This window comes from Pleurodeles waltl, chromosome 2_2, assembly GCF_031143425.1.
Source record: "Pleurodeles waltl isolate 20211129_DDA chromosome 2_2, aPleWal1.hap1.20221129, whole genome shotgun sequence".
NCBI classification, from domain to species: Eukaryota; Metazoa; Chordata; class Amphibia; order Caudata; family Salamandridae; genus Pleurodeles; species Pleurodeles waltl.
Window position 1 is genome coordinate 438,768,728 of NC_090439.1, and position 288,358 is coordinate 439,057,085.

The window sequence follows — 288,358 nt, forward strand, 5'->3', positions numbered from 1 at the left end:
CCCCAAGTCTCCTGATAAAAATGATACCTCACTTGTGTGGGTAGGCCTAGCGCCAGCGACAGGAAATACCCCAAAACGCAACGTGGACACCATCACATTTTTTGAAAGAAAACAGAGGTATTTTTTGCAAAGTGCCTACCTGTAGATTTTGGCCTCTAGCTCAGCCGGCACCTAGGGAAACCTACCTAACCTGGGCATTTTTGAAAACTAGAGACCGAGGGGAATCCAAGATGGGGTGACTTGTGGGGCTCTAACCAGGTTGTGTTACCCAGAGTCCTTTGCATACCTCAAACTTTGGCTAAAAAAACACATTTTCCTCACATTTCAGTGACAGAAAGTTCTGGAATCTGAGAGGAGCCACAAATTTCCTTCCACCCAGCATTCCCCCAAGTCTCCCGATAAAAATGATACCTCACTTGTGTGGGTAGGCCTAGCGCCCACGACAGGAAACGCCCCAAAACGTAACGTGGACACATCACATTTTTTTAAAGAAAACAGAGGTGTTTTTTGCAAAGTGCCTACCTGTAGATTTTGGCCTCTATCTCAGCAGGCACCTAGGGAAACCTACCAAAGCTGTGCATTTCTGAAAAGTTGAGACCTAGGGGAATCCAAGATGGGGTGACCTGTGGGGCTCTGACCAGGTTCTGTTACCCAGAAACCTTTGCAAACCTCAAACTTTGGCTAAAAAAACACATTTTCCTCACATTTCGGTGACAGAAAGTTCTGGAATCTGAGAGGAGCCACAAATGTCTTCCACCCAGCGTTCCCCCAAGTCTCCTGATAAAAATGATACCTCACTTGTGTGGTTAGGCCTAGCGCCAGCGACAGGAAATGCCCCAAAACGCAACGTGGACAGCATCACATTTTTTTAAAGAAAACAGAGGTATTTTTTGCAAAGTGCCTACCTGTAGATTTTGGCCTCTAGCTCAGCCGGCACCTAGGGAAACCTACCAAACCTGTGCATTTTTGAAAACTAGAGACCGAGGGGAATCCAAGATGGGGTGACTTGTGGGGCTCTAACCAGGTTCTGTTACCCAGAATCCTTTGCAAACCTCAAACTTTGGCTAAAAAAACACATTTTCCTCACATTTCGGTGACAGAAAGTTCTGGAATCTGAGAGGAGCCACAAATTTCCTTCCACCCAGCGTTCCCCCAAGTCTCCCGATAAAAATGATACCTCACTTGTGTGGGTAGGCCTAGCGCCCACGACAGGAAACGCCCCAAAACGCAACGTGGACACATCACATTTTTTTAAAGAAAACAGAGGTGTTTTTTGCAAAGTGCCTACCTGTAGATTTTGGCCTCTAGCTCAGCCGGCACCTAGGGAAACCTACCAAACCTGTGCATTTTTTAAAACTAGAGACCTAGGTGAATCCAAGATGGGGTGATTTGTGGGGCTCTAACCAGGTTCTGTTACCCAGAATCCTTTGCAAACCTCAAACTTTGGCTAAAAAAACACATTTTCCTCACATTTCGGTGACAGAAAGTTCTGGAATCTGAGAGGAGCCACAAATTTCTTCCACCCAGCGTTCCCCCAAGTCTCCTGATAAAAATGATACCTCACTTGTGTGGGTAGGCCTAGCGCCAGCGACAGGAAATGCCCCAAAACGCAACGTGGACACCATCACATTTTTTTAAAGAAAACAGAGGTATTTTTTGCAAAGTGCCTACCTGTAGATTTTGGCCTCTAGCTCAGCCGGCACCTAGGGAAACCTACCAAACCTGTGCATTTTTTAAAACTAGAGACCGAGGGGAATCCAAGATGGGGTGACTTGTGGGGCTCTAACCAGGTTCTGTTACCCAGAATCCTTTGCAAACCTCAAACTTTGGCTAAAAAAACACATTTTCCTCACATTTCGGTGACAGAAAGTTCTGGAATCTGAGAGGAGCCACAAATTTCCTTCCACCCAGCGTTCCCCCAAGTCTCCCGATAAAAATGATACCTCACTTGTGTGGGTAGGCCTAGAGCCCACGACAGGAAACGCCCCAAAACGCAACGTGGACACATCACATTTTTTTAAAGAAAACAAAGGAGTTTTTTGCAAAGTGCCTACCTGTAGATTTTGGCCTCTAGCTCAGCCGGCACCTAGGTAAACCTATCAAACCTGTGCATTTGTGAGAACTAGAGACCTAGGGGAATCCAAGATGGGGTGACTTGTGGGGCTCTGACCTGGTTCTGTTACCCAGAATCCTTTGCAAACCTCAAATTTTGGTTAAAAAAACACATTTTCCTCAAATTTTGGTGACAGAAACTTCTGGAATCAGAGAGGAGCCATGAATTTCCTTCCACCCAGCGTTCCCCCAAGTCTCCTGATAAAAATGATACCTCACTTGTGTGGGTAGGCCTAGCGCGCATGACAGGAAACGCCCCAAAACGCAACGTGGACACATCAATTTTTTTTAAAGAAAACAGAGGTGTTTTTTGCAAAGTGCCTACCTGTAGATTTTGGCCTCTAGCTCAGCTGGCACCTAAGGAAACCTACCAAACCTGTGCATGTTTGAAAACTAGAGACCTAGGGGAATCCAAGATGGGGTGACTTGTGGGGCTCTGACTAGGTTCTGTTACCCAGAATCCTTTGCAAACCTCAAAATTTGGCAAAAAAAAACACATTTTCCTCACATTTCGGTGACAGAAAGTTCTGGAATCTGAGAGAAGCCACAAATTTCCTTCGACACAGCGTTCCCCCAAGTCTCCCGATAAAAATGATACCTCACTTGTGTGGGTAGGCCTAGCGCCCGTGACAGGAAACGCCCCAAAACACAACGTGGACACATCACATTTTTTGAAAGAAAACAGAGGTGTTTTTTGCAAAGTGCCTACCTGTAAATTTTGGCCTCTAGCTCAGCCGGCACCTAGGGAAACCTACCAAACCTGTACATTTTTGAAAAGTAGAGACCTAGGGGAATCCAAGATGGGGTGACTTGTGGGGCTCTGACCAGGTTCTGTTACCCAGAATCCTTTGCAAACCTCAAACTTTGGCTAAAAAAACACATTTTCCTCACTTTTCGGTGACAGAAAGTTCTGAAATCTGAGAGGAGCCACAAATTTCCTTCCACCCAGCGTTCCCCCAAGTCTCCCAATAAAAATGATACCTCACTTGTGTGGGTAGGCCTAGCTCCCGTGACAGGACACGCCCCAAAACACAACGTGGAAAATCACATTTTTTTAAAGAAAACAGAGTTGTTTCTTGCAAAGTGCCTACCTGTAAATTTTGACCTCTAGCTCAGCAGGCACCTAGGGAAACCTACCAAACCTGTGCATTTTTGAAAACTAGAGACCTAGGGGAATCCAAGATGGGGTGACTTTTGGGGCTCTGACCAGGTTCTGTTACCCAGAATCCTTTGCAAACCTCAAAATTTGGCTAAAAAAACACATTTTCCTCACATTTCAGTGACAGAAAGTTCTGGAATCTGAGAGGAGCCACAAATTTCCTTCCACCCAGCGTTCCCCCAAGTCTCCCAATAAAAATGATACCTCACTTGTGTGGGTAGGCCTAGCGCCCGCGACAGGAAATGCCCCAAAACGCAACGTGGACACCATCAAATTTTTTTAAAGAAAACAGAGGTGTTTTTTCCAAAGTGCCTACCTGTAGATTTTGGCCTCTAGCTCAGCTGGCACCTTGGGAAACCTACCAAACCTGTGCATTTATGAAAACTAGAGACCTAGGGGAATCCAAGATGGGGTGACTTGTGGGGCTCTGACTAGGTTCTGTTACCCAGAATCCTTTGCAAACCTCAACATTTGGCTAAAAAATAACAATTTTCCTCACATTTCGGTGACAGAAAGTTCTGGAATCTGAGAGGAGCCACAAATTTCCTTCCACCCAGCGTTCCCCCAAGTCTCCTGATAAAAATGATACCTCACTTGTGTGGGTAGGCCTAGCGCCAGCGACAGGAAATACCCCAAAACGCAACGTGGACACCATCACATTTTTTTAAAGAAACCAGAGGTATTTTTTGCAAAGTGCCTACCTGTAGATTTTGGCCTCTAGCTCAGCCGGCACCTAGGGAAACCTACCTAACCTGGGCATTTTTGAAAACTAGAGACCGAGGGGAATCCAAGATGGGGTGACTTGTGGGGCTCTAACCAGGTTGTGTTACCCAGAGTCCTTTGCATACCTCAAACTTTGGCTAAAAAAACACATTTTCCTCACATTTCGGTGACAGAAAGTTCTGGAATCTGAGAGGAGCCACGAATTTCCTTCCACCCAGCATTCCCCCAAGTCTCCCGATAAAAATGATACCTCACTTGTGTGGGTAGGCCTAGCGCCCACGACAGGAAACGCCCCAAAACGCAACGTGGACACATCACATTTTGTGAAAGAAAACAGAGGTGTTTTTTGCAAAGGTCCTACCTGTAAATTTTGGCCTCTAGCTCAGCCGGCACCTAGGGTAACCTACCAAACCTGTGCATCTTTTAAAACTAGAGACCTAGGGGAATCCAAGATGGGGTGACTTGTGGTGCTCTGACCAGGTTCTTTTACCCAGAATCCTTTGCAAACCTCAAACTTGGGCTAAAAAAACACATTTTCCTCACATTTCGGTGACAGAAAGTTCTGGAATCTGAGAGGAGCCACAAATTCCCTTCCACCCAGCGTTCCCCCAAGTCTTCCGATAAAAATGATACCTCACTTGTGTGGGTAGGCCTAGCGCCCGTGACAGGAAACACCCCAAAACACAATGTGGACACATCACATTTTTTTAAAGAAAACAGAGGTGTTTTTTCCAAAGTGCCTACCTGTAGATTTTGGCCTCTAGCTCAGCTGGCACCTTGGGAAACCTACCAAACCTGTGCATTTTTGAAAACTAGAGACCTAGGGGAATCCAAGATGGGGTGACTTGTGGGGCTCTGACCAGGTTCTGTTACCCAGAATCCTTTGCAAACCTCAACATTTGGCTAAAAAAAAAACATTTCCCTCACATTTCGGTGACAGAAAGTTCTGGAATCTGAGAGGAGCCACAAATTTCCTTCCACCCAGCGTTCCCCCAAGTCTCCTGATAAAAATGATACCTCACTTGTGTGGGTAGGCCTAGCGCCAGCGACAGGAAATACCCCAAAACGCAACGTGGACACCATCACATTTTTTGAAAGAAAACAGAGGTATTTTTTGCAAAGTGCCTACCTGTAGATTTTGGCCTCTAGCTCAGCCGGCACCTAGGGAAACCTACCTAACCTGGGCATTTTTGAAAACTAGAGACCGAGGGGAATCCAAGATGGGGTGACTTGTGGGGCTCTAACCAGGTTGTGTTACCCAGAGTCCTTTGCATACCTCAAACTTTGGCTAAAAAAACACATTTTCCTCACATTTCGGTGACAGAAAGTTCTGGAATCTGAGAGGAGCCACAAATTTCCTTCCACCCAGCGTTCCCCCAAGTCTCCCGATAAAAATGATACCTCACTTGTGTGGGTAGGCCTAGCGCCCACGACAGGAAACGCCCCAAAACGCAACGTGGACACATCACATTTTTTTAAAGAAAACAGAGGTGTTTTTTGCAAAGTGCCTACCTGTAGATTTTGGCCTCTATCTCAGCAGGCACCTAGGGAAACCTACCAAAGCTGTGCATTTCTGAAAAGTTGAGACCTAGGGGAATCCAAGATGTGGTGACCTGTGGGGCTCTGACCAGGTTCTGTTACCCAGAAACCTTTGCAAACCTCAAACTTTGGCTAAAAAAACACATTTTCCTCACATTTCGGTGACAGAAAGTTCTGGAATCTGAGAGGAGCCACAAATGTCTTCCACCCAGCGTTCCCCCAAGTCTCCTGATAAAAATGATACCTCACTTGTGTGGGTAGGCCTAGCGCCAGCGACAGGAAATACCCCAAAACGCAACGTGGACACCATCACATTTTTTTAAAGAAAACAGAGGTATTTTTTGCAAAGTGCCTACCTGTAGATTTTGGCCTCTAGCTCAGCCGGCACCTAGGGAAACCTACCTAACCTGGGCATTTTTGAAAACTAGAGACCGAGGGGAATCCAAGATGGGGTGACTTGTGGGGCTCTAACCAGGTTGTGTTACCCAGAGTCCTTTGCATACCTCAAACTTTGGCTAAAAAAACACATTTTCCTCACATTTCGGTGACAGAAAGTTCTGGAATCTGAGAGGAGCCACAAATTTCCTTCCACCCAGCGTTCCCCCAAGTCTCCCGATAAAAATGATACCTCACTTGTGTGGGTAGGCCTAGCGCCCACGACAGGAAACGCCCCAAAACGCAACGTGGACACATCACATTTTTTTAAAGAAAACAGAGGTGTTTTTTGCAAAGTGCCTACCTGTAGATTTTGGCCTCTATCTCAGCAGGCACCTAGGGAAACCTACCAAAGCTGTGCATTTCTGAAAAGTTGAGACCTAGGGGAATCCAAGATGTGGTGACCTGTGGGGCTCTGACCAGGTTCTGTTACCCAGAAACCTTTGCAAACCTCAAACTTTGGCTAAAAAAACACATTTTCCTCACATTTCGGTGACAGAAAGTTCTGGAATCTGAGAGGAGCCACAAATGTCTTCCACCCAGCGTTCCCCCAAGTCTCCTGATAAAAATGATACCTCACTTGTGTGGTTAGGCCTAGCGCCAGCGACAGGAAATGCCCCAAAACGCAACGTGGACACCATCACATTTTTTTAAAGAAAACAGAGGTATTTTTTGCAAAGTGCCTACCTGTAGATTTTGGCCTCTAGCTCAGCCGGCACCTAGGGAAACCTACCAAACCTGTGCATTTTTGAAAACTAGAGACCGAGGGGAATCCAAGATGGGGTGACTTGTGGGGCTCTAACCAGGTTCTGTTACCCAGAATCCTTTGCAAACCTCAAACTTTGGCTAAAAAAACACATTTTCCTCACATTTCGGTGACAGAAAGTTCTGGAATCTGAGAGGAGCCACAAATTTCCTTCCACCCAGCGTTCCCCCAAGTCTCCCGATAAAAATGATACCTCACTTGTGTGGGTAGGCCTAGCGCCCACGACAGGAAACGCCCCAAAACGCAACGTGGACACATCACATTTTTTTAAAGAAAACAGAGGTGTTTTTTGCAAAGTGCCTACCTGTAGATTTTGGCCTCTAGCTCAGCCGGCACCTAGGGAAACCTACCAAACCTGTGCATTTTTTAAAACTAGAGACCTAGGTGAATCCAAGATGGGGTGATTTGTGGGGCTCTAACCAGGTTCTGTTACCCAGAATCCTTTGCAAACCTCAAACTTTGGCTAAAAAAACACATTTTCCTCACATTTCGGTGACAGAAAGTTCTGGAATCTGAGAGGAGCCACAAATTTCTTCCACCCAGCGTTCCCCCAAGTCTCCTGATAAAAATGATACCTCACTTGTGTGGGTAGGCCTAGCGCCAGCGACAGGAAATGCCCCAAAACGCAACGTGGACACCATCACATTTTTTTAAAGAAAACAGAGGTATTTTTTGCAAAGTGCCTACCTGTAGATTTTGGCCTCTAGCTCAGCCGGCACCTAGGGAAACCTACCAAACCAGTGCATTTTTGAAAACTAGAGACCTAGGTGAATCCAAGATGGGGTGATTTGTGGGGCTCTAACCAGGTTCTGTTACCCAGAATCCTTTGCAAACCTCAAACTTTGGCTAAAAAAACACATTTTCCTCACATTTCGGTGACAGAAAGTTCTGGAATCTGAGAGGAGCCACAAATTTCCTTCCACCCAGCGTTCCCCCAAGTCTCCCAATAAAAATGATACCTCACTTGTGTGGGTAGGCCTAGCGCCCACGACAGGAAACGCCCCAAAACGCAACGTGGACACATCACATTTTTTTAAAGAAAACAGAGGTATTTTTTGCAAAGTGCCTACCTGAAGATTTTGGCCTCTAGCTCAGCCGGCACCTAGGGAAACCTACCAAACCTGTGCATTTTTGAAAACTAGAGACCGAGGGGAATCCAAGATGGGGTGACTTGTGGGGCTCTAACCAGGTTCTGTTACCCAGAATCCTTTGCAAACCTCAAACTTTGGCTAAAAAAACACATTTTCCTCACATTTCGGTGACAGAAAGTTCTGGAATCTGAGAGGAGCCACAAATTTCCTTCCACCCAGCGTTCCCCCAAGTCTCCCGATAAAAATGATACCTCACTTGTGTGGGTAGGCCTAGAGCCCATGACAGGAAACGCCCCAAAACGCAACGTGGACACATCACATTTTTTAAAGAAAACAGAGGTGTTTTTTGCAAAGTGCCTACCTGTAGATTTTGGCCTCTAGCTCAGCCGGCACCTAGGTAAACCTATCAAACCTGTGCATTTGTGAGAACTAGAGACCTAGGGGAATCCAAGATGGGGTGACTTGTGGGGCTCTGACCTGGTTCTGTTACCCAGAATCCTTTGCAAACCTCAAATTTTGGTTAAAAAAACACATTTTCCTCAAATTTTGGTGACAGAAACTTCTGGAATCAGAGAGGAGCCATGAATTTCCTTCCACCCAGCGTTCCCCCAAGTCTCCTGATAAAAATGATACCTCACTTGTGTGGGTAGGCCTAGCGCGCATGACAGGAAACGCCCCAAAACGCAACGTGGACACATCAAATTTTTTTTAAGAAAACAGAGGTGTTTTTTGCAAAGTGCCTACCTGTAGATTTTGGCCTCTAGCTCAGCTGGCACCTAAGGAAACCTACCAAACCTGTGCATGTTTGAAAACAAGAGACCTAGGGGAATCCAAGATGGGGTGACTTGTGGGGCTCTGACTAGGTTCTGTTACCCAGAATCCTTTGCAAACCTCAAAATTTGGCAAAAAAAAACACATTTTCCTCACATTTCGGTGACAGAAAGTTCTGGAATCTGAGAGAAGCCACAAATTTCCTTCGACACAGCGTTCCCCCAAGTCTCCCGATAAAAATGATACCTCACTTGTATGGGTAGGCCTAGCGCCCGTGACAGGAAACGCCCCAAAACACAACGTGGACACATCACATTTTTTGAAAGAAAACAGAGGTGTTTTTTGCAAAGTGCCTACCTGTAAATTTTGGCCTCTAGCTCAGCCGGCACCTAGGGAAACCTACCAAACCTGTACATTTTTGAAAAGTAGAGACCTAGGGGAATCCAAGATGGGGTGACTTGTGGGGCTCTGACCAGGTTCTGTTACCCAGAATCCTTTGCAAACCTCAATATTTGGCTAAAAAAACACATTTTCCTCACTTTTCGGTGACAGAAAGTTCTGGAATCTGAGAGGAGCCACAAATTTCCTTCCACCCAGCGTTCCCCCAAAGTCTCCCAATAAAAATGATACCTCACTTGTGTGGGTAGGCCTAGCTCCCGTGACAGGACACGCCCCAAAACACAACGTGGAAAATCACATTTTTTTAAAGAAAACAGAGTTGGTTCTTGCAAAGTGCCTACCTGTAAATTTTGACCTCTAGCTCAGCAGGCACCTAGGGAAACCTACCAAACCTGTGCATTTTTGAAAACTAGAGACCTAGGGGAATCCAAGATGGGGTGACTTTTGGGGCTCTGACCAGGTTCTGTTACCCAGAATCCTTTGCAAACCTCAAAATTTGGCTAAAAAAACACATTTTCCTCACATTTCAGTGACAGAAAGTTCTGGAATCTGAGAGGAGCCACAAATTTCCTTCCACCCAGCGTTCCCCCAAGTCTCCCAATAAAAATGATACCTCACTTGTGTGGGTAGGCCTAGCGCCCGCGACAGGAAATGCCCCAAAACGCAACGTGGACACCATCACATTTTTTTAAAGAAAACAGAGGTGTTTTTTCCAAAGTGCCTACCTGTAGATTTTGGCCTGTAGCTCAGCTGGCACCTTGGGAAACCTACCAAACCTGTGCATTTCTGAAAACTAGAGACCTAGGGGAATCCAAGATGGGGTGACTTGTGGGGCTCTGACCAGGTTCTGTTACCCAGAATCCTTTGCAAACCTCAACATTTGGCTAAAAAAAAACAATTTTCCTCACATTTCGGTGACAGAAAGTTCTAGAATCTGAGAGGAGCCACAAATTTCCTTCCACCCAGCGTTCCCCCAAGTCTCCTGATAAAAATGATACCTCACTTGTGTGGGTAGGCCTAGCGCCAGCGACAGGAAATACCCCAAAACGCAACGTGGACACCATCACATTTTTTGAAAGAAAACAGAGGTATTTTTTGCAAAGTGCCTACCTGTAGATTTTGGCCTCTAGCTCAGCCGGCACCTAGGGAAACCTACCTAACCTGGGCATTTTTGAAAACTAGAGACCGAGGGGAATCCAAGATGGGGTGACTTGTGGGGCTCTAACCAGGTTGTGTTACCCAGAGTCCTTTGCATACCTCAAACTTTGGCTAAAAAAACACATTTTCCTCACATTTCGGTGACAGAAAGTTCTGGAATCTGAGAGGAGCCACAAATTTCCTTCCACCCAGCGTTCCCCCAAGTCTCCCGATAAAAATGATACCTCACTTGTGTGGGTAGGCCTAGCGCCCACGACAGGAAACGCCCCAAAACGCAACGTGGACACATCACATTTTGTGAAAGAAAACAGAGGTGTTTTTTGCAAAGGTCCTACCTGTAAATTTTGGCCTCTAGCTCAGCCGGCACCTAGGGTAACCTACCAAACCTGTGCATCTTTTAAAACTAGAGACCTAGGGGAATCCAAGATGGGGTGACTTGTGGGGCTCTGACCAGGTTCTGTTACCCAGAATCCTTTGCAAACCTCAAACTTGGGCTAAAAAAACACATTTTCCTCACATTTCGGTGACAGAAAGTTCTGGAATCTGAGAGGAGCCACAAATTCCCTTCCACCCAGCGTTCCCCCAAGTCTTCCGATAAAAATGATACCTCACTTGTGTGGGTAGGCCTAGCGCCCGTGACAGGAAACACCCCAAAACACAATGTGGACACATCACATTTTTTTTAAGAAAACAGAGGTGTTTTTTCCAAAGTGCCTACCTGTAGATTTTGGCCTCTAGCTCAGCTGGCACCTTGGGAAACCTACCAAACCTGTGCATTTTTGAAAACTAGAGACCTAGGGGAATCCAAGATGGGGTGACTTGTGGGGCTCTGACCAGGTTCTGTTACCCAGAATCCTTTGCAAACCTCAACATTTGGCTAAAAAAAAACCATTTCCCTCACATTTCGGTGACAGAAAGTTCTGGAATCTGAGAGGAGCCACAAATTTCCGTCCACCCAGCGTTCCCCCAAGTCTCCTGATAAAAATGATACCTCACTTGTGTGGGTAGGCCTAGCGCCAGCGACAGGAAATACCCAAAAACGCAACGTGGACACCATCACATTTTTTTTAAGAAAACAGAGGTATTTTTTGCAAAGTGCCTACCTGTAGATTTTGGCCTCTAGCTCAGCCGGCACCTAGGGAAACCTACCTAACCTGGGCATTTTTGAAAACTAGAGACCGAGGGGAATCCAAGATATGGTGACTTGTGGGGCTCTAACCAGGTTGTGTTACCCAGAGTCCTTTGCATACCTCAAACTTTGGCTAAAAAAACACATTTTCCTCACATTTCAGTGACAGAAAGTTCTGGAATCTGAGAGGAGCCACAAATTTCCTTCCACCCAGCGTTCCCCCAAGTCTCCCGATAAAAATGATACCTCACTTGTGTGGGTAGGCCTAGCGCCCACAACAGGAAACGCCCCAAAACGCAACGTGGACACATCACATTTTTTTAAAGAAAACAGAGGTGTTTTTTGCAAAGTGCCTACCTGTAGATTTTGGCCTCTATCTCAGCAGGCACCTAGGGAAACCTACCAAAGCTGTGCATTTCTGAAAAGTTGAGACCTAGGGGAATCCAAGATGGGGTGACCTGTGGGGCTCTGACCAGGTTCTGTTACCCAGAAACCTTTGCAAACCTCAAACTTTGGCTAAAAAAACACATTTTCCTCACATTTCGGTGACAGAAAGTTCTGGAATCTGAGAGGAGCCACAAATTTCTTCCACCCAGCGTTCCCCCAAGTCTCCTGATAAAAATGATACCTCACTTGTGTGGGTAGGCCTAGCGCCAGCGACAGGAAATGCCCCAAAACGCAACGTGGACACCATCACATTTTTTTAAAGAAAACAGAGGTATTTTTTGCAAAGTGCCTACCTGTAGATTTTGGCCTCTAGCTCAGCCGGCACCTAGGGAAACCTACCAAACCTGTGCATTTTTGAAAACTAGAGACCGAGGGGAATCCAAGATGGGGTGACTTGTGGGGCTCTAACCAGGTTCTGTTACCCAGAATCCTTTGCAAACCTCAAACTTTGGCTAAAAAAACACATTTTCCTCACATTTCGGTGACAGAAAGTTCTGGAATCTGAGAGGAGCCACAAATTTCCTTCCACCCAGCGTTCCCCCAAGTCTCCCGATAAAAATGATACCTCACTTGTGTGGGTAGGCCTAGCGCCCACAACAGGAAACGCCCCAAAACGCAACGTGGACACATCAAATTTTTTTAAAGAAAACAGAGGTGTTTTTTGCAAAGTGCCTACCTGTAGATTTTGGCCTCTAGCTCAGCTGGCACCTAGGTAAACCTATCAAACCTGTGCATTTGTGAGAACTAGAGACCTAGGGGAATCCAAGATGGGGTGACTTGTGGGGCTCTGACCTGGTTCTGTTACCCAGAATCCTTTGCAAACCTCAAATTTTGGCTAAAAAAACACATTTTCCTCAAATTTTGGTGACAGAAACTTCTGGAATCAGAGAGGAGCCATGAATTTCCTTCCACCCAGCGTTCCCCCAAGTCTCCTGAAAAAAATGATACCTCACTTGTGTGGGTAGGCCTAGCGCGCATGACAGGAAACGCCCCAAAACGCAACGTGGACAAATCAAATTTCTTTAAAGAAAACAGAGGTGTTTTTTGCAAAGTGCCTACCTGTAGATTTTGGCCTCTAGCTCAGCTGGCACCTAAGGAAACCTACCAAACCTGGGCATTTTTGAAAACTAGAGACCTAGGGGAATCCAAGATGGGGTGACTTGTGGGGCTCTGACTAGGTTCTGTTACCCAGAATCCTTTGCAAACCTCAAAATTTGGCAAAAACAAACACATTTTCCTCACTATTCGGTGACAGAAAGTTCTGGAATCTGAGAGAAGCCACAAATTTCCTTCCACACAGCGTTCCCCCAAGTCTCCCGATAAAAATGATACCTCACTTGTGTGGGTAGGCCTAGCGCCCGTGACAGGAAACGCCCCAAAACACAACGTGGACAATCACATTTTTTTAAAGAAAACAGAGTTGTTTCTTGCAAAGTGCCTACCTGTAAATTTTGGCCTCTAGCTCAGCCGGCACCTAGGGAAACCTACCAAACCTGTGCATTTTTGAAAACTAGAGACCTAGGTGAATCCAAGATGGGGTGACTTGTGGGGCTCTGACCAGGTTCTGTTAGCCAGAATCCTTTGCAAACCTCAAAATTTGGCTAAAAAAACACATTTTCCTCACATTTCAGTGACAGAAAGTTCTGGAATCTGAGAGGAGCCACAAATTTCCTTCCACCCAGCGTTCCCCCAAGTCTCCCAATAAAAATGATACCTCACTTGTGTGGGTAGGCCTAGCGCCCGCGACAGGAAATGCCCCAAAACGCAACGTGGACACCATCACATTTTTTTAAAGAAAACAGAGGTGTTTTTTCCAAAGTGCCTACCTGTAGATTTTGGCCTCTAGCTCAGCTGGCACATTGGGAAACCTACCAAACCTGTGCATTTTTGAAAACTAGAGACCTAGGGGAATCCAAGATGGGGTGACTTGTGGGGCTCTGACTAGGTTCTGTTACCCAGAATCCTTTGCAAACCTCAACATTTGGCTAAAAAAAAAACATTTTCCTCACATTTCGGTGACAGAAAGTTCTGGAATCTGAGAGGAGCCACAAATTTCCTTCCACCCAGCATTCCCCCAAGTCTCCTGATAAAAATGATACCTCACTTGTGTGGGTAGGCCTAGCGCCCGCCACAGGAAATGCCCCACAACGCAACGTGGACACCATCACATTTTTTTAAAGAAAACAGAGGTGTTTTTTGCAAAGTGCCTACCTGTAGATTTTGGCCTCTAGCTCAGCCGGCACCTAGGGTAACCTACCAAACCTGTGCATCTTTTAAAACTAGAGACCTAGGGGAATCCAAGATGGGGTGACTTGTGGGGCTCTGACCAGGTTCTGTTACCCAGAATCCTTTGCAAACCTCAAACTTTGGGTAAAAAAACTCATTTTCCTCACATTTCGGTGACAGAAAGTTCTGGAATCTGAGAGGAGCCACAAATTCCCTTCCACCCAGAGTTCCCCCAAGTCTTCCGATAAAAATGATACCTCACTTGTGTGGGTAGGCCTAGCGCCCGTGACAGGAAACACCCCAAAACACAATGTGGACACATCACATTTTTTTAAAGAAAACAGAGGTGTTTTTTCCAAAGTACCTACCTGTAGATTTTGGCCTCTAGCTCAGCTGGCACCTTGGGAAACCTACCAAACCTGTGCATTTTTGAAAACTAGAGACCTAGGGGAATCCAAGATGGGGTGACTTGTTGGGCTCTGACTAGGTTCTGTTACCCAGAATCCTTTGCAAACCTCAACATTTGGCTAAAAAAAAAACATTTCCCTCACATTTCGGTGACAGAAAGTTCTGGAATCTGAGAGGAGCCACAAATTTCCTTCCACCCAGCGTTCCCCCAAGTCTCCTGATAAAAATGATACCTCACTTGTGTGGGTAGGCCTAGCGCCAGCGACAGGAAATACCCCAAAACGCAACGTGGACACCATCACATTTTTTTAAAGAAAACAGAGGTATTTTTTGCAAAGTGCCTACCTGTAGATTTTGGCCTCTAGCTCAGCCGGCACCTAGGGAAACCTACCTAACGTGGGCATTTTTGAAAACTAGAGACCGAGGGGAATCCAAGATGGGGTGACTTGTGGGGCTCTAACCAGGTTCTGTTACCCAGAGTCCTTTGCATACCTCAAACTTTGGCTAAAAAAACACATTTTCCTCACATTTCGGTGACAGAAAGTTCTAGAATCTGAGAGGAGCCACAAATTTCTTCCACCCAGCGTTCCCCCAAGTCTCCTGATAAAAATGATACCTCACTTGTGTGGGTAGGCCTAGCGCCAGCGACAGGAAATGCCCCAAAACGCAACGTGGACACCATCACATTTTTTAAAAGAAAACAGAGGTATTTTTTGCAAAGTGCCTACCTGTAGATTTTGGCCTCTAGCTTAGCCGGCACCTAGGGAAACCTACCAAACCTGTGCATTTTTGAAAACTAGAGACCGAGGGGAATCCAAGATGGGGTGACTTGAGGGGCCCTAACCAGGTTCTGTTACCCAGAATCCTTTGCAAACCTCAAACTTTGGCTAAAAAAACACATTTTCCTCACATTTCGGTGACAGAAAGTTCTGGAATCTCAGAGGAGCCACAAATTTCCTTCCACCCAGCGTTCCCCCAAGTCTCCCGATAAAAATGATACCTCACTTGTGTGGGTAGGCCTAGCGCCCACGACAGGAAACGCCCCAAAACGCAACGTGGACACATCACATTTTTTTAAAGAAAACAGAGGTATTTTTTGCAAAGTGCCTACCTGTAGATTTTGGCCTCTAGCTCAGCCGGCACCTAGGGTAACCTACCAAACCTGTGCATCTTTTAAAACTAGAGACCTAGGGGAATCCAAGATGGGGTGACTTGTGGGGCTCTGACCAGGTTCTGTTACCCAGAATCCTTTGCAAACCTCAAACTTTGGGTAAAAAAACACATTTTCCTCACATTTCGGTGACAGAAAGTTCTGGAATCTGAGAGGAGCCACAAATTTCCTTCCACCCAGCGTTCCCCCAAGTCTCCCGATAAAAATGATACCTCACTTGTGTGGGTAGGCCTAGCGCCCACGACAGGAAACGCCCCAAAACGCAACGTGGACACATCACATTGTTTTAAAGAAAACAGAGGTGTTTTTTGCAAAGTGCCTACCTGTAGATTTTGGCCTCTAGCTCAGCCGGCACCTAGGTAAACCTATCAAACCTGTGCATTTGTGAGAACTAGAGACCTAGGGGAATCCAAGATGGGGTGACTTGTGGGGCTCTGACCTGGTTCTGTTACCCAGAATCCTTTGCAAACCTCAAATTTTGGTTAAAAAAACTCATTTTCCACAAATTTTGGTGACAGAAACTTCTGGAATCAGAGAGGAGCCATGAATTTCCTTCCACCCAGCGTTCCCCCAAGTCTCCTGATAAAAATGATACCTCACTTGTGTGGGTAGGCCTAGCGCGCATGACAGGAAACGCCCCAAAACGCAACGTGGACACATCAAATTTTTTTAAAGAAAACAGAGGTGTTTTTTGCAAAGTGCCTACCTGTAGATTTTGGCCTCTAGCTCAGCTGGCACCTAAGGAAACCTACCAAACCTGTGCATTTTTGAAAACTAGAGACCTAGGGGAATCCAAGATGGGGTGACTTGTGGGGCTCTGACTAGGTTCTGTTACCGAGAATCCTTTGCAAACCTCAAAATTTGGCAAAAAAAAACACATTTTCCTCACATTTCGGTGACAGAAAGTTCTGGAATCTGAGAGAAGCCACAAATTTCCTTCGACACAGCGTTCCCCCAAGTCTCCCGATAAAAATGATACCTCACTTGTGTGGGTAGGCCTAGCGCCCGTGACAGGAAACGCCCCAAAACACAACGTGGACACATCACATTTTTTGAAAGAAAACAGAGGTGTTTTTTGCAAAGTGCCTACCTGTAAATTTTGGCCTCTAGCTCAGCCGGCACCTAGAGAAACCTACCAAACCTGTACATTTTTGAAAAGTAGAGACCTAGGGGAATCCAAGATGTGGTGACTTGTGGGGCTCTGACCAGGTTCTGTTACCCAGAATCCTTTGCAAACCTCAAACTTTGGCTAAAAAAACACATTTTCCTCACTTTTCGGTGACAGAAAGTTCTGGAATCTGAGAGGAGCCATAAATTTCCTTCCACCCAGCGTTCCCCCAAGTCTCCCAATAAAAATGATACCTCACTTGTGTGGGTAGGCCTAGCGCCCGTGACAGGACACGCCCCAAAACACAACGTGGACAATCACATTTTTTTAAAGAAAACAGAGTTGTTTCTTGCAAAGTGCCTACCTGTAAATTTTGACCTCTAGCTCAGCAGGCACCTAGGGAAACCTTCCAAACCTGTGCATTTTTGAAAACTAGAGACCTAGGGGAATCCAAGATGGGGTGACTTGTGGGGCTCTGACCAGGTTCTGTTACCCAGAATCCTTTGCAAACCTCAAAATTTGGCTAAAAAAACACATTTTCCTCACATTTCAGTGACAGAAAGTTCTGGAATCTGAGAGGAGCCACAAATTTCCTTCCACCCAGCGTTCCCCCAAGTCTCCCAATAAAAATGATACCTCACTTGTGTGGGTAGGCCTAGCGCCCGCGACAGGAAATGCCCCAAAACGCAACGTGGACACCATCACATTTTTTTAAAGAAAACAGAGGTGTTTTTTCCAAAGTGCCTACCTGTAGATTTTGGCCTCTAGCTCAGCTGGCACCTTGGGAAACCTACCAAACCTGTGCATTTTTGAAAACTAGAGACCTAGGGGAATCCAAGATGGGGTGACTTGTGGGGCTCTGACTAGGTTCTGTTACCCAGAATCCTTTGCAAACCTCAACATTTGGCTAAAAAAAAACAATTTTCCTCACATTTCGGTGACAGAAAGTTCTGGAATCTGAGAGGAGCCACAAATTTCCTTCCACCCAGCGTTCCCCCAAGTCTCCTGATAAAAATGATACCTCACTTGTGTGGGTAGGCCTAGTGCCAGCGACAGGAAATACCCCAAAACGCAACGTGGACACCATCACATTTTTTTAAAGAAAACAGAGGTATTTTTTGCAAAGTGCCTACCTGTAGATTTTGGCCTCTAGCTCAGCCGGCACCTAGGGAAACCTACCTAACCTGGGCATTTTTGAAAACTAGAGACCGAGGGGAATCCAAGATGGGGTGACTTGTGGGGCTCTAACCAGGTTGTGTTACCCAGAGTCCTTTGCATACCTCAACATTTGGCTAAAAAAAAACAATTTTCCTCACATTTCGGTGACAGAAAGTTCTGGAATCTGAGAGGAGCCACAAATTTCCTTCCACCCAGCGTTCCCCCAAGTCTCCTGATAAAAATGATACCTCACTTGTGTGGGTAGGCCTAGTGCCAGCGACAGGAAATACCCCAAAACGCAACGTGGACACCATCACATTTTTTTAAAGAAAACAGAGGTATTTTTTGCAAAGTGCCTACCTGTAGATTTTGGCCTCTAGCTCAGCCGGCACCTAGGGAAACCTACCTAACCTGGGCATTTTTGAAAACTAGAGACCGAGGGGAATCCAAGATGGGGTGACTTGTGGGGCTCTAACCAGGTTGTGTTACCCAGAGTCCTTTGCATACCTCAAACTTTGGCTAAAAAAACACATTTTCCTCACATTTCGGTGACAGAAAGTTCTGGAATCTGAGAGGAGCCACAAATTTCCTTCCACCCAGCGTTCCCCCAAGTCTCCCGATAAAAATGATACCTCACTTGTGTGGGTAGGCCTAGCGCCCACGACAGGAAACGCCCCAAAACGCAACGTGGACACATCACATTTTTTTAAAGAAAACAGAGGTGTTTTTTGCAAAGTGCCTACCTGTAGATTTTGGCCTCTATCTCAGCAGGCACCTAGGGAAACCTACCAAAGCTGTGCATTTCTGAAAAGTTGAGACCTAGGGGAATCCAAGATAGGGTGACCTGTGGGGCTCTGACCAGGTTCTGTTACCCAGAAACCTTTGCAAACCTCAAACTTTGGCTAAAAAAACACATTTTCCTCACATTTCGGTGACAGAAAGTTCTGGAATCTGAGAGGAGCCACAAATTTCTTCCACCCAGCGTTCCCCCAAGTCTCCTGATAAAAATGATACCTCACTTGTGTGGGTAGGCCTAGCGCCAGCGACAGGAAATGCCCCAAAACGCAACGTGGACACATCACATTTTTTTAAAGAAAACAGAGGTATTTTTTGCAAAGTGCCTACCTGTAGATTTTGGCCTCTAGCTCAGCCGGCACCTAGGGAAACCTACCAAACCTGTGCATTTCTGAAAACTTGAGACCGAGGGGAATCCAAGATGGGGTGACTTGTGGGGCTCTAACCAGGTTCTGTTACCCAGAATCCTTTGCAAACCTCAAACTTTGGCTAAAAAAACACATTTTCCTCACATTTCGGTGACAGAAAGTTCTGGAATCTGAGAGGAGCCACAAATTTCCTTCCACCCAGCGTTCCCCCAAGTCTCCCGATAAAAATGATACCTCACTTGTGTGGGTAGGCCTAGCGCCCACGACAGGAAACGCCCCAAAACGCAACGTGGACACATCACATTTTTTTAAAGAAAACAGAGGTGTTTTTTGCAAAGTGCCTACCTGTAGATTTTGGCCTCTAGCTCAGCCGGCACCTAGGTAAACCTATCAAACCTGTGCATTTGTGAGAACTAGAGACCTAGGGGAATCCAAGATGGGGTGACTTGTGGGGCTCTGACCTGGTTCTGTTACCCAGAATCCTTTGCAAACCTCAAATTTTGGCTAAAAAAACACATTTTCCTCAAATTTTGGTGACAGAAACTTCTGGAATCAGAGAGGAGCCATGAATTTCCTTCCACCCAGCGTTCCCCCAAGTCTCCTGATAAAAATGATACCTCACTTGTGTGGGTAGGCCTAGCGCGCATGACAGGAAACGCCCCAAAACGCAACGTGGACACATCAATTTTTTTTAAAGAAAACAGAGGTGTTTTTTGCAAAGTGCCTACCTGTAGATTTTGGCCTCTAGCTCAGCTGGCACCTAAGGAAACCTACCAAACCTGGGCATTTTTGAAAACTAGAGACCTAGGGGAATCCAAGATGGGGTGACTTGTGGGGCTCTGACTAGGTTCTGTTACCCAGAATCCTTTGCAAACCTCAAAATTTGGCAAAAAAAAACACATTTTCCTCACATTTCGGTGACAGAAAGTTCTGGAATCTGAGAGAAGGCACAAATTTCCTTCCACACAGCGTTCCCCCAAGTCTCCCGATAAAAATGATACCTCACTTGTGTGGGTAGGCCTAGCGCCCGTGACAGGAAACGCCCCAAAACACAACGTGGACACATCACATTTTTTTAAAGAAAACAGAGGTGTTTTTTGCAAAGTGCCTACCTGTAAATTTTGGCCTCTAGCTCAGCCGGCACCTAGGGAAACCTACCAAACCTGTACATTTTTGAAAAGTAGAGACCTAGGGGAATCCAAGATGGGGTGACTTGTGGGGCTCTGACCAGGTTCTGTTACCCAGAATCCTTTGCAAACCTCAAACTTTGGCTAAAAAAACACATTTTCCTCACTTTTCGGTGACAGAAAGTTCTGGAATCTGAGAGGAGCCACAAATTTCCTTCCATCCAGCGTTCCCACTAAGTCTCCCAATAAAAATGATACCTCACTTGTGTGGGTAGGCCTAGCGCCCGTGACAGGACACGCCCCAAAACACAACGTGGACAATCACATTTTTTTAAAGAAAACAGAGTTGTTTCTTGCAAAGTGCCTACCTGTAAATTTTGACCTCTAGCTCAGCAGGCACCTAGGGAAACCTACCAAACCTGTGCATTTTTGAAAACTAGAGACCTAGGGGAATCCAAGATGGGGTGACTTTTGGGGCTCTGACCAGGTTCTGTTACCCAGAATCCTTTGCAAACCTCAAAATTTGGCTAAAAAAACACATTTTCCTCACATTTCAGTGACAGAAAGTTCTGGAATCTGAGAGGAGCCACAAATTTCCTTCCACCCAGCGTTCCCCCAAGTCTCCCAATAAAAATGATACCTCACTTGTGTGGGTAGGCCTAGCGCCCGCGACAGGAAATGCCCCAAAACGCAACGTGGACACCATCACATTTTTTTAAAGAAAACAGAGGTGTTTTTTCCAAAGTGCCTACCTGTAGATTTTGGCCTCTAGCTCAGCTGGCACCTTGGGAAACCTACCAAACCTGTGCATTTTTGAAAACTAGAGACCTAGGGGAATCCAAGATGGGGTGACTTGTGGGGCTCTGACTAGGTTCTGTTACCCAGAATCCTTTGCAAACCTCAAACTTTGGCTAAAAAAAAACAATTTTCCTCACATTTCGGTGACAGAAAGTTCTGGAATCTGAGTGGAGCCACAAATTTCCTTCCACCCAGCGTTCCCCCAAGTCTCCTGATAAAAATGATACCTCACTTGTGTGGGTAGGCCTAGCGCCAGCGACAGGAAATACCCCAAAACGCAACGTGGACACCATCACATTTTTTTAAAGAAAACAGAGGTATTTTTTGCAAAGTGCCTACCTGTAGATTTTGGCCTCTAGCTCAGCCGGCACCTAGGGAAACCTACCTAACCTGGGCATTTTTGAAAACTAGAGACCGAGGGGAATCCAAGATGGGGTGACTTGTGGGGCTCTAACCAGGTTGTGTTACCCAGAGTCCTTTGCATACCTCAAACTTTGGCAAAAAAAACACATTTTCCTCACATTTCGGTGACAGAAAGTTCTGGAATCTGAGAGGAGCCACAAATTTCCTTCCACCCAGCGTTCCCCCAAGTCTCCCGATAAAAATGATACCTCACTTGTGTGGGTAGGCCTAGCGCCCACGACAGGAAACGCCCCAAAACGCAATGTAGACACATCACATTTTTTTTATGAAAACAGAGGTGTTTTTTCCAAAGTGCCTACCTGTAGATTTTGGCCTCTAGCTCAGCTGGCACCTTGGGAAACCTACCAAACCTGTGCATTTTTGAAAACTAGAGACCTAGGGGAATCCAAGATGGGGTGACTTGTGGGGCTCTGACTAGGTTCTGTTACCCAGAATCCTTTGCAAACCTCAACATTTGGCTAAAAAAAAACAATTTTCCTCACATTTCGGTGACAGAAAGTTCTGGAATCTGAGAGGAGCCACAAATTTCCTTCCACCCAGCGTTCCCCCAAGTCTCCTGATAAAAATGATACCTCACTTGTGTGGGTAGGCCTAGCGCCAGCGACAGGAAATACCCCAAAACGCAACGTGGACACCATCACATTTTTTTAAAGAAAACAGAGGTATTTTTTGCAAAGTGCCTACCTGTAGATTTTGGCCTCTAGCTCAGCCGGCACCTAGGGAAACCTACCAAACCTGTGCATTTTTGAAAACTAGAGACCTAGGGGAATCCAAGATGGGGTGACTTGTGGGGCTCTGACCAGGTTCTGTTACCCAGAATCCTTTGCAAACCTCAAAATTTGGCTAAAAAAACACATTTTCCTCACATTTCAGTGACAGAAAGTTCTGGAATCTGAGAGGAGCCACAAATTTCCTTCCACCCAGCGTTCCCCCAAGTCTCCCAATAAAAATGATACCTCACTTGTGTGGGTAGGCCTAGCGCCCGCGACAGGAAATGCCCCAAAACGCAACGTGGACACCATCACATTTTTTTAAAGAAAACAGAGGTGTTTTTTCCAAAGTGCCTACCTGTAGATTTTGGCCTCTAGCTCAGCTGGCACCTTGGGAAACCTACCAAACCTGTGCATTTTTGAAAACTAGAGACCTAGGGGAATCCAAGATGGGGTGACTTGTGGGGCTCTGACTAGGTTCTGTTACCCAGAATCCTTTGCAAACCTCAACATTTGGCTAAAAAAAAACAATTTTCCTCACATTTCGGTGACAGAAAGTTCTGGAATCTGAGAGGAGCCACAAATTTCCTTCCACCCAGCGTTCCCCCAAGTCTCCTGATAAAAATGATACCTCACTTGTGTGGGTAGGCCTAGCGCCAGCGACAGGAAATACCCCAAAACGCAACGTGGACACCATCACATTTTTTTAAAGAAAACAGAGGTATTTTTTGCAAAGTGCCTACCTGTAGATTTTGGCCTCTAGCTCAGCCGGCACCTAGGGAAACCTACCTAACCTGGGCATTTTTGAAAACTAGAGACCGAGGGGAATCCAAGATGGGGTGACTTGTGGGGCTCTAACCAGGTTGTGTTACCCAGAGTCCTTTGCATACCTCAAACTTTGGCAAAAAAAACACATTTTCCTCACATTTCGGTGACAGAAAGTTCTGGAATCTGAGAGGAGCCACAAATTTCCTTCCACCCAGCGTTCCCCCAAGTCTCCCGATAAAAATGATACCTCACTTGTGTGGGTAGGCCTAGCGCCCACGACAGGAAACGCCCCAAAACGCAACGTGGACACATCACATTTTGTGAAAGAAAACAGAGGTGTTTTTTGCAAAGGTCCTACCTGTAAATTTTGGCCTCTAGCTCAGCCGGCACCTAGGGTAACCTACCAAACCTGTGCATCTTTTAAAACTAGAGACCTAGGGGAATCCAAGATGGGGTGACTTGTGTGGCTCTGACCAGGTTCTGTTACCCAGAATCCTTTGCAAACCTCAAACTTGAGCTAAAAAAACACATTTTCCTCACATTTCGGTGACAGAAAGTTCTGGAATCTGAGAGGAGCCACAAATTCCCTTCCACCCAGCGTTCCCCCAAGTCTTCCGATAAAAATGATACCTCACTTGTGTGGGTAGGCCTAGCGCCCGTGACAGGAAACACCCCAAAACACAATGTAGACACATCACATTTTTTTTATGAAAACAGAGGTGTTTTTTCCAAAGTGCCTACCTGTAGATTTTGGCCTCTAGCTCAGCTTGCACCTTGGGAAACCTACCAAACCTGTGCATTTTTGAAAACTAGAGACCTAGGGGAATCCAAGATGGGGTGACTTGTGGGGCTCTGACCAGGTTCTGTTACCCAGAATCCTTTGCAAACCTCAACATTTGGCTAAAAAAAAAACATTTCCCTCACATTTTGGTGACAGAAAGTTCTGGAATCTGAGAGGAGCCACAAATTTCCTTCCACCCAGCGTTCCCCCAAGTCTCCTGATAAAAATGATACCTCACTTGTGTGGGTAGGCCTAGCGCCAGCGACAGGAAATACCCCAAAACGCAACGTGGACACCATCACATTTTTTTAAAGAAAACAGAGGTATTTTTTGCAAAGTGCCTACCTGTAGATTTTGGCCTCTAGCTCAGCCGGCACCTAGGGAAACCTACCTAACCTGGGCATTTTTGAAAACTAGAGACCGAGGGGAATCCAAGATGGGGTGACTTGTGGGGCTCTAACCAGGTTGTGTTACCCAGAGTCCTTTGCATACCTCAAACTTTGGCTAAAAAAACACATTTTCCTCACATTTCGGTGACAGAAAGTTCTGGAATCTGAGAGGAGCCACAAATTTCCTTCCACCCAGCGTTCCCCCAAGTCTCCCGATAAAAATGATACCTCACTTGTGTGGGTAGGCCTAACGCCCACGACAGGAAACGCCCCAAAACGCAACGTGGACACATCACATTTTTTTTAAGAAAACAGAGGTGTTTTTTGCAAAGTGCCTACCTGTAGATATTGGCCTCTATCTCAGCAGGCACCTAGGGAAACCTACCAAAGCTGTGCATTTCTGAAAAGTTGAGACCTAGGGGAATCCAAGATGGGGTGACCTGTGGGGCTCTGACCAGGTTCTGTTACCCAGAAACCTTTGCAAACCTCAAACTTTGGCTAAAAAAACACATTTTCCTCACATTTCGGTGACAGAAAGTTCTGGAATCTGAGAGGAGCCACAAATTTCTTCCACCCAGCGTTCCCCCAAGTCTCCTGATAAAAATGATACCTCACTTGTGTGGGTAGGCCTAGCGCCAGCGACAGGAAATGCCCCAAAACGCAACGTGGACACCATCACATTTTTTTAAAGAAAACAGAGGTATTTTTTGCAAAGTGCCTACCTGTAGATTTTGGCCTCTAGCTCAGCCGGCACCTAGGGAAACCTACCAAACCTGTGCATTTTTGAAAACTAGAGACCGAGGGGAATCCAAGATGGGGTGACTTGTGGGGCTCTAACCAGGTTCTGTTACCCAGAATCCTTTGCAAACCTCAAACTTTGGCTAAAAAAACACATATTCCTCACATTTCGGTGACAGAAAGTTCTGGAATCTGAGAGGAGCCACAAATTTCCTTCCACCCAGCGTTCCCCCAAGTCTCCCGATAAAAATGATACCTCACTTGTGTGGGTAGGCCTAGCGCCCACGACAGGAAACGCCCCAAAACGCAACGTGGACACATCACATTTTTTTAAAGAAAACAGAGGTGTTTTTTGCAAAGTGCCTACCTGTAGATTTTGGCCTCTAGCTCAGCCGGCACCTAGGTAAACCTATCAAACCTGTGCATTTGTGAGAACTAGAGACCTAGGGGAATCCAAGATGGGGTGACTTGTGGGGCTCTGACCTGGTTCTGTTACCCAGAATCCTTTGCAAACCTCAAATTTTGGCTAAAAAAACACATTTTCCTCAAATTTTGGTGACAGAAACTTCTGGAATCAGAGAGGAGCCATGAATTTCCTTCCACCCAGCGTTCCCCCAAGTCTCCTGATAAAAATGATACCTCACTTGTGTGGGTAGGCCTAGCGCGCATGACAGGAAACGCCCCAAAACGCAACGTGGACACATCAAATTTCTTTAAAGAAAACAGAGGTGTTTTTTGCAAAGTGCCTACCTGTAGATTTTGGCCTCTAGCTCAGCTGGCACCTAAGGAAACCTACCAAACCTGGGCATTTTTGAAAACTAGAGACCTAGGGGAATCCAAGATGGGGTGACTTGTGGGGCTCTGACTAGGTTCTGTTACCCAGAATCCTTTGCAAACCTCAAAATTTGGCAAAAAAAAACACATTTTCCTCACTATTCGGTGACAGAAAGTTCTGGAATCTGAGAGAAGCCACAAATTTCCTTCCACACAGCGTTCCCCCAAGTCTCCCGATAAAAATGATACCTCACTTGTGTGGGTAGGCCTAGCGCCCGTGACAGGAAACGCCCCAAAACACAACGTGGACAATCACATTTTTTTAAAGAAAACAGAGTTGTTTCTTGCAAAGTGCCTACCTGTAAATTTTGGCCTCTAGCTCAGCCGGCACCTAGGGAAACCTACCAAACCTGTGCATTTTTGAAAACTAGAGACCTAGGTGAATCCAAGAAGGGGTGACTTGTGGAGCTCTGACCAGGTTCTGTTACCCAGAATCCTTTGCAAACCTCAAAATTTGGCTAAAAAAACACATTTTCCTCACATTTCAGTGACAGAAAGTTCTGGAATCTGAGAGGAGCCACAAATTTCCTTCCACCCAGCGTTCCCCCAAGTCTCCCAATAAAAATGATACCTCACTTGTGTGGGTAGGCCTAGCGCCCGCGACAGGAAATGCCCCAAAACGCAACGTGGACACCATCACATTTTTTTAAAGAAAACAGAGGTGTTTTTTCCAAAGTGCCTACCTGTAGATTTTGGCCTCTAGCTCAGCTGGCACCTTGGGAAACCTACCAAACCTGTGCATTTTTGAAAACTAGAGACCTAGGGGAATCCAAGATGGGGTGACTTGTGGGGCTCTGACTAGGTTCTGTTACCCAGAATCCTTTGCAAACCTCAACATTTGGATAAAAAAAAACATTTCCCTCACATTTCGGTGACAGAAAGTTCTGGAATCTGAGAGGAGCCACAAATTTCCTTCCACCCAGCGTTCCCCCAAGTCTCCTGTTAAAAATGATACCTCACTTGTGTGGGTAGGCCTAGCGCCAGCGACAGGAAATGCCCCAAAACGCAACGTGGACACCATCACATTTTTTTAAAGAAAACAGAGGTATTTTTTGCAAAGTTCCTACCTGTAGATTTTGGCCTCTAGCTCAGCCGGCACCTAGGGAAACCTACCAAACCTGTGCATTTTTTAAAACTAGAGACCGAGGGGAATCCAAGATGGGGTGACTTGTGGGTCTCCAACCAGGTTCTGTTACCCAGAATCCTTTGCAAACCTCAAATTTTGGTTAAAAAAACACATTTTCCACAAATTTTGGTGACAGAAACTTCTGGAATCAGAGAGGAGCCATGAATTTCCTTCCACCCAGCGTTCCCCCAAGTCTCCTGATAAAAATGATACCTCACTTGTGTGGGTAGGCCTAGCGCGCATGACAGGAAACGCCCCAAAACGCAACGTGGACACATCAAATTTTTTTAAAGAAAACAGAGGTGTTTTTTGCAAAGTGCCTACCTGTGGATTTTGGCCTCTAGCTCAGCTGGCACCTAAGGAAACCTACCAAACCTGTGCATTTTTGAAAACTAGAGACCTAGGGGAATCCAAGATGGGGTGACTTGTGGGGCTCTGACTAGGTTCTGTTACCCAGAATCCTTTGCAAACCTCAAAATTTGGCAAAAAAAAACACATTTTCCTCACATTTCGGTGACAGAAAGTTCTGGAATCTGAGAGAAGCCACAAATTTCCTTCGACACAGCGTTCCCCCAAGTCTCCCGATAAAAATGATACCTCACTTGTGTGGGTAGGCCTAGCGCCCGTGACAGGAAACGCCCCAAAACACAACGTGGACACATCACATTTTTTGAAAGAAAACAGAGGTGTTTTTTGCAAAGTGCCTACCTGTAAATTTTGGCTTCTAGCTCAGCCGGCACCTAGGGAAACCTACCAAACCTGTACATTTTTGAAAAGTAGAGACCTAGGGGAATCCAAGATGGGGTGACTTGTGGGGCTCTGACCAGGTTCTGTTACCTAGAATCCTTTGCAAACCTCAAACTTTGGCTAAAAAAACACATTTTCCTCACTTTTCGGTGACAGAAAGTTCTGGAATCTGAGAGGAGCCACAAATTTCCTTCCACCCAGCGTTCCCCCAAGTCTCCCAATAAAAATGATACCTCACTTGTGTGGGTAGGCCTAGCGCCCGTGACAGGACACGCCCCAAAACACAACGTGGACAATCACATTTTTTTAAAGAAAACAGAGTTGTTTCTTGCAAAGTGCCTACCTGTAAATTTTGACCTCTAGCTCAGCAGGCACCTAGGGAAACCTACCAAACCTGTGCATTTTTGAAAACTAGAGACCTAGGGGAATCCAAGATGGGGTGACTTGTGGGGCTCTGACCAGGTTCTGTTACCCAGAATCCTTTGCAAACCTCAAAATTTGGCTAAAAAAACACATTTTCCTCACATTTCAGTGACAGAAAGTTCTGGAATCTGAGAGGAGCCACAAATTTCCTTCCACCCAGCGTTCCCCCAAGTCTCCCAATAAAAATGATACCTCACTTGTGTGGGTAGGCCTAGCGCCCGCGACAGGAAATGCCCCAAAACGCAACGTGGACACCATCACATTTTTTTAAAGAAAACAGAGGTGTTTTTTCCAAAGTGCCTACCTGTAGATTTTGGCCTCTAGCTCAGCTGGCACCTTGGGAAACCTACCAAACCTGTGCATTTTTGAAAACTAGAGACCTAGGGGAATCCAAGATGGGGTGACTTGTGGGGCTCTGACTAGGTTCTGTTACCCAGAATCCTTTGCAAACCTCAACATTTGGCTAAAAAAAAACAATTTTCCTCACATTTCGGTGACAGAAAGTTCTGGAATCTGAGAGGAGCCACAAATTTCCTTCCACCCAGCGTTCCCCCAAGTCTCCTGATAAAAATGATACCTCACTTGTGTGGGTAGGCCTAGCGCCAGCGACAGGAAATACCCCAAAACGCAACGTGGACACCATCACATTTTTTTAAAGAAAACAGAGGTATTTTTTGCAAAGTGCCTACCTGTAGATTTTGGCCTCTAGCTCAGCCGGCACCTAGGGAAACCTACCTAACCTGGGCATTTTTGAAAACTAGAGACCGAGGGGAATCCAAGATGGGGTGACTTGTGGGGCTCTAACCAGGTTGTGTTACCCAGAGTCCTTTGCATACCTCAAACTTTGGCTAAAAAAACACATTTTCCTCACATTTCGGTGACAGAAAATTCTGGAATCTGAGAGGAGCCACAAATTTCCTTCCACCCAGCGTTCCCCCAAGTCTCCCGATAAAAATGATACCTCACTTGTGTGGGTAGGCCTAGCGCCCACGACAGGAAACGCCCCAAAACGCAACGTGGACACATCACATTTTGTGAAAGAAAACAGAGGTATTTTTTGCAAAGGTCCTACCTGTAAATTTTGGCCTCTAGCTCAGCCGGCACCTAGGGTAACCTACCAAACCTGTGCATCTTTTAAAACTAGAGACCTAGGGGAATCCAAGATGGGGTGACTTGTGGGGCTCTGACCAGGTTCTGTTACCCAGAATCCTTTGCAAACCTCAAACTTTGGCTAAAAAAACACATTTTCCTCACATTTCGGTGACAGAAAGTTCTGGAATCTGAGAGGAGCCACAAATTCCCTTCCACCCAGCGTTCCCCCAAGTCTTCCAATAAAAATGATACCTCACTTGTGTGGGTAGGCCTAGCGCCCGTGACAGGAAACACCCCAAAACACAATGTGGACACATCACATTTTTTTAAAGAAAACAGAGGTGTTTTTTCCAAAGAGCCTACCTGTAGATTTTGGCCTCTAGCTCAGCTGGCACCTTGGGAAACCTACCAAACCTGTGCATTTTTGAAAACTAGAGACCTAGGGGAATCCAAGATGGGGTGACTTGTGGGGCTCTGACTAGGTTCTGTTACCCAGAATCCTTTGCAAACCTCAACATTTGGATAAAAAAAAAACATTTCCCTCACATTTCGGTGACAGAAAGTTCTGGAATCTGAGAGGAGCCACAAATTTCCTTCCACCCAGCGTTCCCCCAAGTCTCCTGATAAAAATGATACCTCACTTGTGTGGGTAGGCCTAGCGCCAGCGACAGGAAATGCCCCAAAACGCAACGTGGACACCATCACATTTTTTTAAAGAAAACAGAGGTATTTTTTGCAAAGTACCTACCTGTAGATTTTGGCCTCTAGCTCAGCCGGCACCTAGGGAAACCTACCAAACCTGTGCATTTTTGAAAACTAGAGACCGAGGGGAATCCAAGATGGGGTGACTTGTGGGTCTCTAACCAGGTTCTGTTACCCAGAATCCTTTGCAAACCTCAAACTTTGGCTAAAAAAACACATTTTCCTCACATTTCGGTGACAGAAAGTTCTGGAATCTGAGAGGAGCCACAAATTTCCTTCCACCCAGCGTTCCCCCAAGTCTCCCGATAAAAATGATACCTCACTTGTGTGGGTAGGCCTAGCGCCCACGACAGGAAACGCCCCAAAACGCAACGTGGACACATCACATTGTTTTAAAGAAAACAGAGGTGTTTTTTGCAAAGTGCCTACCTGTAGATTTTGGCCTCTAGCTCAGCCGGCACCTAGGTAAACCTATCAAACCTGTGCATTTGTTAGAACTAGAGACCTAGGGGAATCCAAGATGGGGTGACTTGTGGGGCTCTGACCTGGTTCTGTTACCCAGAATCCTTTGCAAACCTCAAATTTTGGTTAAAAAAACACATTTTACAAATTTTGGTGACAGAAACTTCTGGAATCAGAGAGGAGCCATGAATTTCCTTCCACCCAGCGTTCCCCCAAGTCTCCTGATAAAAATGATACCTCACTTGTGTGGGTAGGCCTAGCGCGCATGACAGGAAACGCCCCAAAACGCAACGTGGACACATCAAATTTTTTTAAAGAAAACAGAGGTGTTTTTTGCAAAGTGCCTACCTGTGGATTTTGGCCTCTAGCTCAGCTGGCACCTAAGGAAACCTACCAAACCTGTGCATTTTTGAAAACTAGGGACCTAGGGGAATCCAAGATGGGGTGACTTGTGGGGCTCTGACTAGGTTCTGTTACCCAGAATCCTTTGCAAACCTCAAAATTTGGCCAAAAAAAACACATTTTCCTCACATTTCGGTGACAGAAAGTTCTGGAATCTGAGAGAAGCCACAAATTTCCTTAGACACAGCGTTCCCCCAAGTCTCCCGATAAAAATGATACCTCACTTGTGTGGGTAGGCCTAGCGCCCGTGACAGGAAACGCCCCAAAACACAACGTGGACACATCACATTTTTTGAAAGAAAACAGAGGTGTTTTTTGCAAAGTGCCTACCTGTAAATTTTGGCTTCTAGCTCAGCCGGCACCTAGGGAAACCTACCAAACCTGTACATTTTTGAAAAGTAGAGACCTAGGGGAATCCAAGATGGGGTGACTTGTGGGGCTCTGACCAGGTTCTGTTACCCAGAATCCTTTGCAAACCTCAAACTTTGGCTAAAAAAACACATTATCCTCACTTTTCGGTGACAGAAAGTTCTGGAATCTGAGAGGAGCCACAAATTTCCTTCCACCCAGCGTTCCCCCAAGTCTCCCAATAAAAATGATACCTCACTTGTGTGGGTAGGCCTAGCGCCCGTGACAGGACACGCCCCAAAACACAACGTGGACAATCACATTTTTTTAAAGAAAACAGAGTTGTTTCTTGCAAAGTGCCTACCTGTAAATTTTGACCTCTAGCTCAGCAGGCACCTAGGGAAACCTACCAAACCTGTGCATTTTTGAAAACTAGAGACCTAGGGGAATCCAATATGGGGTGACTTGTGGGGCTCTGACCAGGTTCTGTTACCCAGAATCCTTTGCAAACCTCAAACTTTGGCTAAAAAAACACATTTTCCTCACATTTCAGTGACAGAAAGTTCTGGAATCTGAGAGGAGCCACAAATTTCCTTCCACCCAGCGTTCCCCCAAGTCTCCCAATAAAAATGATACCTCACTTGTGTGGGTAGGCCTAGCGCCCGCGACAGGAAATGCCCCAAAACGCAACGTGGACACCATCACATTTTTTTAAAGAAAACAGAGGTGTTTTTTCCAAAGTGCCTACCTGTAGATTTTGGCCTCTAGCTCAGCTGGCACCTTGGGAAACCTACCAAACCTGTGCATTTTTGAAAACTAGAGACCTAGGGGAATCCAAGATGGGGTGACTTGTGGGGCTCTGACTAGGTTCTGTTACCCAGAATCCTTTGCAAACCTCAACATTTGGCTAAAAAAAAACAATTTTCCTCACATTTCGGTGACAGAAAGTTCTGGAATCTGAGAGGAGCCACAAATTTCCTTCCACCCAGCGTTCCCCCAAGTCTCCTGATAAAAATGATACCTCACTTGTGTGGGTAGGCCTAGCGCCAGCGACAGGAAATACCCCAAAACGCAACGTGGACACCATCACATTTTTTTAAAGAAAACAGAGGTATTTTTTGCAAAGTGCCTACCTGTAGATTTTGGCCTCTAGCTCAGCCGGCACCTAAGGAAACCTACCTAACCTGGGCATTTTTGAAAACTAGAGACCGAGGGGAATCCAAGATGGGGTGACTTGTGGGGCTCTAACCAGGTTGTGTTACCCAGAGTCCTTTGCATACCTCAAACTTTGGCTAAAAAAACACATTTTCCTCACATTTCGGTGACAGAAAGTTCTGGAATCTGAGAGGAGCCACAAATTTCCTTCCACCCAGCGTTCCCCCAAGTCTCCCGATAAAAATGATACCTCACTTGTGTGGGTAGGCCTAGCGCCCACGACAGGAAACGCCCCAAAACGCAACGTGGACACATAACATTTTGTGAAAGAAAACAGAGGTATTTTTTGCAAAGGTCCTACCTGTAAATTTTGGCCTCTAGCTCAGCCGGCACCTAGGGTAACCTACCAAACCTGTGCATCTTTTAAAACTAGAGACCTAGGGGAATCCAAGATGGGGTGACTTGTGGGGCTCTGACCAGGTTCTGTTACCCAGAATCCTTTGCAAACCTCAAACTTTGGCTAAAAAAACACATTTTCCTCACATTTCGGTGACAGAAAGTTCTGGAATCTGAGAGGAGCCACAAATTCCCTTCCACCCAGCGTTCCCCCAAGTCTTCCAATAAAAATGATACCTCACTTGTGTGGGTAGGCCTAGCGCCCGTGACAGGAAACACCCCAAAACACAATGTGGACACATCACATTTTTTTAAAGAAAACAGAGGTGTTTTTTCCAAAGTGCCTACCTGTAGATTTTGGCCTCTAGCTCAGCTGGCACCTTGGGAAACCTACCAAACCTGTGCATTTTTGAAAACTAGAGACCTAGGGGAATCCAAGATGGGGTGACTTGTGGGGCTCTGACTAGGTTCTGTTACCCAGAATCCTTTGCAAACCTCAACATTTGGATAAAAAAAAACATTTCCCTCACATTTCGGTGACAGAAAGTTCTGGAATCTGAGAGGAGCCACAAATTTCCTTCCACCCAGCGTTCCCCCAAGTCTCCTGATAAAAATGATACCTCACTTGTGTGGGTAGGCCTAGCGCCAGCGACAGGAAATGCCCCAAAACGCAACGTGGACACCATCACATTTTTTTAAAGAAAACAGAGGTATTTTTTGCAAAGTACCTACCTGTAGATTTTGGCCTCTAGCTCAGCCGGCACCTAGGGAAACCTACCAAAACTGTGCATTTTTGAAAACTAGAGACCGAGGGGAATCCAAGATGGGGTGACTTGTGGGTCTCTAACCAGGTTCTGTTACCCAGAATCCTTTGCAAACCTCAAACTTTGGCTAAAAAAACACATTTTCCTCACATTTCGGTGACAGAAAGTTCTGGAATCTGAGAGGAGCCACAAATTTCCTTCCACCCAGCGTTCCCCCAAGTCTCCCGATAAAAATGATACCTCACTTGTGTGGGTAGGCCTAGCGCCCACGACAGGAAACGCCCCAAAACGCAACGTGGACACATCACATTGTTTTAAAGAAAACAGAGGTGTTTTTTGCAAAGTGCCTACCTGTAGATTTTGGCCTCTAGCTCAGCCGGCACCTAGGTAAACCTATCAAACCTGTGCATTTGTTAGAACTAGAGACCTAGGGGAATCCAAGATGGGGTGACTTGTGGGGCTCTGACCTGGTTCTGTTACCCAGAATCCTTTGCAAACCTCAAATTTTGGTTAAAAAAACACATTTTCCACAAATTTTGGTGACAGAAACTTCTGGAATCAGAGAGGAGCCATGAATTTCCTTCCACCCAGCGTTCCCCCAAGTCTCCTGATAAAAATGATACCTCACTTGTGTGGGTAGGCCTAGCGCGCATGACAGGAAACGCCCCAAAACGCAACGTGGACACATCAATTTTTTTTAAAGAAAACAGAGGTGTTTTTTGCAAAGTGCCTACCTGTGGATTTTGGCCTCTAGCTCAGCTGGCACCTAAGGAAACCTACCAAACCTGTGCATTTTTGAAAACTAGAGACCTAGGGGAATCCAAGATGGGGTGACTTGTGGGGCTCTGACTAGGTTCTGTTACCCAGAATCCTTTGCAAACCTCAAAATTTGGCCAAAAAAAACACATTTTCCTCACATTTCGGTGACAGAAAGTTCTGGAATCTGAGAGAAGCCACAAATTTCCTTAGACACAGCGTTCCCCCAAGTCTCCCGATAAAAATGATACCTCACTTGTGTGGGTAGGCCTAGCGCCCGTGACAGGAAACGCCCCAAAACACAACATGGACACATCACATTTTTTGAAAGAAAACAGAGGTGTTTTTTGCAAAGTGCCTACCTGTAAATTTTGGCTTCTAGCTCAGCCGGCACCTAGGGAAACCTACCAAACCTGTACATTTTTGAAAAGTAGAGACCTAGGGGAATCCAAGATGGGGTGACTTGTGGGGCTCTGACCAGGTTCTGTTACCCAGAATCCTTTGCAAACCTCAAACTTTGGCTAAAAAAACACATTATCCTCACTTTTCGGTGACAGAAAGTTCTGGAATCTGAGAGGAGCCACAAATTTCCTTCCACCCAGCGTTCCCCCAAGTCTCCCAATAAAAATGATACCTCTCTTGTGTGGGTAGGCCTAGCGCCCGTGACAGGACACGCCCCAAAACACAACGTGGACAATCACATTTTTTTAAAGAAAACAGAGTTGTTTCTTGCAAAGTGCCTACCTGTAAATTTTGACCTCTAGCTCAGCAGGCACCTAGGGAAACCTACCAAACCTGTGCATTTTTGAAAACTAGAGACCTAGGGGAATCCAAGATGGGGTGACTTGTGGGGCTCTGACCAGGTTCTGTTACCCAGAATCCTTTGCAAACCTCAACATTTGGCTAAAAAAACACATTTTCCTCACATTTCATTGACAGAAAGTTCTGGAATCTGAGAGGAGCCACAAATTTCCTTCCACCCAGCGTTCCCCCAAGTCTCCCAATAAAAATGATACCTCACTTGTGTGGGTAGGCCTAGCGCCCGCGACAGGAAATGCCCCAAAACGCAACGTGGACACCATCACATTTTTTTAAAGAAAACAGAGGTGTTTTTTCCAAAGTGCCTACCTGTAGATTTTGGCCTGTAGCTCAGCTGGCACCTTGGGAAACCTACCAAACCTGTGCATTTTTGAAAACTAGAGACCTAGGGGAATCCAAGATGGGGTGACTTGTGGGGCTCTGACTAGGTTCTGTTACCCAGAATCCTTTGCAAACCTCAACATTTGGCTAAAAAAAAACAATTTTCCTCACATTTCGGTGACAGAAAGTTCTGGAATCTGAGAGGAGCCACAAATTTCCTTCCACCCAGCGTTCCCCCAAGTCTCCTGATAAAAATGATACCTCACTTGTGTGGGTAGGCCTAGCGCCAGCGACAGGAAATACCCCAAAACGCAACGTGGACACCATCACATTTTTTTAAAGAAAACAGAGGTATTTTTTGCAAAGTGCCTACCTGTAGATTTTGGCCTCTAGCTCAGCCGGCACCTAGGGAAACCTACCTAACCTGGGCATTTTTGAAAACTAGAGACCGAGGGGAATCCAAGATGGGGTGACTTGTGGGGCTCTAACCAGGTTGTGTTACCCAGAGTCCTTTGCATACCTCAAACTTTGGCTAAAAAAACACATTTTCCTCACATTTCGGTGACAGAAAGTTCTGGAATCTGAGAGGAGCCACAAATTTCCTTCCACCCAGCGTTCCCCCAAGTCTCCCGATAAAAATGATACCTCACTTGTGTGGGTAGGCCTAGCGCCCACGACAGGAAACGCCCCAAAACGCAACGTGGACACATCACATTTTGTGAAAGAAAACAGAGGTATTTTTTGCAAAGGTCCTACCTGTAAATTTTGGCCTCTAGCTCAGCCGGCACCTAGGGTAACCTACCAAACCTGTGCATCTTTTAAAACTAGAGACCTAGGGGAATCCAAGATGGGGTGACTTGTGGGGCTCTGACCAGGTTCTTTTACCCAGAATCCTTTGCAAACCTCAAAATTTGGCCAAAAAAAACACATTTTCCTCACATTTCGGTGACAGAAAGTTCTGGAATCTGAGAGAAGCCACAAATTTCCTTAGACACAGCGTTCCCCCAAGTCTCCCGATAAAAATGATACCTCACTTGTGTGGGTAGGCCTAGCGCCCGTGACAGGAAACGCCCCAAAACACAACGTGGACACATCACATTTTTTGAAAGAAAACAGAGGTGTTTTTTGCAAAGTTCCTACCTGTAAATTTTGGCTTCTAGCTCAGCCGGCACCTAGGGAAACCTACCAAACCTGTACATTTTTGAAAAGTAGAGACCTAGGGGAATCCAAGATGGGGTGACTTGTGGGGCTCTGACCAGGTTCTGTTACCCAGAATCCTTTGCAAACCTCAAACTTTGGCTAAAAAAACACATTATCCTCACTTTTCGGTGACAGAAAGTTCTGGAATCTGAGAGGAGCCACAAATTTCCTTCCACCCAGCGTTCCCCCAAGTCTCCCAATAAAAATGATACCTCACTTGTGTGGGTAGGCCTAGCGCCCGTGACAGGACACGCCCCAAAACACAACGTGGACAATCACATTTTTTTAAAGAAAACAGAGTTGTTTCTTGCAAAGTGCCTACCTGTAAATTTTGACCTCTAGCTCAGCAGGCACCTAGGGAAACCTACCAAACCTGTGCATTTTTGAAAACTAGAGACCTAGGGGAATCCAAGATGGGGTGACTTGTGGGGCTCTGACCAGGTTCTGTTACCCAGAATCCTTTGCAAACCTCAACATTTGGCTAAAAAAACACATTTTCCTCACATTTCAGTGACAGAAAGTTCTGGAATCTGAGAGGAGCCACAAATTTCCTTCCACCCAGCGTTCCCCCAAGTCTCCCAATAAAAATGATACCTCACTTGTGTGGGTAGGCCTAGCGCCCGCGACAGGAAATGCCCCAAAACGCAACGTGGACACCATCACATTTTTTTAAAGAAAACAGAGGTGTTTTTTCCAAAGTGCCTACCTGTAGATTTTGGCCTCTAGCTCAGCTGGCACCTTGGGAAACCTACCAAACCTGTGCATTTTTGAAAACTAGAGACCTAGGGGAATCCAAGATGGGGTGACTTGTGGGGCTCTGACTAGGTTCTGTTACCCAGAATCCTTTGCAAACCTCAACATTTGGCTAAAAAAAAACAATTTTCCTCACATTTCGGTGACAGAAAGTTCTGGAATCTGAGAGGAGCCACAAATTTCCTTCCACCCAGCGTTCCCCCAAGTCTCCTGATAAAAATGATACCTCACTTGTGTGGGTAGGCCTAGCGCCAGCGACAGGAAATACCCCAAAACGCAACGTGGACACCATCACATTTTTTTAAAGAAAACAGAGGTATTTTTTGCAAAGTGCCTACCTGTAGATTTTGGCCTCTAGCTCAGCCGGCACCTAGGGAAACCTACCTAACCTGGGCATTTTTGAAAACTAGAGACCGAGGGGAATCCAAGATGGGGTGACTTGTGGGGCTCTAACCAGGTTGTGTTACCCAGAGTCCTTTGCATACCTCAAACTTTGGCTAAAAAAACACATTTTCCTCACATTTCGGTGACAGAAAGTTCTGGAATCTGAGAGGAGCCACAAATTTCCTTCCACCCAGCGTTCCCCCAAGTCTCCCGATAAAAATGATACCTCACTTGTGTGGGTAGGCCTAGCGCCCACGACAGGAAACGCCCCAAAACGCAACGTGGACACATCACATTTTGTGAAAGAAAACAGAGGTATTTTTTGCAAAGGTCCTACCTGTAAATTTTGGCCTCTAGCTCAGCCGGCACCTAGGGTAACCTACCAAACCTGTGCATCTTTTAAAACTAGAGACCTAGGGGAATCCAAGATGGGGTGACTTGTGGGGCTCTGACCAGGTTCTGTTACCCAGAATCCTTTGCAAACCTCAAACTTTGGCTAAAAAAACACATTTTCCTCACATTTCGGTGACAGAAAGTTCTGGAATCTGAGAGGAGCCACAAATTCCCTTCCACCCAGCGTTCCCCCAAGTCTTCCAATAAAAATGATACCTCACTTGTGTGGGTAGGCCTAGCGCCCGTGACAGGAAACACCCCAAAACACAATGTGGACACATCACATTTTTTTAAAGAAAACAGAGGTGTTTTTTCCAAAGTGCCTACCTGTAGATTTTGGCCTCTAGCTCAGCAGGCACCTAGGGAAACCTACCAAACCTGTGCATTTTTGAAAACTAGAGACCTAGGGGAATCCAAGATGGGGAGACTTGTGGGGCTCTGACCAGGTTCTGTTACCCAGAATCCTTTGCAAACCTCAAAATTTGGCTAAAAAAACACATTTTCCTCACATTTCAGGGACAGAAAGTTCTGGAATCTGAGAGGAGCCACAAATTTCCTTCCACCCAGCGTTCCCCCAAGTCTCCCAATAAAAATGATACTTCACTTGTGTGGGTAGGCCTAGCGCCCGCGACAGGAAATGCCCCAAAACGCAACGTGGACACCATCACATTTTTTTAAAGAAAACAGAGGTGTTTTTTCCAAAGTGCCTACCTGTAGATTTTGGCCTCTAGCTCAGCTGGCACCTTGGGAAACCTACCAAACCTGTGCATTTTTTAAAACTAGAGACCTAGGGGAATCCAAGATGGGGTGACTTGTGGGGCTCTGACTAGGTTCTGTTACCCAGAATCCTTTGCAAACCTCAACATTTGGCTAAAAAAAACAATTTTCCTCACATTTCAGTGACAGAAAGTTCTGGAATCTGAGAGGAGCCACAAATTTCCTTCCACCCAGCGTTCCCCCAAGTCTCCTGATAAAAATGATACCTCACTTGTGTGGGTAGGCCTAGCGCCAGCGACAGGAAATACCCCAAAACGCAACGTGGACACCATCACATTTTTTTAAAGAAAACAGAGGTATTTTTTGCAAAGTGCCTACCTGTAGATTTTGGCCTCTAGCTCAGCCGGCACCTAGGGAAACCTACCTAACCTGGGCATTTTTGAAAACTAGAGACCGAGGGGAATCCAAGATGGGGTGACTTGTGGGGCTCTAACCAGGTTGTGTTACCCAGAGTCCTTTGCATACCTCAAACTTTGGCTAAAAAAACACATTTTCCTCACATTTCGGTGACAGAAAGTTCTGGAATCTGAGAGGAGCCACAAATTTCCTTCCACCCAGCGTTCCCCCAAGTCTCCCGATAAAAATGATACCTCACTTGTGTGGGTAGGCCTAGCGCCCACGACAGGAAACGCCCCAAAACGCAACGTGGACACATCACATTTTGTGAAAGAAAACAGAGGTATTTTTTGCAAAGGTCCTACCTGTAAATTTTGGCCTCTAGCTCAGCCGGCACCTAGGGTAACCTACCAAACCTGTGCATCTTTTAAAACTAGAGACCTAGGGGAATCCAAGATGGGGTGACTTGTGGGGCTCTGACCAGGTTCTGTTACCCAGAATCCTTTGCAAACCTCAAACTTTGGCTAAAAAAACACATTTTCCTCACATTTCGGTGACAGAAAGTTCTGGAATCTGAGAGGAGCCACAAATTCCCTTCCACCCAGCGTTCCCCCAAGTCTTCCAATAAAAATGATACCTCACTTGTGTGGGTAGGCCTAGCGCCCGTGACAGGAAACACCCCAAAACACAATGTGGACACATCACATTTTTTTAAAGAAAACAGAGGTGTTTTTTCCAAAGTGCCTACCTGTAGATTTTGGCCTCTAGCTCAGCAGGCACCTAGGGAAACCTACCAAACCTGTGCATTTTTGAAAACTAGAGACCTAGGGGAATCCAAGATGGGGTGACTTGTGGGGCTCTGACCAGGTTCTGTTACCCAGAATCCTTTGCAAACCTCAAAATTTGGCTAAAAAAACACATTTTCCTCACATTTCAGGGACAGAAAGTTCTGGAATCTGAGAGGAGCCACAAATTTCCTTCCACCCAGCGTTCCCCCAAGTCTCCCAATAAAAATGATACTTCACTTGTGTGGGTAGGCCTAGCGCCCGCGACAGGAAATGCCCCAAAACGCAACGTGGACACCATCACATTTTTTTAAAGAAAACAGAGGTGTTTTTTCCAAAGTGCCTACCTGTAGATTTTGGCCTCTAGCTCAGCTGGCACCTTGGGAAACCTACCAAACCTGTGCATTTTTGAAAACTAGAGACCTAGGGGAATCCAAGATGGGGTGACTTGTGGGGCTCTGACTAGGTTCTGTTACCCAGAATCCTTTGCAAACCTCAACATTTGGCTAAAAAAAACAATTTTCCTCACATTTCGGTGACAGAAAGTTCTGGAATCTGAGAGGAGCCACAAATTTCCTTCCACCCAGCGTTCCCCCAAGTCTCCTGATAAAAATGATACCTCACTTGTGTGGGTAGGCCTAGCTCCAGCGACAGGAAATACCCCAAAACGCAACGTGGACACCATCACATTTTTTTAAAGAAAACAGAGGTATTTTTTGCAAAGTGCCTACCTGTAGATTTTGGCCTCTAGCTCAGCCGGCACCTAGGGAAACCTACCTAACCTGGGCATTTTTGAAAACTAGAGACCGAGGGGAATCCAAGATGGGGTGACTTGTGGGGCTCTAACCAGGTTGTGTTACCCAGAGTCCTTTGCATACCTCAAACTTTGGCTAAAAAAACACATTTTCCTCACATTTCGGTGACAGAAAGTTCTGGAATCTGAGAGGAGCCACAAATTTCCTTCCACCCAGCATTCCCCCAAGTCTCCCGATAAAAATGATACCTCACTTGTGTGGGTAGGCCTAGCGCCCACGACAGGAAACGCCCCAAAACGCAACGTGGACACATCACATTTTGTGAAAGAAAACAGAGGTATTTTTTGCAAAGGTCCTACCTGTAAATTTTGGCCTCTAGCTCAGCCGGCACCTAGGGTAACCTACCAAACCTGTGCATCTTTTAAAACTAGAGACCTAGGGGAATCCAAGATGGGGTGACTTGTGGGGCTCTGACCAGGTTCTGTTACCCAGAATCCTTTGCAAACCTCAAACTTTGGCTAAAAAAACACATTTTCCTCACATTTCGGTGACAGAAAGTTCTGGAATCTGAGAGGAGCCACAAATTCCCTTCCACCCAGCGTTCCCCCAAGTCTTCCAATAAAAATGATACCTCACTTGTGTGGGTAGGCCTAGCGCCCGTGACAGGAAACGCCCCAAAACACAATGTGGACACATCACATTTTTTGAAAGAAAACAGAGGTGTTTTTTGCAAAGTGCCTACCTGTAAATTTTGGCTTCTAGCTCAGCCGGCACCTAGGGAAACCTACCAAACCTGTACATTTTTTAAAAGTAGAGACCTAGGGGAATCCAAGATGGGGTGACTTGTGGGGCTCTGACCAGGTTCTGTTACCCAGAATCCTTTGCAAACCTCAAACTTTGGCTAAAAAAACACATTTTCCTCACTTTTCGGTGACAGAAAGTTCTGGAATCTGAGAGGAGCCACAAATTTCCTTCCACCCAGCGTTCCCCCAAGTCTCCCAATAAAAATGATACCTCACTTGTGTGGGTAGGCCTAGCGCCCGTGACAGGACACGCCCCAAAACACAACGTGGACAATCACATTTTTTTAAAGAAAACAGAGTTGTTTCTTGCAAAGTGCCTACCTGTAAATTTTGACCTCTAGCTCAGCAGGCACCTAGGGAAACCTACCAAACCTGTGCATTTTTGAAAACTAGAGACCTAGGGGAATCCAATATGGGGTGACTTGTGGGGCTCTGACCAGGTTCTGTTACCCAGAATCCTTTGCAAACCTCAAAATTTGGCTAAAAAACACATTTTCCTCACATTTCAGTGACAGAAAGTTCTGGAATCTGAGAGGAGCCACAAATTTCCTTCCACCCAGCGTTCCCCCAAGTCTCCCAATAAAAATGATACCTCACTTGTGTGGGTAGGCCTAGCGCCCGCGACAGGAAATGCCCCAAAACACAACGTGGACACCATCACATTTTTTTAAAGAAAACAGAGGTGTTTTTTCCAAAGTGCCTACCTGTAGATTTTGGCCTCTAGCTCAGCTGGCACCTTGGGAAACCTACCAAACCTGTGCATTTTTGAAAACTAGAGACCTAGGGGAATCCAAGATGGGGTGACTTGTGGGGCTCTGACTAGGTTCTGTTACCCAGAATCCTTTGCAAACCTCAACATTTGGCTAAAAAAAAACAATTTTCCTCACATTTCGGTGACAGAAAGTTCTGGAATCTGAGAGGAGCCACAAATTTCCTTCCACCCAGCGTTCCCCCAAGTCTCCTGATAAAAATGATACCTCACTTGTGTGGGTAGGCCTAGCGCCAGCGACAGGAAATACCCCAAAACGCAACGTGGACACCATCACATTTTTTTAAAGAAAACAGAGGTATTTTTTGCAAAGTGCCTACCTGTAGATTTTGGCCTCTAGCTCAGCCGGCACCTAGGGAACCCTACCTAACCTGGGCATTTTTGAAAACTAGAGACCGAGGGGAATCCAAGATGGGGTGACTTGTGGGGCTCTAACCAGGTTGTGTTACCCAGAGTCCTTTGCATACCTCAAACTTTGGCTAAAAAAACACATTTTCCTCACATTTCGGTGACAGAAAGTTCTGGAATCTGAGAGGAGCCACAAATTTCCTTCCACCCAGCGTTCCCCCAAGTCTCCCGATAAAAATGATACCTCACTTGTGTGGGTAGGCCTAGCGCCCACGACAGGAAACGCCCCAAAACGCAACGTGGACACATCACATTTTGTGAAAGAAAACAGAGGTATTTTTTGCAAAGGTCCTACCTGTAAATTTTGGCCTCTAGCTCAGCCGGCACCTAGGGTAACCTACCAAACCTGTGCATCTTTTAAAACTAGAGACCTAGGGGAATCCAAGATGGGGTGACTTGTGGGGCTCTGACCAGGTTCTGTTACCCAGAATCCTTTGCAAACCTCAAACTTTGGCTAAAAAAACACATTTTCCTCACATTTCGGTGACAGAAAGTTCTGGAATCTGAGAGGAGCCACAAATTCCCTTCCACCCAGCGTTCCCCCAAGTCTTCCAATAAAAATGATACCTCACTTGTGTGGGTAGGCCTAGCGCCCGTGACAGGAAACGCCCCAAAACACAACGTGGACACATCACATTTTTTGAAAGAAAACAGAGGTGTTTTTTGCAAAGTGCCTACCTGTAAATTTTGGCTTCTAGCTCAGCCGGCACCTAGGGAAACCTACCAAACCTGTACATTTTTGAAAAGTAGAGACCTAGGGGAATCCAAGATGGGGTGACTTGTGGGGCTCTGACCAGGTTCTGTTACCCAGAATCCTTTGCAAACCTCAAACTTTGGCTAAAAAAACACATTTTCCTCACTTTTCGGTGACAGAAAGTTCTGGAATCTGAGAGGAGCCACAAATTTCCTTCCACCCAGCGTTCCCCCAAGTCTCCCAATAAAAATGATACCTCACTTGTGTGGGTAGGCCTAGCGCCCGTGACAGGACACGCCCCAAAACACAACGTGGACAATCACATTTTTTTAAAGAAAACAGAGTTGTTTCTTGCAAAGTGCCTACCTGTAAATTTTGACCTCTAGCTCAGCAGGCACCTAGGGAAACCTACCAAACCTGTGCATTTTTTAAAACTAGAGACCTAGGGGAATCCAATATGGGATGACTTGTGGGGCTCTGACCAGGTTCTGTTACCCAGAATCCTTTGCAAACCTCAAAATTTGGCTAAAAAAACACATTTTCCTCACATTTCAGTGACAGAAAGTTCTGGAATCTGAGAGGAGCCACAAATTTCCTTCCACCCAGCGTTCCCCCAAGTCTCCCAATAAAAATGATACCTCACTTGTGTGGGTAGGCCTAGCGCCCGCGACAGGAAATGCCCCAAAACGCAACGTGGACACCATCACATTTTTTTAAAGAAAACAGAGGTGTTTTTTCCAAAGTGCCTACCTGTAGATTTTGGCCTCTAGCTCAGCTGGCACCTTGGGAAACCTACCAAACCTGTGCATTTTTGAAAACTAGAGACCTAGGGGAATCCAAGATGGGGTGACTTGTGGGGCTCTGACTAGGTTCTGTTACCCAGAATCCTTTGCAAACCTCAACATTTGGCTAAAAAAAAACAATTTTCCTCACATTTCGGTGACAGAAAGTTCTGGAATCTGAGAGGAGCCACAAATTTCCTTCCACCCAGCGTTCCCCCAAGTCTCCTGATAAAAATGATACCTCACTTGTGTGGGTAGGCCTAGCGCCAGCGACAGGAAATACCCCAAAACGCAACGTGGACACCATCACATTTTTTTAAAGAAAACAGAGGTATTTTTTGCAAAGTGCCTACCTGTAGATTTTGGCCTCTAGCTCAGCCGGCACCTAGGGAAACCTACCTAACCTGGGCATTTTTGAAAACTAGATACCGAGGGGAATCCAAGATGGGGTGACTTGTGGGGCTCTAACCAGGTTGTGTTACCCAGAGTCCTTTGCATACCTCAAACTTTGGCTAAAAAAACACATTTTCCTCACATTTCGGTGACAGAAAGTTCTGGAATCTGAGAGGAGCCACAAATTTCCTTCCACCCAGCGTTCCCCCAAGTCTCCCGATAAAAATGATACCTCACTTGTGTGGGTAGGCCTAGCGCCCACGACAGGAAACGCCCCAAAACGCAACGTGGACACATCACATTTTGTGAAAGAAAACAGAGGTATTTTTTGCAAAGGTCCTACCTGTAAATTTTGGCCTCTAGCTCAGCCGGCACCTAGGGTAACCTACCAAACCTGTGCATCTTTTAAAACTAGAGACCTAGGGGAATCCAAGATGGGGTGACTTGTGGGGCTCTGACCAGGTTCTGTTACCCAGAATCCTTTGCAAACCTAAAAATTTGGCCAAAAAAAACAGATTTTCCTCACATTTCGGTGACAGAAAGTTCTGGAATCTGAGAGAAGCCACAAATTTCCTTAGACACAGCGTTCCCCCAAGTCTCCCGATAAAAATGATACCTCACTTGTGTGGGTAGGCCTAGCGCCCGTGACAGGAAACGCCCCAAAACACAACGTGGACACATCACATTTTTTGAAAGAAAACAGAGGTGTTTTTTGCAAAGTGCCTACCTGTAAATTTTGGCTTCTAGCTCAGCCGGCACCTAGGGAAACCTACCAAACCTGTACATTTTTGAAAAGTAGAGACCTAGGGGAATCCAAGATGGGGTGACTTGTGGGGCTCTGACCAGGTTCTGTTACCCAGAATCCTTTGCAAACCTCAAACTTTGGCTAAAAAAACACATTATCCTCACTTTTCGGTGACAGAAAGTTCTGGAATCTGAGAGGAGCCACAAATTTCCTTCCACCCAGCATTCCCCCAAGTCTCCCAATAAAAATGATACCTCACTTGTGTGGGTAGGCCTAGCGCCCGTGACAGGACACGCCCCAAAACACAACGTGGACAATCACATTTTTTTAAAGAAAACAGAGTTGTTTCTTGCAAAGTGCCTACCTGTAAATTTTGACCTCTAGCTCAGCAGGCACCTAGGGAAACCTACCAAACCTGTGCATTTTTGAAAACTAGAGACCTAGGGGAATCCAAGATGGGGTGACTTGTGGGGCTCTGACCAGGTTCTGTTACCCAGAATCCTTTGCAAACCTCAACATTTGGCTAAAAAAACACATTTTCCTCACATTTCAGTGACAGAAAGTTCTGGAATCTGAGAGGAGCCACAAATTTCCTTCCACCCAGCGTTCCCCCAAGTCTCCCAATAAAAATGATACCTCACTTGTGTGGGTAGGCCTAGCGCCCGCGACAGGAAATGCCCCAAAACGCAACGTGGACACCATCACATTTTTTTAAAGAAAACAGAGGTGTTTTTTCCAAAGTGCCTACCTGTAGATTTTGGCCTCTAGCTCAGCTGGCACCTTGGGAAACCTACCAAACCTGTGCATTTTTTAAAACTAGAGACCTAGGGGAATCCAAGATGGGGTGACTTGTGGGGCTCTGACTAGGTTCTGTTACCCAGAATCCTTTGCAAACCTCAACATTTGGCTAAAAAAAAACAATTTTCCTCACATTTCGGTGACAGAAAGTTCTGGAATCTGAGAGGAGCCACAAATTTCCTTCCACCCAGCGTTCCCCCAAGTCTCCTGATAAAAATGATACCTCACTTGTGTGGGTAGGCCTAGCGCCAGCGACAGGAAATACCCCAAAACGCAACGTGGACACCATCACATTTTTTTAAAGAAAACAGAGGTATTTTTTGCAAAGTGCCTACCTGTAGATTTTGGCCTCTAGCTCAGCCGGCACCTAGGGAAACCTACCTAACCTGGGCATTTTTGAAAACTAGAGACCGAGGGGAATCCAAGATGGGGTGACTTGTGGGGCTCTAACCAGGTTGTGTTACCCAGAGTCCTTTGCATACCTCAAACTTTGGCTAAAAAAACACATTTTCCTCACATTTCGGTGACAGAAAGTTCTGGAATCTGAGAGGAGCCACAAATTTCCTTCCACCCAGCGTTCCCCCAAGTCTCCCGATAAAAATGATACCTCACTTGTGTGGGTAGGCCTAGCGCCCACGACAGGAAACGCCCCAAAACGCAACGTGGACACATCACATTTTGTGAAAGAAAACAGAGGTATTTTTTGCAAAGGTCCTACCTGTAAATTTTGGCCTCTAGCTCAGCCGGCACCTAGGGTAACCTACCAAACCTGTGCATCTTTTAAAACTAGAGACCTAGGGGAATCCAAGATGGGGTGACTTGTGGGGCTCTGACCAGGTTCTGTTACCCAGAATCCTTTGCAAACCTCAAACTTTGGCTAAAAAAACACATTTTCCTCACATTTCGGTGACAGAAAGTTCTGGAATCTGAGAGGAGCCACAAATTCCCTTCCACCCAGCGTTCCCCCAAGTCTTCCAATAAAAATGATACCTCACTTGTGTGGGTAGGCCTAGCGCCCGTGACAGGAAACACCCCAAAACACAATGTGGACACATCACATTTTTTTAAAGAAAACAGAGGTGTTTTTTCCAAAGTGCCTACCTGTAGATTTTGGCCTCTAGCTCAGCAGGCACCTAGGGAAACCTACCAAACCTGTGCATTTTTGAAAACTAGAGACCTAGGGGAATCCAAGATGGGGTGACTTGTGGGGCTCTGACCAGGTTCTGTTACCCAGAATCCTTTGCAAACCTCAAAATTTGGCTAAAAAAACACATTTTCCTCACATTTCAGGGACAGAAAGTTCTGGAATCTGAGAGGAGCCACAAATTTCCTTCCACCCAGCGTTCCCCCAAGTCTCCCAATAAAAATGATACTTCACTTGTGTGGGTAGGCCTAGCGCCCGCGACAGGAAATGCCCCAAAACGCAACGTGGACACCATCACATTTTTTTAAAGAAAACAGAGGTGTTTTTTCCAAAGTGCCTACCTGTAGATTTTGGCCTCTAGCTCAGCTGGCACCTTGGGAAACCTACCAAACCTGTGCATTTTTTAAAACTAGAGACCTAGGGGAATCCAAGATGGGGTGACTTGTGGGGCTCTGACTAGGTTCTGTTACCCAGAATCCTTTGCAAACCTCAACATTTGGCTAAAAAAAACAATTTTCCTCACATTTCAGTGACAGAAAGTTCTGGAATCTGAGAGGAGCCACAAATTTCCTTCCACCCAGCGTTCCCCCAAGTCTCCTGATAAAAATGATACCTCACTTGTGTGGGTAGGCCTAGCGCCAGCGACAGGAAATACCCCAAAACGCAACGTGGACACCATCACATTTTTTTAAAGAAAACAGAGGTATTTTTTGCAAAGTGCCTACCTGTAGATTTTGGCCTCTAGCTCAGCCGGCACCTAGGGAAACCTACCTAACCTGGGCATTTTTGAAAACTAGAGACCGAGGGGAATCCAAGATGGGGTGACTTGTGGGGCTCTAACCAGGTTGTGTTACCCAGAGTCCTTTGCATACCTCAAACTTTGGCTAAAAAAACACATTTTCCTCACATTTCGGTGACAGAAAGTTCTGGAATCTGAGAGGAGCCACAAATTTCCTTCCACCCAGCGTTCCCCCAAGTCTCCCGATAAAAATGATACCTCACTTGTGTGGGTAGGCCTAGCGCCCACGACAGGAAACGCCCCAAAACGCAACGTGGACACATCACATTTTGTGAAAGAAAACAGAGGTATTTTTTGCAAAGGTCCTACCTGTAAATTTTGGCCTCTAGCTCAGCCGGCACCTAGGGTAACCTACCAAACCTGTGCATCTTTTAAAACTAGAGACCTAGGGGAATCCAAGATGGGGTGACTTGTGGGGCTCTGACCAGGTTCTGTTACCCAGAATCCTTTGCAAACCTCAAACTTTGGCTAAAAAAACACATTTTCCTCACATTTCGGTGACAGAAAGTTCTGGAATCTGAGAGGAGCCACAAATTCCCTTCCACCCAGCGTTCCCCCAAGTCTTCCAATAAAAATGATACCTCACTTGTGTGGGTAGGCCTAGCGCCCGTGACAGGAAACACCCCAAAACACAATGTGGACACATCACATTTTTTTAAAGAAAACAGAGGTGTTTTTTCCAAAGTGCCTACCTGTAGATTTTGGCCTCTAGCTCAGCAGGCACCTAGGGAAACCTACCAAACCTGTGCATTTTTGAAAACTAGAGACCTAGGGGAATCCAAGATGGGGTGACTTGTGGGGCTCTGACCAGGTTCTGTTACCCAGAATCCTTTGCAAACCTCAAAATTTGGCTAAAAAAACACATTTTCCTCACATTTCAGGGACAGAAAGTTCTGGAATCTGAGAGGAGCCACAAATTTCCTTCCACCCAGCGTTCCCCCAAGTCTCCCAATAAAAATGATACTTCACTTGTGTGGGTAGGCCTAGCGCCCGCGACAGGAAATGCCCCAAAACGCAACGTGGACACCATCACATTTTTTTAAAGAAAACAGAGGTGTTTTTTCCAAAGTGCCTACCTGTAGATTTTGGCCTCTAGCTCAGCTGGCACCTTGGGAAACCTACCAAACCTGTGCATTTTTGAAAACTAGAGACCTAGGGGAATCCAAGATGGGGTGACTTGTGGGGCTCTGACTAGGTTCTGTTACCCAGAATCCTTTGCAAACCTCAACATTTGGCTAAAAAAAACAATTTTCCTCACATTTCGGTGACAGAAAGTTCTGGAATCTGAGAGGAGCCACAAATTTCCTTCCACCCAGCGTTCCCCCAAGTCTCCTGATAAAAATGATACCTCACTTGTGTGGGTAGGCCTAGCGCCAGCGACAGGAAATACCCCAAAACGCAACGTGGACACCATCACATTTTTTTAAAGAAAACAGAGGTATTTTTTGCAAAGTGCCTACCTGTAGATTTTGGCCTCTAGCTCAGCCGGCACCTAGGGAAACCTACCTAACCTGGGCATTTTTGAAAACTAGAGACCGAGGGGAATCCAAGATGGGGTGACTTGTGGGGCTCTAACCAGGTTGTGTTACCCAGAGTCCTTTGCATACCTCAAACTTTGGCTAAAAAAACACATTTTCCTCACATTTCGGTGACAGAAAGTTCTGGAATCTGAGAGGAGCCACAAATTTCCTTCCACCCAGCATTCCCCCAAGTCTCCCGATAAAAATGATACCTCACTTGTGTGGGTAGGCCTAGCGCCCACGACAGGAAACGCCCCAAAACGCAACGTGGACACATCACATTTTGTGAAAGAAAACAGAGGTATTTTTTGCAAAGGTCCTACCTGTAAATTTTGGCCTCTAGCTCAGCCGGCACCTAGGGTAACCTACCAAACCTGTGCATCTTTTAAAACTAGAGACCTAGGGGAATCCAAGATGGGGTGACTTGTGGGGCTCTGACCAGGTTCTGTTACCCAGAATCCTTTGCAAACCTCAAACTTTGGCTAAAAAAACACATTTTCCTCACATTTCGGTGACAGAAAGTTCTGGAATCTGAGAGGAGCCACAAATTCCCTTCCACCCAGCGTTCCCCCAAGTCTTCCAATAAAAATGATACCTCACTTGTGTGGGTAGGCCTAGCGCCCGTGACAGGAAACGCCCCAAAACACAATGTGGACACATCACATTTTTTGAAAGAAAACAGAGGTGTTTTTTGCAAAGTGCCTACCTGTAAATTTTGGCTTCTAGCTCAGCCGGCACCTAGGGAAACCTACCAAACCTGTACATTTTTGAAAAGTAGAGACCTAGGGGAATCCAAGATGGGGTGACTTGTGGGGCTCTGACCAGGTTCTGTTACCCAGAATCCTTTGCAAACCTCAAACTTTGGCTAAAAAAACACATTTTCCTCACTTTTCGGTGACAGAAAGTTCTGGAATCTGAGAGGAGCCACAAATTTCCTTCCACCCAGCGTTCCCCCAAGTCTCCCAATAAAAATGATACCTCACTTGTGTGGGTAGGCCTAGCGCCCGCGACAGGAAATGCCCCAAAACACAACGTGGACACCATCACATTTTTTTAAAGAAAACAGAGGTGTTTTTTCCAAAGTGCCTACCTGTAGATTTTGGCCTCTAGCTCAGCTGGCACCTTGGGAAACCTACCAAACCTGTGCATTTTTGAAAACTAGAGACCTAGGGGAATCCAAGATGGGGTGACTTGTGGGGCTCTGACTAGGTTCTGTTACCCAGAATCCTTTGCAAACCTCAACATTTGGCTAAAAAAAAACAATTTTCCTCACATTTCGGTGACAGAAAGTTCTGGAATCTGAGAGGAGCCACAAATTTCCTTCCACCCAGCGTTCCCCCAAGTCTCCTGATAAAAATGATACCTCACTTGTGTGGGTAGGCCTAGCGCCAGCGACAGGAAATACTTCAAAACGCAACGTGGACACCATCACATTTTTTTAAAGAAAACAGAGGTATTTTTTGCAAAGTGCCTACCTGTAGATTTTGGCCTCTAGCTCAGCCGGCACCTAGGGAAACCTACCTAACCTGGGCATTTTTGAAAACTAGAGACCGAGGGGAATCCAAGATGGGGTGACTTGTGGGGCTCTAACCAGGTTGTGTTACCCAGAGTCCTTTGCATACCTCAAACTTTGGCTAAAAAAACACATTTTCCTCACATTTCGGTGACAGAAAGTTCTGGAATCTGAGAGGAGCCACAAATTTCCTTCCACCCAGCGTTCCCCCAAGTCTCCCGATAAAAATGATACCTCACTTGTGTGGGTAGGCCTAGCGCCCACGACAGGAAACGCCCCAAAACGCAACGTGGACACATCACATTTTGTGAAAGAAAACAGAGGTATTTTTTGCAAAGGTCCTACCTGTAAATTTTGGCCTCTAGCTCAGCCGGCACCTAGGGTAACCTACCAAACCTGTGCATCTTTTAAAACTAGAGACCTAGGGGAATCCAAGATGGGGTGACTTGTGGGGCTCTGACCAGGTTCTGTTACCCAGAATCCTTTGCAAACCTCAAACTTTGGCTAAAAAAACACATTTTCCTCACATTTCGGTGACAGAAAGTTCTGGAATCTGAGAGGAGCCACAAATTCCCTTCCACCCAGCGTTCCCCCAAGTCTTCCAATAAAAATGATACCTCACTTGTGTGGGTAGGCCTAGCGCCCGTGACAGGAAACGCCCCAAAACACAACGTGGACACATCACATTTTTTGAAAGAAAACAGAGGTGTTTTTTGCAAAGTGCCTACCTGTAAATTTTGGCTTCTAGCTCAGCCGGCACCTAGGGAAACCTACCAAACCTGTATATTTTTGAAAAGTAGAGACCTAGGGGAATCCAAGATGGGGTGACTTGTGGGGCTCTGACCAGGTTCTGTTACCCAGAATCCTTTGCAAACCTCAAACTTTGGCTAAAAAAACACATTTTCCTCACTTTTCGGTGACAGAAAGTTCTGGAATCTGAGAGGAGCCACAAATTTCCTTCCACCCAGCGTTCCCCCAAGTCTCCCAATAAAAATGATACCTCACTTGTGTGGGTAGGCCTAGCGCCCGTGACAGGACACGCCCCAAAACACAACGTGGACAATCACATTTTTTTAAAGAAAACAGAGTTGTTTCTTGCAAAGTGCCTACCTGTAAATTTTGACCTCTAGCTCAGCAGGCACCTAGGGAAACCTACCAAACCTGTGCATTTTTGAAAACTAGAGACCTAGGGGAATCCAATATGGGGTGACTTGTGGGGCTCTGACCAGGTTCTGTTACCCAGAATCCTTTGCAAACCTCAAAATTTGGCTAAAAAAACACATTTTCCTCACATTTCAGTGACAGAAAGTTCTGGAATCTGAGAGGAGCCACAAATTTCCTTCCACCCAGCGTTCCCCCAAGTCTCCCAATAAAAATGATACCTCACTTGTGTGGGTAGGCCTAGCGCCCGCGACAGGAAATGCCCCAAAACGCAACGTGGACACCATCACATTTTTTTAAAGAAAACAGTGGTGTTTTTTCCAAAGAGCCTACCTGTAGATTTTGGCCTCTAGCTCAGCTGGCACCTTGGGAAACCTACCAAACCTGTGCATTTTTGAAAACTAGAGACCTAGGGGAATCCAAGATGGGGTGACTTGTGGGGCTCTGACTAGGTTCTGTTACCCAGAATCCTTTGCAAACCTCAACATTTGGCTAAAAAAAAACAATTTTCCTCACATTTCGGTGACAGAAAGTTCTGGAATCTGAGAGGAGCCACAAATTTCCTTCCACCCAGCGTTCCCCCAAGTCTCCTGATAAAAATGATACCTCACTTGTGTGGGTAGGCCTAGCGCCAGCGACAGGAAATACCCCAAAACGCAACATGGACACCATCACATTTTTTTAAAGAAAACAGAGGTATTTTTTGCAAAGTGCCTACCTGTAGATTTTGGCCTCTAGCTCAGCCGGCACCTAGGGAAACCTACCTAACCTGGGCATTTTTGAACACTAGAGACCGAGGGGAATCCAAGATGGGGTGACTTGTGGGGCTCTAACCAGGTTGTGTTACCCAGAGTCCTTTGCATACCTCAAACTTTGGCTAAAAAAACACATTTTCCTCACATTTCGGTGACAGAAAGTTCTGGAATCTGAGAGGAGCCACAAATTTCCTTCCACCCAGCGTTCCCCCAAGTCTCCCGATAAAAATGATACCTCACTTGTGTGGGTAGGCCTAGCGCCCACGACAGGAAACGCCCCAAAACGCAACGTGGACACATCACATTTTGTGAAAGAAAACAGAGGTATTTTTTGCAAAGGTCCTACCTGTAAATTTTGGCCTCTAGCTCAGCCGGCACCTAGGGTAACCTACCAAACCTGTGCATCTTTTAAAACTAGAGACCTAGGGGAATCCAAGATGGGGTGACTTGTGGGGCTCTGACCAGGTTCTGTTACCCAGAATCCTTTGCAAACCTCAAACTTTGGCTAAAAAAACACATTTTCCTCACATTTCGGTGACAGAAAGTTCTGGAATCTGAGAGGAGCCACAAATTCCCTTCCACCCAGCGTTCCCCCAAGTCTTCCAATAAAAATGATACCTCACTTGTGTGGGTAGGCCTAGCGCCCGTGACAGGAAACACCCCAAAACACAATGTGGACACATCACATTTTTTTAAAGAAAACAGAGGTGTTTTTTCCAAAGTGCCTACCTGTAGATTTTGGCCTCTAGCTCAGCTGGCACCTTGGGAAACCTACCAAACCTGTGCATTTTTGAAAACTAGAGACCTAGGGGAATCCAAGATGGGGTGACTTGTGGGGCTCTGACTAGGTTCTGTTACCCAGAATCCTTTACAAACCTCAACATTTGGATTAAAAAAAAACATTTTCCTCACATTTCGGTGACAGAAAGTTCTGGAATCTGAGAGGAGCCACAAATTTCCTTCCACCCAGCGTTCCCCCAAGTCTCCTGATAAAAATGATACCTCACTTGTGTGGGTAGGCCTAGCGCCAGCAACAGGAAATACCCCAAAACGCAACGTGGACACCATCACATTTTTTTAAAGAAAACAGAGTTGTTTCTTGCAAAGTGCCTACCTGTAAATTTTGACCTCTAGCTCAGCAGGCACCTAGGGAAACCTACCAAACCTGTGCATTTTTGAAAACTAGAGACCTAGGGGAATCCAAGATGGGGTGACTTGTGGGGCTCTGACCAGGTTCTGTTACCCAGAATCCTTTGCAAACCTCAAAATTTGGCTAAAAAAACACATTTTCCTCACATTTCAGTGACAGAAAGTTCTGGAATCTGAGAGGAGCCACAAATTTCCTTCCACCCAGCGTTCCCCCAAGTCTCCCAATAAAAATGATACCTCACTTGTGTGGGTAGGCCTAGCGCCCGCGACAGGAAATGCCCCAAAACGCAACGTGGACACCATCACATTTTTTTAAAGAAAACAGAGGTGTTTTTTCCAAAGTGCCTACCTGTAGATTTTGGCCTCTAGCTCAGCTGGCACCTTGGGAAACCTACCAAACCTGTGCATTTTTGAAAACTAGAGACCTAGGGGAATCCAAGATGGGGTGACTTGTGGGGCTCTGACTAGGTTCTGTTACCCAGAATCCTTTGCAAACCTCAACATTTGGCTAAAAAAAACAATTTTCCTCACATTTCGGTGACAGAAAGTTCAGGAATCTGAGAGGAGCCACAAATTTCCTTCCACCCAGCGTTCCCCCAAGTCTCCTGATAAAAATGATACCTCACTTGTGTGGGTAGGCCTAGCGCCAGCGACAGGAAATACCCCAAAACGCAACGTGGACACCATCACATTTTTTTAAAGAAAACAGAGGTATTTTTTGCAAAGTGCCTACCTGTAGATTTTGGCCTCTAGCTCAGCCGGCACCTAGGGAAACCTACCTAACCTGGGCATTTTTGAAAACTAGAGACCGAGGGGAATCCAAGATGGGGTGACTTGTGGGGCTCTAACCAGGTTGTGTTACCCAGAGTCCTTTGCATACCTCAAACTTTGGCTAAAAAAACACATTTTCCTCACATTTCGGTGACAGAAAGTTCTGGAATCTGAGAGGAGCCACAAATTTCCTTCCACCCAGCGTTCCCCCAAGTCTCCCGATAAAAATGATACCTCACTTGTGTGGGTAGGCCTAGCGCCCACGACAAGAAACGCCCCAAAACGCAACGTGGACACATCACATTTTGTGAAAGAAAACAGAGGTATTTTTTGCAAAGGTCCTACCTGTAAATTTTGGCCTCTAGCTCAGCCGGCACCTAGGGTAACCTACCAAACCTGTGCATCTTTTAAAACTAGAGACCTAGGGGAATCCAAGATGGGGTGACTTGTGGGGCTCTGACCAGGTTCTGTTACCCAGAATCCTTTGCAAACCTCAAACTTTGGCTAAAAAAACACATTTTCCTCACATTTCGGTGACAGAAAGTTCTGGAATCTGAGAGGAGCCACAAATTCCCTTCCACCCAGCGTTCCCCCAAGTCTTCCAATAAAAATGATACCTCACTTGTGTGGGTAGGCCTAGCGCCCGTGACAGGAAACACCCCAAAACACAATGTGGACACATTACATTTTTTTAAAGTAAACAGAGGTGTTTTTTCCAAAGAGCCTACCTGTAGATTTTGGCCTCTAGCTCAGCTGGCACCTTGGGAAACCTACCAAACCTGTGCATTTTTGAAAACTAGAGACCTAGGGGAATCCAAGATGGGTTGACTTGTGGGGCTCTGACTAGGTTCTGTTACCCAGAATCCTTTGCAAACCTCAACATTTGGATAAAAAAAAAACATTTCCCTCACATTTCGGTGACAGAAAATTCTGGAATCTGAGAGGAGCCACAAATTTCCTTCCACCCAGCGTTCCCCCAAGTCTCCTGATAAAAATGATACCTCACTTGTGTGGGTAGGCCTAGCGCCAGCGACAGGAAATACCCCAAAACGCAACGTGGACACCATCACATTTTTTTAAAGAAAACAGAGTTGTTTCTTGCAAAGTGCCTACCTGTAAATTTTGACCTCTAGCTCAGCAGGCACCTAGGGAAACCTACCAAACCTGTGCATTTTTGAAAACTAGAGACCTAGGGGAATCCAAGATGGGGTGACTTGTGGGGCTCTGACCAGGTTCTGTTACCCAGAATCCTTTGCAAACCTCAAAATTTGGCTAAAAAAACACATTTTCCTCACATTTCAGTGACAGAAAGTTCTGGAATCTGAGAGGAGCCACAAATTTCCTTCCACCCAGCGTTCCCCCAAGTCTCCCAATAAAAATGATACCTCACTTGTGTGGGTAGGCCTAGCGCCCGCGACAGGAAATGCCCCAAAACGCAACGTGGACACCATCACATTTTTTTAAAGAAAACAGAGGTGTTTTTTCCAAAGTGCCTACCTGTAGATTTTGGCCTCTAGCTCAGCTGGCACCTTGGGAAACCTACCAAACCTGTGCATTTTTGAAAACTAGAGACCTAGGGGAATCCAAGATGGGGTGACTTGTGGGGCTCTGACTAGGTTCTGTTACCCAGAATCCTTTGCAAACCTCAACATTTGGCTAAAAAAAAACAATTTTCCTCACATTTCGGTGACAGAAAGTTCTGGAATCTGAGAGGAGCCACAAATTTCCTTCCACCCAGCGTTCCCCCAAGTCTCCTGATAAAAATGATACCTCACTTGTGTGGGTAGGCCTAGCGCCAGCGACAGGAAATACCCCAAAACGCAACGTGGACACCATCACATTTTTTTAAAGAAAACAGAGGTATTTTTTGCAAAGTGCCTACCTGTAGATTTTGGCCTCTAGCTCAGCCGGCACCTAGGGAAACCTACCTAACCTGGGCATTTTTGAAAACTAGAGACCGAGGGGAATCCAAGATGGGGTGACTTGTGGGGCTCTAACCAGGTTGTGTTACCCAGAGTCCTTTGCATACCTCAAACTTTGGCTAAAAAAACACATTTTCCTCACATTTCGGTGACAGAAAGTTCTGGAATCTGAGAGGAGCCACAAATTTCCTTCCACCCAGCGTTCCCCCAAGTCTCCCGATAAAAATGATACCTCACTTGTGTGGGTAGGCCTAGCGCCCACGACAGGAAACGCCCCAAAACGCAACGTGGACACATCACATTTTGTGAAAGAAAACAGAGGTATTTTTTGCAAAGGTCCTACCTGTAAATTTTGGCCTCTAGCTCAGCCGGCACCTAGGGTAACCTACCAAACCTGTGCATCTTTTAAAACTAGAGACCTAGGGGAATCCAAGATGGGGTGACTTGTGGGGCTCTGACCAGGTTCTGTTACCCAGAATCCTTTGCAAACCTCAAACTTTGGCTAAAAAAACACATTTTCCTCACATTTCGGTGACAGAAAGTTCTGGAATCTGAGAGGAGCCACAAATTCCCTTCCACCCAGCGTTCCCCCAAGTCTTCCAATAAAAATGATACCTCACTTGTGTGGGTAGGCCTAGCGCCCGTGACAGGAAACACCCCAAAACACAATGTGGACACATCACATTTTTTTTAAGAAAACAGAGGTGTTTTTTCCAAAGTGCCTACCTGTAGATTTTGGCCTCTAGCTCAGCTGGCACCTTGGGAAACCTACCAAACCTGTGCATTTTTGAAAACTAGAGACCGAGGGGAATCCAAGATGGGGTGACTTGTGGGGCTCTAACCAGGTTGTGTTACCCAGAGTCCTTTGCATACCTCAAACTTTGGCTAAAAAAACACATTTTCCTCACATTTCGGTGACAGAAAGTTCTGGAATCTGAGAGGAGCCACAAATTTCCTTCCACCCAGCGTTCCCCCAAGTCTCCCGATAAAAATGATACCTCACTTGTGTGGGTAGGCCTAGCGCCCACGACAGGAAACGCCCCAAAACGCAACGTGGACACATCACATTTTTTTAAAGAAAACAGAGGTGTTTTTTGCAAAGTGCCTACCTGTAGATTTTGGCCTCTATCTCAGCAGGCACCTAGGGAAACCTACCAAAGCTGTGCATTTCTGAAAAGTTGAGACCTAGGGGAATCCAAGATGGGGTGACCTGTGGGGCTCTGACCAGGTTCTGTTACCCAGAAACCTTTGCAAACCTCAAACTTTGGCTAAAAAAACACATTTTCCTCACATTTCGGTGACAGAAAGTTCTGGAATCTGAGAGGAGCCACAAATTTCTTCCACCCAGCGTTCCCCCAAGTCTCCTGATAAAAATGATACCTCACTTGTGTGGGTAGGCCTAGCGCCAGCGACAGGAAATGCCCCAAAACGCAACGTGGACACCATCACATTTTTTTAAAGAAAACAGAGGTATTTTTTGCAAAGTGCCTACCTGTAGATTTTGGCCTCTAGCTCAGCCGGCACCTAGGGAAACCTACCAAACCTGTGCATTTTTTAAAACTAGAGACCGAGGGGAATCCAAGATGGGGTGACTTGTGGGGCTCTAACCAGGTTCTGTTACCCAGAATCCTTTGCAAACCTCAAACTTTGGCTAAAAAAACACATTTTCCTCACATTTCGGTGACAGAAAGTTCTGGAATCTGAGAGGAGCCACAAATTTCCTTCCCCCCAGCGTTTTCCCAAGTCTCCCGATAAAAATGATACCTCACTTGTGTGGGTAGGCCTAGCGCCCACGACAGGAAACGCCCCAAAAAGCAACGTGGACACATCACATTTTTTTAAAGAAAACAGAGGTGTTTTTTGCAAAGTGCCTACCTGTAGATTTTGGCCTCTAGCTCAGCCGGCACCTAGGTAAACCTATAAAACCTGTGCATTTGTGAGAACTAGAGACCTAGGGGAATCCAAGATGGGGTGACTTGTGGGGCTCTGACTAGGTTCTGTTACCCAGAATCCTTTGCAAACCTCAAAATTTGCCAAAAAAAAACACATTTTCCTCACTATTCGGTGACAGAAAGTTCTGGAATCTGAGAGAAGCCACAAATTTCCTTCCACACAGCGTTCCCCCAAGTCTCCCAATAAAAATGATACCTCACTTGTGTGGGTAGGCCTAGCGCCCGTGACAGGAAACGCCCCAAAACACAACGTGGACACATCACATTTTTTTAAAGTAAACAGAGGTGTTTTTTGCAAAGTGCCTACCTGTAGATTTTGGCCTCTAGCTCAGCCGGCACCTAGGGAAACCTACCAAACCTGTACATTTTTGAAAAGTAGAGACCTAGGGGAATCCATGATGGGGTGACTTGTGGGGCTCTGACTAGGTTCTGTTACCCAGAATCCTTTGCAAACCTCAAACTTTGGCTAAAAAAACACATTTTCCTCACTTTTCGGTGACAGAAAGTTCTGGAATCTGAGAGGAGCCACAAATTTCCTTCCACCCAGCATTCCCCCAAGTCTCCTGATAAAAATGATACCTCACTTGTGTGGGTAGGCCTAGCGCCAGCGACAGGAAATACCCCAAAACGCAACGTGGACATCATCACATTTTTTTAAAGAAAACAGAGGTATTTTTTGCAAAGTGCCTACCTGTAGATTTTGGCCTCTAGCTCAGCCGGCACCTAGGGAAACCTACCTAACCTGGGCATTTTTGAAAACTAGAGACCGAGGGGAATCCAAGATGGGGTGACTTGTGGGGCTCTAACCAGGTTGTGTTACCCAGAGTCCTTTGCATACCTCAAACTTTGGCTAAAAAAACACATTTTCCTCACATTTCGGTGACAGAAAGTTCTGGAATCTGAGAGGAGCCACAAATTTCCTTCCACCCAGCGTTCCCCCAAGTCTCCCGATAAAAATGATACCTCACTTGTGTGGGTAGGCCTAGCGCCCATGACAGGAAACGCCCCAAAACGCAACGTGGACACATCACATTTTTTTAAAGAAAACAGAGGTGTTTTTTGCAAAGTGCCTACCTGTAGATTTTGGCCTCTATCTCAGCAGGCACCTAGGGAAACCTACCAAAGCTGTGCATTTCTGAAAAGTTGAGACCTAGGGGAATCCAAGATGGGGTGACCTGTGGGGCTCTGACCAGGTTCTGTTACCCAGAAACCTTTGCAAACCTCAAACTTTGGCTAAAAAAACACATTTTCCTCACATTTCGGTGACAGAAAGTTCTGGAATCTGAGAGGAGCCACAAATTTCTTCCACCCAGCGTTCCCCCAAGTCTCCTGATAAAAATGATACCTCACTTGTGTGGGTAGGCCTAGCGCCAGCGACAGGAAATGCCCCAAAACGCAACGTGGACACCATCACATTTTTTTAAAGAAAACAGAGGTATTTTTTGCAAAGTGCCTACCTGTAGATTTTGGCCTCTAGCTCATCCGGCACCTAGGGGAACCTACCAAACCTGTGCATTTTTGAAAACTAGAGACCGAGGGGAATCCAAGATGGGGTGACTTGTGGGGCTCTAACCAGGTTCTGTTACCCAGAATCCTTTGCAAACCTCAAACTTTGGCTAAAAAAACACATTTTCCTCACATTTCGGTGACAGAAAGTTCTGGAATCTGAGAGGAGCCACAAATTTCCTTCCACCCAGCGTTTTCCCAAGTCTCCCGATAAAAATGATACCTCACTTGTGTGGGTAGGCCTAGCGCCCACGACAGGAAACGCCCCAAAACGCAACGTGGACACATCACATTTTTTTAAAGAAAACAGAGGTGTTTTTTGCAAAGTGCCTACCTGTAGATTTTGGCCTCTAGCTCAGCCGGCACCTAGGTAAACCTATAAAACCTGTGCATTTGTGAGAACTAGAGACCTAGGGGAATCCAAGATGGGGTGACTTGTGGGGCTCTGACTAGGTTCTGTTACCCAGAATCCTTTGCAAACCTCAAAATTTGCCAAAAAAAAACACATTTTCCTCACTATTCGGTGACAGAAAGTTCTGGAATCTGAGAGAAGCCACAAATTTCCTTCCACACAGCGTTCCCCCAAGTCTCCCAATAAAAATGATACCTCACTTGTGTGGGTAGGCCTAGCGCCCGTGACAGGAAACGCCCCAAAACACAACATGGACACATCACATTTTTTTAAAGTAAACAGAAGTGTTTTTTGCAAAGTGCCTACCTGTAGATTTTGGCCTCTAGCTCAGCCGGCACCTAGGGAAACCTACCAAACCTGTACATTTTTGAAAAGTAGAGACCTAGGGGAATCCATGATGGGGTGACTTGTGGGGCTCTGACTAGGTTCTGTTACCCAGAATCCTTTGCAAACCTCAAACTTTGGCTAAAAAAACACATTTTCCTCACTTTTCGGTGACAGAAAGTTCTGGAATCTGAGAGGAGCCACAAATTTCCTTCCACCCAGCATTCCCCCAAGTCTCCTGATAAAAATGATACCTCACTTGTGTGGGTAGGCCTAGCGCCCGCCACAGGAAATGCCCCAAAACGCAACGTGGACACCATCACATTTTTTTAAAGAAAACAGAGGTGTTTTTTGCAAAGTGCCTACCTGTAGATTTTGGCCTCTAGCTCAGCCGGCACCTAGGGTAACCTACCAAACCTGTGCATCTTTTAAAACTAGAGACCTAGGGGAATCCAAGATGGGGTGACTTGTGGGGCTCTGACCAGGTTCTGTTACCCAGAATCCTTTGCAAACCTCAAACTTTGGCTAAAAAAACACATTTTCCTCACATTTCGGTGACAGAAAGTTCTGGAATCTGAGAAGAGCCACAAATTCCCTTCCACCCAGCGTTCCCCCAAGTCTTCCAATAAAAATGATACCTCACTTGTGTGGGTAGGCCTAGCGCCCGTGACAGGAAACACCCCAAAACACAATGTGGACACATCACATTTTTTTAAAGAAAACAGAGGTGTTTTTTCCAAAGTGCCTACCTGTAGATTTTGGCCTCTAGCTCAGCTGGCACCTTGGGAAACCTACCAAACCTGTGAATTTTTGAAAACTAGAGACCGAGGGGAATCCAAGATGGGGAGACTTGTGGGGCTCTAACCAGGTTGTGTTACCCAGAGTCCTTTGCATACCTCAAACTTTGGCTAAAAAAACACATTTTCCTCACATTTCGGTGACAGAAAGTTCTGGAATCTGAGAGGAGCCACAAATTTCTTCCACCCAGCGTTCCCCCAAGTCTCCTGATAAAAATGATACCTCACTTGTGTGGGTAGGCCTAGCGCCAGCGACAGGAAATGCCCCAAAACGCAACGTGGACACCATCACATTTTTTTAAAGAAAACAGAGGTATTTTTTGCAAAGTGCCTACCTGTAGATTTTGGCCTCTAGCTCAGCCGGCACCTAGGGAAACCTACCAAACCTGTGCATTTTTGAAAACTAGAGACCGAGGGGAATCCAAGATGGGGTGACTTGTGGGGCTCTAACCAGGTTCTGTTACCCAGAATCCTTTGCAAACCTCAAACTTTGGCTAAAAAAACACATTTTCCTCACATTTCGGTGACAGAAAGTTCTGGAATCTGAGAGGAGCCACAAATTTCCTTCCACCCAGCGTTTTCCCAAGTCTCTCGATAAAAATGATACCTCACTTGTGTGGGTAGGCCTAGCGCCCACGACAGGAAACGCCCCAAAACGCAACGTGGACACATCACATTTTTTTAAAGAAAACAGAGGTGTTTTTTGCAAAGTGCCTACCTGTAGATTTTGGCCTCTAGCTCAGCCGGCACCTAGGTAAACCTATCAAACCTGTGCATTTGTGAGAACTAGAGACCTAGGGGAATCCAAGATGGGGTGACTTGTGGGGCTCTGACTAGGTTCTGTTACCCAGAATCCTTTGCAAACCTCAAAATTTGCCAAAAAAAAACACTTTTTCCTCACTATTCGGTGACAGAAAGTTCTGGAATCTGAGAGAAGCCACAAATTTCCTTCCACACAGCGTTCCCCCAAGTCTCCCAATAAAAATGATACCTCACTTGTGTGGGTAGGCCTAGCGCCCGTGACAGGAAACGCCCCAAAACACAACGTGGACACATCACATTTTTTAAAAGTAAACAGAGGTGTTTTTTGCAAAGTGCCTACCTGTAGATTTTGGCCTCTAGCTCAGCCGGCACCTAGGGAAACCTACCAAACCTGTACATTTTTGAAAAGTAGAGACCTAGGGGAATCCAAGATGGGGTGACTTGTGGGGCTCTGACTAGGTTCTGTTACCCAGAATCCTTTGCAAACCTCAAACTTTGGCTAAAAAAACACATTTTCCTCACTTTTCGGTGACAGAAAGTTCTGGAATCTGAGAGGAGCCACAAATTTCCTTCCACCCAGCATTCCCCCAAGTCTACTGATAAAAATGATACCTCACTTGTGTGGGTAGGCCTAGCGCCCGCCACAGGAAATGCCCCAAAACGCAACGTGGACACCATCACATTTTTTTAAAGAAAACAGAGGTGTTTTTTGCAAAGTGCCTACCTGTAGATTTTGGCCTCTAGCTCAGCCGGCACCTAGGGTAACCTACCAAACCTGTGCATCTTTTAAAACTAGAGACCTAGGGGAATCCAAGATGGGGTGACTTGTGGGGCTCTGACCAGGTTCTGTTACCCAGAATCCTTTGCAAACCTCAAACTTTGGCTAAAAAAACACATTTTCCTCACATTTCGGTGACAGAAAGTTCTGGAATCTGAGAGGAGCCACAAATTCCCTTCCACCCAGCGTTCCCCCAAGTCTTCCAATAAAAATGATACCTCACTTGTGTGGGTAGGCCTAGCGCCCGTGACAGGAAACACCCCAAAACACAATGTGGACACATCACATTTTTTTAAAGAAAACAGAGGTGTTTTTTCCAAAGTGCCTACCTGTAGATTTTGGCCTCTAGCTCAGCTGGCACCTTGGGAAACCTACCAAACCTGTGCATTTTTGAAAACTAGAGACCTAGGGGAATCCAAGATGGGGTGACTTGTGGGGCTCTGACTAGGTTCTGTTACCCAGAATCCTTTGCAAACCTCAACATTTGGATAAAAAAAAAACATTTCCCTCACATTTCGGTGACAGAAAGTTCTGGAATCTGAGAGGAGCCACAAATTTCCTTCCACCCAGAGTTCCCCCAAGTCTCCTGATAAAAATGATACCTCACTTGTGTGGGTAGGCCTAGCGCCAGTGACAGGAAATACCCCAAAACGCAACGTGGACACCATCACATTTTTTTAAAGAAAACAGAGGTCTTTTTTGCAAAGTGCCTACCTGTAGATTTTGGCCTCTAGCTCAGCCGGCACCTAGGGAAACCTACCTAACCTGGGCATTTTTGAAAACTAGAGACCGAGGGGAATCCAAGATGGGGTGACTTGTGGGGCTCTAACCAGGTTGTGTTACCCAGAGTCCTTTGCATACCTCAAACTTTGGCTAAAAAAACACATTTTCCTCACATTTCGGTGACAGAAAGTTCTGGAATCTGAGAGGAGCCACAAATTTCCTTCCACCCAGCGTTCCCCCAAGTCTCCCGATAAAAATGATACCTCACTTGTGTGGGTAGGCCTAGCGCCCACGACAGGAAACGCCCCAAAACGCAACGTGGACACATCACATTTTTTTAAAGAAAACAGAGGTGTTTTTTGCAAAGTGCCTACCTGTAGATTTTGGCCTCTATCTCAGCAGGCACCTAGGGAAACCTACCAAAGCTGTGCATTTCTGAAAAGTTGAGACCTAGGGGAATCCAAGATGGGGTGACCTGTGGGGCTCTGACCAGGTTCTGTTACCCAGAAACCTTTGCAAACCTCAAACTTTGGCTAAAAAAACACATTTTCCTCACATTTCGGTGACAGAAAGTTCTGGAATCTGAGAGGAGCCACAAATTTCTTCCACCCAGCGTTCCCCCAAGTCTCCTGATAAAAATGATACCTCACTTGTGTGGGTAGGAGTAGCGCCAGCGACAGTAAATGCCCCAAAACGCAACGTGGACACCATCACATTTTTTTAAAGAAAACAGAGGTATTTTTTGCAAAGTGCCTACCTGTAGATTTTGGCCTCTAGCTCAGCCGGCACCTAGGGAAACCTACCAAACCTGTGCATTTTTGAAAACTAGAGACCGAGGGGAATCCAAGATGGGGTGACTTGTGGGGCTCTAACCAGGTTCTGTTACCCAGAATCCTTTGCAAACCTCAAACTTTGGCTAAAAAAACAAATTTTCCTCACATTTCGGTGACAGAAAGTTCTGGAATCTGAGAGGAGCCACAAATTTCCTTCCACCCAGCGTTCCCCCAAGTCTCCCGATAAAAATGATACCTCACTTGTGTGGGTAGGCCTAGCGCCCACGACAGAAACGCCCCAAAACGCAACGTGGACACATCACATTTTTTTTAAAGAAAACAGAGGTGTTTTTTGCAAAGTGCCTACCTGTAGATTTTGGCCTCTAGCTCAGCCGGCACCTAGGTAAACCTATCAAACCTGTGCATTTGTGAGAACTAGAGACCTAGGGGAATCCAAGATGGGGTGACTTGTGGGGCTCTGACCTGGTTCTGTTACCCAGAATCCTTTGCAAACCTCAAATTTTGGCTAAAAAAACACATTTTCCTCAAATTTTGGTGACAGAAACTTCTGGAATCAGAGAGGAGCCATGAATTTCCTTCCACCCAGCGTTCCCCCAAGTCTCCTGATAAAAATGATACCTCACTTGTGTGGGTAGGCCTAGCGCGCATGACAGGAAACGCCCCAAAACGCAACGTGGACACATCAAATTTTTTTAAAGAAAACAGAGGTGTTTTTTGCAAAGTGCCTACCTGTAGATTTTGGCCTCTAGCTCAGCTGGCACCTAAGGAAACCTACCAAACCTGGGCATTTTTGAAAACTAGAGACCTAGGGGAATCCAAGATGGGGTGACTTGTGGGGCTCTGACTAGGTTCTGTTACCCAGAATCCTTTGCAAACCTCAAAATTTGGCAAAAAAAAACACATTTTCCTCACATTTCGGTGACAGAAAGTTCTGGAATCTGAGAGAAGCCACAAATTTCCTTCCACACAGCGTTCCCCCAAGTCTCCCGACAAAAATGATACCTCACTTGTGTGGGTAGGCCTAGCGCCCGTGACAGGAAACGCCCCAAAACACAACGTGGACACATCACATTTTTTTAAAGAAAACAGAGGTGTTTTTTGCAAAGTGCCTACCTGTAAATTTTGGCCTCTAGCTCAGCCGGCACCTAGGGAAACCTACCAAACCTGTACATTTTTGAAAAGTAGAGACCTAGGGGAATCCAAGATGGGGTGACTTGTGGGGCTCTGACCAGGTTCTGTTACCCAGAATCCTTTGCAAACCTCAAACTTTGGCTAAAAAAACACATTTTCCTCACTTTTCGGTGACAGAAAGTTCTGGAATCTGAGAGGAGCCACAAATTTCCTTCCACCCAGCGTTCCCCCAAGTCTCCCAATAAAAATGATACCTCACTTGTGTGGGTAGGCCTAGCGCCCGTGACAGGAAACGCCCCAAAACACAACGTGGACAATCACATTTTTTTAAAGAAAACAGAGTTGTTTCTTGCAAAGTGCCTACCTGTAAATTTTGGCCTCTAGCTCAGCCGGCACCTAGGGAAACCTACCAAACCTGTGCATTTTTGAAAACTAGAGACCTAGGTGAATCCAAGATGGGGTGAGTTGTGGGGCTCTGACCAGGTTCTGTTACCCAGAATCCTTTGCAAACCTCAAAATTTGGCTAAAAAAACAAATTTTCCTCACATTTAGGTGACAGAAAGTTCTGGAATCTGAGAGGAGCCACAAATTTCCTTCCACCCAGCGTTCCCCCAAGTCTCCCAATAAAAATGATACCTCACTTGTGTGGGTAGGCCTAGCGCCCGCGACAGGAAATGCCCCAAAACGCAACGTGGACACCATCACATTTTTTTAAAGAAAACAGAGGTGTTTTTTCCAAAGTGCCTACCTGTAGATTTTGGCCTCTAGCTCAGCTGGCACCTTGGGAAACCTACCAAACCTGTGCATTTTTGAAAAGTAGAGACCTAGGGGAATCCAAGATGGGGTGACTTGTGGGGCTCTGACTAGGTTCTGTTACCCAGAATCCTTTGCAAACCTCAACATTTGGCTAAAAAAAAAACATTTTCCTCACATTTCGGTGACAGAAAGTTCTGGAATCTGAGAGGAGCCACAAATTTCCTTCCACCCAGCATTCCCCCAGTCTCCTGATAAAAATGATACCTCACTTGTGTGGGTAGGCCTAGCGCCCGCCACAGGAAATGCCCCACAACGCAACGTGGACACCATCACATTTTTTTAAAGAAAACAGAGGTGTTTTTTGCAAAGTGCCTACCTGTAGATTTTGGCCTCTAGCTCAGCCGGCACCTAGGGTAACCTACCAAACCTGTGCATCTTTTAAAACTAGAGACTTAGGGGAATCCAAGATGGGGTGACTTGTGGGGCTCTGACCAGGTTCTGTTACCCAGAATCCTTTGCAAACCTCAAACTTTGGCTAAAAAAACACATTTTCCTCACATTTCGGTGACAGAAAGTTCTGGAATCTGAGAGGAGCCACAAATTCCCTTCCACCCAGCGTTCCCCCAAGGCTTCCGATAAAAATGATACCTCACTTGTGTGGGTAGGCCTAGCGCCCGTGACAGGAAACACCCCAAAACACAATGTGGACACATCACATTTTTTAAAAGAAAACAGAGGTGTTTTTTCCAAAGTGCCTACCTGTAGATTTTGGCCTCTAGCTCAGCTGGCACCTTGGGAAACCTACCAAACCTGTGCATTTTTGAAAACTAGAGACCTAGGGGAATCCAAGATGGGGTGACTTGTGGGGCTCTGACCAGGTTTTGTTACCCAGAATCCTTTGCAAACCTCAAAATTTGGCTAAAAAAACACATTTTCCTCAAATTTCGGTGACAGAAAGTTCTGGAATCCGAGAGGAGCCACAAATGTCCTTCCACCCAGCGTTCCCCCAAGTCTCCCAATAAAAATGATACCTCACTTGTGTGGGTAGGCCTAGCGCCCGCGACAGGAAATGCCCCAAAACGCAACGTGGACACCATCACATTTTTTTAAAGAAAACAGAGGTGTTTTTTCCAAAGTGCCTACCTGTAGATTTTGGCCTCTAGCTCAGCTGGCACCTTGGGAAACCTACCAAACCTGTGCATTTTTGAAAAGTAGAGACCTAGGGGAATCCAAGATGGGGTGACTTGTGGGGCTCTGACTAGGTTCTGTTACCCAGAATCCTTTGCAAACCTCAACATTTGGCTAAAAAAAAAACATTTTCCTCACATTTCGGTGACAGAAAGTTCTGGAATCTGAGAGGAGCCACAAATTTCCTTCCACCCAGCATTCCCCCAAGTCTCCTGATAAAAATGATACCTCACTTGTGTGGGTAGGCCTAGCGCCCGCCACAGGAAATGCCCCACAACGCAACGTGGACACCATCACATTTTTTTAAAGAAAACAGAGGTGTTTTTTGCAAAGTGCCTACCTGTAGATTTTGGCCTCTAGCTCAGCCGGCACCTAGGGAAACCTACCTAACCTGGGCATTTTTGAAAACTAGAGACCGAGGGGAATCCAAGATGGGGTGACTTGTGGGGCTCTAACCAGGTTCTGTTACCCAGAGTCCTTTGCATAACTCAAACTTTGGCTAAAAAAACACATTTTCCTCACATTTCGGTGACAGAAAGTTCTGGAATCTGAGAGGAGGCACAAATTTCCTTCCACCCAGCGTTCCCCCAAGTCTCCCGATAAAAATGATACCTCACTTGTGTGGGTAGGCCTAGCGCCCACGAAAGGAAACGCCCCAAAACGCAACGTGGACACATCACATTTTTTTAAAGAAAACAGAGGTGTTTTTTGCAAAGTGCCTACCTGTAGATTTTGGCCTCTAGCTCAGCCGGCACCTGGTAAACCTACCAAACCTGTGCATTTGTGAGAACTAGAGACCTAGGGGAATCCAAGATGGGGTGACTTGTGGGGCTCTGACCCGGTTCTGTTACCCAGAATCCTTTGCAAACCTCAAATTTTGGCAAAAAAAACACATTTTCCCCAATTTTTGGTGACACAAACTTCTGGAATCAGAGAGGAGCCATGAATTTCCTTCCACCCAGCGTTCCCCCAAGTCTCCTGATAAAAATGATACCTCACTTGTGTGGGTAGGCCTAGCGCGCATGACAAGAAACGCCCCAAAACGCAACGTGGACACATCACATTTTTTTAAATAAAACAGAGGTGTTTTTTGCAAAGTGCCTACCTGTTGATTTTGGCCTCTAGCTCAGCTGGCACCTAGGGAAACCTACCAAACCTGTGCATTTTTTAACACTACAGACCTAGGGGAATCCAAGATCGGGTGACATGTGGGGCTCTGACCAGGTTCTGTTACCCAGAATCCTTTGCAAACCTCAAACTTTGGCTAAAAAAACACATTTTCCTCACATTTCGGTGACAGAAAGTTCTGGAATCTGAGAGGAGCCACAAATTCCCTTCCACCCAGCGTTCCCTCAAGTCTTCCGATAAAAATGATACCTCACTTGTGTGGGTAGGCCTAGCGCCCGTGACAGGAAACGCCCCAAAACACAATGTGGACACATCACATTTTTTTTAAGAAAACAGAGGTGTTTTTTGCAAAGTGCCTACCTGTAGATTTTGGCCTCTAGCTCAGCTGGCACCTAGGGAAACCTACCAAACCTGTGCATTTTTGAAAACTAGAGACCTAGGGGAATCCAAGATGGGGTGACTTGTGGGGCTTTGGCCAGGTTCTGTTACCCAGAATCCTTTGCAAACCTCAAAATTTGGCTAAAAAAACAAATTTTCCTCACATTTCGGTGACAGAATGTTCTGGAATCTGAGAGGAGCCACAAATTTCCTTCCACCCAGCGTTCTCCCAAGTCTCCTGATAAAAATGATACCTCACTTGTGTGGGTAGGCCTAGCGCCCGAGACAGGAAATGCCCCAAAACGCAACGTGGACACCATCACATTTTTTTAAAGAAAACAGAGGTGTTTTTTGCAAAGTGCCTACTTGTAGATTTTGGCCTCTAGCTCAGCTGGAACCTCGGGAAACCTACCAAACCTGTGCATTTTTGAAAAGTAGCGACCTAGGGGAATCCAAGATGGGGTGACTTGTGGGGCTCTGACCAGGTTCTGTTACCCAGAATCGTTTGCAAACCTCAAATGTTGGCTAAAAAAACAAATTTTCCTCAAATTTCGGTGACAGAAAGTTCTGGAATCTGAGAGGAGCCACAAATTTCCTTCCACCCAGCGTTCCCCCAAGTCTCCCGATAAAAATGATACCTCACTTGTGTGGGTAGGCCTAGCGCCCGTGACAGGAAACGCCCCAAAACACAACGTGGACACATCACATTTTGTGAAAGAAAACAGAGGTGTTTTTTGCAAAGTGCCTACCTGTAAATTTTGGCCTCTAGCTCAGCCGGCACCTAGGGAAACCTACCAAATCTGTGCATTTTTGAAAACTAGAGACCTAGGGGAATCCAAGATGGGGTGACTTGTGGGGCTCTGACCAGGTTTTGTTACCCAGAATCCGTTGCAAACCTCAAAATTTGGCTAAAAAAAACACATTTTCCTCAAATTTCGGTGACAGAAAGTTCTGGAATCCGAGAGGAGCCACAAATGTCCTTCCACCCAGCGTTCCCCCAAGTCTCCCAATAAAAATGATACCTCACTTGTGTGGGTAGGCCTAGCGCCCACGACAGAAAACGCCCCAAAACACAACGTGGACACATCACATTTTTTGAAAGAAAACAGAGGTGTTTTTTGCAAAGTGCCTTCCTGTAGATTTTGGCCTCTAGCTCAGCTGGCACCTAGGGAAACCTACCAAACCTGTGCATTTTTTAACACTAGAGACCTAGGGGAATCCAAGATGGGGTGACTTGTGGGGCTTTGACCAGGTTCTGTTACCCAGAATCCTTTGCAAACCTCAAAATTTGCCTAAAAAAACACATTTTCCTCACATTTAGGTGACAGAAAGTTCTGGAATCTGAGAGGAACCACAAATTTCCTTCCATCCAGCGTTCCCCCAAGTCTCTTGATAAAAATGATACCTCACTTGTGTGGGTAGGCCTAACGCCAGCTACAGGAAATACCCCAAAATGCAACGTGGACACCATCACATTTTTTTTAAAGAAAACAGAGGTATTTTTTGCAAAGTGCCTACCTGTAGATTTTGGCCTCTAGCTCAGCCGGCACCTAGGGAAACCTACCTAACCTGGGCATTTTTGAAAACTAGAGACCGAGGGGAATCCAAGATGGGGTGACTTGTGGGGCTCTAACCAGGTTCTGTTACCCAGAGTCCTTTGCATAACTCAAACTTTGGCTAAAAAAACACATTTTCCTCACATTTCGGTGACAGAAAGTTCTGGAATCTGAGAGGAGGCACAAATTTCCTTCCACCCAGCGTTCCCCCAAGTCTCCCGATAAAAATGATACCTCACTTGTGTGGGTAGGCCTAGCGCCCACGAAAGGAAACGCCCCAAAACGCAACGTGGACACATCACATTTTTTTAAAGAAAACAGAGGTGTTTTTTGCAAAGTGCCTACCTGTAGATTTTGGCCTCTAGCTCAGCCGGCACCTGGTAAACCTACCAAACCTGTGCATTTGTGAGAACTAGAGACCTAGGGGAATCCAAGATGGGGTGACTTGTGGGGCTCTGACCCGGTTCTGTTACCCAGAATCCTTTGCAAACCTCAAATTTTGGCAAAAAAAACACATTTTCCCCAATTTTTGGTGACACAAACTTCTGGAATCAGAGAGGAGACATGGATTTCCTTCCACCCAGCGTTCCCCCAAGTCTCCTGATAAAAATGATACCTCACTTGTGTGGGTAGGCCTAGCGCGCATGACAAGAAACGCCCCAAAACGCAACGTGAACACATCACATTTTTTTAAATAAAACAGAGGTGTTTTTTGCAAAGTGCCTACCTGTTGATTTTGGCCTCTGTCTCAGCCGCCACCTAGGGAAAGCTACAAAACTTGTGCATTTTTGAAAACTAGAGACCTAGGGGAATCCAAGATGGGGTGACTTGTGGGGCTCTGACTAGGTTCTGTTACCCAGAATCCTTTGCAAACCTCAAAATTTGGCTAAAAAAAACACATTTTCCTCACATTTCGGTGACAGAAAGCTCTGCAATCTGAGAGAAGCCACAAATTTCCTTCCACACAGCGTTCCCCCAAGTCTCCCGATAAAAATGATACCTCACTTGTGTGGGTAGGCCTAGCGCCCGTGACAGGAAACGCCCCAAAACACAACGTGGACACATCACATTTTTTGAATGAAAACAGAGGTGTTTTTTGCAAAGTGCCTAGCTGTAGATTTTGGCCTCTAGCTCAGCCGGCACCTAGGGTAACCTACCAAACCTGTGCATTTTTTAAAACTAGAGACCGAGGGGAATCCAAGATGGGGTGACTTGTGGGGCTCTGACCAGGTTCTGTTACCCAGAATCCTTTGCAAACCTCAAACTTTGGCTAAAAAAACACATTTTCCTCACATTTCGGTGACAAAAAGTTCTGGAATCTGAGAGGAGCCACAAATTCCCTTCCACCCAGCGTTCTCCCAAGTCTCCTGATAAAAATTATACCTCACTTGTGTGGGTAGGCCTAGCGCCCGAGACAGGAAATGCCCCAAAACGCAACGTGGACACCATCACATTTTTTTGAAGAAAACAGAGGTGTTTTTTGCAAAGTGCCTACTTGTAGATTTTGGCCTCTAGCTCAGCTGGAACCTCGGGAAACCTACCAAACCTGTGCATTTTTTAAAAGTAGCGACCTAGGGGAATCCAAGATGGGGTGACTTGTGGGGCTCTGACCAGGTTCTGTTACCCAGAATCGTTTGCAAACCTCAAATGTTGGCTAAAAAAACAAATTTTCCTCAAATTTCGGTGACAGAAAGTTCTGGAATCTGAGAGGAGCCACAAATTTCCTTCCACCCAGCGTTCCCCCAAGTCTCCCGATAAAAATGATACCTCACTTGTGTGGGTAGGCCTAGCGCCCGTGACAGGAAACGCCCCAAAACACAACGTGGACACATCACATTTTGTGAAAGAAAACAGAGGTGTTTTTTGCAAAGTGCCTACCTGTAAATTTTGGCCTCTAGCTCAGCCGGCACCTAGGGAAACCTACCAAATCTGTGCATTTTTGAAAACTAGAGACCTAGGGGAATCCAAGATGGGGTGACTTGTGGGGCTCTGACCAGGTTTTGTTACCCAGAATCCGTTGCAAACCTCAAAATTTGGCTAAAAAAAACACATTTTCCTCAAATTTCGGTGACAGAAAGTTCTGGAATCCGAGAGGAGCCACAAATGTCCTTCCACCCAGCGTTCCCCCAAGTCTCCCAATAAAAATGATACCTCACTTGTGTGGGTAGGCCTAGCGCCCACGACAGAAAACGCCCCAAAACACAACGTGGACACATCACATTTTTTTAAAGAAAACAGAGGTGTTTTTTGCAAAGTGCCTTCCTGTAGATTTTGGCCTCTAGCTCAGCTGGCACCTAGGGAAACCTACCAAACCTGTGCATTTTTTAACACTAGAGACCTAGGGGAATCCAAGATGGGGTGACTTGTGGGGCTTTGACCAGGTTCTGTTACCCAGAATCCTTTGCAAACCTCAAAATTTGCCTAAAAAAACACATTTTCCTCACATTTAGGTGACAGAAAGTTCTGGAATCTGAGAGGAACCACAAATTTCCTTCCATCCAGCGTTCCCCCAAGTCTCTTGATAAAAATGATACCTCACTTGTGTGGGTAGGCCTAACGCCAGCTACAGGAAATACCCCAAAATGCAACGTGGACACCATCACATTTTTTTTAAAGAAAACAGAGGTATTTTTTGCAAAGTGCCTACCTGTAGATTTTGGCCTCTAGCTCAGCCGGCACCTAGGGAAACCTACCTAACCTGGGCATTTTTGAAAACTAGAGACCGAGGGGAATCCAAGATGGGGTGACTTGTGGGGCTCTAACCAGGTTCTGTTACCCAGAGTCCTTTGCATAACTCAAACTTTGGCTAAAAAAACACATTTTCCTCACATTTCGGTGACAGAAAGTTCTGGAATCTGAGAGGAGGCACAAATTTCCTTCCACCCAGCGTTCCCCCAAGTCTCCCGATAAAAATGATACCTCACTTGTGTGGGTAGGCCTAGCGCCCACGAAAGGAAACGCCCCAAAACGCAACGTGGACACATCACATTTTTTTAAAGAAAACAGAGGTGTTTTTTGCAAAGTGCCTACCTGTAGATTTTGGCCTCTAGCTCAGCCGGCACCTGGTAAACCTACCAAACCTGTGCATTTGTGAGAACTAGAGACCTAGGGGAATCCAAGATGGGGTGACTTGTGGGGCTCTGACCCGGTTCTGTTACCCAGAATCCTTTGCAAACCTCAAATTTTGGCAAAAAAAAACACATTTTCCCCAATTTTTGGTGACACAAACTTCTGGAATCAGAGAGGAGCCATGGATTTCCTTCCACCCAGCGTTCCCCCAAGTCTCCTGATAAAAATGATACCTCACTTGTGTGGGTAGGCCTAGCGCGCATGACAAGAAACGCCCCAAAACGCAACGTGGACACATCACATTTTTTTAAATAAAACAGAGGTGTTTTTTGCAAAGTGCCTACCTGTTGATTTTGGCCTCTGTCTCAGCCGCCACCTAGGGAAAGCTACAAAACTTGTGCATTTTTGAAAACTAGAGACCTAGGGGAATCCAAGATGGGGTGACTTGTGGGGCTCTGACTAGGTTCTGTTACCCAGAATCCTTTGCAAACCTCAAAATTTGGCTAAAAAAAACACATTTTCCTCACATTTCGGTGACAGAAAGCTCTGGAATCTGAGAGAAGCCACAAATTTCCTTCCACACAGCGTTCCCCCAAGTCTCCCGATAAAAATGATACCTCACTTGTGTGGGTAGGCCTAGCACCCGTGACAGGAAACGCCCCAAAACACAACGTGGACACATCACATTTTTTGAATGAAAACAGAGGTGTTTTTTGCAAAGTGCCTAGCTGTAGATTTTGGCCTCTAGCTCAGCCGGCACCTAGGGTAACCTACCAAACCTGTGCATTTTTTAAAACTAGAGACCGAGGGGAATCCAAGATGGGGTGACTTGTGGGGCTCTGACCAGGTTCTGTTACCCAGAATCCTTTGCAAACCTCAAACTTTGGCTAAAAAAACACATTTTCCTCACATTTCGGTGACAGAAAGTTCTGGAATCTGAGAGGAGCCACAAATTCCCTTCCACCCAGCGTTCCCCCAAGTCTTCCGATAAAAATGATACCTCACTTGTGTGGGTAGGCCTAGCGCCCGTGACAGGAAACACCCCAAAACACAATGTGGACACATCACATTTTTTTAAAGAAAACAGAGGTGTTTTTTGCAAAGTGCCTACCTGTAGATTTTGGCCTCTAGCTCAGCCGGCACCTAGGGTAACCTACCAAACCTGTGCATTTTTTAAAACTAGAGACCGAGGGGAATCCAAGATGGGGTGACTTGTGGGGCTCTAACCAGGTTCTGTTACCCAGAATCCTTTGCAAACCTCAAACTTTGGCTAAAAAAACACATTTTCCTCACATTTCGGTGACAGAAAGTTCTGGAATCTGAGAGGAGCCACAAATTTCCTTCCACCCAGCGTTCCCCCAAGTCTCCTGATAAAAATGATACCTCACTTGTGTGGGTAGGCCTAGCGCCCGAGACTGGAAATGCCCCAAAACGCAACGTTGACACCATCACATTTTTTTAAAGAAATCAGAGGTGTTTTTTGCAAAGTGCCTACTTGTAGATTTTGGCCTGTAGCTCAGCTGGAACCTCGGGAAACCTACCAAACCTGTGCATTTTTTAAAAGTAGAGACCTAGGGGAATCCAAGATGGGGTGACTTGTGGGGCTCTGACCAGGTTCTGTTACCCAGAATCGTTTGCAAACCTCAAATGTTGGCTAAAAAAACAAATTTTCCTCAAATTTCGGTGACAGAAAGTTCTGGAATCTGAGAGGAGCCACAAATTTCCTTCCACCCAGCGTTCCCCCAAGTCTCCCCATAAAAATGATACCTCACTTGTGTGGGTAGGCCTAGCGCCCTTGAGAGGAAACGCCCCAAAACACAACGTGGACACATCACATTTTGTGAAAGAAAACAGAGGTGTTTTTTGCAAAGTGCCTACCTGTAAATTTTGGCCTCTAGCTCAGCCGGCACCTAGGGAAACCTACCAAATCTGTGCATTTTTGAAAACTAGAGACCTAGGGGAATCCAAGATGGGGTGACTTGTGGGGCTCTGACCAGGTTTTGTTACCCAGAATCCTTTGCAAACCTCAAAATTTGGCTAAAAAAACACATTTTCCTCAAATTTCGGTGACAGAAAGTTCTGGAATCCGAGAGGAGCCACAAATGTCCTTCCACCCAGCGTTCCCCCAAGTCTCCCAATAAAAATGATACCTCACTTGTGTGGGTAGGCCTAGCGCCCGCGACAGGAAACGCCCCAAAACACAACGTGGACACATCACATTTTTTGAAAGAAAACAGGTGTTTTTTGCAAAGTGCCTTCCTGTAGATTTTGGCCTCTAGCTCAGCTGGCACCTAGGGAAACCTACCAAACCTGTGCATTTTTTAACACTACAGACCTAGGGGAATCCAAGATCGGGTGACATGTGGGGCTCTGACCAGGTTCTGTTACCCAGAATCCTTTACAAACCTCAAAATTTGGCTAAAAAAACACATTTTCCTCAAATTTCGGTGATAGAAAGTTCTGGAATCCGAGAGGAGCCACAAATTTCCTTCCACACAGCGTTCCCCCAAGTCTCCCGATAAAAATGATACCTCACTTGTGTGGGTAGGCCTAGCGCCCGTGACAGGAAACGCCCCAAAACACAACGTGGACACATCACATTTTTTGAAAGAAAACAGAGGTGTTTTTTGCAAAGTGCCTACCTGTAAATTTTGGCCTCTAGCTCAGCCGGCACCAAGGGAAACCTACCAAACCTGTGCATTTTTGAAAACTAGAGACCTAGGGGAATCCAAGATGGGGTGACTTATGGGGCTCTGACCAGTTTCTGTTACCCAGAATCCTTTGCAAACCTCAAACTTTGGCTAAAATAACACATTTTCCTCACTTTTTGGTGACAGAAAGTTCTGAAATCTGAGAAGAGCCACAAATTTCCTTCCACACAGCGTTCCCCCAAGTCTCCCGATAAAAATGATACCTCACTTGTGTGGGTAGGCCTAGCGCCCGCGACAGGAAACGCCCCAAAAAACAACGTGGACACATCACATTTTTTGAAAGAAAACAGAGGTGTTTTTTGCAAAGTGCCTTCCTGTAGATTTTGGCCTCTAGCTCAGCTGGCACCTAGGGAAACCTACCTAACCTGGGCATTTTTTAACACTAGAGACTTAGGGGAATCCAAGATGGGGTGACTTGTGGGGCTTTGACCAGGTTCTGTTACCCAGAGTTCTTTGCATACCTCAAACTTTGGCTAAAAAAACACATTTTCCTCACATTTCGGTGACAGAAAGTTCTGGAATCTGAGAGGAGGCACAAATTTCCTTCCACCCAGCGTTCCCCCAAGTCTCCCGATAAAAATGATACCTCACTTGTGTGGGTAGGCCTAGCGCCCGTGACAGGAAACGCCCCAAAACACAACGTGGACACATCACATTTTTTGAAAGAAAACAGAGGTGTTTTTTGCAAAGTGCCTACCTGTAAATTTTGGCCTCTAGCTCAGCCGGCACCAAGGGAAACCTACCAAACCTGTGCATTTTTTAACACTAGAGACTTAGGGGAATCCAAGATGGGGTGACTTGTGGGGCTTTGACCAGGTTCTGTTACCCAGAATCCTTTGCAAACCTCAAAATTTGCCTAAAAAAACACATTTTCCTCACATTTCGGTGACAGAAAGTTCTGGAATCTGAGAGGAACCACAAATTTCCTTCCACCCAGCGTTCCCCCAAGTCTCCTGATAAAAATGATACCTCACTTGTGTGGGTAGGCCTAGTGCCAGCTACAGGAAATACCCCAAAATGCAACGTGGACACCATCACATTTTTTTAAAGAAAACAGAGGTATTTTTTGCAAAGTGCCTACCTGTAGATTTTGGCCTCTAGCTCAGCCGGCACCTAGGGAAACCTACCTAACCTGGGCATTTTTTAACACTAGAGACTTAGGGGAATCCAAGATGGGGTGACTTGTGGGGCTTTGACCAGGTTCTGTTACCCAGAGTTCTTTGCATACCTCAAACTTTGGCTAAAAAAACACATTTTCCTCACATTTCGGTGACAGAAAGTTCTGGAATCTGAGAGGAGGCACAAATTTCCTTCCACCCAGCGTTCCCCCAAGTCTCCCGATAAAAATGATACCTCACTTGTGTGGGTAGGCCTAGCGCCCACGAAAGGAAACGCCCCAAAACGCAACGTGGACACATCACATTTTTTTAAAGAAAACAGAGGTGTTTTTTGCAAAGTGCCTACCTGTAGATTTTGGCCTCTAGCTCAGCCGGCACCTGGTAAACCTACCAAACCTGTGCATTTGTGAGAACTAGAGACCTAGGGGAATCCAAGATGGGGTGACTTGTGGGGCTCTAACCCGGTTCTGTTACCCAGAATCCTTTGCAAACCTCAAATTTTGGCAAAAAAAACACATTTTCCTCAATTTTTGGTGACACAAACTTCTGGAATCAGAGAGGAGCCATGAATTTCCTTCCACCCAGCGTTCCCCCAAGTCTCCTGATAAAAATGATACCTCACTTGTGTGGGTAGGCCTAGCGCGCATGACAGGAAACGCCCCAAAACGCAATGTGGACACATCACATTTTTTTAAATAAAACAGAGGTGTTTTTTGCAAAGTGCCTACCTGTTGATTTTGGCCTCTGTCTCAGCCGCCACCTAGGGAAACCTACAAAACTTGTGCATTTTTTAAAACTAGAGACCTAGGGGAATCCAAGATGGGGTGACTTGTGGGGCTCTGACTAGGTTCTGTTACCCAGAATCCTTTGCAAACCTCAAAATTTGGCTAAAAAAACACATTTTCCTCACATTTCGGTGACAGAAAGCTCTGGAATCTGAGAGAAGCCACAAATTTCCTTCCACACAGCGTTCCCCCAAGTCTCCCAATAAAAATGATACCTCACTTGTGTGGGTAGGCCTAGCGCCCGTGACAGGAAACGCCCCAAAACACAAAGTGGACACATCACATTTTTTGAATGAAAACAGAGGTGTTTTTTGCAAAGTGCCTACCTGTAGATTTTGGCCTCTAGCTCAGCCGGCACCTAGGGTAACCTACCAAACCTGTGCATTTTTTAAAACTAGAGACCGAGGGGAATCCAAGATGGGGTGACTTGTGGGGCTCTAACCAGGTTCTGTTACCCAGAATCCTTTGCAAACCTCAAACTTTGGCTAAAAAAACAAATTTTCCTCACATTTCGGTGACAGAAAGTTCTGGAATCTGAGAGGAGCCACAAATTTCCTTCCACCCAGCGTTCCCCCAAGTCTCCTGATAAAAATGATACCTCACTTGTGTGGGTAGGCCTAGCGCCTGAGACTGGAAATGCCCCAAAACGCAAATTTGACACCATCACATTTTTTTAAAGAAATCAGAGGTGTTTTTTGCAAAGTGCCTACTTGTAGATTTTGGCCTGTAGCTCAGCTGGAACCTCGGGAAACCTACCAAACCTGTGCATTTTTGAAAAGTAGAGACCTAGGGGAATCCAAGATGGGGTGACTTGTGGGGCTCTGACCAGGTTCTGTTACCCAGAATCGTTTGCAAACCTCAAATGTTGGCTAAAAAAACAAATTTTCCTCAAATTTCGGTGACAGAAAGTTCTGGAATCTGAGAGGAGCCACAAATTTCCTTCCACCCAGCGTTCCCCCAAGTCTCCCCATAAAAATGATACCTCACTTGTGTGGGTAGGCCTAGCGCCCTTGAGAGGAAACGCGCCAAAACACAACGTGGACACATTACATTTTGTGAAAGAAAACAGAGGTGTTTTTTGCAAAGTGCCTACCTGTAAATTTTGGCCTCTAGCTCAGCCGGCACCTAGGGAAACCTACCAAATCTGTGCATTTTTGAAAACTAGAGACCTAGGGGAATCCAAGATGGGGTGACTTGTGGGGCTCTGACCAGGTTTTGTTACCCAGAATCCTTTGCAAACCTCAAAATTTGGCTAAAAAAACACATTTTCCTCAAATTTCGGTGACAGAAAGTTCTGGAATCCGAGAGGAGCCACAAATGTCCTTCCACCCAGCGTTCCCCCAAGTCTCCCAATAAAAATGATACCTCACTTGTGTGGGTAGGCCTAGCGCCCGCGACAGGAAACGCCCCAAAACACAACGTGGACACATCACATTTTTTTAAAGAAAACAGAGGTGTTTTTTGCAAAGTGCCTTCCTGTAGATTTTGGCCTCTAGCTCAGCTGGCACCTAGGGAAACCTACCAAACCTGTGCATTTTTTAACACTACAGACCTAGGGGAATCCAAGATCGGGTGACATGTGGGGCTCTGACCAGGTTCTGTTACCCAGAATCCTTTACAAACCTCAAAATTTGGCTAAAAAAACACATTTTCCTCAAATTTCGGTGACAGAAAGTTCTGGAATCCGAGAGGAGCCACAAATTTCCTTCCACACAGCGTTCCCCCAAGTCTCCCGATAAAAATGATACCTCACTTGTGTGGGTAGGCCTAGCGCCCGTGACAGGAAACGCCCCAAAACACAACGTGGACACATCAAATTTTTTGAAAGAAAAAAGAGGTGTTTTTTTGCAAAGTGCCTACCTGTAAATTTTGGCCTCTAGCTCAGCCGGCACCTAGGGAAACCTACCAAACCTGTACATTTTTGAAATGTAGAGACCTAGGGGAATCCAAGATGTGGTGACTTGTGGGGCTCTGACCAGGTTCTGTTACCCAGAATCCTTTGCAAACCTCAAAATTTGGCTAAAAAAACTAATTTTCCTGACATTTCAGTGACAGAAAGTTCTGGAATCTGAGAGGAGCCACAAATTTCCTTCCACCCAGCGTTCCCCCAAGTCTCCCGATAAAAATGATACCTCACTTGTGTGGGTAGGCCTAGCGCCTGCCACAGGAAATGCCCCAAAACGCAAAGTGGACACCATCACATTTTTTTAAAGAAAACAGAGGTGTTTTTTGCAAAGTGCCTACCTGTAGATTTTGGCCTCTAGCTCAGCCGGCACCTAGGGAAACCTACCAAACCTGTGCATTTTTTAAAACTAGAGACCGAGGGGAATCCAAGATGGGGTGACTTGTGTGGCTCTAACCAGGTTCTGTTACCCAGAATCCTTTGCAAACCTCAAACTTTGGCTAAAAAAACACATTTTCCTCACATTTCGGTGACAGAAAGTTCTGGAATCTGAGAGGAGCCACAAATTCCCTTCCACCCAGCGTTCCCCCAAGTCTTCCGATAAAAATGATACCTCACTTGCGTGGGTAGGCCTAGCGCCCGTGACAGGAAACGCCCCAAAACACAATGTGGACACATCACATTTTTTTAAAGAAAACAGAGGTGTTTTTTGCAAAGTGCCTACCTGTAGATTTTGGCCTCTAGCTCAGCTGGCACCTAGGGAAACCTACCAAACCTGTGCATTTTTGAAAACTAGAGACCTAGGGGAATCCAAGATGGGGTGACTTGTGGGGCTTTGGCCAGGTTCTGTTACCCAGAATCCTTTGCAAACCTCAAAATTTGGCTAAAAAAACAAATTTTCCTCACATTTCGGTGACAGAAAGTTCTGGAATCTGAGAGGAGCCACAAATTTCCTTCCACCCAGCGTTCTCCCAAGTCTCCTGATAAAAATGATACCTCACTTGTCTGGGTAGGCCTAGCGCCCGAGACAGGAAATGCCCCAAAACGCAACGTGGACACCATCACATTTTTTTAAAGAAAACAGAGGTGTTTTTTGCAAAGTGCCTACTTGTAGATTTTGGCCTCTAGCTCAGCTGGAACCTCGGGAAACCTACCAAACCTGTGCATTTTTGTAAAGTAGCGACCTAGGGGAATCTAAGATGGGGTGACTTGTGGGGCTCTGACCAGGTTCTGTTACCCAGAATCGTTTGCAAACCTCAAATGTTGGCTAAAAAAACAAATTTTCCTCAAATTTCGGTGACAGAAAGTTCTGGAATCTGAGAGGAGCCACAAATTTCCTTCCACCCAGCGTTCCCCCAAGTCTCCCGATAAAAATGATACCTCACTTGTGTGGGTAGGCCTAGCGCCCGTGACAGGAAACGCCCCAAAACACAACGTGGACACATCACATTTTGTGAAAGAAAACAGAGATGTTTTTTGCAAAGTGCCTACCTGTAAATTTTGGCCTCTAGCTCAGCCGGCACCTAGGGAAACCTACCAAATCTGTGCATTTTTGAAAACTAGAGACCTAGGGGAATCCAAGATGGGGTGACTTGTGGGGCTCTGACCAGGTTTTGTTACCCAGAATCCTTTGCAAACCTCAAAATTTGGCTAAAAAAACACATTTTCCTCAAATTTCGGTGACAGAAAGTTCTGGAATCCGAGAAGAGCCACAAATGTCCTTCCACCCAGCGTTCCCCCAAGTCTCCCAATAAAAATGATACCTCACTTGTGTGGGTAGGCCTAGCGCCCGCGACAGGAAACGCCCCAAAACACAACGTGGACACGTCACATTTTTTTAAAGAAAACAGGTGTTTTTTGCAAAGTGCCTTCCTGTAGATTTTGGCCTCTAGCTCAGCTGGCACCTAGGGAAACCTACCAAACCTGTCCATTTTTTAACACTAGAGACCTAGGGGAATCCAAGATGGGGTGACTTGTGGGGCTTTGACCAGGTTCTGTTACCCAGAATCCTTTGCAAACCTCAAAATTTGCCTAAAAAAACACATTTTCCTCACATTTCGGTGACAAAAAGTTCTGGAATCTGAGAGGAACCACACATTTCCTTCCACCCAGCGTTCCCCCAAGTCTCCTGATAAAAATGATACCTCACTTGTGTGGGTAGGCCTAGAAACAGCGACAGGAAATACCCCAAAATGCAACGTGGACACCATCACATTTTTTTAAAGAAAACAGAGGTATTTTTTGCAAAGTGCCTACCTGTAGATTTTGGCCTCTAGCTCAGCCGGCACCTAGGGAAACCTACCTAACCTGGGCATTTTTGAAAACTAGAGACCAAGGGGAATCCAAGATGGGGTGACTTGTGGGGCTTTAACCAGGTTCTGTTATCCAGAGTCCTTTGCATACCTCAAACTTTGGCTAAAAAAACACATTTTCCTCACATTTCGGTGACAGAAAGTTCTGGAATCTGAGAGGAGGCACAAATTTCCTTCCACCCAGCGTTCCCCCAAGTCTCCCGATAAAAATGATACCTCACTTGTGTGGGTAGGCCTAGCGCCCACGAAAGGAAACGCCCCAAAACGCAACGTGGACACATCACATTTTTTTAAAGAAAACAGAGGTGTTTTTTGCAAAGTGCCTACCTGTAGATTTTGGCCTCTAGCTCAGCCGGCACCTAGGTAAACCTACCAAACCTGTGCATTTGTGAGAACTAGAGACCTAGGGGAATCCAAGATGGGCTGACTTGTGGGGCTCTGACCCGGTTCTGTTACCCAGAATCCTTTGCAAACCTCAAATTTTGGCAAAAAAAACACATTTTCCTCAATTTTTGGTGACACAAACTTCTGGAATCAGAGAGGAGCCATGAATTTCCTTCCACCCAGCGTTCCCCCAAGTCTCCTGATAAAAATGATACCTCACTTGTGTGGGTAGGCCTAGCGCGCATGACAGGAAACGCCCCAAAACGCAACGTGGACACATCACATTTTTTTAAATAAAACAGAGGTGTTTTTTGCAAAGTGCCTACCTGTAGATTTTGGCCTCTATCTCAGCCGCCACCTAGGGAAACCTACAAAACTTGTGCATTTTTGAAAACTAGAGACCTAGGGGAATCCAAGATGGGGTGACTTGTGGGGCTCTGACCAGGTTTTGTTACCCAGAATCCTTTGCAAACCTCAAAATTTGGCTAAAAAAACACATTTTCCTCAAATTTCGGTGACAGAAAGTTCTGGAATCCGAGAAGAGCCACAAATGTCCTTCCACCCAGCGTTCCCCCAAGTCTCCCAATAAAAATGATACCTCACTTGTGTGGGTAGGCCTAGCGCCCGCGACAGGAAACGCCCCAAAACACAACGTGGACACGTCACATTTTTTTAAAGAAAACAGGTGTTTTTTGCAAAGTGCCTTCCTGTAGATTTTGGCCTCTAGCTCAGCTGGCACCTAGGGAAACCTACCAAACCTGTCCATTTTTTAACACTAGAGACCTAGGGGAATCCAAGATGGGGTGACTTGTGGGGCTTTGACCAGGTTCTGTTACCCAGAATCCTTTGCAAACCTCAAAATTTGCCTAAAAAAACACATTTTCCTCACATTTCGGTGACAAAAAGTTCTGGAATCTGAGAGGAACCACACATTTCCTTCCACCCAGCGTTCCCCCAAGTCTCCTGATAAAAATGATACCTCACTTGTGTGGGTAGGCCTAGAAACAGCGACAGGAAATACCCCAAAATGCAACGTGGACACCATCACATTTTTTTAAAGAAAACAGAGGTATTTTTTGCAAAGTGCCTACCTGTAGATTTTGGCCTCTAGCTCAGCCGGCACCTAGGGAAACCTACCTAACCTGGGCATTTTTGAAAACTAGAGACCAAGGGGAATCCAAGATGGGGTGACTTGTGGGGCTTTAACCAGGTTCTGTTATCCAGAGTCCTTTGCATACCTCAAACTTTGGCTAAAAAAACACATTTTCCTCACATTTCGGTGACAGAAAGTTCTGGAATCTGAGAGGAGGCACAAATTTCCTTCCACCCAGCGTTCCCCCAAGTCTCCCGATAAAAATGATACCTCACTTGTGTGGGTAGGCCTAGCGCCCACGAAAGGAAACGCCCCAAAACGCAACGTGGACACATCACATTTTTTTAAAGAAAACAGAGGTGTTTTTTGCAAAGTGCCTACCTGTAGATTTTGGCCTCTAGCTCAGCCGGCACCTAGGTAAACCTACCAAACCTGTGCATTTGTGAGAACTAGAGACCTAGGGGAATCCAAGATGGGCTGACTTGTGGGGCTCTGACCCGGTTCTGTTACCCAGAATCCTTTGCAAACCTCAAATTTTGGCAAAAAAAACACATTTTCCTCAATTTTTGGTGACACAAACTTCTGGAATCAGAGAGGAGCCATGAATTTCCTTCCACCCAGCGTTCCCCCAAGTCTCCTGATAAAAATGATACCTCACTTGTGTGGGTAGGCCTAGCGCGCATGACAGGAAACGCCCCAAAACGCAACGTGGACACATCACATTTTTTTAAATAAAACAGAGGTGTTTTTTGCAAAGTGCCTACCTGTAGATTTTGGCCTCTATCTCAGCCGCCACCTAGGGAAACCTACAAAACTTGTGCATTTTTGAAAACTAGAGACCGAGGGGAATCCAAGATGGGGTGACTTGTGGGGCTCTGACTAGGTTCTGTTACCCAGAATCCTTTGCAAACCTCAAAATTTGGCTAAAAAAAACACATTTTCCTCACATTTCGGTGACAGAAAGCTCTGGAATCTGAGAGAAGCCACAAATTTCCTTCCACACAGCGTTCCCCCAAGTCTCCCGATAAAAATGATACCTCACTTGTGTGGGTAGGCCTAGCGCCCGTGACAGGAAACGCCCCAAAACACAACGTGGACACATCACATTTTTTGAATGAAAACAGAGGTGTTTTTTGCAAAGTGCCTACCTGTAGATTTTGGCCTCTAGCTCAGCCGGCACCTAGGGTAACCTACCAAACCTGTGCATTTTTTAAAACTAGAGACCGAGGGGAATTCAAGATGGGGTGAGTTGTGGGGCTCTGACCAGGTTCTGTTACCCAGAATCCTTTGCAAACCTCAAACTTTGGCTAAAAAAACACATTTTCCTCACATTTCGGTGACAGAAAGTTCTGGAATCTGAGAGGAGCCACAAATTCCCTTCCACCCAGCGTTCCCCCAAGCCTTCCGATAAAAATGATACCTCACTTGTGTGGGTAGGCCTAGCGCCCGTGACAGGAAACACCCCAAAACTCAATGTGGACACATCACATTTTTTTAAAGAAAACAGAGGTGTTTTTTGCAAAGTGCCTACCTGTAGATTTTGGCCTCTAGCTCAGCCGGCACCTAGGGTAACCTACCAAACCTGTGCATTTTTTAAAACCAGAGACCGAGGGGAATCCAAGATGGGGTGACTTGTGGGGCTCTAACCAGGTTCTGTTACCCAGAATCCTTTGCAAACCTCAAACTTTGGCTAAAAAAACAAATTTTCCTCACATTTCGGTGACAGAAAGTTCTGGAATCTGAGAGGAGCCACAAATTTCCTTCCACCCAGCGTTCCCCCAAGTCTCCTGATAAAAATAATACCTCACTTGTGTGGGTAGGCCTAGCGCCCGAGACTGGAAATGCCCCAAAACGCAACGTTGACACCATCACATTTTTTTAAAGAAATCAGAGGTGTTTTTTGCAAAGTGCCTACTTGTAGATTTTGGCCTGTAGCTCAGCTGGAACCTCGGGAAACCTACCAAACCTGTGCATTTTTGAAAAGTAGAGACCTAGGGGAATCCAAGATGGGGTGACGTGTGGGGCTCTGACCAGGTTCTGTTACCCAGAATCGTTTGCAAACCTCAAATGTTGGCTAAAAAAACAAATTTTCCTCAAATTTCGGTGACAGAAAGTTCTGGAATCTGAGAGGAGCCACAAATTTCCTTCCACCCAGCGTTCCCCCAAGTCTCCCCATAAAAATGATACCTCACTTGTGTGGGTAGGCCTAGCGCCCTTGAGAGGAAACGCCCCAAAACACAACGTGGACACATCACATTTTGTGAAAGAAAACAGAGGTGTTTTTTGCAAAGTGCCTACCTGTAAATTTTGGCCTCTAGCTCAGCCGGCACCTAGGGAAACCTACCAAATCTGTGCATTTTTGAAAACTAGAGACCTAGGGGAATCCAAGATGGGGTGACTTGTGGGGCTCTGACCAGGTTTTGTTACCCAGAATCCTTTGCAAACCTCAAAATTTGGCTAAAAAAACACATTTCCTCAAATTTCGGTGACAGAAAGTTCTGGAATCCGAGAGGAGCCACAAATGTCCTTCCACCCAGCGTTCCCCCAAGTCTCCCAATAAAAATGATACCTCACTTGTGTGGGTAGGCCTAGCGCCCGCGACAGGAAACGCCCCAAAACACAACGTGGACACATCACATTTTTTGAAAGAAAACAGAGGTGTTTTTTGCAAAGTGCCTTCCTGTAGATTTTGGCCTCTAGCTCAGCTGGCACCTAGGGAAACCTACCAAACCTGTGCATTTTTTAACACTACAGACCTAGGGGAATCCAAGATCGGGTGACATGTGGGGCTCTGACCAGGTTCTGTTACCTAGAATCCTTTACAAACCTCAAAATTTGGCTAAAAAAACACATTTTCCTCAAATTTCGGTGATAGAATGTTCTGGAATCCGAGAGGAGCCACAAATTTCGTTCCACACAGCGTTCCCCAAAGTCTCCCGATAAAAATGATACCTCACTTGTGTGGGTAGGCCTAGCGCCCGTGACAGGAAACGCCCCAAAACACAACGTGGACACATCACATTTTTTGAAAGAAAACAGAGGTGTTTTTTGCAAAGTGCCTACCTGTAAATTTTGGCCTCTAGCTCAGCCGGCACCTAGGGAAACCTACCAAACCTGTGCATTTTTGAAAACTAGAGACCTAGGGGAATCCAAGATGGGGTGACTTATGGGGCTCTGACCAGCTTCTGTTACCCAGAATCCTTTGCAAACCTCAAACTTTGGCTAAAATAACACATTTTCCTCACTTTTTGGTGACAGAAAGTTCTGAAATCTGAGAGGAGCCACAAATTTCCTTCCACACAGCGTTCCCCCAAGTCTCCCGATAAAAATGATACCTCACTTGTGTGGGTAGGCCTAGCGCCCGTGACAGGAAACGCCCCAAAACACAACGTGGACACATCAAATTTTTTGAAAGAAAACAGAGGTGTTTTTTTGCAAAGTGCCTACCTGTAAATTTTGGCCTCTAGCTCAGCCGGCACCTAGGGAAACCTACCAAACCTGTACATTTTTGAAATGTAGAGACCTAGGGGAATCCAAGATGGGGTGACTTGTGGGGCTCTGACCAGGTTCTGTTACCCAGAATCCTTTGCAAACCTCAAAATTTGGCTAAAAAAACAAATTTTCCTCACATTTCAGTGACAGAAAGTTCTGGAATCTGAGAGGAGCCACACATTTCCTTCCACCCAGCATTCCCCCAAGTCTCCTGATAAAAATGATACCTCACTTGTGTGGGTAGGCCTAGCGCCTGCAACAGTAAATGCCCCAAAACGCAACGTGGACACCATCACATTTTTTTAAAGAAAACAGAGGTGTTTTTTGCAAAGTGCCTACCTGTAGATTTTGGCCTCTAGCTTAGCCGGAACCTAGGGAAACCTACCAAACCTGTCTATTTTTGAAAACTAGACACCTAGGGGAATCCAAGATGGGGTGACTTGTGGGGCTCTGACCTGGTTCTGTTACCCAGAATCCTTTGCAAACCTCAAATTTTGGCTAAAAAAACACATTTTCCTCAAATTCTGGTGACAGAAACTTCTGGAATCAGAGAGGAGCCATGAATTTCCTTCCAAACAGCGTTCCCCCAAGTCTCCTGATAAAAATGATACCTCACTTGTGTGGGTAGGCCTAGCGCGCAAGACAGGAAACGCCCCAAAACACAACGTGGACACATCACATTTTTTTAATGAAAACAGAGGTGTTTTTTGCAAAGTGCCTACCTGTAGATTTTGGCCTCTAGCTTAGCCGGCACCTAGGGTAACCTACCAAACCTGTGCAGTTTTTAAAACTAGAGACCGAGGGGAATCCAAGATGGGGTGACTTGTGGGGCTCTGACCAGGTTCTGTTACCCAGAATCCTTTGCAAACCTCAAACTTTGGCTAAAAAAACACATTTTCCTCACATTTCGGTGACAGAAAGTTCTGGAATCTGAGAGAAGCCACAAATTCCCTTCCACCCAGCGTTCCCCCAAGTCTTCCGATAAAAATGATACCTCACTTGTGTGGGTAGGCCTAGCGCCCGTGACAGGAAACACCCCAAAACACAATGTGGACACATCACATTTTTTTAAAGAAAACAGAGGTGTTTTTTGCAAAGTGCCTACCTGTAGATTTTGGCCTCTAGCTCAGCCGGCACCTAGGGTAACCTACCAAACCTGTGCATTTTTTAAAACTAGAGACCGAGGGGAATCCAAGATGGGGTGACTTGTGGGGCTCTAACCAGGTTCTGTTACCCAGAATCCTTTGCAAACCTCAAACTTTGGCTAAAAAAACAAATTTTCCTCACATTTCGGTGACAGAAAGTTCTGGAATCTGAGAGGAGCCACAAATTTCCTTCCACCCAGCGTTCCCCCAAGTCTCCTGATAAAAATGATACCTCACTTGTGTGGGTAAGCCTAGCGCCCGAGACTGGAAATGCCCCAAAACGCAACGTTGACACCATCACATTTTTTTAAAGAAATCAGAGGTGTTTTTTGCAAAGTGCCTATTTGTAGATTTTGGCCTGTAGCTCAGCTGGAACCTCGGGAAACCTACCAAACCTGTGCATTTTTGAAAAGTAGAGACCTAGGGGAATCCAAGATGGGGTGACGTGTGGGGCTCTGACCAGGTTCTGTTACCCAGAATCGTTTGCAAACCTCAAATGTTGGCTAAAAAAACAAATTTTCCTCAAATTTCGGTGACAGAAAGTTCTGGAATCTGAGAGGAGCCACAAATTTCCTTCCACCCAGAGTTCCACCAAGTCTCCCCATAAAAATGATACCTCACTTGTGTGGGTAGGCCTAGCGCCCTTGAGAGGAAACGCCCCAAAACACAACGTGGACACATCACATTTTGTGAAAGAAAACAGAGGTGTTTTTTGCAAAGTGCCTACCTGTAAATTTTGGCCTCTAGCTCAGCCGGCACCTAGGGAAACCTACCAAACCTGTGCATTTTTCAAAACTAGAGACCTAGGGGAATCCAAGATGGGGTGACTTGTGGGGCTCTGACCAGGTTTTGTTACCCAGAATCCTTTGCAAACCTCAAAATTTGGCTAAAAAAACACATTTTCCTCAAATTTCGGTGACAGAAAGTTCTGGAATCCGAGAGGAGCCACAAATGTCCTTCCACCCAGCGTTCCCCCAAGTCTCCCAATAAAAATGATACCTCACTTGTGTGGGTAGGCCTAGCGCCCGCGACAGGAAACGCCCCAAAACACAACGTGGACACATCACATTTTTTGAAAGAAAACAGAGGTGTTTTTTGCAAAGTGCCTTCCTGTAGATTTTGGCCTCTAGCTCAGCTGGCACCTAGGGAAACCTACCAAACCTGTGCATTTTTTAACACTACAGACCTAGGGGAATCCAAGATCGGGTGACATGTGGGGCTCTGACCAGGTTCTGTTACCCAGAATCCTTTACAAACCTCAAAATTTGGCTAAAAAAACACATTTTCCTCAAATTTCGGTGATAGAAAGTTCTGGAATCCGAGAGGAGCCACAAATTTCCTTCCACACAGCGTTCCCCCAAGTCTCCCGATAAAAATGATACCTCACTTGTGTGGGTAGGCCTAGCGCCCGTGACAGGAAACGCCCCAAAACACAACGTGGACACATCAAATTTTTTGAAAGAAAACAGAGGTGTTTTTTGCAAAGTGCCTACCTGTAAATTTTGGCCTCTAGCTCAGCCGGCACCTAGGGAAACCTACCAAACCTGTGCATTTTTGAAAACTAGAGACCTAGGGGAATCCAAGATGGGGTGACTTATGGGGCTCTGACCAGCTCCTGTTACCCAGAATCCTTTGCAAACCTCAAACTTTGGCTAAAATAACACATTTTCCTCACTTTTTGGTGACAGAAAGTTCTGGAATCTGAGAGGAGCCACACATTTCCTTCCACCCAGCATTCCCCCAAGTCTCCTGATAAAAATGATACCTCACTTGTGTGGGTAGGCCTAGCGCCTGCAACAGGAAATGCCCCAAAACGCAACGTGGACACCATCACATTTTTTTAAAGAAAACAGAGGTGTTTTTTGCAAAGTGCCTACCTGTAGATTTTGGCCTCTAGCTCAGCCGGCACCTAGGGAAACCTACCAAACCTGTGCATTTTTGAAAACTAGAGACCTAGGGTAATCCAAGATGGGGTGACTTGTGGGGCTCTGACCTGGTTCTGTTACCCAGAATCCTTTGCAAACCTCAAATTTTGGCTAAAAAAACACATTTTCCTCAAATTTTGGTGACAGAAACTTCTGGAATCAGAGAGGAGCCATGAATTTCCTTCCAAACAGCGTTCCCCCAAGTCTCCTGATAAAAATGATACCTCACTTGTGTGGGTAGGCCTAGCGCCCGCGACAGGAAACGCCCCAAAACACAACGTGGACACATAACATTTTTTGAAAGAAAACAGAGGTGTTTTTTGCAAAGTGCCTACCTGTAGATTTTGGCCTCTAGCTCAGCCGGCACCTAGGGTAACCTACCAAACCTGTGCATTTTTTTAAACTAGAGACCGAGGGGAATCCAAGATGGGGTGACTTGTGGGGCTCTGACCAGGTTCTGTTACCCAGAATCCTTTGCAAACCTCAAACTTTGGCTAAAAAAACACATTTTCCTCACATTTCGGTGACAGAAAGTTCTGGAATCTGAGAGGAGCCACAAATTCCCTTCCACCCAGCGTTCCCCCAAGTCTTCCGATAAAAATGATACCTCACTTGTGTGGGTAGGCCTAGCGCCCGTGACAGGAAACACCCCAAAACACAATCTGGACACATCACATTTTTTTAAAGAAAACAGAGGTGTTTTTTGCAAAGTGCCTACCTGTAGATTTTGGCCTCTAGCTCAGCCGGCACCTAGGGTAACCTACCAAACCTGTGCATTTTTTAAAACTAGAGACCGAGGGGAATCCAAGATGGGGTGACTTGTGGGGCTCTAACCAGGTTCTGTTACCCAGAATCCTTTGCAAACCTCAAACTTTGGCTAAAAAAACAAATTTTCCTCACATTTCGGTGACAGAAAGTTCTGGAATCAGAGAGGAGCCACAAATTTCCTTCCACCCAGCGTTCCCCCAAGTCTCCTGATAAAAATGATACCTCACTTGTGTGGGTAGGCCTAGCGCCCGAGACTGGAAATGCCCCAAAACGCAACGTTGACACCATCACATTTTTTTAAAGAAATCAGAGGTGTTTTTTGCAAAGTGCCTACTTGTAGATTTTGGCCTGTAGCTCAGCTGGAACCTCGGGAAACCTACCAAACCTGTGCATTTTTGAAAAGTAGAGACCTAGGGGAATCCAAGATGGGGTAACGTGTGGGGCTCTGACCAGGTTCTGTTACCCAGAATCCTTTGCAAACCTCAAATGTTGGCTAAAAAAACAAATTTTCCTCAAATTTCGGTGACAGAAAGTTCTGGAATCTGAGAGGAGCCACAAATTTCCTTGCACCCAGCGTTCCCCCAAGTCTCCCCATAAAAATGATACCTCACTTGTGTGGGTAGGCCTAGCGCCCTTGAGAGGAAACGCCCCAAAACACAACGTGGACACATCACATTTTGTGAAAGAAAACAGAGGTGTTTTTTGCAAAGTGCCTACCTGTAAATTTTGGCCTCTAGCTCAGCCGGCACCTAGGGAAACCTACCAAATCTGTGCATTTTTGAAAACTAGAGACCTAGGGGAATCCAAGATGGGGTGACTTGTGGGGCTCTGACCAGGTTTTGTTACCCAGAATCCTTTGCAAACCTCAAAATTTGGCTAAAAAAACACATTTTCCTCAAATTTCGGTGACAGAAAGTTCTGGAATCCGAGAGGAGCCACAAATGTCCTTCCACCCAGCGTTCCACCAAGTCTCCCAATAAAAATGATACCTCACTTGTGTGGGTAGGCCTAGCGCCCGCGACAGGAAACGCCCCAAAACACAACGTGGACACATCACATTTTTTGAAAGAAAACAGAGGTGTTTTTTGCAAAGTGCCTTCCTGTAGATTTTGGCATCTAGCTCAGCTGGCACATAGGGAAACCTACCAAACCTGTGCATTTTTTAACACTACAGACCTAGGGGAATCCAAGATCGGGTGACATGTGGGGCTCTGACCAGGTTCTGTTACCCAGAATCCTTTACAAACCTCAAAATTTGGCTAAAAAAACACATTTTCCTCAAATTTCGGTGATAGAAAGTTCTGGAATCCGAGAGGAGCCACAAATTTCCTTCCACACAGCGTTCCCCCAAGTCTCCCGATAAAAATGATACCTCACTTGTGTGGGTAGGCCTAGCGCCCGTGACAGGAAACGCCCCAAAACACAACGTGGACACATCACATTTTTTGAAAGAAAACAGAGGTGTTTTTTGCAAAGTGCCTACCTGTAAATTTTGGCCTCTAGCTCAGCCGGCACCTAGGGAAACCTACCAAACCTGTGCATTTTTGAAAACTAGAGACCTAGGGGAATCCAAGATGGGGTGACTTATGGGGCTCTGACCAGCTTCTGTTACCCAGAATCCTTTGCAAACCTCAAACTTTGGCTAAAATAACACATTTTCCTCACTTTTTGGTGACAGAAAGTTCTGAAATCTGGGAGGAGCCACAAATGTCCTTCCACCCAGCGTTCTCCCAAGTCTCCTGATAAAAATGATACCTCACTTGTCTGGGTAGGCCTAGCGCCCGAGACAGGAAATGCCCCAAAACGCAACGTGGGCACCTTCACATTTTTTTAAAGAAAACAGAGGTGTTTTTTGCAAAGTGCCTACTTGTAGATTTTGGCCTCTAGCTCAGCTGGAACCTCGGGAAACCTACCAAACCTGTGCATTTTTGTAAAGTAGCGACCTAGGGGAATCCAAGATGGGGTGACTTGTGGGGCTCTCACCAGGTTCTGTTACCCAGAATCGTTTGCAAACCTCAAATGTTGGCTAAAAAAACAAATTTTCCTCAAATTTCGGTGACAGAAAGTTCTGGAATCTGAGAGGAGCCACAAATTTCCTTCCACCCAGCGTTCCCCCAAGTCTCCCGATAAAAATGATACCTCACTTGTGTGGGTAGGCCTAGCGCCCGTGACAGGAAACGCCCCAAAACACAACGTGGACACATCACATTTTGTGAAAGAAAACAGAGATGTTTTTTGCAAAGTGCCTACCTGTAAATTTTGGCCTCTAGCTCAGCCGGCACCTAGGGAAACCTACCAAATCTGTGCATTTTTGAAAACTAGAGACCTAGGGGAATCCAAGATGGGGTGACTTGTGGGGCTCTGACCAGGTTTTGTTACCCAGAATCCTTTGCAAACCTCAAAATTTGGCTAAAAAAACACATTTTCCTCAAATTTCGGTGACAGAAAGTTCTGGAATCCGAGAAGAGCCACAAATGTCCTTCCACCCAGCGTTCCCCCAAGTCTCCCAATAAAAATGATACCTCACTTGTGTGGGTAGGCCTAGCGCCCGCGACAGGAAACGCCCCAAAACACAACGTGGACACGTCACATTTTTTGAAAGAAAACAGGTGTTTTTTGCAAAGTGCCTTCCTGTAGATTTTGGCCTCTAGCTCAGCTGGCACCTAGGGAAACCTACCAAACCTGTCCATTTTTTAACACTAGAGACCTAGGGGAATCCAAGATGGGGTGACTTGTGGGGCTTTGACCAGGTTCTGTTACCCAGAATCCTTTGCAAACCTCAAAATTTGCCTAAAAAAACACATTTTCCTCACATTTCGGTGACAGAAAGTTCTGGAATCTGAGAGGAACCACAAATTTCCTTCCACCCAGCGTTCCCCCAAGTCTCCTGATAAAAATGATACCTCACTTGTGTGGGTAGGCCTAGAAACAGCGACAGGAAATACCCCAAAATGCAACGTGGACACCATCACATTTTTTTAAAGAAAACAGGTATTTTTTGCAAAGTGCCTACCTGTAGATTTTGGCCTCTAGCTCAGCCGGCACCTAGGGAAACCTACCTAACCTGGGCATTTTTGAAAACTAGAGACCGAGGGGAATCCAAGATGGGGTGACTTGTGGGGCTCTAACCAGGTTCTGTTATCCAGAGTCCTTTGCATACCTCAAACTTTGGCTAAAAAAACACATTTTCCTCACATTTCGGTGACAGAAAGTTCTGGAATCTGAGAGGAGGCACAAATTTCCTTCCACCCAGCGTTCCCCCAAGTCTCCCGATAAAAATGATACCTCACTTGTGTGGGTAGGCCTAGCGCCCACGAAAGGAAACGCCCCAAAACGCAACGTGGACACATCACATTTTTTTAAAGAAAACAGAGGTGTTTTTTGCAAAGTGCCTACCTGTAGATTTTGGCCTCTAGCTCAGCCGGCACCTAGGTAAACCTACCAAACCTGTGCATTTGTGAGAACTAGAGACCTAGGGGAATCCAAGATGGGCTGACTTGTGGGGCTCTGACCCGGTTCTGTTACCCAGAATCCTTTGCAAACCTCAAATTTTGGCAAAAAAAACACATTTTCCTCAATTTTTGGTGACACAAACTTCTGGAATCAGAGAGGAGCCATGAATTTCCTTCCACCCAGCGTTCCCCCAAGTCTCCTGATAAAAATGATACCTCACTTGTGTGGGTAGGCCTAGCGCGCATGACAGGAAACGTCCCAAAACGCAACGTGGACACATCACATTTTTTTAAATAAAACAGAGGTGTTTTTTGCAAAGTGCCTACCTGTAGATTTTGGCCTCTATCTCAGCCGCCACCTAGGGAAACCTACAAAACTTGTGCATTTTTGAAAACTAGAGACCGAGGGGAATCCAAGATGGGGTGACTTGTGGGGCTCTGACTAGGTTCTGTTACCCAGAATCCTTTGCAAACCTCAAAATTTGGCTAAAAAAAACACATTTTCCTCACATTTCGGTGACAGAAAGCTCTGGAATCTGAGAGAAGCCACAAATTTCCTTCCACACAGCGTTCCCCCAAGTCTCCCGATAAAAATGATACCTCACTTGTGTGGGTAGGCCTAGCGCCCGTGACAGGAAACGCCCCAAAACACAACGTGGACACATCACATTTTTTGAATGAAAACAGAGGTGTTTTTTGCAAAGTGCCTACCTGTAGATTTTGGCCTCTAGCTCAGCCGGCACCTAGGGTAACCTACCAAACCTGTGCATTTTTTAAAACTAGAGACCGAGGGGAATTCAAGATGGGGTGACTTGTGGGGCTCTGACCTGGTTCTGTTACCCAGAATCCTTTGCAAACCTCAAACTTTGGCTAAAAAAACACATTTTCCTCACATTTCGGTGACAGAAAGTTCTGGAATCTGAGAGGAGCCACAAATTCCCTTCCACCCAGCGTTCCCCCAAGTCTTCCGATAAAAATGATACCTCACTTGTGTGGGTAGGCCTAGCGCCCGTGACAGGAAACACCCCAAAACACAATGTGGACACATCACATTTTTTTAAAGAAAACAGAGGTGTTTTTTGCAAAGTGCCTACCTGTAGATTTTGGCCTCTAGCTCAGCCGGCACCTAGGGTAACCTACCAAACCTGTGCATTTTTTAAAACCAGAGACCGAGGGGAATCCAAGATGGGGTGACTTGTGGGGCTCTAACCAGGTTCTGTTACCCAGAATCCTTTGCAAACCTCAAACTTTGGCTAAAAAAACATATTTTCCTCACATTTCGGTGACAGAAAGTTCTGGAATCTGAGAGGAGCCACAAATTTCCTTCCACCCAGCGTTCCCCCAAGTCTCCTGATAAAAATGATACCTCACTTGTGTGGGTAGGCCTAGCGCCCGAGACTGGAAATGCCCCAAAACGCAACGTTGACACCATCACATTTTTTTAAGAAATCAGAGGTGTTTTTTGCAAAGTGCCTACTTGTAGATTTTGGCCTGTAGCTCAGCTGGAACCTCGGGAAACCTACCAAACCTGTGCATTTTTGAAAAGTAGAGACCTAGGGGAATCCAAGATGGGGTGACGTGTGGGGCTCTGACCAGGTTCTGTTACCCAGAATCGTTTGCAAACCTCAAATGTTGGCTAAAAAAACAAATTTTCCTCAAATTTCGGTGACAGAAAGTTCTGGAATCTGAGAGGAGCCACAAATTTCCTTCCACCCAGCGTTCCCCCAAGTCTCCCCATAAAAATGATACCTCACTTGTGTGGGTAGGCCTAGCGCCCTTGAGAGGAAACGCCCCAAAACACAACGTGGACACATCACATTTTGTGAAAGAAAACAGAGGTGTTTTTTGCAAAGTGCCTACCTGTAAATTTTGGCCTCTAGCTCAGCCGGCACCTAGGGAAACCTACCAAATCTGTGCATTTTTGAAAACTAGAGACCTAGGGGAATCCAAGATGGGGTGACTTGTGGGGCTCTGACCAGGTTTTGTTACCCAGAATCCTTTGCAAACCTCAAAATTTGGCTAAAAAAACACATTTTCCTCAAATTTCGGTGACAGAAAGTTCTGGAATCCGAGAGGAGCCACAAATGTCCTTCCACCCAGCGTTCCCCCAAGTCTCCCAATAAAAATGATACCTCACTTGTGTGGGTAGGCCTAGCGCCCGCGACAGGAAACGCCCCAAAACACAACGTGGACACATCACATTTTTTGAAAGAAAACAGAGGTGTTTTTTGCAAAGTGCCTTCCTGTAGATTTTGGCCTCTAGCTCAGCTGGCACCTAGGGAAACCTACCAAACCTGTGCATTTTTTAACACTACAGACCTAGGGGAATCCAAGATCGGGTGACATGTGGGGCTCTGACCAGGTTCTGTTACCTAGAATCCTTTACAAACCTCAAAATTTGGCTAAAAAAACACATTTTCCTCAAATTTCGGTGATAGAATGTTCTGGAATCCGAGAGGAGCCACAAATTTCGTTCCACACAGCGTTCCCCAAAGTCTCCCGATAAAAATGATACCTCACTTGTGTGGGTAGGCCTAGCGCCCGTGACAGGAAACGCCCCAAAACACAACGTGGACACATCACATTTTTTGAAAGAAAACAGAGGTGTTTTTTGCAAAGTGCCTACCTGTAAATTTTGGCCTCTAGCTCAGCCGGCACCTAGGGAAACCTACCAAACCTGTGCATTTTTGAAAACTAGAGACCTAGGGGAATCCAAGATGGGGTGACTTATGGGGCTCTGACCAGCTTCTGTTACCCAGAATCCTTTGCAAACCTCAAACTTTGGCTAAAATAACACATTTTCCTCACTTTTTGGTGACAGAAAGTTCTGAAATCTGAGAGGAGCCACAAATTTCCTTCCACACAGCGTTCCCCCAAGTCTCCCGATAAAAATGATACCTCACTTGTGTGGGTAGGCCTAGCGCCCGTGACAGGAAACGCCCCAAAACACAACGTGGACACATCAAATTTTTTGAAAGAAAACAGAGGTGTTTTTTTGCAAAGTGCCTACCTGTAAATTTTGGCCTCTAGCTCAGCCGGCACCTAGGGAAACCTACCAAACCTGTACATTTTTGAAATGTAGAGACCTAGGGGAATCCAAGATGGGGTGACTTGTGGGGCTCTGACCAGGTTCTGTTACCCAGAATCCTTTGCAAACCTCAAAATTTGGCTAAAAAAACAAATTTTCCTCACATTTCAGTGACAGAAAGTTCTGGAATCTGAGAGGAGCCACACATTTCCTTCCACCCAGCATTCCCCCAAGTCTCCTGATAAAAATGATACCTCACTTGTGTGGGTAGGCCTAGCGCCTGCAACAGGAAATGCCCCAAAACGCAACGTGGACACCATCACATTTTTTTAAAGAAAACAGAGGTGTTTTTTGCAAAGTGCCTACCTGTAGATTTTGGCCTCTAGCTCAGCCGGCACCTAGGGAAACCTACCAAACCTGTCTATTTTTGAAAACTAGACACCTAGGGGAATCCAAGATGGGGTGACTTGTGGGGCTCTGACCTGGTTCTGTTACCCAGAATCCTTTGCAAACCTCAAATTGTGGCTAAAAAAACACATTTTCCTCAAATTTTGGTGACAGAAACTTCTGGAATCAGAGAGGAGCCATGAATTTCCTTCCAAACAGCGTTCCCCCAAGTCTCCTGATAAAAATGATACCTCACTTGTGTGGGTAGGCCTAGCGCGCATGACAGGAAACGCCCCAAAACACAACGTGGACACATCACATTTTTTGAATGAAAACAGAGGTGTTTTTTGCAATGTGCCTACCTGTAGATTTTGGCCTCTAGCTCAGCCGGCACCTAGGGTAACCTACCAAACCTGTGCATTTTTTAAAACTAGAGACCGAGGGGAATCCAAGATGGGGTGACTTGTGGGGCTCTGACCAGGTTCTGTTACCCAGAATCCTTTGCAAACCTCAAACTTTGGCTAAAAAAACACATTTTCCTCACATTTCGGTGACAGAAAGTTCTGGAATCTGAGAGGAGCCACAAATTCCCTTCCACCCAGCGTTCCCCCAAGTCTTCCGATAAAAATGATACCTCACTTGTGTGGGTAGGCCTAGCGCCCGTGACAGGAAACACCCCAAAACACAATGTGGACACATCACATTTTTTTAAAGAAAACAGAGGTGTTTTTTGCAAAGTGCCTACCTGTAGATTTTGGCCTCTAGCTCAGCCGGCACCTAGGGTAACCTACCAAACCTGTGCATTTTTTAAAACTAGAGACCGAGGGGAATCCAAGATGGGGTGACTTGTGGGGCTCTAACCAGGTTCTGTTACCCAGAATCCTTTGCAAACCTCAAACTTTGGCTAAAAAAACAAATTTTCCTCACATTTCGGTGACAGAAAGTTCTGGAATCTGAGAGGAGCCACAAATTTCCTTCCACCCAGCGTTCCCCCAAGTCTCCTGATAAAAATGATACCTCACTTGTGTGGGTAGGCCTAGCGCCCGAGACTGGAAATGCCCCAAAACGCAACGTTGACACCATCACATTTTTTTAAAGAAATCAGAGGTGTTTTTTGCAAAGTGCCTATTTGTAGATTTTGGCCTGTAGCTCAGCTGGAACCTCGGGAAACCTACCAAACCTGTGCATTTTTAAAAAGTAGAGACCTAGGGGAATCCAAGATGGGGTGACGTGTGGGGCTCTGACCAGGTTCTGTTACCCAGAATCGTTTGCAAACCTCAAATGTTGGCTAAAAAAACAAATTTTCCTCAAATTTCGGTGACAGAAAGTTCTGGAATCTGAGAGGAGCCACAAATTTCCTTCCACCCAGAGTTCCACCAAGTCTCCCCATAAAAATGATACCTCACTTGTGTGGGTAGGCCTAGCGCCCTTGAGAGGAAACGCCCCAAAACACAACGTGGACACATCACATTTTGTGAAAGAAAACAGAGGTGTTTTTTGCAAAGTGCCTACCTGTAAATTTTGGCCTCTAGCTCAGCCGGCACCTAGGGAAACCTACCAAATCTGTGCATTTTTGAAAACTAGAGACCTAGGGGAATCCAAGATGGGGTGACTTGTGGGGCTCTGACCAGGTTTTGTTACCCAGAATCCTTTGCAAACCTCAAAATTTGGCTAAAAAAACACATTTTCCTCAAATTTCGGTGACAGAAAGTTCTGGAATCCGAGAGGAGCCACAAATGTCCTTCCACCCAGCGTTCCCCCAAGTCTCCCAATAAAAATGATACCTCACTTGTGTGGGTAGGCCTAGCGCCCGCGACAGGAAACGCCCCAAAACACAACGTGGACACATCACATTTTTTGAAAGAAAACAGAGGTGTTTTTTGCAAAGTGCCTTCCTGTAGATTTTGGCCTCTAGCTCAGCTGGCACCTAGGGAAACCTACCAAACCTGTGCATTTTTTAACACTACAGACCTAGGGGAATCCAAGATCGGGTGACATGTGGGGCTCTGACCAGGTTCTGTTACCCAGAATCCTTTACAAACCTCAAAATTTGGCTAAAAAAACACATTTTCCTCAAATTTCGGTGATAGAAAGTTCTGGAATCCGAGAGGAGCCACAAATTTCCTTCCACACAGCGTTCCCCCAAGTCTCCCGATAAAAATGATACCTCACTTGTGTGGGTAGGCCTAGCGCCCGTGACAGGAAACGCCCCAAAACACAACGTGGACACATCAAATTTTTTGAAAGAAAACAGAGGTGTTTTTTGCAAAGTGCCTACCTGTAAATTTTGGCCTCTAGCTCAGCCGGCACCTAGGGAAACCTACCAAACCTGTGCATTTTTGAAAACTAGAGACCTAGGGGAATCCAAGATGGGGTGACTTATGGGGCTCTGACCAGCTCCTGTTACCCAGAATCCTTTGCAAACCTCAAACTTTGGCTAAAATAACACATTTTCCTCACTTTTTGGTGACAGAAAGTTCTGAAATCTGAGAGGAGCCACAAATTTACTTCCACACAGCGTTCCCCCAAGTCTCCCGATAAAAATGATTCCTCACTTGTGTGGGTAGGCCTAGCGCCCGTGACAGGAAACGCCCCAAAACACAACGTGGACACATCAAATTTTTTGAAAGAAAACAGAGGTGTTTTTTTGCAAAGTGCCTACCTGTAAATTTTGGCCTCTAGCTCAGCCGGCACCTAGGGAAACCTACCAAACCTGTACATTTTTGAAATGTAGAGACCTAGGGGAATCCAAGATGGGGTGACTTGTGGGGCTCTGACCAGGTTCTGTTACCCAGAATCCTTTGCAAACCTCAAAATTTGGCTAAAAAAACAAATTTTCCTCACATTTCAGTGACAGAAAGTTCTGGAATCTGAGAGGAGCCACACATTTCCTTCCACCCAGCATTCCCCCAAGTCTCCTGATAAAAATGATACCTCACTTGTGTGGGTAGGCCTAGCGCCTGCAACAGGAAATGCCCCAAAACGCAACGTGGACACCATCACATTTTTTTAAAGAAAACAGAGGTGTTTTTTGCAAAGTGCCTACCTGTAGATTTTGGCCTCTAGCTCAGCCGGCACCTAGGGAAACCTACCAAACCTGTCTATTTTTGAAAACTAGACACCTAGGGGAATCCAAGATGGGGTGACTTGTGGGGCTCTGACCTGGTTCTGTTACCCAGAATCCTTTGCAAACCTCAAATTGTGGCTAAAAAAACACATTTTCCTCAAATTTTGGTGACAGAAACTTCTGGAATCAGAGAGGAGCCATGAATTTCCTTCCAAACAGCGTTCCCCCAAGTCTCCTGATAAAAATGATACCTCACTTGTGTGGGTAGGCCTAGCGCGCATGACAGGAAACGCCCCAAAACACAACGTGGACACATCACATTTTTTGAATGAAAACAGAGGTGTTTTTTGCAATGTGCCTACCTGTAGATTTTGGCCTCTAGCTCAGCCGGCACCTAGGGTAACCTACCAAACCTGTGCATTTTTTAAAACTAGAGACCGAGGGGAATCCAAGATGGGGTGACTTGTGGGGCTCTGACCAGGTTCTGTTACCCAGAATCCTTTGCAAACCTCAAACTTTGGCTAAAAAAACACATTTTCCTCACATTTCGGTGACAGAAAGTTCTGGAATCTGAGAGGAGCCACAAATTCCCTTCCACCCAGCGTTCCCCCAAGTCTTCCGATAAAAATGATACCTCACTTGTGTGGGTAGGCCTAGCGCCCGTGACAGGAAACACCCCAAAACACAATGTGGACACATCACATTTTTTTAAAGAAAACAGAGGTGTTTTTTGCAAAGTGCCTACCTGTAGATTTTGGCCTCTAGCTCAGCCGGCACCTAGGGTAACCTACCAAACCTGTGCATTTTTTAAAACTAGAGACCGAGGGGAATCCAAGATGGGGTGACTTGTGGGGCTCTAACCAGGTTCTGTTACCCAGAATCCTTTGCAAACCTCAAACTTTAGCTAAAAAAACAAATTTTCCTCACATTTCGGTGACAGAAAGTTCTGGAATCTGAGAGGAGCCACAAATTTCCTTCCACCCAGCGTTCCCCCAAGTCTCCTGATAAAAATGATACCTCACTTGTGTGGGTAGGCCTAGCGCCCGAGACTGGAAATGCCCCAAAACGCAACGTTGACACCATCACATTTTTTTAAAGAAATCAGAGGTGTTTTTTGCAAAGTGCCTATTTGTAGATTTTGGCCTGTAGCTCAGCTGGAACCTCGGGAAACCTACCAAACCTGTGCATTTTTAAAAAGTAGAGACCTAGGGGAATCCAAGATGGGGTGACGTGTGGGGCTCTGACCAGGTTCTGTTACCCAGAATCGTTTGCAAACCTCAAATGTTGGCTAAAAAAACAAATTTTCCTCAAATTTCGGTGACAGAAAGTTCTGGAATCTGAGAGGAGCCACAAATTTCCTTCCACCCAGAGTTCCACCAAGTCTCCCCATAAAAATGATACCTCACTTGTGTGGGTAGGCCTAGCGCCCTTGAGAGGAAACGCCCCAAAACACAACGTGGACACATCACATTTTGTGAAAGAAAACAGAGGTGTTTTTTGCAAAGTGCCTACCTGTAAATTTTGGCCTCTAGCTCAGCCGGCACCTAGGGAAACCTACCAAATCTGTGCATTTTTGAAAACTAGAGACCTAGGGGAATCCAAGATGGGGTGACTTGTGGGGCTCTGACCAGGTTTTGTTACCCAGAATCCTTTGCAAACCTCAAAATTTGGCTAAAAAAACACATTTTCCTCAAATTTCGGTGACAGAAAGTTCTGGAATCCGAGAGGAGCCACAAATGTCCTTCCACCCAGCGTTCCCCCAAGTCTCCCAATAAAAATGATACCTCACTTGTGTGGGTAGGCCTAGCGCCCGCGACAGGAAACGCCCCAAAACACAACGTGGACACATCACATTTTTTGAAAGAAAACAGAGGTGTTTTTTGCAAAGTGCCTTCCTGTAGATTTTGGCCTCTAGCTCAGCTGGCACCTAGGGAAACCTACCAAACCTGTGCATTTTTTAACACTACAGACCTAGGGGAATCCAAGATCGGGTGACATGTGGGGCTCTGACCAGGTTCTGTTACCCAGAATCCTTTACAAACCTCAAAATTTGGCTAAAAAAACACATTTTCCTCAAATTTCGGTGATAGAAAGTTCTGGAATCCGAGAGGAGCCACAAATTTCCTTCCACACAGCGTTCCCCCAAGTCTCCCGATAAAAATGATACCTCACTTGTGTGGGTAGGCCTAGCGCCCGTGACAGGAAACGCCCCAAAACACAACGTGGACACATCAAATTTTTTGAAAGAAAACAGAGGTGTTTTTTGCAAAGTGCCTACCTGTAAATTTTGGCCTCTAGCTCAGCCGGCACCTAGGGAAACCTACCAAACCTGTGCATTTTTGAAAACTAGAGACCTAGGGGAATCCAAGATGGGGTGACTTATGGGGCTCTGACCAGCTCCTGTTACCCAGAATCCTTTGCAAACCTCAAACTTTGGCTAAAATAACACATTTTCCTCACTTTTTGGTGACAGAAAGTTCTGAAATCTGAGAGGAGCCACAAATTTACTTCCACACAGCGTTCCCCCAAGTCTCCCGATAAAAATGATTCCTCACTTGTGTGGGTAGGCCTAGCGCCCGTGACAGGAAACGCCCCAAAACACAACGTGGACACATCAAATTTTTTGAAAGAAAACAGAGGTGTTTTTTTGCAAAGTGCCTACCTGTAAATTTTGGCCTCTAGCTCAGCCGGCACCTAGGGAAACCTACCAAACCTGTACATTTTTGAAATGTAGAGACCTAGGGGAATCCAAGATGGGGTGACTTGTGGGGCTCTGACCAGGTTCTGTTACCCAGAATCCTTTGCAAACCTCAAAATTTGGCTAAAAAAACAAATTTTCCTCACATTTCAGTGACAGAAAGTTCTGGAATCTGAGAGGAGCCACACATTTCCTTCCACCCAGCATTCCCCCAAATCTCCTGATAAAAATGATACCTCACTTGTGTGGGTAGGCCTAGCGCCTGCAACAGGAAATGCCCCAAAACGCAACGTGGACACCATCACATTTTTTTAAAGAAAACAGAGGTGTTTTTTGCAAAGTGCCTACCTGTAGATTTTGGCCTCTAGCTCAGCCGGCACCTAGGGAAACCTACCAAACCTGTGCATTTTTGAAAACTAGAGACCTAGGGGAATCCAAGATGGGGTGACTTGTGGGGCTCTGACCTGGTTCTGTTACCCAGAATCCTTTGCAAACCTCAAATTTTGGCTAAAAAAACACATTTTCCTCAAATTTTGGTGACAGAAACTTCTGGAATCAGAGAGGAGCCATGAATTTCCTTCCAAACAGCGTTCCCCCAAGTCTCCTGATAAAAATGATACCTCACTTGTGTGGGTAGGCCTAGCGCGCATGACAGGAAACGCCCCAAAACGCAACGTGGACACCATCACATTTTTTTAAAGAAACAGAGGTGTTTTTTGCAAAGCGCCTACCTGTAGATTTTGGCCTCTAGCTCAGCCGGCACCTAGGGTAACCTACCAAACCTGTGCATTTTTTAAAACTAGAGACCTAGTGGAATCCAAGATGGGGTGACTTGTGGGGCTCTGACCAGGTTCTGTTACCCAGAATCCTTTGCAAACCTCAAACTTTGGCTAAAAAAACACATTTTCCTCACATTTCGGTGACAGAAAGTTCTGGAATCTGAGAGGAGCCACAAATTCCCTTCCACCCAGCGTTCCCCCAAGTCTTCCGATAAAAATGATACCTCACTTGTGTGGGTAGGCCTAGCGCCCGTGACAAGAAACACCCCAATACACAATGTGGACACATCACATTTTTTTAAAGAAAACAGAGGTGTTTTTTGCAAAGTGCCTACCTGTAGATTTTGGCCTCTAGCTCAGCCGGCACCTAGGGTAACCTACCAAACCTGTGCATTTTTTAAAACTAGAGACCGAGGGGAATCCAAGATGGGGTGACTTGTGGGGCTCTAACCAGGTTCTGTTACCCAGAATCCTTTGCAAACCTCAAACTTTGGCTAAAAAAACAAATTTTCCTCACATTTCGGTGACAGAAAGTTCTGGAATCTGAGAGGAGCCACAAATTTCCTTCCACCCAGCGTTCCCCCAAGTCTCCTGATAAAAATGATACCTCACTTGTGTGGGTAGGCCTAGCGCCCGAGACAGGAAATGCCCCAAAACGCAACGTTGACACCATCACATTTTTTTAAAGAAATCAGAGGTGTTTTTTGCAAAGTGCCTACTTGTAGATTTTGGCCTGTAGCTCAGCTGGAACCTCGGGAAACCTACCAAACCTGTGCATTTTTGAAAAGTAGAGACCTAGGGGAATCCAAGATGGGGTGACTTGTGGGGCTCTGACCAGGTTCTGTTACCCAGAATCGTTTGCAAACCTCAAATGTTGGCTAAAAAAACAAATTTTCCTCAAATTTCGGTGACAGAAAGTTCTGGAATCTGAGAGGAGCCACAAATTTCCTTCCACCCAGCGTTCCCCCAAGTCTCCCCATAAAAATGATACCTCACTTGTGTGGGTAGGCCTAGCGCCCGTGAGAGGAAACGCCCCAAAACACAACGTGGACACATCACATTTTGTGAAAGAAAACAGAGGTGTTTTTTGCAAAGTGCCTACCTGTAAATTTTGGCCTCTAGCTCAGCCGGCACCTAGGGAAACCTACCAAATCTGTGCATTTTTGAAAACTAGAGACCTAGGCGAATCCAAGATGGGGTGACTTGTGGGGCTCTGACCAGGTTTTGTTACCCAGAATCCTTTGCAAACCTCAAAATTTGGCTAAAAAAACACATTTTCCTCAAATTTCGGTGACAGAAAGTTCTGGAATCCGAGAGGAGCCACAAATGTCCTTCCACCCAGCTTTCCACCAAGTCTCCCAATAAAAATGATACCTCACTTGTGTGGGTAGGCCTAGCGCCCGCGACAGGAAACGCCCCAAAACACAACGTGGACACATCACATTTTTTGAAAGAAAACAGAGGTGTTTTTTGCAAAGTGCCTTCCTGTAGATTTTGGCCTCTAGCTCAGCTGGCACCTAGGGAAACCTACCAAACCTGTGCATTTTTTAACACTACAGACCTAGGGGAATCCAAGATCGGGTGACATGTGGGGCTCTGACCAGGTTCTGTTACCCAGAATCCTTTACAAACCTCAAAATTTGGCTAAAAAAACACATTTTCCTCAAATTTCGGTGATAGAAAGTTCTGGAATCCGAGAGGAGCCACAAATTTCCTTCCACACAGCGTTCCCCCAAGTCTCCCGATAAAAATGATACCTCACTTGTGTGGGTAGGCCTGGCGCCCGTGACAGGAAACGCCCCAAAACACAACGTGGACACATCACATTTTTTGAAAGAAAACAGAGGTGTTTTTTGCAAAGTGCCTACCTGTAAATTTTGGCCTCTAGCTCAGCCGGCACCTAGGGAAACCTACCAAACCTGTACATTTTTGAAAACTAGAGACCTAGGGGAATCCAAGATGGGGTGACTTATGGGGCTCTGACCAGGTTCTGTTACCCAGAATCCTTTGCAAACCTCAAACTTTGGCTAAAATAACACATTTTCCTCACTTTTTGGTGACAGAAAGTTCTGAAATCTGAGAGGAGCCACAAATTTCCTTCCACACAGCGTTCCCCCAAGTCTCCCGATAAAAATGATACCTCACTTGTGTGGGTAGGCCTAGCGCCCGTGACAGGAAACGCCCCAAAACACAACGTGGACACATCAAATTTTTTCAAAGAAAACAGAGGTGTTTTTTTGCAAAGTGCCTACCTGTAAATTTTGGCCTCTAGCTCAGCCGGCACCTAGGGAAACCTACCAAACCTGTACATTTTTGAAAAGTAGAGACCTAGGGGAATCCAAGATGGGGTGACTTGTGGGGCTCTGACCTGGTTCTGTTACCCAGAATCCTTTGCAAACCTCAAATTTTGGCTAAAAAAACACATTTTCCTCAAATTTTGGTGACAGAAACTTCTGGAATCAGAGTGGAGCCATGAATTTCCTTCCACCCAGCGTTCCCCCAAGTCTCCTGATAAAAATGATACCTCACTTGTGTGGGTAGGCCTAGCGCGCATGACAGGAAACGCCCCAAAACGCAACGTGGACACATCAAATTTTTTTAAAGAAAACAGAGGTGTTTTTTGCAAAGTGCCTACCTGTAGATTTTGGCCTCTAGCTCAGCTGGCACCTAAGGAAACCTACCAAACCTGGGCATTTTTGAAAACTAGAGACCTAGGGGAATCCAAGATGGGGTGACTTGTGGGGCTCTGACTAGGTTCTGTTACCCAGAATCTTTTGCAAACCTCAAAATTTGGCAAAAAAAAACACATTTTCCTCACATTTCGGTGACAGAAAGTTCTGGAATCTGAGAGAAGCCACAAATTTCCTTCCACACAGCGTTCCCCCAAGTCTCCCGATAAAAATGATACCTCACTTGTGTGGGTAGGCCTAGCGCCCGTGACAGGAGACGCCCCAAAACACAACGTGGACACATCAAATTTTTTTAAAGAAAACAGAGGTGTTTTTTGCAAAGTGCCTACCTGTAAATTTTGGCCTCTAGCTCAGCCGGCACCTAGGGAAACCTACCAAACCTGTACATTTTTGAAAAGTAGAGACCTAGGGGAATCCAAGATGGGGTGACTTGTGTGGCTCTGACCAGGTTCTGTTACCCAGAATCCTTTGCAAACCTCAAACTTTGGCTAAAAAAACACATTTTCCTCACTTTTCGGTGACAGAAAGTTCTGGAATCTGAGAGGAGCCACAAATTTCCTTCCACCCAGCGTTCCCCCAAGTCTCCCAATAAAAATGATACCTCACTTGTGTGGGTAGGCCTAGCGCCCGTGACAGGAAACGCCCCAAAACACAACGTGGACAATCACATTTTTTTAAAGAAAACAGAGTTGTTTCTTGCAAAGTGCCTACCTGTAAATTTTGGCCTCTAGCTCAGCCGGCACCTAGGGAAACCTACCAAACCTGTGCATTTTTGAAAACTAGAGACCTAGGGGAATCCAAGATGGGGTGACTTGTGGGGCTCTGACCATGTTCTGTTACCCAGAATCCTTTGCAAACCTCAAAATTTGGCTAAAAAAACACATTTTCCTCACATTTCAGTGACAGAAAGTTCTGGAATCTGAGAGGAGCCACAAATTTCCTTCCACCCAGCGTTCCCCCAAGTCTCCCAATAAAAATGATACCTCACTTGTGTGGGTAGGCCTAGCGCCCGCGACAGGAAATGCCCCAAAACGCAACGTGGACACCATCACATTTTTTTAAAGAAAACAGAGGTGTTTTTTCCAAAGTGCCTACCTGTAGATTTTGGCCTCTAGCTCAGCTGGCACCTTGGGAAACCTACCAAACCTGTGCATTTTTGAAAACTAGAGACCTAGGGGAATCCAAGATGGGGTGACTTGTGGGGCTCTGACTAGGTTCTGTTACCCAGAATCCTTTGCAAACCTCAACATTTGGCTAAAAAAAAAACATTTTCCTCACATTTCGGTGACAGAAAGTTCTGGAATCTGAGAGGAGCCACAAATTTCCTTCCACCCAGCATTCCCCCAAGTCTCCTGATAAAAATTATACCTCACTTGTGTGGGTAGGCCTAGCGCCCGCCACAGGAAATGCCCCAAAACGCAACGTGGACACCATCACATTTTTTTAAAGAAAACAGAGGTGTTTTTTTCGAAAGTGCCTACCTGTAGATTTTGGCCTCTAGCTCAGCCGGCACCTAGGGTAACCTACCAAACCTGTGCATTTTTTAAAACTAGAGACCTAGGGGAATCCAAGATGGGGTGACTTGTGGGGCTCTGACCAGGTTCTGTTACCCAGAATCCTTTGCAAACCTCAAACTTTGGCTAAAAAAACACATTTTCCTCACATTTCGGTGACAGAAAGTTCTGGAATCTGAGAGGAGCCACAAATTCCCTTCCACCCAGCGTTCCCCCAAGTCTTCCGATAAAAATGATACCTCACTTGTGTGGGTAGGCCTAGCGCCCGTGACAGGAAACACCCCAAAACACAATGTGGACACATCACATTTTTTTAAAGAAAACAGAGGTGTTTTTTCCAAAGTGCCTACCTGTAGATTTTGGCCTCTAGCTCAGCTGGCACCTTGGGAAACCTACCAAACCTGTGCATTTTTGAAAACTAGAGACCTAGGGGAATCCAAGATGGGGTGACTTGTGGGGCTCTGACTAGGTTCTGTTACCCAGAATCCTTTGCAAACCTCAACATTTGGCTAAAAAAAAACCATTTTCCTCACATTTCGGTGACAGAAAGTTCTGGAATCTGAGAGGAGCCACAAATTTCCTTCCACCCAGCGTTCCCCCAAGTCTCCTGATAAAAATGATACCTCACTTGTGTCGGTAGGCCTAGCGCCAGCGACAGGAAATACCCCAAAACGCAACTTGGACACCATCACATTTTTTTAAAGAAAACAGAGGTATTTTTTGCAAAGTGCCTACCTGTAGATTTTGGCCTCTAGCTCAGCCGGCACCTAGGGAAACCTACCTAACCTGGGCATTTTTGAAAACTAGAGACCTAGGGGAATCCAAGATGGGGTGACTTGTGGGGCTCTGACTAGGTTCTGTTACCCAGAATCCTTTGCAAACCTCAAAATTTGGCAAAAAAAAACACATTTTCCTCACATTTCGGTGACAGAAAGTTCTGGAATCTGAGAGAAGCCACAAATTTCCTTCCACACAGCGTTCCCCCAAGTCTCCCGATAAAAATGATACCTCACTTGTGTGGGTAGGCCTAGCGCCCGTGACAGGAAACGCCCCAAAACACAACGTGGACAATCACATTCTTTTAAAGAAAACAGAGTTGTTTCTTGCAAAGTGCCTACCTGTAAATTTTGGCCTCTAGCTCAGCCGGCACCTAGGGAAACCTACCAAACCTGTGCATTTTTGAAAACTAGAGACCTAGGGGAATCCAAGATGGGGTGACTTGTGGGGCTCTGACCAGGTTTTGTTACCCAGAATCCTTTGCAAACCTCAAAATTTGGCTAAAAAAACACATTTTCCTCAAATTTCGGTGACAGAAAGTTCTGGAATCCGAGAGGAGCCACAAATGTCCTTCCACCCAGCGTTCCCCCAAGTCTCCCAATAAAAATGATACCTCACTTGTGTGGGTAGGCCTAGCGCCCGCGACAGGAAACGCCCCAAAACACAACGTGGACACATCACATTTTTTTAAAGAAAACAGAGGTGTTTTTTGCAAAGTGCCTTCCTGTAGATTTTGGCCTCTAGCTCAGCTGGCACCTAGGGAAACCTACCAAACCTGTGCATTTTTTAACACTACAGACCTAGGGGAATCCAAGATCGGGTGACATGTGGGGCTCTGACCAGGTTCTGTTACCCAGAATCCTTTACAAACCTCAAAATTTGGCTAAAAAAACACATTTTCCTCAAATTTCGGTGATAGAAAGTTCTGGAATCCGAGAGGAGCCACAAATTTCCTTCCACACAGCGTTCCCCCAAGTCTCCCGATAAAAATGATACCTCACTTGTGTGGGTAGGCCTAGCGCCCGTGACAGGAAACGCCCCAAAACACAACGTGGACACATCAAATTTTTTGAAAGAAAACAGAGGTGTTTTTTGCAAAGTGCCTACCTGTAAATTTTGGCCTCTAGCTCAGCCGGCACCTAGGGAAACCTACCAAACCTGTGCATTTTTGAAAACTAGAGACCTAGGGGAATCCAAGATGGGGTGACTTATGGGGCTCTGACCAGCTCCTGTTACCCAGAATCCTTTGCAAACCTCAAACTTTGGCTAAAATAACACATTTTCCTCACTTTTTGGTGACAGAAAGTTCTGAAATCTGAGAGGAGCCACAAATTTACTTCCACACAGCGTTCCCCCAAGTCTCCCGATAAAAATGATTCCTCACTTGTGTGGGTAGGCCTAGCGCCCGTGACAGGAAACGCCCCAAAACACAACGTGGACACATCAAATTTTTTGAAAGAAAACAGAGGTGTTTTTTTGCAAAGTGCCTACCTGTAAATTTTGGCCTCTAGCTCAGCCGGCACCTAGGGAAACCTACCAAACCTGTACATTTTTGAAATGTAGAGACCTAGGGGAATCCAAGATGGGGTGACTTGTGGGGCTCTGACCAGGTTCTGTTACCCAGAATCCTTTGCAAACCTCAAAATTTGGCTAAAAAAACAAATTTTCCTCACATTTCAGTGACAGAAAGTTCTGGAATCTGAGAGGAGCCACACATTTCCTTCCACCCAGCATTCCCCCAAATCTCCTGATAAAAATGATACCTCACTTGTGTGGGTAGGCCTAGCGCCTGCAACAGGAAATGCCCCAAAACGCAACGTGGACACCATCACATTTTTTTAAAGAAAACAGAGGTGTTTTTTGCAAAGTGCCTACCTGTAGATTTTGGCCTCTAGCTCAGCCGGCACCTAGGGAAACCTACCAAACCTGTGCATTTTTGAAAACTAGAGACCTAGGGGAATCCAAGATGGGGTGACTTGTGGGGCTCTGACCTGGTTCTGTTACCCAGAATCCTTTGCAAACCTCAAATTTTGGCTAAAAAAACACATTTTCCTCAAATTTTGGTGACAGAAACTTCTGGAATCAGAGAGGAGCCATGAATTTCCTTCCAAACAGCGTTCCCCCAAGTCTCCTGATAAAAATGATACCTCACTTGTGTGGGTAGGCCTAGCGCGCATGACAGGAAACGCCCCAAAACGCAACGTGGACACCATCACATTTTTTTAAAGAAACAGAGGTGTTTTTTGCAAAGCGCCTACCTGTAGATTTTGGCCTCTAGCTCAGCCGGCACCTAGGGTAACCTACCAAACCTGTGCATTTTTTAAAACTAGAGACCTAGTGGAATCCAAGATGGGGTGACTTGTGGGGTTCTGTTACCCAGAATCCTTTGCAAACCTCAAACTTTGGCTAAAAAAACACATTTTCCTCACATTTCGGTGACAGAAAGTTCTGGAATCTGAGAGGAGCCACAAATTCCCTTCCACCCAGCGTTCCCCCAAGTCTTCCGATAAAAATGATACCTCACTTGTGTGGGTAGGCCTAGCGCCCGTGACAAGAAACACCCCAATACACAATGTGGACACATCACATTTTTTGAAAGAAAACAGAGGTGTTTTTTGCAAAGTGCCTACCTGTAGATTTTGGCCTCTAGCTCAGCCGGCACCTAGGGTAACCTACCAAACCTGTGCATTTTTTAAAACTAGAGACCGAGGGGAATCCAAGATGGGGTGACTTGTGGGGCTCTAACCAGGTTCTGTTACCCAGAATCCTTTGCAAACCTCAAACTTTGGCTAAAAAAACAAATTTTCCTCACATTTCGGTGACAGAAAGTTCTGGAATCTGAGAGGAGCCACAAATTTCCTTCCACCCAGCGTTCCCCCAAGTCTCCTGATAAAAATGATACCTCACTTGTGTGGGTAGGCCTAGCGCCCGAGACAGGAAATGCCCCAAAACGCAACGTTGACACCATCACATTTTTTTAAAGAAATCAGAGGTGTTTTTTGCAAAGTGCCTACTTGTAGATTTTGGCCTGTAGCTCAGCTGGAACCTCGGGAAACCTACCAAACCTGTGCATTTTTGAAAAGTAGAGACCTAGGGGAATCCAAGATGGGGTGACTTGTGGGGCTCTGACCAGGTTCTGTTACCCAGAATCGTTTGCAAACCTCAAATGTTGGCTAAAAAAACAAATTTTCCTCAAATTTCGGTGACAGAAAGTTCTGGAATCTGAGAGGAGCCACAAATTTCCTTCCACCCAGCGTTCCCCCAAGTCTCCCCATAAAAATGATACCTCACTTGTGTGGGTAGGCCTAGCGCCCGTGAGAGGAAACGCCCCAAAACACAACGTGGACACATCACATTTTGTGAAAGAAAACAGAGGTGTTTTTTGCAAAGTGCCTACCTGTAAATTTTGGCCTCTAGCTCAGCCGGCACCTAGGGAAACCTACCAAATCTGTGCATTTTTGAAAACTAGAGACCTAGGGGAATCCAAGATGGGGTGACTTGTGGGGCTCTGACCAGGTTTTGTTACCCAGAATCCTTTGCAAACCTCAAAATTTGGCTAAAAAAACACATTTTCCTCAAATTTCGGTGACAGAAAGTTCTGGAATCCGAGAGGAGCCACAAATGTCCTTCCACCCAGCTTTCCACCAAGTCTCCCAATAAAAATGATACCTCACTTGTGTGGGTAGGCCTAGCGCCCGCGACAGGAAACGCCCCAAAACACAACGTGGACACATCACATTTTTTGAAAGAAAACAGAGGTGTTTTTTGCAAAGTGCCTTCCTGTAGATTTTGGCCTCTAGCTCAGCTGGCACCTAGGGAAACCTACCAAACCTGTGCATTTTTTAACACTACAGACCTAGGGGAATCCAAGATCGGGTGACATGTGGGGCTCTGACCAGGTTCTGTTACCCAGAATCCTTTACAAACCTCAAAATTTGGCTAAAAAAACACATTTTCCTCAAATTTCGGTGATAGAAAGTTCTGGAATCCGAGAGGAGCCACAAATTTCCTTCCACACAGCGTTCCCCCAAGTCTCCCGATAAAAATGATACCTCACTTGTGTGGGTAGGCCTGGCGCCCGTGACAGGAAACGCCCCAAAACACAACGTGGACACATCACATTTTTTGAAAGAAAACAGAGGTGTTTTTTGCAAAGTGCCTACCTGTAAATTTTGGCCTCTAGCTCAGCCGGCACCTAGGGAAACCTACCAAACCTGTACATTTTTGAAAACTAGAGACCTAGGGGAATCCAAGATGGGGTGACTTATGGGGCTCTGACCAGGTTCTGTTACCCAGAATCCTTTGCAAACCTCAAACTTTGGCTAAAATAACACATTTTCCTCACTTTTTGGTGACAGAAAGTTCTGAAATCTGAGAGGAGCCACAAATTTCCTTCCACACAGCGTTCCCCCAAGTCTCCCGATAAAAATGATACCTCACTTGTGTGGGTAGGCCTAGCGCCCGTGACAGGAAACGCCCCAAAACACAACGTGGACACATCAAATTTTTTGAAAGAAAACAGAGGTGTTTTTTTGCAAAGTGCCTACCTGTAAATTTTGGCCTCTAGCTCAGCCGGCACCTAGGGAAACCTACCAAACCTGTACATTTTTGAAAAGTAGAGACCTAGGGGAATCCAAGATGGGGTGACTTGTGGGGCTCTGACCTGGTTCTGTTACCCAGAATCCTTTGCAAACCTCAAATTTTGGCTAAAAAAACACATTTTCCTCAAATTTTGGTGACAGAAACTTCTGGAATCAGAGTGGAGCCATGAATTTCCTTCCACCCAGCGTTCCCCCAAGTCTCCTGATAAAAATGATACCTCACTTGTGTGGGTAGGCCTAGCGCGCATGACAGGAAACGCCCCAAAACGCAACGTGGACACATCAAATTTTTTTAAAGAAAACAGAGGTGTTTTTTGCAAAGTGCCTACCTGTAGATTTTGGCCTCTAGCTCAGCTGGCACCTAAGGAAACCTACCAAACCTGGGCATTTTTGAAAACTAGAGACCTAGGGGAATCCAAGATGGGGTGACTTGTGGGGCTCTGACTAGGTTCTGTTACCCAGAATCTTTTGCAAACCTCAAAATTTGGCAAAAAAAAACACATTTTCCTCACATTTCGGTGACAGAAAGTTCTGGAATCTGAGAGAAGCCACAAATTTCCTTCCACACAGCGTTCCCCCAAGTCTCCCGATAAAAATGATACCTCACTTGTGTGGGTAGGCCTAGCGCCCGTGACAGGAGACGCCCCAAAACACAACGTGGACACATCAAATTTTTTTAAAGAAAACAGAGGTGTTTTTTGCAAAGTGCCTACCTGTAAATTTTGGCCTCTAGCTCAGCCGGCACCTAGGGAAACCTACCAAACCTGTACATTTTTGAAAAGTAGAGACCTAGGGGAATCCAAGATGGGGTGACTTGTGTGGCTCTGACCAGGTTCTGTTACCCAGAATCCTTTGCAAACCTCAAACTTTGGCTAAAAAAACACATTTTCCTCACTTTTCGGTGACAGAAAGTTCTGGAATCTGAGAGGAGCCACAAATTTCCTTCCACCCAGCGTTCCCCCAAGTCTCCCAATAAAAATGATACCTCACTTGTGTGGGTAGGCCTAGCGCCCGTGACAGGAAACGCCCCAAAACACAACGTGGACAATCACATTTTTTTAAAGAAAACAGAGTTGTTTCTTGCAAAGTGCCTACCTGTAAATTTTGGCCTCTAGCTCAGCCGGCACCTAGGGAAACCTACCAAACCTGTGCATTTTTGAAAACTAGAGACCTAGGGGAATCCAAGATGGGGTGACTTGTGGGGCTCTGACCATGTTCTGTTACCCAGAATCCTTTGCAAACCTCAAAATTTGGCTAAAAAAACACATTTTCCTCACATTTCAGTGACAGAAAGTTCTGGAATCTGAGAGGAGCCACAAATTTCCTTCCACCCAGCGTTCCCCCAAGTCTCCCAATAAAAATGATACCTCACTTGTGTGGGTAGGCCTAGCGCCCGCGACAGGAAATGCCCCAAAACGCAACGTGGACACCATCACATTTTTTTAAAGAAAACAGAGGTGTTTTTTCCAAAGTGCCTACCTGTAGATTTTGGCCTCTAGCTCAGCTGGCACCTTGGGAAACCTACCAAACCTGTGCATTTTTGAAAACTAGAGACCTAGGGGAATCCAAGATGGGGTGACTTGTGGGGCTCTGACTAGGTTCTGTTACCCAGAATCCTTTGCAAACCTCAACATTTGGCTAAAAAAAAAACATTTTCCTCACATTTCGGTGACAGAAAGTTCTGGAATCTGAGAGGAGCCACAAATTTCCTTCCACCCAGCATTCCCCCAAGTCTCCTGATAAAAATTATACCTCACTTGTGTGGGTAGGCCTAGCGCCCGCCACAGGAAATGCCCCAAAACGCAACGTGGACACCATCACATTTTTTTAAAGAAAACAGAGGTGTTTTTTTCGAAAGTGCCTACCTGTAGATTTTGGCCTCTAGCTCAGCCGGCACCTAGGGTAACCTACCAAACCTGTGCATTTTTTAAAACTAGAGACCTAGGGGAATCCAAGATGGGGTGACTTGTGGGGCTCTGACCAGGTTCTGTTACCCAGAATCCTTTGCAAACCTCAAACTTTGGCTAAAAAAACACATTTTCCTCACATTTCGGTGACAGAAAGTTCTGGAATCTGAGAGGAGCCACAAATTCCCTTCCACCCAGCGTTCCCCCAAGTCTTCCGATAAAAATGATACCTCACTTGTGTGGGTAGGCCTAGCGCCCGTGACAGGAAACACCCCAAAACACAATGTGGACACATCACATTTTTTTAAAGAAAACAGAGGTGTTTTTTCCAAAGTGCCTACCTGTAGATTTTGGCCTCTAGCTCAGCTGGCACCTTGGGAAACCTACCAAACCTGTGCATTTTTGAAAACTAGAGACCTAGGGGAATCCAAGATGGGGTGACTTGTGGGGCTCTGACTAGGTTCTGTTACCCAGAATCCTTTGCAAACCTCAACATTTGGCTAAAAAAAAACCATTTTCCTCACATTTCGGTGACAGAAAGTTCTGGAATCTGAGAGGAGCCACAAATTTCCTTCCACCCAGCGTTCCCCCAAGTCTCCTGATAAAAATGATACCTCACTTGTGTCGGTAGGCCTAGCGCCAGCGACAGGAAATACCCCAAAACGCAACTTGGACACCATCACATTTTTTTAAAGAAAACAGAGGTATTTTTTGCAAAGTGCCTACCTGTAGATTTTGGCCTCTAGCTCAGCCGGCACCTAGGGAAACCTACCTAACCTGGGCATTTTTGAAAACTAGAGACCTAGGGGAATCCAAGATGGGGTGACTTGTGGGGCTCTGACTAGGTTCTGTTACCCAGAATCCTTTGCAAACCTCAAAATTTGGCAAAAAAAAACACATTTTCCTCACATTTCGGTGACAGAAAGTTCTGGAATCTGAGAGAAGCCACAAATTTCCTTCCACACAGCGTTCCCCCAAGTCTCCCGATAAAAATGATACCTCACTTGTGTGGGTAGGCCTAGCGCCCGTGACAGGAAACGCCCCAAAACACAACGTGGACAATCACATTCTTTTAAAGAAAACAGAGTTGTTTCTTGCAAAGTGCCTACCTGTAAATTTTGGCCTCTAGCTCAGCCGGCACCTAGGGAAACCTACCAAACCTGTGCATTTTTGAAAACTAGAGACCTAGGGGAATCCAAGATGGGGTGACTTGTGGGGCTCTGACCAGGTTCTGTTACCCAGAATCCTTTGCAAACCTCAAAATTTGGCTAAAAAAACACATTTTCCTCACATTTCAGTGACAGAAAGTTCTGGAATCTGAGAGGAGCCACAAATTTCCTTCCACCCAGCGTTCCCCCAAGTCTTCCAATAAAAATGATACCTCACTTGTGTGGGTAGGCCTAGCGCCCGCGACAGGAAATGCCCCATAACGCAACGTGGACACCATCACATTTTTTGAATGAAAACAGAGGTGTTTTTTCCAAAGTGCCTACCTGTAGATTTTGGCCTCTAGCTCAGCTGGCACCTTGGGAAACCTACCAAACCTGTGCATTTTTGAAAACTAGAGACCTAGGGGAATCCAAGATGGGGTGACTTGTCGGGCTCTGACTAGGTTCTGTTACCCAGAATCCTTTGCAAACCTCAACATTTGGCTAAAAAAAAAACATTTTCCTCACATTTCGGTTACAGAAAGTTCTGGAATCTGAGAAGAGCCACAAATTTCCTTCCACCCAGCATTCCCCCAAGTCTCCTGATAAAAATGATACCTCACTTGTGTGGGTAGGCCTAGCGCCCGCCACAGAAAATGCCCCAAAACGCAATGTGGACACATCACATTTTTTTAAAGAAAACAGAGGTGTTTTTTGCAAAGTGCCTACCTGTAGATTTTGGCCTCTAGCTCAGCCGGCACCTAGGGTAACCTACCAAACCTGTGCATTTTTTAAAACTAGAGACCTAGGGGAACCCAAGATGGGGTGACTTGTGGGGCTCTGACCAGGTTCTGTTACCCAGAATCCTTTGCAAACCTCAACATTTGGCTAAAAATACACATTTTCCTCACATTTCGGTGACAGAAAGTTCTGGAATCTGAGAGGAGCCACAAATTTCCTTCCACCCAGCGTTCCCCCAAGTCTTCCGATAAAAATGATACCTCACTTGTGTGGGTAGGCCTAGCGCCCGTGACAGGAAACACCCCAAAACACAATGTGGACACATCACATTTTTTTAAAGAAAACAGAGGTGTTTTTTGCAAAGTGCCTACCTGTAGATTTTGGCCTCTAGCTCAGCCGGCACCTAGGGTAACCTACCAAACCTGTGCATTTTTTAAAACTAGAGACCGAGGGGAATCCAAGATGGGGTGACTTGTGGGGCTCTAACCAGGTTCTGTTACCCAGAATCCTTTGCAAACCTCAAACTTTGGCTAAAAAAACAAATTTTCCTCACATTTCGGTGACAGAAAGTTCTGGAATCTGAGAGGAGCCACAAATTTCTTCCACCCAGCGTTCCCCCAAGTCTCCCGATAAAAATGATACCTCACTTGTGTGGGTAGGCCTAGCGCCCGAGACAGGAAATGCCCCAAAACGCAACGTTGACACCATCACATTTTTTTAAAGAAATCAGAGGTGTTTTTTGCAAAGTGCCTACTTGTAGATTTTGGCCTGTAGCTCAGCTGGAACCTCGGGAAACCTACCAAACCTGTGCATTTTTGAAAAGTAGAGACCTAGGGGAATCCAAGATGGGGTGACTTGTGGGGCTCTGACCAGGTTCTGTTACCCAGAATCCTTTGCAAACCTCAAATGTTGGCTAAAAAAACAAATTTTCCTCACATTTCGGTGAAAGAAAGTTCTGGAATCTGAGAGGAGCCACAAATTTCCTTCCACCCAGCGTTCCCCCAAGTCTCCTGATAAAAATGATACCTCACTTGTGTGGGTAGGCCTAGCGCCCGAGACAGGAAATGCCCCAAAACGCAACGTGGACACCATCACATTTTTTTAAAGAAAACAGAGGTATTTTTTGCAAAGTGTCTACCTGTAGATTTTGGCCTCTAGCTCAGCCGGCACCTAGGGAAACCAACCAAACCTGTGCATTTTTGAAAACTAGAGACCGAGGTGAATCCAAGATGGGGTGACTTGTGGGGCTCTAACCAGGTTCTGTTACCCAGAATCCTTTGCAAACCTCAAACTTTGGCTAAAAAAACACATTTTCCTCACATTTCGGTGACAGAAAGTTCTGGAATCTCAGAGGAGCCACAAATTTCCTTCCACCCAGCGTTCCCCCAAGTCTCCCGATGAAAATGATACCTCACTTGTGTGGGTAGGCCTAGCGCCCACGACAGGAAACGCCCCAAAACACAACGTGGACACATCACATTTTTTTAAAGAAAACAGAGGTGTTTTTTGCAAAGTGTCTACCTGTAGATTTTGGCCTCTAGCTCAGCCGGCACCTAGGTAAACCTATCAAACCTGTGCATTTGTGAGAACTAGAGACCTAGGGGAATCCAAGATGGGGTGACTTGTGGGGCTCTGACCTGGTTCTGTTACCCAGAATCCTTTGCAAACCTAAAATTTTGGCTAAATAAACACATTTTCCTCAAATTTTGGTGACAGAAACTTCTGGAATCGGAGAGGAGCCATGAATTTCCTTCCACCCAGCGTTCCCCCAAGTCTCCTGATAAAAATGATACCTCACTTGTGTGGGTAGGCCTAGCGCGCATGACAGGAAACGCCCCAAAACGCAACGTGGACACATCAAATTTTTTTAAAGAAAACAGAGGTGTTTTTTGCAAAGTGCCGACCTGTAGATTTTGGCCTCTAGCTCAGCTGGCACCTAAGAAGACCTACCAAACCTGGGCATTTTTGAAAACTAGAGACCTAGGGGAATCCAAGATGGGGTGACTTGTGGGGCTCTGACCAGGTTCTGTTACCCAGAATCCTTTGCAAACCTCAAAATTTGGCAAAAAAAAACACATTTTCCTCACATTTCGGTGACAGAAAGTTCTGGAATCTGAGAGAAGCCACAAATTTCCTTCCACACAGCGTTCCCCCAAGTCTCCCGATAAAAATGATACCTCACTTGTGTGGGTAGGCCTAGCGCCCGCCACAGGAAATGCCCCAAAACGCAACGTGGACACCATCACATTTTTTTAAAGAAAACAGAGGTGTTTTTTGCAAAGTGCCTACCTGTAGATTTTGGCCACTAGCTCAGCCGGCACCTAGGGTAACCTACCAAACCTGTGCATTTTTTAAAACTAGAGACCTAGGGGAATCCAAGATGGGGTGACTTGTGGGGCTCTGACCAGGTTCTGTTACCCAGAATCCTTTGCAAACCTCAAACTTTGGCTAAAAAAACACATTTTCCTCACATTTCGGTGACAGAAAGTTCTGGAATCTGAGAGGAGCCACAAATTCCCTTCCACCCAGCGTTCCCCCAAGTCTTCCGATAAAAATGATACCTCACTTGTGTGGGTAGGCCTAGCGCCCGTGACAGGAAACACCCCAAAACGCAACGTGGACACCATCACATTTTTTTAAAGAAAACAGAGGTGTTTTTTCCAAAGTGCCTACCTGTAGATTTTGGCCTCTAGCTCAGCTGGCACCTTGGGAAACCTACCAAACCTGTGCATTTTTGAAAACTAGAGACCTAGGGGAATCCAAGATGGGGTGACTTGTGGGGCTCTGACTAGGTTCTGTTACCCAGAATCCTTTGCAAACCTCAACATTTGGCTAAAAAAAAAACATTTTCCTCACATTTCGGTGACAGAAAGTTCTGGAATCTGAGAGGAGCCACAAATTTCCTTCCACCCAGCATTCCCCCAAGTCTCCTGATAAAAATTATACCTCACTTGTGTGGGTAGGCCTAGCGCCCGCCACAGGAAATGCCCCAAAACGCAACGTGGACACCATCACATTTTTTAAAAGAAAACAGAGGTGTTTTTTTCGAAAGTGCCTACCTGTAGATTTTGGCCTCTAGCTCAGCCGGCACCTAGGGTAACCTACCAAACCTGTGCATTTTTTAAAACTAGAGACCTAGGGGAATCCAAGATGGGGTGACTTGTGGGGCTCTGACCAGGTTCTGTTACCCAGAATCCTTTGCAAACCTCAAACGTTGGCTAAAAAAACACATTTTCCTCACATTTCGGTGACAGAAAGTTCTGAAATCTGAGAGGAGCCACAAATTCCCTTCCACCCAGCGTTCCCCCAAGTCTTCCGATAAAAATGATACCTCACTTGTGTGGGTAGGCCTAGCGCCCGTGACAGGAAACACCCCAAAACACAATGTGGACACATCACATTTTTTTAAAGAAAACAGAGGTGTTTTTTCCAAAGTGCCTACCTGTAGATTTTGGCCTCTAGCTCAGCTGGCACCTTGGGAAACCTACCAAACCTGTGCATTTTTGAAAACTAGAGACCTAGGGGAATCCAAGATGGGGTGACTTGTGGGGCTCTGACTAGGTTCTGTTACCCAGAATCCTTTGCAAACCTCAACATTTGGCTAAAAAAAAAACATTTTCCTCACATTTCGGTGACAGAAAGTTCTGGAATCTGAGAGGAGCCACAAATTTCCTTCCACCCAGCGTTCCCCCAAGTCTCCCGATAAAAATGATACCTCACTTGTGTGGGTAGGCCTAGCGCCCGTGACAGGAAACGCCCCAAAACACAACGTGGACACATCAAATTTTTTGAAAGAAAACAGAGGTGTTTTTTTGCAAAGTGCCTACCTGTAAATTTTGGCCTCTAGCTCAGCCGGCACCTAGGGAAACCTACCAAACCTGTACATTTTTGAAAAGTAGAGACCTAGGGGAATCCAAGATGGGGTGACTTGTAGGGCTCTGACCTGGTTCTGTTACCCAGAATCCTTTGCAAACCTCAAATTTTGGCTAAAAAAACACATTTTCCTCAAATTTTGGTGACAGAAACTTCTGGAATCAGAGTGGAGCCATGAATTTCCTTCCACCCAGCGTTCCCCCAAGTCTCCTGATAAAAATGATACCTCACTTGTGTGGGTAGGCCTAGCGCGCATGACAGGAAACGCCCCAAAACGCAACGTGGACACATCAAATTTTTTTAAAGAAAACAGAGGTGTTTTTTGCAAAGTGCCTACCTGTAGATTTTGGCCTCTAGCTCAGCTGGCACCTAAGGAAACCTACCAAACCTGGGCATTTTTGAAAACTAGAGACCTAGGGGAATCCAAGATGGGGTGACTTGTGGGGCTCTGACTAGGTTCTGTTACCCAGAATCTTTTGCAAACCTCAAAATTTGGCAAAAAAAAACACATTTTCCTCACATTTCGGTGACAGAAAGTTCTGGAATCTGAGAGAAGCCACAAATTTCCTTCCACACAGCGTTCCCCCAAGTCTCCCGATAAAAATGATACCTCACTTGTGTGGGTAGGCCTAGCGCCCGTGACAGGAGACGCCCCAAAACACAACGTGGACACATCAAATTTTTTTAAAGAAAACAGAGGTGTTTTTTGCAAAGTGCCTACCTGTAAATTTTGGCCTCTAGCTCAGCCGGCACCTAGGGAAACCTACCAAACCTGTACATTTTTGAAAAGTAGAGACCTAGGGGAATCCAAGATGGGGTGACTTGTGTGGCTCTGACCAGGTTCTGTTACCCAGAATCCTTTGCAAACCTCAAACTTTGGCTAAAAAAACACATTTTCCTCACTTTTCGGTGACAGAAAGTTCTGGAATCTGAGAGGAGCCACAAATTTCCTTCCACCCAGCGTTCCCCCAAGTCTCCCAATAAAAATGATACCTCACTTGTGTGGGTAGGCCTAGCGCCCGTGACAGGAAACGCCCCAAAACACAACGTGGACAATCACATTTTTTTAAAGAAAACAGAGTTGTTTCTTGCAAAGTGCCTACCTGTAAATTTTGGCCTCTAGCTCAGCCGGCACCTAGGGAAACCTACCAAACCTGTGCATTTTTGAAAACTAGAGACCTAGGGGAATCCAAGATGGGGTGACTTGTGGGGCTCTGACCATGTTCTGTTACCCAGAATCCTTTGCAAACCTCAAAATTTGGCTAAAAAAACACATTTTCCTCACATTTCAGTGACAGAAAGTTCTGGAATCTGAGAGGAGCCACAAATTTCCTTCCACCCAGCGTTCCCCCAAGTCTCCCAATAAAAATGATACCTCACTTGTGTGGGTAGGCCTAGCGCCCGCGACAGGAAATGCCCCAAAACGCAACGTGGACACCATCACATTTTTTTAAAGAAAACAGAGGTGTTTTTTCCAAAGTGCCTACCTGTAGATTTTGGCCTCTAGCTCAGCTGGCACCTTGGGAAACCTACCAAACCTGTGCATTTTTGAAAACTAGAGACCTAGGGGAATCCAAGATGGGGTGACTTGTGGGGCTCTGACTAGGTTCTGTTACCCAGAATCCTTTGCAAACCTCAACATTTGGCTAAAAAAAAAACATTTTCCTCACATTTCGGTGACAGAAAGTTCTGGAATCTGAGAGGAGCCACAAATTTCCTTCCACCCAGCATTCCCCCAAGTCTCCTGATAAAAATTATACCTCACTTGTGTGGGTAGGCCTAGCGCCCGCCACAGGAAATGCCCCAAAACGCAACGTGGACACCATCACATTTTTTTAAAGAAAACAGAGGTGTTTTTTTCGAAAGTGCCTACCTGTAGATTTTGGCCTCTAGCTCAGCCGGCACCTAGGGTAACCTACCAAACCTGTGCATTTTTTAAAACTAGAGACCTAGGGGAATCCAAGATGGGGTGACTTGTGGGGCTCTGACCAGGTTCTGTTACCCAGAATCCTTTGCAAACCTCAAACTTTGGCTAAAAAAACACATTTTCCTCACATTTCGGTGACAGAAAGTTCTGGAATCTGAGAGGAGCCACAAATTCCCTTCCACCCAGCGTTCCCCCAAGTCTTCCGATAAAAATGATACCTCACTTGTGTGGGTAGGCCTAGCGCCCGTGACAGGAAACACCCCAAAACACAATGTGGACACATCACATTTTTTTAAAGAAAACAGAGGTGTTTTTTCCAAAGTGCCTACCTGTAGATTTTGGCCTCTAGCTCAGCTGGCACCTTGGGAAACCTACCAAACCTGTGCATTTTTGAAAACTAGAGACCTAGGGGAATCCAAGATGGGGTGACTTGTGGGGCTCTGACTAGGTTCTGTTACCCAGAATCCTTTGCAAACCTCAACATTTGGCTAAAAAAAAACCATTTTCCTCACATTTCGGTGACAGAAAGTTCTGGAATCTGAGAGGAGCCACAAATTTCCTTCCACCCAGCGTTCCCCCAAGTCTCCTGATAAAAATGATACCTCACTTGTGTCGGTAGGCCTAGCGCCAGCGACAGGAAATACCCCAAAACGCAACTTGGACACCATCACATTTTTTTAAAGAAAACAGAGGTATTTTTTGCAAAGTGCCTACCTGTAGATTTTGGCCTCTAGCTCAGCCGGCACCTAGGGAAACCTACCTAACCTGGGCATTTTTGAAAACTAGAGACCGAGGGGAATCCAAGATGGGGTGACTTGTGGGGCTCTAACCAGGTTCTGTTACCCAGAGTCCTTTGCATACCTCAAACTTTGGCTAAAAAAACACATTTTCCTCACATTTCGGTGACAGAAAGTTCTGGAATCTGAGAGGAGCCACAAATTTCCTTCCACCCAGCGTTCCCCCAAGTCTCCCAATAAAAATGATACCTCACTTGTGTGGGTAGGCCTAGCGCCCACGACAGGAAACACCCCAAAACGCAACATGGACACATCACATTTTTTTAAAGAAAACAGAGGTGTTTTTTCCAAAGTGCCTACCTGTAGATTTTGGCCTCTAGCTCAGCTGGCACCTTGGGAAACCTACCAAACCTGTGCATTTTTGAAAACTAGAGACCTAGGGGAATCCAAGATGGGGTGACTTGTGGGGCTCTGACTAGGTTCTGTTACCCAGAATCCTTTGCAAACCTCAACATTTGGCTAAAAAAAAAACATTTTCCTCACATTTCGGTGACAGAAAGTTCTGGAATCTGAGAGGAGCCACAAATTTCCTTCCACCCAGCATTCCCCCAAGTCTCCTGATAAAAATTATACCTCACTTGTGTGGGTAGGCCTAGCGCCCGCCACAGGAAATGCCCCAAAACGCAACGTGGACACCATCACATTTTTTTAAAGAAAACAGAGGTGTTTTTTTCGAAAGTGCCTACCTGTAGATTTTGGCCTCTAGCTCAGCCGGCACCTAGGGTAACCTACCAAACCTGTGCATTTTTTAAAACTAGAGACCTAGGGGAATCCAAGATGGGGTGACTTGTGGGGCTCTGACCAGGTTCTGTTACCCAGAATCCTTTGCAAACCTCAAACTTTGGCTAAAAAAACACATTTTCCTCACATTTCGGTGACAGAAAGTTCTGGAATCTGAGAGGAGCCACAAATTCCCTTCCACCCAGCGTTCCCCCAAGTCTTCCGATAAAAATGATACCTCACTTGTGTGGGTAGGCCTAGCGCCCGTGACAGGAAACACCCCAAAACACAATGTGGACACATCACATTTTTTTAAAGAAAACAGAGGTGTTTTTTCCAAAGTGCCTACCTGTAGATTTTGGCCTATAGCTCAGCTGGCACCTTGGGAAACCTACCAAACCTGTGCATTTTTGAAAACGAGAGACCTAGGGGAATCCAAGATGGGGTGACTTGTGGGGCTCTGACTAGGTTCTGTTACCCAGAATCCTTTGCAAACCTCAACATTTGGCTAAAAAAAAAACATTTTCCTCACATTTCGGTGACAGAAAGTTCTGGAATCTGAGAGGAGCCACAAATTTCCTTCCACCCAGCGTTCCCCCAAGTCTCCTGATAAAAATGATACCTCACTTGTGTCGGTAGGCCTAGCGCCAGCGACAGGAAATACCCCAAAACGCAACTTGGACACCATCACATTTTTTTAAAGAAAACAGAGGTATTTTTTGCAAAGTGCCTACCTGTAGATTTTGGCCTCTAGCTCAGTCGGCACCTAGGGAAACCTACCTAACCTGGGCATTTTTGAAAACTAGAGACCGAGGGGAATCCAAGATGGGGTGACTTGTGGGGCTCTAACCAGGTTCTGTTACCCAGAGTCCTTTGCATACCTCAAACTTTGGCTAAAAAAACACATTTTCCTCACATTTCGGTGACAGAAAGTTCTGGAATCTGAGAGGAGCCACAAATTTCCTTCCACCCAGCGTTCCCCCAAGTCTCCCAATAAAAATGATACCTCACTTGTGTGGGTAGGCCTAGCGCCCACGACAGGAAACACCCCAAAACGCAACATGGACACATCACATTTTTTTAAAGAAAACAGAGGTGTTTTTTGCAAAGTGCCTACCTGTAAATTTTGGCCTCTAGCTCAGCCGGCACCTAGGGAAACCTACCAAACCTGTGCATTTTTGAAAACTAGAGACCTAGGGGAATCCAAGATGGGGTGACTTGTGGGGCTCTGACTAGGTTCTGTTACCCAGAATCCTTTGCAAACCTCAAAATTTGGCAAAAAAAAACACATTTTCCTCACATTTCGGTGACAGAAAGTTCTGGAATCTGAGAGGAGCCACAAATTTCCTTCCACACAGCGTTCCCCCAAGTCTCCCGATAAAAATGATACCTCACTTGTGTGGGTAGGCCTAGCGCCCGTGACAGGAAACGCCCCAAAACACAACGTGGACAATCACATTCTTTTAAAGAAAACAGAGTTGTTTCTTGCAAAGTGCCTACCTGTAAATTTTGGCCTCTAGCTCAGCCGGCACCTAGGGAAACCTACCAAACCTGTGCATTTTTGAAAACTAGAGACCTAGGGGAATCCAAGATGGGGTGACTTGTGGGGCTCTGACCAGGTTCTGTTACCCAGAATCCTTTGCAAACCTCAAAATTTGGCTAAAAAAACACATTTTCCTCACATTTCAGTGACAGAAAGTTCTGGAATCTGAGAGGAGCCACAAATTTCCTTCCACCCAGCGTTCCCCCAAGTCTTCCAATAAAAATGATACCTCACTTGTGTGGGTAGGCCTAGCGCCCGCGACAGGAAATGCCCCATAACGTAACGTGGACACCATCACATTTTTTGAATGAAAACAGAGGTGTTTTTTCCAAAGTGCCTACCTGTAGATTTTGGCCTCTAGCTCAGCTGGCACCTTGGGAAACCTACCAAACCTGTGCATTTTTGAAAACTAGAGACCTAGGGGAATCCAAGATGGGGTGACTTGTCGGGCTCTGACTAGGTTCTGTTACCCAGAATCCTTTGCAAACCTCAACATTTGGCTAAAAAAAAAACATTTTCCTCACATTTCGGTTACAGAAAGTTCTGGAATCTGAGAAGAGCCACAAATTTCCTTCCACCCAGCATTCCCCCAAGTCTCCTGATAAAAATGATACCTCACTTGTGTGGGTAGGCCTAGCGCCCGCCACAGAAAATGCCCCAAAACGCAATGTGGACACATCACATTTTTTTAAAGAAAACAGAGGTGTTTTTTGCAAAGTGCCTACCTGTAGATTTTGGCCTCTAGCTCAGCCGGCACCTAGGGTAACCTACCAAACCTGTGCATTTTTTAAAACTAGAGACCTAGGGGAACCCAAGATGGGGTGACTTGTGGGGCTCTGACCAGGTTCTGTTACCCAGAATCCTTTGCAAACCTCAACATTTGGCTAAAAATACACATTTTCCTCACATTTCGGTGACAGAAAGTTCTGGAATCTGAGAGGAGCCACAAATTTCCTTCCACCCAGCGTTCCCCCAAGTCTTCCGATAAAAATGATACCTCACTTGTGTGGGTAGGCCTAGCGCCCGTGACAGGAAACACCCCAAAACACAATGTGGACACATCACATTTTTTTAAAGAAAACAGAGGTGTTTTTTGCAAAGTGCCTACCTGTAGATTTTGGCCTCTAGCTCAGCCGGCACCTAGGGTAACCTACCAAACCTGTGCATTTTTTAAAACTAGAGACCGAGGGGAATCCAAGATGGGGTGACTTGTGGGGCTCTAACCAGGTTCTGTTACCCAGAATCCTTTGCAAACCTCAAACTTTGGCTAAAAAAACTAATTTTCCTCACATTTCGGTGAAAGAAAGTTCTGGAATCTGAGAGGAGCCACAAATTTCTTCCACCCAGCGTTCCCCCAAGTCTCCCGATAAAAATGATACCTCACTTGTGTGGGTAGGCCTAGCGCCCGAGACAGGAAATGCCCCAAAACGCAACGTTGACACCATCACATTTTTTTAAAGAAATCAGAGTTGTTTTTTGCAAAGTGCCTACTTGTAGATTTTGGCCTGTAGCTCAGCTGGAACCTCGGGAAACCTACCAAACCTGTGCATTTTTGAAAAGTAGAGACCTAGGGGAATCCAAGATGGGGTGACTTGTGGGGCTCTGACCAGGTTCTGTTACCCAGAATCCTTTGCAAACCTCAAATGTTGGCTAAAAAAACAAATTTTCCTCACATTTCGGTGAAAGAAAGTTCTGGAATCTGAGAGGAGCCACAAATTTCCTTCCACCCAGCGTTCCCCCAAGTCTCCTGATAAAAATGATACCTCACTTGTGTGGGTAGGCCTAGCGCCCGAGACAGGAAATGCCCCAAAACGCAACGTGGACACCATCACATTGTTTTAAAGAAAACAGAGGTATTTTTTGCAAAGTGTCTACCTGTAGATTTTGGCCTCTAGCTCAGCCGGCACCTAGGGAAACCAACCAAACCTGTGCATTTTTGAAAACTAGAGACCGAGGTGAATCCAAGATGGGGTGACTTGTGGGGCTCTAACCAGGTTCTGTTACCCAGAATCCTTTGCAAACCTCAAACTTTGGCTAAAAAAACACATTTTCCACACATTTCGGTGACAGAAAGTTCTGGAATCTCAGAGGAGCCACAAATTTCCTTCCACCCAGCGTTCCCCCAAGTCTCCCGATGAAAATGATACCTCACTTGTGTGGGTAGGCCTAGCGCCCACGACAGGAAACGCCCCAAAACACAACGTGGACACATCACATTTTTTTAAAGAAAACAGAGGTGTTTTTTGCAAAGTGTCTACCTGTAGATTTTGGCCTCTAGCTCAGCCGGCACCTAGGTAAACCTATCAAACCTGTGCATTTGTGAGAACTAGAGACCTAGGGGAATCCAAGATGGGGTGACTTGTGGGGCTCTGACCTGGTTCTGTTACCCAGAATCCTTTGCAAACCTAAAATTTTGGCTAAATAAACACATTTTCCTCAAATTTTGGTGACAGAAACTTCTGGAATCGGAGAGGAGCCATGAATTTCCTTCCACCCAGCGTTCCCCCAAGTCTCCTGATAAAAATGATACCTCACTTGTGTGGGTAGGCCTAGCGCGCATGACAGGAAACGCCCCAAAACGCAACGTGGACACATCAAATTTTTTTAAAGAAAACAGAGGTGTTTTTTGCAAAGTGCCGACCTGTAGATTTTGGCCTCTAGCTCAGCTGGCACCTAAGAAGACCTACCAAACCTGGGCATTTTTGAAAACTAGAGACCTAGGGGAATCCAAGATGGGGTGACTTGTGGGGCTCTGACCAGGTTCTGTTACCCAGAATCCTTTGCAAACCTCAAAATTTGGCAAAAAAAAACACATTTTCCTCACATTTCGGTGACAGAAAGTTCTGGAATCTGAGAGAAGCCACAAATTTCCTTCCACACAGCGTTCCCCCAAGTCTCCCGATAAAAATGATACCTCACTTGTGTGGGTAGGCCTAGCGCCCGCCACAGGAAATGCCCCAAAACGCAACGTGGACACCATCACATTTTTTTAAAGAAAACAGAGGTGTTTTTTGCAAAGTGCCTACCTGTAGATTTTGGCCTCTAGCTCAGCCGGCACCTAGGGTAACCTACCAAACCTGTGCATTTTTTAAAACTAGAGACCTAGGGGAATCCAAGATGGGGTGACTTGTGGGGCTCTGACCAGGTTCTGTTACCCAGAATCCTTTGCAAACCTCAAACTTTGGCTAAAAAAACACATTTTCCTCACATTTCGGTGACAGAAAGTTCTGGAATCTGAGAGGAGCCACAAATTCCCTTCCACCCAGCGTTCCCCCAAGTCTTCCGATAAAAATGATACCTCACTTGTGTGGGTAGGCCTAGCGCCCGTGACAGGAAACACCCCAAAACACAATGTGGACACATCACATTTTTTTAAAGAAAACAGAGGTGTTTTTTGCAAAGTGCCTACCTGTAGATTTTGGCCTCTAGCTCAGCCGGCACCTAGGGTAACCTACCAAACCTGTGCATTTTTTAAAACTAGAGACCGAGGGGAATCCAAGATGGGGTGACTTGTGGGGTCTAACCAGGTTCTGTTACCCAGAATCCTTTGCAAACCTCAAACTTTGGCTAAAAAAACAAATTTTCCTCACATTTCGGTGAAAGAAAGTTCTGAAATCTGAGAGGAGCCACAAATTTCCTTCCACCCAGCGTTCCCCCAAGTCTCCTGATAAAAATGATACCTCACTTGTGTGGGTAGGCCTAGCGCCCGAGACAGGAAATGCCCCAAAACGCAACGTTGACACCATCACATTTTTTTAAAGAAATCAGAGGTGTTTTTTGCAAAGTGCCTACTTGTAGATTTTGGCCTGTAGCTCAGCTGGAACCTCGGGAAACCTACCAAACCTGTGCCTTTTTGAAAAGTAGAGACCTAGGGGAATCCAAGATGGGGTGACTTGTGGGGCTCTGACCAGGTTCTGTTACCCAGAATCGTTTGCAAACCTCAAATGTTGGCTAAAAAAACAAATTTTCCTCAAATTTCGGTGACAGAAAGTTCTGGAATCTGAGAAGAGCCACAAATTTCCTTCCACCCAGCATTCCCCCAAGTCTCCCGATAAAAATGATACCTCACTTGTGTGGGTAGGCCTAGCGCCCGTGAGAGGAAACGCCCCAAAACACAACGTGGACACATCACATTTTGTGAAAGAAAACAGAGGTGTTTTTTGCAAAGTGCCTACCTGTAAATTTTGGCCTCTAGCTCAGCCGGCACCTAGGGAAACCTACCAAATCTGTGCATTTTTGAAAACTAGAGACCTAGGGGAATCCAAGATGGGCTGACTTGTGGGGCTCTGACCAGGTTTTGTTACCCAGAATCCTTTGCAAACCTCAAAATTTGGCTAAAAAAACACATTTTCCTCAAATTTCGGTGACAGAAAGTTCTGGAATCCGAGAGGAGCCACAAATGTCCTTCCACCCAGCGTTCCCCCAAGTCTCCCAATAAAAATGATACCTCACTTGTGTGGGTAGGCCTAGCGCCCGCGACAGGAAACGCCCCAAAACACAACGTGGACACATCACATTTTTTGAAAGAAAACAGAGATGTTTTTTGCAAAGTGCCTTCCTGTAGATTTTGGCCTCTAGCTCAGCTGGCACCTAGGGAAACCTACCAAACCTGTGCATTTTTTAACACTACAGACCTAGGGGAATCCAAGATCGGGTGACATGTGGGGCTCTGACCAGGTTCTGTTACCCAGAATCCTTTACAAACCTCAAAATTTGGCTAAAAAAACACATTTTCCTCAAATTTCGGTGATAGAAAGTTCTGGAATCCGAGAGGAGCCACAAATTTCCTTCCACACAGCGTTCCCCCAAGTCTCCCGATAAAAATAATACCTCACTTGTGTGGGTAGGCCTAGCGCCCGTGACAGGAAACGCCCCAAAACACAACGTGGACACATCACATTTTTTTAAAGAAAACAGATGTGTTTTTTGCAAAGTGCCTACCTGTAAATTTTGGCCTCTAGCTCAGTCGGCACCTAGGGAAACCTACCAAACCTGTGCATTTTTGAAAACTAGAGACCTAGGGGACTCCAAGATGGGGTGACTTATGGGGCTCTAACCAGGTTCTGTTACCCAGAATCCTTTGCAAACCTCAAACTTTGGCTAAAAAAACTAATTTTCCTCACATTTCGGTGAAAGAAAGTTCTGGAATCTGAGAGGAGCCACAAATTTCTTCCACCCAGCGTTCCCCCAAGTCTCCCGATAAAAATTATACCTCACTTGTGTGGGTAGGCCTAGCGCCCGAGACAGGAAATGCCCCAAAACGCAACGTTGACACCATCACATTTTTTTAAAGAAATCAGAGTTGTTTTTTGCAAAGTGCCTACTTGTAGATTTTGGCCTGTAGCTCAGCTGGAACCTCGGGAAACCTACCAAACCTGTGCATTTTTGAAAAGTAGAGACCTAGGGGAATCCAAGATGGGGTGACTTGTGGGGCTCTGACCAGGTTCTGTTACCCAGAATCCTTTGCAAACCTCAAATGTTGGCTAAAAAAACAAATTTTCCTCACATTTCGGTGAAAGAAAGTTCTGGAATCTGAGAGGAGCCACAAATTTCCTTCCACCCAGCGTTCCCCCAAGTCTCCTGATAAAAATGATACCTCACTTGTGTGGGTAGGCCTAGCGCCCGAGACAGGAAATGCCCCAAAACGCAACGTGGACACCATCACATTGTTTTAAAGAAAACAGAGGTATTTTTTGCAAAGTGTCTACCTGTAGATTTTGGCCTCTAGCTCAGCCGGCACCTAGGGAAACCAACCAAACCTGTGCATTTTTGAAAACTAGAGACCGAGGTGAATCCAAGATGGGGTGACTTGTGGGGCTCTAACCAGGTTCTGTTACCCAGAATCCTTTGCAAACCTCAAACTTTGGCTAAAAAAACACATTTTCCACACATTTCGGTGACAGAAAGTTCTGGAATCTCAGAGGAGCCACAAATTTCCTTCCACCCAGCGTTCCCCCAAGTCTCCCGATGAAAATGATACCTCACTTGTGTGGGTAGGCCTAGCGCCCACGACAGGAAACGCCCCAAAACACAACGTGGACACATCACATTTTTTTAAAGAAAACAGAGGTGTTTTTTGCAAAGTGTCTACCTGTAGATTTTGGCCTCTAGCTCAGCCGGCACCTAGGTAAACCTATCAAACCTGTGCATTTGTGAGAACTAGAGACCTAGGGGAATCCAAGATGGGGTGACTTGTGGGGCTCTGACCTGGTTCTGTTACCCAGAATCCTTTGCAAACCTAAAATTTTGGCTAAATAAACACATTTTCCTCAAATTTTGGTGACAGAAACTTCTGGAATCGGAGAGGAGCCATGAATTTCCTTCCACCCAGCGTTCCCCCAAGTCTCCTGATAAAAATGATACCTCACTTGTGTGGGTAGGCCTAGCGCGCATGACAGGAAACGCCCCAAAACGCAACGTGGACACATCAAATTTTTTTAAAGAAAACAGAGGTGTTTTTTGCAAAGTGCCGACCTGTAGATTTTGGCCTCTAGCTCAGCTGGCACCTAAGAAGACCTACCAAACCTGGGCATTTTTGAAAACTAGAGACCTAGGGGAATCCAAGATGGGGTGACTTGTGGGGCTCTGACCAGGTTCTGTTACCCAGAATCCTTTGCAAACCTCAAAATTTGGCAAAAAAAAACACATTTTCCTCACATTTCGGTGACAGAAAGTTCTGGAATCTGAGAGAAGCCACAAATTTCCTTCCACACAGCGTTCCCCCAAGTCTCCCGATAAAAATGATACCTCACTTGTGTGGGTAGGCCTAGCGCCCGCCACAGGAAATGCCCCAAAACGCAACGTGGACACCATCACATTTTTTTAAAGAAAACAGAGGTGTTTTTTGCAAAGTGCCTACCTGTAGATTTTGGCCTCTAGCTCAGCCGGCACCTAGGGTAACCTACCAAACCTGTGCATTTTTTAAAACTAGAGACCTAGGGGAATCCAAGATGGGGTGACTTGTGGGGCTCTGACCAGGTTCTGTTACCCAGAATCCTTTGCAAACCTCAAACTTTGGCTAAAAAAACACATTTTCCTCACATTTCGGTGACAGAAAGTTCTGGAATCTGAGAGGAGCCACAAATTCCCTTCCACCCAGCGTTCCCCCAAGTCTTCCGATAAAAATGATACCTCACTTGTGTGGGTAGGCCTAGCGCCCGTGACAGGAAACACCCCAAAACACAATGTGGACACATCACATTTTTTTAAAGAAAACAGAGGTGTTTTTTGCAAAGTGCCTACCTGTAGATTTTGGCCTCTAGCTCAGCCGGCACCTTGGGTAACCTACCAAACCTGTGCATTTTTTAAAACTAGAGACCGAGGGGAATCCAAGATGGGGTGACTTGTGGGGTCTAACCAGGTTCTGTTACCCAGAATCCTTTGCAAACCTCAAACTTTGGCTAAAAAAACAAATTTTCCTCACATTTCGGTGAAAGAAAGTTCTGGAATCTGAGAGGAGCCACAAATTTCCTTCCACCCAGCGTTCCCCCAAGTCTCCTGATAAAAATGATACCTCACTTGTGTGGGTAGGCCTAGCGCCCGAGACAGGAAATGCCCCAAAACGCAACGTTGACACCATCACATTTTTTTAAAGAAATCAGAGGTGTTTTTTGCAAAGTGCCTACTTGTAGATTTTGGCCTGTAGCTCAGCTGGAACCTCGGGAAACCTACCAAACCTGTGCCTTTTTGAAAAGTAGAGACCTAGGGGAATCCAAGATGGGGTGACTTGTGGGGCTCTGACCAGGTTCTGTTACCCAGAATCGTTTGCAAACCTCAAATGTTGGCTAAAAAAACAAATTTTCCTCAAATTTCGGTGACAGAAAGTTCTGGAATCTGAGAAGAGCCACAAATTTCCTTCCACCCAGCATTCCCCCAAGTCTCCCGATAAAAATGATACCTCACTTGTGTGGGTAGGCCTAGCGCCCGTGAGAGGAAACGCCCCAAAACACAACGTGGACACATCACATTTTGTGAAAGAAAACAGAGGTGTTTTTTGCAAAGTGCCTACCTGTAAATTTTGGCCTCTAGCTCAGCCGGCACCTAGGGAAACCTACCAAATCTGTGCATTTTTGAAAACTAGAGACCTAGGGGAATCCAAGATGGGCTGACTTGTGGGGCTCTGACCAGGTTTTGTTACCCAGAATCCTTTGCAAACCTCAAAATTTGGCTAAAAAAACACATTTTCCTCAAATTTCGGTGACAGAAAGTTCTGGAATCCGAGAGGAGCCACAAATGTCCTTCCACCCAGCGTTCCCCCAAGTCTCCCAATAAAAATGATACCTCACTTGTGTGGGTAGGCCTAGCGCCCGCGACAGGAAACGCCCCAAAACACAACGTGGACACATCACATTTTTTGAAAGAAAACAGAGATGTTTTTTGCAAAGTGCCTTCCTGTAGATTTTGGCCTCTAGCTCAGCTGGCACCTAGGGAAACCTACCAAACCTGTGCATTTTTTAACACTACAGACCTAGGGGAATCCAAGATCGGGTGACATGTGGGGCTCTGACCAGGTTCTGTTACCCAGAATCCTTTACAAACCTCAAAATTTGGCTAAAAAAACACATTTTCCTCAAATTTCGGTGATAGAAAGTTCTGGAATCCGAGAGGAGCCACAAATTTCCTTCCACACAGCGTTCCCCCAAGTCTCCCGATAAAAATAATACCTCACTTGTGTGGGTAGGCCTAGCGCCCGTGACAGGAAACGCCCCAAAACACAACGTGGACACATCACATTTTTTTAAAGAAAACAGATGTGTTTTTTGCAAAGTGCCTACCTGTAAATTTTGGCCTCTAGCTCAGTCGGCACCTAGGGAAACCTACCAAACCTGTGCATTTTTGAAAACTAGAGACCTAGGGGACTCCAAGATGGGGTGACTTATGGGGCTCTGACCAGGTTCTGTTACCCAGAATCCTTTGCAAACCTCAAACTTTGGCTAAAATAACACATTTTCCTCACTTTTTGGTGACAGAAAGTTCTGAAATCTGAGAGGAGCCACAAATTTCCTTCCACCCAGCATTCCCCCAAGTCTCCTGATAAAAATGATACCTCACTTGTGTGGGTAGGCCTAGCGCCTGCCACAGGAAATGCCCCAAAACGCAACGTGGACACCATCACATTTTTTTAAAGAAAACAGAGGTGTTTTTTGCAAAGTGCCTCCCTGTAGATTTTGGCCTCTAGCTCAGCCGGCACCTAGGGAAACCTACCAAACCTGTGCATTTTTGAAAACTAGATACCTAGGGGAATCCAAGATGGGGTGACTTGTGGGGCTCTGACCAGGTTCTGTTACCCAGAATCCTTTGCAAACCTCAAACTTTGGCTAAAAAAACACATTTTCCTCACATTTCGGTGACAGAAAGTTCTGGAATCTGAGAGGAGCCACAAATTCCCTTCCACCCAGCGTTCCCCCAAGTCTTCCGATAAAAATGATACCTCACTTGTGTGGGTAGGCCTAGCGCCCGAGACAGGAAATGCCCCAAAACGCAACGTGGACACCATCACATTTTTTTAAAGAAAACAGAGGTGTTTTTTGCAAAGTGCCTACTTGTAGATTTTGGCCTCTAGCTCAGCTGGAACCTCGGGAAACCTACCAAACCTGTGCATTTTTGAAAAGTAGCGACCTAGGGGAATCCAAGATGGGGTGACTTGTGGGGCTCTGACCAGGTTCTGTTACCCAGAATCGTTTGCAAACCTCAAATGTTGGCTAAAAAAACAAATTTTCCTCAAATTTCGGTGACAGAAAGTTCTGGAATCTGAGAGGAGCCACAAATTTCCTTCCACCCAGCGTTCCCCCAAGTCTCCCGATAAAAATGATACCTCACTTGTGTGGGTAGGCCTAGCGCCCGTGACAGGAACCGCCCCAAAACACAACGTGGACACATCACATTTTGTGAAAGAAAACAGAGGTGTTTTTTGCAAAGTGCCTACCTGTAAATTTTGGCCTCTAGCTCAGCCGGCACCTAGGGAAACCTACCGAATCTATGCATTTTTGAAAACTAGAGACCTAGGGGAATCCACGATGGGGTGACTTGTGGGGCTCTGACCAGGTTTTGTTACCCAGAATCCTTTGCAAACCTCAAAATTTGGCAAAAAAAACACATTTTCCTCAAATTTCGGTGACAGAAAGTTCTGGAATCCGAGAGGAACCACAAATATCCTTCCACCCAGCGTTCCCCCAAGTCTCCCAATAAAAATGATACCTCACTTGTGTGGGTAGGCCTAGCGCCCGCGACAGGAAACGCCCCAAAACACAACGTGGACACATCACATTTTTTGAAAGAAAACAGAGGTGTTTTTTGCAAAGTGCCTTCCTGTAGATTTTGGCCTCTAGCTCAGCTAGCACCTAGGGAAACCTACCAAACCTGTGCATTTTTTAACACTAGAGACCTAGGGGAATCCAAGATGGGGTGACTTGTGGGGCTTTGACCAGGTTCTGTTACCCAGAATCCTTTGCAAACCTCAAAATTTGCCTAAAAAAACACATTTTCCTCACATTTCGGTGACAGAAAGTTCTGGAATCTGAGAGGAACCACAAATTTCCTTCCACCCAGCGTTCCCCCAAGTCTCCTGATAAAAATGATACCTCACTTGTGTGGGTAGGATTAGCGCCAGCGACAGGAAATACCCCAAAATGCAACGTGGACACCATCACATTTTTTTAAAGAAAACAGAGGTATTTTTTGCAAAGTGCCTACCTGTAGATTTTGGCCTCTAGCTCAGCCGGCACCTAGGGAAACCTACCTAACCTGGGCATTTTTGAAAACTAGAGACCGAGGGGAATCCAAGATGGGGTGACTTGTGGGGCTCTAACCAGGTTCTGTTACCCAGAGTCCTTTGCATACCTCAAACTTTGGCTAAAAAAACACATTTTCCTCACATTTCGGTGACAGAAAGTTCTGGAATCTGAAAGGAGGCACAAATTTCCTTCCACCCAGCGTTCCCCCAAGTCTCCCGATAAAAATGATACCTCACTTGTGTGGGTAGGCCTAGCGCCCACGAAAGGAAACGCCCCAAAACGCAACGTGGACACATCACATTTTTTTAAAGAAAACAGAGGTGTTTTTTGCAAAGTGCCTACCTGTAGATTTTGGCCTCTAGCTCAGCCGTCACCTAGGTAAACCTACCAAACCTGTGCATTTGTGAGAACTAGAGACCTAGGGGAATCCAAGATGGGGTGACTTGTGGGGCTCTGACCCGGTTCTGTTACCCAGAATCCTTTGCAAACCTCAAATTTTGGCAAAAAAAACACATTTTCCTCAATTTTTGGTGACACAAACTTCTGGAATCAGAGAGGAGCCATGAATTTCCTTCCACCCAGCGTTCCCCCAAGTCTCCTGATAAAAATGATACCTCACTTGTGTGTGTAGGCCTAGCGCGCATGACAGGAAACGCCCCAAAACGCAACGTGGACACATCACATTTTTTTAAATAAAACAGAGGTGTTTTTTGCAAAGTGCCTACCTGTAGATTTTGGCCTCTATCTCAGCCGCCACCTAGGGAAACCTACAAAACTTGTGCATTTTTGAAAACTAGAGACCTAGGGGAATCCAAGATGGGGTGACTTGTGGGGCTCTGACTAGGTTCTGTTACCCAGAATCCTTTGCAAACCTCAAAATTTGGCTAAAAAAAACACATTTTCCTCACATTTCGGTGACAGAAAGCTCTGGAATCTGAGAGAAGCCACAAATTTCCTTCCACACAGCGTTCCCCCAAGTCTCCCGATAAAAATGATACCTCACTTGTGTGGGTAGGCCTAGCGTCCGTGACAGGAAACGCCCCAAAACACAACATGGACACATCACATTTTTTGAAAGAAAACAGAGGTGTTTTTTGCAAAGTGCCTACCTGTAAATTTTGGCCTCTAGCTCAGCCGGCACCTAGGGAAACCTACCAAACCTGTACATTTTTGAAAAGTAGAGACCTAGGGGAATCCAAGATGGGATGACTTGTGGGGCTCTGACCAGGTTCTGTTACCCAGAATCCTTTGCAAACCTTAAACTTTGACTAAAAAAACACATTTTCCTCACTTTTCGGTGACAGAAAGTTCTGGAACCTGAGAGGAGCCACAAATTTCCTTCCACCCAGCGTTCCCCCAAGTCTCCCAATAAAAATGATACCTCACTTGTGTGGGTAGGCCTTGCGCCCGTGACAGGAAACGCCCCAAAACACAACGTGGACACATCACATTTTTTAAAAGAAAACAGAGTTGTTTTTTGCAAAGTGCCTACCTGTAAATTTTGGCCTCTAGCTCAGCCGGCACCTAGGGAAACCTACCAAACCTGTGCATTTTTGAAAACTAGAGACCTAGGGGAATCCAAGATGGGGTGACTTGTGGGGCTCTGACCAGGTTCTGTTACCCAGAATCCTTTGCAAACCTCAAAATTTGGCTAAAAAAATACATTTTCCTCACATTTCAGTCACAGAAAGTTCTGGAATCTGAGAGGAGCCACAAATTTCCTTCCACCCAGCGTTCCCCCAAGTCTCCTGATAAAAATTATACCTCAATTGTGTGGGTAGGCCTAGCGCCCATGACAGGAAATGCCCCAAAACGCAACGTGGACTCCATCACATTTTTTTGAAGAAAACAGAGGTGTTTTTTGCAAAGTGCCTACCTGTAGATTTTGGCCTCTAGCTCAGCCGGCACCTAGGTAAACCTACCAAACCTGTACATTTTTTAAAAGTAGAGACCTAGGGGAATCCAAGATGGGGTGACTTGTGGGGCTCTGACCAGGTTCTGTTACCCAGAATCCTTTGCAAACCTCAAACTTTGACTAAAAAAACAAATTTTCCTCACTTTTCGGTGACAGAAAGTTCTGAAATCTGAGAGGAACCACAAATTTCCTTCCACCCAGCGTTCCCCCAAGTCTCCCGATAAAAATGATACCTCACTTGTGTGGGTAGGCCTAGCGCCCGTGACAGGAAATGCCCCAAAACACAACGTGGACACATCACATTTTTTGAAAGAAAACAGAGGTGTTTTTTGTAAAGTGCCTACCTGTAAATTTTGGCCTCTAGCTCAGCCGGCACCTAGGGAAACCTACCAAATCTGTACATTTTAGAAAAGTAGAGACCTAGGGGAATCCAAGATGGGGTGACTTGTGGGGCTCTGACCAGGTTCTGTTACCCAGAATCCTTTGCAAACCTCAAACTTTGGCTAAAAAAACACATTTTCCTCACTTTTCGGTGACAGAAAGTTCTGGAATCTGAGAGGAGCCACAAATTTCCTTCCACCCAGCGTTCCCCCAAGTCTCCCAATAAAAATGATACCTCACTTGTGTGGGTAGGCCTAGCGCCCGTGACAGGAAACGCCCCAAAACACAACGTGGACACATCACATTTTTTTAAAGAAAACAGAGTTGTTTTTTGCAAAGTGCCTACCTGTAAATTTTGGCCTCTAGCTCAGCCGGCACCTAGGGAAACCTACCAAACCTGTGCATTTTTGAAAACTAGAGACCTAGGGGAATCCAAGATGGGGTGACTTGTGGGGCTCTGACCAGGTTCCGTTACCCAGAATGCTTTGCTAACCTCAAAATTTGGCTAAAAAAACACATTTTCCTCTAATTTCTGTGACAGAAAGTTCTGGAATCCGAGAGGAGCCACAAATGTCCTTCCACACAGCGTTCCTCCAAGTCTCCCGATAAAAATGATACCTCACTTGTGTGGGTAGGCCTAGCGCCCGTGACAGGAAACGCCCCAAAACACAACGTGGACACATCACATTTTTTTAAAGAAAACAGAGGTGTTTTTTGCAAAGTGCCTACCTGTAGATTTTGGCCTCTAGCTCAGCCTGCACCCAAGGAAACCTACCAAAGCTGTGCATTTCTGAAAAGTAGAGCCCTAGGAGAATCCAAGATGGGGTGACTTGTGGGGCTCTGACCAGGTTCTGTTACACAGAAACCTTTGCAAACCTCAAACTTTGGCTAAAAAAACACATTTTCCTCACATTTCGGTGACAGAAAGTTCTGGAATCTGAGAGGAGCCACAAATTTCTTCTACCCAGAGTTGCCCCAAGTCTCCCGATAAAAATGATACCTCACTTGTGTGGGTAGGCCTAGCGCCCTTAACAGGAAATGCCCCAAAACGCAACGTGGACACCATCACATTTTTTTAAAGAAAACAGAGGTGTTTTTTGCAAAGTGCCTACCTGTAGATTTTGGCCTCTAGCTCAGCCGGCACCTAGGTAAACCTACCAAACCTGTGAATTTGTGAGAACTAGAGACCTAGGGGAATCCAAAATGGGGTGACTTGTGGGGCTCTGACCCGGTTCTGTTACCCAGAATCCTTTGCAAACCTCAAATTTTGGCTAAAAAACACATTTTCCTCAAATTTTGGTGACAGAAACTTCTGGAAACAGAGAGGAGCCACGAATTTCCTTCCACCCAGTGTTCCCCCAAGTCTCCCGATAAAAATGATACCTCACTTGTGTGGGTAGGCCTAGCGCCCGTGACAGGAAACGCCCCTAAACGCAACATGGACACCATCACATTTTTTTAAAGAAAACAGAGGTGTTTTTTGCAAAGTGCCTACCTGTAGATTTTGGCCTCTAGCTCAGCAGGCACCTAGGGAAACCTACCAAAGCTGTGCATTTCTGAAAAGTAGAGCCCTAGGAGAATCCAAGATGGGGTGACTTGTGGGGCTCTGACCAGGTTCTGTTACACAGAAACCTTTGCAAACCTCAAACTTTGGCTAAAAAAACACATTTTCCTCACATTTCGGTGACAGAAAGTTCTGGAATCTGAGAGGAGCCACAAATGTCTTCTACCCAGCGTTCCCCCAAGTCTCCCGATAAAAATGATACCTCACTTGTGTGGGTAGGCCTAGCGCCCGCATCAGGAAATGCCCCAAAACGCAACGTGGACACCATCACATTTTTTTAAAGAAAACAGAGGTGTTTTTTGCAAAGTGCCTACCTGTAGATTTTGGCCTCTAGCTCAGCCGGCACCTAGGTAAACTTACCAAACCTGTGCATTTGTGAGAACTAGAGACCTAGGGGAATCCAAGATGGGGTGACTTGTGGGGCTCTGACCCGGTTCTGTTACCCAGAATCCTTTGCAAACCTCAAATTTTGGCTAAAAAAACACATTTTCCTCAAATTTTGGTGACAGAAACTTCTGGAAACAGAGAGGAGCCACAAATTTCCTTCCACCCAGTGTTCCCCCAAGTCTCCCGATAAAAATGATACCTCACTTGTGTGGGTAGGCCTAGCGCCCGTGACAGGAAACGCCCCTAAACGCAACGTGGACACCATCACATTTTTTTAAAGAAAACAGAGGTGTTTTTTGCAAAGTGCCTACCTGTAGATTTTGGCCTCTAGCTCAGCTGGCACCTCGGGAAACCTACCAAACCTGTGCATTTTTGAAAAGTAGAGACCTAGGGGAATCCAAGATGGTGTGACTTGTGGGGCTCTGACCAGGTTCTGTTACCCAGAATCCTTTGCAAACCTCAAACTTTGGCTAAAAAAACACATTTTCCTCACATTTCGGTGACAGAAAGTTCTGGAATCTGAGAGGAGCCACAAATTTCCTTCCACCCAGTGTTCCCCCAAGTCTCCCGAGAAAAATGATACCTCACTTGTGTGGGTAGGCCTAGCGCCCGTGACAGGAAATGCCCCAAAACGCAACGTGGACACCATCACATTTTTTTAAAGAAAACAGTGGTGTTTTTTGCAAAGTGCCTACCTGTAGATTTTGGCCTCTAGCTCAGCTGGCACCTCGGGAAACCTACCAAACCTGTGCATTTTTGAAAAGTAGAGACCTAGGGGAATCCAAGATGGGGTGACTTGTGGGGCTCTGACCCGGTTCTGTTACCCAGAATCGTTTGCAAACCTCAAACTTTGGCTAAAAAAAACACATTTTCCTCACATTTCGGTGACAGAAAGTTCTGGAATCTGAGAGGAGCCACAAATTTCCTTCCACCCAGCGTTCCCCCAAGTCTCCCAATAAAAATGATACCTCTCTTGTGTGGGTAGGCCTAACGCCCGTGACAGGAAACGCCCCAAAACGCAACGTGGACACCATCAAATTTTTTTAAAGAAAACAGAGGTGTTTTTTGCAAAGTGCCTACCTGTACATTTTGGCCTCTAGCTCAGCTGGCACCTCGGGAAACCTACCAAACCTGTGCATTTTTGAAAAGTAGAGACCTAGGGGAATCCAAGATGGGGTGACTTGTGGGGCTCTGACCAGGTTCTGTTACCCAGAATCCTTTGCAAACCTCAAACTTTGGCTAAAAAAAACACATTTTCCTCACATTTCGGTGACAGAAAGTTCTGGAATCTGAGAGGAGCCACAAATTTCCTTCCACCCAGCGTTCCCCCAAGTCTCCCAATAAAAATGATACCTCTCTTGTGTGGGTAGGCCTAACGCCCGTGACAGGAAACGCCCCAAAACGCAACGTGGACACCATCACATTTTTTTAAAGAAAACAGAGGTGTTTTTTGCAAAGTGCCTACCTGTAGATTTTGGCCTCCAGCTCAGCTGGCACCTCGGGAAACCTACAAAACCTGTGCATTTTTTAAAAGTAGAGACCTAGGGGAATCCAAGATGGCGTGACTTGTGGGGCTCTGACCAGGTTCTGTTACCCAGAATCCTTTGCAAACCTCAAACTTTGGCTAAAAAAACACATTTTCCTCACATTTCGGTGACAGAAAGTTCTGGAATCTGAGAGGAGCCACAAATTTCCTTCCACCCAGCGTTCCCCCAAGTCTCCTGATAAAAATGATACCTCACTTGTGTGGGTAGGCCTAGCGCCCGTGACAGGAAACGCCCCTAAACGCAACGTGGACACCATCACATTTTTTTAAAGAAAACAGAGGTGTTTTTTGCAAAGTGCCTACCTGTAGATTTTGGCCTCTAGCTCAGCTGGCACCTCGGGAAACCTACCAAACCTGTGCATTTTTGAAAAGTAGAGACCTAGGGGAATCCAAGATGGTGTGACTTGTGGGGCTCTGACCAGGTTCTGTTACCCAGAATCCTTTGCAAACCTCAAATTTTGGCTAAAAAAACACATTTTCCTCACATTTCGGTGACAGAAAGTTCTGGAATCTGAGAGGAGCCACAAATTTCCTTCCACCCAGTGTTCCCCCAAGTCTCCCGATAAAAATGATACCTCACTTGTGTGGGTAGGCCTAGCGCCCGTGACAGGAAACGCCCCAAAACGCAACGTGGACACCATCACATTTTTTTAAAGAAAACAGAGGTGTTTTTTGCAAAGTGCCTACCTGTAGATTTTGGCCTCCAGCTCAGCTGGCACCTCGGGAAACCTACCAAACCTGTGCATTTTTGAAAAGTAGAGACCTAGGGGAATCCAAGATGGGGTGACTTGTGGGGCTCTGACCAGGTTCTCTTACCCAGAATCCTTTGCAAACCTCAAACTTTGGCTAAAAAAACACATTTTCCTCACATTTCGGTGACAGAAAGTTCTGGAATCTGAGAGGAGCCTCAAATTTCCTTCCACCCAGCGTTCCCCCAAGTCTCCCAATAAAAATGATACCTCACTTGTGTGGGTAGGCCTAGCGCCCGCGACAGGAAACGCGCCAAAACACAACGTGGACACATCACATTTTTTTAAAGAAAACAGAGGTGTTTTTTTCAAAGTGCCTACCTGTAGATTTTGGCCTCTAGCTCAGCCGGCACCTAGGGAAACCTACCAAACCTGTGCATTTTTTAAAACTAGAGACCTAGGGTAATCCAAGATGGGGTGACTTGTGGGGCTCTGACTAGGTTCTGTTACCCAGAATCCTTTGAAAACCTCAAAATTTGGCTACAAAAAACACATTTTCCTCACATTTCGGTGACAGAAAGTTCTGGAATCCGAGAGGAGCCACAAATGTCCTTCCACCCAGCGTTCCCCCAAGTCTCTTGATAAAAATGGTACCTCACTTGTGTGGGTAGGCCTAGCGCCCGCGACAGGAAATGCCCCAAAACGCAACGTGGACACCATCACATTTTTTTAAAGAAAACAGAGGTGTTTTTTGCAAAGTGCCTACCTGTAGATTTTGGCCTCTAGCTCAGCCGGCACCTAGGGAAACCTACCAAACCTGTGCATTTTTGAAAACTAGAGACCTAGGGTAATCCAAGATGGGGTGACTTGTGGGGCTCTGACTAGGTTCTGTTACCCAGAATCCTTTGCAAACCTCAAAATTTGGCTACAAAAAACACATTTTCCTCACATTTTGGTGACAGAAAGTTCTGGAATCTGAGAGGAGACACAAATTTCCTTCCACCCAGCGTTCCCCCAAGTCTCCCGATAAAAATGATACCTCACTTGTGTGAGTAGGCCTAGCGCCCGTGACAGGAAACGCCCCAAAACACAACGTGGACACATCACATTTTTTGAAAGAAAACAGAGGTGTTTTTTGCAAAGTGCCTACCTGTAGATTTTGGCCTCCAGCTCAGCTGGCACCTCGGGAAACCTACCAAACCTGTGCATTTTTGAAAAGTAGAGACCTAGGGGAATCCAAGATGGGGTGACTTGTGGGGCTCTGACCAGGTTCTGTTACCCAGAATCCTTTGCAAACCTCAAACTTTGGCTAAAAAAACACATTTTCCTCACATTTCGGTGACAGAAAGTTCTGGAATCTGAGAGGAGCCACAAATTTCCTTCCACCCAGCGTTCCCCCAAGTCTCCTGATAAAAATGGTACCTCACTTGTGTGGGTAGGCCTAGCGCCCGCGACAGGAAATGCCCCAAAACGCAACGTGGACACCATCACATTTTTTTAAAGAAAACAGAGGTGTTTTTTGCAAAGTGCCTACCTGTAGATTTTGGCCTCTAGCTCAGCCGGCACCTAGGGAAACCTACCAAACCTGTGCATTTTTGAAAACTAGAGACCTAGGGGAATCCAAGATGGGGTGACTTGTGGGGCTCTGACCAGGTTCTGTTACCCAGAATCCTTTGCAAACCTCAAACTTTGGCTAAAAAAACACATTTTCCTCACATTTCGGTGACAGAAAGTTCTGGAATCTGAGAGGAGCCACAAATTTCCTTCCACCCAGCCTTCCCCCAAGTCTCCCAATAAAAATTATACCTCACTTGTGTGGGTAGGCCTAGCGCCCGCGACAGGAAACGCCCCAAAACACAACATGGACACATCACATTTTTTTAAAGAAAACAGAAGTGTTTTTTTCAAAGTGCCTACCTGTAGATTTTGGCCTCTAGCTCAGCCGGCACCTAGGGAAACCTACCAAACCTGTGCATTTTTGAAAACTAGAGACCTAGGGTAATCCAAGATGGGGTGACTTGTGGGGCTCTGACTAGGTTCTGTTACCCAGAATCCTTTGCAAACCTCAAAATTTGGCTACAAAAAACACATTTTCCTCACATTTTGGTGACAGAAAGTTCTGGAATCTGAGAGGAGACACAAATTTCCTTCCACCCAGCGTTCCCCCAAGTCTCCCGATAAAAATGATACCTCACTTGTGTGGGTAGGCCTAGCGCCCGTGACAGGAAACGCCCCAAAACACAACGTGGACACATCACATTTTTTGAAAGAAAACAGAGGTGTTTTTTGCAAAGTGCCTACCTGTAGATTTTGGCCTCCAGCTCAGCTGGTACCTCGGGAAACCTACCAAACCTGTGCATTTTTGAAAAGTAGAGACCTAGGGGAATCCAAGATGGGGTGACTTGTGGGGCTCTGACCAGGTTCTGTTACCCAGAATCCTTTGCAAACCTCAAACTTTGGCTAAAAAAACAAATTTTCCTCACATTTCGGTGACAGAAAGTTCTGGAATCTGAGAGGAGCCACAAATTTCCTTCCACCCAGCGTTCCCCCAAGTCTCCTGATAAAAATGGTACCTCACTTGTGTGGGTAGGCCTAGCGCCCGCGACAGGAAATGCCCCAAAACGCAACGTGGACACCATCACATTTTTTTAAAGAAAACAGAGGTGTTTTTTGCAAAGTGCCTACCTGTAGATTTTGGCCTCTAGCTCAGCCGGCACCTAGGGAAACCTACCAAACCTGTGCATTTTTGAAAACTAGAGACCTAGGGGAATCCAAGATGGGGTGACTTGTGGGGCTCTGACCCGGTTCTGTTACCCAGAATCCTTTGCAAACCTCAAACTTTGGCTAAAAAAACACATTTTCCTCACATTTCGGTGACAGAAAGTTCTGGAATCTGAGAGGAGCCACAAATTTCCTTCCACCCAGTGTTCCCCCAAGTCTCCCGATAAAAATGATACCTCACTTGTGTGGGTAGGCCTAGCGCCCGTGACAGGAAACGCCCCAAAACGCAACGTGGACACCATCACATTTTTTTAAAGAAAACAGAGGTGTTTTTTTGAAAGTGCCTACCTGTAGATTTTGGCCTCTAGCTCAGCTGGCACCTCGGGAAACCTACCAAACCTGTGCATTTTTGAAAAGTAGAGACCTAGGGGAATCCAAGATGGGGTGACTTGTGGGGCTCTGACCAGGTTCTGTTACCCAGAATCCTTTGCAAACCTCAAACTTTGGCTAAAAAAAACACATTTTCCTCACATTTCGGTGACAGAAAGTTCTGGAATCTGAGAGGAGCCACAAATTTCCTTCCACCCAGCGTTCCCCCAAGTCTCCCAATAAAAATGATACCTCTCTTGTGTGGGTAGGCCTAACGCCCGAGACAGGAAACGCCCCAAAACGCAACGTGGACACCATCACATTTTTTTAAAGAAAACAGAGGTGTTTTTTGCAAAGTGCCTACCTGTAGATTTTGGCCTCTAGCTCAGCCGGCACCTAGGGAAACCTACCAAACCTGTGCATTTTTGAAAACTAGAGACCTAGGGTAATCCAAGATGGGGTGACTTGTGGGGCTCTGACTAGGTTCTGTTACCCAGAATCCTTTGCAAACCTCAAAATTTGGCTACAAAAAACACATTTTCCTCACATTTTGGTGACAAAAAGTTCTGGAATCTGAGAGGAGACACAAATTTCCTTCCACCCAGCGTTCCCCCAAGTCTCCCGATAAAAATGATACCTCACTTGTGTGAGTAGGCCTAGCGCCCGTGACAGGAAACGCCCCAAAACACAACGTGGACACATCACATTTTTTGAAAGAAAACAGAGGTGTTTTTTGCAAAGTGCCTACCTGTAGATTTTGGCCTCCAGCTCAGCTGGCACCTCGGGAAACCTACCAAACCTGTGCATTTTTGAAAAGTAGAGACCTAGGGGAATCCAAGATGGGGTGACTTGTGGGGCTCTGACCAGGTTCTGTTACCCAGAATCCTTTGCAAACCTCAAACTTTGGCTAAAAAAACACATTTTCCTCACATTTCGGTGACAGAAAGTTCTGGAATCTGAGAGGAGCCACAAATTTCCTTCCACCCAGCGTTCCCCCAAGTCTCCTGATAAAAATGGTACCTCACTTGTGTGGGTAGGCCTAGCGCCCGAGACAGGAAATGCCCCAAAACGCAACGTGGACACCATCACATTTTTTTAAAGAAAACAGAGGTGTTTTTTGCAAAGTGCCTACCTGTAGATTTTGGCCTCTAGCTCAGCCGGCACCTAGGGAAACCTACCAAACCTGTGCATTTTTGAAAACTAGAGACCTAGGGGAATCCAAGATGGGGTGACTTGTGGGGCTCTGACCAGGTTCTGTTACCCAGAATCCTTTGCAAACCTCAAACTTTGGCTAAAAAAACACATTTTCCTCACATTTCGGTGACAGAAAGTTCTGGAATCTGAGAGGAGCCACAAATTTCCTTCCACCCAGCCTTCCCCCAAGTCTCCCAATAAAAATGATACCTCACTTGTGTGGGTAGGCCTAGCGCCCGCGACAGGAAACGCCCCAAAACACAACATGGACACATCACATTTTTTTAAAGAAAACAGAAGTGTTTTTTTCAAAGTGCCTACCTGTAGATTTTGGCCTCTAGCTCAGCCGGCACCTAGGGAAACCTACCAAACCTGTGCATTTTTTAAAACTAGAGACCTAGGGTAATCCAAGATGGGGTGACTTGTGGGGCTCTGACTAGGTTCTGTTACCCAGAATCCTTTGCAAACCTCAAAATTTGGCTACAAAAAACACATTTTCCTCACATTTTGGTGACAGAAAGTTCTGGAATCTGAGAGGAGACACAAATTTCCTTCCACCCAGCGTTCCCCCAAGTCTCCCGATAAAAATGATACCTCACTTGTGTGGGTAGGCCTAGCGCCCGTGACAGGAAACGCCCCAAAACACAACGTGGACACATCACATTTTTTGAAAGAAAACAGAGGTGTTTTTTGCAAAGTGCCTACCTGTAGATTTTGGCCTCCAGCTCAGCTGGTACCTCGGGAAACCTACCAAACCTGTGCATTTTTGAAAAGTAGAGACCTAGGGGAATCCAAGATGGGGTGACTTGTGGGGCTCTGACCAGGTTCTGTTACCCAGAATCCTTTGCAAACCTCAAACTTTGGCTAAAAAAACACATTTTCCTCACATTTCGGTGACAGAAAGTTCTGGAATCTGAGAGGAGCCACAAATTTCCTTCCACCCAGCGTTCCCCCAAGTCTCCTGATAAAAATGGTACCTCACTTGTGTGGGTAGGCCTAGCGCCCGCGACAGGAAATGCCCCAAAACGCAACGTGGACACCATCACATTTTTTTAAAGAAAACAGAGGTGTTTTTTGCAAAGTGCCTACCTGTGGATTTTGGCCTCTAGCTCAGCCGGCACCTAGGGAAACCTACCAAACCTGTGCATTTTTGAAAACTAGAGACCTAGGGGAATCCAAGATGGGGTGACTTGTGGGGCTCTGACCAGGTTCTGTTACCCAGAATCCTTTGCAAACCTCAAACTTTGGCTAAAAAAACACATTTTCCTCACATTTCGGTGACAGAAAGTTCTGGAATCTGAGAGGAGCCACAAATTTCCTTCCACCCAGTGTTCCCCCAAGTCTCCCGATAAAAATGATACCTCACTTGTGTGGGTAGGCCTAGCGCCCGTGACAGGAAACGCCCCAAAACGCAACGTGGACACCATCACATTTTTTTAAAGAAAACAGAGGTGTTTTTTCGAAAGTGCCTACCTGTAGATTTTGGCCTCTAGCTCAGCTGGCACCTCGGGAAACCTACCAAACCTGTGCATTTTTGAAAAGTAGAGACCTAGGGGAATCCAAGATGGGGTGACTTGTGGGGCTCTGACCAGGTTCTGTTACCCAGAATCCTTTGCAAACCTCAAACTTTGGCTAAAAAAAACACATTTTCCTCACATTTCGGTGACAGAAAGTTCTGGAATCTGAGAGGAGCCACAAATTTCCTTCCACCCAGCGTTCCCCCAAGTCTCCCAATAAAAATGATACCTCTCTTGTGTGGGTAGGCCTAACGCCCGAGACAGGAAACGCCCCAAAACGCAACGTGGACACCATCACATTTTTTTAAAGAAAACAGAGGTGTTTTTTGCAAAGTGCCTACCTGTAGATTTTGGCCTCCAGCTCAGCTGGCACCTCGGGAAACCTACCAAACCTGTGCATTTTTGAAAAGTAGAGACCTAGGGGAATCCAAGATGGGGTGACTTGTGGGGCTCTGACCAGGTTCTGTTACCCAGAATCCTTTGCAAACCTCAAACTTTGGCTAAAAAAACACATTTTCCTCACATTTCGGTGACAGAAAGTTTTGGAATCTGAGAGGAGCCACAAATTTCCTTCCACCCAGCGTTCCCCCAAGTCTCCTGATAAAAATGGTACCTCACTTGTGTGGGTAGGCCTAGCGCCCGTGACAGGAAATGCCCCAAAACGCAACGTGGACACCATCACATTTTTTTAAAGAAAACAGAGGTGTTTTTTGCAAAGTGCCTACCTGTAGATTTTGGCCTCTAGCTCAGCCGGCACCTAGGGAAACCTACCAAACCTGTGCATTTTTGAAAACTAGAGACCTAGGGGAATCCAAGATGGGGTGACTTGTGGGGCTCTGACCAGGTTCTGTTACCCAGAATCCTTTGCAAACCTCAAACTTTGGCTAAAAAAACACATTTTCCTCACTTTTCGGTGACAGAAAGTTCTGGAATCTGAGAGGAGCCACAAATTTCCTTCCACCCAGCGTTCCCCCAAGTCTCCCAATAAAAATGATACCTCTCTTGTGTGGGTAGGCCTAACGCCCGAGACAGGAAACGCCCCAAAACGCAACGTGGACACCATCACATTTTTTTAAAGAAAACAGAGGTGTTTTTTGCAAAGTGCCTACCTGTAGATTTTGGCCTCTAGCTCAGCCGGCACCTAGGGAAACCTACCAAACCTGTGCATTTTTGAAAACTAGAGACCTAGGGTAATCCAAGATGGGGTGACTTGTGGGGCTCTGACTAGGTTCTGTTACCCAGAATCCTTTGCAAACCTCAAAATTTGGCTACAAAAAACACATTTTCCTCACATTTTGGTGACAAAAAGTTCTGGAATCTGAGAGGAGACACAAATTTCCTTCCACCCAGCGTTCCCCCAAGTCTCCCGATAAAAATGATACCTCACTTGTGTGAGTAGGCCTAGCGCCCGTGACAGGAAACGCCCCAAAACACAACGTGGACACATCACATTTTTTGAAAGAAAACAGAGGTGTTTTTTGCAAAGTGCCTACCTGTAGATTTTGGCCTCCAGCTCAGCTGGCACCTCGGGAAACCTACAAAACCTGTGCATTTTTGAAAAGTAGAGACCTAGGGGAATCCAAGATGGGGTGACTTGTGGGGCTCTGACCAGGTTCTGTTACCCAGAATCCTTTGCAAACCTCAAACTTTGGCTAAAAAAACACATTTTCCTCACATTTCGGTGACAGAAAGTTCTGGAATCTGAGAGGAGCCACAAATTTCCTTCCACCCAGCGTTCCCCCAAGTCTCCTGATAAAAATGGTACCTCACTTGTGTGGGTAAGCCTAGCGCCCGAGACAGGAAATGCCCCAAAACGCAACGTGGACACCATCACATTTTTTTAAAGAAAACAGAGGTGTTTTTTGCAAAGTGCCTACCTGTAGATTTTGGCCTCTAGCTCAGCCGGCACCTAGGGAAACCTACCAAACCTGTGCATTTTTGAAAACTAGAGACCTAGGGGAATCCAAGATGGGGTGACTTGTGGGGCTCTGACCAGGTTCTGTTACCCAGAATCCTTTGCAAACCTCAAACTTTGGCTAAAAAAACACATTTTCCTCACATTTCGGTGACAGAAAGTTCTGGAATCTGAGAGGAGCCACAAATTTCCTTCCACCCAGCCTTCCCCCAAGTCTCCCAATAAAAATGATACCTCACTTGTGTGGGTAGGCCTAGCGCCCGCGACAGGAAACGCCCCAAAACACAACATGGACACATCACATTTTTTTAAAGAAAACAGAAGTGTTTTTTTCAAAGTGCCTACCTGTAGATTTTGGCCTCTAGCTCAGCCGGCACCTAGGGAAACCTACCAAACCTGTGCATTTTTTAAAACTAGAGACCTAGGGTAATCCAAGATGGGGTGACTTGTGGGGCTCTGACTAGGTTCTGTTACCCAGAATCCTTTGCAAACCTCAAAATTTGGCTACAAAAAACACATTTTCCTCACATTTTGGTGACAGAAAGTTCTGGAATCTGAGAGGAGACACAAATTTCCTTCCACCCAGCGTTCCCCCAAGTCTCCCGATAAAAATGATACCTCACTTGTGTGGGTAGGCCTAGCGCCCGTGACAGGAAACGCCCCAAAACACAACGTGGACACATCACATTTTTTGAAAGAAAACAGAGGTGTTTTTTGCAAAGTGCCTACCTGTAGATTTTGGCCTCCAGCTCAGCTGGTACCTCGGGAAACCTACCAAACCTGTGCATTTTTGAAAAGTAGAGACCTAGGGGAATCCAAGATGGGGTGACTTGTGGGGCTCTGACCAGGTTCTGTTACCCAGAATCCTTTGCAAACCTCAAACTTTGGCTAAAAAAACACATTTTCCTCACATTTCGGTGACAGAAAGTTCTGGAATCTGAGAGGAGCCACAAATTTCCTTCCACCCAGCGTTCCCCCAAGTCTCCTGATAAAAATGGTACCTCACTTGTGTGGGTAGGCCTAGCGCCCGCGACAGGAAATGCCCCAAAACGCAACGTGGACACCATCACATTTTTTTAAAGAAAACAGAGGTGTTTTTTGCAAAGTGCCTACCTGTGGATTTTGGCCTCTAGCTCAGCCGGCACCTAGGGAAACCTACCAAACCTGTGCATTTTTGAAAACTAGAGACCTAGGGGAATCCAAGATGGGGTGACTTGAGGGGCTCTGACCAGGTTCTGTTACCCAGAATCCTTTGCAAACCTCAAACTTTGGCTAAAAAAACACATTTTCCTCACATTTCGGTGACAGAAAGTTCTGGAATCTGAGAGGAGCCACAAATTTCCTTCCACCCAGTGTTCCCCCAAGTCTCCCGATAAAAATGATACCTCACTTGTGTGGGTAGGCCTAGCGCCCGTGACAGGAAACGCCCCAAAACGCAACGTGGACACCATCACATTTTTTTAAAGAAAACAGAGGTGTTTTTTCGAAAGTGCCTACCTGTAGATTTTGGCCTCTAGCTCAGCTGGCACCTCGGGAAACCTACCAAACCTGTGCATTTTTGAAAAGTAGAGACCTAGGGGAATCCAAGATGGGGTGACTTGTGGGGCTCTGACCAGGTTCTGTTACCCAGAATCCTTTGCAAACCTCAAACTTTGGCTAAAAAAAACACATTTTCCTCACATTTCGGTGACAGAAAGTTCTGGAATCTGAGAGGAGCCACAAATTTCCTTCCACCCAGCGTTCCCCCAAGTCTCCCAATAAAAATGATACCTCTCTTGTGTGGGTAGGCCTAACGCCCGAGACAGGAAACGCCCCAAAACGCAACGTGGACACCATCACATTTTTTTAAAGAAAACAGAGGTGTTTTTTGCAAAGTGCCTACCTGTAGATTTTGGCCTCCAGCTCAGCTGGCACCTCGGGAAACCTACCAAACCTGTGCATTTTTGAAAAGTAGAGACCTAGGGGAATCCAAGATGGGGTGACTTGTGGGGCTCTGACCAGGTTCTGTTACCCAGAATCCTTTGCAAACCTCAAACTTTGGCTAAAAAAACACATTTTCCTCACATTTCGGTGACAGAAAGTTTTGGAATCTGAGAGGAGCCACAAATTTCCTTCCACCCAGCGTTCCCCCAAGTCTCCTGATAAAAATGGTACCTCACTTGTGTGGGTAGGCCTAGCGCCCGTGACAGGAAATGCCCCAAAACGCAACGTGGACACCATCACATTTTTTTAAAGAAAACAGAGGTGTTTTTTGCAAAGTGCCTACCTGTAGATTTTGGCCTCTAGCTCAGCCGGCACCTAGGGAAACCTACCAAACCTGTGCATTTTTGAAAACTAGAGACCTAGGGGAATCCAAGATGGGGTGACTTGTGGGGCTCTGACCAGGTTCTGTTACCCAGAATCCTTTGCAAACCTCAAACTTTGGCTAAAAAAACACATTTTCCTCACTTTTCGGTGACAGAAAGTTCTGGAATCTGAGAGGAGCCACAAATTTCCTTCCACCCAGCGTTCCCCCAAGTCTCCCAATAAAAATGATACCTCACTTGTGTGGGTAGGCCTAGCGCCCGTGACAGGAAACGCCCCAAAACACAACGTGGACACATCACATTTTTTTAAAGAAAACAGAGTTGTTTTTTGCAAAGTGCCTACCTGTAAATTTTGGCCTCTAGCTCAGCCGGCACCTCGGGAAACCTACCAAACCTGTGCATTTTTGAAAACTAGAGACCTAGGGGAATCCAAGATGGGGTGACTTGTGGGGCTCTGACCAGGTTCCGTTACCCAGAATGCTTTGCTAACCTCAAAATTTGGCTAAAAAAACACATTTTCCTCTAATTTCGGTGACAGAAAGTTCTGGAATCCGAGAGGAGCCACAAATGTCCTTCCACACAGCGTTCCTCCAAGTCTCCCGATAAAAATGATACCTCACTTGTGTGGGTAGGCCTAGCGCCCGTGACAGGAAACGCCCCAAAACACAACGTGGACACATCACATTTTTTTAAAGAAAACAGAGGTATTTTTTGCAAAGTGCCTACCTGTAGATTTTGGCCTCTAGCTCAGCCTGCACCTAGGGAAACCTACCAAAGCTGTGCATTTTTGAAAAGTAGAGCCCTAGGAGAATCCAAGATGGGGTGACTTGTGGGGCTCTGACCAGGTTCTGTTACACAGAAACCTTTGCAAACCTCAAACTTTGGCTAAAAAAACACATTTTCCTCACATTTCGGTGACAGAAAGTTCTGGAATCTGAGAGGAGCCACAAATTTCTTCTACCCAGAGTTCCCCCAAGTCTCCCGATAAAAATGATACCTCACTTGTGTGGGTAGGCCTAGCGCCCTTAACAGGAAATGCCCCAAAACGCAACGTGGACACCATCACATTTTTTTAAAGAAAACAGAGGTGTTTTTTGCAAAGTGCCTACCTGCAGATTTTGGCCTCTACCTCAGCCGGCACCTAGGTAAACCTACCAAACCTGTGAATTTGTGAGAACTAGAGACCTAGGGGAATCCAAAATGGGGTGACTTGTGGGGCTCTGACCCGGTTCTGTTACCCAGAATCCTTTGCAAACCTCAAATTTTGGCTAAAAAAACACATTTTCCTCAAATTTTGGTGACAGAAACTTCTGGAAACAGAGAGGAGCCACGAATTTCCTTCCACCAAGTGTTCCCCCAAGTCTCCCGATAAAAATGATACCTCACTTGTGTGGGTAGGCCTAGCGCCCGTGACAGGAAACGCCCCTAAACGCAACGTGGACACCATCACATTTTTTTAAAGAAAACAGAGGTGTTTTTTGCAAAGTGCCTACCTGTAGATTTTGGCCTCTAGCTCAGCAGGCACCTAGGGAAACCTACCAAAGCTGTGCATTTCTGAAAAGTAGAGCCCTAGGAGAATCCAAGATGGGGTGACTTGTGGGGCTCTGACCAGGTTCTGTTACACAGAAACCTTTGCAAACCTCAAACTTTGGCTAAAAAAACACATTTTCCTCACATTTCGGTGACAGAAAGTTCTGGAATCTGAGAGGAGCCACAAATGTCTAATACCCAGCGTTCCCCCAAGTCTCCCGATAAAAATGATACCTCACTTGTGTGGGTAGGCCTAGCGCCCGCAACAGGAAATGCCCCAAAACACAACGTGGACACCATCACATTTTTTTAAAGAAAACAGAGGTGTTTTTTGCAAAGTGCCTACCTGTAGATTTTGGCCTCTAGCTCAGCCGGCACCTAGGTAAACTTACCAAACCTGTGCATTTGTGAGAACTAGAGACCTAGGGGAATCCAAGATGGGGTGACTTGTGGGGCTCTGACCCGGTTCTGTTACCCAGAATCCTTTGCAAACCTCAAATTTTGGCTAAAAAAACACATTTTCCTAAAATTTTGGTGACAGAAACTTCTGGAAACAGAGAGGAGCCACAAATTTCCTTCCACCCAGTGTTCCCCCAAGTCTCCCGATAAAAATGATACCTCACTTGTGTGGGTAGGCCTAGCGCCCGTGACAGGAAACGCCCCTAAACGCAACGTGGACACCATCACATTTTTTTAAAGAAAACAGAGGTGTTTTTTGCAAAGTGCCTACCTGTAGATTTTGGCCTCTAGCTCAGCTGGCACCTCGGGAAACCTACCAAACCTGTGCATTTTTGAAAAGTAGAGACCTAGGGGAATCCAAGATGGTGTGACTTGTGGGGCTCTGACCAGGTTCTGTTACCCAGAATCCTTTGCAAACCTCAAACTTTGGCTAAAAAAACACATTTTCCTCACATTTCGGTGACAGAAAGTTCTGGAATCTGAGAGGAGCCACAAATTTCCTTCCACCCAGTGTTCCCCCAAGTCTCCCGAGAAAAATGATACCTCACTTGTGTGGGTAGGCCTAGCGCCCGTGACAGGAAATGCCCCAAAACGCAACGTGGACACCATCACATTTTTTTAAAGAAAACAGTGGTGTTTTTTGCAAAGTGCCTACCTGTAGATTTTGGCCTTCAGCTCAGCTGGCACCTCGGGAAACCTACCAAACCTGTGCATTTTTTAAAAGTAGAGACCTAGGGGAATCCAAGATGGCGTGACTTGTGGGGCTCTGACCAGGTTCTGTTACCCAGAATCCTTTGCAAACCTCAAACTTTGGCTAAAAAAACACATTTTCCTCACATTTCGGTGACAGAAAGTTCTGGAATCTGAGAGGAGCCACAAATTTCCTTCCACCCAGCGTTCCCCCAAGTCTCCTGATAAAAATGATACCTCACTTGTGTGGGTAGGCCTAGCGCCCGTGACAGGAAACGCCCCTAAACGCAACGTGGACACCATCACATTTTTTTAAAGAAAACAGAGGTGTTTTTTGCAAAGTGCCTACCTGTAGATTTTGGCCTCTAGCTCAGCTGGCACCTCGGGAAACCTACCAAACCTGTGCATTTTTGGAAAGTAGAGACCTAGGGGAATCCAAGATGGTGTGACTTGTGGGGCTCTGACCAGGTTCTGTTACCCAGAATCCTTTGCAAACCTCAAATTTTGGCTAAAAAAACACATTTTCCTCACATTTCGGTGACAGAAAGTTCTGGAATCTGAGAGGAGCCACAAATTTCCTTCCACCCAGTGTTCCCCCAAGTCTCCCGATAAAAATGATACCTCACTTGTGTGGGTAGGCCTAGCGCCCGTGACAGGAAACGCCCCAAAACGCAACGTGGACACCATCACATTTTTTTAAAGAAAACAGAGGTGTTTTTTGCAAAGTGCCTACCTGTAGATTTTGGCCTCTAGCTCAGCTGGCACCTCGGGAAACCTACCAAACCTGTGCATTTTTGAAAAGTACAGACCTAGGGGAATCCAAGATGGGGTGACTTGTGGGGCTCTGACCAGGTTCTGTTACCCAGAATCGTTTGCAAACCTCAAACTTTGGCTAAAAAAAACACATTTTCCTCACATTTCGGTGACAGAAAGTTCTGGAATCTGAGAGGAGCCACAAATTTCCTTCCACCCAGCGTTCCCCCAAGTCTCCCAATAAAAATGATACCTCTCTTGTGTGGGTAGGCCTAACGCCCGTGACAGGAAACGCCCCAAAACGCAACGTGGACACCATCAAATTTTTTTAAAGAAAACAGAGGTGTTTTTTGCAAAGTGCCTACCTGTAGATTTTGGCCTCTAGCTCAGCTCGCACCTCGGGAAACCTACCAAACCTGTGCATTTTTGAAAAGTAGAGACCTAGGGGAATCCAAGATGGGGTGTCTTGTGGGGCTCTGACCAGGTTCTGTTACCCAGAATCCTTTGCAAACCTCAAACTTTGGCTAAAAAAACCACATTTTCCTCACATTTCGGTGACAGAAAGTTCTGGAATCTGAGAGGAGCCACAAATTTCCTTCCACCCAGCGTTCCCCCAAGTCTCCCAATAAAAATTATACCTCTCTTGTGTGGGTAGGCCTAACGCCCGTGACAGGAAACGCCCCAAAACGCAACGTGGACACCATCACATTTTTTTAAAGAAAACAGAGGTGTTTTTTGCAAAGTGCCTACTTGTAGATTTTGGCCTCCAGCTCAGCTGGCTCCTCGGGAAACCTACCAAACCTGTGCATTTTTTAAAAGTAGAGACCTAGGGGAATCCAAGATGGCGTGACTTGTGGGGCTCTGACCAGGTTCTGTTACCCAGAAACCTTTGCAAACCTCAAACTTTGGCTAAAAAAACACATTTTCCTCACATTTCGGTGACAGAAAGTTCTGGAATCTGAGAGGAGCCACAAATTTCCTTCCACCCAGCGTTCCCCTAAGTCTCCTGATAAAAATGATACCTCACTTGTGTGGGTAGGCCTAGCGCCCGTGACAGGAAACGCCCCTAAACGCAACGTGGACACCATCACATTTTTTTAAAGAAAACAGAGGTGTTTTTTGCAAAGTGCCTACCTGTAGATTTTGGCCTCTAGCTCAGCTGGCACCTCGGGAAACCTACCAAACCTGTGCATTTTTGAAAAGTAGAGACCTAGGGGAATCCAAGATGGTGTGACTTGTGGGGCTCTGACCAGGTTCTGTTACCCAGAATCCTTTGCAAACCTCAAATTTTGGCTAAAAAAACACATTTTCCTCACATTTCGGTGACAGAAAGTTCTGGAATCTGAGAGGAGCCACAAATTTCCTTCCACCCAGTGTTCCCCCAAGTCTCCCGAGAAAAATGATACCTCACTTGTGTGGGTAGGCCTAGCGCCCGTGACAGGAAACGCCCCAAAACGCAACGTGGACACCATCACATTTTTTTAAAGAAAACAGAGGTGTTTTTTGCAAAGTGCCTACCTGTAGATTTTGGCCTCTAGCTCAGCTGGCACCTCGGGAAACCTACCAAACCTGTGCATTTTTGAAAAGTAGAGACCTAGGGGAATCCAAGATGGTGTGACTTGTGGGGCTCTGACCAGGTTCTGTTACCCAGAATCCTTTGCAAACCTCAAATTTTGGCTAAAAAAACACATTTTCCTCACATTTCGGTGACAGAAAGTTCTGGAATCTGAGAGGAGCCACAAATTTCCTTCCACCCAGTGTTCCCCCAAGTCTCCCGAGAAAAATGATACCTCACTTGTGTGGGTAGGCCTAGCGCCCGTGACAGGAAACGCCCCAAAACGCAACGTGGACACCATCACATTTTTTTAAAGAAAACAGAGGTGTTTTTTGCAAAGTGCCTACCTGTAGATTTTGGCCTCCAGCTCAGCTGGCACCTCGGGAAACCTACCAAACCTGTGCATTTTTGAAAAGTAGAGATCTAGGGGAATCCAAGATGGTGTGACTTGTGGGGCTCTGACCAGGTTCTGTTACCCAGAATCCTTTGCAAACCTCAAACTTTGGCTAAAAAAACACATTTTCCTCACATTTCGGTGACAGAAAGTTCTGGAATCTGAGAGGAGCCACAGATTTCCTTCCACCCAGTGTTCCCCCAAGTCTCCCGATAAAAATGATACCTCACTTGTGTGGGTAGGCCTAGCGCCCGTGACAGGAAACGCCCCAAAACGCAACGTGGACACCATCACATTTTTCTTAAAGAAAACAGAGGTGTTTTTTGCAAAGTGCCTACCTGTAGATTTTGGCCTCTAGCTCAGCTGGCACCTCGGGAAACCTACCAAACCTGTGCATTTTTGAAAAGTAGAGACCTAGGGGAATCCAAGATGGGGTGACTTGTGGGGCTCTGACCAGGTTCTGTTACCCAGAATCCTTTGCAAACCTCAAACTTTGGCTAAAAAAAACACATTTTCCTCACATTTCGGTGACAGAAAGTTCTGGAATCTGAGAGGAGCCACAAATTTCCTTCCACCCAGCGTTCCCCCAAGTCTCCCAATAAAAATGATACCTCTCTTGTGTGGGTAGGCCTAACGCCCGAGACAGGAAACGCCCCAAAACACAACGTGGACACCATCACATTTTTTTAAAGAAAACAGAGGTGTTTTTTGCAAAGTGCCTACCTGTAGATTTTGGCCTCCAGCTCAGCTGGCACCTCGGGAAACCTACCAAACCTGTGCATTTTTGAAAAGTAGAGACCTAGGGGAATCCAAGATGGGGTGACTTGTGGGGCTCTGACCAGGTTCTGTTACCCAGAATCCTTTGCAAACCTCAAACTTTGGCTAAAAAAACACATTTTCCTCACATTTCGGTGACAGAAAGTTCTGGAATCTGAGAGGAGCCACAAATTTCCTTCCACCCAGCGTTCCCCCAAGTCTCCTGATAAAAATGGTACCTCACTTGTGTGGGTAGGCCTAGCGCCCGCGACAGGAAATGCCCCAAAACGCAACGTGGACACCATCACATTTTTTTAAAGAAAACAGAGGTGTTTTTTGCAAAGTGCCTACCTGTAGATTTTGGCCTCTAGCTCAGCCGGCACCTAGGGAAACCTACCAAACCTGTGCATTTTTGAAAACTAGAGACCTAGGGGAATCCAAGATGGGGTGACTTGTGGGGCTCTGACCAGGTTCTGTTACCCAGAATCCTTTGCAAACCTCAAACTTTGGCTAAAAAAACACATTTTCCTCACATTTCGGTGACAGAAAGTTCTGGAATCTGAGAGGAGCCACAAATTTCCTTCCACCCAGTGTTCCCCCAAGTCTCCCGATAAAAATGATACCTCACTTGTGTGGGTAGGCCTAGCGCCCGTGACAGGAAACGCCCCAAAACGCAACGTGGACACCATCACATTTTTTTAAAGAAAACAGAGGTGTTTTTTCGAAAGTGCCTACCTGTAGATTTTGGCCTCTAGCTCAGCTGGCACCTCGGGAAACCTACCAAACCTGTGCATTTTTGAAAAGTAGAGACCTAGGGGAATCCAAGATGGGGTGAATTGTGGGGCTCTGACCAGGTTCTGTTACCCAGAATCCTTTGCAAACCTCAAACTTTGGCTAAAAAAACACATTTTCCTCACATTTCGGTGACAGAAAGTTCTGGAATCTGAGAGGAGCCACAAATTTCCTTCCACCCAGCGTTCCCCCAAGTCTCCCAATGAAAATGATACCTCTCTTGTGTGGGTAGGCCTAACGCCCGAGACAGGAAACACCCCAAAACGCAACGTGGACACCATCACATTTTTTTAAAGAAAACAGAGGTGTTTTTTGCAAAGTGCCTACCTGTAGATTTTGGCCTCCAGCTCAGCTGGCACCTCGGGAAACCTACCAAACCTGTGCATTTTTGAAAAGTAGAGACCTAGGGGAATCCAAGATGGGGTGACTTGTGGGGCTCTGACCAGGTTCTGTTACCCAGAATCCTTTGCAAACCTCAAACTTTGGCTAAAAAAACACATTTTCCTCACATTTCGGTGACAGAAAGTTTTGGAATCTGAGAGGAGCCACAAATTTCCTTCCACCCAGCGTTCCCCCAAGTCTCCTGATAAAAATGGTACCTCACTTGTGTGGGTAGGCCTAGCGCCCGCGACAGGAAATGCCCCAAAACGCAACGTGGACACCATCACATTTTTTTAAAGAAAACAGAGGTGTTTTTTGCAAAGTGCCTACCTGTAGATTTTGGCCTCTAGCTCAGCCGGCACCTAGGGAAACCTACCAAACCTGTGCATTTTTGAAAACTAGAGACCTAGGGGAATCCAAGATGGGGTGACTTGTGGGGCTCTGACCAGGTTCTGTTACCCAGAATCCATTGCAAACCTCAAACTTTGGCTAAAAAAACACATTTTCCTCACATTTCGGTGACAGAAAGTTCTGGAATCTGAGAGGAGCCACAAATTTCCTTCCACTCAGCGTTCCCCCAAGTCTCCCAATAAAAATGATACCTCACTTGTGTGGGTAGGCCTAGCGCCCGCGGCAGGAAACGCCCCAAAACACAACATGGACACATCACATTTTTTTAAAGAAAACAGAGGTGTTTTTTTCAAAGTGCCTACCTGTAGATTTTGGCCTCTAGCTCAGCCGGCACCTAGGGAAACCTACCAAACCTGTGCATTTTTGAAAACTAGAGACCTAGGGTAATCCAAGATGGGGTGACTTGTGGGGCTCTGACTAGGTTCTGTTACCCAGAATCCTTTGCAAACCTCAAAATTTGGCTACAAAAAACACATTTTCCTCACATTTTGGTGACAGAAAGTTCTGGAATCTGAGAGGAGACACAAATTTCCTTCCACCCAGCGTTCCCCCAAGTCTCCCGATAAAAATGATACCTCACTTGTGTGGGTAGGCCTAGCGCCCGTGACAGGAAACGCCCCAAAACACAACGTGGACACATCACATTTTTTGAAAGAAAACAGAGGTGTTTTTTGCAAAGTGCCTACCTGTAGATTTTGGCCTCCAGCTCAGCTGGCACCTCGGGAAACCTACCAAACCTGTGCATTTTTGAAAAGTAGAGACCTAGGGGAATCCAAGATGGGGTGACTTGTGGGGCTCTGACCAGGTTCTGTTACCCAGAATCCTTTGCAAACCTCAAACTTTGGCTAAAAAAAAAAATTTCCTCACATTTCGGTGACAGAAAGTTCTGGAATCTGAGAGGAGCCACAAATTTCCTTCCACCCAGCGTTCCCCCAAGTCTCCTGATAAAAATGGTACCTCACTTGTGTGGGTAGGCCTAGCGCCCGCGACAGGAAATGCCCCAAAACGCAACGTGGACACCATCACATTTTTTTAAAGAAAACAGAGGTGTTTTTTGCAAAGTGCCTACCTGTAGATTTTGGCCTCTAGCTCAGCCGGCACCTAGGGAAACCTACCAAACCTGTGCATTTTTGAAAACTAGAGACCTAGGGGAATCCAAGATGGGGTGACTTGTGGGGCTCTGACCAGGTTCTGTTACCCAGAATCCTTTGCAAACCTCAAACTTTGGCTAAAAAAACACATTTTCCTCACATTTCGGTGACAGAAAGTTCTGGAATCTGAGAGGAGCCACAAATTTCCTTCCACCCAGTGTTCCCCCAAGTCTCCCGATAAAAATGATACCTCACTTGTGTGGGTAGGCCTGGCGCCCGTGACAGGAAACGCCCCAAAACGCAACGTGGACACCATCACATTTTTTTAAAGAAAACAGAGGTGTTTTTTCGAAAGTGCCTACCTGTAGATTTTGGCCTCTAGCTCAGCTGGCACCTCGGGAAACCTACCAAACCTGTGCATTTTTGAAAAGTAAAGACCTAGGGGAATCCAAGATGGGGTGACTTGTGGGGCTCTGACCAGGTTCTGTTACCCAGAATCCTTTGCAAACCTCAAACTTTGGCTAAAAAAACACATTTTCCTCACATTTCGGTGACAGAAAGTTCTGGAATCTGAGAGGAGCCACAAATTTCCTTCCACCCAGTGTTCCCCCAAGTCTCCCGATAAAAATGATACCTCACTTGTGTGGGTAGGCCTAGCGCCCGTGACAGGAAACGCCCCAAAACGCAAGGTGGACACCATCACATTTTTTTAAAGAAAACAGAGGTGTTTTTTGCAAAGTGCCTACCTGTAGATTTTGGCCTCCAGCTCAGCTGGCACCTCGGGAAACCTACCAAACCTGTGCATTTTTGAAAAATAGAGACCTAGGGGAATCCAAGATGGCGTGACTTGTGGGGCTCTGACCAGGTTCTGTTACCCAGAATCCTTTGCAAACCTCAAACTTTGGCTAAAAAAACACATTTTCCTCACATTTCGGTGACAGAAAGTTTTGGAATCTGAGAGGAGCCACAAATTTCCTTCCAACCAGCGTTCCCCCAAGTCTCCTGATAAAAATGGTACCTCACTTGTGTGGGTAGGCCTAGCGCCCGCGACAGGAAATGCCCCAAAACGCAACGTGGACACCATCACATTTTTTTAAAGAAAACAGAGGTGTTTTTTGCAAAGTGCCTACCTGTAGATTTTGGCCTCTAGCTCAGCCGGCACCTAGGGAAACCTACCAAACCTGTGCATTTTTGAAAACTAGAGACCTAGGGGAATCCAAGATGGGGTGACTTGTGGGGCTCTGACCAGGTTCTGTTACCCAGAATCCTTTGCAAACCTCAAACTTTGGCTAAAAAAACACATTTTCCTCACATTTCGGTGACAGAAAGTTCTGGAATCTGAGAGGAGCCACAAATTTCCTTCCACCCAGCGTTCCCCCAAGTCTCCCAATAAAAATGATACCTCACTTGTGTGGGTAGGCCTAGCGCCCGCGGCAGGAAACGCCCCAAAACACAACATGGACACATCACATTTTTTTAAAGAAAACAGAGGTGTTTTTTTTAAAGTGCCTACCTGTAGATTTTGGCCTCTAGCTCAGCCGGCACCTATGGAAACCTACCAAACCTGTGCATTTTTGAAAACTAGAGACCTAGGGGAATCCAAGATGGGGTGACTTGTGGGGCTCTGACCAGGTTCTGTTACCCAGAATCCTTTGCAAACCTCAAACTTTGGCTAAAAAAACACATTTTCCTCACATTTCGGTGACTGAAAGTTCTGGAATCTGAGAGGAGCCACAAATTTCCTTCCACCCAGTGTTCCCCCAAGTCTCCCGATAAAAATGATACCTCACTTGTGTGGGTAGGCCTAGCGCCCGTGACAGGAAACGCCCCAAAACGCAACGTGGACACCATCACATTTTTTTAAAGAAAACAGAGGTGTTTTTTGCAAAGTGCCTACCTGTAGATTTTGGCCTCTAGCTCAGCTGGCACCTCGGGAAACCTACCAAACCTGTGCATTTTTGAAAAGTAAAGACCTACGGGAATCCAAGATGGGGTGACTTGTGGGGCTCTGACCAGGTTCTGTTACCCAGAATCCTTTGCAAACCTCAAACTTTGGCTAAAAAAACACATTTTCCTCACATTTCGGTGACAGAAAGTTCTGGAATCTGAGAGGAGCCACAAATTTCCTTCCACCCAGCGTTCCCCCAAGTCTCCCAATAAAAATGATACCTCACTTGTGTGGGTAGGCCTAGCGCCCGCGGCAGGAAACGCCCCAAAACACAACATGGACACATCACATTTTTTTAAAGAAAACAGAGGTGTTTTTTTTAAAGTGCCTACCTGTAGATTTTGGCCTCTAGCTCAGCCGGCACCTATGGAAACCTACCAAACCTGTGCATTTTTGAAAACTAGAGACCTAGGGGAATCCAAGATGGGGTGACTTGTGGGGCTCTGACCAGGTTCTGTTACCCAGAATCCTTTGCAAACCTCAAACTTTGGCTAAAAAAACACATTTTCCTCACATTTCGGTGACTGAAAGTTCTGGAATCTGAGAGGAGCCACAAATTTCCTTCCACCCAGTGTTCCCCCAAGTCTCCCGATAAAAATGATACCTCACTTGTGTGGGTAGGCCTAGCGCCCGTGACAGGAAACGCCCCAAAACGCAACGTGGACACCATCACATTTTTTTAAAGAAAACAGAGGTGTTTTTTGCAAAGTGCCTACCTGTAGATTTTGGCCTCTAGCTCAGCTGGCACCTCGGGAAACCTACCAAACCTGTGCATTTTTGAAAAGTAGAGACCTAGGGGAATCCAAGATGGGGTGACTTGTGGGGCTCTGACCAGGTTCTGTTACCCAGAATCCTTTGCAAACCTCAAACTTTGGCTAAAAAAAACACATTTTCCTCACATTTCGGTGACAGAAAGTTCTGGAATCTGAGAGGAGCCACAAATTTCCTTCCACCCAGCGTTCCCCCAAGTCTCCCAATAAAAATGATACCTCTCTTGTGTGGGTAGGCCTAACGCCCGAGACAGGAAACGCCCCAAAACGCAACGTGGACACCATCACATTTTTTTAAAGAAAACAGAGGTGTTTTTTGCAAAGTGCCTACCTGTAGATTTTGGCCTCCAGCTCAGCTGGCACCTCGGGAAACCTACCAAACCTGTGCATTTTTGAAAAGTAAAGACCTACGGGAATCCAAGATGGGGTGACTTGTGGGGCTCTGACCAGGTTCTGTTACCCAGAATCCTTTGCAAACCTCAAACTTTGGCTAAAAAAACACATTTTCCTCACATTTCGGTGACAGAAAGTTTTGGAATCTGAGAGGAGCCACAAATTTCCTTCCACCCAGCGTTCCCCCAAGTCTCCTGATAAAAATGGTACCTCACTTGTGTGGGTAGGCCTAGCGCCCGCGACAGAAAACGCCCCAAAACGCAACGTGGACACCATCACATTTTTTTAAAGAAAACAGAGGTGTTTTTTGCAAAGTGCCTACCTGTAGATTTTGGCCTCTAGCTCAGCCGGCACCTAGGGAAACCTACCAAACCTGTGCATTTTTGAAAACTAGAGACCTAGGGGAATCCAAGATGGGGTGACTTGTGGGGCTCTGACCAGGTTCTGTTACCCAGAATCCTTTGCAAACCTCAAACTTTGGCTAAAAAAACACATTTTCCTCACATTTCGGTGACAGAAAGTTCTGGAATCTGAGAGGAGCCACAAATTTCCTTCCACCCAGCGTTCCCCCAAGTCTCCCAATAAAAATGATACCTCACTTGTGTGGGTAGGCCTAGCGCCCGCGACAGGAAACGCCCCAAAACACAACATGGACACATCACATTTTTTTAAAGAAAACAGAGGTGTTTTTTTCAAAGTGCCTACCTGTAGATTTTGGCCTCTAGCTCAGCCAGCACCTAGGGAAACCTACCAAACCTGTGCATTTTTTAAAACTAGAGACCTAGGGTAATCCAAGATGGGGTGACTTGTGGGGCTCTGACTAGGTTCTGTTACCCAGAATCCTTTGAAAACCTCAAAATTTGGCTACAAAAAACACATTTTCCTCACATTTCGGTGACAGAAAGTTCTGAATCCGAGAGGAGCCACAAATGTCCTTCCACCCAGCGTTCCCCCAAGTCTCTTGATAAAAATGGTACCTCACTTGTGTGGGTAGGCCTAGCGCCTGCGACAGGAAATGCCCCAAAACGCAACGTGGACACCATCACATTTTTTTAAAGAAAACAGAGGTGTTTTTTGCAAAGTGCCTACCTGTAGATTTTGGCCTCTAGCTCAGCCGGCACCTAGGGAAACCTACCAAACCTGTGCATTTTTGAAAACTAGAGACCTAGGGGAATCCAAGATGGGGTGACTTGTGGGGCTCTGACCAGGTTCTGTTACCCAGAATCCTTTGCAAACCTCAAACTTTGGCTAAAAAAACACATTTTCCTCACATTTCGGTGACAGAAAGTTCTGGAATCTGAGAGGAGCCACAAATTTCCTTCCACCCAGCGTTCCCCCAAGTCTCCCAATAAAAATGATACCTCACTTGTGTGGGTAGGCCTAGCGCCCGCGACAGGAAACGCCCCAAAACACAACATGGACACATCACATTTTTTTAAAGAAAACAGAGGTGTTTTTTTCAAAGTGCCTACCTGTAGATTTTGGCCTCTAGCTCAGCCAGCACCTAGGGAAACCTACCAAACCTGTGCATTTTTGAAAACTAGAGACCTAGGGTAATCCAAGATGGGGTGACTTGTGGGGCTCTGACTAGGTTCTGTTACCCAGAATCCTTTGCAAACCTCAAAATTTGGCTACAAAAAACACATTTTCCTCACATTTTGGTGACAGAAAGTTCTGGAATCTGAGAGGAGACACAAATTTCCTTCCACCCAGCGTTCCCCCAAGTCTCCCGATAAAAATGATACCTCACTTGTGTGAGTAGGCCTAGCGCCCGTGACAGGAAACGCCCCAAAACACAACGTGGACACATCACATTTTTTGAAAGAAAACAGAGGTGTTTTTTGCAAAGTGCCTACCTGTAGATTTTGGCCTCCAGCTCAGCTGGCACCTCGGGAAACCTACCAAACCTGTGCATTTTTGAAAAGTAGAGACCTAGGGGAATCCAAGATGGGGTGACTTGTGGGGCTCTGACCAGGTTCTGTTACCCAGAATCCTTTGCAAACCTCAAACTTTGGCTAAAAAAACACATTTTCCTCACATTTCGGTGACAGAAAGTTTTGGAATCTGAGAGGAGCCACAAATTTCCTTCCACCCAGCGTTCCCCCAAGTCTCCTGATAAAAATGGTACCTCACTTGTGTGGGTAGGCCTAGCGCCCGCGACAGGAAATGCCCCAAAACGCAACGTGGACACCATCACATTTTTTTAAAGAAAACAGAGGTGTTTTTTGCAAAGTGCCTACCTGTAGATTTTGGCCTCTAGCTCAGCCGGCACCTAGGGAAACCTACCAAACCTGTGCATTTTTTAAAACTAGAGACCTAGGGGAATCCAAGATGGGGTGACTTGTGGGGCTCTGACCAGGTTCTGTTACCCAGAATCCTTTGCAAACCTCAAACTTTGGCTAAAAAAACACATTTTCCTCACATTTCGGTGACAGAAAGTTCTGGAATCTGAGAGGAGCCACAAATTTCCTTCCACCCAGCGTTCCCCCAAGTCTCCCAATAAAAATGATACCTCACTTGTGTGGGTAGGCCTAGCGCCCGCGGCAGGAAACGCCCCAAAACACAACATGGACACATCACATTTTTTTAAAGAAAACAGAGGTGTTTTTTTTAAAGTGCCTACCTGTAGATTTTGGCCTCTAGCTCAGCCGGCACCTATGGAAACCTACCAAACCTGTGCATTTTTGAAAACTAGAGACCTAGGGGAATCCAAGATGGGGTGACTTGTGGGGCTCTGACCAGGTTCTGTTACCCAGAATCCTTTGCAAACCTCAAACTTTGGCTAAAAAAACACATTTTCCTCACATTTCGGTGACTGAAAGTTCTGGAATCTGAGAGGAGCCACAAATTTCCTTCCACCCAGTGTTCCCCCAAGTCTCCCGATAAAAATGATACCTCACTTGTGTGGGTAGGCCTAGCGCCCGTGACAGGAAACGCCCCAAAACGCAACGTGGACACCATCACATTTTTTTAAAGAAAACAGAGGTGTTTTTTGCAAAGTGCCTACCTGTAGATTTTGGCCTCTAGCTCAGCTGGCACCTCGGGAAACCTACCAAACCTGTGCATTTTTGAAAAGTAGAGACCTAGGGGAATCCAAGATGGGGTGACTTGTGGGGCTCTGACCAGGTTCTGTTACCCAGAATCCTTTGCAAACCTCAAACTTTGGCTAAAAAAAACACATTTTCCTCACATTTCGGTGACAGAAAGTTCTGGAATCTGAGAGGAGCCAAAAATTTCCTTCCACCCAGCGTTCCCCCAAGTCTCCCAATAAAAATGATACCTCTCTTGTGTGGGTAGGCCTAACGCCCGAGACAGGAAACGCCCCAAAACGCAACGTGGACACCATCACATTTTTTTAAAGAAAACAGAGGTGTTTTTTGCAAAGTGCCTACCTGTAGATTTTGGCCTCCAGCTCAGCTGGCACCTCGGGAAACCTACCAAACCTGTGCATTTTTGAAAAGTAAAGACCTACGGGAATCCAAGATGGGGTGACTTGTGGGGCTCTGACCAGGTTCTGTTACCCAGAATCCTTTGCAAACCTCAAACTTTGGCTAAAAAAACACATTTTCCTCACATTTCGGTGACAGAAAGTTTTGGAATCTGAGAGGAGCCACAAATTTCCTTCCACCCAGCGTTCCCCCAAGTCTCCTGATAAAAATGGTACCTCACTTGTGTGGGTAGGCCTAGCGCCCGCGACAGAAAACGCCCCAAAACGCAACGTGGACACCATCACATTTTTTTAAAGAAAACAGAGGTGTTTTTTGCAAAGTGCCTACCTGTAGATTTTGGCCTCTAGCTCAGCCGGCACCTAGGGAAACCTACCAAACCTGTGCATTTTTGAAAACTAGAGACCTAGGGGAATCCAAGATGGGGTGACTTGTGGGGCTCTGACCAGGTTCTGTTACCCAGAATCCTTTGCAAACCTCAAACTTTGGCTAAAAAAACACATTTTCCTCACATTTCGGTGACAGAAAGTTCTGGAATCTGAGAGGAGCCACAAATTTCCTTCCACCCAGCGTTCCCCCAAGTCTCCCAATAAAAATGATACCTCACTTGTGTGGGTAGGCCTAGCGCCCGCGACAGGAAACGCGCCAAAACACAACGTGGACACATCACATTTTTTTAAAGAAAACAGAGGTGTTTTTTTCAAAGTGCCTACCTGTAGATTTTGGCCTCTAGCTCAGCCGGCACCTAGGGAAACCTACCAAACCTGTGCATTTTTTAAAACTAGAGACCTAGGGTAATCCAAGATGGGGTGACTGGTGGGGCTCTGACTAGGTTCTGTTACCCAGAATCCTTTGAAAACCTCAAAATTTGGCTACAAAAAACACATTTTCCTCACATTTCGGTGACAGAAAGTTCTGAATCCGAGAGGAGCCACAAATGTCCTTCCACCCAGCGTTCCCCCAAGTCTCTTGATAAAAATGGTACCTCACTTGTGTGGGTAGGCCTAGCGCCTGCGACAGGAAATGCCCCAAAACGCAACGTGGACACCATCACATTTTTTTAAAGAAAACAGAGGTGTTTTTTGCAAAGTGCCTACCTGTAGATTTTGGCCTCTAGCTCAGCCGGCACCTAGGGAAACCTACCAAACCTGTGCATTTTTGAAAACTAGAGACCTAGGGGAATCCAAGATGGGGTGACTTGTGGGGCTCTGACCAGGTTCTGTTACCCAGAATCCTTTGCAAACCTCAAACTTTGGCTAAAAAAACACATTTTCCTCACATTTCGGTGACAGAAAGTTCTGGAATCTGAGAGGAGCCACAAATTTCCTTCCACCCAGCGTTCCCCCAAGTCTCCCAATAAAAATGATACCTCACTTGTGTGGGTAGGCCTAGCGCCCGCGACAGGAAACGCCCCAAAACACAACATGGACACATCACATTTTTTTAAAGAAAACAGAGGTGTTTTTTTCAAAGTGCCTACCTGTAGATTTTGGCCTCTAGCTCAGCCAGCACCTAGGGAAACCTACCAAACCTGTGCATTTTTGAAAACTAGAGACCTAGGGTAATCCAAGATGGGGTGACTTGTGGGGCTCTGACTAGGTTCTGTTACCCAGAATCCTTTGCAAACCTCAAAATTTGGCTACAAAAAACACATTTTCCTCACATTTTGGTGACAGAAAGTTCTGGAATCTGAGAGGAGACACAAATTTCCTTCCACCCAGCGTTCCCCCAAGTCTCCCGATAAAAATTATACCTCACTTGTGTGAGTAGGCCTAGCGCCCGTGACAGGAAACGCCCCAAAACACAACGTGGACACATCACATTTTTTGAAAGAAAACAGAGGTGTTTTTTGCAAAGTGCCTACCTGTAGATTTTGGCCTCCAGCTCAGCTGGCACCTCGGGAAACCTACCAAACCTGTGCATTTTTGAAAAGTAGAGACCTAGGGGAATCCAAGATGGGGTGACTTGTGGGGCTCTGACCAGGTTCTGTTACCCAGAATCCTTTGCAAACCTCAAACTTTGGCTAAAAAAACACAATTTCCTCACATTTCGGTGACAGAAAGTTCTGGAATCTGAGAGGAGCCACAAATTTCCTTCCACCCAGCGTTCCCCCAAGTCTCCTGATAAAAATGGTACCTCACTTGTGTGGGTAGGCCTAGCGCCCGCGACAGGAAATGCCCCAAAACGCAACGTGGACACCATCACATTTTTTTAAAGAAAACAGAGGTGTTTTTTGCAAAGTGCCTACCTGTAGATTTTGGCCTCTAGCTCAGCCGGCACCTAGGGAAACCTACCAAACCTGTGCATTTTTGAAAACTAGAGACCTAGGGGAATCCAAGATGGGGTGACTTGTGGGGCTCTGACTAGGTTCTGTTACCCAGAATCCTTTGCAAACCTCAAAATTTGGCTACAAAAAACAAATTTTCCTCACATTTTGGTGACAGAAAGTTCTGGAATCTGAGAGGAGACACAAATTTCCTTCCACCCAGCGTTCCCCCAAGTCTCCCGATAAAAATGATACCTCACTTGTGTGGGTAGGCCTAGCGCCCGTGACAGGAAACGCCCCAAAACACAACGTGGACACATCACATTTTTTGAAAGAAAACAGAGGTGTTTTTTGCAAAGTGCCTACCTGTAGATTTTGGCCTCCAGCTCAGCTGGCACCTCGGGAAACCTACCAAACCTGTGCATTTTTGAAAAGTAGAGACCTAGGGGAATCCAAGATGGGGTGACTTGTGGGGCTCTGACCAGGTTCTGTTACCCAGAATCCTTTGCAAACCTCAAACTTTGGCTAAAAAAACACATTTTCCTCACATTTCGGTGACAGAAAGTTCTGGAATCTGAGAGGAGCCACAAATTTCCTTCCACCCAGCGTTCCCCCAAGTCTCCTGATAAAAATGGTACCTCACTTGTGTGGGTAGGCCTAGCGCCCGCGACAGGAAATGCCCCAAAACGCAACGTGGACACCATCACATTTTTTTAAAGAAAACAGAGGTGTTTTTTGCAAAGTGCCTACCTGTAGATTTTGGCCTCTAGCTCAGCCGGCACCTAGGGAAACCTACCAAACCTGTGCATTTTTTAAAACTAGAGACCTAGGGGAATCCAAGATGGGGTGACTTGTGGGGCTCTGACCAGGTTCTGTTACCCAGAATCCTTTGCAAACCACAAACTTTGGCTAAAAAAACACATTTTCCTCACATTTCGGTGACAGAAAGTTCTGGAATCTGAGAGGAGCCACAAATTTCCTTCCACCCAGCGTTCCCCCAAGTCTCCCAATAAAAATGATACCTCACTTGTGTGGGTAGGCCTAGCGCCCGTGACAGGAAACGCCCCAAAACACAACGTGGACACATCACATTTTTTGAAAGAAAACAGAGGTGTTTTTTGCAAAGTGCCTACCTGTAGATTTTGGCCTCTAGCTCAGCCGGCACCTAGGGAAACCTACCAAACCTGTGCATTTTTGAAAACTAGAGACCTAGGGGAATCCAAGATGGGGTGACTTGTGGGGCTCTGACCAGGTTCTGTTACCCAGAATCCTTTGCAAACCTCAAACTTTGGCTAAAAAAACACATTTTCCTCACATTTCGGTGACAGAAAGTTCTGGAATCTGAGAGGAGCCACAAATTTCCTTCCACCCAGCGTTCCCCCAAGTCTCCCAATAAAAATGATACCTCACTTGTGTGGGTAGGCCTAGCGCCCGCGGCAGGAAACGCCCCAAAACACAACATGGACACATCACATTTTTTTAAAGAAAACAGAGGTGTTTTTTTTAAAGTGCCTACCTGTAGATTTTGGCCTCTAGCTCAGCCGGCACCTATGGAAACCTACCAAACCTGTGCATTTTTGAAAACTAGAGACCTAGGGGAATCCAAGATGGGGTGACTTGTGGGGCTCTGACCAGGTTCTGTTACCCAGAATCCTTTGCAAACCTCAAACTTTGGCTAAAAAAACACATTTTCCTCACATTTCGGTGACTGAAAGTTCTGGAATCTGAGAGGAGCCACAAATTTCCTTCCACCCAGTGTTCCCCCAAGTCTCCCGATAAAAATGATACCTCACTTGTGTGGGTAGGCCTAGCGCCCGTGACAGGAAACGCCCCAAAACGCAACGTGGACACCATCACATTTTTTTAAAGAAAACAGAGGTGTTTTTTGCAAAGTGCCTACCTGTAGATTTTGGCCTCTAGCTCAGCTGGCACCTCGGGAAACCTACCAAACCTGTGCATTTTTGAAAAGTAGAGACCTAGGGGAATCCAAGATGGGGTGACTTGTGGGGCTCTGACCAGGTTCTGTTACCCAGAATCCTTTGCAAACCTCAAACTTTGGCTAAAAAAAACACATTTTCCTCACATTTCGGTGACAGAAAGTTCTGGAATCTGAGAGGAGCCAAAAATTTCCTTCCACCCAGCGTTCCCCCAAGTCTCCCAATAAAAATGATACCTCTCTTGTGTGGGTAGGCCTAACGCCCGAGACAGGAAACGCCCCAAAACGCAACGTGGACACCATCACATTTTTTTAAAGAAAACAGAGGTGTTTTTTGCAAAGTGCCTACCTGTAGATTTTGGCCTCCAGCTCAGCTGGCACCTCGGGAAACCTACCAAACCTGTGCATTTTTGAAAAGTAAAGACCTACGGGAATCCAAGATGGGGTGACTTGTGGGGCTCTGACCAGGTTCTGTTACCCAGAATCCTTTGCAAACCTCAAACTTTGGCTAAAAAAACACATTTTCCTCACATTTCGGTGACAGAAAGTTTTGGAATCTGAGAGGAGCCACAAATTTCCTTCCACCCAGCGTTCCCCCAAGTCTCCTGATAAAAATGGTACCTCACTTGTGTGGGTAGGCCTAGCGCCCGCGACAGAAAACGCCCCAAAACGCAACGTGGACACCATCACATTTTTTTAAAGAAAACAGAGGTGTTTTTTGCAAAGTGCCTACCTGTAGATTTTGGCCTCTAGCTCAGCCGGCACCTAGGGAAACCTACCAAACCTGTGCATTTTTGAAAACTAGAGACCTAGGGGAATCCAAGATGGGGTGACTTGTGGGGCTCTGACCAGGTTCTGTTACCCAGAATCCTTTGCAAACCTCAAACTTTGGCTAAAAAAACACATTTTCCTCACATTTCGGTGACAGAAAGTTCTGGAATCTGAGAGGAGCCACAAATTTCCTTCCACCCAGCGTTCCCCCAAGTCTCCCAATAAAAATGATACCTCACTTGTGTGGGTAGGCCTAGCGCCCGCGACAGGAAACGCGCCAAAACACAACGTGGACACATCACATTTTTTTAAAGAAAACAGAGGTGTTTTTTTCAAAGTGCCTACCTGTAGATTTTGGCCTCTAGCTCAGCCGGCACCTAGGGAAACCTACCAAACCTGTGCATTTTTTAAAACTAGAGACCTAGGGTAATCCAAGATGGGGTGACTGGTGGGGCTCTGACTAGGTTCTGTTACCCAGAATCCTTTGAAAACCTCAAAATTTGGCTACAAAAAACACATTTTCCTCACATTTCGGTGACAGAAAGTTCTGAATCCGAGAGGAGCCACAAATGTCCTTCCACCCAGCGTTCCCCCAAGTCTCTTGATAAAAATGGTACCTCACTTGTGTGGGTAGGCCTAGCGCCTGCGACAGGAAATGCCCCAAAACGCAACGTGGACACCATCACATTTTTTTAAAGAAAACAGAGGTGTTTTTTGCAAAGTGCCTACCTGTAGATTTTGGCCTCTAGCTCAGCCGGCACCTAGAGAAACCTACCAAACCTGTGCATTTTTGAAAACTAGAGACCTAGGGGAATCCAAGATGGGGTGACTTGTGGGGCTCTGACCAGGTTCTGTTACCCAGAATCCTTTGCAAACCTCAAACTTTGGCTAAAAAAACACATTTTCCTCACATTTCGGTGACAGAAAGTTCTGGAATCTGAGAGGAGCCACAAATTTCCTTCCACCCAGCGTTCCCCCAAGTCTCCCAATAAAAATGATACCTCACTTGTGTGGGTAGGCCTAGCGCCCGCGACAGGAAACGCCCCAAAACACAACATGGACACATCACATTTTTTTAAAGAAAACAGAGGTGTTTTTTTCAAAGTGCCTACCTGTAGATTTTGGCCTCTAGCTCAGCCAGCACCTAGGGAAACCTACCAAACCTGTGCATTTTTGAAAACTAGAGACCTAGGGTAATCCAAGATGGGGTGACTTGTGGGGCTCTGACTAGGTTCTGTTACCCAGAATCCTTTGCAAACCTCAAAATTTGGCTACAAAAAACACATTTTCCTCACATTTTGGTGACAGAAAGTTCTGGAATCTGAGAGGAGACACAAATTTCCTTCCACCCAGCGTTCCCCCAAGTCTCCCGATAAAAATTATACCTCACTTGTGTGAGTAGGCCTAGCGCCCGTGACAGGAAACGCCCCAAAACACAACGTGGACACATCACATTTTTTGAAAGAAAACAGAGGTGTTTTTTGCAAAGTGCCTACCTGTAGATTTTGGCCTCCAGCTCAGCTGGCACCTCGGGAAACCTACCAAACCTGTGCATTTTTGAAAAGTAGAGACCTAGGGGAATCCAAGATGGGGTGACTTGTGGGGCTCTGACCAGGTTCTGTTACCCAGAATCCTTTGCAAACCTCAAACTTTGGCTAAAAAAACACAATTTCCTCACATTTCGGTGACAGAAAGTTCTGGAATCTGAGAGGAGCCACAAATTTCCTTCCACCCAGCGTTCCCCCAAGTCTCCTGATAAAAATGGTACCTCACTTGTGTGGGTAGGCCTAGCGCCCGCGACAGGAAATGCCCCAAAACGCAACGTGGACACCATCACATTTTTTTAAAGAAAACAGAGGTGTTTTTTGCAAAGTGCCTACCTGTAGATTTTGGCCTCTAGCTCAGCCGGCACCTAGGGAAACCTACCAAACCTGTGCATTTTTGAAAACTAGAGACCTAGGGGAATCCAAGATGGGGTGACTTGTGGGGCTCTGACTAGGTTCTGTTACCCAGAATCCTTTGCAAACCTCAAAATTTGGCTACAAAAAACAAATTTTCCTCACATTTTGGTGACAGAAAGTTCTGGAATCTGAGAGGAGACACAAATTTCCTTCCACCCAGCGTTCCCCCAAGTCTCCCGATAAAAATGATACCTCACTTGTGTGGGTAGGCCTAGCGCCCGTGACAGGAAACGCCCCAAAACACAACGTGGACACATCACATTTTTTGAAAGAAAACAGAGGTGTTTTTTGCAAAGTGCCTACCTGTAGATTTTGGCCTCCAGCTCAGCTGGCACCTCGGGAAACCTACCAAACCTGTGCATTTTTGAAAAGTAGAGACCTAGGGGAATCCAAGATGGGGTGACTTGTGGGGCTCTGACCAGGTTCTGTTACCCAGAATCCTTTGCAAACCTCAAACTTTGGCTAAAAAAACACATTTTCCTCACATTTCGGTGACAGAAAGTTCTGGAATCTGAGAGGAGCCACAAATTTCCTTCCACCCAGCGTTCCCCCAAGTCTCCTGATAAAAATGGTACCTCACTTGTGTGGGTAGGCCTAGCGCCCGCGACAGGAAATGCCCCAAAACGCAACGTGGACACCATCACATTTTTTTAAAGAAAACAGAGGTGTTTTTTGCAAAGTGCCTACCTGTAGATTTTGGCCTCTAGCTCAGCCGGCACCTAGGGAAACCTACCAAACCTGTGCATTTTTTAAAACTAGAGACCTAGGGGAATCCAAGATGGGGTGACTTGTGGGGCTCTGACCAGGTTCTGTTACCCAGAATCCTTTGCAAACCACAAACTTTGGCTAAAAAAACACATTTTCCTCACATTTCGGTGACAGAAAGTTCTGGAATCTGAGAGGAGCCACAAATTTCCTTCCACCCAGCGTTCCCCCAAGTCTCCCAATAAAAATGATACCTCACTTGTGTGGGTAGGCCTAGCGCCCGCGACAGGAAACGCCCCAAAACACAACGTGGACACATCACATTTTTTTAAAGAAAACAGAGGTGTTTTTTTCAAAGTGCCTACCTGTAGATTTTGGCCTCTAGCTCAGCCGGCACCTAGAGAAACCTACCAAACCTGTGCATTTTTTAAAACTAGAGACCTAGGGTAATCCAAGATGGGGTGACTTGTGGGGCTCTGACTAGGTTCTGTTACCCAGAATCCTTTGCAAACCTCAAAATTTGGCTACAAAAAACACATTTTCCTCACATTTTGGTGACAGAAAGTTCTGGAATCTGAGAGGAGACACAAACTTCCTTCCACCCAGCGTTCCCCCAAGTCTCCTGATAAAAATGATACCTCACTTGTGTGGGTAGGCCTAGCGCCCGCGACAGGAAATGCCCCAAAATGCAACGTGGACACCATCATATTTTTTTAAAGAGACAGAGGTGTTTTATGCAAAGTGCCTACCTGTAGATTTTGGCCTCTAGCTCAGCCGGCACCTAGGGAAACCTACCAAACCTGTGCATTTTTTAAAACTAGAGACCTAGGGGAATCCAAGATGGGGTGGCTTGTGGGGCTCTGACTAGGTTCTGTTACCCAGAATCCTTTGCAAACCTCAAAATTTGGCTAAAAAAAACACATTTTCCTCACATTTCGGTGACAGAAAGTTCTGGAATCTGAGAGGAGCCACAAATTTCCTTCCACCCAGCGTTCCCCCAAGTCTCCCGATAAAAATGATACCTCACTTGTGTGGGTAGGCCTAGCGCCTGTTACAGGAAACGCCCCAAAACACAACATGGACACATCACATTTTTTTAAAGAAAACAGAGGTGTTTTTTGCAAAGTGCCTACCTGTAAATTTTGGCCTCTACCTCAGCCGGCACCTAGGGAAACCTACCAAACCTGTGCATTTTTGAAAACTAGAGACCTAAGGGAATCCAAGATGGAGTGACTTGTGGGGCTCTGACCAGGTTCTGTTACCCAGAATCCTTTGCGAATCTAAAAATTTGGCTAAAAAAAACACATTTTCCTCAAATTTTGGTGACAGAAAGTTCTGGAATCCGAGAGGAGCCACAAATTTCCTTCCACACAGCGTTCCTCCAAGTCTCCCGATAAAAATGATACCTCACTTGTGTGGGTAGGCCTAGCGCCCGTGACAGGAAACGCCCCAAAACACAACGTGGACACATCACATTTTTTTAAAGAAAACAGAGGTGTTTTTTGCAAACTGCCTACCTGTAAATTTTGGCCTCTCGCTCAGCCGGCACCTAGGGAAACCTACCAAACCTGTGCATTTTTAAAAACTAGAGACCTAGGGGAATCCAAGATGGGGTGACTTATGGGGCTCTGACCAGGTTCTGTTACCCAGAATCCTTTGCAAACCTCAAACTTTGGCTAAAAAAACACATTTTCCTCACTTTTCGGTGACAGAAATTTATGAAATCTGAGAGGAGCCACAAATTTCCTTCCACCCAGCGTTCCCCCAAGTCTCCCAATAAAAATGGTACCTCACTTGTGTGGGTAGGCCTAGCGCCCGTGACAGGAAACGCCCCAAAACACAACGTGGACACATCACATTTTTTTAAAGAAAACAGAGTTGTTTTTTGCAAAGTGCCTACCTGTAAATTTTGGCCTCTAGCTCAGCCGGCACCTAGGGAAACCTACCAAACCTGTGCATTTTTGAAAACTAGAGACCTAGCGGAATCAAGATGGGGTGACTTGTGGGGCTCTGACCAGGTTCTGTTACCCAGAATACTTTGCAAACCTCAAAATTTGGCTAAAAAAAACACATTTTCCTCAAATTTCGGTGACAGAAAGTTCTGGAATCCGAGAGCAGCCACAAATTTCCTTCCACCCAGCGTTCCTCCAAGTCTCCCGATAAAAATGATACCTCACTTGTGTGGGTAGGCCTAGCGCCCGTGACAGGAAACGCCCCAAAACACAACGTGGACACATCACATTTTTTTAAAGAAAACAGAGGTGTTTTTTGCAAAGTGCCTACCTGTAAATTTTGGCCTCTCGCTCAGCCAGCACCTAGGGAAACCTACCAAACCTGTGCATTTTTAAAAACTAGAGACCTAGGGGAATCCAAGATGGGGTGACTTATGGAGCTCTGACCAGGTTCTGTTACCCAGAATCCTTTGCAAACCTCAAACTTTGGCTAAAAAAACACATTTTCCTCACTTTTCGGTGACAGAAATTTATGAAATCTGAGAGGAGCCACAAATTTCCTTCCACCCAGCGTTCTCCCAAGTCTCCCAATAAAAATGGTACCTCACTTGTGTGGGTAGGCCTAGCGCCCGCGACAGGAAACGCCCCAAAACACAACGTGGACACATCACATTTTTTTAAAGAAAACAGAGGTGTTTTTTGCAAAGTGCCTACCTGTAAATTTTGGCCTCTAGCTCAGCCGGCACCTAGGGAAACCTACCAAAGCTGTGCATTTCTGAAAAGTAGAGACCTAGGGGAATCCAAGATGGGGTGACTTGTGGGGCTCTGACCAGGTTCTGTTACCCAGAAACCTTTGCAAACCTCAAACTTTGGCTAAAAAAACACATTTTCCTCACATTTCGGTGACAGAAAGTTCTGGAATCTGAGAGGAGCCACAAATTTCCTTCCACCCAGCGTTCCCCCAAGTCTCCCGATAAAAATTATACCTCACTTGTGTGGGTAGACCTAGCGCCCGCAACAGGAAATGCCCCAAAACGCAACGTGGACACCATCACATTTTTTTAAAGAAAACAGAGGTGTTTTTTGCAAAGTGCCTACCTGTAGATTTTGGCCTCTAGCTCAGCCGGCACCTAGGTAAACCTACCAAACCTGTGCATTTGTGAGAACTAGAGACCTAGGGGAATCCAAGATGGGGTGACTTGTGGGGCTCTGACCCGGTTCTGTTACCCAGAATCCTTTGCAAACCTCAAATTTTGGCTAAAAAAACACATTTTCCTCAAATTTTGGTGACAGAAACTTCTGGAAACAGAGAGGAGCCACGAATTTCCTTCCACCCAGTGTTCCCCCAAGTCTCCCGATAAAAATGATACCTCACTTGTGTGGGTAGGCCTAGCGCCCGTGACAGGAACTGCCCCAAAATGCAACGTGGACACCATCACATTTTTTTAAAGAAAACAGAGGTGTTTTTTGCAAAGTGCCTACCTGTAGATTTTGGCCTCTAGCTCAGCTGGCACCTCCGGAAACCTACCAAACCTGTGAATGTTTGAAAAGTAGAGACCTAGGGGAATCCAAGATGGGGTGACTTGTGGGGCTCTGACCAGGTTCTGTTACCCAGAATCCTTTGCAAACCTCAAACTTTGGCTAAAAAAACACATTTTCCTCACATTTCCGTGACAGAAAGTTCTGGAATCTGAGAGGAGCCACAAATTTCCTTCCACCCAGCGTTCCCCCAAGTCTCCCAATAAAAATGATACCTCACTTGTGTGGGTAGGCCTAGCGCCCGTGACAGGAAACGCCCCAAAAACACAACGTGGACAAATCACATTTTTTGAAAGAAAACAGAGTTGTTTTTTTCAAAGTGCCTACCTGTAGATTTTGGCCTCTAGCTCAGCCGGCACCCAGGGAAACCTACCAAAGCTGTGCATTTCTGAAAAGTAGAGACCTAGGGGAATCCAAGATGGGGTGAATGGTGGGGCTCTGACCAGGTTCTGTTACCCAGAAACCTTTGCAAACCTCAAACTTTGGCTAAAAAAACACATTTTCCTCACATTTCGGTGACAGAAAGTTCTGGAATCTGAGAGGAGCCACAAATTTCCTTCCACCCAGCGTTCCCCCAAGTCTCCCGATAAAAATGATACCTCACTTGTGTGGGTAGGCCTAGCGCCCGCAACAGGAAATGCCCCAAAACGCAACGTGGACACCATCACATTTTTTTAAAGAAAACAGAGGTGTTTTTTGCAAAGTGCCTACCTGTAGATTTTGGCCTCTAGCTCAGCCGGCACCTAGGTAAACCTACCAAACCTGTGCATTTGTGAGAACTAGAGACCTAGGGGAATCCAAGATGGGGTGACTTGTGGGGCTCTGACCCGGTTCTGTTACCCAGAATCCTTTGCAAACCTCAAATTTTGGCTAAATAAACACATTTTCCTCAAATTTTGGTGACAGAAACTTCTGGAAACAGAGAGGAGCCACGAATTTCCTTCCACCCAGTGTTCCCCCAAGTCTCCCGATAAAAATGATACCTCACTTGTGTGGGTAGGCCTAGCGCCTGTGACAGGAAACGCCCCAAAACACAACGTGGACACATCACATTTTTTGAAAGAAAACAGAGGTGTTTTTTGCAAAGTGCCTACCTGTAGATTTTGGCCTCTAGCTCAGCCGGCACCTAGGGAAACCTACCAAAGCTGTGCATTTCTGAAAAGTAGAGACCTAGGGGAATCCAAGATGTGGTGACTTGTGGGGCTCTGACCAGGTTCTGTTACACAGAAACCTTTGCAAACCTCAAACTTTGGCTAAAAAAACACATTTTCCTCACATTTCGGTGACAGAAAGTTCTGGAATCTGAGAGGAGCCAAAAATTTCCTTCCACCCAGCGTTCCCCCAAGTCTCCCGATAAAAATTATACCTCACTTGTATGGGTAGGCCTAGCGCCCGCAACAGGAAATGCCCCAAAACGCAACGTGGACACCATCACATTTTTTTAAAGAAAACAGAGGTGTTTTTTGAAAAGTGCCTACCTGTAGATTTTGGCCTCTAGCTCAGCCGGCACCTAGGTAAACCTACCAAACCTGTGCATTTGTGAGAACTAGAGACCTAGGGGAATCCAAGATGGGGTGACTTGTGGGGCTCTGACCCGGTTCTGTTACCAAGAATCCTTTGCAAACCTCAAATTTTGGCTAAAAAAACACATTTTCCTCAAATTTTGGTGACAGAAACTTCTGGAAACAGAGAGGAGCCACGAATTTCCTTCCACCCAGTGTTCCCCCAAGTCTCCCGATAAAAATGATACCTCACTTGTGTGGGTAGGCCTAGCGCCCTTGACAGGAAATGCCCCAAATTGCAACGTGGACACCATCACATTTTTTTAAAGAAAACAGAGGTGTTTTTTGCAAAGTGCCTACCTGTAGATTTTGGCCTCTAGCTCAGCTGGCACCTCGGAAAACCTACCAAACCTGTGCATTTTTGAAAAGTAGAGACCTAGGGGAATCCAAGATGGGGTGACTTGTGGGGCTCTGACCAGGTTCTGTTACCCAGAATCCTTTGCAAACCTCAAACTTTTGCTAAAAAAACACATTTTCCTCACATTTCGGTGACAGAAAGTTCTGGAATCTGAGAGGAGCCACAAATTTCCTTCCACCCAGCGTTCCCCCAAGTCTCCCGATAAAAATGATACCTCACTTGTGTGGGTAGGCCTAGCGCCCGTGACAGGAAACGCCCCAAAACACAACGTGGACACATCACATTTTTTGAAAGAAAACAGAGTTGTTTTTTTCAAAGTGCCTACCTGTAGATTTTGGCCTCTAGCTCAGCCGGCACCTAGGGAAACCTACCAAACCTGTGCATTTTTAAAAACTAGAGACCTAGGGGAATCCAAGATGGGGTGACTTATGGGGCTCTGACCAGGTTCTGTTACCCAGAATCCTTTGCAAACCTCAAACTTTGGCTAAAAAAACACATTTTCCTCACTTTTCGGTGACAGAAATTTATGAAATCTGAGAGGAGCCACAAATTTCCTTCCACCCAGCGTTCCCCCAAGTCTCCCAATAAAAATGGTACCTCACTTGTGTGGGTAGGCCTAGCGCCCGTGACAGGAAACGCCCCAAAACACAACGTGGACACATCACATTTTTTTAAAGAAAACAGAGTTGTTTTTTGCAAAGTGCCTACCTGTAAATTTTGGCCTCTAGCTCAGCCGGCACCTAGGGAAACCTACCAAACCTGTGCATTTTTGAAAACTAGAGACCTAGGGGAATCAAGATGGGGTGACTTGTGGGGCTCTGACCAGGTTCTGTTACCCAGAATACTTTGCAAACCTCAAAATTTGGCTAAAAAAAACACATTTTCCTCAAATTTCGGTGACAGAAAGTTCTGGAATCCGAGAGGAGCCACAAATTTCCTTCCACCCAGCGTTCCTCCAAGTCTCCCGATAAAAATGATACCTCACTTGTGTGGGTAGGCCTAGCGCCCGTGACAGGAAACGCCCCAAAACACAACGTGGACACATCACATTTTTTTAAAGAAAACAGAGGTGTTTTTTGCAAAGTGCCTACCTGTAAATTTTGGCCTCTCGCTCAGCCGGCACCTAGGGAAACCTACCAAACCTGTGCATTTTTAAAAACTAGAGACCTAGGGGAATCCAAGATGGGGTGACTTATGGGGCTCTGACCTGGTTCTGTTACCCAGAATCCTTTGCAAACCTCAAACTTTGGCTAAAAAAACACATTTTCCTCACTTTTCGGTGACAGAAATTTATGAAATCTGAGAGGAGCCACAAATTTCCTTCCACCCAGCGTTCTCCCAAGTCTCCCAATAAAAATGGTACCTCACTTGTGTGGGTAGGCCTAGAGCCCGCGACAGGAAACGCCCCAAAACACAACGTGGACACATCACATTTTTTTAAAGACAACAGAGGTGTTTTTTGCAAAGTGCCTAACTGTAGATTTTGGCCTCTAGCTCAGCCGGCACCTAGGGAAACCTACCAAAGCTGTGCATTTCTGAAAAGTAGAGACCTAGGGGAATCCAAGATGGGGTGACTTGTGGGGCTCTGACCCGGTTCTGTTACCCAGAATCCTTTGCAAACCTCAAATTTTGGCTAAAAAAACACATTTTCCTCAAATTTTGGTGACAGAAACTTCTGGAAACAGAGAGGAGCCACGAATTTCCTTCCACCCAGTGTTCCCCCAAGTCTCCCGATAAAAATGATACCTCACTTGTGTGGGTAGGCCTAGCGCCCGTGACAGGAAATGCCCCAAATTGCAACGTGGACACCATCACATTTTTTTAAAGAAAACAGAGGTGTTTTTTGCAAAGTGCCTACCTGTAGATTTTGGCCTCTAGCTCAGCTGGCACCTCGGGAAACCTACCAAACCTGTGCATTTTTGAAAAGTAGAGACCTAGGGGAATCCAAGATGGGGTGACTTGTGGGGCTCTGACCAGGTTCTGTTACCCAGAATCCTTTGCAAACCTCAAACTTTGGCTAAAAAAACACATTTTCCTCACATTTCCGTGACAGAAAGTTCTGGAATCTCAGAGGAGCCACAAATTTCCTTCCACCCAGCGTTCCCCCAAGTCTCCCAATAAAAATGATACCTCACTTGTGTGGGTAGGCCTAGCGCCCGTGACAGGAAACGCCCCAAAAACACAACGTGGACACATCACATTTTTTGAAAGAAAACAGAGTTGTTTTTTTCAAAGTGCCTACCTGTAGATTTTGGACTCTAGCTCAGCCGGCACCTAGGGAAACCTACCAAAGCTGTGCATTTCTGAAAAGTAGAGACCTAGGGGAATCCAAGATGGGGTGACTTGTGGGGCTCTGACCAGGTTCTGTTATCCAGAAACCTTTGCAAACCTCAAACTTTGGCTAAAAAAACACATTTTCCTCACATTTCGGTGACAGAAAGTTCTGGAAACAGAGAGGAGCCACGAATTTCCTTCCACCCAGTGTTCCCCCAAGTCTCCCGATAAAAATGATACCTCACTTGTGTGGGTAGGCCTAGCGCCTGTGACAGGAAACGCCCCAAAACACAACGTGGACACATCACATTTTTTGAAAGAAAACAGAGGTGTTTTTTGCAAAGTGCCTACCTGTAGATTTTGGCCTCTAGCTCAGCCGGCACCTAGGGAAACCTACCAAAGCTGTGCATTTCTGAAAAGTAGAGACCTAGGGGAATCCAAGATGTGGTGACTTGTGGGGCTCTGACCAGGTTCTGTTACACAGAAACCTTTGCAAACCTCAAACTTTGGCTAAAAAAACACATTTTCCTCACATTTCGGTGACAGAAAGTTCTGGAATCTGAGAGGAGCCACAAATTTCCTTCCACCCAGCGTTCCCCCAAGTCTCCCGATAAAAATTATACCTCACTTGTATGGGTAGGCCTAGCGCCCGCAACAGGAAATGCCCCAAAACGCAACGTGGACACCATCACATTTTTTTAAAGAAAACAGAGGTGTTTTTTGAAAAGTGCCTACCTGTAGATTTTGGCCTCTAGCTCAGCCGGCACCTAGGTAAACCTACCAAACCTGTGCATTTGTGAGAACTAGAGACCTAGGGGAATCCAAGATGGGGTGACTTGTGGGGCTCTGACCCGGTTCTGTTACCAAGAATCCTTTGCAAACCTCAAATTTTGGCTAAAAAAACACATTTTCCTCAAATTTTGGTGACAGAAACTTCTGGAAACAGAGAGGAGCCACGAATTTCCTTCCACCCAGTGTTCCCCCAAGTCTCCCGATAAAAATGATACCTCACTTGTGTGGGTAGGCCTAGCGCCCTTGACAGGAAATGCCCCAAATTGCAACGTGGACACCATCACATTTTTTTAAAGAAAACAGAGGTGTTTTTTGCAAAGTGCCTACCTGTAGATTTTGGCCTCTAGCTCAGCTGGCACCTCGGAAAACCTACCAAACCTGTGCATTTTTGAAAAGTAGAGACCTAGGGGAATCCAAGATGGGGTGACTTGTGGGGCTCTGACCAGGTTCTGTTACCCAGAATCCTTTGCAAACCTCAAACTTTTGCTAAAAAAACACATTTTCCTCACATTTCGGTGACAGAAAGTTCTGGAATCTGAGAGGAGCCACAAATTTCCTTCCACCCAGCGTTCCCCCAAGTCTCCCGATAAAAATGATACCTCACTTGTGTGGGTAGGCCTAGCGCCCGTGACAGGAAACGCCCCAAACACAACGTGGACACATCACATTTTTTGAAAGAAAACAGAGTTGTTTTTTTCAAAGAGCCTACCTGTAGATTTTGGCCTCTAGCTCAGCCGGCACCTAGGGAAACCTACCAAACCTGTGCATTTTTAAAAACTAGAGACCTAGGGGAATCCAAGATGGGGTGACTTATGGGGCTCTGACCAGGTTCTGTTACCCAGAATCCTTTGCAAACCTCAAACTTTGGCTAAAAAAACACATTTTCCTCACTTTTCGGTGACAGAAATTTATGAAATCTGAGAGGAGCCACAAATTTCCTTCCACCCAGCGTTCCCCCAAGTCTCCCAATAAAAATGGTACCTCACTTGTGTGGGTAGGCCTAGCGCCCGTGACAGGAAACGCCCCAAAACACAACGTGGACACATCACATTTTTTTAAAGAAAACAGAGTTGTTTTTTGCAAAGTGCCTACCTGTAAATTTTGGCCTCTAGCTCAGCCGGCACCTAGGGAAACCGACCAAACCTGTGCATTTTTGAAAACTAGAGACCTAGCGGAATCAAGATGGGGTGACTTGTGGGGCTCTGACCAGGTTCTGTTACCCAGAATACTTTGCAAACCTCAAAATTTGGCTAAAAAAAACACATTTTCCTCAAATTTCGGTGACAGAAAGTTCTGGAATCCGAGAGCAGCCACAAATTTCCTTCCACCCAGCGTTCCTCCAAGTCTCCCGATAAAAATGATACCTCACTTGTGTGGGTAGGCCTAGCGCCCGTGACAGGAAACGCCCCAAAACACAACGTGGACACATCACATTTTTTTAAAGAAAACAGAGGTGTTTTTTGCAAAGTGCCTACCTGTAAATTTTGGCCTCTCGCTCAGCCAGCACCTAGGGAAACCTACCAAACCTGTGCATTTTTAAAAACTAGAGACCTAGGGGAATCCAAGATGGGGTGACTTATGGAGCTCTGACCAGGTTCTGTTACCCAGAATCCTTTGCAAACCTCAAACTTTGGCTAAAAAAACACATTTTCCTCACATTTCGGTGACAGAAAGTTCTGGAAACAGAGAGGAGCCACGAATTTCCTTCCACCCAGTGTTCCCCCAAGTCTCCCGATAAAAATGATACCTCACTTGTGTGGGTAGGCCTAGCGCCTGTGACAGGAAACGCCCCAAAACACAACGTGGACACATCACATTTTTTGAAAGAAAACAGAGGTGTTTTTTGCAAAGTGCCTACCTGTAGATTTTGGCCTCTAGCTCAGCCGGCACCTAGGGAAACCTACCAAAGCTGTGCATTTCTGAAAAGTAGAGACCTAGGGGAATCCAAGATGTGGTGACTTGTGGGGCTCTGACCAGGTTCTGTTACACAGAAACCTTTGCAAACCTCAAACTTTGGCTAAAAAAACACATTTTCCTCACATTTCGGTGACAGAAAGTTCTGGAATCTGAGAGGAGCCACAAATTTCCTTCCACCCAGCGTTCCCCCAAGTCTCCCGATAAAAATTATACCTCACTTGTATGGGTAGGCCTAGCGCCCGCAACAGGAAATGCCCCAAAACGCAACGTGGACACCATCACATTTTTTTAAAGAAAACAGAGGTGTTTTTTGAAAAGTGCCTACCTGTAGATTTTGGCCTCTAGCTCAGCCGGCACCTAGGTAAACCTACCAAACCTGTGCATTTGTGAGAACTAGAGACCTAGGGGAATCCAAGATGGGGTGACTTGTGGGGCTCTGACCCGGTTCTGTTACCAAGAATCCTTTGCAAACCTCAAATTTTGGCTAAAAAAACACATTTTCCTCAAATTTTGGTGACAGAAACTTCTGGAAACAGAGAGGAGCCACGAATTTCCTTCCACCCAGTGTTCCCCCAAGTCTCCCGATAAAAATGATACCTCACTTGTGTGGGTAGGCCTAGCGCCCTTGACAGGAAATGCCCCAAATTGCAACGTGGACACCATCACATTTTTTTAAAGAAAACAGAGGTGTTTTTTGCAAAGTGCCTACCTGTAGATTTTGGCCTCTAGCTCAGCTGGCACCTCGGAAAACCTACCAAACCTGTGCATTTTTGAAAAGTAGAGACCTAGGGGAATCCAAGATGGGGTGACTTGTGGGGCTCTGACCAGGTTCTGTTACCCAGAATCCTTTGCAAACCTCAAACTTTTGCTAAAAAAACACATTTTCCTCACATTTCGGTGACAGAAAGTTCTGGAATCTGAGAGGAGCCACAAATTTCCTTCCACCCAGCGTTCCCCCAAGTCTCCCGATAAAAATGATACCTCACTTGTGTGGGTAGGCCTAGCGCCCGTGACAGGAAACGCCCCAAAACACAACGTGGACACATCACATTTTTTGAAAGAAAACAGAGTTGTTTTTTTCAAAGTGCCTACCTGTAGATTTTGGCCTCTAGCTCAGCCGGCACCTAGGGAAACCTACCAAACCTGTGCATTTTTAAAAACTAGAGACCTAGGGGAATCCAAGATGGGGTGACTTATGGGGCTCTGACCAGGTTCTGTTACCCAGAATCCTTTGCAAACCTCAAACTTTGGCTAAAAAAACACATTTTCCTCACTTTTCGGTGACAGAAATTTATGAAATCTGAGAGGAGCCACAAATTTCCTTCCACCCAGCGTTCCCCCAAGTCTCCCAATAAAAATGGTACCTCACTTGTGTGGGTAGGCCTAGCGCCCGTGACAGGAAACGCCCCAAAACACAACGTGGACACATCACATTTTTTTAAAGAAAACAGAGTTGTTTTTTGCAAAGTGCCTACCTGTAAATTTTGGCCTCTAGCTCAGCCGGCACCTAGGGAAACCTACCAAACCTGTGCATTTTTGAAAACTAGAGACCTAGCGGAATCAAGATGGGGTGACTTGTGGGGCTCTGACCAGGTTCTGTTACCCAGAATACTTTGCAAACCTCAAAATTTGGCTAAAAAAAACACATTTTCCTCAAATTTCGGTGACTGAAAGTTCTGGAATCCGAGAGCAGCCACAAATTTCCTTCCACCCAGCGTTCCTCCAAGTCTCCCGATAAAAATGATACCTCACTTGTGTGGGTAGGCCTAGCGCCCGTGACAGGAAACGCCCCAAAACACAACGTGGACACATCACATTTTTTTAAAGAAAACAGAGGTGTTTTTTGCAAAGTGCCTACCTGTAAATTTTGGCCTCTCGCTCAGCCAGCACCTAGGGAAACCTACCAAACCTGTGCATTTTTAAAAACTAGAGACCTAGGGGAATCCAAGATGGGGTGACTTATGGAGCTCTGACCAGGTTCTGTTACCCAGAATCCTTTGCAAACCTCAAACTTTGGCTAAAAAAACACATTTTCCTCACTTTTCGGTGACAGAAATTTATGAAATCTGAGAGGAGCCACAAATTTCCTTCCACCCAGCGTTCTCCCAAGTCTCCCAATAAAAATGGTACCTCACTTGTGTGGGTAGGCCTAGCGCCCGCGACAGGAAACGCCCCAAAACACAACGTGGACACATCACATTTTTTTAAAGAAAACAGAGGTGTTTTTTGCAAAGTGCCTACCTGTAAATTTTGGCCTCTAGCTCAGCCGGCACCTAGGGAAACCTACCAAAGCTGTGCATTTCTGAAAAGTAGAGACCTAGGGGAATCCAAGATGGGGTGACTTGTGGGGCTCTGACCAGGTTCTGTTACCCAGAAACCTTTGCAAACCTCAAACTTTGGCTAAAAAAACACATTTTCCTCACATTTCGGTGACAGAAAGTTCTGGAATCTGAGAGGAGCCACAAATTTCCTTCCACCCAGCGTTCCCCCAAGTCTCCCGATAAAAATTATACCTCACTTGTGTGGGTAGACCTAGCGCCCGCAACAGGAAATGCCCCAAAACGCAACGTGGACACCATCACATTTTTTTAAAGAAAACAGAGGTGTTTTTTGCAAAGTGCCTACCTGTAGATTTTGGCCTCTAGCTCAGCCGGCACCTAGGTAAACCTACCAAACCTGTGCATTTGTGAGAACTAGAGACCTAGGGGAATCCAAGATGGGGTGACTTGTGGGGCTCTGACCCGGTTCTGTTACCCAGAATCCTTTGCAAACCTCAAATTTTGGCTAAAAAAACACATTTTCCTCAAATTTTGGTGACAGAAACTTCTGGAAACAGAGAGGAGCCACGAATTTCCTTCCACCCAGTGTTCCCCCAAGTCTCCCGATAAAAATGATACCTCACTTGTGTGGGTAGGCCTAGCGCCCGTGACAGGAACTGCCCCAAAATGCAACGTGGACACCATCACATTTTTTTAAAGAAAACAGAGGTGTTTTTTGCAAAGTGCCTACCTGTAGATTTTGGCCTCTAGCTCAGCTGGCACCTCCGGAAACCTACCAAACCTGTGAATGTTTGAAAAGTAGAGACCTAGGGGAATCCAAGATGGGGTGACTTGTGGGGCTCTGACCAGGTTCTGTTACCCAGAATCCTTTGCAAACCTCAAACTTTGGCTAAAAAAACACATTTTCCTCACATTTCCGTGACAGAAAGTTCTGGAATCTGAGAGGAGCCACAAATTTCCTTCCACCCAGCGTTCCCCCAAGTCTCCCAATAAAAATGATACCTCACTTGTGTGGGTAGGCCTAGCGCCCGTGACAGGAAACGCCCCAAAAACACAACGTGGACAAATCACATTTTTTGAAAGAAAACAGAGTTGTTTTTTTCAAAGTGCCTACCTGTAGATTTTGGCCTCTAGCTCAGCCGGCACCTAGGGAAACCTACCAAAGCTGTGCATTTCTGAAAAGTAGAGACCTAGGGGAATCCAAGATGGGGTGAATGGTGGGGCTCTGACCAGGTTCTGTTACCCAGAAACCTTTGCAAACCTCAAACTTTGGCTAAAAAAACACATTTTCCTCACATTTCGGTGACAGAAAGTTCTGGAATCTGAGAGGAGCCACAAATTTCCTTCCACCCAGCGTTCCCCCAAGTCTCCCGATAAAAATGATACCTCACTTGTGTGGGTAGGCCTAGCGCCCGCAACAGGAAATGCCCCAAAACGCAACGTGGACACCATCACATTTTTTTAAAGAAAACAGAGGTGTTTTTTGCAAAGTGCCTACCTGTAGATTTTGGCCTCTAGCTCAGCCGGCACCTAGGTAAACCTACCAAACCTGTGCATTTGTGAGAACTAGAGACCTAGGGGAATCCAAGATGGGGTGACTTGTGGGGCTCTGACCCGGTTCTGTTACCCAGAATCCTTTGCAAACCTCAAATTTTGGCTAAATAAACACATTTTCCTCAAATTTTGGTGACAGAAACTTCTGGAAACAGAGAGGAGCCACGAATTTCCTTCCACCCAGTGTTCCCCCAAGTCTCCCGATAAAAATGATACCTCACTTGTGTGGGTAGGCCTAGCGCCTGTGACAGGAAACGCCCCAAAACACAACGTGGACACATCACATTTTTTGAAAGAAAACAGAGGTGTTTTTTGCAAAGTGCCTACCTGTAGATTTTGGCCTCTAGCTCAGCCGGCACCTAGGGAAACCTACCAAAGCTGTGCATTTCTGAAAAGTAGAGACCTAGGGGAATCCAAGATGTGGTGACTTGTGGGGCTCTGACCAGGTTCTGTTACACAGAAACCTTTGCAAACCTCAAACTTTGGCTAAAAAAACACATTTTCCTCACATTTCGGTGACAGAAAGTTCTGGAATCTGAGAGGAGCCACAAATTTCCTTCCACCCAGCGTTCCCCCAAGTCTCCCGATAAAAATTATACCTCACTTGTATGGGTAGGCCTAGCGCCCGCAACAGGAAATGCCCCAAAACGCAACGTGGACACCATCACATTTTTTTAAAGAAAACAGAGGTGTTTTTTGAAAAGTGCCTACCTGTAGATTTTGGCCTCTAGCTCAGCCGGCACCTAGGTAAACCTACCAAACCTGTGCATTTGTGAGAACTAGAGACCTAGGGGAATCCAAGATGGGGTGACTTGTGGGGCTCTGACCCGGTTCTGTTACCAAGAATCCTTTGCAAACCTCAAATTTTGGCTAAAAAAACACATTTTCCTCAAATTTTGGTGACAGAAACTTCTGGAAACAGAGAGGAGCCACGAATTTCCTTCCACCCAGTGTTCCCCCAAGTCTCCCGATAAAAATGATACCTCACTTGTGTGGGTAGGCCTAGCGCCCTTGACAGGAAATGCCCCAAATTGCAACGTGGACACCATCACATTTTTTTAAAGAAAACAGAGGTGTTTTTTGCAAAGTGCCTACCTGTAGATTTTGGCCTCTAGCTCAGCTGGCACCTCGGAAAACCTACCAAACCTGTGCATTTTTGAAAAGTAGAGACCTAGGGGAATCCAAGATGGGGTGACTTGTGGGGCTCTGACCAGGTTCTGTTACCCAGAATCCTTTGCAAACCTCAAACTTTTGCTAAAAAAACACATTTTCCTCACATTTCGGTGACAGAAAGTTCTGGAATCTGAGAGGAGCCACAAATTTCCTTCCACCCAGCGTTCCCCCAAGTCTCCCGATAAAAATGATACCTCACTTGTGTGGGTAGGCCTAGCGCCCGTGACAGGAAACGCCCCAAAACACAACGTGGACACATCACATTTTTTGAAAGAAAACAGAGTTGTTTTTTTCAAAGTGCCTACCTGTAGATTTTGGCCTCTAGCTCAGCCGGCACCTAGGGAAACCTACCAAACCTGTGCATTTTTAAAAACTAGAGACCTAGGGGAATCCAAGATGGGGTGACTTATGGGGCTCTGACCAGGTTCTGTTACCCAGAATCCTTTGCAAACCTCAAACTTTGGCTAAAAAAACACATTTTCCTCACTTTTCGGTGACAGAAATTTATGAAATCTGAGAGGAGCCACAAATTTCCTTCCACCCAGCGTTCCCCCAAGTCTCCCAATAAAAATGGTACCTCACTTGTGTGGGTAGGCCTAGCGCCCGTGACAGGAAACGCCCCAAAACACAACGTGGACACATCACATTTTTTTAAAGAAAACAGAGTTGTTTTTTGCAAAGTGCCTACCTGTAAATTTTGGCCTCTAGCTCAGCCGGCACCTAGGGAAACCTACCAAACCTGTGCATTTTTGAAAACTAGAGACCTAGGGGAATCAAGATGGGGTGACTTGTGGGGCTCTGACCAGGTTCTGTTACCCAGAATACTTTGCAAACCTCAAAATTTGGCTAAAAAAAACACATTTTCCTCAAATTTCGGTGACAGAAAGTTCTGGAATCCGAGAGGAGCCACAAATTTCCTTCCACCCAGCGTTCCTCCAAGTCTCCCGATAAAAATGATACCTCACTTGTGTGGGTAGGCCTAGCGCCCGTGACAGGAAACGCCCCAAAACACAACGTGGACACATCACATTTTTTTAAAGAAAACAGAGGTGTTTTTTGCAAAGTGCCTACCTGTAAATTTTGGCCTCTCGCTCAGCCGGCACCTAGGGAAACCTACCAAACCTGTGCATTTTTAAAAACTAGAGACCTAGGGGAATCCAAGATGGGGTGACTTATGGGGCTCTGACCTGGTTCTGTTACCCAGAATCCTTTGCAAACCTCAAACTTTGGCTAAAAAAACACATTTTCCTCACTTTTCGGTGACAGAAATTTATGAAATCTGAGAGGAGCCACAAATTTCCTTCCACCCAGCGTTCTCCCAAGTCTCCCAATAAAAATGGTACCTCACTTGTGTGGGTAGGCCTAGAGCCCGCGACAGGAAACGCCCCAAAACACAACGTGGACACATCACATTTTTTTAAAGAAAACAGAGGTGTTTTTTGCAAAGTGCCTAACTGTAGATTTTGGCCTCTAGCTCAGCCGGCACCTAGGGAAACCTACCAAAGCTGTGCATTTCTGAAAAGTAGAGACCTAGGGGAATCCAAGATGGGGTGACTTGTGGGGCTCTGACCCGGTTCTGTTACCCAGAATCCTTTGCAAACCTCAAATTTTGGCTAAAAAAACACATTTTCCTCAAATTTTGGTGACAGAAACTTCTGGAAACAGAGAGGAGCCACGAATTTCCTTCCACCCAGTGTTCCCCCAAGTCTCCCGATAAAAATGATACCTCACTTGTGTGGGTAGGCCTAGCGCCCGTGACAGGAAATGCCCCAAATTGCAACGTGGACACCATCACATTTTTTTAAAGAAAACAGAGGTGTTTTTTGCAAAGTGCCTACCTGTAGATTTTGGCCTCTAGCTCAGCTGGCACCTCGGGAAACCTACCAAACCTGTGCATTTTTGAAAAGTAGAGACCTAGGGGAATCCAAGATGGGGTGACTTGTGGGGCTCTGACCAGGTTCTGTTACCCAGAATCCTTTGCAAACCTCAAACTTTGGCTAAAAAAACACATTTTCCTCACATTTCCGTGACAGAAAGTTCTGGAATCTCAGAGGAGCCACAAATTTCCTTCCACCCAGCGTTCCCCCAAGTCTCCCAATAAAAATGATACCTCACTTGTGTGGGTAGGCCTAGCGCCCGTGACAGGAAACGCCCCAAAAACACAACGTGGACACATCACATTTTTTGAAAGAAAACAGAGTTGTTTTTTTCAAAGTGCCTACCTGTAGATTTTGGACTCTAGCTCAGCCGGCACCTAGGGAAACCTACCAAAGCTGTGCATTTCTGAAAAGTAGAGACCTAGGGGAATCCAAGATGGGGTGACTTGTGGGGCTCTGACCAGGTTCTGTTATCCAGAAACCTTTGCAAACCTCAAACTTTGGCTAAAAAAACACATTTTCCTCACATTTCGGTGACAGAAAGTTCTGGAATCTGAGAGGAGCCACAAATTTCCTTCCACCCAGCGTTCCCGTAAGTCTCCTGATAAAAATGGTACCTCACTTGTGTGGGTAGGCCTAGCGCCCGCGACAGGAAATGCCCCAAAACGCAACGTGGACACCATCACATTTTTTTAAAGAAAACAGAGGTGTTTTTTGCAAAGTGCCTACCTGTAGGTTTTGGCCTCTAGCTCAGCTGGCACCTCGGGAAACCTACCAAACCTGTGCATTTTTGAAAAGTAGAGACCTAGGGGAATCCAAGATGGGGTGACTTGTGAGGCTCTGACCAGGTTCTGTTACCCAGAATCCTTTGCAAACCTCAAACTTTTCCTAAAAAAATACATTTTCCTCACATTTCGGTGACAGAAAGTTCTGGAATCTGAGAGGAGCCACAAATTTCCTTCCACCCAGCGTTCCCCCAAGTCTCCCGATAAAAATGATACCTCACTTGTGTGGGTAGGCCTAGCGCCCGTGACAGGAAACGCCCCAAAACACAACGTGGACACATCACATTTTTTGAAAGAAAACAGAGTTGTTTTTTTCAAAGTGCCTACCTGTAGATTTTGGCCTCTAGCTCAGCCGGCACCTAGGGAAACCTACCAAAGCTGTGCATTTCTGAAAAGTAGAGACCTAGGGGAATCCAAGATGGGGTGACTTGTGGGGCTCTGATCAGGTTCTGTTACCCAGAATCCTTAACAAACCTCAAACTTTGGCTAAAAAAACACATTTTCCTCACATTTCGGTGACAGAAAGTTCTGGAATCTGAGAGGAGCCACAAATTTCCTTCCACCCAGCGTTCCCGTAAGTCTCCTGATAAAAATGGTACCTCACTTGTGTGGGTAGGCCTAGCGCCCGCGACAGGAAATGCCCCAAAACGCAACGTGGACACCATCACATTTTTTTAAAGAAAACAGAGGTGTTTTTTGCAAAGTGCCTACCTGTAGGTTTTGGCCTCTAGCTCAGCTGGCACCTCGGGAAACCTACCAAACCTGTGCATTTTTGAAATGTAGAGACCTAGGGGAATCCAAGATGGGGTGACTTGTGGGGCTCTGACCAGGTTCTGTTACCCAGAATCCTTTGCAAACCTCAAACTTTTGCTAAAAAAATACATTTTCCTCACATTTCGGTGACAGAAAGTTCTGGAATCTGAGAGGAGCCACAAATTTCCTTCCACCCAGCGTTCCCCCAAGTCTCCCGATAAAAATGATACCTCACTTGTGTGGGTAGGCCTAGCGCCCGTGACAGGAAATGCCCCAAATTGCAACGTGGACACCATCACATTTTTTTAAAGAAAACAGAGGTGTTTTTTGCAAAGTGCCACCCTGTAGATTTTGGCCTCTAGCTCAGCTGGCACCTCGGGAAACCTACCAAACCTGTGCATTTTTGAAAAGTAGAGACCTAGGGGAATCCAAGATGGGGTGACTTGTGGGGCTCTGACCAGGTTCTGTTACCCAGAATCCTTAACAAACCTCAAACTTTGGCTAAAAAAACACATTTTCCTCACATTTCGGTGACAGAAAGTTCTTGAATCTGAGAGGAGCCACAAATTTCCTTCCACCCAGCGTTCCCCCAAGTCTCCCGATAAAAATGATACCTCACTTGTGTGGGTAGGCCTAGCGCCCGTGACAGGAAATGCCCCAAAACACAACGTGGACACATCACATTTTTTGAAAGAAAACAGAGTTGTTTTTTTCAAAGTGCCTACCTGTAGATTTTGGCCTCTAGCTCAGCCGGCACCTAGGGAAACCTACCAAAGCTGTGCATTTCTGAAAAGTAGAGACCTAGGGGAATCCAGGATGGGGTGACTTGTGGGGCTCTGACCAGGTTCTGTTACCCATAAACCTTTGCAAACCTCAAACTTTGGCTAAAAAAACATATTTTCCTCACATTTCGGTGACAGAAAGTTCTGGAATCTGAGAGGAGCCACAAATTTCTTCCACCCAGCGTTCCCCCAAGTCTACCGATAAAAATGATACCTCACTTGTGTGGGTAGGCCTAGCGCCCGCAACAGGAAATGCCCCAAAACGCAACGTGGACACCATCACATTTTTTTAAAGAAAACAGAGGTGTTTTTTGCAATGTGCCTACCTGTAGATTTTGGCCTCTAGCTCAGCCGGCACCTAGGTAAACCTACCAAACCTGTGCATTTGTGAGAACTAGAGACCTAGAGGAATCCAAGATGGGGTGACTTGTGGGGCTCTGACTCGGTTCTGTTACCCAGAATCCTTTGCAAACCTCAAATTTTGGCTAAAAAAACACATTTTCCTCAAATTTTGGTGACAGAAACTTCTGGAAACAGAGAGGAGCCACGAATTTCCTTCCACCCAGTGTTCCCCCAAGTCTCCCGATAAAAATGATACCTCATTGTGTGGGTAGGCCTAGCGCCCGTGACAGGAAACGCCCCAAAACACAACATGGACACATTACATTTTTTTAAAGAAAACAGAGTTGTTTTTTGCAAAGTGCCTACCTGTAAATTTTGGCCTCTAGCTCAGCCGGCACCTAGGGAAACCTACCAATCCTGTGCATTTTTTAAAACTAGAGACCTAGGGGAAACCAAGATGGGGTGACTTGTGGGGCTCTGACCAGGTTCTGTTACCCAGAATACTTTGCAAACCTCAAAATTTGGCTAAAAAAACACATTTTCCTCAAATTTCGGTGACAGAAAGTTCTGGAATCCGAGAGGAGCCACAAATTTCCTTCCACACAGCGTTCCTCCAAGTCTCCCGATAAAAATGATACCTCACTTGTGTGGGTAGGCCTAGCGCCCGTGACAGGAAACGCCACAAAACACAACGTGAACACATCACATTTTTTTAAAAGAAAACAGAGGTGTTTTTTGCAAAGTGCCTACCTGTAAATTTTGGCCTCTCGCTCAGCCGGCACCTAGGGAAACCTACCAAACCTGTGCATTTTTAAAAACTAGAGACCTAGGGGAATCCAAGATGGGGTGACTTATGGGGCTCTGACCAGGTTTTGTTACCCAGAATCCTTTGCAAACCTCAAACTTTGGCTAAAAAAACACATTTTCCTCACATTTCGGTGACAGAAAGTTCTGGAATCTGAGAGGAGCCACAAATTTCTTCCACCCAGCGTTCCCCCAAGTCTCCCGATAAAAATGATACCTCACTTGTGTGGGTAGGCCTAGCGCCCGCAACAGGAAATGCCCCAAAACGCAACGTGGACACCATCACATTTTTTTAAAGAAAACAGAGGTGTTTTTTGCAAAGTGCCTACCTGTAGATTTTGGCCTCTAGCTCAGCCGGCACCTAGGTAAACCTACCAAACCTGTGCATTTGTGAGAACTAGAGACCTAGGGGAATCCAAGATGGGGTGACTTGTGGGGCTCTGACCCGGTCCTGTTACCCAGAATCCTTTGCAAACCTCAAATTTTGGCTAAAAAAACACATTTTCCTCAAATTTTGGTGACAGAAACTTCTGGAAACAGAGAGGAGCCACGAATTTCCTTCCACCCAGTGTTTCCCCAAGTCTCCCGATAAAAATGATACCTCACTTGTGTGGGTAGGCCTAGCGCCCGTGACAGGAAACGCCCCAAAACGCAACGTGGACACCATCACATTTTTTTAAAGAAAACAGAGGTGTTTTTTGCAAAGTGCCTACCTGTAGATTTTGGCCTCTAGCTCAGCTGGCACCTCGGGAAACCTACCAAACCTGTGCATTTTTGAAAAGTAGAGACCTAGGGGAATCCAAGATGGGGTGACTTGTGGGGCTCTGACCAGGTTCTGTTACCCAGAATCCTTAACAAACCTCAAACTTTGGCTAAAAAAACAAATTTTCCTCACATTTCGGTGACAGAAAGTTCTGGAATCTGAGAGGAGCCACAAATTTCCTTCCACCCAGCGTTCCCCCAAGACTCCCGATAAAAATGATACCTCACTTGTGTGGGTAGGCCTAGCGCCCGTGACAGGAAACGCCCCAAACACAACGTGGACACATCACATTTTTTGAAAGAAAACAGAGTTGTTTTTTTCAAAGAGCCTACCTGTAGATTTTGGCCTCTAGCTCAGCCGGCACCTAGGGAAACCTACCAAACCTGTGCATTTTTTAAAACTAGAGACCTAGGGGAATCCAAGATGGGGTGACTTGTGGGGCTGTGACCAGGTTCTGTTACCCAGAATCCTTTGCAAACCTCAAACTTTGGCTAAAAAAACACATTTTCCTCACATTTCGGTGACAGAAAGTTCTGGAATCTGAGAGGAGCCACAAATTTCCTTCCACCCAGCGTTCCCGCAAGTCTCCCAATAAAAATGATACCTCACTTGTGTGGGTAGGCCTAGCGCCCGCGACAGGAAATGCCCCAAAATGCAACGTGGACACCATCACATTTTTTTTTCAGAAAACAGAGGTGTTTTTTGCAAAGTGCCTACCTGTATATTTTGGCCTCTAGCTCAGCCGGCACCTAGGTAAACCTACCAAACCTGTGCATTTGTGAGAACTAGAGACCTAGGGGAATCCAAGATGGGGTGACTTGTGGGGCTCTGACCCGGTTCTGTTACCCAGAATCCTTTGCAAACCTCAAATTTTGGCTATAAAAACACATTTTCCTCAAATTTTGGTGACAGAAACTTCTGGAATCTGAGAGGAGCCACGAATTTCCTTCCACCCAGCGTTCCCCCAAGTCTCCCGATAAAAATGATACCTCACTTGTGTGGGTAGGCCTAGCGCCCGTGACAGGAAATGCCCCAAAACGCAACGTGGACACCATCACATTTTTTTAAAGAAAACAGAGGTGTTTTTTGCACAGTGCCTAGCTGTAGATTTTGGCCTCCAGCTCAGCTGGCACCTCGGGAAACCTACCAAACCTGTGCATTTTTTAAAAGAAGAGACCTAAGGGAATCCAAGATGGGGTGACTTGTGGGGCTCTGACCAGGTTCTGTTACCCAGAATCCTTTGCAAACCTCAAGCTTTGGCTAAAAAAACACATTTTCCTCACATTTCGGTGACAGAAAGTTCTGGAATCCGAGAGGAGCCACAAATTTCCTTCCACACAGCGTTCCTCCAAGTCTCCAGATAAAAATGATACCTCACTTGTGTGGGTAGGCCTAGCGCCCGTGACAGGAAACGCCACAAAACACAACGTGGACACATCACATTTTTTTAAAGAAAACAGAGGTGTTTTTTGCAAAGTGCCTACCTGTAAATTTTGGCCTCTCGCTCAGCCGGCACCTAGGGAAACCTACCAAACCTGTGCATTTTTAAAAACTAGAGACCTAGGGGAATCCAAGATGGGGTGACTTATGGGGCTCTGACCAGGTTTTGTTACCCAGAATCCTTTGCAAACCTCAAACTTTGGCTAAAAAAACACATTTTCCTCACTTTTCGGTGACAGAAATTTATGATATCTGAGAGGAGCCACAAATTTCCTTCCACCCAGTGTTCCCCCAAGTCTCCCAATAAAAATGGTACCTCACGTGTGGGTAGGCCTAGCGCCCGTGACAGGAAACGCCCCAAAACACAACGTGGACACATCACATTTTTTTAAAGAAAACAGAGGTGTTTTTTGCAAAGTGCCTACCTGTAGATTTTGGCCTCTAGCTCAGCCGGCACCTAGGGAAACCTACCAAAGCTGTGCATTTCTGAAAAGTAGAGACCTAGGGGAATCCAAGATGGGGTGACTTGTGGGGCTCTGACCAGGTTCTGTTACCCAGAAACCTTTGCAAACCTCAAACTTTGGCTAAAAAAACACATTTTCCTCACATTTCGGTGACAGAAAGTTCTGGAATCTGAGAGGAGCCACAAATTTCTTCCACACAGCGTTCCCCCAAGTCTCCCGATAAAAATGATACCTCACTTGTGTGGGTAGGCCTAGCGCCCGCAACAGGAAATGCCCCAAAACGCAACGTGGACACCATCACATTTTTTTAAAGAAAACAGAGGTGTTTTTTGCAAAGTGCCTACCTGTAGATTTTGGCCTCTAGCTCAGCCGGCACCTAGGTAAACCTCCCAAACCTGTGCATTTGTGAGAACTAGAGACCTAGGGGAATCCAAGATGGGGTGACTTGTGGGGCTCTGACCCGGTCCTGTTACCCAGAATCCTTTGCAAACCTCATTTTTGGCTAAAAAAACACATTTTCCTCAAATTTTGATGACAGAAACTTCTGGAAACAGAGAGGAGCCACGAATTTCCTTCCACCCAGTGTTCCCCCAAGTCTCCCGATAAAAATGATACCTCACTTGTGTGGGTAGGCATAGCGCCCGTGACAGGAAACGCCCCAAAGCGCAACGTGGACACCATCACATTTTTTTAAAGAAAACAGAGGTGTTTTTTGCAAAGTGCCTACCTGTAGATTTTGGCCTCTAGCTCAGCTGGCACCTCGGGAAACCTACCTAACCTGTCCATTTTTGAAAAGTAGAGACCTAGGGGAATCCAAGATGGGGTGACTTGTGGGGCTCTGACCAGGTTCTGTTACCCAGAATCCTTAACAAACCTCAAACTTTGGCTAAAAAAACACATTTTCCTCACATTTCGGTGACAGAAAGTTCTTGAATCTGAGAGGAGCCACAAATTTCCTTCCACCCAGCGTTCCCCCAAGTCTCCCGATAAAAATGATACCTCACTTGTGTGGGTAGGCCTAGCGCCCGTGACAGGAAACGCCCCAAACACAACGTGGACACATCACATTTTTTGAAAGAAAACAGAGTTGTTTTTTTCAAAGTGCCTACCTGTAGATTTTGGCCTCTAGCTCAGCCGGCACCTAGGGAAACCTACCAAACCTGTGCATTTTTGAAAACTAGAGACCTAGGGGAATCCAAGATGGGGTGACTTGTGGGGCTGTGACCAGGTTCTGTTACCCAGAATCCTTTGCAAACCTCAAACTTTGGCTAAAAAAACACATTTTCCTCACATTTCGGTGACAGAAAGTTCTGGAATCTGAGAGGAGCCACAAATTTCCTTCCACCCAGCTTTCCCCCAAGTCTCCCAATAAAAATGATACCTCACTTGTGTGGGTAGGCCTAGCGCCCGCGACAGGAAATGCCCCAAAATGCAACGTGGACACCATCATTTTTTTTTTAAAGAAAACAGAGATGTTTTTTGCAAAGTGCCTACCTGTAGATTTTGGCCTCTAGCTCAGCCGGCACCTAGGTAAACCTACCAAACCTGTGCATTTGTGAGAACTAGAGACCTAGGGGAATCCAAGATGGGGTGACTTGTGGGGCTCTGACCCGGTTCTGTTACCCAGAATCCTTTGCAAACCTCAAATTTTGGCTAAAAAAACACATTTTCCTCAAATTTTGGTGACAGAAACTTCTGGAATCTGAGAGGAGCCCCGAATTTCCTTCCACACAGCGTTCCTCCAAGTCTCCCGATAAAAATGATACCTCACTTGTGTGGGTAGGCCTAGCGCCCGTGACAGGAAACGCCACAAAACAAAACGTGAACACATCACATTTTTTTAAAAGAAAACAGAGGTGTTTTTTGCAAAGTGCCTACCTGTAAATTTTGGTCTCTCGCTCAGCCGGCACCTAGGGAAACCTACCAAACCTGTGCATTTTTAAAAACTAGAGACCTAGGGGAATCCAAGATGGGGTGACTTGTGGGGCTCTGACCAGGTTTTGTTACCCAGAATCCTTTGCAAACCTCAAACTTTGGCTAAAAAAACACATTTTCCTCACTTTTCGGTGACAGAAATTTATGAAATCTGAGAGGAGCCACAAATTTCCTTCCACCCAGTGTTCCCCCAAGTCTCCCAATAAAAATGGTACCTCACGTGTGGGTAGGCCTAGCGCCCGTGACAGGAAACGCCCCAAAACACAACGTGGACACATCACATTTTTTTAAAGAAATCAGAGGTGTTTTTTGCAAAGTGCCTACCTGTAGATTTTGGCCTCTAGCTCAGCCGGCACCTAGGGAAACCTACCAAAGCTGTGCATTTCTGAAAAGTAGAGACCTAGGGGAATCCAAGATGGGGTGACTTGTGGGGCTCTGACCAGGTTCTGTTACCCAGAAACCTTTGCAAACCTCAAACTTTGGCTAAAAAAACACATTTTCCTCACATTTCGGTGACAGAAAGTTCTGGAATCTGAGAGGAGCCACAAATTCCCTTCCACCCAGCGTTCCCCCATGTCTTCCGATAAAAATGATACCTCACTTGTGTGGGTAGGCCTAGCGCCCGCGACAGGAAATGCCCCAAAATGCAACGTGGACACCATCACATTTTTTTTTCAGAAAACAGAGGTGTTTTTTGCAAAGTGCCTACCTGTATATTTTGGCCTCTAGCTCAGCCGGCACCTAGGTAAACCTACCAAACCTGTGCATTTGTGAGAACTAGAGACCTAGGGGAATCCAAGATGGGGTGACTTGTGGGGCTCTGACCCGGTTCTGTTACCCAGAATCCTTTGCAAACCTCAAATTTTGGCTATAAAAACACATTTTCCTCAAATTTTGGTGACAGAAACTTCTGGAATCTGAGAGGAGCCACGAATTTCCTTCCACCCAGCGTTCCCCCAAGTCTCCCGATAAAAATGATACCTCACTTGTGTGGGTAGGCCTAGCGCCCGCAACAGGAAATGCCCCAAAACACAACGTGGACACCATCACATTTTTTTAAAGAAAACAGAGGTGTTTTTTGCAAAGTGCCTACCTGTAGATTTTGGCATCTAGCTCAGCCGGCACCTAGGTAAACCTACCAAACCTGTGCATTTGTGAGAACTAGAGACCTAGGGGAATCCAAGATGGGGTGACTTGTGGGGCTCTGACCCGGTCCTGTTACCCAGAATCCTTTGCAAACCTAATTTTTGGCTAAAAAAACAAATTTTCCTCAAATTTTGATGACAGAAACTTCTGGAAACAGAGAGGAGCCACGAATTTCCTTCCACCCAGTGTTCCCCCAAGTCTCCCGATAAAAATGATACCTCACTTGTGTGGGTGGCCTAGCGCCAGTGACAGGAAACGCCCCAAAACGCAACGTGGACACCATCACATTTTTTTAAAGAAAACAGAGGTGTTTTTTGCAAAGTGCCTACCTGTAGATTTTGGCCTCTAGCTCAGCTGGCACCTCGGGAAACCTACCAAACCTGTCCATTTTTGAAAAGTAGAGACCTAGGGGAATCCAAGATGGGGTGACTTGTGGGGCTCTGACCAGGTTCTGTTACCCAGAATCCTTAACAAACCTCAAACTTTGGCTAAAAAAACACATTTTCCTCACATTTCGGTGACAGAAAGTTCTTGAATCTGAGAGGAGCCACAAATTTCCTTCCACCCAGCGTTCCCCCAAGTCTCCCGATAAAAATGATACCTCACTTGTGTGGGTAGGCCTAGCGCCCGTGACAGGAAACGCCCCAAACACAACGTGGACACCATCACATTTTTTGAAAGAAAACAGAGTTGTTTTTTTCAAAGTGCCTACCTGTAGATTTTGGCCTCTAGCTCAGCCGGCACCTCGGGAAACCTACCAAACCTGTCCATTTTTGAAAAGTAGAGACCTAGGGGAATCCAAGATGGGGTGACTTGTGGGGCTGTGACCAGGTTCTGTTACCCAGAATCCTTTGCAAACCTCAAACTTTGGCTAAAAAAACACATTTTCCTCACATTTCGGTGACAGAAAGTTCTGGAATCAGAGAGGAGCCACAAATTTCCTTCCACCCAGCGTTCCCCCAAGTCTCCCGATAAAAATGATACCTCACTTGTGTGGGTAGGCCTAGCGCCCGTGACAGGAAACGCCCCAAAACGCAACATGGACACCATCACATTTTTTTAAAGAAAACAGAGGTGTTTTTTGCAAAGTGCCTAGCTGTAGATTTTGGCCTCCAGCTCAGCTGGCACCTCGGGAAACCTACCAAACCTGTGCATTTTTTAAAAGTAGAGACCTAAGGGAATCCAAGATGGGGTGACTTGTGGGGCTCTGACCAGGTTCTGTTACCCAGAATCCTTTGCAAATCTCAAACTTTGGCTAAAAAAACACATTTTCCTCACATTTCGGTGACAGAAAGTTCTGGAATCTGAGAGGAGCCACAAATTTCCTTCCACCCAGCGTTCCCCCAAGTCTCCTGATAAAAATGGTACCTCACTTGTGTGGGTAGGCCTAGCGCCCGCGACAGGAAAAGCCCCAAAACGCAACATGGACACCATCACATTTTTTTAAAGAAAACAGAGGTGTTTTTTGCAAAGTGCCTACCTGTAGATTTTGGCCTCTAGCTCAGCCGGCAACTAGGGAAACCTACCAAACCTGTGCATTTTTGAAAACTAGAGACCTAGGGGAATCCAAGATGGGGTGACTTGTGGGGCTCTGACTAGGTTCTGTTACCCAGAATCCTTTGCAAACCTCAAAATTTGGTTAAAAAAAACACATTTTCCTCACATTTCGGTGACAGAAAGTTCTGGAATCTGAGGAGCCAAAAATTTCCTTCCACCCAGCGTTCCCCCAAGTCTCCCGATAAAAATGATGCCTCACTTGTGTGGGTAGGCCTAGCGCCCCTGACAGGAAACGCCCCACAACACAACATGGCACATCACATTTTTTGAAAGAAAACAGAGGTGTTTTTTGCAAAGTGCCTACCTGTAAATTTTGGCCTCTAGCTCAGCCGGCACCTAGGGAAACCTACCAAACCTGTGCATTTTTGAAAACTAGAGACCTAAGGGAATCCAAGATGGAGTGACTTGTGGGGCTCTGACCAGGTTCTGTTACCCAGAATCCTTTGCGAACCTCAAAATTTGGCTAACAAACACATTTTCCTCAAATTTCATTGACAGAAAGTTCTGGAATCCGAGAGGAGCCACAAATTTCCTTCCACCCAGCGTTCCCCCAAGTCTCCCAATAAAAATGATACCTCACTTGTGTGGGTAGGCCTAGCGCCCACGACAGGAAACGCCCCAAAACACAACGTGGACACATCACATTTTTTTAAAGAAAACACAGGTGTTTTTTTCAAAGTGCCTACCTGTAGATTTTGGCCTCTAGCTCAGCCGGCACCTAGGGAAACTTACCAAACCTGTGCATTTTTGAAAACTAGAGACCTAGGGTAATCCAAGATGGGGTGACTTGTGGGGCTCTGACTAGGTTCTGTTACCCAGAATCCTTTGCAAACCTCAAAATTTGGCTACAAAAAACAAATTTTCCTCACATTTCGGTGACAGAAAGTTCTTGAATCTGAGAGGAGCCACAAATTTCCTTCCACCCAGCGTTCCCCCAAGTCTCCCGATAAAAATGATACCTCACTTGTGTGGGTAGGCCTAGCGCCCGTGACAGGAAACGCCCCAAAACACAACGTGGACACATCACATTTTTTGAAAGAAAACAGAGGTGTTTTTTGCAAAGTGCCTACCTGTAGATTTTGGCCTCTAGCTCAGCCGGCACCTAGGGAAACCTACCAAACCTGTGCATTTTTTAAAACTAGAGACCTAGGGGAATCCAAGATGGGGTGACTTGTGGGGCTGTGACCAGGTTCTGTTACCCAGAATCCTTTGCAAACCTCAAACTTTGGCTAAAAAAACACATTTTCCTCACATTTCGGTGACAGAAAGTTCTGGAATCAGAGAGGAGCCACAAATTTCCTTCCACCCAGCGTTCCCCCAAGTCTCCCAATAAAAATGATACCTCACTTGTGTGGGTAGGCCTAGCGCCCGCGACAGGAAATGCCCCAAAATGCAACGTGGACACCATCACATTTTTTTTAAAGAAAACAGAGGTGTTTTTTGCAAAGTGCCTACCTGTAGATTTTGGCCTCTAGCTCAGCCGGCACCTAGGTAAACTACCAAACCTGTGCATTTGTGAGAACTAGAGACCTAGGGAAATCCAAGATGGGGTGACTTGTGGGGCTCTGACCCGGTTCTGTTACCCAGAATCCTTTGCAAACCTCAAATTTTGGCAAAAAAAAACACTTTTTCCTCAAATTTTGGTGACAGAAAATTCTGGAATCTGAGAGGAGCCACGAATTTCCTTCCACCCAGCGTTCCCCCAAGTCTCCCGATAAAAATGATACCTCACTTGTGTGGGTAGGCCTAGCGCCCGTGACAGGAAACGCCCCAAAACTCAACGTGGACACCATCACATTTTTTTAAAGAAAACAGAGGTGTTTTTTGCAAAGTGCCTACCTGTAGATTTTGGCCTCTAGCTCAGCCGGCACCTAGGGAAACCCACCAAACCTGTGCATTTTTGAAAACTAGAGACCTAGGGGAATCCAAGATGGGGTGACTTGTGGGGCTCTGACCAGGCTCTCTTACCCTGAATCCTTTGCAAACCTCAACTGTTGGCTAAAAAAACACATTTTCCTCAAATTTCGGTGACAGAAAGTTCTGGAATCTGAGAGGAGCCACAAATTTCCTTCCACCCAGCGTTCCCCCAAAGTCTCCTGATAAAAATGATACCTCACTTGTGTGGGTAGGCCTAGCGCCCGCGACAGGAAATGCCTCAAAACGCAACGTGGACACCATCACATTTTTTTAAAGAGACAGAGGTGTTTTTTGCAAAGTGCCTACCTGTAGATTTTGGCCTCTAGCTCAGCCGGCACCTAGGGAAACCTACCAAACCTGTGCATTTTTGAAAACTAGAGACCTATGGGAATCCAAGATGGGGTGACTTGTGGGGCTCTGACTAGGTTCTGTTACCCAGAATCCTTTGAAAACCTCAAAATTTGGTTAAAAAAAACACATTTTCCTCACATTTCGGTGACAGAAAGTTCTGGAATCTGAGAGGAGCCAAAAATTTCCTTCCACCCAGCGTTCCCCCAAGTCTCCCGATAAAAATGACACCTCACTTGTGTGGGTAGGCCTAGTGCCCGTGACAGGAAACGCCCCAAAACACAACATGGACACATCACATTTTTTGAAAGAAAACAGAGGTGTTTTTTGCAAAGTGCCTACCTGTAAATTTTGACCTCTAGCTCAGCCGGCACCTAGGGAAACCTACCAAACCTGTGCATTTTTGAAAACTAGAGACCTAAGGGAATCCAAGATGGAGTGACTTGTGGGGCTCTGACCAGGTTCTGTTACCCAGAATCCTTTGAGAACCTCAAAATTTGGCTAAAAAACTAATTTTCCTCAAATTTCGGTGACAGAAAGTTCTGGAATCCGAGAGGAGCCACAAATTTGCTTCCAACCAGCGTTCCCCCAAGTCTCCCAATAAAAATGATACCTCACTTGCGTGGGTAGGCCTAGCGCCCGCGACAGGAAACGCCCCAAAACACAACGTGGACACATCACATTTTTTGAAAGAAAACAGAGGTGTTTTTTTCAAAGTGCCTACCTGTAGATTTTGGCCTCTAGCTCAGCCGGCACCTAGGGAAACTTACCAAACCTGTGCATTTTTTAAAACTAGAGACCTAGGGTAATCCAAGATGGGGTGACTTGTGGGGCTTTGACCAGGTTCTGTTACCCAGAATCCTTTGCAAACCTCAAAATGTGGCTAAAAAAACACATTTTCCTAAAATTTCGGTGACAGAAAGTTCTGGAATCTGAGAGGAGCCACAAATTTCCTTCCACCCAGCGTTCCCCCAAGTCTCCTGATAAAAATGATACCTCACTTGTGTGGGTAGGCCTACCGCCCGCAACAGGAAATGCCCCAAAACGCAACGTGCACACCATCACATTTTTTTAAAGAAAACAGAGGTGTTTTTTGCAAAGTGCCTACCTGTAGATTTTGGCCTCTAGCTCAGCCGGCACCTAGGGAAACCTACCAAACCTGTACATTTTTGAAAACTAGAGACCTAGGGGAATCCAAGATGGGGTGACTTGTGGGGTTCTGACTAGGTTCTGTTACCCAGAATCCTTTGCAAACCTCAAACTTTGGCTAAAAAAACACATTTTCCTCACATTTCGGTGACAGAAAGTTCTGGAATCTGAGAGGAGCCACAAATTTCCTTCCACACAGCGTTCCCCAAAGTCTCCCGATAAAAATGATACCCCACTTGTGTGGGTAGGCCTAGCGCCCAAGACAGGAAACGCCCCAAAAACACAACGTGGACACATCACATTTTTTGAAAGAAAACAGAGTTGTTTTTTGCAAAGTGCCTACCTGTAGATTTTGGCCTCTAGCTCAGCCGGCACCTAGGGAAACCTACCAAACCTGTGCATTTTTGAAAACTAGAGACCTAGGGGAATCCAAGATGGGGTGACTTGTGGGGCTGTGACCAGGTTCTGTTACCCAGAATCCTTTGCAAACCTCAAACTTTGGCTAAAAAAACACATTTTCCTCACATTTCGGTGACAGAAACTTCTGGAATCTGAGAGGAGCCACAAATTTCCTTCCACCCAGCATTCCCCCAAGTATCCCAATAAAAATGATACCTCACTTGTGTGGGTAGGCCTAGCGCCCGCGACAGGAAATGCCCCAAAATGCAACGTGGACACCATCACATTTTTTTTAAAGAAAACAGAGGTGTTTTTTGCAAAGTGCCTACCTGTAGATTTTGGCCTCTAGCTGAGCCGGCACCTAGGTAAACCTACCAAACCTGTGCATTTTTGAGAACTAGAGACCTAGGGGAATCCAAGATGGGGTGACTTGTGGGGCTCTGACCCCGTTCTGTTACCCAGAATCCTTTGCAAACCTCAAATTTTGGCTAAAAAAACACATTTTCCTCAAATTTTGGTGACAGAAACTTCTGGAATCTGGGAGGAGCCACAAATTTCCTACCACCCAGCGTTCCCCCAAGTCTCCCGATAAAAATGATACCTCACTTGTGTGGGTAGGCCTTGCGCCCGTGACAGGAAACGCCCCAAAACGCAACGTGGACACCATCACATTTTTTGTAAAGAAAACAGAGGTGTTTTTTGCAAAGTGCCTACCTGTAGATTTTGGCCTCCAGCTCAGCTGGCACCTAGGGAAACCTACCAAACCTGTGCATTTTTGAAAAGTAGAGACCTAGGGGAATCCAAGATGGGGTGACTTGTGGGGCTCTGACCAGGCTCTCTTACCAAGAATCCTTTGCAAACCTCAACTGTTGGCTAAAAAAACACATTTTCCTCAAATTTCGGTGACAGAAAGTTCTGGAATCTGAGAGGAGCCACAAATTTCCTTCCACCCAGCGTTCCCCCAAGTCTCCTGATAAAAATGATACCTCACTTGTGTGGGTAGGCCTAGCACCCGCGACAGGAAATGCCCCAAAACGCAACGTGGACACCATCACATTTTTTTAAAGAGACAGAGGTGTTTTTTGCAAAGTGCCTACCTGTAGATTTTGGCCTCTAGCTCAGCCGGCACCTAGGGAAACCTACCAAACCTGTACATTTTTTAAAACTAGAGACCTAGGGGAATCCAAGATGGGGTGACTTGTGGGGCTCTGACTAGGTTCTGTTACCCAGAATCCTTTGCCAACCTCAAAATTTGGTTAAAAAAAACACATTTTCCTCACATTTTGGTGACAGAAAGTTCTGGAATCTGAGAGGAGCCAAAAATTTCCTTCCACCCAGCGTTCCCCCAAGTCTCCCGATAAAAATGATACCTCACTTGTGTGGGTAGGCCTAGCGCCCGTGACAGGAAACGCCCCAAAACACAACATGGACACATCACATTTTTTGAAAGAAAACAGAGGTGTTTTTTGCAAAGTGCCTACCTGTAAATTTTGGCCTCTAGCTCAGCCGGCACCTAGGGAAACCTACCAAACCTGTGCATTTTTGAAAACTAGAGACCTAAGGGAATCCAAGATGGAGTGACTTGTGGGGCTCTGACCAGGTTCTGTTACCCAGAATCCTTTGAGAACCTCAAAATTTGGCTAAAAAACACATTTTCCTCAAATTTCGGTGACAGAAAGTTCTGGAATCCGAGAGGAGCCACAAATTTCCTTCCACCCAGCGTTCCCCCAAGTCTCCCAATAAAAATGATACCTCACTTGCGTGGGTAGGCCTAGCGCCCGCGACAGGAAACGCCCCAAAACACAACGTGGACACATCAAATTTTTTGAAAGAAAACAGAGGTGTTTTTTTCAAAGTGCCTACCTGTAGATTTTGGCATCTAGCTCAGCCGGCACCTAGGGAAACTTACCAAACCTGTGCATTTTTTTAAACTAGTGACCTAGGGTAATCCAAGATGGGGTGACTTGTGGGGCTCTGACTAGGTTCTGTTACCCAGAATCCTTTGCAAACCTCAAAATTTGGCTACAAAAAACACATTTTCCTCACATTTTGGTGACAGAAAGTTCTGGAATCTGAGAGGAGCCACAAATTTCCTTCCACCCAGCGTTCCCCCAAGTCTCCCGATAAAAATGATACCTCACTTGTGTGGGTAGGCCTAGCGCCCGCGACAGGAAACGCCCCAAAACACTACGTGGACACATCACATTTTTTTAAAGAAAACAGAGGTGTTTTTTGCAAAGTGCCTACCTGTAGATTTTGGCCTCTAGCTCAGCCGGCACCTAGGGAAACCTACCAAACCTGTGCATTTTTGAATACTAGTGACCTAGGGTAATCCAAGATGGGGTGACTTGTGGGGCTCTGACTAGGTTCTGTTACCCAGAATCCTTTGCAAACCTCAAAATTTGGCGAAAAAAAACACATTTTCCTCACATTTTGGTGACAGAAAGTTCTGGAATCTGAGAGGAGCCACAAATTTCCTTCCACCCAGCGTTCCCCCAAGTCTCCCAATAAAAATGATACCTCAGTTGTGTGGGTAGGCCTAGCGCCCGTGACAGGAAACGCCCCAAAACACAACGTGGACACATCACATTTTTTAAAAGAAAACAGAGGTGTTTTTTGCAAAGTGCCTACCTGTAAATTTTGGCCTCTAGCTCAGCCGGCACCTAGGGAAACCTACCAAACCTGTGCATTTTTGAAAACAAGAGACCTAGGGGAATCCAAGATGGGGTGACTTGTGGGGCTTTGACCAGGTTCTGTTACCCAGAATCCTTTGCAAACCTCAAAATGTGCCTAAAAAAACACATTTTCCTAAAATTTCGGTGACAGAAAGTTCTGGAATCTGAGAGGAGCCACAAATTTCCTTACACCCAGCATTTCCCCAAGTCTCCCGATAAAAATGATACCTCACTTGTGTGGGTAGGCCTAGCGCCCGTGACAGGAAATGCCCCAAAACACAACATGGACACATCACATTTTTTGAAAGAAAACAGAGGTGTTTTTTGCAAAGTGCCTACCTGTAAATTTTGGCCTCTAGCTCAGCTGGCACCTATGGAAACCTACCAAACCTGTGCATTTTTGAAAACTAGAGACCTAAGGGAATCCAAGATGGAGTGACTTGTGGGGCTCTGACCAGGTTCTGTTACCCAGAATCCTTTGCAAACCTCAACATTTGGCTAAAAAACACATTTTCCTCAATTTTCGGTGACAGAAAGTTCTGGAATCCGAGAGGACCCACAAATTTCCTTCCACCCAGCGTTCCCCCAAGTCTCCCAATAAAAATGATACCTCACTTGTGTGGGTAAGCCTAGCGCCCGCGACAGGAAACGCCCCAAAACACAACGTGGACACATAACATTTTTTAAAAGAAAACAGGTGTTTTTTTCAAAGTGCCTACCTGTAGATTTTGGCCTCTAGCTCAGCCGGCACCTAGGGAAACCTACCAAACCTGTGCATTTTTGAAAACTAGAGACCTAGGGTAATCCAAGATGGGGTGACTTGTGGGGCTCTGACTAGGTTCTGTTACCCAGAATCCTTTGCAAACCTCAAAATCTGGCTAAAAAAACACATTTTCCTCACATTTTGGTGACAGAAAGTTCTGGAATCTGAGAGGAGCCACAAATTTCTTTCCACCCAGCGTTCCCCCAAGTCTCCCGATAAAAATGATACCTCACTTGTGTGGGTAGGCCTAGCGCCCGTGACAGGAAACGCCCCAAAACACAACGTGGACACATCACATTTTTTGAAAGAAAACAGAGGTGTTTTTTGCAAAGTGCCTACCTGTAAATTTTGGCCTCAAGCTCAGGCGGCACCTAGGGAAACCTACCAAACCTGTGCATTTTTGAAAACTAGAGACCTAGGGGAATCCAAGATGGGGTGACTTGTGGGGCTCTGACTAGGTTCTGTTACCCAGAATCCTTTGCAAACCTCAAAATTTGGCTAAAAAAAACACATTCTCCTCACATTTCGGTGACAGAAAGTTCTGGAATCTGAGAGGAGCCACAAATTTCCTTCCACCCAGCGTTCCCCCAAGTCTCCCAATAAAAATGATACCTCACTTGTGTGGGTAGGCCTAGCGCCCGCGACAGGAAACGCCCCAAAACACAACGTGGACACATCACATTTTTTGAAAGAAAACAGAGGTGTTTTTTTAAAAGTGCCTACCTGTAGATTTTGGCCTCTAGCTCAGCCGGCACCTAGGGAAACCTACCAAACCTGTGCATTTTTGAAAACTAGTGACCTAGGGTAATTTAAGATGGGGTGACTTGTGGGGCTCTGACTAGGTTCTGTTACCCAGAATCCTTTGCAAACCTCAAAATTTGGTGAAAAAAAAAAACATTTTCCTCACATTTTGGTGACAGAAGGTTCTGGAATCTGAGAGGAGCCATAAATTTCCTTCCACCCAGCGTTCCCCCAAGTCTCCCAATAAAAATGATACCTCACTTGTGTGGGTAGGCCTAGCGCCCGTGACAGGAAACGCCCCAAAACACAACGTGGACACATCACATTTTTTAAAAGAAAACAGAGGTGTTTTTTGCAAAGTGCCTACCTGTAAATTTTGGCCTCTAGCTCAGCCGGCACCTAGGGAAACCTACCAAACCTGTGCATTTTTTAAAACAAGAGACCTAGGGGAATCCAAGATGGGGTGACTTGTGGGGCTTTGACCAGGTTCTGTTACCCAGAATCCTTTGCAAACCTCAAAATGTGGCTAAAAAAACACATTTTCCTAAAATTTCGGTGACAGAAAGTTCTGGAATCGGAGAGGAGCCACAAATTTCCTTCCACCCAGCGTTCCCCCAAGTCTCCTGATAAAAATGATACCTCACTTGTGTGGGTAGGCCTACCGCCCGCAACAGGAAATGCCCCAAAACGCAACGTGGACACCATCACATTTTTTTAAAGACAACAGAGGTGTTTTTTGCAAAGTGCCTACCTGTAGATTTTGGCCTCTAGCTCAGCCGGCACCTAGGGAAACCTACCAAACCTGTGCATTTTTTAAAACTAGAGACCTAGGGGAATCCAAGATGGTGTGACTTGTGGGGTTCTGACCAGGTTCTGTTACCCAGAATCCTTTGCAAACCTCAAACTTTGGCTCAAAAAACACATTTTCCTCACATTTCGGTGACAGAAAGTTCTGGAATCTGAGAGGAGCCACAAATTTCCTTCCACCCAGCGTTCCCCCAAGTCTCCCGATAAAAATGATACCTCACTTGAGTGGGTAGGCCTAGCGCCCGTGACAGGAAACGCCCCAAAACGCAACGTGGACACCATCACATTTTTTTAAAGAAAACAGAGGTGTTTTTTGCAAAGTGCCTACCTGTAGATTTTGGCCTCTAGCTCAGCTGGCACCTCGGGAAACCTACCAAACCTGTGCATTTTTGAAAAGTAGAGACCTAGGGGAATACAAGATGGGGTGACTTGTGGGGCTCTGACCAGGTTCTGTTACCCAGAATCCTTAACAAACCTCAAACTTTGGCTAAAAAAACACATTTTCCTCACATTTCGGTGACAGAAAGTTCTGGAATCTGAGAGGAGCCACAAATTTCCTTCCACCCAGTGTTCCCCCAAGTCTCCCGATAAAAATGATACCTCACTTGTGTGGGTAGGCCTAGCGCCCGTGACAGGAAACGCCCCAAAACACAACGTGGACACATCACATTTTTTTAAAGAAAACAGAGTTGTTTTTTTCAAAGTGCCTACCTGTAGATTTTGGCCTCTAGCTCAGCCGGCACCTAGGGAAACCTACCAAACCTGTGCATTTTTGAAAACTAGAGACCTAGGGGAATCCAAGATGGGGTGACTTGTGGGGCTGTGACCAGGTTCTGTTACCCAGAATCCTTTGCAAACCTCAAACTTTGGCTAAAAAAACACATTTTCCTCACATTTCGGTGACAGAAAGTTCTGGAATCTGAGAGGAGCCACAAATTTCCTTAAACCCAGCGTTCCCACAAGTCTCCCAATAAAAATGATACCTCACTTGTGTGGGTAGGCCTAGCGCCCGCGACAGGAAATGCCCCAAAATGCAACGTGGACACCATCACATTTATTTTTCAGAAAACAGAGGTGTTTTTTGCAAAGTGCCTACCTGTATATTTTGGCCTCTAGCTCAGCCGGCACCTAGGTAAACCTACCAAACCTGTGCATTTGTGAGAACTAGAGACCTAGGGGAATCCAAGATGGGGTGACTTGTGGGGCTCTGACCCGGTTCTGTTACCCAGAATCCTTTGCAAACCTCAAATTTTGGCTAAAAAAAACACATTTTCCTCAAATTTTGGTGACAGAAACTTCTGGAATCTGAGAGGAGCCACGAATTTCCTTCCACCCAGCGTTCCCCCAAGTCTCCCGATAAAAATGATACCTCACTTGTGTGGGTAGGCCTAGCGCCCGTGACAGGAAACGCCCCAAAACGCAACGTGGACACCATCACATTTTTTTAAAGAAAACAGAGGTGTTTTTTGCACAGTGCCTAGCTGTAGATTTTGGCCTCCAGCTCAGCTGGCACCTCGGGAAACCTACCAAACCTGTGCATTTTTTAAAAGAAGAGACCTAAGGGAATCCAAGATGGGGTGACTTGTGGGGCTCTGACCAGGTTCTGTTACCCAGAATCCTTTGCAAACCTCAAACTTTGCCTAAAAAAACACATTTTCCACACATTTCGGTGACAGAAAGTTCTGGAATCCGAGAGGAGCCACAAATTTCCTTCCACACAGCTTTCCTCCAAGTCTCCCGATAAAAATGATACCTCACTTGTGTGGGTAGGCCTAGCGCCCGTGACAGGAAACGCCACAAAACACAACGTGGACACCATCACATTTTTTTAAAGAAAACAGAGGTGTTTTTTGCAAAGTGCCTACCTGTAACTTTTGGCCTCTCGCTCAGCCGGCACCTAGGGAAACCTACCAAACCTGTGCATTTTTAAAAACTAGAGACCTAGGGGAATCCAAGATGGGGTGACTTATGGGGCTCTGACCAGGTTTTGTTACCCAGAATCCTTTGCAAACCTCAAACTTTGGCTAAAAAAACACATTTTCCTCACTTTTCGGTGACCGAAATTTATGAAATCTGAGAGGAGCCACAAATTTCCTTCCACCCAGTGTTCCCCCAAGTCTCCCAATAAAAATGGTACCTCACGTGTGGGTAGGCCTAGCGCCCGTGACAGGAAACGCCCCAAAACACAACGTGGACACATCACATTTTTTTAAAGAAAACAGAGGTGTTTTTTGCAAAGTGCCTACCTGTAGATTTTGGCCTCTAGCTCAGCCGGCACCTAGGGAAACCTACCAAAGCTGTGCATTTCTGAAAAGTAGAGACCTAGGGGAATCCAAGATGGGGTGACTTGTGGGGCTCTGGCCAGGTTCTGTTACCCAGAAACCTTTGCAAACCTCAAACTTTGGCTAAAAAAAGACATTTTCCTCACATTTCGGTGACAGAAAGTTCTGGAATCTGAGAGGAGCCACAAATTTCTTCCACACAGCGTTCCCCCAAGTCTCCCGATAAAAATGATACCTCACTTGTGTGGGTAGGCCTAGCGCCCGCAACAGGAAATGCCCCAAAACGCAACGTGGACACCATCACATTTTTTTAAAGATAACAGAGGTGTTTTTTGCAAAGTGCCTACCTGTAGATTTTGGCCTCTAGCTCAGCCGGCACCTAGGTAAACCTACCAAACCTGTGCATTTGTGAGAACTAGAGACCTAGGGGAATCCAAGATGGGGTGACATGTGGGGCTCTGACCCGGTCCTGTTACCCAGAATCCTTTGCAAACCTCATTTTTGGCTAAAAAAACACATTTTCCTCAAATTTTGATGACAGAAACTTCTGGAAACAGAGAGGAGCCACGAATTTCCTTCCACCCAGTGTTCCCCCAAGTCTCCCGATAAAAATGATACCTCACTTGTGTGGGTAGGCCTAGCGCCCGTGACAGGAAACGCCCCAAAACGCAACGTGGACACCATCACATTTTTTTAAAGAAAACAGAGGTGTTTTTTGCAAAGTGCCTACCTGTAGATTTTGGCCTCTAGCTCAGCTGGCACCTCGGGAAACCTACCAAACCTGTCCATTTTTGAAAAGTAGAGACCTAGGGGAATCCAAGATGGGGTGACTTGTGGGGCTCTGACCAGGTTCTGTTACCCAGAATCCTTAACAAACCTCAAACTTTGGCTAAAAAAACACATTTTCCTCACATTTCGGTGACAGAAAGTTCTTGAATCTGAGAGGAGCCACAAATTTCCTTCCACCCAGCGTTCCCCCAAGTCTCCCGATAAAAATGATACCTCACTTGTGTGGGTAGGCCTAGCGCCCGCGACAGGAAATGCCCCAAAATGCAACGTGGACACCATCACATTTTTTTTAAAGAAAACAGAGGTGTTTTTTGCAAAGTGCCTACCTGTAGATTTTGGCCTCTAGCTCAGCCGGCACCTAGGTAAACCTACCAAACCTGTGCATTTGTGAGAACTAGAGACCTAGGGGAATCCAAGATGGGGTGACTTGTGGGGCTCTGACCCGGTTCTGTTACCCAGAATCCTTTGCAAACCTCAAATTTTGGCTAAAAAAACACATTTTCCTCAAATTTTGGTGACAGAAACTTCTGGAATCTGAGAGGAGCCACGAATTTCCTTCCACCCAGCGTTCCCCCAAGTCTCCCGATAAAAATGATACCTCACTTGTGTGGGTAGGCCTAGCGCCCGTGACAGGAAACGCCCCAAAACGCAACGTGGACACCATCACATTTTCTTAAAGAAAACAGAGGTGTTTTTTGCAAAGTGCCTACCTGTAGATTTTGGCCTCTAGCTCAGCCGGCACCTAGGGAAACCTACCAAACCTGTGCATTTTTGAAAACTAGAGACCTAGGGGAATCCAAGATAGGGTGACTTGTGGGGCTCTGACCAGGCTCTCTTACCCAGAATCCTTTGCAAACCTCAACTGTTGGCTAAAAAAACACATTTTCCTCAAATTTCGGTGACAGAAAGTTCTGGAATCTGAGAGGAGCCACAAATTTCCTTCCACCCAGCGTTCCCCCAAAGTCTCCTTATAAAAATGATACCTCACTTGTGTGGGTAGGCCTAGCGCCCGCGACAGGAAATGCCTCAAAACGCAACGTGGACACCATCACATTTTTTTAAAGAGACAGAGGTGTTTTTTGCAAAGTGCCTACCTGTAGATTTTGGCCTCTAGCTCAGCCGGCACCTAGGGAAACCTACCAAACCTGTGCATTTTTTAAAACTAGAGACCTAGGGGAATCCAAGATGGGGTGACTTGTGGGGCTCTGACTAGGTTCTGTTACCCAGAATCCTTTGAGAACCTCAAAATTTGGCTAAAAAACACATTTTCCTCAAATTTCGGTGACAGAAAGTTCTGGAATCCGAGAGGAGCCACAAATTTCCTTCCACCCAGCGTTCCCCCAAGTCTCCCAATAAAAATGATACCTCACTTGCGTGGGTAGGCCTAGCGCCCGCGACAGGAAACGCCCCAAAACACAACGTGGACACATCAAATTTTTTGAAAGAAAACAGAGGTGTTTTTTTCAAAGTGCCTACCTGTAGATTTTGGCCTCTAGCTCAGCCGGCACCTAGGGAAACTTACCAAACCTGTGCATTTTTGAAAACTAGAGACCTGGGTAATCCAAGATGGGGTGACTTGTGGGGCTCTGACTAGGTTCTGTTACCCAGAATCCTTTGCAAACCTCAAAATTTGGCTACAAAAAACACATTTCCTCATATTTTGGTGACAGAAAGTTCTGGAATCTGAGAGGAGCCACAAATGTCCTTCCACCCAGCGTTCCCCCAAGTCTCCCGATAAAAATGATACCTCACTTGTGTGGGTAGGCCTAGCGCCCGCGACAGGAAACGCCCCAAAACACAACGTGGACACATCACATTTTTTTAAAGAAAAAAGAGGTGTTTTTTGCAAAGTGCCTACCTGTAGATTTTGGCCTCTAGCTCAGCCGGCACCTAGGGAAACCTACCAAACCTGTGCATTTTTGAAAACTAGTGACCTAGGGTAATCCAAGATGGGGTGACTTGTGGGGCTCTGACTAGGTTCTGTTACCCAGAATCCTTTGCAAACCTCAAAATTTGGCGAAAAAAAACACATTTTCCTCACATTTTGGTGACAGAAAGTTCTGGAATCTGAGAGGAGCCACAAATTTCCTTCCACCCAGCGTTCCCCCAAGTCTCCCAATAAAAATGATACCTCACTTGTGTGGGTAGGCCTAGCGCCCGTGACAGGAAACGCCCCAAAACACAACGTGGACACATCACATTTTTTAAAAGAAAACAGAGGTGTTTTTTGCAAAGTGCCTACCTGTAAATTTTGGCCTCTAGCTCAGCCGGCACCTAGGGAAACCTACCAAACCTGTGCATTTTTTAAAACAAGAGACCTAGGGGAATCCAAGATGGGGTGACTTGTGGGGCTTTGACCAGGTTCTGTTACCCAGAATCCTTTGCAAACCTCAAAATGTGGCTAAAAAAACACATTTTCCTAAAATTTCGGTGACAGAAAGTTCTGGAATCTGAGAGGAGCCACAAATTTCCTTCCACCCAGCGTTCCCCCAAGTCTCCTGATAAAAATGATACCTCACTTGTGTGGGTAGGCCTACCGCCCGCAACAGGAAATGCCCCAGAACGCAACGTGGACACCATCACATTTTTTTAAAGACAACAGAGGTGTTTTTTGCAAAGTGCCTACCTGTAGATTTTGGCCTCTAGCTCAGACGGCACGTAGGGAAACCTACCAAACCTGTGCATTTTTGAAAACTAGAGACCTAGGGGAATCCGAGATGGGGTGACTTGTGGGGCTCTAACCAGGCTCTGTTACCCAGAATCCTTTGCAAACCTCAAAATTTGGCTAAAAAAACACATTTTCCTCACATTTCGGTGACAGAAAGTTCTGGAATCTGAGAGGAGCCACAAATTTCCTTACACCCAGCGTTTCCCCAAGTCTCCCGATAAAAATGATACCTCACTTGTGTGGGTAGGCCTAGCGCCCGTGACAGGAAATGCCCCAAAACACAACATGGACACATCACATTTTTTGAAAGAAAACAGAGGTGTTTTTTGCAAAGTGCCTACCTGTAAATTTTGGCCTCTAGCTCAGCCGGCACCTATGGAAACCTACCAAACCTGTGCATTTTTGAAAACTAGAGACCTAAGGGAATCCAAGATGGAGTGACTTGTGGGGCTCTGACCAGGTTCTGTTACCCAGAATCCTTTGCAAACCTCAACATTTGGCTAAAAAACACATTTTCCTCAATTTTCGGTGACAGAAAGTTCTGGAATCCGAGAGGACCCACAAATTTCCTTCCACCCAGCGTTCCCCCAAGTCTCCCAATAAAAATGATACCTCACTTGTGTGGGTAAGCCTAGCGCCCGCGACAGGAAACGCCCCAAAACACAACGTGGACACATAACATTTTTTAAAAGAAAACAGGTGTTTTTTTCAAAGTGCCTACCTGTAGAATTTGGCCTCTAGCTCAGCCGGCACCTAGGGAAACCTACCAAACCTGTGCATTTTTGAAAACTAGAGACCTAGGGTAATCCAAGATGGGGTGACTTGTGGGGCTCTGACTAGGTTCTGTTACCCAGAATCCTTTGCAAACCTCAAAATTTGGCTAAAAAAAACACATTTTCCTCACATTTTGGTGACAGAAAGTTCTGGAATCTGAGAGGAGCCACAAATTTCTTTCCACCCAGCGTTCCCCCAAGTCTCCCGATAAAAATGATACCTCACTTGTGTGGGTAGGCCTAGCGCCCGTGACAGGAAACGCCCCAAAACACAACGTGGACACATCACATTTTTTGAAAGAAAACAGAGGTGTTTTTTGCAAAGTGCCTACCTGTAAATTTTGGCCTCAAGCTCAGCCGGCACCTAGGGAAACCTACCAAACCTGTGCATTTTTGAAAACTAGAGACCTAGGGGAATCCAAGATGGGGTGACTTGTGGGGCTCTGACTAGGTTCTGTTACCCAGAATCCTTTGCAAACCTCAAAATTTGGCTAAAAAAAACACATTCTCCTCACATTTCGGTGACAGAAAGTTCTGGAATCTGAGAGGAGCCACAAATTTCCTTCCACCCAGCGTTCCCCCAAGTCTCCCAATAAAAATGATACCTCACTTGTGTGGGTAGGCCTAGCGCCCGCGACAGGAAACGCCCCAAAACACAACGTGGACACATCACATTTTTTGAAAGAAAACAGAGGTGTTTTTTTCAAAGTGCCTACCTGTAGATTTTGGCCTCTAGCTCAGCCGGCACCTAGGGAAACCTACCAAACCTGTGCATTTTTGAAAACTAGTGACCTAGGGTAATCCAAGATGGGGTGACTTGTGGGGCTCTGACTAGGTTCTGTTACCCAGAATCCTTTGCAAACCTCAAAATTTGGTGAAAAAAAAAACATTTTCCTCACATTTTGGTGACAGAAAGTTCTGGAATCGGAGAGGAGCCACAAATTTCCTTCCACCCAGCGTTCCCCCAAGTCTCCTGATAAAAATGATACCTCACTTGTGTGGGTCGGCCTACAGCCCACAACAGGAAATGCCCCAAAACGCAACGTGGACACCATCACATTTTTTTAAAGACAACAGAGGTGTTTTTTGCAAAGTGCCTACCTGTAGATTTTGGCCTCTAGCTCAGCCGGCACCTAGGGAAACCTACCAAACCTGTGCATTTTTTAAAACTAGAGACCTAGGGGAATCCAAGATGGTGTGACTTGTGGGGTTCTGACCAGGTTCTGTTACCCAGAATCCTTTGCAAACCTCAAACTTTGGCTCAAAAAACACATTTTCCTCACATTTCGGTGACAGAAAGTTCTGGAATCTGAGAGGAGCCACAAATTTCCTTCCACCCAGCGTTCCCCCAAGTCTCCCGATAAAAATGATACCTCACTTGTGTGGGTAGGCCTAGCGCCCGTGACAGGAAACGCCCCAAAACGCAACGTGGACACCATCACATTTTTTTAAAGAAAACAGAGGTGTTTTTTGCAAAGTGCCTACCTGTAGATTTTGGCCTCTAGCTCAGCTGGCACCTCGGGAAACCTACCAAACCTGTCCATTTTTGAAAAGTAGAGACATAGGGGAATCCAAGATGGGGTGACTTGTGGGGCTCTGACCAGGTTCTGTTACCCAGAATCCTTAACAAACCTCAAACTTTGGCTAAAAAAACACATTTTCCTCACATTTCGGTGACAGAAAGTTCTTGAATCTGAGAGGAGCCACAAATTTCCTTCCACCCAGCGTTCCCCCAAGTCTCCCGATAAAAATGATACCTCACTTGTGTGGGTAGGCCTAGCGCCCGTGACAGGAAACGCCCCAAAACACAACGTGGACACATCACATTTTTTTTAAGAAAACAGAGGTGTTTTTTGCAAAGTGCCTACCTGTAGATTTTGGCCTCTAGCTCAGCCGGCACCTAGGGAAACCTACCAAACCTGTGCATTTTTGAAAACTAGAGACCTAGGGGAATCCAAGATGGGGTGACTTGTGGGGCTTTGACCAGGTTCTGTTACCCAGAATCCTTTGCAAACCTCAAACTTTGGCTAAAAAAACACATTTTCCTCACATTTCGGTGACAGAAAGTTCTGGAATCAGAGAGGAGCCACAAATTTCCTTCCACCCAGCGTTCCCCCAAGTCTCCCAATAAAAATGATACCTCACTTGTGTGGGTAGGCCTAGCGCCCGCGACAGGAAATGCCCCAAAATGCAACGTGGACACCATCACATTTTTTTTAAAGAAAACAGAGGTGTTTTTTGCAAAGTGCCTACCTGTAGATTTTGGCCTCTAGCTCAGCCGGCACCTAGGTAAACCTACCAAACCTGTGCATTTGTGAGAACTAGAGACCTAGGGGAATCCAAGATGGGGTGACTTGTGGGGCTCTGACCCGGTTCTGTTACCCAGAATCCTTTGCAAACCTCAAATTTTGGCTAAAAAAACACATTTTCCTCAAATTTTGGTGACAGAAACTTCTGGAATCTGAGAGGAGCCACGAATTTCCTTCCACCCAGCGTTCCCCCAAGTCTCCCGATAAAAATGATACCTCACTTGTGTGGGTAGGCCTAGCGCCCGTGACAGGAAACGCCCCAAAACGCAACGTGGACACCATCACATTTTTTTAAAGAAAACAGAGGTGTTTTTTGCAAAGTGCCTACCTGTAGATTTTGGCCTCTAGCTCAGCCGGCACCTAGGGAAACCTACCAAACCTGTGCATTTTTGAAAACTAGAGACCTAGGGGAATCCAAGATGGGGTGACTTGTGGGGCTCTGACCAGGCTCTCTTACCCAGAATCCTTTGCAAACCTCAACTGTTGGCTAAAAAAACACATTTTCCTCAAATTTCGGTGACAGAAAGTTCTGGAATCTGAGAGGAGCCACAAATTTCCTTCCACCCAGCGTTCCCCCAAAGTCTCCTGATAAAAATGATACCTCACTTGTGTGGGTAGGCCTAGCGCCCGCGACAGGAAATGCCTCAAAACGCAACGTGGACACCATCACATTTTTTTAAAGAGACAGAGGTGTTTTTTGCAAAGTGCCTACCTGTAGATTTTGGCCTCTAGCTCAGCCGGCACCTAGGGAAACCTACCAAACCTGTGCATTTTTTAAAACTAGAGACCTTGGGGAATCCAAGATGGGGTGACTTGTGGGGCTCTGACTAGGTTCTGTTACCCAGAATCCTTTGAAAACCTCAAAATTTGGTTAAAAAAAACACATTTTCCTCACATTTCGGTGACAGAAAGTTCTGGAATCTGAGAGGAGCCAAAAATTTCCTTCCACCCAGCGTTCCCCCAAGTCTCCCGATAAAAATGATACCTCACTTGTGTGGGTAGGCCTAGCGCCCGTGACAGGAAACGCCCCAAAACACAACATGGACACATCACATTTTTTGAAAGAAAACAGAGGTGTTTTTTGCAAAGTGCCTACCTGTAAATTTTGACCTCTAGCTCAGCCGGCACCTAGGGAAACCTACCAAACCTGTGCATTTTTGAAAACTAGAGACCTAAGGGAATCCAAGATGGAGTGACTTGTGGGGCTCTGACCAGGTTCTGTTACCCAGAATCCTTTGAGAACCTCAAAATTTGGCTAAAAAACACATTTTCCTCAAATTTCGGTGACAGAAAGTTCTGGAATCCGAGAGGAGCCACAAATTTCCTTCCACCCAGCGTTCCCCCAAGTCTCCCAATAAAAATGATACCTCACTTGCGTGGGTAGGCCTAGCGCCCGCGACAGGAAACGCCCCAAAACACAACGTGGACACATCACATTTTTTTAAAGAAAACAGAGGTGTTTTTTGCAAAGTGCCTACCTGTAGATTTTGGCCTCTAGCTCAGCCGGCACCTAGGGAAACCTACCAAACCTGTGCATTTTTGAAAACTAGTGACCTAGGGTAATCCAAGATGGGGTGACTTGTGGGGCTCTGACTAGGTTCTGTGACCCAGAATCCTTTGCAAACCTCAAAATTTGGTGAAAAAAAACACATTTTCCTCACATTTTGGTGACAGAAAGTTCTGGAATCTGAGAGGAGCCACAAATTTCCTTCCACCCAGCGTTCCCCCAAGTCTCCCAATAAAAATGATACCTCACTTGTGTGGGTAGGCCTAGCGCCCGTGACAGGAAACGCCCCAAAACACAACGTGGACACATCACATTTTTTAAAAGAAAACAGAGGTGTTTTTTGCAAAGTGCCTACCTGTAAATTTTGGCCTCTAGCTCAGCCGGCACCTAGGGAAACCTACCAAACCTGTGCATTTTTTAAAACAAGAGACCTAGGGGAATCCAAGATGGGGTGACTTGTGGGGCTTTGACCAGGTTCTGTTACCCAGAATCCTTTGCAAACCTCAAAATGTGGCTAAAAAAACACATTTTCCTAAAATTTCGGTGACAGAAAGTTCTGGAATCTGAGAGGAGCCACAAATTTCCTTCCACCCAGCGTTCCCCCAAGTCTCCTGATAAAAATGATACCTCACTTGTGTGGGTAGGCCTACCGCCCGCAACAGGAAATGCCCCAGAACGCAACGTGGACACCATCACATTTTTTTAAAGACAACAGAGGTGTTTTTTGCAAAGTGCCTACCTGTAGATTTTGGCCTCTAGCTCAGACGGCACGTAGGGAAACCTACCAAACCTGTGCATTTTTGAAAACTAGAGACCTAGGGGAATCCGAGATGGGGTGACTTGTGGGGCTCTGACCAGGCTCTGTTACCCAGAATCCTTTGCAAACCTCAAAATTTGGCTAAAAAAAACACATTTTCCTCACATTTCGGTGACAGAAAGTTCTGGAATCTGAGAGGAGCCACAAATTTGCTTACACCCAGCGTTTCCCCAAGTCTCCCGATAAAAATGATACCTCACTTGTGTGGGTAGGCCTAGCGCCCGTGACAGGAAATGCCCCAAAACACAACATGGACACATCACATTTTTTGAAAGAAAACAGAGGTGTTTTTTGCAAAGTGCCTACCTGTAAATTTTGGCCTCTAGCTCAGCCGGCACCTATGGAAACCTACCAAACCTGTGCATTTTTGAAAACTAGAGACCTAAGGGAATCCAAGATGGAGTGACTTGTGGGGCTCTGACCAGGTTCTGTTACCCAGAATCCTTTGCAAACCTCAACATTTGGCTAAAAAACACATTTTCCTCAATTTTCGGTGACAGAAAGTTCTGGAATCCGAGAGGACCCACAAATTTCCTTCCACCCAGCATTCCCCCAAGTCTCCCAATAAAAATGATACCTCACTTGTGTGGGTAAGCCTAGCGCCCGCGACAGGAAACGCCCCAAAACACAACGTGGACACATAACATTTTTTAAAAGGAAACAGGTGTTTTTTTCAAAGTGCTTACCTGTAGATTTTGGCCTCTAGCTCAGCCGGCACCTAGGGAAACCTACCAAACCTGTGCATTTTTGAAAACTAGAGACCTAGGGTAATCCAAGATGGGGTGACTTGTGGGGCTCTGACTAGGTTCTGTTACCCAGAATCCTTTGCAAACCTCAAAATTTGGCTAAAAAAAACACATTTTCCTCACATTTTGGTGACAGAAAGTTCTGGAATCTGAGAGGAGCCACACATTTCTTTCCACCCAGCGTTCCCCCAAGTCTCCCGATAAAAATGATACCTCACTTGTGTGGGTAGGCCTAGCGCCCGTGACAGGAAACGCCCCAAAACACAACGTGGACACATCACATTTTTTGAAAGAAAACAGAGGTGTTTTTTGCAAAGTGCCTACCTGTAAATTTTGGCCTCAAGCTCAGCCGGCACCTAGGGAAACCTACCAAACCTGTGCATTTTTGAAAACTAGAGACCTAGGGGAATCCAAGATGGGGTGACTTGTAGGGCTCTGACTAGGTTCTGTTACCCAGAATCCTTTGCAAACCTCAAAATTTGGCTAAAAAAAACACATTCTCCTCACATTTCGGTGACAGAAAGTTCTGGAATCTGAGAGGAGCCACAAATTTCCTTCCACCCAGCGTTCCCCCAAGTCTCCCAATAAAAATGATACCTCACTTGTGTGGGTAGGCCTAGCGCCCGCGACAGGAAACGCCCCAAAACACAACGTGGACACATCACATTTTTTTAAAGAAAACAGAGGTGTTTTTTTCAAAGTGCCTACCTGTAGATTTTGGCCTCTAGCTCAGCCGGCACCTAGGGAAACCTACCAAACCTGTGCATTTTTGAAAACTAGTGACCTAGGGTAATCCAAGATGGGGTGACTTGTGGGGCTCTGACTAGGTTCTGTTACCCAGAATCCTTTGCAAACCTCAAAATTTGGCGAAAAAAAAAACATTTTCCTCACATTTTGGTGACAGAAGGTTCTGGAATCTGAGAGGAGCCACAAATTTCCTTCCACCCAGCGTTCCCCCAAGTCTCCCAATAAAAATAATACCTCACTTGTGTGGGTAGGCCTAGCGCCCGTGACAGGAAACGCCCCAAAACACAACGTGGACACATCACATTTTTTAAAAGAAAACAGAGGTGTTTTTTGCAAAGTGCCTACCTGTAAATTTTGGCCTCTAGCTCAGCCGGCACCTAGGGAAACCTACCAAACCTGTGCATTTTTGAAAACAAGAGACCTAGGGGAATCCAAGATGGGGTGACTTGTGGGGCTTTGACCAGGTTCTGTTACCCAGAATCCTTTGCAAACCTCAAAATGTGGCTAAAAAAACACATTTTCCTAAAATTTCGGTGACAGAAAGTTCTGGAATCGGAGAGGAGCCACAAATTTCCTTCCACCCAGCGTTCCCCCAAGTCTCCTGATAAAAATGATACCTCACTTGTGTGGGTAGGCCTACCGCCCGCAACAGGAAATGCCCCAAAACGCAACGTGGACACCATCACATTTTTTTAAAGACAACAGAGGTGTTTTTTGCAAAGTGCCTACCTGTAGAATTTGGCCTCTAGCTCAGCCGGCACCTAGGGAAACCTACCAAACCTGTGCATTTTTTAAAACTAGAGACCTAGGGGAATCCAAGATGGTGTGACTTGTGGGGTTCTGACCAGGTTCTGTTACCCAGAATCCTTTGCAAACCTCAAACTTTGGCTCAAAAAACACATTTTCCTCACATTTCGGTGACAGAAAGTTCTGGAATCTGAGAGGAGCCACAAATTTCCTTCCACCCAGCGTTCCCCAAAGTCTCCCGATAAAAATGATACCTCACTTGTGTGGGTAGGCCTAGCGCCCACGACAGGAAACGCCCCAAAACGCAACGTGGACACATCACATTTTTTGAAAGAAAACAGAGTTGTTTTTTGCCATGTGCCTACCTGTAGATTTTGGCCTCTAGCTCAGCCGGCACCTAGGGAAACCTACCAAACCTGTGCATTTTTGAAAACTAGAGACCTAGGGGAATCCAAGATGGGGTGACTTGTGGGGCTGTGACCAGGTTCTGTTACCCAGAATCCTTTGTAAACCTCAAACTTTGGCTAAAAAAAAACATTTTCCTCACATTTCGGTGACAGAAAGTTCTGGAATCTGAGAGGAGCCACAAATTTCCTTCCACCCAGCGTTCCCCCAAGTCTCCCAATAAAAATGATACCTCACTTGTGTGTGTAGGCCTAGCGCCCGTGACAGGAAATGCCCCAAAATGCAACGTGGACACCATCACATTTTTTTTAAAGAAAACAGAGGTGTTTTTTGCAAAGTGCCTACCTGTAGATTTTGGCCTCTAGCTCAGCCGGCACCTAGGTAAACCTACCAAACCTGTGCATTTTTGAGAACTAGAGACCTAGGGGAATCCAAGATGGGGTGACTTGTGGGGCTCTGACCCGGTTCTGTTACCCAGAATCCTTTGCAAACCTCAAATTGTGGCTAAAAAAACACATTTTCCTCAAATTTTGGTGACAGAAACTTCTGGAATCTGAGAGGAGCCACGAATTTCCTTCCACCCAGCGTTCCCCCAAGTCTCCCGATAAAAATTATACCTCACTTGTGTGGGTAGGCCTAGCGCCCGTGACAGGAAACGCCCCAAAACGCAACATGGACACCGTCACATTTTTTGTAAAGAAAACAGAGGTGTTTTTTGCAAAGTGCCTAGCTGTAGATTTTGGCCTCCAGCTCAGCTGGCACCTCAGGAAACCTACCAAACCTGTGCATTTTTGAAAAGTAGAGACCTAGGGGAATCCAAGATGGGGTGACTTGTGGGGCTCTGACCAGGTTCTGTTACCCAGAATCCTTTGCAAACCTCAAACTTTGGCTAAAAATACACATTTTCCTCACATTTCGGTGACAGAAAGTTCTGGAATCTGAGAGGAGCCACAAATTTCCTTCCACCCAGCGTTCCCCCAAGTCTCCTGATAAAAATGGTACCTCACTTGTGTGGGTAGGCCTAGCGCCCACGACAGGAAATGCCCCAAAACGCAACGTGGACACCATCACATTTTTTTAAAGAAAACAGAGGTATTTTTTGCAAAGTGCCTACCTGTAGATTTTGGCCTCTAGGTGAGCCGGCACCTAGGGAAACCTACCAAACCTGTGCATTTTTGAAAACTAGTGACCTAGGGTAATCCAAGATGGGGTGACTTGTGGGGCTCTGACTAGGTTCTGTTACCCAGAATCCTTTGCAAACCTCAAAATTTGGCGAAAAAAAACACATTTCCCTCACATTTTGGTGACAGAAAGTTCTGGAATCTGAGAGGAGCCACAAATTTCCTTCCACCCAGCGTTCCCCCAAGTCTCCCAATAAAAATGATACCTCACTTGTGTGGGTAGGCCTAGCGCCCGTGACAGGAAACGCCCCAAAACACAACGTGGACACATCACATTTTTTAAAAGAAAACAGAGGTGTTTTTTGCAAAGTGCCTACCTGTAAATTTTGACCTCTAGCTCAGCCGGCACCTAGGGAAACCTACCAAACCTGTGCATTTTTGAAAACTAGAGACCTAAGGGAATCCAAGATGGAGTGACTTGTGGGGCTCTGACCAGGTTCTGTTACCCAGAATCCTTTGAGAACCTCAAAATTTGGCTAAAAAACAAATTTTCCTCAAATTTCGGTGACAGAAAGTTCTGGAATCCGAGAGGAGCCACAAATTTCCTTCCACCCAGCGTTCCCCCAAGTCTCCCAATAAAAATGATACCTCACTTGCGTGGGTAGGCCTAGCGCCCGCGACAGGAAACGCCCCAAAACACAACGTGGACACATCACATTTTTTGAAAGAAAACAGAGGTGATTTTTTCAAAGTGCCTACCTGTAGATTTTGGCCTCTAGCTCAGCCGGCACCTAGGGAAACTTACCAAACCTGTGCATTTTTTAAAACTAGAGACCTAGGGTAATCCAAGATGGGGTGACTTGTGGGGCTTTGACCAGGTTCTGTTACCCAGAATCCTTTGCAAACCTCAAAATGTGGATAAAAAAACACATTTTCCTAAAATTTTGGTGACAGAAAGTTCTGGAATCTGAGAGGAGCCACAAATTTCCTTCCACCCAGCGTTCCCCCAAGTCTCCTGATAAAAATGATACCTCACTTGTGTGGGTAGGCCTACCGCCCGCAACAGGAAATGCCCCAAAACGCAACGTGGACACCATCACATTTTTTTAAAGAAAACAGAGGTGTTTTTTGCAAAGTGCCTACCTGTAGATTTTGGCCTCTAGCTCAGCCGGCACCTAGGGAAACCTACCAAACCTGTACATTTTTGAAAACTAGAGACCTAGGGGAATCCAAGATGGGGTGACTTGTGGGGTTCTGACTAGGTTCTGTTACCCAGAATCCTTTGCAAACCTCAAACTTTGGCTAAAAAAACACATTTCCCTCACATTTCGGTGACAGAAAGTTCTGGAATCTGAGAGGAGCCACAAATTTCCTTCCACCCAGCGTTCCCCCAAGTCTCCCGATAAAAATGATACCCCACTTGTGTGGGTAGGCCTAGCGCCCAAGACAGGAAACGCCACAAAACACAACGTGGACACATCACATTTTTTGAAAGAAAACAGAGTTGTTTTTTGCAAAGTGCCTACCTGTAGATTTTGGCCTCTAGCTCAGCCGGCACCTAGGGAAACCTACCAAACCTGTGCATTTTTGAAAACTAGAGACCTAGAGGAATCCAAGATGGGGTGACTTGTGGGGCTGTGACCAGGTTCTGTTACCCAGAATCCTTTGCAAACCTCAAACTTTGGCTAAAAAAAAACATTTTCCTCACATTTCGGTGACAGAAACTTCTGGAATCTGAGAGGAGCCACAAATTTCCTTCCACCCAGCATTCCCCCAAGTCTCCCAATAAAAATGATACCTCACTTGTGTGGGTAGGCCTAGCGCCCGTGACAGGAAATGCCCCAAAATGCAACGTGGACACCATCACATTTTTTTTAAAGAAAACAGAGGTGTTTTTTGCAAAGTGCCTACCTGTAGATTTTGGCCTCTAGCTCAGCCGGCACCTAGGTAAACCTACCAAACCTGTGCATTTTTGAGAACTAGAGACCTAGGGGAATACAAGATGGGGTGACTTGTGGGGCTCTGACCCCGTTCTGTTACCCAGAATCCTTTGCAAACCTCAAATTTTGGCTAAAAAAACACATTTTCCTCAAATTTTGGTGACAGAAACTTCTGGAATCTGGGAGGAGCCACAAATTTCCTACCACCCAGCGTTCCCCCAAGTCTCCCGATAAAAATGATACCTCACTTGTGTGGGTAGGCCTAGCGCCCGTGACAGGAAACGCCCCAAAACGCAACGTGGACACTATCACATTTTTTGTAAAGAAAACAGAGGTGTTTTTTGCAAAGTGCCTAGCTGTATATTTTGGCCTCCAGCTCAGCTGGCACCTAGGGAAACCTACCAAACCTGTGCATTTTTGAAAAGTAGAGACCTAGGGGAATCCAAGATGGGGTGACTTGTGGGGCTCTGACCAGGCTCTCTTACCCAGAATCCTTTGCAAACCTCAAACTATGGCTAAAAAAACACATTTTCCTCACATTTCGGTGACAGAAAGTTTTGGAATCTGAGAGGAGCCACAAATTTCCTTCCACCCAGCGTTCCCCCAAGTCTCCTGATAAAAATGGTACCTCACTTGTGTGGGTAGGCCTAGCGCCCGCGACAGGAAATGCCCCAAAACGCAACGTGGACACCATCACATTTTTTTAAAGAAAACAGAGGTATTTTTTGCAAAGTGCCTACCTGTAGATTTTGGCCTCTAGCTCAGCCGGCACCTAGGGAAACCTACCAAACCTGTGCATTTTGGAAAACTAGAGACCTAGGGGAATCCAAGATGGGGTGACTTGTGGGGCTCTGACCAGGCTCTCTTACCGAGAATCCTTTGCAAACCTCAACTGTTGGCTAAAAAATCACATTTTCCTCAAATTTCGGTGACAGAAAGTTCTGGAATCTGAGAGGAGCCACAAATTTCCTTCCACCCAGCGTTCCCCCAAGTCTCCTGATAAAAATGATACCTCACTTGTGTGGGTAGGCCTAGCGCCCGCGACAGGAAATGCCCCAAAACGCAACGTGGACACCATCACATTTTTTTAAAGAGACAGAGGTGTTTTTTGCAAAGTGCCTACCTGTAGATTTTGGCCTCTAGCTCAGCCGGCACCTAGGGAAACCTACCAAACCTGTACATTTTTTAAAACTAGAGACCTAGGGGAATCCAAGATGGGGTGACTTGTGGGGCTCTGACTAGGTTCTGTTACCCAGAATCCTTTGCAAACCTCAAAATTTGGTTAAAAAAAACACATTTTCCTCACATTTTGGTGACAGAAAGTTCTGGAATCTGAGAGGAGCCAAAAATTTCCTTCCACCCAGCGTTCCCCCAAGTCTCCCGATAAAAATGATACCTCACTTGTGTGGGTAGGCCTAGCGCCCGTGACAGGAAACGCCCCAAAACACAACATGGACACATCACATTTTTTGAAAGAAAACAGAGGTGTTTTTTGCAAAGTGCCTACCTGTAAATTTTGGCCTCTAGCTCAGCCGGCATCTAGGGAAACCTACCAAACCTGTGCATTTTTGAAAACTAGAGACCTAAGGGAATCCAAGATGGAGTGACTTGTGGGGCTCTGACCAGGTTCTGTTACCCAGAATCCTTTGAGAACCTCAAAATTTGGCTAAAAAACACATTTTCCTCAAATTTCGGTGACAGAAAGTTCTGGAATCCGAGAGGAGCCACAAATTTCCTTCCACCCAGCGTTCCCCCAAGTCTCCCAATAAAAATGATACCTCACTTGCGTGGGTAGGCCTAGCGCCCGCGACAGGCAACGCCCCAAAACACAACGTGGACACATCAAATTTTTTGAAAGAAAACAGAGGTGTTTTTTTCAAAGTGCCTACCTGTAGATTTTGGCCTCTAGCTCAGCCGGCACCTAGGGAAACTTACCAAACCTGTGCATTTTTTAAAACTAGAGACCTGGGGTAATCCAAGATGGGGTGACTTGTGGGGCTCTGACTAGGTTCTGTTACCCAGAATCCTTTGCAAACCTCAAAATTTGGCTACAAAAAACACATTTTCCTCACATTTTGGTGACAGAAAGTTCTGGAATCTGAGAGGAGCCACAAATTTCCTTCCACCCAGCGTTCCCCCAAGTCTCCCGATAAAAATGATACCTCACTTGTGTGGGTAGGCCTAGCGCCCGCGACAGGAAACGCCCCAAAACACAACGTGGACACATCACATTTTTTTAAAGAAAACAGAGGTGTTTTTTGCAAAGTGCCTACCTGTAGATTTTGGCCTCTAGCTCAGCCGGCACCTAGGGAAACCTACCAAACCTGTGCATTTTTTAAAACTAGTGACCTAGGGTAATCCAAGATGGGGTGACTTGTGGGGCTCTGACTAGGTTCTGTTACCCAGAATCCTTTGCAAACCTCAAAATTTGGCGAAAAAAAACACATTTTCCTCACATTTTGGTGACAGAAAGTTCTGGAATCTGAGAGGAGCCACAAATTTCCTTCCACCCAGCGTTCCCCCAAGTCTCCCAATAAAAATGATACCTCACTTGTGTGGGTAGGCCTAGCGCCCGTGACAGGAAACGCCCCAAAACACAACGTGGACACATCACATTTTTTAAAAGAAAACAGAGGTGTTTTTTGCAAAGTGCCTACCTGTAAATTTTGGCCTCTAGCTCAGCCGGCACCTAGGGAAACCTACCAAACCTGTGCATTTTTGAAACAAGAGACCTAGGGGAATCCAAGATGGGGTGACTTGTGGGGCTTTGACCAGGTTCTGTTACCCAGAATCCTTTGCAAATCTCAAAATGTGGCTAAAAAAACACATTTTCCTAAAATTTCGGTGACAGAAAGTTCTGGAATCTGAGAGGAGCCACAAATTTCCTTCCACCCAGCGTTCCCCCAAGTCTCCTGATAAAAATGATACCTCACTTGTGTGGGTAGGCCTACCGCCCGCAACAGGAAATGCCCCAGAACGCAACGTGGACACCATCACATTTTTTTAAAGACAACAGAGGTGTTTTTTGCAAAGTGCCTACCTGTAGATTTTGGCCTCTAGCTCAGACGGCACGTAGGGAAACCTACCAAACCTGTGCATTTTTGAAAACTAGAGACCTAGGGGAATCCAAGATGGGGTGACTTGTGGGGCTCTGACCAGGCTCTGTTACCCAGAATCCTTTGCAAACCTCAAAATTTGGCTAAAAAAAACACATTTTCCTCACATTTCGGTGACAGAAAGTTCTGGAATCTGAGAGGAGCCACAAATTTCCTTACACCCAGCGTTTCCCCAAGTCTCCCGATAAAAATGATACCTCACTTGTGTGGGTAGGCCTAGCACCCGTGACAGGAAATGCCCCAAAACACAACATGGACACATCACATTTTTTGAAAGAAAACAGAGGTGTTTTTTGCAAAGTGCCTACCTGTAAATTTTGGCCTCTAGCTCAGCCGGCACCTATGGAAACCTACCAAACCTGTGCATTTTTGAAAACTAGAGACCTAAGGGAATCCAAGATGGAGTGACTTGTGGGGCTCTGACCAGGTTCTGTTACCCAGAATCCTTTGCAAACCTCAACATTTGGCTAAAAAACACATTTTCCTCAATTTTCGGTGACAGAAAGTTCTGGAATCCGAGAGGACCCACAAATTTCCTTCCACCCAGCGTTCCCCCAAGTCTCCCAATAAAAATGATACCTCACTTGTGTGGGTAAGCCTAGCGCCCGCGACAGGAAACGCCCCAAAACACAACGTGGACACATAACATTTTTTAAAAGAAAACAGGTGTTTTTTTCAAAGTGCCTACCTGTAGATTTTGGCCTCTAGCTCAGCCGGCACCTAGGGAAACCTACCAAACCTGTGCATTTTTGAAAACTAGAGACCTAGGGTAATCCAAGATGGGGTGACTTGTGGGGCTCTGACTAGGTTCTGTTACCCAGAATCCTTTGCAAACCTCAAAATTTGGCTAAAAAAAACACATTTTCCTCACATTTTGGTGACAGAAAGTTCTGGAATCTGAGAGGAGCCACACATTTCTTTCCACCCAGCGTTCCCCCAAGTCTCCAGATAAAAATGATACCTCACTTGTGTGGGTAGGCCTAGCGCCCGTGACAGGAAACGCCCCAAAACACAACGTGGACACATCACATTTTTTGAAAGAAAACAGAGGTGTTTTTTGCAAAGTGCCTACCTGTAAATTTTGGCCTCAAGCTCAGCCGGCACCTAGGGAAACCTACCAAACCTGTGCATTTTTGAAAACTAGAGACCTAGGGGAATCCAAGATGGGGTGACTTGTAGGGCTCTGACTAGGTTCTGTTACCCAGAATCCTTTGCAAACCTCAAAATTTGGCTAAAAAAAACACATTCTCCTCACATTTCGGTGACAGAAAGTTCTGGAATCTGAGAGGAGCCACAAATTTCCTTCCACCCAGCGTTCCCCCAAGTCTCCCAATAAAAATGATACCTCACTTGTGTGGGTAGGCCTAGCGCCCGCGACAGGAAACGCCCCAAAACACAACGTGGACACATCACATTTTTTGAAAGAAAACAGAGGTGTTTTTTTCAAAGTGCCTACCTGTAGATTTTGGCCTCTAGCTCAGCCGGCACCTAGGGAAACCTACCAAACCTGTGCATTTTTGAAAACTAGTGACCTAGGGTAATCCAAGATGGGGTGACTTGTGGGGCTCTGACTAGGTTCTGTTACCCAGAATCCTTTGCAAACCTCAAAATTTGGTGAAAAAAAAAACATTTTCCTCACATTTTGGTGACAGAAGGTTCTGGAATCTGAGAGGAGCCACAAATTTCCTTCCACCCAGCGTTCCCCCAAGTCTCCCAATAAAAATGATACCTCACTTGTGTGGGTAGGCCTAGCGCCCGTGACAGGAAACGCCCCAAAACACAACGTGGACACATCACATTTTTTAAAAGAAAACAGAGGTGTTTTTTGCAAAGTGCCTACCTGTAAATTTTGGCCTCTAGCTCAGCCGGCACCTAGGGAAACCTACCAAACCTGTGCATTTTTGAAAACAAGAGACCTAGGGGAATCCAAGATGGGGTGACTTGTGGGGCTTTGACCAGGTTCTGTTACCCAGAATCCTTTGCAAACCTCAAAATGTGGCTAAAAAAACACATTTTCCTAAAATTTCGGTGACAGAAAGTTCTGGAATCGGAGAGGAGCCACAAATTTCCTTCCACCCAGCGTTCCCCCAAGTCTCCTGATAAAAATGATACCTCACTTGTGTGGGTAGGCCTACCGCCCGCAACAGGAAATGCCCCAAAACGCAACGTGGACACCATCACATTTTTTTAAAGACAACAGAGGTGTTTTTTGCAAAGTGCCTACCTGTAGATTTTGGCCTCTAGCTCAGCCGGCACCTAGGGAAACCTACCAAACCTGTGCATTTATTAAAACTAGAGACCTAGGGGAATCCAAGATGGTGTGACTTGTGGGGTTCTGACCAGGTTCTGTTACCCAGAATCCTTTGCAAACCTCAAACTTTGGCTCAAAAAACACATTTTCCTCACATTTCGGTGACAGAAAGTTCTGGAATCTGAGAGGAGCCACAAATTTCCTTCCACCCAGCGTTCCCCAAAGTCTCCCGATAAAAATGATACCTCACTTGTGTGGGTAGGCCTAGCGCCCGTGACAGGAAATGCCCCAAAATGCAACGTGGACACCATCACATTTTTTTTAAAGAAAACAGAGGTGTTTTTTGCAAAGTGCCTACCTGTAGATTTTGGCCTCTAGCTCAGCCGGCACCTAGGTAAACCTACCAAACCTGTGCATTTTTGAAAACTAGAGACCTAGGGGAATCCAAGATGGGGTGACTTGTGGGGCTGTGACCAGGTTCTGTTACCCAGAATCCTTTGTAAACCTCAAACTTTGGCTAAAAAAAAACATTTTCCTCACATTTCGGTGACAGAAAGTTCTGGAATCTGAGAGGAGCCACAAATTTCCTTCCACCCAGCGTTCCCCCAAGTCTCCCAATAAAAATGATACCTCACTTGTGTGTGTAGGCCTAGCGCCCGTGACAGGAAATGCCCCAAAATGCAACGTGGACACCATCACATTTTTTTTAAAGAAAACAGAGGTGTTTTTTGCAAAGTGCCTACCTGTAGATTTTGGCCTCTAGCTCAGCCGGCACCTAGGTAAACCTACCAAACCTGTGCATTTTTGAGAACTAGAGACCTAGGGGAATCCAAGATGGGGTGACTTGTGGGGCTCTGACCCGGTTCTGTTACCCAGAATCCTTTGCAAACCTCAAATTGTGGCTAAAAAAACACATTTTCCTCAAATTTTGGTGACAGAAACTTCTGGAATCTGAGAGGAGCCACGAATTTCCTTCCACCCAGCGTTCCCCCAAGTCTCCCGATAAAAATTATACCTCACTTGTGTGGGTAGGCCTAGCGCCCGTGACAGGAAACGCCCCAAAACGCAACATGGACACCGTCACATTTTTTGTAAAGAAAACAGAGGTGTTTTTTGCAAAGTGCCTAGCTGTAGATTTTGGCCTCCAGCTCAGCTGGCACCTCAGGAAACCTACCAAACCTGTGCATTTTTTAAAAGTAGAGACCTAGGGGAATCCAAGATGGGGTGACTTGTGGGGCTCTGACCAGGTTCTGTTACCCAGAATCCTTTGCAAACCTCAAACTTTGGCTAAAAATACACATTTTCCTCACATTTCGGTGACAGAAAGTTCTGGAATCTGAGAGGAGCCACAAATTTCCTTCCACCCAGCGTTCCCCCAAGTCTCCTGATAAAAATGGTACCTCACTTGTGTGGGTAGGCCTAGCGCCCACGACAGGAAATGCCCCAAAACGCAACGTGGACACCATCACATTTTTTTAAAGAAAACAGAGGTATTTTTTGCAAAGTGCCTACCTGTAGATTTTGGCCTCTAGCTGAGCCGGCACCTAGGGAAACCTACCAAACCTGTGTATTTTTGAAAACTAGTGACCTAGGGTAATCCAAGATGGGGTGACTTGTGGGGCTCTGACTAGGTTCTGTTACCCAGAATCCTTTGCAAACCTCAAAATTTGGCGAAAAAAAACACATTTCCCTCACATTTTGGTGACAGAAAGTTCTGGAATCTGAGAGGAGCCACAAATTTCCTTCCACCCAGCGTTCCCCCAAGTCTCCCAATAAAAATGATACCTCACTTGTGTGGGTAGGCCTAGCGCCCGTGACAGGAAACGCCCCAAAACACAACGTGGACACATCACATTTTTTAAAAGAAAACAGAGGTGTTTTTTGCAAAGTGCCTACCTGTAAATTTTGACCTCTAGCTCAGCCGGCACCTAGGGAAACCTACCAAACCTGTGCATTTTTGAAAACTAGAGACCTAAGGGAATCCAAGATGGAGTGACTTGTGGGGCTCTGACCAGGTTCTGTTACCCAGAATCCTTTGAGAACCTCAAAATTTGGCTAAAAAACAAATTTTCCTCAAATTTCGGTGACAGAAAGTTCTGGAATCTGAGAGGAGCCACAAATTTCCTTCCACCCAGCGTTCCCCCAAGTCTCCCAATAAAAATGATACCTCACTTGCGTGGGTAGGCCTAGCGCCCGCGACAGGAAACGCCCCAAAACACAACGTGGACACATCACATTTTTTGAAAGAAAACAGAGGTGTTTTTTTCAAAGTGCCTACCTGTAGATTTTGGCCTCTAGCTCAGCCGGCACCTAGGGAAACTTACCAAACCTGTGCATTTTTTAAAACTAGAGACCTAGGGTAATCCAAGATGGGGTGACTTGTGGGGCTTTGACCAGGTTCTGTTACCCAGAATCCTTTGCAAACCTCAAAATGTGGATAAAAAAACACATTTTCCTAAAATTTTGGTGACAGAAAGTTCTGGAATCTGAGAGGAGCCACAAATTTCCTTCCACCCAGCGTTCCCCCAAGTCTCCTGATAAAAATGATACCTCACTTGTGTGGGTAGGCCTACCGCCCGCAACAGGAAATGCCCCAAAACGCAACGTGGACACCATCACATTTTTTTAAAGAAAACAGAGGTATTTTTTGCAAAGTGCCTACCTGTAGATTTTGGCCTCTAGCTCAGCCGGCACCTAGGGAAACCTACCAAACCTGTACATTTTTGAAAACTAGAGACCTAGGGGAATCCAAGATGGGGTGACTTGTGGGGTTCTGACTAGGTTCTGTTACCCAGAATCCTTTGCAAACCTCAAACTTTGGCTAAAAAAACACATTTTCCTCACATTTCGGTGACAGAAAGTTCTGGAATCTGAGAGGAGCCACAAATTTCCTTCCACCCAGCGTTCCCCCAAGTCTCCCGATAAAAATGATACCCCACTTGTGTGGGTAGGCCTAGCGCCCAAGACAGGAAACGCCACAAAACACAACGTGGACACATCACATTTTTTGAAAGAAAACAGAGTTGTTTTTTGCAAAGTGCCTACCTGTAGATTTTGGCCTCTAGCTCAGCCGGCACCTAGGGAAACCTACCAAACCTGTGCATTTTTGAAAACTAGAGACCTAGGGGAATCCAAGATGGGGTGACTTGTGGGGCTGTGACCAGGTTCTGTTACCCAGAATCCTTTGCAAACCTCAAACTTTGGCTAAAAAAAAACATTTTCCTCACATTTCGGTGACAGAAACTTCTGGAATCTGAGAGGAGCCACAAATTTCCTTCCACCCAGCATTCCCCCAAGTCTCCCAATAAAAATGATACCTCACTTGTGTGGGTAGGCCTAGCGCCCGTGACAGGAAATGCCCCAAAATGCAACGTGGACACCATCACATTTTTTTTAAAGAAAACAGAGGTGTTTTTTGCAAAGTGCCTACCTGTAGATTTTGGCCTCTAGCTCAGCCGGCACCTAGGTAAACCTACCAAACCTGTGCATTTTTGAGAACTAGAGACCTAGGGGAATACAAGATGGGGTGACTTGTGGGGCTCTGACCCCGTTCTGTTACCCAGAATCCTTTGCAAACCTCAAATTTTGGCTAAAAAAACACATTTTCCTCAAATTTTGGTGACAGAAACTTCTGGAATCTGGGAGGAGCCACAAATTTCCTACCAACCAGCGTTCCCCCAAGTCTCCCGATAAAAATGATACCTCACTTGTGTGGGTAGGCCTAGCGCCCGTGACAGGAAACGCCCCAAAACGCAACGTGGACACTATCACATTTTTTGTAAAGAAAACAGAGGTGTTTTTTGCAAAGTGCCTAGCTGTATATTTTGGCCTCCAGCTCAGCTGGCACCTAGGGAAACCTACCAAACCTGTGCATTTTTGAAAAGTAGAGACCTAGGGGAATCCAAGATGGGGTGACTTGTGGGGCTCTGACCAGGTTCTGTTACCCAGAATCCTTTGCAAACCTCAAACTATGCCTAAAAAAACACATTTTCCTCACATTTCGGTGACAGAAAGTTTTGGAATCTGAGAGGAGCCACAAATTTCCTTCCACCCAGCGTTCCCCCAAGTCTCCTGATAAAAATGGTACCTCACTTGTGTGGGTAGGCCTAGCGCCCGCGACAGGAAATGCCCCAAAACGCAACGTGGACACCATCACATTTTTTTAAAGAAAACAGAGGTATTTTTTGCAAAGTGCCTACCTGTAGATTTTGGCCTCTAGCTCAGCCGGCACCTAGGGAAACCTACCAAACCTGTGCATTTTGGAAAACTAGAGACCTAGGGGAATCCAAGATGGGGTGACTTGTGGGGCTCTGACCAGGCTCTCTTACCGAGAATCCTTTGCAAACCTCAACTGTTGGCTAAAAAATCACATTTTCCTCAAATTTCGGTGACAGAAAGTTCTGGAATCTGAGAGGAGCCACAAATTTCCTTCCACCCAGCGTTCCCCCAAGTCTCCTGATAAAAATGATACCTCACTTGTGTGGGTAGGCCTAGCGCCCGCGACAGGAAATGCCCCAAAACGCAACGTGGACACCATCACATTTTTTTAAAGAGACAGAGGTGTTTTTTGCAAAGTGCCTACCTGTAGATTTTGGCCTCTAGCTCAGCCGGCACCTAGGGAAACCTACCAAACCTGTACATTTTTTAAAACTAGAGACCTAGGGGAATCCAAGATGGGGTGACTTGTGGGGCTCTGACTAGGTTCTGTTACCCAGAATCCTTTGCAAACCTCAAAATTTGGTTAAAAAAAACACATTTTCCTCACATTTTGGTGACAGAAAGTTCTGGAATCTGAGAGGAGCCAAAAATTTCCTTCCACCCAGCGTTCCCCCAAGTCTCCCGATAAAAATGATACCTCACTTGTGTGGGTAGGCCTAGCGCCCGTGACAGGAAACGCCCCAAAACACAACATGGACACATCACATTTTTTGAAAGAAAACAGAGGTGTTTTTTGCAAAGTGCCTACCTGTAAATTTTGGCCTCTAGCTCAGCCGGCACCTAGGGAAACCTACCAAACCTGTGCATTTTTGAAAACTAGAGACCTAAGGGAATCCAAGATGGAGTGACTTGTGGGGCTCTGACCAGGTTCTGTTACCCAGAATCCTTTGAGAACCTCAAAATTTGGCTAAAAAACACATTTTCCTCAAATTTCGGTGACAGAAAGTTCTGGAATCCGAGAGGAGCCACAAATTTCCTTCCACCCAGCGTTCCCCCAAGTCTCCCAATAAAAATGATACCTCACTTGCGTGGGTAGGCCTAGCGCCCGCGACAGGCAACGCCCCAAAACACAACGTGGACACATCAAATTTTTTGAAAGAAAACAGAGGTGTTTTTTTCAAAGTGCCTACCTGTAGATTTTGTCCTCTAGCTCAGCCGGCACCTAGGGAAACTTACCAAACCTGTGCATTTTTTAAAACTAGAGACCTGGGGTAATCCAAGATGGGGTGACTTGTGGGGCTCTGACTAGGTTCTGTTACCCAGAATCCTTTGCAAACCTCAAAATTTGGCTACAAAAAACACATTTTCCTCACATTTTGGTGACAGAAAGTTCTGGAATCTGAGAGGAGCCACAAATTTCCTTCCACCCAGCGTTCCCCCAAGTCTCCCGATAAAAATGATACCTCACTTGTGTGGGTAGGCCTAGCGCCCGCGACAGGAAACGCCCCAAAACACAACGTGGACACATCACATTTTTTTAAAGAAAACAGAGGTGTTTTTTGCAAAGTGCCTACCTGTAGATTTTGGCCTCTAGCTCAGCCGGCACCTAGGGAAACCTACCAAACCTGTGCATTTTTTAAAACTAGTGACCTAGGGTAATCCAAGATGGGGTGACTTGTGGGGCTCTGACTAGGTTCTGTTACCCAGAATCCTTTGCAAACCTCAAAATTTGGCGAAAAAAAACACATTTTCCTCACATTTTGGTGACAGAAAGTTCTGGAATCTGAAAGGAGCCACAAATTTCCTTCCACCCAGCGTTCCCCCAAGTCTCCCAATAAAAATGATACCTCACTTGTGTGGGTAGGCCTAGCGCCCGTGACAGGAAACGCCCCAAAACACAACTTGGACACATCACATTTTTTAAAAGAAAACAGAGGTGTTTTTTGCAAAGTGCCTACCTGTAAATTTTGGCCTCTAGCTCAGCCGGCACCTAGGGAAACCTACCAAACCTGTGCATTTTTGAAACAAGAGACCTAGGGGAATCCAAGATGGGGTGACTTGTGGGGCTTTGACCAGGTTCTGTTACCCAGAATCCTTTGCAAATCTCAAAATGTGGCTAAAAAAACACATTTTCCTAAAATTTCGGTGACAGAAAGTTCTGGAATCTGAGAGGAGCCACAAATTTCCTTCCACCCAGCGTTCCCCCAAGTCTCCTGATAAAAATGATACCTCACTTGTGTGGGTAGGCCTACCGCCCGCAACAGGAAATGCCCCAGAACGCAACGTGGACACCATCACATTTTTTTAAAGACAACAGAGGTGTTTTTTGCAAAGTGCCTACCTGTAGATTTTGGCCTCTAGCTCAGACGGCACGTAGGGAAACCTACCAAACCTGTGCATTTTTGAAAACTAGAGACCTAGGGGAATCCAAGATGGGGTGACTTGTGGGGCTCTGACCAGGCTCTGTTACCCAGAATCCTTTGCAAACCTCAAAATTTGGCTAAAAAAAACACATTTTCCTCACATTTCGGTGACAGAAAGTTCTGGAATCTGAGAGGAGCCACAAATTTCCTTACACCCAGCGTTTCCCCAAGTCTCCCGATAAAAATGATACCTCACTTGTGTGGGTAGGCCTAGCGCCCGTGACAGGAAATGCCCCAAAACACAACATGGACACATCACATTTTTTGAAAGAAAACAGAGGTGTTTTTTGCAAAGTGCCTACCTGTAAATTTTGGCCTCTAGCTCAGCCGGCACCTATGGAAACCTACCAAACCTGTGCATTTTTGAAAACTAGAGACCTAAGGGAATCCAAGATGGAGTGACTTGTGGGGCTCTGACCAGGTTCTGTTACCCAGAATCCTTTGCAAACCTCAACATTTGGCTAAAAAACACATTTTCCTCAATTTTCGGTGACAGAAAGTTCTGGAATCCGAGAGGACCCACAAATTTCCTTCCACCCAGTGTTCCCCCAAGTCTCCCAATAAAAATGATACCTCACTTGTGTGGGTAAGCCTAGCGCCCGCGACAGGAAACGCCCCAAAACACAACGTGGACACATAACATTTTTTAAAAGAAAACAGGTGTTTTTTTCAAAGTGCCTACCTGTAGATTTTGGCCTCTAGCTCAGCCGGCACCTAGGGAAACCTACCAAACCTGTGCATTTTTGAAAACTAGAGACCTAGGGTAATCCAAGATGGGGTGACTTGTGGGGCTCTGACTAGGTTCTGTTACCCAGAATCCTTTGCAAACCTCAAAATTTGGCTAAAAAAAACACATTCTCCTCACATTTCGGTGACAGAAAGTTCTGGAATCTGAGAGGAGCCACAAATTTCCTTCCACCCAGCGTTCCCCCAAGTCTCCCTATAAAAATGATACCTCACTTGTGTGGGTAGGCCTAGCGCCCGCGACAGGAAACGCCCCAAAACACAACGTGGACACATCACATTTTTTTAAAGAAAACAGAGGTGTTTTTTTCAAAGTGCCTACCTGTAGATTTTGGCCTCTAGCTCAGCCGGCACCTAGGGAAACCTACCAAACCTGTGCATTTTTGAAAACTAGTGACCTAGGGTAATCCAAGATGGGGTGACTTGTGGGGCTCTGACTAGGTTCTGTTACCCAGAATCCTTTGCAAACCTCAAAATTTGGCAAAAAAAAAAACATTTTCCTCACATTTTGGTGACAGAAAGTTCTGGAATCTGAGAGGAGCCACAAATTTCCTTCCACCCAGCGTTCCCCCAAGTCTCCCAATAAAAATGATACCTCACTTGTGTGGGTAGGCCTAGCGCCCGTGACAGCAAACGCCCCAAAACACAACGTGGACACATCACATTTTTTAAAAGAAAACAGAGGTGTTTTTTGCAAAGTGCCTACCTGTAAATTTTGGCCTCTAGCTCAGCCGGCACCTAGGGAAACCTACCAAACCTGTGCATTTTTGAAAACAAGAGACCTAGGGGAATCCAAGATGGGGTGACTTGTGGGGCTTTGACCAGGTTCTGTTACCCAGAATCCTTTGCAAACCTCAAAATGTGGCTAAAAAAACACATTTTCCCAAAATTTCGGTGACAGAAAGTTCTGGAATCTGAGAGGAGCCACAAATTTCCTTCCACCCAGCGTTCCCCCAAGTCTCCTGATAAAAATGATACCTCACTTGTGTGGGTAGGCCTACCGCCCGCAACAGGAAATGCCCCAAAACGCAACGTGGACACCATCACATTTTTTTAAAGACAACAGAGGTGTTTTTTGCAAAGTGCCTACCTGTAGATTTTGGCCTCTAGCTCAGCCGGCACCTAGGGAAACCTACCAAACCTGTGCATTTTTCAAAACTAGAGACCTAGGGGAATCCAAGATGGTGTGACTTGTGGGGTTCTGACCAGGTTCTGTTACCCAGAATCCTTTGCAAACCTCAAACTTTGGCTCAAAAAACACATTTTCCTCACATTTCGGTGACAGAAAGTTCTGGAATCTGAGAGGAGCCACAAATTTCCTTCCACCCAGCGTTCCCCAAAGTCTCCCGATAAAAATGATACCTCACTTGTGTGGGTAGGCCTAGCGCCCACGACAGGAAACGCCCCAAAACGCAACGTGGACACATCACATTTTTTGAAAGAAAAGAGTTGTTTTTTGCAAAGGGCCTACCTGTAGATTTTGGCCTCTAGCTTAGCCGGCACCTAGGTAAACCTACCAAACCTGTGCATTTATGAGAACTAGAGACCTAGGGGAATCCAAGATGGGGTGACTTGTGGGGCTCTGACCCCGTTCTGTTACCCAGAATCCTTTGCAAACCTCAAATTTTGGCTAAAAAAACACATTTTCCTCAAATTTTGGTGACAGAAACTTCTGGAATCTGGGAGGAGCCACGAATTTCCTACCACCCAGCGTTCCCCCAAGTCTCCCGATAAAAATGATACCTCACTTGTGTGGGTAGGCCTAGCGCCCGTGACAGGAAACGCCCCAAAACGCAACGTGGACACCATCAAATTTTTTGTAAAGAAAACAGAGGTGTTTTTTGCAAAGTGCCTAGCTGTAGATTTTGGCCTCCAGCTCAGCTGGCACCTAGGGAAACCTACCAAACCTGTGCATTTTTGAAAAGTAGAGACCTAGGGGAATCCAAGATGGGGTGACTTGTGGGGCTCTGACCAGGTTCTATTACCCAGAATCCTTTGCAAACCTCAAACTTTGGCTAAAAAAATACATTTTCCTCACATTTCGGTGACAGAAAGTTTTGGAATCTGAGAGGAGCCACAAATTTCCTTCCACCCAGCGTTCCCCCAAGTCTCCTGATAAAAATGGTACCTCACTTGTGTGGGTAGGCCTAGCTCCCGCGACAGGAAATGCCCCAAAACGCAACGTGGACACCATCACATTTTTTTAAAGAAAACAGAGGTATTTTTAGCAAAGTGCCTACCTGTAGATTTTGGCCTCTAGCTCAGCCGGCACCTAGGGAAACCTACCAAACCTGTACATTTTTTAAAACTAGAGACATAGGGGAATCCAAGATGGGGTGACTTGTGGGGCTCTGACTAGGTTCTGTTACCCAGAATCCTTTGCAAACCTCAAAATTTGGTTAAAAAAACACATTTTCCTCACATTTTGGTGACAGAAAGTTCTGGAATCTGAGAGGAGCCAAAAATGTCCTTCCACCCAGCGTTACCCCAAGTCTCCCGATAAAAATGATACCTCACTTGTGTGGGTAGGCCTAGCGCCCGTGACAGGAAACGCCCCAAAACACAACATGGACACATCACATTTTTTTAAAGAAAACAGAGGTGTTTTTTTCAAAGTGCCTACCTGTAGATTTTGGCCTCTAGCTCAGCCGGCACCTAGGGAAACTTACCAAAGCTGTTCATTTTTTAAAACTAGAGACCTAGGGTAATCCAAGATGGGGTGACTTGTGGGGCTCTGACTATTTTCTGTTACCCAGAATCCTTTGCAAACCTCAAAATTTGGCTACAAAAAACACATTTTCCTCACATTTTGGTGACAGAAAGTTCTGGAATCTGAGAGGAGCCACAAATTTCCTTCCACCCAGCGTTCCCCCAAGTCTCCCGATAAAAATGATACCTCACTTGTGTGGGTAGGCCTAGCGCCCGCGACAGGAAACGCCCCAAAACACAACGTGGACACATCACATTTTTTGAAAGAAAACAGAGGTGTTTTTTGCAAAGTGCCTACCTGTAAATTTTGGCCTCTAGCTCAGCTGGCACCTCGGGAAACCTACCAAGCCTGTGCATTTTTGAAAAGTAGAGACCTAGGGGAATCCAAGATGGGGTGACTTGTGGGGCTCTGACCAGGCTCTGTTACCCAGAATCCTTTGCAAACCTCAAATGTTGGATAATAAAACACATTTTCCTCAATTTTCGGTGACAGAAAGTTCTGGAATCTGAGAGGAGCCACAAATTTCCTTCCACCCAGCGTTCCCCCAAGTCTCCTGATAAAAATGGTACCTCACTTGTGTGGGTAGGCCTAGTGCCCGCGACAGGAAATGCCCCAAAACGCAACGTGGACACATCACATTTTTTTAAAGAAAACAGAGGTGTTTTTTGCAAAGTGCCTACCTGTAGATTTTGGCCTCTAGCTCAGCCGGCACCTAGGGAAACCTACCAAACCTGTGCATTTCTGAAAAGTAGAGACCTAGGGGAATCCAAGATGGGGTGACTTGTGGGGCTCTGACCAGGCTCTGTTACCCAGAATCCTTTGCAAACCTCAAAATTTGGCTAAACAAAACACATTTTCCTCACATTTCGGTGACAGAAAGTTCTGAATTCTGAGAGGAGCCATAAATTTCCTTCCACCCAGCGTTCCCCCAAGTCTCCCGATAAAAATGATACCTCACTTGTGTGGGTAGGCCTAGCGCCCGTGACAGGAAATGCCCCAAAACACAACATGGACACATCACATTTTTTGAAAGAAAACAGAGGTGTTTTTTGCAAAGTGCCTACCTGTAAATTTTGGCCTCTAGCTCAGCCGGCACCTATGGAAACCTACCAAACCTGTGCATTTTTGAAAACTAGAGACCTAAGGGAATCCAAGATGGAGTGACTTGTGGGGCTCTGACCAGGTTCTGTTACCCAGAATCCTTTGCAAACCTCAAAATTTGGCTAAAAAACACATTTTCCTCAATTTTCGGTGACAGAAAGTTCTGGAATCCGAGAGGAGCCACAAATTTCCTTCCACCCAGCGTTCCCCTAAGTCTCCCAATAAAAATGATACCTCACTTGTGTGGGTACGCCTAGCGCCCGCGACAGGAAACGCCCCAAAACACAACGTGGACACATCACATTTTTTGAAAGAAAACAGAGGTGTTTTTTTCAAAGTGCCTACCTGTAGATTTTGGCCTCTAGCTCAGCCGGCACCTAGGGAAACCTACCAAACCTGTGCATTTTTTAAAACTAGAGACCTAGGGTAATCCAAGATGTGGTGACTTGTGGGGCTCTGACTAGGTTCTGTTACCCAGAATCCTTTGCAAACCTCAAAATTTGGCTAAAAAAAACACATTTTCCTCACATTTTGGTGACAGAAAGTTCTGGAATCTGAGAGGAGACACAAATTTCCTTCCACCCAGCGTTTCCCCAAGTCTCCCGATAAAAATGATACCTCACTTGTGTGGGTAGGCCTAACGCCCGTGACAGGAAACGCCCCAAAACACAACGTGGACACATCACATTTTTCGAAAGAAAACAGAGGTGTTTTTTGCAAAGTGCCTACCTGTAAATTTTGGCCTCTAGCTCAGCCGGCACCTAGGGAAACCTACCAAACCTGTGCATTTTTGAAAACTAGAGACCTAGGGGAATCCAAGATGGGGTGACTTGTGGGGCTTTGACCAGGTTCTGTTACCCAGAATCCTTTGCAAACCTCAAAATGTGGCTAAAAAAACAAATTTTCCTAAAATTTCGGTGACAGAAAGTTCTGGAATTTGAGAGGAGCCACAAATTTCCTTCCACCCAGCGTTCCCCCAAGTCTCCTGATAAAAATGATACCTCACTTGTGTGGGTAGGCCTACCGCCCGCAACAGGAAATGCCCCAAAACGCAACTTGGACACCATCACATTTTTTTAAAGAAAAAAGAGGTGTTTTTTGCAAAGTGCCTTCCTGTAGATTTTGGCCTCTAGCTCAGCCGGCACCTAGGGAAACCTACCAAACCTGTGCATTTTTTAAAACTAGAGACCTAGGGGAATCCAAGATGGGGTGACTTGTGGGGTTCTGACCAGGTTCTGTTACCCAGAATCCTTTGCAAACCTCAAACTTTGGCTAAAAAAACACATTTTCCTCACATTTCGGTGACAGAAAGTTCTGGAATCTGAGAGGAGCCACAAATTTCATTCCACCCAGCGTTCCCCAAAGTCTCCCGATAAAAATGATACCTTACTTGTGTGGGTAGGCCTAGCGCCCACGACAGGAAACGCCCCAAAACACAACGTGGACACATCACATTTTTTTAAAGAAAACAGTGGTGTTTTTTGCAAAGTGCCTACCTGTAGATTTTGGCCTCTAGCTCAGCCGACACCTAGGTAAACCTACCAAACCTGTGAATTTGTGAAAACTAGAGACCGAGGGGAATTCAAGATGGGGTGACTTGTGGGGCTTTGACCAGGTTCTGTTACCCAGAATCCTTTGCAAACCTCAAATTTTGGCTAAAAAAACACATTTTCCTCACATTTCAGTGACAGAAAGTTCTGGAATCTGAGAGGAGCCACAAATTTCCTTACACCCAGCGTTCCCCCAAGTCTCCCGATAAAAATGATACCTCACTTGTGTGGGTAGGCCTAGCGCCCGTGACAGGAAACGCCCCAAAACACAACGTGGACACATCACATTTTTTGAAAGACAACAGAGGTGTTTTTTGCAAAGTGCCTACCTGTAAATTTTGGCCTCTAGCTCATCCGGCACCCAGGGAAACCTACCAAATCTGTGCATTTTTTAAAACTAGAGACCTAGGCGAAACCAAGATGGGGTGACTTGCGGGACTCTGACCAGGTTCTGTGTCCCAGAATCTTTTGCAAACCTCAAAATTTGGCTAAAAAAAACACATTTTCCTCAAATTTCGGTGACAGAAAGTTCTGGAATCCGAGAGGAGCCACAAATTTCCTTCCACCTAGCGTTCCCCCAAGTCTCCCAATAAAAATGATACCTCACTTGTGTGGGTAGGCCTAGTGCCCGCGACAGGAAACGCCCCAAAACACAACGTGGACACATCACATTTTTTGAAAGAAAACAGAGGTGTTTTTTGCAAAGTGCCTACCAGTAGATTTTGGCATCTAGCTCAGCCGGCACCTAGGGAAACCTACCAAACCTGTGCATTTTTGAAAAGTAGAGACCTAGGGGAATCCAAGATGGGGTTACTTGTGGGGTTTTGACCAGGTTCTGTTACCCAGAATCCTTTGCAAACCTCAAAATGTGGCTAAAAAAACACATTTTTCTCACATTTCGGTGACAGAAAGTTCTGGAATCTGAGAGGAGCCACAAATTTCCTTCCACCCAGCGTTCCCCCACGTCTCCGGATAAGAATGATACCTCACTTGTGTGGGTAGGCCTAGCGCCCGCGACAGGAAATGCCCCAAAACGCAACGTGGACACCATCACATTTTTTAAAAGAAAACAGAGGTGTTTTTTGCTAAGTGCCTACCTGTAGATTTTGGCCTCTAGCTCAGCCGGCACCTAGGGAAACCTACCAAACCTGTGCTTTTTTGAAAACTAGAGACCTAGGGGAATCCAAGATGGGGAGACTTGTGGGGATCTGACCAGGTTCTGTTACCCAGAATCCTTTGCAAACCTCAAACTTTGGCTAAAAAAACACATTTTCCTCACATTTCGGTGACAGAAAGTTCTGGAATCTGAGAGGAGCCACAAATTTCCTTCAACCCAGCGTTCCCCCAAGTCTCCCGATAAAAATGATACCTACTTGTGTGGGTAGGCCTAGCGCCCGTGACAGGAAACGCCCCAAAACACAACGTGGACACATCACATTTTTTGAAAGAAAACAGAGGTGTTTTTTGCAAAGTGCCTACCTGTAAATTCTGGCCTCTAGCTCAGCCGGCACCTAGGGAAACCTACCAAACCTGTGCATTTTTAAAAACTAGAGACCTAGGGGAGTCCAAGATGGGGTGACTTGTGGGGCTCTGACCAGGTTCTGTTACCCAGAATCGTTTGCAAACCTCAAAATTTGGCTAAAAAAACACATTTTCCTCAAATTTCCGTGACAGAAAGTTCTGGAATCCGAGAGGAGCCACAAATTTCCTTCCACTCAGCGTTCCCCCAAGTCTCCCAATAAAAATGATACCTCACTTGTGTGGGTAGGCCTAGCGCCCGCGACAGGAAATGCCCCAAAACGCAACGTGGACACCGTCACATTTTTTAAAAGAAAACAGAGGAGTTTTTTGCTAAGTGCCTACCTGTAGATTTTGGCCTCTAGCTCAGCCGGCACCTAGGGAAACCTACCAAACCTGTGCTTTTTTGAAAACTAGAGACCTAGGGGAATCCAAGATGGGGTGACTTGTGGGGATCTGACCAGGTTCTGTTACCCAGAATCCTTTGCAAACCTCAAACTTTGGCTAAAAAAACACATTTTCCTCACATTTCGGTGACAGAAAGTTCTGGAATCGGAGAGGAGCCACAAATTTCCTTCAACCCAGCGTTCCCCCAAGTCTCCCGATAGAAATGATACCTACTTGTGTGGGTAGTCCTAGCGCCCGTGACAGGAAACGCCCCAAAACACAACGTGGACACATCATATTTTTTGAAAGAAAACAGATGTGTTTTTTGCAAAGTGCCTACCTGTAAATTCTGGCCTCTAGCTCAGCCGGCACTTAGGGAAACCTACCAAACCTGTGCATTTTTAAAAATTAGAGACCTAGGGGAATCCAAGATGGGGTGACTTGTGGGGCTCTGACCAGGTTCTGTTACCCAGAATCGTTTGCAAACCTCAAAATTTGGCTAAAAAAACACATTTTCCTCAAATTTCCGTGACAGAAAGTTCTGGAATCCGAGAGGAGCCACAAATTTCCTTCCACCCAGCGTTCCCCCAAGTCTCCCAATAAAAATGATACCTCACTTGTGTGGGTAGGCCTAGCGCCCGCAACAGGAAACGCCCCAAACACAACGTGGACACATCACATTTTTTGAAAGAAAACAGAGGTGTTTTTTGCAAAGTGCCTACCTGTAGATTTTGGCATCTAGCTCAGCCGGCACCTAGGGAAACCTACCAAACCTGTGCATTTTTGAAAAGTAGAGACCTAGGGGAATCCAAGATGGGGTTACTTGTGGGGCTTTGACCAGGTTCTGTTACCCAGAATCCTTTGCAAACCTCAAAATGTGGCTAAAAAAACACATTTTCCTCACATTTCGGTGACAGAAAGTTGTGGAATCTGAGAGGAGCCACAAATTTCTTTCCACCCAGCGTTCCCCCAAGTCTCCCGATAAAAATGATACCTCACTTGTGTGGGTAGGCCTAGCGCCCGTGACAGGAAACGCCCCAAAACACAACGTGGACACATCACATTTTTTGAAAGAAAACAGAGGTGTTTTTTGCAAAGTGCGTACCTGTAAATTCTGGCCTCTAGCTCAGCCGGCACCTAGGGAAACCTACCAAACCTGTGCATTTTTGAAAACTAGAGACCTAGGGGAATCCAAGATGGGGTGACTTGTAGGGCTCTGACCAGGTTCTGTTACCCAGAATCCTTTGCAAACCTCAAAATTTGGCTAAAAAAGCACATTTTCCTCAAATTTCGGTGACAGAAAGTTCTGGAATCCGAGAGGAGCCACAAATTTCCTTCCACCCAGCGTTCCCCCAAGTCTCCCAATAAAAATGATACCTCACTTGTGTGGGTAGGCCTAGCGCCCGTGACAGGAAACGCCCCAAAACACAACATGGACACATCAATTTTTTTTAAAGAAAACAGAGGTGTTTTTTGCAAAGTGCCTAGCTGTAGATTTTGGCCTCGAGCTCAGCCGGCACCTAGGGACACCTACCAAACCTGTGCATTTTTGAAAACTAGAGACCTAGGGGAATCCAAGATGGGATGACTTGTGGGGCTTTGATCAGGTTCTGTTACCCAGAATCCTTTGCAAACCTCAAACTTTGGCTAAAAAAACACATTTTCCTCACATTTCGGTGACAGAAAGTTCTGGAATCTGAGAGGAGCCACAAATTTCCTTCCACCCAGCGTTCCCCCAAGTCTCCCGATAAAAATGATACCTCACTTGTGTGGGTAGGCCTAGCGCCCGTGACAGGAAACGCCCCAAAACACATCGTGGACACATCAATTTTTTTTAAAGAAAACAGAGGTGTTTCTTGCAAAGTGCCTACCTGTAGATTTTGGCCTCTAGCTCAGCCGGCACCTAGGGAAACCTACCAAACCTGTGCATTTTTGAAAACTATAGACCTAGGGGAATCCAAGATGGGGTGATTTGTGGGGCTCTGACCAGGTTCTGTAACCCAGAATCCTTTGCAAACCTCAAAATTTGGCTAAAAAAAACACATTTTCCTCACATTTCGGTGACAGAAAGTTCTGGAATCAGAGAGGAGCCACAAATTTCCTTCCACCCAGCGTTCCCCCAAGTCTCCCGATAAAAATGATACCTCACTTGTGTGGGTAGGCCTAGCGCCTGTGACAGGAAACGCCCCAAAACACAACGTGGACACATCACATTTTTTAAAAGAAAACAGAGGTGTTTTTTGCAAAGTGCCTACCTGTAAATTTTGGCCTCTAGCTCATCCGGCACCTAGGGAAACCTACCAAATCTGTGCATTTTTGAAAACTAGAGACCTAGGCGAAACCAAGATGGGGTGACTTGTGGGGCTCTGACCAGGTTCTGTTACCCAGAATCCTTTGCAAACCTCAAAATTTGGCTAAAAAAACACATTTTCCTCAAATTTCGGTGACAGAAAGTTCTGGAATCCGAGAGGAGCCACAAATTTCCTTCCACCCAGCGTTCCCCCAAGTCTCCCAATAAAAATGATACCTCACTTGTGTGGGTAGGCCTAGCGCCCGCGACAGGAAACGCCCCAAAACACAACGTGGACACATCACATTTTTTGAAAGAAAACAGAGGTGTTTTTTGCAAAGTGCCTACCTCTGGATTTTGGCATCTAGCTCAGCCGGCACCTAGGGAAACCGACCAAACCTGTGCATTTTTGAAAAGTAGAGACCTAGGGGAATCCAAGATAGGGTTACTTGTGGGGCTTTGACCAGGTTCTGTTACCCAGAATCCTTTGCAAACCTCAAAATGTGGCTAAAAAAACACATTTTCCTCACATTTCGGTGACAGAAAGTTCTGGAATCTGAGAGGAGCCACAAATTTCCTTCCACCCAGCGTTCCCCTACGTCTCCTGATAAGAATGATACCTCACTTGTGTGGGTAGGCCTAGCGCCCGCGACAGGAAATGCCCCAAAACGCAACATGGGCACCATCACATTTTTTAAAAGAAAACAGAGGTGTTTTTTGCAAAGTGCCTACCTGTAGATTTTGGCCTCTAGCTCAGCCGGCACCTAGGGAAACCTACCAAACCTGTGCTTTTTTTAAAACTAGAGACCTAGGGGAATCCAAGATGGGGTGACTTGTGGGGCTCTGACCAGGTTCTGTTACCCAGAATCCTTTGCAAACCTCAAACTTTGGCTAAAAAAACACATTTTCCTCACATTTCGGTGACAGAAAGTTCTGGAATCTGAGAGGAGCCACAAATGTCCTTCCACCCAGCGTTCCCCCAAGTCTCCCGATAAAAATGATACCTCACTTGTGTGGGTATGCCTAGCGCCCGTGACAGGAAACACCCCAAAACACAACGTGGACACATCACATTTTTTTAAAGAAAACAGAGGTGTTTTTTGCAAAGTGCCTACCTGTAAATTCTGGCCTCTAGCTCAGCCGGCACCTAGGGAAACCTACCAAACCTGTGCATTTTTGAAAAATAGAGACCTAGGGGAATCCAAGATGGGGTGACTTGTGGGGCTTTGACCAGGTTCTGTTACCCAGAATCCTTTGCAAACCTCAAACTTTGGCTAAAAAAACACATTTTCCTCACATTTCGGTGTCAGAAAGTTCTGGAATCTGAGAGGAGCCACAAATTTCCTTCCACCCAGCGTTCCCCCAAGTCTCCCGATATATATGATACCTCACTTGTGTGGGTAGGAATAGCGCCCGTGACAGGAAATGCCCCAAAACACAACGTGGACACATCACATTTTTTGAAAGAAAACAGAGGTGTTTTTTGCAAAGTGCCTACCTGTAAATTCTGGCTTCTAGCTCAGCCGGCACCTAGGGAAACCTACCAAACCTGTGCATTTTTGAAAAGTAGAGACCTAGGGGAATCCAAGATAGGGTTACTTGTGGGGCTTTGACCAGGTTCTGTTACCCAGAATCCTTTGCAAACCTCAAAATGTGGCTAAAAAAACACATTTTCCTCACATTTCGGTGACAGAAAGTTCTGGAATCTGAGAGGAGCCACAAATTTCCTTCCACCCAGCGTTCCCCTACGTCTCCTGATAAGAATGATACCTCACTTGTGTGGGTAGGCCTAGCGCCCGCGACAGGAAATGCCCCAAAACGCAACATGGGCATCATCACATTTTTTAAAAGAAAACAGAGGTGTTTTTTGCAAAGTGCCTACCTGTAGATTTTGGCCTCTAGCTCAGCCGGCACCTAGGGAAACCTACCAAACCTGTGCTTTTTTTAAAACTAGAGACCTAGGGGAATCCAAGATGGGGTGACTTGTGGGGCTCTGACCAGGTTCTGTTACCCAGAATCCTTTGCAAACCTCAAACTTTGGCTAAAAAAACACATTTTCCTCACATTTCGGTGACAGAAAGTTCTGGAATCTGAGAGGAGCCACAAATGTCCTTCCACCCAGCGTTCCCCCAAGTCTCCCGATAAAAATGATACCTCACTTGTGTGGGTATGCCTAGCGCCCGTGACAGGAAACACCCCAAAACACAACGTGGACACATCACATTTTTTTAAAGAAAACAGAGGTGTTTTTTGCAAAGTGCCTACCTGTAAATTCTGGCCTCTAGCTCAGCCGGCACCTAGGGAAACCTACCAAACCTGTGCATTTTTGAAAAATAGAGACCTAGGGGAATCCAAGATGGGGTGACTTGTGGGGCTTTGACCAGGTTCTGTTACCCAGAATCCTTTGCAAACCTCAAACTTTGGCTAAAAAAACACATTTTCCTCACATTTCGGTGTCAGAAAGTTCTGGAATCTGAGAGGAGCCACAAATTTCCTTCCACCCAGCGTTCCCCCAAGTCTCCCGATATATATGATACCTCACTTGTGTGGGTAGGAATAGCGCCCGTGACAGGAAATGCCCCAAAACACAACGTGGACACATCACATTTTTTGAAAGAAAACAGAGGTGTTTTTTGCAAAGTGCCTACCTGTAAATTCTGGCTTCTAGCTCAGCCGGCACCTAGGGAAACCGACCAAACCTGTGCATTTTTGAAAAGTAGAGACCTAGGGGAATCCAAGATAGGGTTACTTGTGGGGCTTTGACCAGGTTCTGTTACCCAGAATCCTTTGCAAACCTCAAAATGTGGCTAAAAAAACACATTTTCCTCACATTTCGGTGACAGAAAGTTCTGGAATCTGAGAGGAGCCACAAATTTCCTTCCACCCAGCGTTCCCCTACGTCTCCTGATAAGAATGATACCTCACTTGTGTGGGTAGGCCTAGCGCCCGCGACAGGAAATGCCCCAAAACGCAACATGGGCACCATCACATTTTTTAAAAGAAAACAGAGGTGTTTTTTGCAAAGTGCCTACCTGTAGATTTTGGCCTCTAGCTCAGCCGGCACCTAGGGAAACCTACCAAACCTGTGCTTTTTTTAAAACTAGAGACCTAGGGGAATCCAAGATGGGGTGACTTGTGGGGCTCTGACCAGGTTCTGTTACCCAGAATCCTTTGCAAACCTCAAACTTTGGCTAAAAAAACACATTTTCCTCACATTTCGGTGACAGAAAGTTCTGGAATCTGAGAGGAGCCACAAATGTCCTTCCACCCAGCGTTCCCCCAAGTCTCCCGATAAAAATGATACCTCACTTGTGTGGGTATGCCTAGCGCCCGTGACAGGAAACACCCCAAAACACAACGTGGACACATCACATTTTTTTAAAGAAAACAGAGGTGTTTTTTGCAAAGTGCCTACCTGTAAATTCTGGCCTCTAGCTCAGCCGGCACCTAGGGAAACCTACCAAACCTGTGCATTTTTGAAAAATAGAGACCTAGGGGAATCCAAGATGGGGTGACTTGTGGGGCTTTGACCAGGTTCTGTTACCCAGAATCCTTTGCAAACCTCAAACTTTGGCTAAAAAAACACATTTTCCTCACATTTCGGTGTCAGAAAGTTCTGGAATCTGAGAGGAGCCACAAATTTCCTTCCACCCAGCGTTCCCCCAAGTCTCCCGATATATATGATACCTCACTTGTGTGGGTAGGAATAGCGCCCGTGACAGGAAATGCCCCAAAACACAACGTGGACACATCACATTTTTTGAAAGAAAACAGAGGTGTTTTTTGCAAAGTGCCTACCTGTAAATTCTGGCTTCTAGCTCAGCCGGCACCTAGGGAAACCTACCAAACCTGTGCATTTTTGAAAACTAGAGACCTAGGGGAATCCAAGATGGGGTGACTTGTGGGGCTCTGACCAGGTTCTGTTACCCAGAATCCTTTGCAAACCTCAAACTTTGGCTAAAAAAACACATTTTCCTCACATTTCGGTGTCAGAAAGTTCTGGAATCTGAGAGGAGCCACAAATTTCCTTCCACCCAGCGTTCCCCCAAGTCTCCCGATATATATGATACCTCACTTGTGTGGGTAGGCCTAGCGCCCGTGACAGGAAATGCCCCAAAACACAACGTGGACACATCACATTTTTTGAAAGAAAACAGAGGTGTTTTTTGCAAAGTGCCTACCTGTAAATTCTGGCTTCTAGCTCAGCCGGCACCTAGGGAAACCTACCAAACCTGTGCATTTTTTAAAACTAGAGACCTAGGGGAATCCAAGATGGGGTGACTTGTGGGGCTCTGACCAGGTTCTGTTACCCAGAATCCTTTGCAAACCTCAAAATGTGGCTAAAAAAACACATTTTCCTCACATTTCGGTGACAGAAACTTCTGGAATCTGAGAGGAGCCACAAATTTCCTTCCACCCAGCGTTCCCCTACGTCTCCTGATAAGAATGATACCTCACTTGTGTGGGTAGGCCTAGCGCCCGCGACAGGAAATGCCCCAAAACGCAACATGGGCACCATCACATTTTTTAAAAGAAAACAGAGGTGTTTTTTGCAAAGTGCCTACCTGTAGATTTTGGCCTCTAGCTCAGCCGGCACCTAGGGAAACCTACCAAACCTGTACTTTTTTTAAAACTAGAGACCTAGGGGAATCCAAGATGGGGTGACTTGTGGGGCTCTGACCAGGTTCTGTTACCCAGAATCCTTTGCAAACCTCAAACTTTGGCTAAAAAACACATTTTCCTCACATTTCGGTGACAGAAAGTTCTGGAATCTGAGAGGAGCCACAAATGTCCTTCCACCCAGCGTTCCCCCAAGTCTCCCGATAAAAATGATACCTCACTTGTGTGGGTATGCCTAGCGCCCGTGACAGGAAACACCCCAAAACACAACGTGGACACATCACATTTTTTTAAAGAAAACAGAGGTGTTTTTTGCAAAGTGCCTACCTGTAAATTCTGGCCTCTAGCTCAGCCGGCACCTAGGGAAACCTACCAAACCTGTGCATTTTTGAAAACTAGAGACCTAGGGGAATCCAAGATGGGGTGACTTGTGGGGCTTTGACCAGGTTCTGTTACCCAGAATCCTTTGCAAACCTCAAACTTTGGCTAAAAAAACACATTTTCCTCACATTTCGGTGTCAGAAAGTTCTGGAATCTGAGAGGAGCCACAAATTTCCTTCCACCCAGCGTTCCCCCAAGTCTCCCGATATATATGATACCTCACTTGTGTGGGTAGGCCTAGCGCCCGTGACAGGAAATGCCCCAAAACACAACGTGGACACATCACATTTTTTGAAAGAAAACAGAGGTGTTTTTTGCAAAGTGCCTACCTGTAAATTCTGGCCTCTAGCTCAGCCGGCACCTAGGGAAACCTACCACACCTGTGCATTTTTGAAAACTAGAGACCTAGGGGAATCCAAGATGGGGTGACTTGTAGGGCTCTGACCAGGTTCTGTTACCCAGAATCCTTTGCAAACCTCAAAATTTGGCTAAAAAAGCACATTTTCCTCAAATTTCGGTGACAGAAAGTTCTGGAATCCGAGAGGAGCCACAAATTTCCTTCCACCCAGTGTTCCCCCACGTCTCCTGATAAGAATGATACCTCACTTGTGTGGGTAGGCCTAGCGCCCGCAACAGGAAATGCCCCTAAACGCAACGTGGACACCATCACATTTTTTAAAAGAAAACAGAGGTGTTTTTTGCAAAGTGCCTACCTGTAGATTTTGGCCTCTAGCTCAGCCGGCACCTAGGGAAACCTACCAAACCTGTGCTTTTTTGAAAACTAGAGACCTAGGGGAATCCAAGATGGGGTGACTTGTGGGGCTCTGACCAGGTTCTGTTACTCAGAATCCTTTGCAAACCTCAAACTTTGGCTAAAAAAACAAATTTTCCTCAAATTTCGGTGTCAGAAAGTTCTGGAATCTGAGAGGAGCCACAAATTTCCTTCCACCCAGCGTTCCCCCAAGTCTCCCGATATATATGATACCTCACTTGTGTGGGTAGGCCTAGCGCCCGTGACAGGAAATGCCCCAAAACACAACGTGGACACATCACATTTTTTGAAAGAAAACAGAGGTGTTTTTTGCAAAGTGCCTACCTGTAAATTCTGGATTCTAGCTCAGCCGGCACCTAGGGAAACCTACCAAACCTGTGCATTTTTGAAAACTAGAGACCTAGGGGAATCCAAGATGGGGTGACTTGTGGGGCTCTGACCAGGTTCTGTTACCCAGAATCCTTTGCAAACCTCAAAATTTGGCTAAAAAAACACATTTTCCTCAAATTTCGGTGACAGAAAGTTCTGGAATCCGAGAGGAGCCACAAATTTCCTTCCACCCAGCGTTCCCCCAAGTTTCCCAATAAAAATGATACCTCACTTGTGTGGGTAGGCCTAGCGCCCGCGACAGGAAACGCCCCAAAACACAACGTGGACACATCACATTTTTTTGAAGAAAACAGAGGTGTTTTTTGCAAAGTGCCTACCTGTAGATTTTGGCCTCGAGCTCAGCCGGCAACTAGGGAAACCTACCAAACCTGTGCATTTTTTAAAACTAGAGACCTAGGGGAATCCAAGATGGGATGACTTGTGGGGCTTTGATAAGGTTATGTTACCCAGAATCCTTTGCAAACCTCAAACTTTGGCTAAAAAAACACATTTTCCTCACATTTCGGTGTCAGAAAGTTCTGGAATCTGAGAGGAGCCACAAATTTCCTTCCACCCAGCGTTCCCCCAAGTCTCCCGATATATATGATACCTCACTTGTGTGGGTAGGCCTAGCGCCCGTGACAGGAAATGCCCCAAAACACAACGTGGACACATCACATTTTTTGAAAGAAAACAGAGGTGTTTTTTGCAAAGTGCCTACCTGTAAATTCTGGCTTCTAGCTCAGCCGGCACCTAGGGAAACCTACCAAACCTGTGCATTTTTGAAAACTAGAGACCTAGGGGAATCCAAGATGGGGTGACTTGTGGGGCTCTGACCAGGTTCTGTTACCCAGAATCCTTTGCAAACCTCAAAATTTGGCTAAAAAAACACATTTTCCTCAAATTTCGGTGACAGAAAGTTCTGGAATCCGAGAGGAGCCACAAATTTCCTTCCACCCAGTGTTCCCCCACGTCTCCTGATAAGAATGATACCTCTCTTGTGTGGGTAGGCCTAGCGCCCGCAACAGGAAATGCCCCTAAACGCAACGTGGACACCATCACATTTTTTAAAAGAAAACAGAGGTGTTTTTTGCAAAGTGCCTACCTGTAGATTTTGGCCTCTAGCTCAGCGGGCACCTAGGGAAACCTACCAAACCTGTGCTTTTTTGAAAACTAGAGACCTAGGGGAATCCAAGATGGGGTGACTTGTGGGGCTCTGACCAGGTTCTGTTACCCAGAATCCTTTGCAAACCTCAAACTTTGGCTAAAAAAACACATTTTCCTCACATTTCGGTGTCAGAAAGTTCTGGAATCTGAGAGGAGCCACAAATTTCCTTCCACCCAGCGTTCCCCCAAGTCTCCCGATATATATGATACCTCACTTGTGTGGGCAGGCCTAGCGCCCGCAACAGGAAACGCCCCAAAACACAACGTGGACACATCACATTTTTTTGAAGAAAACAGAGGTGTTTTTTGCAAAGTGCCTACCTGTAGATTTTGGCCTCGAGCTCAGCCGGCAACTAGGGAAACCTACCAAACCTGTGCATTTTTTAAAACTAGAGACCTAGGGCCAAGATGGGATGACTTGTGGGGCTTTGATCAGGTTCTGTTACCCAGAATCCTTTGCAAACCTCAAACTTTGGCTAAAAAAACACATTTTCCTCACATTTCGGTGTCAGAAAGTTCTGGAATCTGAGAGGAGCCACAAATTTCCTTCCACCCAGCGTTCCCCCAAGTCTCCCGATATATATGATACCTCACTTGTGTGGGTAGGCCTAGCGCCCGTGACAGGAAATGCCCCAAAACACAACGTGGACACATCACATTTTTTTAAAGAAAACAGAGGTGTTTTTTGCAAAGTGCCTACCTGTAAATTCTGGCTTCTAGCTCAGCCGGCACCTAGGGAAAACTACCAAACCTGTGCATTTTTGAAAACTAGAGACCTAGGGGAATCCAAGATGGGGTGACTTGTGGGGCTCTGACCAGGTTCTGTTACCCAGAATCCTTTGCAAACCTCAAAATTTGGCTAAAAAAACACATTTTCCTCAAATTTCGGTGACAGAAAGTTCTGGAATCCGAGAGGAGCCACAAATTTCCTTCCACCCAGCGTTCCCCCAAGTCTCCCAATAAAAATGATACCTCATTTGTGTGGGTAGGCCTAGCGCCCGCGACAGGAAACGCCCCAAAACACAACGTGGACACATCACATTTTTTGAAAGAAAACAGAGGTGTTTTTTGCAAAGTGCCTACCTGTAGATTTTGGCATCTAGCTCAGCCGGCACCTAGGGAAACCGACCAAACCTGTGCATTTTTGAAAAGTAGAGACCTAGGGGAATCCAAGATGGGGTTACTTGTGGGGCTTTGACCAGGTTCTGTTACCCAGAATCCTTTGCAAACCTCAAAATGTGGCTAAAAAAACACATTTTCCTCACATTTCGGTGACAGAAAGTTCTGGAATCTGAGAGGAGCCACAAATTTCCTTCCACCCAGTGTTCCCCCACGTCTCCTGATAAGAATGATACCTTACTTGTGTGGGTAGGCCTAGCGCCCACGACAGGAAATGCCCCTAAACGCAACGTGGACACCATCATATTTTTTAAAAGAAAACAGAGGTGTTTTTTGCAAAGTGCCTACCTGTAGATTTTGGCCTCTAGCTCAGCCGGCACCTAGGGAAACCTACCAAACCTGTGCTTTTTTGAAAACTAGAGACCTAGGGGAATCCAAGATGGGGTGACTTGTGGGGCTCTGACCAGGTTCTGTTACCCAGAATCCTTTGCAAACCTCAAACTTTGGCTAAAAAAACACATTTTCCTCACATTTCGGTGTCAGAAAGTTCTGGAATCTGAGAGGAGCCACAAATTTCCTTCCACCCAGCGTTCCCCCAAGTCTCCCGATATATATGATACCTCACTTGTGTGGGTAGGCCTAGCGCCCGTGACAGGAAATGCCCCAAAACACAACGTGGACACATCACATTTTTTGAAAGAAAACAGAGGTGTTTTTTGCAAAGTGCCTACCTGTAAATTCTGGCTTCTAGCTCAGCCGGCACCTAGGGAAACCTACCAAACCTGTGCATTTTTGAAAACTAGAGACCTAGGGGAATCCAAGATGGGGTGACTTGTGGGGCTCTGACCAGGTTCTGTTACCCAGAATCCTTTGCAAACCTCAAAATTTGGCTAAAAAAACACATTTTCCTCAAATTTCGGTGACAGAAAGTTCTGGAATCCGAGAGGAGCCACAAATTTCCTTCCACCCAGCGTTCCCCCAAGTTTCCCAATAAAAATGATACCTCACTTGTGTGGGTAGGCCTAGCGCCCACGACAGGAAACGCCCCAAAACACAACGTGGACACATCACATTTTTTTGAAGAAAACAGAGGTGTTTTTTGCAAAGTGCCTACCTGTAGATTTTGGCCTCGAGCTCAGCCGGCAACTAGGGAAACCTACCAAACCTGTGCATTTTTTAAAACTAGAGACCTAGGGGAATCCAAGATGGGATGACTTGTGGGGCTTTGATCAGGTTCTGTTACCCAGAATCCTTTGCAAACCTCAAAATTTGGCTAAAAAACACATTTTCCTCACATTTCAGTGACAGAAAGTTCTGGAATCTGAGAGGAGCCACAAATTTCCTTCCACGCAGCGTTCCCCCAAGTCTCCCGATAAAAATGATACCTCACTTGTGTGGGTAGGCCTAGCGCCCGCGACAGGAAACGCCCCAAAACACAACGTGGACACATCAATTTTTTTAAAGAAAACAGAGGTGTTTTTTGCAAAGTGCCTAGCTGTAGATTTTGGCCTCTAGCTCAGCCAGCACCTAGGGAAACCTACCAAACCTGTGCATTTTTGAAAACTATAGACCTAGGGGAATCCAAGATGGGGTCATTTGTGGGGCTCTGACCAGGTTCTGTTACCCAGAATCCTTTGCAAACCTCAAAATGTGGCTAAAAAAACACATTTTCCTCAAATTTCGGTGACAGAAAGTTCTGGAATCCGAGAGGAGCCACAAATTTCCTTCCACCCAGCGTTCCCCCAAGTCTCCCAATAAAAATGATACCTCACTTGTGTGGGTAGGCCTAGCGCCGCGACAGGAAACGCCCCAAAACACAACTTGGACACATCACATTTTTTTTAAAGAAAACAGAGGTGTTTTGTGCAAAGTGCCTACCTGTAGATTTTGGCATCTAGCTCAGCCGGCACCTAGGGAAACCTTCCAAACCTGTGCATTTTTGAAAAGTAGAGACCTAGGGGAATCCAAGATGGGGTTACTTGTGGGGCTTTGACCAGGTTCTGTTACCCAGAATCCTTTGCAAACCTCAAAATGTGGCTAAAAAAACACATTTTCCTCACATTTCGGTGACAGAAAGTTCTGGAATCTGAGAGGAGCCACAAATTTCCTTCCACCCAGCGTTCCCCCACGTCTCCTGATAAGAATGATACCTCACTTGTGTGGGTAGGCCTAGCGCCCGTGACAGCAAATGCCCCAAAACGCAACATGGACACCATCACATTTTTTAAAAGAAAACAGAGGTGTTTTTTGCAAAGTGCCTACCTGTAGATTTTGGCCTCTAGCTCAGCCGGCACCTAGGGAAACCTACCAAACCTGTGCTTTTTTTTAAAACTAGAGACCTAGGGGAATCCAAGATGGGGTGACTTGTGGGGCTCTGACCAGGTTCTGTTACCCAGAATCCTTTGCAAACCTCAAACTTTGGCTAAAAAAAACACATTTTCCTCACATTTCAGTGACAGAAAGTTCTGGAATCTGAAAGGAGCCACAAATTTCCTTCCACCCAGCGTTCCCCCAAGTCTCCCGATAAAAATGATACCTCACTTGTGTGGGTATGCCTAGCGCCCGTGACAGGAAACGCCCCAAAACACAACGTGGACACATCACATTTTTTTAAAGAAAACAAAGGTGTTTTTTGCAAAGTGCCTACCTGTAAATTCTGGGCTCTAGCTCAGCCGGCACCTAGGGGAACCTACCAAACCTGTGCATTTTTGAAAACTAGAGACCTATGGGAATCCAAGATGGGGTGACTTGTGGGGCTCTGACCAGGTTCTGTTACCCAGAATCCTTTGCAAACCTCAAAATTTGGCTAAAAAAACACATTTTCCTCAAATTTCGGTGAAAGAAAGTTCTGGAATCCGAGAGGAGCCACAAATTTCCTTCCACCCAGCGTTCCCCCAAGTCTCCCAATAAAAATGATACCTCACTTGTGTGGGTAGGCCTAGAGCCCGCGACAGGAAACGCCCCAAAACACAACGTGGACACATCACATTTTTTGAAAGAAAACAGAGGTGTTTTTTACAAAGTGCCTACCTGTAGATTTTGGCATCTAGCTCAGCCGGCACCTAGGGAAACCTACCAAACCTGTGCATTTTTTAAAAGTAGAGACCTAGGGGAATCCAAGATGGTTTTACTTGTGGGGCTTTGACCAGGTTCTGTTACCCAGAATCCTTTGCAAACCTCAAAATGTGGCTAAAAAAACAAATTTTCCTAAAATTTCGGTGACAGAAAGTTCTGGAATCTGAGAGGAGCCACAAATTTCCTTCCACCCAGCGTTCCCCCAAGTCTCCCGATAAAAATCATACCTCACTTGTGTGGGTAGGCCTAGCGCCCGTGACAGGAAACGCCCCAAAACACAACGTGGACACATCACATTTTTTTAAAGAAAACAGAGGTGTTTTTTGCAAAGTGCCTACCTGTAAATTCTGGCCTCTAGCTCAGCCGGCACCTAGGGAAACCTACCAAACCTGTGCATTTTTGAAAACTAGAGACCTAGGGGAATCCAAGATGGGGTGACTTGTGGGGCTCTGACCAGGTTCTGTTACCCAGAATCCTTTGCAAACCTCAAAATATGGCTAAAAAAACAAATTTTCCTCAAATTTCGGTGACAGAAAGTTCTGGAATCAGAGAGGAGCCACAAATTTCCTTCCACCCAGCGTTCCCCCAAGTCTCCCAATAAAAATGATACCTCACTTGTGTGGGTAGGCCTAGCGCCCGCGACAGGAAACGCCCCAAAACACAACGTGGACACATCACATTTTTTTAAAGAAAACAGAGGTGTTTTTTGCAAAGTTCCTACCTGTAGATTTTGGCCTCGAGCTCAGCCGGCACCTAGGGAAACCTACCAAACCTGTGCATTTTTGAAAACTAGAGACCTAGGGGAATCCAAGATGGGGTTACTTGTGGGGCTTTGACCAGGTTCTGTTACCCAGAATCCTTTGCAAACCTCAAAATGTGGCTAAAAAAACACATTTTCCTCACATTTCGGTGACAGAAAGTTCTGGAATCTGAGAGGAGCCACAAATTTCCTTCCACCCAGCGTTTCCCCAAGTCTCCCGATAAAAATGATACCTCACTTGTGTGGGTAGGCCTAACGCCCGTGACAGGAAACGCCCCAAAACACAACGTGGACACATCACATTTTTCGAAAGAAAACAGAGGTGTTTTTTGCAAAGTGCCTACCTGTAAATTTTGGCCTCTAGCTCAGCCGGCAACTAGGGAAACCTACCAAACCTGTGCATTTTTGAAAACTAGAGACCTAGGGGAATCCAAGATGGGGTGACTTGTGGGGCTTTGACCAGGTTCTGTTACCCAGAATCCTTTGCAAACCTCAAAATGTGGCTAAAAAAACAAATTTTCCTAAAATTTCGGTGACAGAAAGTTCTGGAATTTGAGAGGAGCCACAAATTTCCTTCCACCCAGCGTTCCCACAAGTCTCCTGATAAAAATGATACCTCACTTGTGTGGGTAGGCCTACCGCCCGCAACAGGAAATGCCCCAAAACGCAACGTGGACACCATCACATTTTTTTCAAGAAAACAGAGGTGTTTTTTGCAAAGTGCCTACCTGTAGATTTTGGCCTCTAGCTCAGCCGGCACCTAGGGAAACCTACCAAACCTGTGCATTTTTTAAAACTAGAGACCTAGGGGAATCCAAGATGGGGTGACTTGTGGGGTTCTGACCAGGTTCTGTTACCCAGAATCCTTTGCAAACCTCAAACTTTGGCTAAAAAAAACACATTTTCCTCAAATTTCGGTGACAGAAAGTTCTGGAATCTGAGAGGAGCCACAAATTTCCTTCCACCCAGCGTTCCCCAAAGTCTCCCGATAAAAATGATACCTTACTTGTGTGGGTAGGCCTAGCGCCCACGACAGGAAACGCCCCAAAACACAACGTGGACACATCACATTTTTTTAAAGAAAACAGTGGTGTTTTTTGCAAAGTGCCTACCTGTAGATTTTGGCCTCTAGCTCAGCCGACACCTAGGTAAACCTACCAAACCTGTGAATTTGTGAAAACTAGAGACCGAGGGGAATTCAAGATGGGGTGACTTGTGGGGCTTTGACCAGGTTCTGTTACCCAGAATCCTTTGCAAACCTCAAACTTTGGCTAAAAAAACACATTTTCCTCACATTTCAGTGACAGAAAGTTCTGGAATCTGAGAGGAGCCACAAATTTCCTTACACCCAGCGTTCCCCCAAGTCTCCCGATAAAAATGATACCTCACTTGTGTGGGTAGGCCTAGCGCCCGTGACAGGAAACGCCCCAAAACACAACGTGGACACATCACATTTTTTGAAAGACAACAGAGGTGTTTTTTGCAAAGTGCCTACCTGTAAATTTTGGCCTCTAGCTCATCCGGCACCCAGGGAAACCTACCAAATCTGTGCATTTTTTAAAACTAGAGACCTAGGCGAAACCAAGATGGGGTGACTTGCGGGACTCTGACCAGGTTCTGTTACCCAGAATCCTTTGCAAACCTCAAAATTTGGCTAAAAAAAACACATTTTCCTCAAATTTCGGTGACAGAAAGTTCTGGAATCCGAGAGGAGCCACAAATTTCCTTCCACCTAGCGTTCCCCCAAGTCTCCCAATAAAAATGATACCTCACTTGTGTGGGTAGGCCTAGTGCCCGCGACAGGAAACGCCCCAAAACACAACGTGGACACATCACATTTTTTGAAAGAAAACAGAGGTGTTTTTTGCAAAGTGCCTACCTGTAGATTTTGGCATCTAGCTCAGCCGGCACCTAGGGAAACCTACCAAACCTGTGCATTTTTGAAAAGTAGAGACCTAGGGGAATCCAAGATGGGGTTACTTGTGGGGTTTTGACCAGGTTCTGTTACCCAGAATCCTTTGCAAACCTCAAAATGTGGTTAAAAAAACACATTTTTCTCACATTTCGGTGACAGAAAGTTCTGGAATCTGAGAGGAGCCACAAATTTCCTTCCACCCAGCGTTCCCCCACGTCTCCGGATAAGAATGATACCTCACTTGTGTGGGTAGGCCTAGCGCCCGCGACAGGAAATGCCCCAAAACGCAACGTGGACACCATCACATTTTTTAAAAGAAAACAGAGGTGTTTTTTGCTAAGTGCCTACCTGTAGATTTTGGCCTCTAGCTCAGCCGGCACCTAGGGAAACCTACCAAACCTGTGCTTTTTTGAAAACTAGAGACCTAGGGGAATCCAAGATGGGGAGACTTGTGGGGATCTGACCAGGTTCTGTTACCCAGAATCCTTTGCAAACCTCAAACTTTGGCTAAAAAAACACATTTTCCTCACATTTCGGTGACAGAAAGTTCTGGAATCTGAGAGGAGCCACAAATTTCCTTCAACCCAGCGTTCCCCCAAGTCTCCCGATAAAAATGATACCTACTTGTGTGGGTAGGCCTAGCGCCCGTGACAGGAAACGCCCCAAAACACAACGTGGACACACCACATTTTTTTAAAGAAAACAGAGGTGTTTTTTGCAAAGTGCCTACCTGTAAATTCTGGCCTCTAGCTCAGCCGGCACCTAGGGAAACCTACCAAACCTGTGCATTTTTAAAAACTAGAGACCTAGGGGAGTCCAAGATGGGGTGACTTGTGGGGCTCTGACCAGGTTCTATTACCCAGAATCGTTTGCAAACCTCAAAATTTGGCTAAAAAAACACATTTTCCTCAAATTTCCGTGACAGAAAGTTCTGGAATCCGAGAGGAGCCACAAATTTCCTTCCACTCAGCGTTCCCCCAAGTCTCCCAATAAAAATGATACCTCACTTGTGTGGGTAGGCCTAGCGCCCGCGACAGGAAATGCCCCAAAACGCAACGTGGACACCATCACATTTTTTAAAAGAAAACAGAGGAGTTTTTTGCTAAGTGCCTACCTGTAGATTTTGGCCTCTAGCTCAGCCGGCACCTAGGGAAACCTACCAAACCTGTGCTTTTTTGAAAACTAGAGACCTAGGGGAATCCAAAATGGGGTGACTTGTGGGGATCTGACCAGGTTCTGTTACCCAGAATCCTTTGCAAACCTCAAACTTTGGCTAAAAAAACAAATTTTCCTCACATTTCGGTGACAGAAAGTTCTGGAATCGGAGAGGAGCCACAAATTTCCTTCAACCCAGCGTTCCCCCAAGTCTCCCGATAGAAATGATACCTACTTGTGTGGGTAGTCCTAGCGCCCGTGACAGGAAACGCCCCAAAACACAACGTGGACACATCATATTTTTTGAAAGAAAACAGATGTGTTTTTTGCAAAGTGCCTACCTGTAAATTCTGGCCTCTAGCTCAGCCGGCACCTAGGGAAACCTACCAAACCTGTGCATTTTTAAAAACTAGAAACCTAGGGGAATCCAAGATGGGGTGACTTGTGGGGCTCTGACCAGGTTCTGTTACCCAGAATCGTTTGCAAACCTCAAAATTTGGCTAAAAAAACACATTTTCCTCAAATTTCCGTGACAGAAAGTTCTGGAATCCGAGAGGAGCCACAAATTTCCTTCCACCCAGCGTTCCCCCAAGTCTCCCAATAAAAATGATACCTCACTTGTGTGGGTAGGCCTAGCGCCCGCGACAGGAAACGCCCCAAAACACAACGTGGACACATCACATTTTTTGAAAGAAAACAGAGGTGTTTTTTGCAAAGTGCCTACCTGTAAATTCTGGCCTCTAGCTCAGCCGGCACCTAGGGAAACCTACCAAACCTGTGCATTTATGAAAACTAGAGACCTAGGGGAATCCAAGATGGGGTGACTTGTGGGGCTTTGACCAGGTTCTGTTACCCAGAATCCTTTGCAAACCTCAAACTTTGGCTAAAAAAACACATTTTCCTCACATTTCGGTGTCAGAAAGTTCTGGAATCTGAGAGGAGCCACATATTTCCTTCCACCCAGCGTTCCCCCAAGTCTCCCGATATATATGATATCTCACTTGTGTGGGTAGGCCTAGCGCCCGTGACAGGAAATGCCCCAAAACACAACGTGGACACATCACATTTTTTGAAAGAAAACAGAGGTGTTTTTTGCAAAGTGCCTACCTGTAAATTCTGGCTTCTAGCTCAGCCGGCACCTAGGGAAACCTACCAAACCTGTGCATTTTTGAAAACTAGAGACCTAGGGGAATCCAAGATGGGGTGACTTGTGGGGCTCTGACCAGGTTCTGTTACCCAGAATCCTTTGCAAACCTCAAAATTTGGCTAAAAAAACACATTTTCCTCAAATTTCGGTGACAGAAAGTTCTGGAATCCGAGAGGAGCCACAAATTTCCTTCCACCCAGAGTTCCCCCACGTCTCCTGATAAGAATGATACCTCACTTGTGTGGGTAGGCCTAGCGCCCGCAACAGGAAATGCCCCTAAACGCAACGTGGACACCATCACATTTTTTAAAAGAAAACAGAGGTGTTTTTTGCAAAGTGCCTACCTGTAGATTTTGGCCTCTAGCTCAGCCGGCACCTAGGGAAACCTACCAAACCTGTGCTTTTTTGAAAACTAGAGACCTAGGGGAATCCAAGATGGGGTGACTTGTGGGGCTCTGACCAGGTTCTGTTACCCAGAATCCTTTGCAAACCTCAAACTTTGGCTAAAAAAACAAATTTTCCTCACATTTCGGTGTCAGAAAGTTCTGGAATCTGAGAGGAGCCACAAATTTCCTTCCACCCAGCGTTCCCCCAAGTCTCCCGATATATATGATACCTCACTTGTGTGGGTAGGCCTAGCGCCCGTGACAGGAAATGCCCCAAAACACAACGTGGACACATCACATTTTTTGAAAGAAAACAGAGGTGTTTTTTGCAAAGTGCCTACCTGTAAATTCTGGCTTCTAGCTCAGCCGGCACCTAGGGAAACCTACCAAACCTGTGCATTTTTGAAAACTAGAGACCTAGGGGAATCCAAGATGGGGTGACTTGTGGGGCTCTGACCAGGTTCTGTTACCCAGAATCCTTTGCAAACCTCAAAATTTGGCTAAAAAAACACATTTTCCTCAAATTTCGGTGACAGAAAGTTCTGGAATCCGAGAGGAGCCACAAATTTCCTTCCACCCAGCGTTCCCCCAAGTTTCCCAATAAAAATGATACCTCACTTGTGTGGGTAGGCCTAGCGCCCGCGACAGGAAACGCCCCAAAACACAACGTGGACACATCACATTTTTTTGAAGAAAACAGAGGTGTTTTTTGCAAAGTGCCTACCTGTAGATTTTGGCCTCGAGCTCAGCCGGCAACTATGGAAACCTACCAAACCTGTGCATTTTTTAAAACTAGAGACCTAGGGGAATCCAAGATGGGATGACTTGTGGGGCTTTGATAAGGTTCTGTTACCCAGAATCCTTTGCAAACCTCAAACTTTGGCTAAAAAAACACATTTTCCTCACATTTCGGTGTCAGAAAGTTCTGGAATCTGAGAGGAGCCACAAATTTCCTTCCACCCAGCGTTCCCCCAAGTCTCCCGATATATATGATACCTCACTTGTGTGGGTAGGCCTAGCGCCCGTGACAGGAAATGCCCCAAAACACAACGTGAACACATCACATTTTTTGAAAGAAAACAGAGGTGTTTTTTGCAAAGTGCCTACCTGTAAATTCTGGCTTCTAGCTCAGCCGGCACCTAGGGAAACCTACCAAACCTGTGCATTTTTGAAAACTAGAGACCTAGGGGAATCCAAGATGGGTTGACTTGTGGGGCTCTGACCAGGTTCTGTTACCCAGAATCCTTTGCAAACCTCAAAATTTGGCTAAAAAAACACATTTTCCTCAAATTTCGGTGACAGAAAGTTCTGGAATCCGAGAGGAGCCACAAATTTCCTTCCACCCAGTGTTCCCCCACGTCTCCTGATAAGAATGATACCTCTCTTGTGTGGGTAGGCCTAGCGCCCGCAACAGGAAATGCCCCTAAACGCAACGTGGACACCATCACATTTTTTAAAAGAAAACAGAGGTGTTTTTTGCAAAGTGCCTACCTGTAGATTTTGGCCTCTAGCTCAGCGGGCACCTAGGGAAACCTACCAAACCTGTGCTTTTTTGAAAACTAGAGACCTAGGGGAATCCAAGATGGGGTGACTTGTGGGGCTCTGACCAGGTTCTGTTACCCAGAATCCTTTGCAAACCTCAAACTTTGGCTAAAAAAACACATTTTCCTCACATTTCGGTGTCAGAAAGTTCTGGAATCTGAGAGGAGCCACAAATTTCCTTCCACCCAGCGTTCCCCCAAGTCTCCCGATATATATGATACCTCACTTGTGTGGGTAGGCCTAGCGCCCGTGACAGGAAATGCCCCAAAACACAACGTGGACACATCACATTTTTTGAAAGAAAACAGAGGTGTTTTTTGCAAAGTGCCTACCTGTAAATTCTGGCTTCTAGCTCAGCCGGCACCTAGGGAAACCTACCAAACCTGTGCATTTTTGAAAACTAGAGACCTAGGGGAATCCAAGATGGGGTGACTTGTGGGGCTCTGACCAGGTTCTGTTACCCAGAATCCTTTGCAAACCTCAAAATTTGGCTAAAAAAATACATTTTCCTCAAATTTCGGTGACAGAAAGTTCTGGAATCCGAGAGGAGCCACAAATTTCCTTCCACCCAGCGTTCCCCCAAGTTTCCCAATAAAAATGATACCTCACTTGTGTGGGTAGGCCTAGCGCCCGCGACAGGAAACGCCCCAAAACACAACGTGGACACATCACATTTTTTTGAAGAAAACAGAGGTGTTTTTTGCAAAGTGCCTACCTGTAGATTTTGGCCTCGAGCTCAGCCGGCAACTAGGGAAACCTACCAAACCTGTGCATTTTTTAAAACTAGAGACCTAGGGGAATCCAAGATGGGATGACTTGTGGGGCTTTGATCAGGTTCTGTTACCCAGAATCCTTTGCAAACCTCAAAATTTGGCTAAAAAACACATTTTCCTCACATTTCAGTGACAGAAAGTTCTGGAATCTGAGAGGAGCCACAAATTTCCTTCCACGCAGCGTTCCCCCAAGTCTCCCGATAAAAATGATACCTCACTTGTGTGGGTAGGCCTAGCGCCCGCGACAGGAAACGCCCCAAAACACAACGTGGACACATCACATTTTTTTAAAGAAAACAGAGGTGTTTTTTGCAAAGTGCCTAGCTGTAGATTTTGGCCTCGAGCTCAGCCAGCACCTAGGGACACCTACCAAACCTGTGCATTTTTGAAAACTAGAGACCTAGGGGAATCCAAGATGGGATGACTTGTGGGGCTTTGATCAGGTTCTGTTACCCAGAATCCTTTGCAAACCTCAAAATTTGGCTAAAAAACACATTTTCCTCACATTTCGGTGACAGAAAGTTCTGGAATCTGAGAGGAGCCACAAATTTCCTTCCACGCAGCGTTCCCCCAAGTCTCCCGATAAAAATGATACCTCACTTGTGTGGGTAGGCCTAGCGCCCGTGACAGGAAACGCCCCAAAACACAACGTGGACACATCAATTTTTTTAAAGAAAACAGAGGTGTTTTTTGCAAAGTGCCTACCTGTAGATTTTGGCCTCTAGCTCAGCCAGCACCTAGGGAAACCTACCAAACCTGTGCATTTTTGAAAACTATAGACCTAGGGGAATCCAAGATGGGGTCATTTGTGGGGCTCTGACCAGGTTCTGTTACCCAGAATCCTTTGCAAACCTCAAAATGTGGCTAAAAAAACACATTTTCCTCAAATTTCGGTGACAGAAAGTTCTGGAATCCGAGAGGAGCCACAAATTTCCTTCCACCCAGCGTTCCCCCAAGTCTCCCAATAAAAATGATACCTCACTTGTGTGGGTAGGCCTAGCGCCGCGACAGGAAACGCCCCAAAACACAACGTGGACACATCACATTTTTTTTAAAGAAAACAGAGGTGTTTTTTGCAAAGTGCCTACCTGTAGATTTTGGCATCTAGCTCAGCCGGCACCTAGGGAAACCTTCCAAACCTGTGCATTTTTGAAAAGTAGAGACCTAGGGGAATCCAAGATGGGGTTACTTGTGGGGCTTTGACCAGGTTCTGTTACCCAGAATCCTTTGCAAACCTCAAAATGTGGCTAAAAAAACACATTTTCCTCACATTTCGGTGACAGAAAGTTCTGGAATCTGAGAGGAGCCACAAATTTCCTTCCACCCAGCGTTCCCCCACGTCTCCTGATAAGAATGATACCTCACTTGTGTGGGTAGGCCTAGCGCCCGCGACAGCAAATGCCCCAAAACGCAACATGGACACCATCACATTTTTTAAAAGAAAACAGAGGTGTTTTTTGCAAAGTGCCTACCTGTAGATTTTGGCCTCTAGCTCAGCCGGCACCTAGGGAAACCTACCAAACCTGTGCTTTTTTTAAAACTAGAGACCTAGGGGAATCCAAGATGGGGTGACTTGTGGGGCTCTGACCAGGTTCTGTTACCCAGAATCCTTTGCAAACCTCAAACTTTGGCTAAAAAAAACACATTTTCCTCACATTTCAGTGACAGAAAGTTCTGGAATCTGAAAGGAGCCACAAATTTCCTTCCACCCAGCGTTCCCCCAAGTCTCCCGATAAAAATGATGCCTCACTTGTGTGGGTATGCCTAGCGCCCGTGACAGGAAACGCCCCAAAACACAACGTGGACACATCACATTTTTTTAAAGAAAACAAAGGTGTTTTTTGCAAAGTGCCTACCTGTAAATTCTGGGCTCTAGCTCAGCCGGCACCTAGGGGAACCTACCAAACCTGTGCATTTTTGAAAACTAGAGACCTATGGGAATCCAAGATGGGGTGACTTGTGGGGCTCTGACCAGGTTCTGTTACCCAGAATCCTTTGCAAACCTCAAAATTTGGCTAAAAAAACACATTTTCCTCAAATTTCGGTGAAAGAAAGTTCTGGAATCCGAGAGGAGCCACAAATTTCCTTCCACCCAGCGTTCCCCCAAGTCTCCCAATAAAAATGATACCTCACTTGTGTGGGTAGGCCTAGAGCCCGCGACAGGAAACGCCCCAAAACACAACGTGGACACATCACATTTTTTGAAAGAAAACAGAGGTGTTTTTTACAAAGTGCCTACCTGTAGATTTTGGCATCTAGCTCAGCCGGCACCTAGGGAAACCTACGAAACCTGTGCATTTTTTAAAAGTAGAGACCTAGGGGAATCCAAGATGGGGTGACTTGTGGGGCTCTGACCAGGTTCTGTTACCCAGAATCCTTTGCAAACCTCAAAATATGGCTAAAAAAACAAATTTTCCTCAAATTTCGGTGACAGAAAGTTCTGGAATCCAAGAGGAGCCACAAATTTCCTTCCACCCAGCGTTCCCCCAAGTCTCCCGATAAAAATCATACCTCACTTGTGTGGGTAGGCCTAGCGCCCGTGACAGGAAACGCCCCAAAACACAACGTGGACACATCACATTTTTTTTAAAGAAAACAGAGGTGTTTTTTGCAAAGTGCCTACCTGTAGATTTTGGCATCTAGCTCAGCCGGCACCTAGGGAAACCTTCCAAACCTGTGCATTTTTGAAAAGTAGAGACCTAGGGGAATCCAAGATGGGGTTACTTGTGGGGCTTTGACCAGGTTCTGTTACCCAGAATCCTTTGCAAACCTCAAAATGTGGCTAAAAAAACACATTTTCCTCACATTTCGGTGACAGAAAGTTCTGGAATCTGAGAGGAGCCACAAATTTCCTTCCACCCAGCGTTCCCCCACGTCTCCTGATAAGAATGATACCTCACTTGTGTGGGTAGGCCTAGCGCCCGCGACAGCAAATGCCCCAAAACGCAACATGGACACCATCACATTTTTTAAAAGAAAACAGAGGTGTTTTTTGCAAAGTGCCTACCTGTAGATTTTGGCCTCTAGCTCAGCCGGCACCTAGGGAAACCTACCAAACCTGTGCTTTTTTTAAAACTAGAGACCTAGGGGAATCCAAGATGGGGTGACTTGTGGGGCTCTGACCAGGTTCTGTTACCCAGAATCCTTTGCAAACCTCAAACTTTGGCTAAAAAAAACACATTTTCCTCACATTTCAGTGACAGAAAGTTCTGGAATCTGAAAGGAGCCACAAATTTCCTTCCACCCAGCGTTCCCCCAAGTCTCCCGATAAAAATGATGCCTCACTTGTGTGGGTATGCCTAGCGCCCGTGACAGGAAACGCCCCAAAACACAACGTGGACACATCACATTTTTTTAAAGAAAACAAAGGTGTTTTTTGCAAAGTGCCTACCTGTAAATTCTGGGCTCTAGCTCAGCCGGCACCTAGGGGAACCTACCAAACCTGTGCATTTTTGAAAACTAGAGACCTATGGGAATCCAAGATGGGGTGACTTGTTGGGCTCTGACCAGGTTCTGTTACCCAGAATCCTTTGCAAACCTCAAAATTTGGCTAAAAAAACACATTTTCCTCAAATTTCGGTGAAAGAAAGTTCTGGAATCCGAGAGGAGCCACAAATTTCCTTCCACCCAGCGTTCCCCCAAGTCTCCCAATAAAAATGATACCTCACTTGTGTGGGTAGGCCTAGAGCCCGCGACAGGAAACGCCCCAAAACACAACGTGGACACATCACATTTTTTGAAAGAAAACAGAGGTGTTTTTTACAAAGTGCCTACCTGTAGATTTTGGCATCTAGCTCAGCCGGCACCTAGGGAAACCTACGAAACCTGTGCATTTTTTAAAAGTAGAGACCTAGGGGAATCCAAGATGGGGTGACTTGTGGGGCTCTGACCAGGTTCTGTTACCCAGAATCCTTTGCAAACCTCAAAATATGGCTAAAAAAACAAATTTTCCTCAAATTTCGGTGACAGAAAGTTCTGGAATCCAAGAGGAGCCACAAATTTCCTTCCACCCAGCGTTCCCCCAAGTCTCCCGATAAAAATCATACCTCACTTGTGTGGGTAGGCCTAGCGCCCGTGACAGGAAACGCCCCAAAACACAACGTGGACACATCACATTTTTTTTAAAGAAAACAGAGGTGTTTTTTGCAAATTGCCTACCTGTAGATTTTGGCATCTAGCTCAGCCGGCACCTAGGGAAACCTTCCAAACCTGTGCATTTTTGAAAAGTAGAGACCTAGGGGAATCCAAGATGGGGTTACTTGTGGGGCTTTGACCAGGTTCTGTTACCCAGAATCCTTTGCAAACCTCAAAATGTGGCTAAAAAAACACATTTTCCTCACATTTCGGTGACAGAAAGTTCTGGAATCTGAGAGGAGCCACAAATTTCCTTCCACCCAGCGTTCCCCCACATCTCCTGATAAGAATGATACCTCACTTGTGTGGGTAGGCCTAGCGCCCGCGACAGCAAATGCCCCAAAACGCAATATGGACACCATCACATTTTTTAAAAGAAAACAGAGGTGTTTTTTGCAAAGTGCCTACCTGTAGATTTTGGCCTCTAGCTCAGCCGGCACCTAGGGAAACCTACCAAACCTGTGCTTTTTTTAAAACTAGAGACCTAGGGGAATCCAAGATGGGGTGACTTGTGGGGCTCTGACCAGGTTCTGTTACCCAGAATCCTTTGCAAACCTCAAACTTTGGCTAAAAAAAACACATTTTCCTCACATTTCAGTGACAGAAAGTTCTGGAATCTGAAAGGAGCCACAAATTTCCTTCCACCCAGCGTTCCCCCAAGTCTCCCGATAAAAATGATGCCTCACTTGTGTGGGTATGCCTAGCGCCCGTGACAGGAAACGCCCCAAAACACAACGTGGACACATCACATTTTTTTAAAGAAAACAAAGGTGTTTTTTGCAAAGTGCCTACCTGTAAATTCTGGGCTCTAGCTCAGCCGGCACCTAGGGGAACCTACCAAACCTGTGCATTTTTGAAAACTAGAGACCTATGGGAATCCAAGATGGGGTGACTTGTTGGGCTCTGACCAGGTTCTGTTACCCAGAATCCTTTGCAAACCTCAAAATTTGGCTAAAAAAACACATTTTCCTCAAATTTCGGTGAAAGAAAGTTCTGGAATCCGAGAGGAGCCACAAATTTCCTTCCACCCAGCGTTCCCCCAAGTCTCCCAATAAAAATGATACCTCACTTGTGTGGGTAGGCCTAGAGCCCGCGACAGGAAACGCCCCAAAACACAACGTGGACACATCACATTTTTTGAAAGAAAACAGAGGTGTTTTTTACAAAGTGCCTACCTGTAGATTTTGGCATCTAGCTCAGCCGGCACCTAGGGAAACCTACCAAACCTGTGCATTTTTTAAAAGTAGAGACCTAGGGGAATCCAAGATGGGGTGACTTGTGGGGCTCTGACCAGGTTCTGTTACCCAGAATCCTTTGCAAACCTCAAAATATGGCTAAAAAAACAAATTTTCCTCAAATTTCGGTGACAGAAAGTTCTGGAATCCAAGAGGAGCCACAAATTTCCTTCCACCCAGCGTTCCCCCAAGTCTCCCGATAAAAATCATACCTCACTTGTGTGGGTAGGCCTAGCGCCCGTGACAGGAAACGCCCCAAAACACAACGTGGACACATCACATTTTTTTAAAGAAAACAGAGGTGTTTTTTGCAAAGTGCCTACCTGTAAATTCTGGCCTCTAGCTCAGCCGGCACCTAGGGAAACCTACCAAACCTGTGCATTTTTGAAAACTAGAGACCTAGGGGAATCCAAGATGGGGTGACTTGTGGGGCTCTGACCAGGTTCTGTTACCCAGAATCCTTTGCAAACCTCAAAATATGGCTAAAAAAACAAATTTTCCTCAAATTTCGGTGACAGAAAGTTCTGGAATCCGAGAGGAGCCACAAATTTCCTTCCACCCAGCGTTCCCCCAAGTCTCCCAATAAAAATGATACCTCACTTGTGTGGGTAGGCCTAGCGCCCGCGACAGGAAACGCCCCCAAACACAACGTGGACACATCACATTTTTTTAAAGAAAACAGAGGTGTTTTTTGCAAAGTTCCTACCTGTAGATTTTGGCCTCGAGCTCAGCCGGCACCTAGGGAAACCTACCAAACCTGTGCATTTTTGAAAACTAGAGACCTAGGGGAATCCAAGATGGGGTTACTTGTGGGGCTTTGACCAGGTTCTGTTACCCAGAATCCTTTGCAAACCTCAAAATGTGGCTAAAAAAACACATTTTCCTCACATTTCGGTGACAGAAAGTTCTGGAATCTGAGAGGAGCCACAAATTTCCTTCCACCCAGCGTTACCCCAAGTCTCCCGATTAAAATGATACCTCACTTGTGTGGGTAGGCCTAGCGCCCGTGACAGGAAACGCCCCAAAACACAACGTGGACACATCACATTTTTTGAAAGAAAACAGGGGTGTTTTTTGCAAAGTGCCTACCTGTAAATTCTGGCCTCTAGCTCAGCCGGCACCCAGGGAAACCTACCAAACCTGTGCATTTTTGAAAACTAGAGACCTAGGGGAATCCAAGATGGGGTGCCTTGTGGGGCTCTGACCAGGTTCTGTTACCCCGAATCCTTTGCAAACCTCAAAATTTGGCTAAAAAACATATTTTCCTCACATTTCGGTGACAGAAAGTTCTGGAATCTGAGAGGAGCCACAAATTTCCTTCCACCCAGCGTTCCCCCAAGTCTCCCGATAAAAATGATACCTCACTTGTGTGGGTATGCCTAGCGCCCGTGACAGGAAACGCCCCAAAACACAACGTGGACACATCACATTTTTTTAAAGAAAACAAAGGTGTTTTTTGCAAAGTGCCTACCTGTAAATTCTGGGCTCTAGCTCAGCCGGCACCTAGGGGAACCTACCAAACCTGTGCATTTTTGAAAACTAGAGACCTATGGGAATCCAAGATGGGGTGACTTGTGGGGCTCTGACCAGGTTCTGTTACCCAGAATCCTTTGCAAACCTCAAAATTTGGCTAAAAAAACACATTTTCCTCAAATTTCGGTGAAAGAAAGTTCTGGAATCCGAGAGGAGCCACAAATTTCCTTCCACCCAGCGTTCCCCCAAGTCTCCCAATAAAAATGATACCTCACTTGTGTGGGTAGGCCTAGAGCCCGCGACAGGAAACGCCCCAAAACACAACGTGGACACATCACATTTTTTGAAAGAAAACAGAGGTGTTTTTTACAAAGTGCCTACCTGTAGATTTTGGCATCTAGCTCAGCCGGCACCTAGGGAAACCTACCAAACCTGTGCATTTTTGAAAACTAGAGACCTAGGGGAATCCAAGATGGGGTGACTTGTGGGGCTCTGACCAGGTTCTGTTACCCAGAATCCTTTGCAAACCTCAAAATATGGCTAAAAAAACAAATTTTCCTCAAATTTCGGTGACAGAAAGTTCTGGAATCCGAGAGGAGCCACAAATTTCCTTCCACCCAGCGTTCCCCCAAGTCTCCCAATAAAAATGATACCTCACTTGTGTGGGTAGGCCTAGCGCCCGCGACAGGAAACGCCCCAAAACACAACGTGGACACATCACATTTTTTTAAAGAAAACAGAGGTGTTTTTTGCAAAGTTCCTACCTGTAGATTTTGGCCTCGAGCTCAGCCGGCACCTAGGGAAACCTACCAAACCTGTGCATTTTTGAAAACTAGAGACCTAGGGGAATCCAAGATGGGGTTACTTGTGGGGCTTTGACCAGGTTCTGTTACCCAGAATCCTTTGCAAACCTCAAAATGTGGCTAAAAAAACACATTTTCCTCACATTTCGGTGACAGAAAGTTCTGGAATCTGAGAGGAGCCACAAATTTCCTTCCACCCAGCGTTACCCCAAGTCTCCCGATAAAAATGATACCTCACTTGTGTGGGTAGGCCTAGCGCCCGTGACAGGAAACGCCCCAAAACACAACGTGGACACATCACATTTTTTGAAAGAAAACAGGGGTGTTTTTTGCAAAGTGCCTACCTGTAAATTCTGGCCTCTAGCTCAGCCGGCACCCAGGGAAACCTACCAAACCTGTGCATTTTTGAAAACTAGAGACCTAGGGGAATCCAAGATGGGGTGACTTGTGGGGCTCTGACCAGGTTCTGTTACCCCGAATCCTTTGCAAACCTCAAAATTTGGCTAAAAAACATATTTTCCTCACATTTCGGTGACAGAAAGTTCTGGAATCTGAGAGGAGCCACAAATTTCCTTCCACCCAGCGTTCCCCCAAGTCTCCCGATAAAAATGATACCTCACTTGTGTGGGTAGGCCTAGCGCCCGTGACAGGAAACGCCCCAAAACACAACGTGGACAAATCCCATTTTTTTTAAAGAAAACAGTGCCTACCTGTGGATTTTGGCCTCTAGCTCAGCCGTCCCAAAGGGGGGCAGAAATTGCCTAAAATAAATTTGCCCCCCCACCCCTCCAACCCTCCCCCTGGGAGCGACCCTTGCCTACGGGGTCGCTCCCCCTGGGTGACATTAGCACCAAAAAAAATCCCCAGTGCCTAGTGGTTTCTGCCCCCCTTGGGGGCAGATTGATCTACAATCGGCCAATCTGCCCCCATGGGGGCAGAAATGGTCTAAGTACAATTTGGCCCCCAGGGGAGCGACCCTTGCCTAATGGGGCGCTCCCCATCTCTAAAAAAACAAACAAACAAAAACACAAAAAAACAATTTGCCCTGGCGCCTAGAGGTTTCTGCCCCCCCCCCGGGGGCAGATCGGCCTAATACCAATAAAATTGGCCTAAAATTAACTTGCACCACCCCCTCCGGGTAGCGGCCCTTGCCTACAAAGTCGATCTCTTTGCGTGACGGCGCAAAAAAAGATCCCTGGTGCCTAGTGGTTTCTGCCCCCCTTTGAGGCAGATTTACCTAAAATTGGCCGATCTGCCCCCAAAGCGGGCAGAAATGGCCTAAATACAATTTGCCCCTCCAGGGGGGTGACCCTTGCCTAAGGGGACGCTCCCCATCTGTAAAACACAACAACAACAAAAATCCCTGGTGCCTAGTGGTTTCTGCCCACCGTGGGGGCAGATCGGCCTAATAAAAATAGGCTGATCTGCCCCCATGGGGGGCAGAAATGGCCTAAAAAAAATTGCCCCCCAGGGGAATGACCCTTGTCTAAGGGGTTGTCCCCTTACGTGAAAAACAAACAAACAAAAAAAACTCCGTGGTGTCTAGTGGTTTCTGCCCCCCTTGGGGGCAGATTGGCCTCATAAAAATAGGGCAATCTGCCACCAAGGGGGTCAGAAATGGCCTAAATATAATTTTCCCCCTAGGGGAGCGACCCTTCCCTAAGGGGTCGCTCCCCACCTCAAAAAACAAAACCTAAACAAAAAAAAAAATTAGCCCTGGTGCCTAGAGGTTTCTACCCCCCTGGGGGAAGATCGGTCTTATAATAGGCCGATCTGCCCCCGGGGGGGGCAGAAAAGGCCTTAAAAAAAAATGCCCCCCTGGGAGCGACCCTTGCCCAAGGGGTCGCTCCCTTTTGTCAGTTACATACATCAAAAAAGACATCCCTAGTGTCTAGTGGGTGTTTTGACAGCCGGATTGCTTTACAATCTGGCTTCCAAAACGCAGAGAGAGACTTCAAAGGGAAGAAAATACATTTCCTTCCCTTTGAAGCCTCTCTGCCTCCTCCCCGTGATCGGAAGAGAAAAGCTGAGCTTCCAGCGCGAAGGAGGAGGCATTGTGATTGTCAGCGCGCTGACGTCACGGGGTGGGGGGGTCGGGGTGGAAGGGGAAGGGCTTCCCCTTCCATCCCTGACTTGGGGGAGTGGGGGGGAACCCCACAGAGGGAGCGCTAGCGCTCCCTCTGGGCTGGGTGCCCAGGACATAATGGTTACGTCCTGGGCACAGCAGCACTGTGCCTCAGGACGTAACCATTACGTCCTCGGCACAGAAGGGGTTAAAAATCAGGCACCATTAGCACCTCAGTTTTTTAATATGTCTCTGCTACGGCTGTAACGAGGGTCGGTTGTTGCATTTTTTTCAGCGTGAGTGAAGGTAAGGTACTAAACCAACCTGAAAGTTTATAAAGGCTATTCTAACGTTTGGTATTATGTTAGTGCAGTTTTATACTTTTTGCAGGACTTCTCTGTTTATATATAGGTTGTCAACAGTTGAGACCAACGTCAAACACTTTTTATGCATGTCATTATTTAGTAAGGTAATTACATGAGTATATATAATTTTTTAGGATTGCTAATGATTGGTGTATAATTCAAATGATTCATTGTGCGATGCTTCTAGTATTTAATTTGGAGCAATACAACAACATTTAATTGAAATAACCTATTTTAAGATGGCCGCTATTAGTCCAAGAGGCAGCAAACACATTCACTAAATGGCTTTATTACCCCTAGTGAGCTATGACCAGCATATAAATTTGCAAATCATAATAATTAGTTTGGTTAGGTTGGAATGTTGATGTAATAACGTAGTGTTCGTGTCACTGGAAAAATTTGTGTTGCTATATTCAAATATGGGTTTAAAAAGTTAGTGTTTGCATTATTGACAGGCGATTCCTGATTCCTTCTTACATTATAAAAAAATATAAATTCTCAAGATGCAGGAGAGAATGAGAACAGGCGTAATATAATCGGTAGCATTTTCATTGTAGTTGTCGCTACCCACAGGAAAAAAAAACATTATAAAGATCCTTCTTTACTTAATGACCATCCCGAATGAAAGGAGCGTACCATACAAGATTTAGGCCCTCATTACAACCCTGGTGGTCGGTGTTAAAGCGGTGGTAATACCGCCAATAAGCCAGTGGTAAAAAAAATTGTTCACGACCACGGCGGAAACGCCAACATAGAGATCCACTTTAACACTCCGACTGCCTTTGCGGTAGCAACAAACACCACAGTGGTCACCTCCAACAGACAGGTGGAAGACAATGTACCACCCACACTATTACAAGGCACCAATCTGCCAGTTTTTCTGGGTCGGTACCAACAACATCAAAGGCACGGCGGAAACAGAACAACAAAGGGGTGCCTCAAGAGGTGTGTCCAGTGGTAAGGACCTCACCTGCAGACTCTGAAGGCTGCCCACTGGGGATGCTGCTGACGTCCGACAGAGTGGTACCGGCTGGGCACGTTACGGTGCAGATGATGGTACAGGCGGCAGTGGCAGAGATGCTGCCGGTGCTGGCAGTCGTGCAAGTGTCTGTTGTGGTGGAGGGAGACACCATACCGTCTCTGGGAGCCTCGGATGGCTGATCCTTAGGGAGGATGCTGCAGACTGATGTTGTGGCAGCGGCGGTGCAGGTGGCGGTCGAAGAGGCGGTGGTGACTGTGGTGCCTATTGCTGACATCCCTGACAAAATGGTGGTCACCAGCCCCTCACCAGGAAGCATTGTGCTCTGAGGTTACTTGCCCTTTGTTTTCTGGCCCTTCCCCACCTTGGCAGGCACTGTCATCTCTATGTTTGGGCGAGGCCTTGCTGGGTGGGTAATGTGACTTTTCCCTGCTGGAAGCCAGCCCTTCTTGACCTTTGCAGGTGGGGGGATAGGGTGGTCCTTCATATTTGTAGGTGGCACACTGGAAGCTCTGACGGGTGCCCCTTTCGAGCATCCTGGACTTGCAGGAACCACAGCGGATGCAGATTTTGTTGCTGAGGTGCTGTGCTGGGATCTAGACACCCTGGCCCCAGGGGAAGGACTGGGGGGGTAGGCATAGGGAAGAGGTTAATGTTAGCTAGGAAAAGTTTTTTAGACAAACTGCCCCAGGAATATGGAGAGGGTGTGGGAGTGGAGGAAGAGGTAGTGGTTGTCGGAGGTGTACATCTACTGAGTTTGGGTGAAGGTGCATGGGCTGGAGGCTGTTGTGAGGTGGATGGCTGTTGAGTGGGTGTGTGCCTGCGTTTGTGGACTTTGGGAGGAGAGCTCACAGACACACTGGGAGAGGACATAGGGAACGGGTGAATGGTAGTGGAGGTGGTGATTGCACATGAGCGGTGTGTTGTGATGGGCATGCCGGTGATGGAGGCAGTGGCTGAGGATGTAGTGCATGCAGGTGTGAGTGGAGACAAGACTGGGATGGAGGTGGAGGACGTAGAGGAGGGAGACACAGTGGAGAAAGTGGAAGTTTTCCTGAGCCACCTTTGTGTGTTGATGTGTGTGCATGCTGGTCTGATGGTGTGCTTAGGATAGGGTGAGGTAGAGGGGATTAGGTCTGGGTAGTGGAAGTTGGAGGGGAGGGGCTGGACACAGGGACAATGGCTGCCATCAGTGCTGAGGCCGGAGCCTGAAATACTCTCTGTTGGGCCACCATGCCAGGATGAATGCCCTCCAGGTATGCATTTGTGTGCTGCAAATGCCTCTCTGGATGGTATTCAGAATGGTTGACTGCCCAACAGTGAGGGATCTCAGGAGTTCAATAGCCTCCTCACTGAGGGCAGAAGGGCTGAATGGGGCAGGGCCTGAGGTGCCTGGGGCGAAGGAAATGCCCACCCTCCGGGGGAGCGGCCACGAGAAACTCGCTGAGGGGCTGCTGGGAGGGCGCTGCTGGTAGGGGGGTGGCGGCTGTACCTGTTGTTGGGGTGGGCATAGAGATGTCCACCACCGCCAGGGAGCTTCCATTAGAGGAGGAGTTTCTGTTGCTGGTATCCCCTCCTGTCCCCACTAATGCACACAAGGACAGGGTGACAAAACAAGAAGGTGGGGGAGACAGAGGACACACATGGTCAATGCCAGCAACACCACTACCATTGGCAGACACAACACACACAGAGCTGCCCTGTGCACTAGGCCTTGCCTAACCAGTCACTATGGTAGTCTCCACCCCATGGGGTACAATGCCTAACGCCAACATATGCACACCTGACACCCACAGGACCCTGCACACTAGTAGCTGTCCAATTGTACCATTGGGGTAGGGGTGCTTCGGAGCCTGCAAACAAGGGAGATACCCTGTCATGATCGCCCTGGCCTAGTGGCACCCACAGCCTACACCCCCCACCCAGTTAGTTCCTAAACCGCGCAGAGTCAGCTGTCTAAAACTGTACTCACCCCCTTGTGGCTGCTTTGATGCCCTCAAGCGCCCATCCAACTCTGGATAGGCCACAGCCAGGATGCGAAACATCAGGGGGGTCATGGTGCACGGGCACCCCTTCCATATTGGGAGGCCAGCCCCAGCTGGGCCTCCGCCATCTTCTTGCTCCAGCGGCGCAGGGCCTCCCATCTCTTGCATATGATATGATAGACCCCCAGGGTCCACACTTCCTTAGCGATGACGATGACACGCCAAGTACCCTTCTTCTGGTGGGAGATGACCTAGAGGAAAGGTACAGGAGCAAAGGAAATTACTCACCCGTCCGGATCATCATATTCATTGGCCACCAGTTCCCACCCATGCCCTGACGCACATACACTGACCATCCTCACAAACGCAGCCCTCAGCCCCCCCACATGTGTCTTCCATCCAAACCACTCCAAACAGGCATTGCCCATGCATCATGCATCATGCTCACAGTGTACTCCTGTTTGCCTGGAGGACCGTAGAGTAGCGTGTACTGGGGGAGGACCCCATCCACCAGTTTGGCCAACTCCTCTGCAGTGAAGACAGTGGCCCGTTCCCCAGACACTCGAGCCATCGTTGCTTCCAGACTGAGGTCACAGCGACACTTGCAGTGTAGGTCCTTTCCTGTTGAAGGTCAGGTATCAAGTGAGTGAACAGATACAAAATGGCGATCACGTCTGCAGCGGTGATGGTACCATCACCGCCGGCGTACATGGCCATTGGCTCCTGGAACCCATAGGGCCCAATGATAACCAATGCTGAGTTGCGCGGCGGTCTTGGACCGCCTACCGCGACGCTTCACCACACCAGCGCAGTTACCTCATTTCCCCTTGTCCCTTCTCACAAGTCAGGTAGTTGGCACTACAGGGGGGCACATGACATGGCACCCAGCTGAGTCACATGCTGACCCCAGTGAGGAATGCCAGGACAAGAGCAGAGGATGGCTACAATGAGGCACATGGCCGAACTAGGCGTATTATTGAGAGGACATTTGTCCTCCTGAAGGCCAGATTCCCGTGCCTCCATCTAACAGGTGGCTCCATATACTACTCACTGAAGAAGGTGTGCCAGATAATCGTGGCAAGCTGCATGTTGCACAACATCGCATTGAGACAACAGTCGTCTTTTCTGCAGGAGGATGAGCCTGGTGATGGTCTTGTGGCAGCGATGGAGCCTGTAGACAGTGAGGAAGAGGAGGCAGAGGAAGAAGATATTGACAACAGAACAAAGATCATCATGCAGTACTTCCAGTGACACACAGGTAAGAGACTGTGGCCCTCATTCTGACCCTGGCGGTCTTTGACCGCCAGGGCGGAGGACCGCGGGAGCACCGCCGACAAGCCGGCGGTGCTCCAATGGGGATTCCGACCGCGGCGGTAAAGCCGCGGTCGGACCGGCACCACTGGCGGGGTCCCGCCAGTGTACCGCGGCCCCATTGAATCCTCCGCGGCGGCGCAGCTTGCTGCACCGCCGCGGGGATTCCGACCCCCCCTACCGCCATCCAGATCCCGGCGGTCGGACCGCCGAGATCCGGATGGCGGTAGGGGGGGTCGCGGGGCCCCTGGGGGCCCCTGCAGTGCCCATGCCACTGGCATGGGCATTGCAGGGGCCCCCGTAAGAGGGCCCCTACATGTATTTCACTGTCTGCTGCGCAGACAGTGAAATACGCGACGGGTGCAACTGCACCCGTCGCACAGCTTCCACTCCGCCGGCTCGATTCCGAGCCGGCTTCATCGTGGAAGCCTCTTTCCCGCTGGGCTGGCTGGCGGTCTGAAGGAGACCGCCCGCCAGCCCAGCGGGAAAGTCAGAATTACCGCCGCGGTCTTTCGACCGCGGAACGGTAACCTGACGGCGGGACTTTGGCGGGCGGCCTCCGCCGCCCGCCAAGGTCAGAATGAGGGCCTGTAACTCCTCCTCACATTTCAGAATACTGTAGGACATTGTACAAGTAAGCCTCTTAACCTCTGTCTGTGGACACTGACTGTTCACTGTTCACTTTGGATTTCCATTTTTCAGATTTGGGTACCACATTCTGCCTTCTGCTATGTATACTGCTGGCCAAGAACTGTCATACATTGGTATGAGTAAATGAACATTTACATTGCTATTTTTTGATAATGTTGTCATTATACATTTGTGAAAGAGCAGACTGACTCCAGATTGGTTTGTGATTAAAGGGTGTTTATTTAGGGGCTAATGAGTATAGGGGTATGTGCAAGGAGCTGGGGTGATGGTGGAGGAAGGTCCATAGTAGAGGCCAGCCCTTTGGTATCACAGGTGCATTGTCCAATGTGGCATAGGAAGAGGATTAATGGCACCTCAATTTGGACAGGATGGCATAGTGGGACAGAAGGGTGACAATCAGGAGAGTCTTATTTCCTGGCATGGGTCTTGGCAATGTTTTCTGTCTTCTGCCTGGATCGCAGGGACTGCTTGCGGGGTGGTTCTCCTTCTGCAGGGGGTGGGGTGCTGGTGGCCTATTAGTCCTGTGGCAGTGCCTCCTGTCCACTAGTGCCGGCGGAGGTGGAAGGCTGTTCCTCGGTTTGGCTAGTGTCAGGCGCCTTTGCTGTGCCACTGCCTCCCTCATGGTCTTGCCTATATCAGCCAGCACCCCTGCTATGGTGACCAGGATGGTGTACATTTTTGTGAGTTCATCCCTGATCCCCATCTACTGTCCCTCCTGCAGCCGCTGGGTCTTCTGAAACTTCACCAGTACCATGGTCTCTTGGGAATGGTGGTATGCTCCCATGATTTTGGAGAGTGCCTTGTGGAGGGTCGGTTCCCTGGTCCTGTCCTCCCCCTGTTGCACAGTAGTCTTCCCATATTCCCTGTTGTCCTGTGCCTCTGTCCCCTGAACT